Source organism: Bufo bufo, chromosome 4, assembly GCF_905171765.1.
Source record: "Bufo bufo chromosome 4, aBufBuf1.1, whole genome shotgun sequence".
Classification (NCBI taxonomy): Eukaryota; Metazoa; Chordata; class Amphibia; order Anura; family Bufonidae; genus Bufo; species Bufo bufo.
The window spans coordinates 633662349-633950706 of NC_053392.1; the positions used below are offsets into that span (position 1 = coordinate 633662349).

General features: G+C 46.2%; 2 protein-coding genes across 3 annotated transcripts in view; one reads left to right on the forward strand and one right to left on the reverse strand.

Moving 5' to 3' along the window:
• Positions 1 to 10919: 10919 nt before the first annotated feature.
• Positions 10920 to 215917, reverse strand: TTBK1 (tau tubulin kinase 1). Of its 2 annotated transcripts, XM_040430869.1 has the most exons (15): positions 215783 to 215917; positions 143953 to 144111; positions 138446 to 138593; positions 108691 to 108764; positions 93432 to 93572; positions 90643 to 90747; positions 89396 to 89461; positions 88923 to 89015; positions 88713 to 88838; positions 85560 to 85714; positions 85176 to 85395; positions 84892 to 85064; positions 83949 to 84483; positions 19203 to 20698; positions 10920 to 11451 (listed from the first exon to the last, which is right to left on the reverse strand). In XM_040430869.1, the coding sequence occupies exons 2-15, from the start codon at positions 144058 to 144060 to the stop codon at positions 11028 to 11030; spliced, it is 3864 nt and encodes a 1287-aa protein (XP_040286803.1). In that variant the 5' UTR covers positions 144061 to 144111; positions 215783 to 215917; the 3' UTR covers positions 10920 to 11027. The 2 variants fall into 2 exon arrangements, with proteins under 2 accessions (XP_040286803.1, XP_040286804.1); XM_040430870.1 differs by lacking the exons at positions 90643 to 90747; positions 93432 to 93572; positions 108691 to 108764; ... (1 more) ...; positions 143953 to 144111; positions 215783 to 215917 and adding an exon at positions 90456 to 90641.
• A 67978-nt stretch (positions 215918 to 283895) lies between these two features.
• The window catches only part of DNPH1 (2'-deoxynucleoside 5'-phosphate N-hydrolase 1), an 8766-nt gene continuing 4303 nt past the window's right edge, over positions 283896 to 288358 (forward strand). The window contains exon 1 of the mRNA XM_040427669.1: positions 283896 to 284093. Coding sequence (XP_040283603.1) covers positions 283949 to 284093 — 145 coding nt within the window. The 5' untranslated portion in view covers positions 283896 to 283948. The remainder of the gene's footprint in view (positions 284094 to 288358) is intronic.

Sequence of the window (288358 nt, forward strand, 5' to 3'; positions counted from 1 at the left end):
AAGAAGCTGGTAATTTTCCACAGCTGCCATAGGGTTTAAAAAGACCATGTTTTGGAGGGAAAAACCCAGGCTTGTTTACCACCAAAAAGCAGACAGTCTGACCTTTTAAATGTCTGGTTTTAGCTCTGTTGTTATGTCTGGAAACTTGTTTTTGTTTGGAAAACCTGCTGTGTCATTACCATTAAAGAGGACCTTTCATTACAATAAAAGATCTAAACTAAGTATGCTGACATGGGGAGCGGCGCCCAGGGATCTCCCTGCACTTACTATTATCCCTGGGCGCCAATCCGTTCTCCCGGTATAGGCTCCGGTATCTTCAGATTTTCGGCTCAATTGGGAGGAGCCTGCTCTTGTTCTCCTGGGCGTCTCCTTCTAATAGCCTGGGAGAAAAAAAACTCTCAGGCTATGAGCTGAGCGCTGCGATTGGCCAGTGCTACAGCCTTGGAGAAGGAGACGCCCAGGAGAACAAGAGCAGGCTCCTCCCGGTTGAGCCGAAAATCTGAAGATCCCTGGGCACCGCTCTGCATGTCAGCATACTTAGTTTAGATTTTTTATCGTAATGAAAGGTCCTCCTTAAGTATCACTGAAGCTGTAATGTAAGATGAGATGAGAGACGGAAAGTGTAACATTGTATCTGTTTGTGCTGAGTTTCTCCACTCCGCCCCTCCCACTAGAAGGTTCTAGTCTAGCTATAAATGGTATATAAGGAGAGCAGTCAGAGCCCCTAGTGTGCTGCAGTTAGGGACCAGTGCTTGGAGGGGAGACTCATGCCAGTCTGCATGAGTGACCAGAAGAAGACGCTGATATGCTGCCACAGACCCTGGATCACCTGCCTTGGACCAGGGTACCAGCCTTCTGAGAGAGAGAGGAACAGCTAGCTCAGGCCTTCCCTTAGCATCAAACCCTTCTTCTGCCAGGGAGGAGACTGGAGAGGTCAGCCCTATGCCTCGTCTTAGGGAGGAGACTGGAGAAGCCAGCCCTATGCCTCGTCTCAGGGAGGAGACTGGAGAAGCCAGCCCTATGCCTCGTCTCAGGGAGGAGACTGGAGAAGCCAGCCCTATGCCTCGTCTCAGGGAGGAGACTGGAGAAGCCGGCCCTATGCCTCGTCTTAGGGAGGAGACTGGAGAAGCCAGCCCTATGCCTCGTCTCAGGGAGGAGACTGGAGAAGCCAGCCCTATGCCTCGTCTCAGGGAGGAGACTGGAGAAGCCAGCCCTATGCCTCGTCTCAGGGAGGAGACTGGAGAAGCCGGCCCTATGCCTCGTCTCAGGGAGGAGACTGGAGATGCCAGCCCTATGCCTCGTCTCAGGGAGGAGACTGGAGAAGCCAGCCCTATGCCTCATCTCAGGGAGGAGACTGGAGAAGCCAGCCCTATGCCTCGTCTCAGGGAGGAGACTGGAGAAGTCAGCCCTATGCCTCATCTTAGGGAGGAGACTGGAGAAGCCAGCCCTATGCCTCGTCTCAGGGAGGAGACTGGAGAAGCCGGCCCTATGCCTCGTCTCAGGGAGGAGACTGGAGATGCCAGCCCTATGCCTCGTCTCAGGGAGGAGACTGGAGAAGCCAGCCCTGTACCTCGCCTGTATTGTTTTGCACCTGAATTCCTCCAGTAGAGAAGCCCCCTGGTTACTGCAGACCCCGACTCTCTGGACATATTTCCCATTGGGTGCACCACGCCTTACCATCCCTTCCGGAGAGCAGCAACACGTGATGATACCTCGACGGTGTCCGGGGGATCCAGCTTAGCGTTGGGGCCACCCCAAACCAGGCCACTGCACACTCCCCTCTAGTGATGTCTCATTTCTTGCACTCTCCTCTAGTCAGTGGCTTACCTCTAATAGAGGCAGACAACGCCGCTGGTATGGGGCCCGTACAGGAAGGGCCCCTCCCCCTTATTACAATTAGTGTAACAGCTCCTGCCTCCTGCCAGATGTAGCAGAGCTAACACACACTTCATGAGTTTTCACATTTATTTAATGAGTTATGACTAGTGTTGAGCGAAACTTGTGTTTTCAGGGTTTGGATTATCTAAGAATCCCGTTATGGATTTCGCTACCACGGACCATGTACCACGGAAACCTATAAGAGGCATTATGTATTGTTGGCCACAGACTTCTATTATGACGGAGTGTAATACATAACGCCTCGTATAGGCTTCCGTAGTGCACGCCGCCATAGAATTCTGTGGAAGTGGAATCCATAACGGGATTCTTAGATGATCCGAACCTTGAAAACACAAGTTCGCTCAACACTAGTTATGACTGTGACTGTTAAAGGGGTTGTCCTGGTTCAGAGCTGACCCCGGACGTCACCCCCCCCCTCCCCCCTCAGCCCTCTGACATTTCATGCTCCGACGCGCTCCCCTACTTGTGTACGGCAAGGGCTTTTTCTGCAGATCCGGTGACGGTCTCCAGGTTCAGCAAGGGAGAGTATCGGAGCATGAGTGGGGGGAAGAAGGGGGTCCGCCCGGGGTCGGTCATCTGATGGCTGCACTTTGATGCCGGATTAGTCTTCTTTCACACCTCTGGTGATCGGCATCTGGTAGAGAACATCCTGCCCGAGCTCACCTCATCCGACATTGCTGGGTTCTGCCTTCACCAGTTCTTGTCTTCCATAGTCTATGGCAGGAAGGCTCAACCTGAAGCCCTCCAGCTGTTGCAAAACTACAACTCCCAGCATGCCCTAATGGGTGTAGGTTGTCCAGGCATGCTGGGAGTTGTAGTTTGGCTGGAGGGCCCTGGTCTATGGGGTCCAGTGGTGAACGGCTGCTGGATGGGGTGAGCTCTGGCAGGATGTTCTCTACCGGAGCCATGAAGGAAGCCTTGGGCCGCGTTCACATCACTCTTCTGTTTTAAGCCTCCGTTGCTCAGTTCTGCACATTTTGCATCCTTTTTAGCCATTTCCGTCTGAGATCTGTTTTTTTTTAGATGTAAAAAAAAAGTTCTACACAAAATATTTCGTTTTATTTAGTCTAAAATGAGGTATCTCCGACAGAAATGGCTAAAACGGATGCAAAATGTGCAGAACTGAGCAACGGAGGCTTAAAACGCAGGATCTGTTTTATTGTTTCTTCTGACTGATAAGAACAGACAATGAAGAGTAATGTGAAGGCGGCTTGGACGGTAGCGCTTCACCGTGCAGTCTACTACGACTGTCACCAATAGTAACAATCTGTAATGTAGCACCAATGGGCGAGGGAGGGGAGGGGCTTGGGTAGAAGGTGGGAGGGGCCAGGAATGGGTAGTTAGAGGGGGGGGGGGCCCAATTCAGTGTACGCCCCTGCCTCTAGTGATGCTTCATTTCTTGCACTCTCCTCTAGTGATGTCTCATTTCTTGCACTCCCCTCTAGTGATGTCTCATTCCTTGCACTTCCCTCTAGTGATGTCTCATTTCTTGCACTCTCCTCTAGTCATGTCTCATTTCTTGCACTCCCCTCTAGTGATGTCTCATTTCTTGCACTCCCCTCTAGTGATGTCTCATTTCTTGCACTCCCCTCTAGTGATGTCTCATTCCTTGCACTTCCCTCTAGTGATGTCTCATTCCTTGCACTCTCCTCTAGTCATGTCTCATTTCTTGCACTCCCCTCTAGTGATGTCTCATTTCTTGCACTCCCCTCTAGTGATGTCTCATTTCTTGCACTCTCCTCTAGTGATGTCTCATTTCTTGCACTCCCCTCTAGTGATGTCTCATTCCTTGCACTCTCCTCTAGTGATGTCTCATTCCTTGCACTCTCCTCTAGTGATGTCTCATTCCTTGCACTTCCCTCTAGTGATGTCTCATTCCTTGCACTCTCCTCTAGTCATGTCTCATTTCTTGCACTCCCCTCTAGTGATGTCTCATTCCTTGCACTCTCCTCTAGTAATGCTTCATTTCTTGCACTCCCCTCTAGTGATGTCTCATTCCTTGCACTTCCCTCTAGTGATGTCTCATTCCTTGCACTCTCCTCTAGTCATGTCTCATTTCTTGCACTCTCCTCTAGTCATGTCTCATTTCTTGCACTCCCCTCTAGTGATGTCTCATTTCTTGCACTCCCCTCTAGTGATGTCTCATTTCTTGCACTCTCCTCTAGTGATGTCTCATTTCTTGCACTCCCCTCTAGTGATGTCTCATTCCTTGCACTCTCCTCTAGTGATGTCTCATTCCTTGCACTCTCCTCTAGTGATGTCTCATTCCTTGCACTCCCCTCTAGTGATGTCTCATTTCTTGCACTCCCCTCTAGTGATGTCTCATTTCTTGCACTCCCCTCTAGTGATGTCTCATTTCTTGCACTCCCCTCTAGTGATGTCTCATTTCTTGCACTCCCCTCTAGTGATGTCTCATTCCTTGCACTCCCCTCTAGTGATGTCTCATTCCTTGCACTCTCCTCTAGTGATGTCTCATTCCTTGCACTCCCCTCTAGTGATGTCTCATTTCTTGCACTCCCCTCTAGTGATGTCTCATTCCTTGCACTCCCCTCTAGTGATGTCTCATTCCTTGCACTCTCCTCTAGTGATGTCTCATTCCTTGCACTCCCCTCTAGTGATGTCTCATTTCTTGCACTCCCCTCTAGTGATGTCTCATTTCTTGCACTCCCCTCTAGTGATGTCTCATTTCTTGCACTCCCCTCTAGTGATGTCTCATTTCTTGCACTCCCCTCTAGTGATGTCTCATTTCTTGCACTCCCCTCTAGTGATGTCTCATTCCTTGCACTCCCCTCTAGTGATGTCTCATTCCTTGCACTCTCCTCTAGTGATGTCTCATTCCTTGCACTCCCCTCTAGTGATGTCTCATTTCTTGCACTCCCCTCTAGTGATGTCTCATTCCTTGCACTCCCCTCTAGTGATGTCTCATTCCTTGCACTCTCCTCTAGTGATGTCTCATTCCTTGCACTCCCCTCTAGTGATGTCTCATTTCTTGCACTCCCCTCTAGTGATGTCTCATTTCTTGCACTCCCCTCTACAGATGTCATATTATCTGGTCTCTGGTTGATGTCTCAGACAGTGGTCCTGATGCCATCTGACTAGCCCCATCATCCTCCATCCCTGTCTACATATTGGCTGCATTCTCGGGCTCATGCCTTTGATGATACAAAGTAAACACATCTGATCTTCTGCAGCCGACGATGGACAACTGGGAACTGGACACAGAAGATGGTGGTCCATCTACATTACAAATCTCATGTGTAGGGCCAGCATCTATTACATGACGCTTCCCACCCCCAATGACTGCTATGTGACCCAAGGACAGGTTAAATAGCAATAAGGAGGAGAATGCAGAGCACATTCCGATCCCACCACATATTCCACCGATCCTACTACTGATGCCAAAACCCATCCTATCAATGAATTAACGACTTACCTTACTGATGATTGCAGAACTGATCCAGCTACTGATTCCACCACCAACCCAGCTACTGATTCCACCCCCCGATCCAGCTACTGATTCCACCCCCGATCCAGCTACTGATTCCACCCCCCGATCCAGCTACTGATTCCACAACTGATCCAGCTACTGATTCCACCCCCGATCCAGCTACTGAATCCACCCCCCGATCCAGCTACTGATTCCACCCCCGATCCAGCTACTGATTCCACCCCCGATCCAGCTACTGATTCCACCCCCCCCCCCCGATCCAGCTACTGATTCCAAGAGCAACCCAGCTACTGATTCCACCCCCCCGATCCAGCTACTGATTCCACCACTGATCCAGCTACTGATTCCACCCCCGATCCAGCTACTGATTCCACCCCCCTGATCCAGCTACTGATTCCAAGAGCAACCCAGCTACTGATTCCACCCCCCCGATCCAGCTACTGATTCCACCCCCCGATCCAGCTACTGATTCCACAACTGATCCAGCTACTGATTCCACCCCCGATCCAGCTACTGAATCCACCCCCCGATCCAGCTACTGATTCCACCCCCGATCCAGCTACTGATTCCACCCCCGATCCAGCTACTGATTCCACCCCCCCCCCCGATCCAGCTACTGATTCCAAGAGCAACCCAGCTACTGATTCCACCCCCCCGATCCAGCTACTGATTCCACCACTGATCCAGCTACTGATTCCACCCCCGATCCAGCTACTGATTCCACCCCCCTGATCCAGCTACTGATTCCAAGAGCAACCCAGCTACTGATTCCACCCCCCCGATCCAGCTACTGATTCCACCACTGATCCAGCTACTGATTCCACCCCCCCCGATCCAGCTACTGATTCCACCCCCGATCCAGCTACTGATTCCACCACTGATCCAGCTACTGATTCCACCCCCGATCCAGCTACTGATTCCACCACTGATCCAGCTACTGATTCCCTCCCCCCCGATCCAGCTACTGATTCCACCCCCGATCCAGCTACTGATTCCACCACTGGTCCAGCTACTGATTCCCCCCCCCCCCCCCCCGATCCAGCTACTGATTCCACCCCCGATCCAGCTACTGATTCCACCACTGATCCAGCTACTGATTCCACCACTGGATCCAGCTACTTATTCCAACTACTGATTTCACCACTCATCCTGCTACTGATTCCACCACTAATCCAGCTACTGATTCCAACTACAGATTCCTCCACTGATCCAGCTTCAAATTCCACCACTGATCCAGCTACTGATTCCACCACTGATCCAGCTACTGATTCCACCACTGATCCAGCTACTGATTCCAAGACCAACCAGCTACTGATTCCACCCCCGATCCAGCTACTGATTCCACCACCAACCCAGCTACTGATTCCAGCCCCGATCCAGCTACTGATTACACCACCAACCCAGCTACTGATTCCAGCCCCGATCCAGCTACTGATTACACCACCAACCCAGCTACTGATTCCAACTACTGATTCCACCACTGATCCAGCTTCTAATCCCACCATTAATACTGCTACTGATTCCACCACTGCTACTGATCCAGCTACTGATTCCACCACTGATCCAACTACTGATACCACCACTAATCCAACTACTGATTCTACCACTGATACTGCCACTGATTCCACCACTGCCACTGATTCCACCACTGATCCAGCTACTGATTCCACCACTGATACTGATTCCATCACTAATCTAGCCACTGATTAAAGCTACAGATTCCACCACTGATCCAGATACTGATTCCACCACTGATCCAGCTTCTAATCCCACCACTAATACTGCTACTGATTCCACCACTGCTACTGATTTCACCACTGATCCAGCTACTGATTCCACCACTGGATCCAGCTACTGATTCCACCACTGGATCCAGCTACTTATTCCAACTACTGATTTCACCACTCATCCTGCTACAGATTCCACCACTGATCCAGCTACTGATTTCACCACTAATCCAGCTACTGATTCCAACTACAGATTCCTCCACTGATCCAGCTTCAAATTCCACCACTGATCCAGCTACTGATTTCACCACTGATACAACTTCTAATCAAACCACTAATACTGCTACTGATTCCACCACTGCTACTGATCCTACCACTGATCCAGCTATTGATTCCAACTACTGAATCCACCACTCATCCTGCTACAGATTCCACCACTGATCCAGCTACTGATTCCCAACTACAGATTCCACCAGTGATCCAGATACTGATTCCAAGACCAACCAGCTACTGATTCCACCCCCCGATCCAGCTACTGATTACACCACCAACCCAGCTACTGATTCCAACTACTGATTCCACCACTGATCCAGCTTCTAATCCCACCATTAATACTGCTACTGATTCCACCACTGCTACTGATTCCACCACTGATCCAACTACTGATACCACCACTAATCCAACTACTGATTCTACCACTGATACTGCCACTGATTCCACCACTGCCACTGATTCCACCACTGATCCAGCTACTGATTCCACCACTGATACTGATTCCATCACTAATCTAGCCACTGATTAAAGCTACAGATTCCACCACTGATCCAGATACTGATTCCACCACTGATCCAGCTACTGATTCCAAGACCAACCAGCTACTGATTCCACCACTGATTCCGCTTCTAATCCCACCACAGATACTGCTACTGATTCCACCACTGATCCAGATACTGATTCCAACTAGTTTCCACCACTGATCCAGCTTCTAATCCCACCACAGATACTGCTACTGATTCCACCACTGCTCCAGCTACTGATTCCACCACTGCTCCAGCTACTGATTCCACCACTGATACAGCTTCTAATCTAACCACTAATACTGCTACTGATTCCACCACTGCTACTGATCCCACCACTGATCCAGCTACTGATTCCACCACTGGATCCAGCTACTGATTCCAACTACTGATCCCACCACTGATCCAGCTACTGATTCCACCACTGGATCCAGCTACTGATTCCAACTACTGATTCCACCACTGATCCAGCTACTGATTCCACCACTGATCCAGCTACTGATTCCACCACTAATCCAGCTACTGATTCCACCACTAATCCAGCTACTGATTACACCACTAATCCAGCTACTGATTACACCACTGATCCAGCTACTGATTACACCACTGATCCAGATACTGATTACACCACTGATCCAGATACTGATTTCAACTACCGTACTGATTCCACCACTGATCCTGCTACAGATTCCACCACTAATCCAGCTACTGATTCCAACTACCGGTACCACCACTGATCCAGATACTGATTCCAACTACAGATTCCACCACTGATCCAGCTTCAAATTCCACCACTGATCCAGCTACTGATTCCACCACTGACCCAGCTACTGATTCCACCATTGATCCAGCTACTGATTCCACCACTGATCCAGCTATTGATTCCACCACTGATCCAGCGACTGATTCCACCACTGATCCAGCTACTGATTCCACCACTGATCCAGCTACTGAATTCACCACTCATCCAGCTACTGATTCCACCACTGATCCAGCTACTGATTCCACCACTGATCCAGCTACTGATTTCAACTACCGTACTGATTCCACCACTGATCCTGCTACAGATTCCACCACTAATCCAGCTACTGATTCCAACTACCGATACCACCACTGATCCAGATACTGATTCCAACTACAGATTCCACCACTGATCCAGCTTCAAATTCCACCACTGATCCAGCTACTGATTCCACCACTGACCCAGCTACTGATTCCACCACTGATCCAGCTATTGATTCCTCCACTGATCCAGCGACTGATTCCACCACTGATCCAGCTACTGATTGCACCACTGATCCAGCTACTGAATTCACCACTCATCCAGCTACTGATTCCACCACTGATCCAGCTACTGATTCCACCACTGATCCAGCTACTGATTTCAACTACCGTACTGATTCCACCACTGATCCTGCTACAGATTCCACCACTAATCCAGCTGCTTATTCCAACTACCGATACCACCACTGATCCAGATACTGATTCCAACTACAGATTCCACCACTGATCCAGCTTCAAATTCCACCACTGATCCAGCTACTGAATCCACCACTAATCCAGCTACTGATTCCACCACTGATCCAGCTACTGATTCCACCACTGATCCAGCTACTGATTCCACCACTGATCAAGCTACTGATTCCACCACTGATCAAGCTACTGATTCCACCACTGATCCAGCTACTGATTCCACCACTGATCCAGCTACTGATTCCACCACTGATCCAGCTACTGATTCCACCATTGATCCAACTACTGATTCCAACACTGATCCAGTTACTGATTCCACCACTGATCCAGCTACCGCTTCCACCACTGATCTAGCTAGTGATTCCACCACTGATCTAGCTAGTGATTCCATCACTGATCCAACTACTGTACTGTTTCCATCACTGATCTACGTCGTGATTCCACCACTGATCCACGTCGTGATTCCACCACTGATCCAAATAGTGACATCACCACTGATCCTAATATTATTTCCATTACTAATCCTACTACCGATGAAGCCATTGATCTTCCTAATGTTTCCACCACTGATGCCACTACTGTTTACTCTGCTGGTCATATTACTATTTCCACCACTGATTCCAGTATGCACACACATCTGACTCCTGTAATTTGCAGCTGAAATAAGATGTGTAGCCATTCCATAGCAGGCTTTATTTCATGATATAATGGCATGTCGTACTGTAGTAAGAAGCATTATGTACTGCTGTTCCACCCCAGAGTCTAGAGAGCTTGTGAGGAGAACAGATCTTCAGTCCTCCATGGATTTGCTGTTTCCCCTGTGACATGCGTGTGGGTTCAGCCTGGCACACATGGGGACTGTTACAATCTGGTTGCCGTGTGTAAACAATTTTGGACAAGTCCTCTGATCCCATGTGATCTCCACTCGGTCCAAGATCTTGTCTTTCTGGAACTGGGGAACGTACAAGCCTACAACCTGGACTTTGTGCTGCATTGTGGTATACTGTGGTGCCCAAAACAAAAACATAATGAATGCATGAGGTGGACACATCTATGTGTTATGGTGTCACCTTTACCTAGGCGTGCCCCATCTGTGCTCAGCATTATTATTCTGAGCGTTCATGAATCCTAGCAAATGGCGCTCAGGGCTCATTGGCCGAGACAATTTATTAGTGAGCCCTGTGTCTTGGACAAGATTCTGAGATATCCCTGGGTCAAGTGGTGAAATCCCTGGAAGGCTCTCTGCTGTAGGTATGCATAGCATTAACACATACGATATACAGTATATGATTAGTGTATGCTGGCGGCTGCAGTTATACAGTGCTAACAGTCTACTGATAGACATAGAAGAGCGAGAAGCATGGACGTGGCTGCTCCAACCGTGTGTTCATCATCGCTCTCATGCTGGTTGCTCCTGTAGCCTCAGTCAGCAGTTCCACACAGTGAATATGGGCTGGTCATTTGTAGTCCTTCACAATATTCTTGTAGTTTTGAAATTCTCAATCTTAGCAACAGATGTTGAATGCGAAAACAAAATGATTCCTATGTGATCATCAGAGCTCTGCTTTCATCGTACAATCCTTGTCTGGGACTGTGTATATTGCGTAGCACAGGTTGAATGAAGAGTAATGTTCCCTAACTGAGCTAGAGTGAGGCTAGTGTGGGCCCTGTGCAAAGGGGCCATTATCTGCCATTGCTTCTCCCATCACTTGTTCCCTGCTTTGCTTTGGTTGCCAGATTCGGCACTTGCACCTTCAGTCTTTGTCCCTTTCTTGCAACAGCGGGCGTTGATGGACACTCACCAGGGACCTGGGCTCGTGGCTGAAGCTTTGGATTGGGTTGTGCACGGGAAGTTGTAGCAGCTGTTCTTCGCTGCCGGGACGGAGAAGGACTTTCTGTTCTTGAAAGAGACTGGCTTTGTGGAGATCCACTGAGTGTTCTTACCGGAACCACTGGACTCCTGGGTGGTCCACGGCTGAACCTCCGTACATTGGTTCTAGAAGGGGTTGGACTTGAAAGAGGAGGGAGCCTCATATGTAAGGCTTTAGGCTTGTGGTCAGGTGTGAGCCCAGTAGTGCCACCAACAGCTGTCTGTGGAGGCTGGTACCTATTCAGGTCAGAAGAAGTGAAAGTCAAATACAAGTAAGGAGAAAGAGTAACAATGTACAAATTATATCAGACAAATGTGGTCAAGAATTGGGGGAGGAGAACACAGACACCTTTCTTCTACGTAAATATGAAGGCCATCAATAAATTCTAGAGATCCCCAGACTGAGTTCTCTTACTAAGAAACCCCACAGCAAGGATGCCAACCTGGAGTTCTACATCTCAAAAGCTAAATTTCCAGAGGTCATATTTGAAGCTTAAGCCTGCAGTGATCATGTCGCCCACTGAGAAGCACTTGGACTAACCCCCCATATAGGAAATACTTTTCTTTGGCTCGAGCCAGAACTGTACAATTACTACATTCAGGATTCTGTCTAAGAAATGTTACACAGCATGTTGTGGCCTAAAACAGAATTTTTGTTTTGGGGGGTGATTAAGCCTCACTAATGGTGTCCATTGGGCTCCCCAGACACTAGGTGAATCACTACATCACCAGTTCACCCAGTAATGGAAGGCAGATTAATCTGTTTATCCCTGGTATCAAACAGTATTAATACTGTAAACTAGGGGTGGGCGATATAGACGATATGCGATATGAACTATATAAATCTGGCCAACGATAGAGATCTCGTTTATATCGCATATCGCAGTAGAACATGACATGCGCCGCTCTCGGCACTCACCATGTTCTCCTGAGCCGGCGCAGTGGAGAAGGAGAGAGTCCCTCCCCACTGTGCGCGGCTGCCGCTGACCACCAATGAGAACAGACTAGGAGGAGGAGGGGAGGGACTGTGGCCACTGCGCCACCAATGAGAACAGAGAGGAGGAGGGGAGGGACTGAATACAAACGTAACCTGAGGGGTTAATTGTGGCGGATCACGGCGCTCAATAATAGAGGCCAGGTATGGGATATGGCCAGCATATGCAGGCAGCTACGTTTGTATTCGGGCATATTAACTCCCTTCTACTACCTCTCTTCGAAGTATTACATTAATTGCGGGCCTCCCCCCCCCTTCCACACGATTAAATCATTAGTGGCAGTGGCCCCAGGGTGGTAGCTTCTGATCGGAGCCCCAGCAGTGTAATCCCGGGGCTCCGATCGGTTACCATGGGAGTCAGGACGCTACTGAAGCCCTGGCTGCCATAGTAAGCTCCCTGCTGCTGTGTGTACTATGCACAGGGCAGCAGGGAGAGTGTGAAGTCCTAGTCACCACAATAGAGCTCTATCAGACACTACTGAAGCCCTGGCTGCCATGGTAACATCCCTGCTGCTGTGTGTACTAAGCACAGGGCAGCAGGGAGAGTGTGAGGTCCTAGTCACCACAATAGAGCTCTATCAGACACTACTGAAGCCCTGGCTGCCATGGTAAGCTCCCTGCTACTGTGTGTACTATGCCCAGGACAGCAGGGACAGTGTGAGGTCCTGGTCACCACAATAGATCTCTATCAGACACTACTGAAGCCCTGGCTGCCATGGTAACATCCCTGCTGCTGTGTGTACTATGCACAGGGCAGCAGGGAGAGTGTGAGGTCCTAGTCACCACAATAGAGCTCTATCAGACACTACTGAAGCCCTGGCTGCCATGGTAAGCTCCCTGCTACTGTGTGTACTATGCCCAGGACAGCAGGGACAGTGTGAGGTCCTGGTCACCACAATAGATCTCTATCAGACACTACTGAAGCCCTGGCTGCCATGGTAACATCCCTGCTGCTGTGTGTACTATGCACAGGGCAGCAGGGAGAGTGTGAGGTCCTAGTCACCACAATAGAGCTCTATCAGACACTACTGAAGCCCTGGCTGCCATGGTAAGCTCCCTGCTGCTGTGTGTACTATACACAGGACAGCAGGGAGAGTGTGAGGTCCTAGTCACCCTGATAGATCTCTATCACACACTACTGAAGCCCTGGCTGCCATGGTCAGCTCCCTGCTGCTGTGTGTACTATGCACAGGACAGCAGGGACAGTGTGAAGTCCTAGTCACCACAATAGATCTCTATCAGACACTACTGAAGCCCTGGCTGCCATGGTAAGCTCCCTGCTGCTGTGTGTACTATGCACAGGGCAGCAGGGGGAGTGTGAGGTCCTAGTCACCCTGATAGAGCTCTATCAGACTCTACTGAAGCCCTGGCTGCCATGGTAAGCTCCCTGCTGCTGTGTGTACTATGCACAGGGCAGCAGGGAGAGTGTGAGGTCCTAGTCACCACAATAGAGCTCTATCAGACACTACTGAAGCCCTGGCTGCCATGGTAAGCTTCCTGCTACTGTGTGTACTATGCCCAGGACAGCAGGGACAGTGTGAGGTCCTGGTCACCACAATAGATCTCTATCAGACACTACTGAAGCCCTGGCTGCCATGGTAAGCTCCCTGCTGCTGTGTGTACTATGCACAGGGCAGCAGGGAGAGTGTGAGGTCCTAGTCACCACAATAGAGCTCTATCAGACACTACTGAAGCCCTGGCTGCCATGGTAACCTCCCTGCTGCTGTGTGTACTATGCACAGGACAGCAGGGAGAGTGTGAGGTCCTAGTCACCACAATAGAGCTCTATCAGACACTACTGAAGCCCTGGCTGCCATGGTAACATCCCTGCTACTGTGTGTGCTATACACAGGACAGCAGGGAGAGTGTGAGGTCCTAGTCACCCTGATAGATCTCTATCACACACTACTGAAGCCCTGGCTGCCATGGTCAGCTCCCTGCTGCTGTGTGTACTATGCACAGGACAGCAGGGAGAGTGTGAGGTCCTATCCACCACAATAGATCTCTATCAGACACTACTGAAGCCCTGGCTGCCATGGTAAGCTCCCTGCTGCTGTGTGTACTATGCACAGGGCAGCAGGGGGAGTGTGAGGTCCTAGTCACCCTGATAGATCTCTATCAGACTCTACTGAAGCCCTGGCTGCCATGGTAAGCTCCCTGCTGCTGTGTGTACTATGCACAGGACAGCAGGGACAGTGTGAGGTTCTATTCACCACAATAGATCTCTATCAGACACTACTGAAGCCCTGGCTGCCATGGTAACATCCCTGCTGCTGTGTGTACTATGCACAGGGCAGCAGGGAGAGTGTGAGGTCCTAGTCACCACAATAGAGCTCTATCAGACACTACTGAAGCCCTGGCTGCCATGGTAAGCTCCCTGCTGCTGTATGTACTATACACAGGACAGCAGGGAGAGTGTGAGGTCCTAGTCACCCTGATAGATCTCTATCAGAGTCTACTGAAGCCCTGGCTGCCATGGTCAGTTCCCTGCTGCTGTGTGTACTATGCACAGGACAGCAGGGAGAGTGTGAGGTCCTATCCACCACAATAGATCTCTATCAGACACTACTGAAGCCCTGGCTGCCATGGTAAGCTCCCTGCTGCTGTGTGTACTATGCACAGGGCAGCAGGGGGAGTGTGAGGTCCTAGTCACCCCGATAGAGCTCTATCAGACTCTACTGAAGCCCTGGCTGCCATGGTAAGCTCCCTGCTGGTGTGTGTACTAAGCACAGGGCAGCAGGGAGAGTGTGAGGTCCTATTCACCCTGATAGAGCTCTATAAGACACTACTGAAGCCCTGGCTGCCATGGTAACATCCCTGCTGCTGTGTGTACTATGCACAGGGCAGCAGGGAGAGTGTGAAGTCCTAGTCACCACAATAGAGCTCTATCAGACACTACTGAAGCCCTGGCTGCCATGGTAAGCTCCCTGCTGCTGTGTGTACTATGCACAGGGCAGCAGGGATAGTGTGAGGTCCTATTCACCCTGATAGAGCTCTATCAGACACTACTGAAGCCCTGGCTGCCATGGTAAGCTCCCTGCTGCTGTGTGTACTATGCACAGGACAGCATGGAGAGTGTGAGGTCCTAGTCATCACAATAGAGCTCTATCAGACACTACTGAAGCCCTGGCTGCCATGGTAACATCCCTGCTGCTGTGTGTACTTTGCACAGGACAGCAGGGAGAGTGTAAGTTCCTATTCACCCTGATAGAGCTCTATCAGACTCTACTGAAGCCCTGGCTGCCATGGTCAGCTCCATGCTGCTGTGTGTACTATGCACAGGACAGCATGGAGAGTGTGAGGTCCTATTCACCCTGATAGAGCTCTATCAGACTCTACTGAAGCACTGGCTGCCATGGTAACATCCCTGCTGCTGTGTGTACTATGCACAGGGCAGCAGGGAGAGTGTGAGGTCCTATTCACCCTAATAGAGCTCTATCAGACACTACTGAAGCCCTGGCTGCCATGGTAACATCCCTGCTGCTGTGTGTACTATGCACAGGGCAGCAGGGAGAGTGTGAGGTCCTAGTCACCACAATAGAGCTCTATCAGACACTACTGAAGCCCTGGCTGCCATGGTAACATCCCTGCTGCTGTGTGTACTATGCACAGGGCAGCAGGGACAGTGTGAAGTCCTAGTCACCACAATAGAGCTCTATCAGACACTACTGAAGCCCTGGCTGCCATGGTAACATCCCTGCTGCTGTGTGTACTATGCACAGGGCAGCAGGGAGAGTGTGAGGTCCTAGTCACCACAATAGATCTCTATCAGACACTACTGAAGCCCTGGCTGCCATGGTAACATCCCTGCTGCTGTGTGTACTATGCACAGGGCAGCAGGGAGAGTGTGAGGTCATAGTCACCACAATAGAGCTCTATCAGACACTACTGAAGCCCTGGCTGCCATGGTAACCTCCCTGCTGCTGTGTGTACTATGCACAGGACAGCAGGGAGAGTGTGAGGTCCTATTCACCCTGATAGATCTTTATCAGACTCTACTGAAGCCCTGGCTGCCATGGTAACATCCCTGCTGCTGTGTGTACTATGCACAGGGCAGCAGGGAGAGTGTGAGGTCCTAGTCACCACAATAGATCTCTATCAGACACTACTGAAGCCCTGGCTGCCATGGTAACATCCCTGCTGCTGTGTGTACTATGCACAGGACAGCAGGGAGAGTGTGAGGTCCTATTCACCCTGATAGATCTCTATCAGACACTACTGAAGCCCTGGCTGCCATGGTAACATCCCTGCTGCTGTGTGTACTATGCACAGGACAGCAGGGAGAGTGTGAGGTCCTAGTCACCACAATAGAGCTCTATCAGACTCTACTGAAGCCCTGGCTGCCATGGTAACATCCCTGCTGCTGTGTGTACTATGCACAGGGCAGCAGGGAGAGTGTGAGGTCCTAGTCACCACAATAGAGCTCTATCAGACACTACTAAAGCCCTGGCTGCCATGGTAACCTCCCTGCTGCTGTGTGTACTATGCACAGGACAGCAGGGAGAGTGTGAGGTCCTATTCACCCTGATAGATCTTTATCAGACTCTACTGAAGCCCTGGCTGCCATGGTAACATCCCTGCTGCTGTGTGTACTATGCACAGGGCAGCAGGGAGAGTGTGAGGTCCTAGTCACCACAATAGAGCTCTATCAGACACTACTGAAGCCCTGGCTGCCATGGTAAGCTCCCTGCTGCTGTGTGTACTATGCACAGGGCAGCAGGGACAGTGTGAAGTCCTAGTTACCACAATAGAGCTCTATCAGACTCTACTGAAGCCCTGGCTGCCATGGTAACCTCCCTGCTGCTGTGTGTACTATGCACAGGGCAGCAGGGACAGTGTGAGGTCCTATTCACCCTGATAGATCTCTATCAGACACTACTGAAGCCCTGGCTGCCATGGTAACATCCCTGCTGCTGTGTGTACTATGCACAGGGCAGCAGGGACAGTGTGAAGTCCTAGTCACCACAATAGAGCTCTATCAGACACTACTGAAGCCCTGGCTGCCATGGTAACATCCCTGCTGCTGTGTGTACTATGCACAGGGCAGCAGGGAGAGTGTGAGGTCCTAGTCACCACAATAGATCTCTATCAGACACTACTGAAGCCCTGGCTGCCATGGTAAGCTCCCTGCTGCTGTGTGTACTATGCACAGGGCAGCAGGGACAGTGTGAAGTCCTAGTTACCACAATAGAGCTCTATCAGACTCTACTGAAGCCCTGGCTGCCATGGTAACCTCCCTGCTGCTGTGTGTACTATGCACAGGGCAGCAGGGACAGTGTGAGGTCCTATTCACCCTGATAGATCTCTATCAGACACTACTGAAGCCCTGGCTGCCATGGTAACATCCCTGCTGCTGTGTGTACTATGCACAGGGCAGCAGGGACAGTGTGAAGTCCTAGTCACCACAATAGAGCTCTATCAGACACTACTGAAGCCCTGGCTGCCATGGTAACATCCCTGCTGCTGTGTGTACTATGCACAGGGCAGCAGGGAGAGTGTGAGGTCCTAGTCACCACAATAGATCTCTATCAGACACTACTGAAGCCCTGGCTGCCATGGTAACATCCCTGCTGCTGTGTGTACTATGCACAGGGCAGCAGGGAGAGTGTGAGGTCATAGTCACCACAATAGAGCTCTATCAGACACTACTGAAGCCCTGGCTGCCATGGTAACCTCCCTGCTGCTGTGTGTACTATGCACAGGACAGCAGGGAGAGTGTGAGGTCCTATTCACCCTGATAGATCTTTATCAGACTCTACTGAAGCCCTGGCTGCCATGGTAACATCCCTGCTGCTGTGTGTACTATGCACAGGGCAGCAGGGAGAGTGTGAGGTCCTAGTCACCACAATAGATCTCTATCAGACACTACTGAAGCCCTGGCTGCCATGGTAACATCCCTGCTGCTGTGTGTACTATGCACAGGACAGCAGGGAGAGTGTGAGGTCCTATTCACCCTGATAGATCTCTATCAGACACTACTGAAGCCCTGGCTGCCATGGTAACATCCCTGCTGCTGTGTGTACTATGCACAGGACAGCAGGGAGAGTGTGAGGTCCTAGTCACCACAATAGAGCTCTATCAGACTCTACTGAAGCCCTGGCTGCCATGGTAACATCCCTGCTGCTGTGTGTACTATGCACAGGGCAGCAGGGAGAGTGTGAGGTCCTAGTCACCACAATAGAGCTCTATCAGACACTACTAAAGCCCTGGCTGCCATGGTAACCTCCCTGCTGCTGTGTGTACTATGCACAGGACAGCAGGGAGAGTGTGAGGTCCTATTCACCCTGATAGATCTTTATCAGACTCTACTGAAGCCCTGGCTGCCATGGTAACATCCCTGCTGCTGTGTGTACTATGCACAGGGCAGCAGGGAGAGTGTGAGGTCCTAGTCACCACAATAGAGCTCTATCAGACACTACTGAAGCCCTGGCTGCCATGGTAAGCTCCCTGCTGCTGTGTGTACTATGCACAGGGCAGCAGGGACAGTGTGAAGTCCTAGTTACCACAATAGAGCTCTATCAGACTCTACTGAAGCCCTGGCTGCCATGGTAACCTCCCTGCTGCTGTGTGTACTATGCACAGGGCAGCAGGGACAGTGTGAGGTCCTATTCACCCTGATAGATCTCTATCAGACACTACTGAAGCCCTGGCTGCCATGGTAACATCCCTGCTGCTGTGTGCACAGAGCCCAGGACAGCAGAGAGAGTGTGAGGTCCTAGTCACCACAATAGAGCTCTATTAGGGTGAGTAGGACAAGGGTTCTAGCCCCTAAGGAGGCTAATAGTTATTAAATAAAAAGTAAAAAAAAAAAGTTTAACCCCCCCGAAATATAGAATATATTGCGATATATATCGCACATGCTTAAAATTATATTGCAATATAGATTTTAGGCCATATCGCCCACCCCTACTGTAAACTCCAGCTCTCTGCTAGACAGGTGGTGTTTGCCGTCTTTCACATGACCAAGACAATCTTTCACCATCCTGCATCTTACCTTTGCACCCCTGTAGATTCTTTTGATTTGCTGACACTTGGCTTTGACAGAACCAACAGCCGTAGATCCTTTACTGGTGTGATCGGACGTGGAATCCGGCTTTTAGTTAACTCCTCCTTTCTCATGCACAATGGTTTATGCTTGCCAACTTTTCTGGGGACAGTGTCATCAAGCTCATGAGTGTCTTCTTCAGACCCAGTTGTAGACAGTGTCTCAGATGTTCTTCTCCGGTCTTCACTAGATGAAGCAGATGATGAACCTGCTGAGGCCAAACGCTGTAGACGCATCTGCCTTTTCTCCATCACCAAGCGAGCCAGATCCAGTTGCTTTGTTCTCTTTTTGAACCTCTCTTTGGCAGAGCTGGACATAGACCTATCTGATCCTGTTTCCTCCTCTGACAGAATAACAGGGATGCGGCTTCTAAACCGTACCCCAAGAGCCGGGGTCAGAGCCTTGCTGGTGCCACAGTCGGTGTCATTAAGGCGAACGGTGGAACGAACAATCTTTTCCTGCTTGGTGACTTCATTCCTAATGTCTTTCTCAAGCTGCTGTTCAGATTTGCTTACTGTATCAGCTGCATGTGGATCCTGCTGATCCTCTGCTGCCATTTCCTCATGACTTGTCGATAGTGCATAGGGGTCAATCTCAACTATTCCCACCGCAGAGGTATTAGCACCCTTGAATTCCTCCACATCACACTCCGCAGTTTCTTCAATAATTGCCTCATCAAACTGTCCAGGGACTGGACGCTCCTCCAACCTCATCAGCTGTCCAGTGGAAGACATAACATTTAAGTGTGTCTTTTCTGCAATGTGAACAAATGTGCGCTCGACTTTGGTAAAGGGGGTGGAGGTGGCAGCGGTGGCAGCAGCAATGCAAAGTGGTTTTGGTTCTGATTTAAGTATGGAAGATAAAGTACCTGGTTCAGACACATCCAGCTGACTGCCAGTAGGTTGTAGCTTCTCTCCTTGTGGCGTCAATGCAGCAAGCGTTCCCTGCTCAAGGTCTGGCATGAGTTCATTAGTCACCGGAGACTTCTTCATGTCTCCAGGAGAAAACAGCACTAAGGTCTTTGAGCCTTCCTCTAGTTCTAGGTCATTCTCTGCTGTGGAGGCTCTTCCTCGGGAATCCTTCTGGTCATCTGCTAGTAATGTGGAAGGAGCTCCTTCTTGACTCCTCTCTGTACTCTTCTGACTTACATCACTGCTAGATCCACTGTGCAGATCTAAGTCCTCCACCAGAAACTCAGCCTCCTCTTCTTCCGTCTCCTCCTCTGATTCTTCATCTCGTGGACATCTGCCATTGATGATAATGTGTGGTTCTGAAACATGCATGGCTGGCAAGACCACACTGGAAAAGTCCACTTTCTTCATCCTATGTGGAACACGCAGCAGTTCTTTACTGTCTGAGATGTCTTTCTTAAAGTCTTGGTAAGACAAGCTTAAAGGCACCACCTTGGGCATCCCATTAATATCAAAGTGCTTCAGGTTGAGGACCTGCGAAAGAGACAGAGAAAAAAACAAAGATTAAAGGAACAATTCCAGAAAACCCCTGAGAGAAAAGAGACCCCACCTCACAAATCAGCCCTTATAATCCAACATTAGTACCAAAAAATAATAATTATGAAGTGAATGTAGGATTTAGAGATGAGCGAATCAGTTCATTACGAACTTCCCAGGATTTTGTCCGGCAGATGAACCCGAAGCTTCTCAGGTTCGTTTTGGATGAATCCAGTAAAACAGGGGCAGTGCCATTTAACTGCACATATCGGTGGGAAAAGGCACTAGGGAGGAAGAAGGATGATCAAATGACCCTGAGAGGAAGTGGGAGGACGGGCTTTCCCAGATTGGCTCACATGTAGGGTTGAGCAAACCCGAACTGTAAAGTTCGGGTTCGTACCGAACTTTAGGATTTTTGGACCCTGGACCCGAACCCGACCATTTCAGTAAAAGTTCGGGTTCGGTGTTCGGTGCTCTCTTGTCGCTTTTTGAAAGGCTGCAGAGCAGCCAATCAACAAGCGGTTAACTGTCTGACCTGGCATGGCTGTGATTGGCCAGAGCAGCATGTGACCCGGGCTCTATATAAGCTGGAGTCACGTAGCGCCGCCCGTCACTCTGCGGATACTAGTGTAGGGAGAGGATGCTGCTGCTGTGAGGGAGAGAATAGGAGAGAATCTAACTCAGCGATCTACAGACAAACAGTTGTGTGGGTGCAGGGCACAATCGTCTTACCCTGCCCTGAGCCCATTGACCCATTTTATGCATGCTCAGTGCACCCGCATGGCATCTGAGCTTTTGGGACATTGCAAATCACCATTTGTTTGGCAAACTACAACATCTGGATTAGTCAGTGTGCAATTTAAGGTAGAAATACAGCCATCATTTTCTGTGGTTTTAAAAACACACTTTTTTGCAAAAAAACAGTATTTTCCTGATCTGCAAGTGTTAAATTCAAGTTTAATATATACAGCTTTCATATTCTGTCACCAAAAAAAACACTTTTTTGGCAATCTACAACATCTGGATTAGTCAGTGTGCAATTTAAGCTAGAAATACACCCATCATTTTCTGGGGTTTTAAAAATGCACTTTTTTGACAAAAAACACTATTTTCAGGCCTTGCAGCATCAGCACGTGTGAAATTACAGTCTTGTATACGGCTGTCAAATTCAGTTGTTAAACAAACACAATATTTAGTTGTCAGCCTTTGGTGCAGATGTCATTCTGAGATACACTCTTAATACATTTGGGTTACATTCAGAGATTTTAAATACCGCCATTTGGTGCACCAATATTGAATTCAGGCCTACACTGGTTCAGACCCTGTGAGATACCCCCTCTACATACAGGGGTTTGATTCAGGCATTTGAAATACAGCCATTTTGTGCAAAGAAATATTGAATTCAGGCCTACTGTGGGTCAGAAATCACTGACAAGTATATGGTGTTGGGTATACGTTCCACCATCAAAATTATATCACTGTCATAAGGAACGCTATGAAAATTAGATAAAACTAATACTTTATTGTTTCACAAAAAGAAAGGGGGAAGGGGAGGGGAAACTACAACCTATATTAAAATTCTAGAACACCACCTAACCACAATGTGAGTCGGATCAAGATGGCGCATGAAGCCGCATGGCGCGGTAACGCTCAATTGTGGATAGGGTCGCTAGAAAGTCCACTGCTGGTGCGTTACTAGAGGCTGCACCACTAGGCCAGTATTAGTTTTATCTCATTTTCATAGCGTTCCTTACGACAGTGATATAATTTTGATGGTGGAACGTATACCCAACACCATATACTTGTCAGTGATTTGTTAATAAATAAACCGTTTTAGAGTGATGGCAGGCTTTTTGGCAGCAGGTATTTGCAGTGAGAAATGGGATGAGGAAGCTAAAGCTGTTTTTTCTGAAGCAGATTTACCCCCGACCAATCGCACTTTGATTATCACTGGTTCCTTTAAATTGCTCACCAAAATCTATAAAGATCAAGTCAGAGGGTGGTGGGAAATACAAACCCTTGAAACTTACATCCAACACCAAATAGTGCCTAGAGGTATGCGCATTCCCTTCCTTCCATCTAATAGAATTCAGTCTCCAGAGTTCCGCAAAAAATGGGGAAAAAAAGCTATTGAAGCTCACTTAGATTGATGGCACTGCTCCTGGAGGAGGAAAAGGCCCTGCACATAAAGAATACACAACTGTTGCAGCAGACCGTGGAACGGTTTACAGCTCAGTTAAAAGAGCGCAAACACTCTCAATTTTTGAGGGACAAAGCGGATTTTAAAGAAGGGCGCATCCTTGAGTTTGCAACCAAAACCGCTAGGACCCTCGAGGTTGAGACAGAACCCTCATCTTCAGAGGGTGAAACTGAGACAGAAGGCACTCCCTACCCGAATAGCCAATACCCCATTTTTCAGCCTTCCAATAGAGGACCTAGAGGGAGAGGCGGAAGGGGTAGGAGCCCCCATTCACGGCTTTTTATTTTAGGGAACCAAACTACGAGATCATACAGTCTGAGAAACAGAAAAAACCAATAGCACACCATCAAAGGATGGGGGCAACTGGTTTTCAGACTGTGGACTCTACAGTGAAAGGCGAGCCAAGGGATAAGCTACAAATTATTAACCTATCTGATAGGACCCTTACGGAAGTAGAGTTGGAACTACTCAGTAAGGGCTTATCATTTGTTCCCACCTGTTCTTTTAGCTCCTTCGAGTGGGTAAAGGATTTGACCCTATTCGTAAGGAGACTAAAATGGAAAAAATTATTTGCAACACACAACCAACAACAATGCAATGAACTGGGAATTGAAATCCATGACCTGCCAGACATTCAACTGTTGGTATCCCTTATGGAAGAAGGGGAAAGGGATCCTGGAGAGGGTCCATTTACGGACCTTAAATTGTCCTCCACCAAAAACCCACCCTTGAGTGATGGCACACCCCCTGACATTTTCTTAAATGTCGTGACTGACCAACTAAGAATGCTTGACACATTCAGAGGGACTGAATCAAACCTCCACAAGAGAGAAATTGACGCATTACTCTCTCTGGAGTGTGATAACTCCATTGTCATTAAACCATCGGACAAGGCAGGTAATATTGTTGTAATGAATTGTGAACAGTATAAGGCCATGTGCCTCAGCATTCTTAGTGACGACTCATGTTATCATGCGCTAGAGACAAGTCCAATTGAAATATTCAGGAAAAAATTGAAGGGTCTTCTGGATCTAGCACAGAATCATGACCTGATCAGTCGGACGGAGTTTGATTTTCTGTTCGCCAAACATCCCCAGATCCCTTGTTTTTACGGATTGCCCAAGGTACACAAGGGGCTTTCACCATTAAAGGGACGTCCTATCGTCTCGGGGACTGGGAGCCTGACACATCCGATCAGTACATATACGTGGATAGGATTCTACGACCGCTTGCGGTGGCCCTATCCTCGTATGTACGTGATTCCATGGATGTGATCAAGAAATTGGAGGGGATCCATATTGGTGAGAACGTCTTGCTGGCCAGTTTGGATGTGGAGGCCCTTCACAGCTCCATACCTCACGATAGGGGGTGTGGAGTTGTGGCCTCATTTTTAAACCAACGTGGCATCTTTTGTTGGCAGCAAAACGAATTTGTTCTCGAACTGATGAAATTAATTCTTGAACACAACTTTTTTATTTTTGATCACCGTATGTACCACCAGCTCAGGGGAGTGGCGATGGGGAGCCCATGTGCCCCCACTTTCGCTAGTCTCTACCTGGGCTGGTGGGAACGGGAAGTTGTGTTCGCTGACAACAACCAGAGATGGGCTGACCACATTAATTTGTGGTTACGTTACATCGATGATGTGCTGATTTTGTGGTCAGGAAGTGTTGATGATTTTAATAGCTTTGTTACAGACCTGAATAACAACACGATAGGACTTTTCTTTACATCTGAGATCCAGGAATCACAAATCACGTTCCTTGATCTGACTATCTTCAGGGACACGAATGGCAACATTGGTACACGGCTATTTCGTAAGGAGACCGCCACAAATAGTCTCCTTAGGTGGGACAGTTGCCATCCATTGCCCCTTAAGAGGGGAATTCCTAAAGGTCAATACCTTCGGGTAAGGCGCAATTGTTCCAGCATGTCTGCATCTATTGATTTACAGACCAGATTTAGAAACAGGGGGTACCCGCAACATGTGTTAGCTAAGGCTTACCAACACTCGCTGGCCTTAAATCGGGATACCCTGCTCACTCCTAAATCAGGACCATCTGAATCAGAACAATTGCGCATTGTGGCCACTTATGATGAAGCACACAATACAGTAAGAGAGTTACTGACGACCTACTGGGGGATTTTTAAATCGGACCCCGATATTGGACACATGGTAGGCGATACACCTCTTATAACGTACAGACGTGGACGCAATCTGAAAGATCGTCTGGTCCACAGCTTCTTTCAGGCCCCTACCACAACCACTTGGTTGAGTACCAACCTCAAAGGGACCTTCCGATGCGGAGGGTGCGTGGCGTGTCCTGCCATTCAGTTAGGCGCTACATTTAATTGTAGTGTCACTGAGCGGACATTTACCATCAGATCCTTTGTCAATTGTAAGACGAGAGGGTTGGTATATTTGGCCACTTGTACTTGTGGAAAACAGTATGTGGGCAAAACCATTAGGGAATTCCGCAGAAGAGTCGCAGAACATCTTAATGACATCCGCAAAGGTGCCGATACTCCTATTGCGAGACACATATCCACTTCACATGGTGGTGATGTGGATGTGATAACATTTCAGGCTGTCGAGGTGGTGAGAAGATCCCCAAGAGGAGGCGACTTTGGATCTACCGCCTGCATGCACTCCAACCCCAGGGACTGAATGAGTACAACTCCTTTGTCTGTTTTCTCTGAATCCCTGCACATATGATTTTTTTCAAATTACCGTATGGAGTGCAACGGGTGGAATATTAGGGCATGACCGCTCATGATTCTCTTTGATCCCTGTACTCCAATAATATGGACCAAATGAACGCAGTTCTCTCATCTGGTGTCAATTGGCCACCAGATTTGCGGCTCCCTTTAGCTTTTTGTCATGGATTAGAAGGGGTGTACCCACAAATTGTGGCATGTTCCTGCCACTTTATACTGGACACCCGATCCTCTGTAGGCATAAGGGGTTCCTGTGAATATTCGCCAAGTCGCCACAAGCACCACCCGTAATAGGAGATGTGACAGGGATTTCCCCCGTCCCTGCTACGTCATCTTATAATCAATACTGTTATTAATACACTGGACCATATACCACCATATAATCCTCACCCTGGTTATACTGCCGTTAATGTACAGTCGCCGTTTGTATCACCTCTATATTCAATATACGAATGTTTTGACATTCGTCTGAGTTCGTCTTACAGAGGGGGCGGGTTGATGCGGCAGTGCCGCGCCTCCTGTTTTCCCATTGGCCGCCCCAGAGGCGTGACTCAGAGGAGGGGAGGAGTTCTCTCCTTATATAGCGCGCGTCCGAGCGGCCGCGTACGGCCACTCTGTGCTGACAGCTGCAGCCTCTGCTACGGAGGTCAGCAGCTTACTTTGTTGTTTGTCTCATACCCACATCTCTATGCTCCTGACGAGCCACACATGGCGAAACGCGTCGAGCGCTGAGTGGGGACAAACTCATGCTTTATGCATGCGACTTGTATTGTGCCCACACTGCAGTTGAGGTCTGTGGCGTCCCAGCCCTCTGCAGTAGATGAGCAGTTGAGATCAAGCCTTTTTGCTCATTCCAGCTAAGACTAGTGTCCCTTGATTCGTGCTTGTAGGGCCGGCACTCAGACATCTGGTTCACACCTGAGGTCGGCTTTTACGGGCAGATGTTTATCAATAGATTAGCTTATTCATTTTAGTCCAGGGCACACCCAGCTGGTTTTGGAGCAGAGCACCCTGTCCGCACCACGGTGCACACTTCTGGCTGAGTCAATCCATCACGGCCGGCTGGCCTAGTGGTGCAGCCTCAAGTAACGCACCAGCAGTGGACTTTCTAGCGACCCTATCCACAATTGAGCGTTACCGCGTGTAACGGACCGTTTCAGCAGACAAGGGGTTAAAATCCGTTCAGGCGATAAGCCCCTTTCTGAGAGACAGGCACAGCTACTGCAGAACACCAACTCTCGGACTGGATACAAAGTAGCACTCCAAACTGGAACCTCACGAATAGCTGCTAGCAGTTGAACAGGAAAACCATACAATCCTGGCAATCGGTCCTCTAACAGCATACAGTGAATTCCCCCAATAACGAGACAAGGCTCCGTTTTGAGGGTCAAGCAGTGGTCTGACTGTACTTCACGTACAGCCTCTTTTATTCACAAAAAACAAACATAGTACTGCCCACAGGGGTTTGAAATACAACCAATCAGTAATTAACAAGACATACAATGTAACTACAGCAACCAATCGTTCACGCCCCCAGAGGACCAGAATGAAGACTGTGACATAGGACAACATATCCCCACAATGCATCATGGTTTCCTCCTCTCTGTCCAGACAACCTGAAGAGCAATCCAATTATCTCTGAGGACAAAGTGAGATCGCCAATACACATGTGAGGACAACAGAACAGACATCACCCTTTAAACACACAATGGGACAATGGCACAATAGAAACACACCCAGCATATTCCCTCCCCTTATCCTGAGAGGAGACTCAATTATACATACAGTTAAACATACTTTCTACCCAACTTTCATAACTCTAAAACCATACATCACATTCACATAAAAATTACATATTCACAATCAATCCATTCAGGGGAACAACATATTAAAAAATGGCATGAATCAGACCAGGGGTTCAAAAGTTAGTATATGGCCCATAATCCAGGGGCAAGAGGCCAGCAGCCAGTCCTCTCCAAAGCCCAGTGGCGAGGTTGGTTTCGCCACACATCTCCCCCCCCCAGGGAAGACTAACCAGATACCTGACCTCACGCCGGTCGGTACCTGAGTTAGTCTGGCAGCCCACCCACAACCAAATACTGGACCTGTTGACTTTAGTAGCCTGTCTCTGTCCAGTGAGTCCACCAAGGTTATGTTGGAAGCTGGTACTCCCGGTCTCTGTGTTGCTCCCTGGCTTGGAGTGGGGGTTGCTTTGTGGGCAGGTATCAGCGGTACTCTGCCCTGGTGCCAGCGCTACCACGGAAGAAGCCTGGTTGGAGCCTGGTTGTTGGAGGGGGAGACCGACTGTCTCTACCCCCTGTGCTGTAAGTGCAGAGACCACGGTCCCATCTGCACTGTTGTGGGGCTTACTGTCTCCCCCTGGTGCGTTAAGCTGCCGCTGGGGAGAGGGGGTAACAAGCTCCTCTCCCATACATACTTCCAGCCGCTGGGGAGGGCGACCGACCGTCTCCGCTCCCAATACAGTGTCCTGCTGCTGGGGAAAGGAGACTGGGCTCTCTATTCCCAAAAAATCATGCTGCTGCTGGGGGTAAGGACCGACTGTCTCTGCTCCCAATACAGTGTCCTGCTGCTGGGGAAAGGAGACTGGGCTCTCTATTCCCAAAAAATCATGCTGCTGCTGGGGGACAGGACCGACTGTCTCTGCTCCCAATACAGTGTCCTGCTGCTGGGGAAAGGAGACTGGGCTCTCTATTCCCAAAAAATCATGCTGCTGCTGGGGGGCAGGAACAACTACCTCTGCCCCCTGTAACTCCGCCTGCCGCTTGGGAGGGAGTACACTGCTCTCCTCTCCCTGCACCTCACACTGCCGCTGGGGAATGGAGACTGGGCTCCCAATTCCCTGCAGGACCGGCGGAGAGACCTCGGTCCCATCTCTACCGACCACCTGGGGTCCTTCCCAGTAACATTCTACAATATCTGCCCAGCTGAATGGGTCTGGATCTGGGTCTGTCACCTTACCGTCCTGCTGAGCCTTCTCAATGGAGTGGAAGAGATCTCGGTAGTCCTGCTCCAGTTCCCACTCCAGGGTTGCTAGGTGAGCCAGGTCTTGCTCTACCTCATGGGGGTCATCCCACTCATGCCTAGCCTCCCTCTCATAGAAAATGTCCTGAAGTCTGGACTGTGCAGGGCTCCCGAAGTCAGGCTCTGCAAAGGACTCCCATAACAAGCCAGGACCATAAAACTCCTCTCCCTCTGGCTTGTCATGTTCGGCTGTCCAGGGTATATACTGTGCCATATACCACCAAAGCGCCTGGTAGGCATCCTCCAGCCATAGCTCCTGCCATACCCGGTGCTCTAGTTCCTTCACCCATTCCTCCAGGGGCTGCTCTCCCAGGAAGGGCATCCGCAGGGCCACTTGCTTCTGCAACCGCTGCTCTTCACTAGGGAGACTCTCACCCCGCTGGTATTGTAGATTATCCAGGGCCTGGTACCAGATGCCTTTCCTTAATGCATCCCGCCCATCCAGGTCCTCCTCCTCATATAACACTGCTGGTTCCATCCTGCTGCTGTCAGGGACGCTGTACTGGGACATGCGTTGTCCTTAAATTGTAGAATCCACAGAAATGGTGTCTCCTGTAGCTGTCCTTCTGGCTGTAGGAACGATCCCGCTGCTTGCCACCAATGTAACGGACCGTTTCCGCAGACAAGGGGTTAAAATCCGTTCAGGCGATAAGCCCCTTTCTGAGAGACAGGCACAGCTACTGCAGAACACCAACTCTCGGACTGGATACAAAGTAGCACTCCAAACTGGAACCTCACGAATAGCTGCTAGCAGTTGAACAGGAAAACCATACAATCCTGGCAATCGGTCTTCTAACAGCATACAGCGAATTCCCCCAATAACGAGACAAGGCTCCGTTTTGAGGGTCAAGCAGTGGACTGACTGTACTTGAAGTACAGCCTCTTTTATTCACAAAAAACAAACATAGTACTGCCCACAGGGGTTTGAAATACAACCAATCAGTAATTAACAACACATACAATGTAACTACAGCAACCAATCGTTCACGCCCCCAGAGGACCAGAATGAAGACTGTGACATAGGACAACATATCCCCACAATGCATCATGGTTTCCTCCTCTCTGTCCAGACAACCTGAAGAGCAATCCAATTATCTCTGAGGACAAAGTGAGATCGCCAATACACATGTGCAGACAACAGAACAGACATCACCATTTTAAACACACAATGGGACAATAGAAACACACCCAGCATATTCCCTCCCCTTATCCTGAGAGGAGACTCAATTATACATACAGTTAAACATACTTTCTACCCAACTTTCATAACTCTAAAACCATACATCACATTCACATAAAAATTACATATTCACAATCAATCCATTCAGGGGAACAACATATTAAAAAATGGCATGAATCAGACCAGGGGTTCAAAAGTTAGTATATGGCCCATAATCCAGGGGCAAGAGGCCAGCAGCCAGTCCTCTCCAAAGCCCAGTGGCGAGGTTGGTTTCGCCACACCGCGCCATGCGGCTCCATGCGTGAGATACACCCTCTACATACAGGGATTTGATTCAGGCATTTGAAATACAGCAATTTTGGGCAAAGAAATCTTTAATTGAGGCCTAGTCTAGTTCAGGCCGTGTGAAAAACACCCTTTATATACTGTTGTTCTATTCTACTATTAATTAAACACACATTTAGGGCAAGATCCTTAGGCCTCTTTCACACTTGCATTGTCCGGATCCGGCGTGTACTCCACTTGCCGGAGGTGCCCGCCGGATCCGGAAAAACGCAAGTGTACTGAAAGCATTTGAAGACGGATCCGTCTTCCAAATGCTTTCAGTGTTACTATGGCAGCCAGGACGCTATTAAAGTCCTGGTTGCCGTAGTAGTAGTGAGGAGCGGGGGAGCGGTATACTTACAGTCCGTGCGGCTCCCGGGGCGCTCCAGAATGACGTCAGAGCGCCCCATGCGCATGGATGACGTGATCCATGTGATCACATGATCCATGCGCTTGGGGCGCCCTGACGTCACTCTGGAGCGCCCGGGGAGCCGCACGGACGGTAAGTATACCGCTCCCCCGCTCCCCACTACACTTTACCATGGCTGCCAGGACTTTAGCGTCCCGGCAGCCATGGTAACCATTCAGAAAAAGCTAAATGTCGGCTCCGGCAATGCGCCGAAACGACGTTTAGCTTAAGGCCGGATCCGGATCAATGCCTTTCAATGGGCATTAATTCCGGATCCGGCCTTGCGGCAAGTGTTCCGGATTTTTGGCCGGAGCAAAAAGCGCAGCATGCTGCGGTATTTTCTCCGGCCAAAAAACGTTCCGTTCCGGAACTGAAGACATCCTGATGCATCCTGAATGGATTTCTCTCTATTCAGAATGCATTAGGATAATCCTGATCAGGATTCTTCCGGCATAGAGCCCCGACGACGGAACTCTATGCCGGAAGACAAGAACGCAAGTGTGAAAGAGCCCTAAATTCGAAAAATATGAGAGCGTCAAATAAGGGACGTGGCCCCGGTCGTGGCGCAGCTGGTGGAGCTCCTGTTGCAGGGAGAGGACGTGGTCGATCTGTGCCAGCTACACGCACAAGTGAAACCCCTTCCTCAGGGGCGAGTAAGCGACAGAACCTGCAGCGGTATTTGGTCGGGGCCTAATGCGGCTCTACAAATGGTGAGGCCTGAACAAGTACAGGCGATAGTAGATTGGGTTGCTGACAGTGGATCCAGTTCCTTCACATTGTCTCCCACCCAGTCTCCTGCTGAAAGACCACAGTTGGCACCTGCAGCCGATGTCCATCAGTCTTTCACCTCACCCCCTTGCACATCAGCCAAGCAGTCTGAGCCCCAAGTCATGCCGCAGTCTCTTCTGCTTTTTGATGACTCTGTTAGCAGGGTTTCCCAGGGCCGTCCACCTAGCCCTGCCCCAGAAGTGGAAGAGATTGAGTGCACCGATGGCCAACCACTTATCTTTCAAGATGAGTACATGGGAGGACCATCGCAGCACGTCTCGGATGATGACGAAACACAGGTGCCAACTGCTGGGGCTTTCTGCAGTGTGCAGACCGACAAGGAAGTCAGGGGTGAAGACTGGGTGGAAGATGATGTGGAGGACGATGAGGTCCTCGACCCCACATGGAATCAAGGTCATGCTAGTGACCTATGTAGTTCGGAGGAAGAGGCAGTGGTCGCACAGAGCCACCAGCACAGCAGAAGAGGGAGCAGGGTGCAAAAGCGGAGCGGCCGTCCTCTAGACAGTACGCCTGCTACTGCCCACCGCAGCAAGGGACCGAGCACACCAAAGCCAGCTCCAAGGAGTTCCCTGACGTGGCAGTTCTTCAGACAATGTGCTGACGAGAAGACACCAGTGGTTTGCACGCTGTGCAATCAGAGCCTGAAACGAGGCATAAACGTTCTCCACCTGAGCACAACCTGCACGACCAGGCATCTAAGTGCAAAGCACGAGCTGCAGTGGAGAAGGCACCTCAAAAACCAAGAAAGGTCTCTGACTCCTCCTGCTTCCTCTTCTGCTGCAGTCGCGGCCTCTTCATCCACCTCTGGAGTGACAGTGCCACCTGCCACCCCGCAGAGGATCTGCCAGCAACACCACCACCTGGGTCACCAAGCATCTCCACAATGTCCCACAGAAGCGTTCAGCTCTCCATCTCCCAAACGCTGGAGAGGTAGAGGAAGTACCCCCCTACCCACCCGTGATCCCTAGCCCTGAATGCCAGCATTTCTAAATTACTGGCCTTTGAAATGCTGTCATTCCGTCTGGTGGAGACGGAGAGTTTTAAAGGCCTTATGGCGGTGGCTGTCCCACAGTACGTTGTGCCCAGCCGCCACTACTTTTCCAGGAGAGCCATCCCTTCCCTGCACAACCAAGTGGGGGACAAAATCAGGTGTGCACTGCGCAACGCCATCTGTGGCAAGGTGCACCTGACTACGGATACGTGGACCAGTAAGCACGGTCAGGGCCGTTATATCTCCATAACAGCACACTGGGTAAATGCAGTGGAGGCTGGGCCTGAGGCGGATAGCAGTTTGGCGCATGTCCTGAGGCGGATAGCAGTTTGGCGCATGTCCTTCCACCACCGAGGATTGCAGGGCGCTTCAGTTTGCCTCCTGTTGCTTCCTCCTCCTACTCCGCTTCCTCATCCTCTACCGGCTCCTCATCCGGTCAGCGTAACCCCTTCACCACCAACTTCAGCACAGCCAGGGGTAAACGACAGCAGGCAGTGTTATAACGTATCTGTTTGGGGGACAAACCCCACACCGCGCAGGAGCTGTGGACGGGCCTTGAACAACAGAGCGACGAGTGGTTGGTGCCAGTCAGCCTCAAGCCCGGCCTGGTGGTGTGCGATAATGGGCGAAATCTCGTAGCAGCTCTGGGACTAGCCGGTTTGACGCACATCCCTTGCCTGGCGCATGTGCTGATTTTAGTGGTGCAGAGATTCCTTAAAAATTACCCCGACATGTCAGAGCTGCTGCATAAAGTGCGGGCCGTCTGTGCGCGCTTCCGGCGTTCACACCCTGCTGCTGCTCGCCTGTCACCGCTGCAGCATAACTTCGGCCTTCCCGCTCACCGCCTCATATGCGACGTACCCACCAGGTGGAACTCCACCTTGCACATGCTGGACAGACTGTGCGAGCAGCAGCAGGCCATAGTGGAGTTTCAGCTGCAGCACGCACGGGTCTGTCGCTCTGCGGAACAGCAACACTTCACCAGTCACCAGTCATTGGTCACCAGTCATGCGAGACCTGTGTGCCCTGTTGCGCTGTTTCGAGTACTCCACCAACATGGCCAGTGCTGATAACGCCGTTCTCAGCGTTACTATCCCACTTCTATGCCTCCTTGAAAAAAAGCTCCTGGCGTCGATGGAAGAGGATGTGGCACAGGAGGAAGAGGAGGAGGAAGAGGGATCATTTCATAGGGTTTCCAGCCAGTCAATCCCAAGTGCCTCCGAGGGTGGGTTCCTGCACCCACAAACCCAAGGTACACAATTGTCCAGCCAGGGCACAGTTCTGGAGGATGAGGAGGTGGAGGATGAAGAGGTGGAGGATGAGGAGGAGGAACCATGTTCACAGCAGGGTGGCACCCAGACCAGCTCATGGCCATCACTGGTGCGTGGCTGGGGGGATACAGAGGACAGACGATACACCTCCCACAGAGGACAGCTTGTCGTTGCCTCTGGGCAGCCTGGCACACATGAGCGATTACATGCTGCAGTGTCTCCGCAACGACCGCCGAGTTGCCCACATTCTAACTTGTGCTGATTACTGGGTGGCCACGCTGCCGGATCCCCGGTACAAGGACAACGTACCGTCCTTAATTCTCTCACTGGAGCGTGATCGTAAGATGCGCGAGTACAAGCGCACGCTGGTAGACGCGCTGCTGGTGACATTCCCACCTGACAGCGGGGGCACAGTGAAAGCACAAGGCGAAGGCAGAGGACGAGGAAGAGGTCGCCAACGCAGCTGGGGCACCGCCAGCACCTCAGAAGGCAGGGTTAGCATGGCCGACATGTGGAAAAGCTTTGTCAGCACAACAACCAGCACCACCAGCTGATATGGAACGTCTTAGCAGGAGGCAGCGTTTCACCAACATGGTGGAGCAGTATGTGTGCACACGCCTACACGTACTGAATGATGGGTCTGCCCCTGCAACTTCTGGGTCTCCAAATTGGGCGCATGGCCTGAGCTTGCCCTTTACCCCTTGGAGGTGCTGGCCTGCCCTGCAGCCGGTGTATTGTCTGAACGTGTGTTCAGCACGGCAGGAGGCGTCATCACAGACAAGCGCAGCCACCAGTCCACAGCCAACGTGGACAAGCTCACGGTCATTAAAATGAACCAGGCCTGGATCCCACAGGACTTGTCTGTACCTTGTGCAGAATAGACATGTATACCGGCACTAAGCAACCATTGTTATACTGCAGCGCAATCGCTCATGTTTGTATTTTGGATATTTCACACTCTTTTGGAGTGTACCCTAATTTTACAAAATTAAATTAAAACCAAAAACCAGTGTTGGCTACCTCGTCCTCCTCCACCGCCGCTTCCACCTACTCCGCTACGTCCACCACCTCCTCAACCTCCTACTCCATATGGACCTCCACCTCATAAATCAAGATTATTATTTTTTTTTTGTACTTGTTTTATTTTATATTATTTCACTACTTTGTCATTAACATTTTCCGGTGAAATTCACAAATTTTTGGGTGTATAGTACCACTGCTATACCTAGTAGGCCGGTTAACAAAAAAAGAAAACATTACATTCTTGGGTTGACATTATACAATTTTAGACGTGAATAAACCTCTGCTCTGCATAGGTGAATAAAATGTCTGAAATGCTTCTTTAATTGATGCGCGCCACCTCCTTAGATTCAATGCTTAAACTTAAACAAGTTGTACCACATTTGGGCTTCTGTAATTTGTCCCACATTTGCGCCTCAATAACTTTTCCCACATTTCTGCTCGATCCCCAAAAATTTTTATAAATTTATTTCTCTTAAATTTGGTTACTTTTTTTCACGCTCCCTCTCCGACCTGAACCCTGATTCGCCGCTAACCGTGATCACCATGGTAGGCACAGAAAAGAACATGGAAACTTGATAGAGCAGATATCCAAATGGATGGTGAACATCACGGGGACGTGCGACATGGTGGAGCAGTAAGTGTGCACACGCCTACATGAACTGACTGACAGGGGTCAGCCCCTGCAACTTCTGGGTCTCCAAATTGGGCACATGCCTGAGCTTGCCCTTTACCCCTTGGAGGTGCTGGCCTGCCCTGCAGCCGGTGTATTGTCTGAACGTGTGTTTAGCACGGCTGGAGGGGGTTATCACAGGTCATATTTCCCAATGTTTTGGCGTGTACCCTAATTAAAAAAATATATAAATACATTTAAAACCATAAAGCAGTGTAGGCTACCTCCTCCTCCTCCTCCACCGCCACATCCACCGCCTCCTCAACCTCCTACTCCATATGCACCTCGTCCTCCTAGATCAAGATTATTAGTTTTTATTTTTATGTATTTTATGTTGTTTTAAGTCATTTCCCTATCCACATTTGTTTGCAGCGCACTTGCCATGCTCTTAACCACATTTTGACGCCATTTGCAGCCCTCTAGCCCTTTCCATGACATTTTTACAGCCATTTTAGTGCTCAAAAGTTCGGGTCCCCATTGACTTCAATAGGGTTTGGGGTCAAGTTCGGGTCCCGAACTCAAACTTTTTTCCGAATTACAGTCGAACCCGAACATCCAGGTGTCTGCTCAACTCTACTCACATGTCAACGGACAGCCTGGATGAGCCAATCAGGGATGTTCCAGAGCAGAACCTCATTCTGTGCTGGGTTGTAAATATGGATGGATGGGTCTTACAGTGTCCGCCAGAAAAACCATCTTAGGAAGTCAAGGAGAGTGAAAAAAACAACCAGGGAGAGTCAGGAATGAACCAAGCTTGTGTTCTACTGCTAGGGAGAGTGAAGGGAAAGTCTAGAATGAGAAAGAATAGGAAATAGGAAAAAGCAGGGAAAGATGTCGGCCTTGGATTGAGAAGTGAGGAGCAGAGGCTGACTGTGTCTGGCAGTACATTCCAGCCGCAATTATATATACAGGTGCAGCTGCTGCAGAACCTCTTGTGTCTTACCATAAAGATATATATAGCACTTGAAATCTCAGTGAAAACACCTGAAATACTAGTCCAAAATCTGTATCAGGGTGTAGTGTCTACAGGAGCTGTTGCATGCTGGGACATAGAGATTTGCTGTCACTATTCCAGTTCAGCAGAGGGAGTCAGCTCCCAGCTAGAGATAACAGGGGAAGACAAAGCCTGCTGCACAGGAAGAGCTGTTCAGCCAGGGCCCGGAGAAGGAGAGGAGTGCAGGAGATCCAGAGCAGGGTCTGCTACCAGAGGTCAGGGGTGGTGTGATGTGGCCCCACAAGTGAAGCAGTGCAGGAGATCCAGAGCAGGGTCCGCTACCAGAGGTCAGGGGTGGTGTGATGTGGCCCCCCAAGTGAAGCAGTGCAGGAGATCCAGAGCAGGGTCCGTTACCAGAGGTCAGGGGTGGTGTGATGTGGCCCCCAAGTGAAGCAGTGCAGGAGATCCAGAGCAGGGTCTGTTACCAGAGGTCAGGGGTGGTGTGATGTGGCCCCCAAGTGAAGCAGTGCAGGAGATCCAGAGCAGGGTCCGCTACCAGAGCTCAGGGGTGGTGTAATGTGGCCCCCCCAAGTGAAGCAGTGCAGGAGATCCAGAGCAGGGTCTGTTACCAGAGGTCAGGGGTGGTGTGATGTGGCCCCCAAGTGAAGCAGTGCAGGAGATCCAGAGCAGGGTCCGCTACCAGAGGTCAGGGGTGGTGTGATGTGGCCCCCCAAGTGAAGCAGTGCAGGAGATCCAGAGCAGGGTCCGCTACCAGAGGTCAGGGGTGGTGTGATGTGGCCCCCCAAGTGAAGCAGTGCAGGAGATCCAGAGCAGGGTCTGTTACCAGAGGTCAGGGGTGTTGTGATGTGGCCCCCCAAGTGAAGAAGTGCAGGAGATCCAGAGCAGGGTCCGCTACCAGAGGTCAGGGGTGGTGTGATGTGGCCCCACAAGTGAAGCAGTGCAGGAGATCCAGAGCAGGGTCCGCTACCAGAGGTCAGGGGTGGTGTGATGTGGCCCCCCAAGTGAAGCAGTGCAGGAGATCCAGAGCAGGGTCTGTTACCAGAGGTCAGGGGTGGTGTGATGTGGCCCCCCAAGTGAAGAAGTGTAGGAGATCCAGAGCAGGGTCTGTTACCAGAGGTCAGGGGTGGTGTGATGTGGCCCCCCAAGTGAAGCAGTGCAGGAGATCCAGAGCAGGGTCCGCTACCAGAGGTCAGGGGTGGTGTGATGTGGCCCCCCAAGTGAAGCAGTGCAGGAGATCCAGAGCAGGGTCTGTTACCAGAGGTCAGGGGTGGTGTGATGTGGCCCCCCAAGTGAAGCAGTGCAGGAGATCCAGAGCAGGGTCCGCTACCAGAGGTCAGGGGTGGTGTGATGTGGCCCCCCAAGTGAAGCAGTGCAGGAGATCCAGAGCAGGGTCCGTTACCAGAGGTCAGAGGTGGTGTGATGTGGCCCCCCAAGTGAAGCAGTGCAGGAGATCCAGAGCAGGGTCCGCTACCAGAGGTCAGGGGTGTTGTGATGTGGCCCCACAAGTGAAGCAGTGCAGGAGATCCAGAGCAGGGTCTGCTACCAGAGGTCAGGGGTGGTGTGATGTGGCCCCCCAAGTGAAGCAGTGCAGGAGATCCAGAGCAGGGTCTGCTACCAGAGGTCAGGGGTGGTGTGATGTGGCCCCACAAGTGAAGCAGTGCAGGAGATCCAGAGCAGGGTCCGCTACCAGAGATCAGGGGTGGTGTGATGTGGCCCCCCAAGTGAAGCAGTGCAGGAGATCCAGAGCAGGGTCTGTTACCAGAGGTCAGGGGTGGTGTGATGTGGCCCCCCAAGTGAAGCAGTGTAGGAGATCCAGAGCAGGGTCCGCTACCAGAGCTCAGGGGTGGTGTGATGTGGCCCCACCAAGTGAAGCAGTGCAGGAGATCCAGAGCAGGGTCTGTTACCAGAGGTCAGGGGTGGTGTGATGTGGCCCCCCAAGTGAAGCAGTGTAGGAGATCCAGAGCAGGGTCCGCTACCAGAGCTCAGGGGTGGTGTGATGTGGCCCCCCAAGTGAAGCAGTGCAGGAGATCCAGAGCAGGGTCTGTTACCAGAGGTCAGGGGTGGTGTGATGTGGCCCCCCCAAGTGAAGCAGTGTAGGAGATCCAGAGCAGGGTCTGTTACCAGAGGTCAGGGGTGGTGTGATGTGGCCCCCCAAGTGAAGCAGTGCAGGAGATCCAGAGCAGGGTCCGCTACCAGAGGTCAGGGTGGTGTGATGTGGCCCCCCAAGTGAAGCAGTGCAGGAGATCCAGAGCAGGGTCTGTTACCAGAGGTCAGGGGTGGTGTGATGTGGCCCCCCAAGTGAAGCAGTGCAGGAGATCCAGAGCAGGGTCCGCTACCAGAGGTCAGGGGTGGTGTGATGTGGCCCCCCAAGTGAAGCAGTGCAGGAGATCCAGAGCAGGGTCCGCTACCAGAGGTCAGGGGTGGTGTGATGTGGCCCCACAAGTGAAGCAGTGCAGGAGATCCAGAGCAGGGTCCGCTACCAGAGGTCAGGGGTGGTGTGATGTGGCCCCCCCAAGTGAAGCAGTGCAGGAGATCCAGAGCAGGGTCCGCTACCAGAGCTCAGGGGTGGTGTGATGTGGCCCCCCAAGTGAAGCAGTGCAGGAGATCCAGAGCAGGGTCTGTTACCAGAGCTCAGGGGTGGTGTGATGTGGCCCCCAAGTGAAGCAGTGCAGGAGATCCAGAGCAGGGTCCGCTACCAGAGGTCAGGGGTGGTGTGATGTGGCCCCCCAAGTGTAGCAGTGCAGGAGATCCAGAGCAGGGTCTGTTACCAGAGGTCAGGGGTGGTGTGATGTGGCCCCCAAGTGAAGCAGTGCAGGAGATCCAGAGCAGGGTCCGCTACCAGAGGTCAGGGGTGGTGTGATGTGGCCCCACAAGTGAAGCAGTGCAGGAGATCCAGAGCAGGGTCCGCTACCAGAGGTCAGGGGTGGTGTGATGTGGCCCCCCAAGTGAAGCAGTGCAGGAGATCCAGAGCAGGGTCCGCTACCAGAGCTCAGGGGTGGTGTGATGTGGCCCCCCAAGTGAAGCAGTGCAGGAGATCCAGAGCAGGGTCTGTTACCAGAGGTCAGGGGTGGTGTGATGTGGCCCCCCAAGTGAAGCAGTGCAGGAGATCCAGAGCAGGGTCCGTTACCAGAGGTCAGGGGTGGTGTGATGTGGCCCCACAAGTGAAGAAGTGCAGGAGATCCAGAGCAGGGTCTGTTACCAGAGCTCAGGGGTGGTGTGATGTGGCCCCCCAAGTGAAGCAGTGCAGGAGATCCAGAGCAGGGTCCGCTACCAGAGCTCAGGGGTGGTGTGATGTGGCCCCCCAAGTGAAGCAGTGCAGGAGATCCAGAGCAGGGTCCGCTACCAGAGGTCAGGGGTGGTGTGATGTGGCCCCCCAAGTGAAGCAGTGCAGGAGATCCAGAGCAGGGTCCGTTACCAGAGGTCAGGGGTGGTGTGATGTGGCCCCACAAGTGAAGAAGTGCAGGAGATCCAGAGCAGGGTCTGTTACCAGAGCTCAGGGGTGGTGTGATGTGGCCCCCCAAGTGAAGCAGTGCAGGAGATCCAGAGCAGGGTCCGCTACCAGAGCTCAGGGGTGGTGTAATGTGGCCCCCCAAGTGAAGCAGTGCAGGAGATCCAGAGCAGGGTCTGTTACCAGAGGTCAGGGGTGGTGTGATGTGGCCCCCCAAGTGAAGCAGTGCAGGAGATCCAGAGCAGGGTCTGTTACCAGAGGTCAGGGGTGGTGTGATGTGGCCCCCAAGTGAAGCAGTGCAGGAGATGCAGAGCAGGGTCCGTTACCAGAGGTCAGGGGTGGTGTGATGTGGCCCCACAAGTGAAGCAGTGCAGGAGATCCAGAGCAGGGTCCGTTACCAGAGGTCAGAGGTGGTGTGATGTGGCCCCACAAGTGAAGCAGTGCAAGAGATCCAGAGCAGGGTCTGCTACCAGAGGTCAGGGGTGGTGTGATGTGGCCCCCCAAGTGAAGCAGTGCAGGAGATCCAGAGCAGGGTCCGTTACCAGAGGTCAGGGGTGGTGTGATGTGGCCCCCAAGTGAAGCAGTGCAGGAGATCCAGAGCAGGGTCCGCTACCAGAGGTCAGGGGTGGTGTGATGTGGCCCCCCCAAGTGAAGCAGTGCAGGAGATCCAGAGCAGGGTTCGTTACCAGAGGTCAGGGGTGGTGTGATGTGGCCCCCCAAGTGAAGCAGTGCAGGAGATCCAGAGCAGGGTCTGCTACCAGAGGTCAGGGGTGGTGTGATGTGGCCCCCCAAGTGAAGCAGTGCAGGAGATCCAGAGCAGGGTCCGCTACCAGAGGTCAGGGGTGGTGTGATGTGGCCCCCAAGTGAAGCAGTGCAGGAGATCCAGAGCAGGGTCTGCTACCAGAGGTCAGGGGTGGTGTGATGTGGCCCCCCAAGTGAAGCAGTGCAGGAGATCCAGAGCAGGGTTCGTTACCAGAGGTCAGGGGTGGTGTGATGTGGCCCCCCAAGTGAAGCAGTGCAGGAGATCCAGAGCAGGGTCCGTTACCAGAGGTCAGGGGTGGTGTGATGTGCCCCCCCCCCCCAAGTGAAGCAGTGCAGGAGATCCAGAGCAGGGTCCGCTACCAGAGGTCAGGGGTGGTGTGATGTGGCCCCCCAAGTGAAGCAGTGCAGGAGATCCAGAGCAGGGTCCGCTACCAGAGGTCAGGGGTGGTGTGATGTGGCCCCACAAGTGAAGCAGTGCAGGAGATCCAGAGCAGGGTCTGTTACCAGAGGTCAGGGGTGGTGTGATGTGGCCCCACAAGTGAAGCAGTGCAGGAGATCCAGAGCAGGGTCCGCTACCAGAGGTCAGGGGTGGTGTGATGTGGCCCCACCAAGTGAAGCAGTGCAGGAGATCCAGAGCAGGGTCTGTTACCAGAGGTCAGGGGTGGTGTGATGTGGCCCCCCAAGTGAAGCAGTGTCGCCCAGACAGATACAGAGAGGCTTCGGCAAGTAGAGCATTGTGTGAAACTGAAAGAAGAGGACGACCAGTGCAAGGGGGCAGAGTGTGGAGCACACGTGTCAGACCAGCAAGGCCTCAGAAGTGCCCGGCCAGATTCTCCACTGCATCAAAGAGAAAGGTCCACCTTGGAGAGATAGAGATCAAGCACCAGGGGGTCCCTCACCCGCTAGCAGAAACAGTAAGTGCGGCCCCTGAGAGTATAATTGTATAAAGTTAAACCAATTCTGCAGAGACTGCAGTTCTACTCTCCATGCTACCGAGAGATGGCGTTCCCTATTGAATAAAAATGTACCTGTTTCACAAGTACAAGAGTTTGTTGTACTGAAAAACCATCATCAGTAAAGCCATTCTAGTGTTCCTCAGTTGTCAGAATGAGTTTGTCGCCATCCACCTGCCTACCTTACACGTGGCAGTACTTGGCAGGATGGATATCGCAGGTGCAACATCCTCCGTGAGCAGCACACAGCCCATGACCCTGGTGGGGGCGCTACTGAGCCACCTACCCAAGTTTAACAGATCCAATATGTTACTAGAAGACTGGAAAGTGAGTCTGTAGGGAACCGCACGTCTGTGCATCTGAAAGCAGAGCTAGCCTTGAGGAAGGGCGAGGATGAGACAGACCTGGGGATACAACTCTGAAGCTCTGCTGAGAAAGAAATTCCTCACCAGATACCAGGGGGAAGATGAAAGAAGATGAAATTGCAAGAGCTTATGGCCACACTACAAAGAAAAAGACAGGAACAACCTTACTAATACGGCAGTGATCCTGCAAGATCAGTTTCTCCTCGGTCTAAGGTCTGTTTCTCATTTGCGATAAATAGATCTGGTAAGCTATTCTGGCCAGGAAAAGACTGCGTGTGTGACGACATGGTGAAGAGTTATATGTGTATTGGTGCTGGGTGTAATTATGTTATGTTGTGTGACCTGGTTATGAAAAGACTGTCAGCATACACCCCCCCCCCCCCTTTGTTATCTCCCATTGTACTCTGAAGGAGCTCAGGACAATGACATTCTGGCCAGGCTCCTGCTAGGGCTGTCTGGAGCTATTAGCAGGTGGACCCCTGTGGTGTGGTGCAGAATGTCTGGGGAGGGGAAGGGGGATGTGATGGGATTACACTTTCATCTGATCACTTTCTGTATATAAGTTTGTGCAGTTGCTCAATGAAGCAGACTTTATTTCACCTACACTGAGTCTCGACCAGTGACTGAGAAACCTGGGAGCTACAGATCAGCGGTTTGCAATATCTCCTGAGTAAGGAAGAATACAGAGGAGGACATACTCTATTCCTGAGTACTGGGGGTCCGTCCTGGCATTGGTGGCAGCAGTAGGATGCTCTTTCTTGCCTAAGGAGACATTCAAACCACCACCGGGACCAAGTTTTCTGCTGACATAAGAGAAGAGCCACAGTTGCCTACGGCCATGGAAGCGCTGGTCCAGCTCCAGAATCCTGGTTCTGCCCAGGACATGCTGAGAAGGAGAAAGGCTTTGCGCCGGGAGATCTGGAGGGAGACTCTTCAATTGCAGCAGCACTATTGTGGCAAGGTCCTCCCTACATCTGAGGAACGATACTGGCAACAATGGGACTTGCATGTTCCTTTCTTGGGAGAGCAGTCCCGAAAGGAATGGCTGTCGGAGATGGATGGGCTGCTCCAAGGGGAACTGATGCTGGATGATGGGTATCGGGCGCTACAGTGGTATGTCACCCAATTGTGTCCATGGGTGGATAACAATGATCCCACTATGACTTCAGCGGCCCGGGACTTATATTTGAGGCACTCCAGGAGGATCCACAATTTGGGAGTGCACAGGAGTGGAGAAGGGAGGACATACGTGATTTTAGGGAGTTGGAACTCCCCAGTGAGCTACCAAAGACTGTTCGACACTGCTCAACAGCATGCCCCAGCAACCACAGATGCCGAGGAACAACTAGTCCCAGCTGAAGAGCTGGCATCAGGGCAGGGCACTGCTGACCTCTGACCAGCACCAAACTGCTGAATTGGCAGTACAAGCTCTGTGCTACAAACGAGGTATGAAGGAGGCCGTCTACGTAAAAATGGAGAAGCCAAGCTTGAATAGAGGCGGGGGGGGTTAGACATCTATTGTCTGCCACATACAATGCTGTCTTGACACCTTTTCCTGGGAGGTCTATCACCTACTGACTCCAATTAGGATAATGGAATCAACACCTTTGACCCCATGCTGGGTATAATGACCTTTGACCCCATGCTGGGTATAATTACCAGATGTTGATTCAGTTACATATTTATTCCCAAAGAATTCTTGTACAGTCACTCAGAATTGAGAAAGCTCGTTGGAAGAACGAGTGAAACGTTTTCAAGAAATTTACAGTAAGTCCAGTTGCCTTGATTTATTCTTTACAGATAAGCTCTGTGGAAGAACTTCATCCTGCCTCATGGCTGTCCTACACAACTGCACTTGGACCAGGAGGCTTGCTTTAAAGGCAGAGTGATAGAAGAGCTGTGTTGGTTGTACCAGATTCAAAAGACACATAATACACCCTACCATCCACAGGGGAATGGTACATGTGAGCGCCTAAACAGAACTCTACTACAGCTGTTGTGAACAATGGAGAAACAGAAGAAGAGATTGCCAGACTACACTGCAGAGCTCCTGAGCCTATACCAGTAGGGCTCCTCGACGATAACAATGCCGTCTGGGGAAGAACAATGGTGGGTATCACTGCAACCAGAGCCAGTCCCCTTGGAAAGAAGGGAAGGACCAGTTGTGCAAACCAGGGAAGGAGGGTGTAGTGTCAGGAGGAGCTGTTGCAGTGCTTGGACTTGCTGTCATCATTCAAGTACAGCAGAGGTACCCAGCTAGAAATAAACAGGGGAAGACAAAGCCTGATGCACAGGAAGAGCAGTTCAGCCAGGGCCTGGAGAAGGAGTGCAGTGCAGAAGAGTCAAAGCAGGGTCCGTTACCAGACCACAGGGGTGGTGTGATGTGGCCCCCCAAGTGAAGCAGTGCAGCCCAGACAGGTACAGAGAGGCTAAGGCAGGCAGAGCATTGTGTGGCACTAAAGGAAGAGTGCAACACGGACCAGTGCAAGGAAGCAGAGTGTGGAGCACACGTGGCTGAGCAGCAAGGCCTCAGAAGTGCCCTGCCAGAGTCTCCATTGCAGCAAAGAGAAAGGTCCTGTCTTTGAGAGATAGATATCGAGCACCAGTAGGGTCCCTCTGCTTCTAGCAGGAACAGTAAGAGCAGCCCCTAAGAGACTGTATAAAGTTAAATCTGTAGTGACTAGTGTTGATCGAGCACCAAAGTGCTCGAGTATAACACCTCGGGATGCTCGGGTGCTCTACCGAGCACCTGACCTGAGCACAATGGAAGTCAATGGGAGAACCCGAGCAGTAAACCAGGCACCCCCTGCTCTGAAGAGGGGAGGGTGACTGGTTCACAGAAAAAGGTCAGAAATTGATGAAAACACCACCGAAATAGTTCTGGGACAGCATGGGGAGGATGTCTCGATGCATCTTGGACTCCCAGGTCGCTGCTGGGAACGATGTTTTCCGAGTAGTGCGCCACTTTTACACACTGACAATAATACGCACCAAACGGAAGATAAAATCGATTTTAGCAAAAAAAAATTTAGGAAACATTCTTTCCTGTATATTTACTTGTATATAAAGTGCAAGTGCTGCCAAAAATTACAAGCAAGAGGCACACATAAAGGAGGGCATCATACACAGCCTTGAAAAATATGATTGATGGCCTGCTGGTGACCCTCAAAAACATTAGGAGTAAGGGCCTGCTGGTGACCCTCTAAAACATTAAGGGCGAGGGCCTGCTGCTCATCTGACCATCTAAAACATTAGGGGTGAGGGTCTGCTGCTGCTGAGCTGACCCTCTAAAACATTAGGGGCAAGTGCCTGCTGCTGATCTGACCATCTAAAACATTAGGGGTGAGGGTCTGCTGCTGATCTGACCATATAAAACATTGAAGCCGAGGGCCTGCTGGTGACCCTCTAAAACATTAGGGGTCGAGGGTCTGCTGGTGACCCTCTAAAACATTAGGGGTGGGGGTCTGCTGCTGAGCTGACCCTCTAAAACATTAGAAGCGAGGGCAGCCTAAAAAGCATGTTGATATGATGGCGGAGGAGGAGGACAAGGAAAGGAAGATTGAACCTTTATAACCTATGACGGACTGAACCATCACTGAGGCTGCTGGAGAAGCCTGAGGGCTAGCCTCCTTCCTATGGACTATGGACCCAGAACTATGGAGACCCCCCTCAGACCTCTTGGGGTTACAAGGAACTATTAACCCTAATTTATGTTTGGAGTTATAGGCCACATCTTTCCTATTGCCCATTAAAGGTGCAGGGTGTGAATCCCGCAACACAAAAAGGGTTAACTCTGAACTGACTCTAGGAGTAGCCGACTCCGGTGTAGAGGAGTAGATCACCCTCTGATACACTCAGGAGATAATCCCATCACATGTGTATCTTCTCTCCCTATTCTTTCATTAGGACACTGGGGAGGGGATGTCTGTTTGCATGCTGTTCATGTTTGATTGAGTTATGTTGTTAGACTTCTTGAACTGTATATATACTGAGTTGGTCTTTAATAAAGTCAGTTCTTGATTTACTCTTCAACATTGGTGTTGCCTGATGATTGAGGAGTTTAGCGTTCTGTCCTCATATTGGCTCTGTCCAATGTTAGGCAGGTTTGGGCTGAGGACACTGGAATTTGGGTTCCAGCGGAGGGGAAGCTGTTTTCTGAAGGAGGTACCCAGTCGGGGTACTAGGCGGTCTGTCACAATTGGTGGCAAGCAGTGGGATTTGCTTCCTCCCTACGGAGCAGTCCATACCACCACCAAGATTTATTTCTCAGCCGGCTGAAGAGAACTGACTCAAGCAGCCATGACCCTGGCAGTGGAGTACTCCAAAAGGTTGTGGATCATCTGTCCAAAGGGAGAAAAGGGTTTGTCTATGGAAGACTACTTCACCCTCAGGCAGACAGCGCAGACAGCTCTATGGAATATTACCAAGGCACACCGGGGCCGGTTTCATCCATTTCCAGAACAAAGGGTCCGGGATCAGATGGGCCTGCGAATGGGTAACCTGGGAGAGCACCCTCAGGAGCATTGGGTGGCTGATTTGCACAAGTTGGTTCAGCGAGAGGCAAAGCTGGATGAATGGTATTGTGTCCTGCGTTGGTATGCAGAACAAGCACAGCCGGGATTTACAGCTGAATATCCATAGGGCTACAACTTTGATGATCCTGGACTGTTGTGGGACACCCTGGTAGATATGTTTGAGGTTGGGGATGAGGGGGACTTTGCCCTGGAGGACTATTTTGCATACCGGGAAGGCTTTCTTAGTTTGGAGAGAGTTTCGGAGCTGGGAGCTGATTTGGAGTACGTGGTAAAACAAGAATGGCTACTGGGAAAGGCATACAAGGAACTGCTAGGACGCATCCAGCAGAGTGTCTCAGACCCAGTGGAAGCCATATGCTCAGAGAGTGTAGATTTAATTAAGTTTTCTGTGGAGGTTGTAAAGCTCGCTGAGTCCCCAGGTGAGGTGCTGACAACAGGGCAGAGTTCCACAAGCCTCTGCCCAGCACCTGGTACAGCCCTGGGGTTCCAAGTTGAGGAGGCAGATGGCCTCTCTGCCCAGCAGCCTGGTGAGTTCCAGGGAAAAGAGGAAGCCGACCTCTCTCCCCAATGTCAGATGGAGTTCCTGGGAGAGAGGGTAGCTGACCTCTCTCCCCAATGGCAGATGGACACCCAGGGAGAAGAGGTAGCCGACCTCTCCCCCTAGCGGCATATGGAGACACAGGGAGAAGAGGTAGCTGAAATCTCCCCCCCAGGCGGCAGATGGACACCCAGGGAGAAGAGGTAGCTGACCTCTCTCCTCAGCGGCAGAGGGCGTTCCAGGGAGAAAAGGTAGAAGACCTCTCTCCTCAGCGTCAGATGAAGACCCAGGACGAAGAGGTCGCTGACCTCTCTCACCAGCGGCAGAGGGCATTCCAGGGAGAAGAGGTAGCCGACCTCTCTCCCCAGCGTCAGATGAAGACCCAGAACGAAGTGGTCGCTGACCTCTCTCCCCAGCGGCAGAGGGCGTTCCAGGGAGAAGAGCTTGGACATCCAGTAGTTGTAAGGCACAGAGGGACCGTTAAGGACGCTGACACGGTCTGCTACGTACTCCTTCACCATCTTCCAAAACTTTTCCCTCCTTGTGACACTAGTCCACGCATCAGGGTGAGGGTGCTGGCGAGGTGTCATGAAACTGTCCCAGGCAGTCTCCCCTCCTCTGTTGCCCAAGGAACTACGTACTCTGCCGCCAGCATTATCAGCTGGAAATTTTTGGAGCAATTTTTCCACAAGGATCTTCTGGTATTGCACCATTTTGCTCGTCCTCTCCACCACAGGAATGAGAGATGAGAAGTTCTCTTTGTAGCGGGGGTCGAGAAGGGTGAACAACCAGTACTCGGTGTTGGCCAAAATGCGTATAACGTGAGGGCCACAGGAATGGCAGCCCAGCATAAAGTCAGCCATGTGTGCCAGAGTCACAACAGACAAGACTTCGCTGTCCTCATCAGGAGGATGACTCTCAATCTCCTCATCCTCTTCCTCCTCTTCGGCCCATCCACGCTGAACAGATGGAATAAACCTGCTATGGGTACTTCCCTCTGTAGCGGAGGCAACTGTCTCCTGCTCCTCCTCATCATCATCCAATTCACGCTGAGACAATGAACGGAGGGTGGTCTGGCTATCACCCAGTGTACTGTATTCCCCCATTTCCACCTCTTCCACATGCAAAGCGTCAGCCTTCATTGTGAGCAGCGAGCGTTTCAGTAGTGGGATGGTGACGCTGACAATAGCGGCATTGCCGCTCACCATCTTTGTTGATTCCTCAAAGTTGCATAAAACCTCACAGAGGTCAGACATCCATGCCCACTCGTCGCTTGTGAATATCAGAAGCTGACTGGAAAGGCGACGACCATGTTGCAGCTGGTATTCCACTACTGCCCTCTGCTGCTCACAAAGCCTGGCCAACATGTGGAACGTGGAGTTCCAGCGTGTGCTCACGCCGCACAACAGATGTTGAGCTGGCAATTGCTAGCGCTGCTGCGGCTTTGACAGACCCGCGGCAGCTGTGGATGACTTTCGGAAATGGGCACATATGCGGCGCACCTTCACCAGTAGCTCAGGCAAATTGGGGTAGGCTTTGAGAAACCGCTGAACCACCAAGTTGAACACGTGGGCTAGGCACGGGATGTGTGTGGGCGGCTACCTCTTCTCCCTTTTCCAAAGCCACCACCAAGTTACGGCTATTATCAGACACAACCATACCTGGTGGTAGGTTGAGTGGCGAGAGCCACAGCTCAGTCTGGTCCCTTATACCCTGCCACAGCTCTGCGGCGGTGTGCTGTTTGCATATCAGCTTCAGCACGGCCTGTTGCCGCTTCCCCATTGCAGTGCTGTAAGATGAGAATTCAGAGGTGGAAGTGGAGGAGGAGAAGGGGGGTTGCAGCCACTAATGTTGGTGGTGGCTGAAATCCTGATGGAAGTAGGGCCCGCAATCCTTGGCGTCAGTAGCACCTGTGCCATCCCAGGGTACGACTCGCTCCCAGCCTCTACAACGTTCACCCAGTGTGCCGTTAGGGAAATGTAGTGTCACTGGCCAAAAGCACTTGTCCGTGTATCAGTCGTTTAGTGGACCTTCCCAATAACTGCGTTGGTCAGGGCACAGGTGATGTTACGGGACACATGTTGGTGTAAGGCGAGGAAGGCACACCGGGAAAAATAGTGGTGGCTGGGGACTGAGCAATGAGGGACGGCCACCGCCATCAGGCTGCGGAAAGCCTCAGTGCCCACAAGCCTAAATGGCAACATTTCCAGGGCCAGCAATTTGGAAAGGTGCGCATTTAGTGCTATGGCCTGTGGGTGGATGGCTGGATATTTGTGCTTTTGTTCAAAGGCTTGGGGTATAGACATCAGGACACTGCGCTGGGACACGGAAGTGGATGTGCAAGATGATGGCGCTTGCGAAGGTCTAGGTGCAGGCCAGGGGATCTGGGCAAGCACGTAACACAGGGGAAGAGGAGGCAGTGGTGTGATCCGCAGACACTGATTGTGGACCCAGGCGTTCGGACCACCTATTAGGGTGCTTTGATGCTATGTGGCAGATCATGCTTGTGCTGGTGAGGTTGCTAGTGTTCACGGCCCTGCTCATTTTGGTACGGCACAGGTTGCAAATGACAATTCTATCGTCCGCACTTTCCTCAAAAAAAGCGCCAGACTGCGGAACACCTACCCCTTGGCAAGGGAGATTGCCGCAAGTGGGTGCTCCAGGAAACAGTTGTGGGCCTGTTTGGTGTGGCCCGCCTTCTCCCTTTTGCCACCCCACTGCCTCTTCAAGCCTGTTGCGGTGCTGCGGATCCCTCCCCCTCTGTACTGCTGTCCTCTCCGGGCTTGCCACCTTCCCAGGTTGGGTCAGTGATTTCATCGTCCACCACCTCCTCTTCCACTTCCTCACTCTGGTCATCCTCCTGACTTGTTGACATAACAAGAACCTCACTTACTGACAATTGTGTCTTATCCTCATAATGAACCTCTTGAGACACTAATTGCGGTTGACTTATTGGCAACTGTGTCTCATCATCATCATCCACCTCGTGAAACACTGATTGCCGTTCCCTACCGTCATCTTCTTCTGACTGTGGATGCTCAAGAGTTTTGGAATCATAAGATGAGTTTAATAGTGAGGCCAGAGGACTCTACAATCGGTTGAGGGATCACGGGTATACGCAGAGTGTCCTTAGGAATGCCTTCAAGGAGGCCAGGGCAACAGAAGCGATCTCCTCATCCCTGGAACACCTCGGCCGGACATAACCTATATTCGACTCATCTCAATGTTCGATAGTGCCAATAGGGAGATGAAAAGTATTCTCAATAAATACTGGTCCATTTTATTAATGGACTCTGATCTCACAGACGCCATTACAAAGTATCCCAGTATCACTTACCGAAAAGGCAGAAGCCTCCGTGACTGTCTGGTCCATAGCCACTATGTGGCTGCTCCCACCAAGGAGACTTGGCTTTCCAGGAAACCTACTGGGGTATTTAGATGTGGAAGATGCAAGGCATGCAACTTCATCTCTACTGCCAAAACTGTCACGTGCTACTCACTGTACTTATTCCATCAGGGATTTTGCCAATTGTAAAACCAGGGGGGTGGTATATATATGCCAATGTCCCTGCCCCCCTGGACTACATTGGCAAAACAAGTCGTGAATTTAGGAGGAGAGTCTGTGAACATGTCAACGATGTTCTAAATAAGAAAGAGACCCCGATTGCCGAACACGTGATTGATAAACACTTAGGGGACCCGAGTGTGTTGCACTTCTCAGTGTTGGAAACAATTCCGTCACCATTTCGGAGGGGGGACTGGGATAGAAAAATCCTTTGAAAGGAAGCGGAATGGATTTACTGTTTCCGTTCCCAGTCCCCCAGGGGTCTAAATGAAAGATTAACCTTTAGCTTCTTCCTATAACTGGGTTGTCTTTCTTTCTGGAGAATGTAGTGCTGTCTGTATTAGCTGGATATTCAATCCCATTAGCGGTCATGGATACGTGAAGTATTCCTCTTTTGAATGAGGTAACGTTTATCTCGTTACCTTAACAGCCATACCTTTTTGACTCCCTGTATATCTCAGTGGGAAGTCTGCCCTTTTCATGTAGATAATGTGTGGGATTTTTTTAATGTTTTTTTTGCGTACCTCTATGGTGCATTGTGATAACTCATTGAGTTCCTTGTGTCAGGTCTGTATATTGCTCAGTAAGTAAATCCGTAATTATCGTTGCCTCATTGATACGTTGGCCTTACCCCCTTACCATCCTGTGGGAAGTATAGATGCTTTTCGTTTTTGTTTCTTGCCTTCTCATGTACCTTACTCTTAGTCCTTTTTGCACTAAAGTATGCGCTCCAATAGGAGGTGAATCCCTGCGCTCCGTCATGGAACGCAACTGGAACCGAAAGTACAGCTCTGCGCACCGATGTGCGTTCCATATGTGGCAGAGACCGGTGTGTTCCAGTATGGAGTGCAACCGCAACCGGGAGTGCGGCCTGGAATTCACACCCCGACAACTTTGCGCTCCATGTACACTGAGGCTGGGGCGTTCCATCTTTGAACACACCCATAACCGGAAGTGCGACATAGTCTAGCTATTTTAGCTGGCGTCCTTGGCCACACCGTAGGTCCGCAGTTATCCTGGACCTCGGGTGGGGCTGGACGCCTGCTAGCGGTACATTTGAATGTAAGTACTGTGATTTATTGTTCCTGACATGTACTGGGCATCGAACACTCGGGTTTATTGATTTGTGTTTTGCCTCTTTTCTTCTAGGTAACCTTCATAGTAGGGCTACTTCCTTTTTGCTAAGAAGTGGCAAAAAAAAAAAAAACACTATGCCCTACGGCAGATAGTCTCCTTGTTGAGGATTTGTGTGAGAGCAGTCAGTGTTTGGACTGCTCTGAGGAGGAGGTTCAGGAGGAAGTGGGGGACCCCATGCATAGCTGTGTTGGTGGTGGTAATAGTGGCACCTGTAGGTACGGTATTCTGGTGGTGGGGGCAGAAACAGTGCAAGTCGGGGCAAATGCAGAGCAGGGAATGGGGAGGAGGGCCAACAGTCTGATAAAAGTGGCAGGGATGGGTGAGGTCTACGATGATGATTGTGTGTTGGACAGGACTTAGGAGCCAGATCTGAGTGCTGAAGAGGAAGCTGTAACATTAGAGGAGAACACACAGGGCCACGTCTGCCTCAGGATCTGTTGATGCCACTGACACTGTGGGTGGGTCAGGCCCAAAACATGCCAGAGCTAATCCAAGCTTGGCTGCCTCTAGGTTTGCGCAAGTATCTACTGTATGGCAGTTTTTCTCCACACTGCCGGAAGACAAAAGCATTGCCTTGTGCAAGCTCTGCAAGAACATAATAAGATGTAGGCACCACATAATCTTGTGGGCAAGCCAAGGTGGAAGCCAGCTACCTCAACAGGAGTTCCCTCCTCCTTCCGGCCTCTTGTGTCCGCCAGGCTGCATCCACGGGCAGTACAGTGTCTTTCACATTGTCACCCTTGTTTTCTGCTTCTCCCACTTAGACTCCTCCTCTGTTCCATCGTCAGCCATCGATAATGGAAAGAGTGGCCAGGAAACAACTGTGTACCCCCCCCCCAGCAATCCACTGGTGCGCAAGCTTAATCCCGCCTGGCCAAGTTGCTGCCACACCATTCAGTCGAGTCTGCTGCCTTTAGGGAGATAATGGCATACGCTCAGCTTCGCTGGACGATAGCTAGCCATCCCTGCCTTCTACTCTCATGAGGCGGACAAGGTGGGCCATTCCCCGCAATTCTTGCTGTGTGGCAAGGTTTACGCCATGGTGGACACCTGGAGCAGCTGTTACGGGAAGGGACAATACATGTATTTCAGGGCCAGTTCAAGTTCAGGTTTTATTTGCCCCCCCCCCCCCCCCCAAAGATTGTGTCAGCCTGGCTCCGACACCATGCATTTATCTGCCTCCTCCATGGACACGCTCCCGTTCCCAACAGCAGCAGGGCACAGCATCGCTCATACTACCCCTCCTTCCTATCACATGTGTCAAGTCAAGCGTTGACATATGTTGTTGGAGCTGATCGGTCTGGGCGAGAGTTGCAATTTCTCAAGTACATCAAGTAGCAAACAATCCACTGGCTGTCTACAACCCGGCAAGGTGGTCAGCAACAATGGCCTCAACATGGTGGCCACTCTGACCCTCGGGGAAATAACATCCTCCCTGCATGGCGCACGTCATCAACCTTGTGGTGCAACACTTTCTAAATAAGTACACTGGCTTGCGCTGGTGTAGTGCCCTGGAGCAGGGGTACTTTTTGGACTTTGAATGAGAAGCTGGTCATTTTTCACACCTGCCATAGGGTTTAAAGAAGAGCCTGTTTTGGAGGGAAAAAGCCAGACGTTGTTTACCACCAAAACCAGACGGACTGACCTTGTGAATGTCTGGTTTAGCTCTGTTGTTATGTCTGGAAACTTGTTTTTGTCATTGCCATTGAGTATCATTGAAGTTCTAACATATCTCCCAACTGTCCCGGATCCAGTGAGACAGTCCCAGATTTTGGTGGCTGTCCCACGGTCCTGGTACCCGGGAGGTATTTCCCCCTCTCTGGCAGCTGTCTTCCATAGGACTCAGAGACAGCTGCCTATAATGATTAAGAAAGAGCCATCTGTCGGCTCCATCATTCATCCTCCTGTCTGCCCTCCACACTACTGCTCTGGGCAAAGGGCGGGCCGGCCGGCAGCTCCGTGTATCCTGCTGCTGGGGAACGAGGTGAGTATGTGGGGTTTATTATTTATTTATTTTTACTGCCTGTGAGGGGGACCATTCCTGGGCATATTACTGTGAGGGGGCACATGGCATATTACTGCGAGGGGCAAAACCGGCCATATTACTGTGAGGGGGCACATGGCATATTACTGTGAGGGGCAAAAATGGCCATATTACTGTGAGGGGGCACATAACTGCATATTACTGTGAGGGGGCATATAACTGGGCATATTACTGTGAGGGGGCACATAACTGGGCATATTACTGTGAGGGGGCACATAACTGGGCATATTACTGTGAGGGGGCACATAACTGGGCATATTACTGTGAGGGGGCACATAACTGGGCATATTACTGTGAGGGGGCACATAACTGCATATTACTGTGAGGGGGCACATAACTGGGCATATTACTGTGAGGGGGCACATAACTGGGCATATTACTGTGAGGGGGCATATAACTGCATATTACTGTGAGGGGGCATATAACTGGGCATATTACTGTGAGGGGGCACATAACTGGGCATATTACTGTGAGGGGGCAAAACCGGGTGATAGAGATGTGGATATAATGTGCAGATGCCAAGTGTTATCTCTTTTCTTATTTTCATATTCTAGCCAATGTAACAATGCCACATGCCTCAGGGGGGATGCCCGTCTGATGTCTTTTTAAACTGCTGTACTTCCTGTAATAAATGAGAATTTGCTTTGACCCCAGTGAGTAAATCACAGTTATTTTCTTCCGTGCACGTAAAACCCTTGGGCTACTATTAATTTGGAGCAATAGAGCAAACATAATCAGTATTGATTGAGGGCATCTTCAACACGGGCATATTACTGTGAGGGGGGCACATATCTGGGCATATTACTGTGAGGGGAACAACTCGGCATATTACTGTGAGGAGGCACATATCTGGGCATATTACTGTGAGGGGGCACATATCTGGGTATAATACTGTGAGGGGAACAACTCTGCATATTACTGTGAGGGGACACATATCTGGGCATATTACTGTGAGGGGGCACAGCTGGGCATATTACTGTGAGGGGGCACATATCTGGGCATATTACTGTGAGGGGGCACAGCTGGGCATATTACTGTGAGGGGGGCACATATCTGGGTATATTACTGTGAGGGGAACAACTCGGCATATTACTGTGAGGGGGCACATATCTGGGCATATTACTGTGAGGGGGCACATATCTGGGTATAATACTGTGAGGGGAACAACTCTGCATATTACTGTGAGGGGACACATATCTGGGCATATTACTGTGAGGGGGCACAGCTGGGCATATTACTGTGAGGGGGCACATATCTGGGCATATTACTGTGAGGGGGCACAGCTGGGCATATTACTGTGAGGGGGGCACATATCTGGGTATAATACTGTGAGGGGAACAACTCGGCATATTACTGTGAGGGGGCACATATCTGGGCATATTGCTGTGAGGGGCACATATCTGGGCATAACTACTGTGAGGGTCACATATCTGGGCATAACTACTGTGAGGGGGCACATATCTGGCCATAACTACTGTGAGGGGGCACTTTTCTGGGCATGACTACTGTGAGGGAGCACATATCTGGGCATAACTACTGTGAGGGGGCATATATCTGAGCATAACTACTGTGAGGGGGCACATATCTTGGCATAACTACTGTGAGGGGCACATATCTGGCCATAACTACTGTGAGGGGGCATATATCTGGGCATAAGTACTGTGAGGGGGCACATATCTTGGCATAACTACTGTGAGGGGCACATATCTGGCCATAACTACTGTGAGGGGGCATATATCTTGGCACCACTACTGTGAGGGGCACATATCTGAGCATAACTACTGTGAGGGGCACATATCTGAGCATAACTACTGTGAGGGGCACATATCTGAGCATAACTACTGTGAGGGGCACATATCTGAGCATAACTACTGTGAGGGGGCACATATCTGAGCATAACTACTGTGAGGGGGCACATATCTGGGCATAACTACTGTGAGGGGGCACATATCTGGCCATAACTACTGTGAGGGGGCACATATCTGGCCATAACTACTGTGAGGGGGCACTTTTCTGGGCATGACTACTGTGAGGGAGCACATATCTGGGCATAACTACTGTGAGGGGGAATATATCTGGGCACCTCTACTGTGAGGGGCACATATCTGGGCATAACTACTGTGAGGGGGCACATATCTGGGCATAATTACTGTGAGGGGGCACATATCTGGGCACCGCTACTGTGAGGGGGCACATATCTGGCCATAACTACTGTGAGGGGGCACATATCTGGCCATAACTACTGTGAGGGGCACTTTCCTGGGCATGACTACTGTGAGGGAGCACATATCTGGGCATATCTACTGTGAGGGGGCACATATCTGGGCATAACTACTGTGAGGGGGCACATATCTGGGCATAACTACTGTGAGGGGGCACATATCTGGGCATATCTACTGTGAGGGGGCACATATCTGGGCATAACTACTGTGAGGGGGCACATATCTGGGCATAACTACTGTGAGGGGGCACATATCTGGGCACCGCTACTGTGAGGGGCACATATCTGGGCACCGCTACTGTGAGGGGCACATATCTGGGCATAACTACTGTGAGGAGGCATATATCTGGCCATAACTACTGTGAGGGGGCACATATCTGGCCATAACTACTGTGAGGGGCACTTTCCTGGGCATGACTACTGTGAGGGAGCACATATCTGGGCATATCTACTGTGAGGGGGCACATATCTGGGCATAACTACTGTGAGGGGGCACATATCTGGGCATAACTACTGTGAGGGGGCACATATCTGGGCACCGCTACTGTGAGGGGCACATATCTGGGCATAACTACTGTGAGGGGGCATATATCTGGCCATAACTACTGTGAGGGGGCACTTTTCTGGGCATGACTACTGTGACGGAGCACATGTCTGGGCATAACTACTGTGAGGGGGCACATATCTGGGCATAACTACTGTGAGGGGGCACATATCTGGGCACCGCTACTGTGAGGGGCACATATCTGAGCATAACTACTGTGAGGGGGCACATATCTAGACATAACTACTGTGAGGGGGCACATATCTGGGCATAACTACTGTGAGGGGCACATATCTGCTCATAATGTGTGAAGGGGGCACAATGCTGGCATGACTACTGTGTGGTGGCATAAAGAGGGAATAATTACTACGTGGGGGCATTTAGGGGACTGGGTGGGATTAGGTGTTTAGCTATGTTTTAGACAGAGTTAGAGGCGTGGCCTAGTACAGAAAAAAACTGCCGTGGCGCACTTCGCACATAGTGTCCCTCTTCCTTCTTTTCAAAAGTTGGGAGTAACGTTCTAATGTCTAAAGTCTATTCAAGACAGGAGTTGAAACATTGTATCTGTTTGTGCTGAGTTTCTCCACTCCGCCCCTCCCACTAGAAGGTTCCAGTCTAGCTAGAAATGGTATATAAGGAGAGCAGTCAGAGACCCTAGTGTGCTGAAGTTAGGGACCAGTGCTTGGAGCGGGAGACTCTGCCAGACTACTGAGTGACCAGAAGAAGACGCTGAGATGGGGATACGCTGCCACAGACCATGGGTCACCAGCCCTGTGACAAAGGAGCCACCTGGACCACTGAGCTACAGACTGTGGGCCTCCAGGCTTGGACCAGGGTACCAGCCTTCTGAGAGAGAGGGACAGCTAGCTCAGGCCTTTCCTCTAGCATCAAACCCTTCTTCTGCCAGGGAGGAGACTGAAGAAGCCGCTCAGTACACCGCCTGTATTTTTTTGCACCTGAATTCCTCCAGTAAAGAAGCCCCCTGTTTACTGCAGACCCTGACTCTCTGGACGTATTTCTCATTGGGGTACACCAAACTTTACCATCCCTACCAGAGAGCAGCAACACGTGGTGACACCTCGACGGTGTCCCGGAGACCCAGCATAGCGTTGGGGCCACCCCAAACCCGGCCACTGCACTAGAGGCTGGCAATGTCCAAGAGACTGTCCAAGCATTTTGGCCATTCTTATGTAGCGAGGAACGCTCCCCTGGACTTGCAGTGACAGAACGGCTTGCCACTATACCACTTACTGTGATGTTCCAACTAGCTGGAATTCAATATTGCATATGCTAGAGTGTCTGTACAAGCAGACAATTTTGTCATGCACCTGACAGCCTCAGCAGGGAGCATATATTGTTGTCCGATCTATAGCTGCTGGAGACCCACAAGGAGAAACTGCCATGGAGGAAGAGGAGCTGCAACTGGAAGAGGAGGAGTTCGGAAGTGGATCATGATGAAGATGGCACCAGGCAGGCCATCACACCCAATCGTCTCAGTGGGTGGCGGAGCGGAAAGAACTAGCATTTTGGGCACACTGGCCAGAATGGCGACCTGTAGAGTTGCTTATGCAGTGACAGGTGTATCGGTGACATCAAGCAGTCTGATGATTACTGGATAGCCATGCCTTTAGACCCTTGCTATCAGCAAAATGGGGAATGTTTTTCTCTCACAGAAAGGGAGGATAAATTACGTTATTACCAGGAAACACTGTGTACGCAGCTTGCCACAGTTTACGGCGAGCAGATGCCTGCCGCCAGCATGTCTGAGAGGGAGGCCCATCTTCGCCACCCGCAGAGTCACCTCCTCCTGCTGCCACAAGCAGCAAAAGCCGCAGCAGCAGCCAGTTTAGTCTCCTCAACATGATGGAGCTGTTTTTCATGTGCCATGCCAGAGCCTGTGTGGCACGTGGAAAAACATAGCCAACCAGCAAGCTGACAGCTCTCGCCTCAATTCCCAGGTTCAGACCTATCTAACACATACCCTGTTCCTTGACCCCATGGAGTTCTGGGCAGGCAGACTGGAAAAGTGGCCCGAACTAACACAGCACGTTCTCTTTCTTTTTTCTTTCCCTAGGCTGAGGCTGATAAATAGATCTGGCCTTGTTGACGGTGCCCCATTTCCCACTGTTGCTGTCTGCCTGACGTTCTGCCTACCATCATGTTGCCTGCCTATCATCATGTTCTGTAAAGCTGCTGCCTGCCTACTATGATATTCCGTGTAGCTGCTGCGACGGCTGCCTCCATCACTCCACTGCCTGCCTACCAAGCTGTTCCATACTGCTGGTTTCTGCCTGCGAACATGTACCATATGGTTGTTCCTTGTTTCTAAATCCCTTCTGCCACCAATATTAAGGCTACACATCTGCCACTACTACCACTACCCATAGACAGCCAACCTACTGCCTTATCTGTTCCATGCTAGGCTGCTTCTGCTGCTACAACTGTGGCCACATGCCTCTAATACCCTACCATTTCCACATCCACACTGCACTGCTGCTTCTACTACTACCCATATATAGAGTAGAACTACTGCCTTGTATGTTTCATGCTATGCTGCTTCTGCTACTTCTGCTACTATTGCAGCCACGTGCCTCTAATTCTCTACCCTTTCCATATCCAAACTGCTGCTGCTCCTAACTAAAAGCGAGAATTTTTTCGGCTTGTTCACAACAAGCCACTGTTTTTTCTGACAATCAACACTTGTGCGTGTCGCATGGGCATTCTGCCAGGAGATTAGATGTTGTTATTTACCAATTTTCAGGGCTATTGGAGCCAGTCTGGTTTGGGTCCGAACTTAATATTTAAAAAAAATCATCAAACCTGAACTGAACCTCGACAGGTTTGTTCATCTGTAGTTCAACTGTAAGAAAAAGTAAGTGAACCCTTTGGAATTACCTGGATTTCTGATTGTCATAGACAAACACAATGCAATAATGGCACGCAGACAGTTTATGTCTGTTATTGAGCACATGGAGTAAACATTCACAGAGCGGAGAGAAGTAAGTGAACCCTTGAATTTAATAACCATTAGACTTCCCTTTACGAGAAATTGCCTGCACCAAATGGAGATGGTCAATAGCTGCAAAGATTAGAATTTCCAGAATTGGGGTGGAATTTTGGAGCATTTCCAGAATTGGGGTGGAATGTTGGAGCATTTCTACCTGCAAATGTTTTTCAATTAATGAATATTTCTGGAATAACTTGTGTGTACAGCCCTCTTTAGGACATGTCACAGCATGTGCCCCGGAGCAGGGGGTACTTGACGTTTGGACATTTGTGGACATTTGCCTATATCCCCTATGCAAAGTTAAAACTTCTACTTTATTTCTCTTGAAAGGGTTAACTGATACTGTTTAATACTGTGTAACTGCATTTTATATGTTGTGATATATATCCTGTTCATTATCACTGTATTTACATGGCTCTGTGGAAAAGGTTAATGAATACTGAGAGACTGTTAGGGCTTTGATTGAGAAGCTGGTAATTTTCCACAGCTGCCATAGGGTTAAAGAAGACCATGTTTTGGAGGGAAAAACCCAGACCTTTTTACCACCAAAACAAAACAGCCTGACCTATTAAATGTCTGGTTTAACTCTGTTGTTATGTCTGGAAACTTGTTTTTGTCTGGAAAAACTGATGTGTCATTACCATTGAGTTTCATTGAAGCTCTAATGTAAGTTTATGAGAGACGGAAAGTGTAACATTTTATCTGTTTGTGCTGAGCTTCTCCACCCCACCCCTCCCACTAGAAGGTTCCGGTCTAGATTGAAATGGTATATAAGAAGAGCAGTCAGAGTCCCTAGTGTGCTGAAGTTAAGGACCAGTGCATGAGTGACCAGAAGAAGACGCTGAGATGTGGTTAGGCTACTTTGACACTAGCGTTTTTACTGGATCCGGCAGGGTTCAGCAAAAATGCTTCCGTTACTAATAATACAACCGTCTGCATTCGTTATGAACTGTTCTGTTTGTATTATCTTTAACATAGCCAAGACGGAGCCGTTATGAACTCCATTGAAAGTCAATGGGGGACGGATCCGTTTTCTATAGTGGCAGAGAAAACATATCCGTCCCCATTGACTTGCATTGGGGGTCATGCCGGATCTGTCTTGCTCCGCATCCCAGGACGGAAAGCAAACTACAACATGTTGCGGTTTGCTCTCCGGTATGAGAATCCAATTAAACGGAACGGAGTGCATTTTGGAGCATTACGTTCTGTTCAGTTTTGTCCCCATTGACAATGAATGGGGACAAAACTGAAGCATTTTTTTCCGGTATTGAGCCCTTATGACGGATCTCAAAACCGGAAAACTAAAACGCTAGTGTGAAAGTAGCCTCACTCTGCCACAGACCCTGGATCACCAGCTTTGGCCCAGGGTACCAGCCTTCTGAAGAGAGAGAAGGACAGATAGCTCAGGCCTTTCCCCAGCATCAAACCCTTCTTCTGCCAGGGAGGAGACTGGATTGTTTTGTACCTGAATTCCTTCAGTAAAGAAGCCCCCTGGTTAACTGCGCTTCATGACTCTCTGGACTTTTTTCCCATTGGGGTGCAGCACGCCTTACCATGCCTTCTGGAGAGCATCAACAGGCAGTGACACCTCGACGGTGTCCGGGTGATCCAGCGTAGCGTTGGGGCCACCCCATACCTAGCCACTGCATATCACCATGGGGTTAAGGTCAGGACTCTTCAGGTCATGTCACAGCATCTCTATAGAGTTAAGGTCAGGACTATGCAGGTCATGTCACAGCATCTCCATAGGGTTAAGGTCAGGACTATGCAGGTCACGTAACTGTATCTCAATAGGGTTAGGGTCAGGAATCCCCCCCCCCCACCTGACCTGTCCATTACAGTTAATAGCACCCCATTTTCTCCAGTCTCGCAGGCCCACTGCCTGGGGATAATATTCAATCCTGCCCTGTCCTTCAAGTCACACATTTAAACCCTCACCTCCACCTGCCATTTTCAACTCAAGAACATCTCTCATATTCGCTCCTTCCTCAACACGAGTCAACATACGGTAAATACTAATGCATGCACTCGTCATCTCCCGTCTGGACTACTACAACATCATCCTGTGTGGCCTTCCATCCACCACTCTTGCTCCCCTCCAATCTATTCTCAACTACGCTGCCCAGTTAATCCACCTCTCCCCTCGTTTCTCCTCTGCCAATCCCTTCACTGGCTCCCCACTGCCCAGTGAATTTAGTTTAAAATACTTACAACTACATATAAAGCTGTCAACAACTTGTCCCCTCCTTACATCTCTGACCTGCTTTCTCACATGTAATCTCCGATCGTCAGAGGACCTCCTCCTCTACTCTTATTACAATCTGTCCCCGTCTTATATCTCTCACCTCCTGATACATCTCCACTCGTAATCTCCAATACTCACAGGACCTCCTCCTCTGATCTCCTCTCATCTGTTCTTCACACAATCGTCTACAAGATTTCTCCCGTGCCTCTGCTCTACTCTGTAGCTCACTACCCACAACACATCAGGCTCTCCCCCAACATCCAAACCTTCAAGAGTAATCTGAAAATCCACCTCTTCAGAAAGGTCTACCCCCTGCAATGAGCATGCTGCCACGACAGCCACATGAGCAGACTATACCATCACCTACTGTGTTCTCCCTTTTCCTTATAGATTGTAAGCTCTTGTGGGAAGGGTCCTCTACCCCTCTGTACAAGTATTTTTATATTTGTGTAACCCAAGCTGGATGTACATGGAATTAATGTTGCTTTCAAATAAATAATAATACACTTCAGGCCCTGTCGTAGCATCTCCATAGGGTTAAGGGCAGGATTCTTCAGGTCATCTCATAGCATCTCCATAGGGTTAAGAGCAGGACTCTTAAGGTCCTGTAGCAGCATCTCTATAGGGTTAAGGGCAGGACTCTTCAGGACATGTTATAGCATCTCCCCCTATGGCTAAGGTGTGGACTTTTTTCAGGTCATATCACAGCATCTCTGCAAGGCTGAGACCCTTGAGAATGGTCAGACCACAGTTTATTATTGATCAGTGCAGAAACCCTGGTCACTCCAGAGGGTTCACTTACATTTTCTTGCACCTGTAGAATACATTGAGAATATCTACACCTGTCACTGAGAGGTCACAGAAGGTAGATTTAGCAGTACTGCTGGTGGATGTTTGTAAGATGTTGTGTAGATGACTCAGAACATGCTCCAGGTTGTCCCCTATACCATAAGAAGAGATAAATCTGGTGTGGGCTCTAGGATGTTCTGTAGGATATATATAGTTTATAACTGTCATGTCTTACATTCTCCCACAAACATAACAGTGACATACAGCTAGGACCTCAGTTGGGGCATTACTTTATTTTTAGGTCTTGTTCCTGGAGACCCACCATATCTGAACACAATGACCCCAGCAGTCAGTTCTGTCACTTGATGTTTCGGCGGAATCAGTGAATGCTGAGGGTCAGACCTGGACACAGACCTGCTGAGCCGCCTCTACTTGTCTTGTTTTCCCTATGTACAGGAGATGACAAACACATGATGACATGTGTGGCGAAACAAACCTCGCCACTGGGTTTTGGAGAGGCCTGGTTACCAGCCTCTTGCCTCAGGATTATGGCCCATACTAACTTTAAAGGAGCAGACAGACCGGCCGCACAGCTTAAATCTGTCTTTGCAATTGAATTTTGTTATATGAGGGTACCCAGATAGCTAATTGTATTGTATTTGTGTATTCTGAGTGCCATTCACCTAATGATATGCACTCAGACTTGAGCTATCTGGGAATATGTTAAATGTCTGTGTTTGCTGTGGGGGTGTGACATTGTGTGTTTGGGTGGTGATTCCTGTCCTGTTGTATCCAGCGATCTCCCTTTGTCCTGAGAGATAATTGAATTACTCCTCGGGTGTCTCCAGGGCAGAGAGGAGGAAACCATGATGCATTGTGGGGATGTGTTGTGTCTGTGTATCCTGAGTGCTACGTATCTGTCCTGTGTCACAGTCTTCCTTCTGGTCCCCTAGGGGCGTGTACACCAGATGGGGACCTGCATAAATACGGGTGGGTAGCCCTCAATAAAGTGTTCCTGTTTTACACTCAACATAGAGCCTCGTCTCATGTGTGTGGGGATTGCTATACGTGTATATTCTCCTGGCCTTTGCTCCTAGCTCTTGTAAGAGCTGTTCCTGTTCCTGGTTCCCGTGGTGGTATCGGTGTCGAGCGGAGTGCTTGGAGTCCTCGGGAGGCACTGGGAGCATTTATCAACGGAGGTACCCGGTCGGGGTGCCAGGAGATCCGTTACAACATGAACCATATAAATCTGCATGAAGAGATGAAGGAACAATTGAACCCAATCGAGATGGTTTGGGGTGAGCTGGACCACAGAGTGAAGGCAAAAGGGCCAACAAGTGCTAAGCATCTCTGGGAACTCCTTCAAGACTGTTGGAAGACAATTTCAGGGGACTACCTCTTGAAGCTCATCAAGAGAATGCCAAGAGTGTGCAAAGCAGTAATCAAAGCAAAAGGTGGCTACTTTGAAGAACCTAGAATATGACATATTTTCAGTTGCTTCACACTTGTTTGTTATGTATATAATTCCACATGTGTTAATTCATAGTTTTGATGCCTTCATAGTCATGAAAATAAAGAAAACTCTTTGAATGAGAAGGTGTGTCCAAACTTTTGGTCTGTACTGTAGGTACTATAGGTATACAGTGAGCGTGTGCATTCTGACACCTATGCTAGTAGGCAGAAGAGGGTGAACAGGCAGGAACCTCGTGGCTGCCCTGCCGCTAATGGTGGCTCATCTTCCCAGGGGCCGTGTCCTCTGCTGATCCTCTCCTGACTGCTCCCACCTTAGGGCGTTATTCACACGTCAGTGTTTGGACGGTGGGGCACATTTCCTTTAGTGACTGCATCTGTTTTCTGACTGTCTTATTACTGCAGTCTTATTTACCAACTGATATTGTGCCTATTTTGACTTTTAGACTAATTCAGAAGTTTTGCGCCTATTTATCTAGGTGTGCCTTATTTTGCGCCTTATTTAGTTGTAAAAACAGAGTAATGTCTGCCCCACTCCAGGCGGACTCTTCGTTTTGCCTACGTTCAGCTCACTTGCACCACATTTCCATGCACATATCGATTAGATCAGTCTCAGTGAATATGAACCTGTCGTACTGATGAAGAACCACTAGAGGTCAGACTAACGCTGAATCTAATTCATGAACAGCTCCATAAATATTCGGCAAAAGAAAGACAAAGGGAACATGGCGTCTGATAGAAAGCCTAAAGACAGGCCAGCCTGACTGTGTGAATGAGGCCGACTCCTTGGCGATCTACTGCCGGGTACGGTCTGATGACCCCCTCGTTACTGACCACAACCTGTGCCCAGCATGGCTGCAGAGCAGGACATGAACGCTCCGTGTGGCACCAGTCACATTACACGCGGGGTCTTTACGCTCTTTATTATTGCATACAATACATTTCCCTTTGTGTCTATGATCGCCGGGCGCCGCGCCCGCTCATCTCAGCGATCCCTTTGGATATTGTAAAAATGTTTCTAAATAATTTACAAAAAAGAAAAAAACAAAAACAAATCTATTTTCCTACAAGTCCTCATCACATGATGGTGCGTGCCGAGCCAATCAGAATCCACCCACTCATCGCATCATGTAATCCAACCATCAAGCGCGTTCCTCGGGGGCTCGGCCTCACACCCTCTAGTGCACAAATTCCCTTAAGACCTTTAATATATAAAAGTTATGGGGTCAGCAGAACGCAGGTGGCCCAAGAGGGGCGACCAAGACAGGAGACCTGACACCCCCCTGGTCGGGTGCAGGGCGCCCGCAGACCCTGTAACCTTCAGCAGCAGCTCAGAGAGGACCCATCCCCTCCCATAATGAGGTCTGCATTAATAGAACACTGCGGAGGCAGCGCAGAAACCCCCTCCCCACATAATGTCCAGGACCTCACAGAAAGCACCTACCCTCCACCCCATACCATCCACCTACCTGGGATACGATGGGTTATAGGGTGGAGTGACACAAAACAATAGGAGGGGGCATGGGGTAAAAAGTGGAAAAATGGGGGTAGATGGTGGAATATGGAATGATGGGGGTATACGGTATAATATGGAATGATGGGGGTATACGGTGTAATATGGAATGATGGGGGTATACGGTGTAATATGGAATGATGGGGGTATACGGTGGAATATGGAATGATGGGGGGTATACGGTGTAATATGGAATGATGGGGGTATACGGTGTAATAGGGAATGATGGGGGTATACTGTGCAATATGGAATGATGGGGGTATACGGTGTAATATGGAATGATGGGGGGTATATGGTGTAATATGGAATGATGGGGGTATACGGTGTAATATGGAATGATGGGGGTATACGGTGTAATATGGAATGATGGGGGTATACGGTGTAATATGGAATGATGGGGGTATACGGTGTAATATGGAATGATGGGGGTATACGGTGTAATATGGAATATGATGGGGGGTATACGGTGTAATATGGAATGATGGGGGTATACGGTGTAATATGGAATGATGGGGGTATACGGTGCAATATGGAATGATGGGGGTATACGGTGTAATATGGAATGATGGGGGTATACGGTGTAATATGGAATGATGGGGGTATATGGTGTAATATGGAATGATGGGGGTATACGGTGTAATATGGAATGATGGGGGTATACGGTGTAATATGGAATGATGGGGGTATACGGTGTAATATGGAATGATGGGGGTATACGGTGTAATATGGAATGATGGGGGTATACGGTGTAATATGGAATATGATGGGGGGTATATGGTGTAATATGGAATGATGGGGGTAATACTGTGTAATATGGAATGATGGGGGTATACGGTGCAATATGGAATGATGGGGGTATACGGTGTAATATGGAATGATGGGGGTATACGGTGTAATATGGAATGATGGGGGTATACGGTGTAATATGAAATGATGGGGGTATACGGTGTAATATGGAATGATGGGGGTATACGGTGTAATATGGAATGATGGGGGTATACGGTGTAATATGGAATGATGGGGGTATATGGTGTAATATGGAATGATGGGGGTATACGGTGTAATATGGAATGATGGGGGGTATACGGTGTAATATGGAATGATGGGGGTATACGGTGTAATATGGAATGATGGGTGGTATACGGTGTAATATGGAATGATGGGGGTATATTTTGGAATGATGGGGGTATACGGTGTAATATGGAATGATGGGGGTATACGGTGTAATATGGAATGATGGGGGTATACGGTGTAATATGGAATGATGGGGGGTATACGGTGTAATATGGAATGATGGGGGTATACGGTGTAATATGGAATGATGGGTGGTATACGGTGTAATATGGAATGATGGGGGTATATTTTGGAATGATGGGGGTATATGGTGAAATATAGAATGATGGGGGTATACGGTGTAATATGGAATGATGGGAGTATATGTTGTAATATGGAATGATGGGGGGTATATGGTGAAATATAGAATGATGGGGGCTTTACTGTGTAATATGGAATGATGGGGGTATACGGTGTAATATGGAATGATGGGGGTATATGGTGTAATATGGAATGATGGGGGTATACGGTGTAATATGGAATGATGGGGGTATACGGTGTAATATGGAATGATGGGGTATATTTTGGAATGATGGGGGTATACGGTGTAATATGGAATGATGGGGGTATACGGTGTAATATGGAATGATGGGGGGTATACGGTGTAATATGGAATCATGGGGGTATATTTTGGAATGATGGGGGTATACGGTGTAATATGGAATGATGGGGGTATACGGTGTAATATGGAATGATGGGGGTATACGGTGTAATATGGAATGATGGGGGGTATACGGTGTAATATGGAATGATGGGGGGTATACGGTGTAATATGGAATGATGGGGGGTATATGTTGTAATATGGAATGATGGGGGTATACGGTGTAATATGGAATGATGGGGGTATACGGTGTAATATGGAATGATGGGGGTATACGGTGTAATATGGAATGATGGGGGTATACGGTGTAATATGGAATGATGGGGGTATACGGTGTAATATGGAATGATGGGGGGTATACGGTGTAATATGGAATGATGGGGGTATACGGTGTAATATGGAATGATGGGGGTATACGGTGTAATATGGAATGATGGGGGTATACGGTGTAATATGGAATGATAGGGGGTATATGGTGTAATATGGAATGATGGGGGTATACGGTATAATATGGAATGATGGGGGTATACGGTGTAATATGGAATGATGGGGGTATATGGTGTAATATGGAATGATGGGGGTATATTTTGGAATGATGGGGGTATATGTTGTAATATGGAATGATGGGGGTATACGGTGTAATATGGAATGATGGGGGGTATACGGTGTAATATGGAATGATGGGGGTATACGGTGTAATATGGAATGATGGGAGTATATGTTGTAATATGGAATGATGGGGGTATACGGTGTAATATGGAATGATGGGGGTATACGGTGTAATATGGAATGATGGGGGTATACGGTGTAATATTGAATGATGGGGGTATACGGGGTAATATGGAATGATGGGGGTATACGGTGTAATATGGAATGATGGGGGTATACTGTGTAATATGGAATGATGGGGAGTATACGGTGTAATATGGAATGATGGGGGTATATGGTGTAATATGGAATGATGGGGGGTATATGGAATGATGGGGGTATACGGTGTAATATGGAATGATGGGGGTATATGGTGTAATATGGAATGATGGGGGTATACGGTGTAATATGGAATGATGGGAGTATACGGTGTAATATGGAATGATGGGGGTATATGGTGTAATATGGAATGATGGGGGGTATATGGAATGATGGGGGTATACGGTGTAATATGGAATGATGGGGGTATATGGTGTAATATGGAATGATGGGGGTATACGGTGTAATATGGAATGATGGGGGTATACGGTGTAATATGGAATGATGGGGGTATACGGTGTAATATGGAATGATGGGGGGTATACGGTGTAATATGGAATGATGGGGGGTATACGGTGTAATATGGAATGATGGGGGTATATGGTGTAATATGGAATGATGGGGGGTATATGGAATGATGGGGGTATACGGTGTAATATGGAATGATGGGGGTATACGGTGTAATATGGAATGATGGGGGTATATGGTGTAATATGGAATGATGGGGGGTATATGGAATGATGGGGGTATACGGTGTAATATGGAATGATGGGGGTATATGGTGTAATATGGAATGATGGGGGTATACGGTGTAATATGGAATGATGGGGGTATACGGTGTAATATGGAATGATGGGGGTATACGGTGTAATATGGAATGATGGGGGGTATACGGTGTAATATGGAATGATGGGGGTATATGGTGTAATATGGAATGATGGGGGTATACGGTGTAATATGGAATGATGGGGGTATACGGTGTAATATGGAATGATGGGGGTATACGGTGTAATATGGAATGATGGGGGGTATACGGTGTAATATGGAATGATGGGGGTTGATGGTATAATATGGAATGATGGGGGTATATGGTGTAATATGGAATGATGGGGGGTATACGGTGTAATATGGAATGATGGGGGGTATACGGTGTAATATGGAATGATGGGGGTATACGGTGTAATATGGAATGATGGGGGTATACGGTGTAATATGGAATGATGGGGGGTATACGGTGTAATATGGAATGATGGGGGTATATGGTGTAATATGGAATGATGGGGGTATACGGTGTAATATGGAATGATGGGGGTATACGGTGTAATATGGAATGATGGGGGTATACGGTGTAATATGGAATGATGGGGGGTATACGGTGTAATATGGAATGATGGGGGTTGATGGTATAATATGGAATGATGGGGGTATATGGTGTAATATGGAATGATGGGGGGTATACGGTGTAATATGGAATGATGGGGGGTATACGGTGTAATATGGAATGATGGGGGGTATACGGTGTAATATGGAATGATGGGGGGTTTACGGTGTAATATGGAATGATTGGGGTATATGGTGTAATATGGAATGATGGGGGTATACGGTGTAATATGGAATGATGGGGGGTATACGTTGTAATATGGAATGATGGGGGGTATACGGTGTAATATGGAATGATGGGGGGTATACGGTGTAATATGGAATGATGGGGTATATTTTGGAATGATGGGGGTATATGTTGTAATATGGAATGATGGGGGTATACGGTGTAATATGGAATGATGGGGGGTATACGGTGTAATATGGAATGATGGGGGTATACGGTGTAATATGGAATGATGGGGGTATATTTTGGAATGATGGGGGTATATGTTGTAATATGGAATGATGGGGGTATACGGTGTAATATGGAATGATGGGGGTATACGGTGTAATATGGAATGATGGGGGTATAAGGTGTAATATGGAATGATGGGGGTATAAGGTGTAATATGGAATGATGGGGGTATACGGTGTAATATGGAATGATGGGGGGTTTACGGTGTAATATGGAATGATGGGGGTATAAGGTATAATATGGAATGATGGGGGGTATACGGTGTAATTTGGAATGATGGGGGGTTTACGGTGTAATATGGAATGATGGGGGTATACGGTGTAATATGGAATGATGGGGGTACACGGTGTAATATGGAATGATGGGGGTATACGGTGTAATATGAAATGATGGGGGTATACGGTGTAATATGAAATGATGGGGGTATACGGTGTAATATGGAATGATGGGGGTATACGGTGTAATATGGAATGATGGGGGTATACGGTGTAATATGGAATGATGGGGGTATACGGTGTAATATGGAATGATGGGGGGTATATGGTGTAATATGGAATGATGGGGTATATTTTGGAATGATGGGGGTATATGTTGTAATATGGAATGATGGGGGTATACGGTGTAATATGGAATGATGGGGGTATACGGTGTAATATGGAATGATGGGGGGTATACGGGGTAATATGGAATGATGGGGGTATATTTTGGAATGATGGGGGTATATGGTGTAATATGGAATGATGGGGGTATATGGTGTAATATGGAATGATGGGGGTATATGATGTAATATGGAATGATGGGGGTATATGGTGTAATATGGAATGATGGGGGTATATGGTGTAATATGGAATGATGGGGGTATATGGTGTAATATGGAATGATGGGGGTATACGGTGTAATATGGAATGATGGGGGTATATGGTGGAATGGTGGGGGTTAGGGCTGAAACGATTACTCGATTGAATCGAGTAATTCGACACAAAAATATAATCTATGCAAATTTTTTGCATCTACGATTTGTTTGTGTCATGTGACCACGGGGCGGGAGTAAAGCGCCCACTATGACCCGACGCTGTGTGACGTCAGGATCCAGTGCAGCGCGCGGAGAAGAAGAGGAAGGAGCTGTGGAGCGGCGCCCCTACTGGAAAGGTAAGTATTTTATTTCACTGGTGCTGGGGACATGGCACTGAAGGGGGACATGGAGGGGCTGATCTGATGGCACTGGGGGAGTGGGGGACATGAAGGGGCTGACTGATGGCACTGGGGGACACGGAGGGGCTGACTGATGGCACTGGGGGACACGGAGGGGCTGACTGATGGCACTGGGGGACACGGAGGGGCTGACTGATGGCACTGGGGGACACGGAGGGGCTGACTGATGGCACTGGGAGACACGGAGGGGCTGACTGATGGCACTGGGAGACACGGAGGGGCTGACTGATGGCACTGGGAGACATGGAGGGGCTGACTGATGGCACTGGGAGACATGGAGGGGCTGACTGATGGCACTGGGAGACATGGAGGGGCTGACTGATGGCACTGGGAGACATGGAGGGGCTGACTGATGGCACTGGGAGACATGGAGGGGCTGACTGATGGCACTGGTGGACATGGAGGGGCTGATCTGATGGCACTGGGGGTGTGGGGGATGGCATGGAGGGGCTGATGGCACTGGGAGATAATGGAGCTGATCGCACAGGGGGAACGAAGGGTGTTGGGGACTGATGAGTTTTTATAAAGGAAAACAGTCTATTAATTCATTTTATTCTTATTAGATTACTAACTTAATCGTAAAAAATAATTGCCAGAATACTCGATTACTTAAATAATCGTTTACTGCAGCCCTAGTGGGTATATGGTAGAATATGGAATGATGGGGGTATATGGAATGATGGGGGGTATACGGTGTAATATGGAATGATGGGGGGTATACGGTGTAATATGGAATGATGGGGGTATACGGTGTAATATGGAATGATGGGAGTATACGGTGTAATATGGAATGATGGGGGTATATGGTGTAATATGGAATGATGGGGGTATACGGTGTAATATGGAATGATGGGGGTATATGGTGTAATATGGAATGATGGGGGTATACGGTGTAATATGGAATGATGGGGGTATATGGTGTAATATGGAATGATGGGGGTATATGGTGTAATATGGAATGATGGGGGTATACGGTGGAATATGGAATGATGGGGGGTATATGGAATGATGGGGGGTATACGGTGTAATATGGAATGATGGGGGGTATACGGTGTAATATGGAATGATGGGGGTATACGGTGTAATATGGAATGATGGGGGTATACGGTGTAATATGGAATGATGGGGTATACGGTGTAATATGGAATGATGGGGGGTATATGGTGTAATATGGAATGATGGGGGTATACGGTGTAATATGGAATGATGGGGGTATACGGTGTAATATGGAATGATGGGGGGTATATGGTGTAATATGGAATGATGGGGGTATACGGTGTAATATGGAATGATGGGGGTATACGGTGTAATATGGAATGATGGGGGCTTTACTGTGTAATATGGAATGATGGGGGTATACGGTGTAATATGGAATGATGGGGGTATACGGTGTAATATGGAATGATGGGGGTATACGGTGTAATATGGAATGATGGGGGTATACGGTGTAATATGGAATGATGGGGGTATACGGTGTAATATGGAATGATGGGGGGTATACGGTGTAATATGGAATGATGGGGGTATACGGTGTAATATGGAATGATGGGGGTATACGGTGTAATATGGAATGATGGGGGTATACGGTGTAATATGGAATGATGGGGGGTATACGGTGTAATATGGAATGATGGGGGTATATGGTGTAATATGGAATGATGGGGGTATATGGTGTAATATGGAATGATGGGGGTATACGGTGTAATATGGAATGATGGGGGTATACGGTGTAATATGGAATGATGGGGGTATACGGTGTAATATGGAATGATGGGGGTATATGGTGTAATATGGAATGATGGGGGTATATGGTGTAATATGGAATGATGGGGGGTATATGGAATGATGGGGGTATACGGTGTAATATGGAATGATGGGGGTATACGGTGTAATATGGAATGATGGGGGTATACGGTGTAATATGGAATGATGGGGGGTATACGGTGTAATATGGAATGATGGGGGTATATGGTGTAATATGGAATGATGGGGGTATACGGTGTAATATGGAATGATGGGGGTATACGGTGTAATATGGAATGATGGGGGGTATACGGTGTAATATGGAATGATGGGGGTATACGGTGTAATATGGAATGATGGGGGTATACGGTGTAATATGGAATGATGGGGGTATACGGTGTAATATGGAATGATGGGGGGTATACGGTGTAATATGGAATGATGGGGGTATATGGTGTAATATGGAATGATGGGGGTATACGGTGTAATATGGAATGATGGGGGTATATGGTGTAATATGGAATGATGGGGGTATACGGTGTAATATGGAATGATGGGGGTATACGGTGTAATATGGAATGATGGGGGTATACGGTGTAATATGGAATGATGGGGGTATATGGTGTAATATAGAATGATGGGGGTATACGGTGTAATATGGAATGATGGGGGTATACGGTGTAATATGGAATGATGGGGGTATACGGTGTAATATGGAATGATGGGGGGTATATGGCTTATATAGGGAGGTGACAAGGAAGGGTTGGGGATGATCATTAATAACATATTGCATATGGGGGGCTAGGGTATAAAACGAGAGAAGCGGGTGATGGGGGCGATCTCGGTACATCCTGGGTGTGGGCGGAGCGCGCCTCTATGATCCACCTGTAACACTGATGTCACTTCCTGCAGCGAGAGCGCGCATACTCCGTCATTCTATTTGCTGCTGTCCGTCCTTTTCTCAGCACACCTCTGATAAAGAGCCCTTTGGGTAGGGGGCTTAGAATGCATTGCGGGGGGCACAGTTAGGCACAGCAGGGTGGTATGGGGGGCGGGCAGATGGTGCAGGCGTGCAAAGTGAAGCATGCAGTTCTCGGTGCCCAGTTAATTCTTCCTTCTGCAGTGCAAATGGTCTCTCAGAGACCAATAACTGAAAGAAGACTGCGCAGCAAGATCCACAAAGTCCGTAGTCGTCTGAGTCTATCGCAGTGTCCAAGGTGGAAGCAGCGGCTGCGCAGGAAGCTCCGCGGGCCGAGATGAAGCAGCGGTAAGAGGGGAGAGAGTCTGGCTACAGGAAACTTTGGAGTGAGGCATGTGACTGATGCAGAGACATTGTCCTCGTTCAATCAGAATGGCAGAAGACACCGCTGTCTCCGACGTGGCACCCGTGTACAGCTCTAGTGCTGGTTTATAAAGGAAGAGAAGACGCAATCTTGGGCACACACTATACTGAACCCGTCTGACGACGCCAGGATTATCACTGGTGGTTTGTGGAGATGAGAAGGAAGGAGGACATCTCCAGAAATGGCAGGTGGAGGAGGTGGGCCCAGCCTTCACATGATTGTATTGCATTATATCAAGGCTCTTCGTTCCTCTGGGCCCTTGTGCCTCCCGTGGACAGCCCTGCACAGCTATGTTTTGTGAGTGAAGCGTGCCCACACCTGCTGAAGCTGAGAGCGGGAGATACGCAGCACAGAGGGCACCAGTCTGTGGTTACCAGCAGGCAGAGGTGGGTGCCGACGGTGAGGCAGACGTATGGGACTGCTCTCTGCAGAGCGGCTGCGCTGGATGAAGGTGCCTGTAGGATGTGGGTAATGCTCTGTCTCCAGTGTAGAGGATGAGAAGACGGAAGATGCCAGTCTACGAAGGGGGCTGTACCTCGGCATGGGGTGCTGGGAGAGCCTGTCCTCCTCCAGCTGAAAAACATCAAGAAGAGCGGAGGGAAAGGAGTCAGGCAATGAAGAGACTTTCTTCCTGCTTCTAGCTACGTGTTGCGTTAGTGCATGCTGTGGGCGTCTTCGGCGGGCACCCTGTGTCGGCCTGCACCTCCTGCCCCTCCTCCCCCTTAGCTGGGAGTGGGTGAGATCTGAGGAGCAGTCAGAATACAGCAGTTTTATTGGATGGCATGAGGCAGGAATGACGTGAGCATGCGCTCGAGCTGCACAGTGAGGTCAGTGTTACTCATCCGGTATGTGGTCTCCTTTTGAGCCAGTAATCTCCCCTACAGCCCTCCCATAAAGAACACAAGCTGATCACCCAACTCCAGTTAACGTGTTACAGGTGACAAGTGCCCAGGGCCTACCCCGACAGCACGGTGGAGTGGAAGAGTGGAACGGTGGAGAACAGTCCCAGTCGTCAGTGTGGAGCCAGTGCACATTATACACACAGGAGAATATTACAGTGTTACAGTCAGACAAACACAAGACGGCCATCCCTCATGCTACACATGGCTGTAGATGGGAAATCCTGTAAGAGAGGACCACCTTCACTGGGGAGAGGTCTACGACACTAAAGTGCAAGCGGTACAATGTCAGGCATTCAGCAGGTACCATTACTGAACATCTCATGGAAGGAACAGTGTGAGGAGGGGACTGCCGTCATTCACCAGGAACAGAAAGAGAAACCCACATAGAAAAGAAGGCAAAGAAGTCCTCAGGAGGTATTTAGGGATGAAGACTGTTCCTGGTGAATACCAATGGGAAGGAATCTACCAAACATCACTGTAAATGTAGCCTAACACTACAGCACAATATATCACAACTACTACTACATAGCCCACCACACAATGTCACAACTACTACGTAACCCAGCACACAACGTCACAACTACTACATAGCCCACCACACAATGTCACAACTACTATGTAACCAACCACAGAATGTCCCAACTACTACGTAACCCACCACACAATGTCACAGCTACTACATAACCCACCACACAATGTCACAACTACTATGTAACCAACCACAGAATGTCACAGCTACTACATAACCCACCACACAACGTCACAACTACTACATAGCCCACCACACAATGTCACAACTACTATGTAACCAACCACAGAATGTCCCAACTACTACGTAACCCACCACACAATGTCACAGCTACTACATAACCCACCACACAATGTCACAACTACTATGTAACCAACCACAGAATGTCACAGCTACTACATAGCCCACCACACAATGTCACAACTACTACATAGCCCACCACACAATGTCACAACTACTATGTAACCAACCACAGAATGTCCCAACTACTACGTAACCCACCACACAATGTCACAGCTACTACATAACCCACCACACAATGTCACAACTACTATGTAACCAACCACAGAATGTCACAGCTACTACATAGCCCACCACACAATGTCACAACTACTACGTAACCCAGCACACAACGTCACAACTACTACATAACCCACCACACAATGTCACAACTACTATGTAACCAACCACAGAATGTCACAACTACTACATAACACACCACACAATGTCACAACTACTAAGTAAACCAACACACAATGTCACAGCTACTACATAACCCACCACACAATGTCACAACTACTACGTAACCCAGCACACAATCTCACAACTATTATGTAACTCGGCACACAATGTCACAACTACTATGTAACCAACCACAGAATGTCACAGCTACTACATAAGCCACCACACAATGTCACAATTACTACGTAACTCGGCACACAATGTCACCTACTATTATGTAACCCAGCACACAATGTCACAACTATTATGTAACCCACAACACAATCTCACAACTACTACATAACCCAGCACACAACGTCACAACTACTACATAACCCAGCACACAATGTCACAACTATTATGTAACTCGGCACACAATGTCACAACTACTATGTAACCAACCACACAATGTCACAGCTACTACATAACCCAGCACAATGTCACAACTACTACGTAACTCGGCACACAATGTCACAACTACTACATAGCCCACCACACAATGTCATAGCTACTACATAACCCAGCACACAATGTCATAGCTACTACATAACCCACCACAGAATGTCACAGCTACTACGTAACCCAGCACAATGTCACAACTACTATGTAATCAACCACAGAATGTCACAACTACTATGTAACCAACCACACAATGTCACAACTACTACATAGCCCACCACACAATGTCACAACTACTACATAACCCAGTACACAATGTCACAACTACTACGTAGCTTACCACACAATGTCACAACTACTACGTAGCCCACCACACAATGTCACAACTACTATGTAACCAACCACAGAATGTCCCAACTACTACGTAACCCACCACACAATGTCACAGCTACTACATAACCCACCACACAATGTCACAACTACTATGTAACCAACCACAGAATGTCACAGCTACTACATAGCCCACCACACAATGTCACAACTACTACATAGCCCACCACACAATGTCACAACTACTATGTAACCAACCACAGAATGTCCCAACTACTACGTAACCCACCACACAATGTCACAGCTACTACATAACCCACCACACAATGTCACAACTACTATGTAACCAACCACAGAATGTCACAGCTACTACATAGCCCACCACACAATGTCACAACTACTACGTAACCCAGCACACAACGTCACAACTACTACATAACCCACCACACAATGTCACAACTACTATGTAACCAACCACAGAATGTCACAACTACTACATAACACACCACACAATGTCACAACTACTAAGTAAACCAACACACAATGTCACAGCTACTACATAACCCACCACACAATGTCACAACTACTACGTAACCCAGCACACAATGTCACAACTATTATGTAACTCGGCACACAATGTCACAACTACTATGTAACCAACCACAGAATGTCACAGCTACTACATAAGCCACCACACAATGTCACAATTACTACGTAACTCGGCACACAATGTCACCTACTATTATGTAACCCAGCACACAATGTCACAACTATTATGTAACCCACAACACAACGTCACAACTACTACATAACCCAGCACACAATGTCACAACTATTATGTAACTCGGCACACAATGTCACAACTACTATGTAACCAACCACACAATGTCACAGCTACTACATAACCCAGCACAATGTCACAACTACTACGTAACTCGGCACACAATGTCACAACTACTACATAGCCCACCACACAATGTCATAGCTACTACATAACCCAGCACACAATGTCATAGCTACTACATAACCCACCACAGAATGTCACAGCTACTACGTAACCCAGCACAATGTCACAACTACTATGTAATCAACCACAGAATGTCACAACTACTATGTAACCAACCACACAATGTCACAACTACTACATAGCCCACCACACAATGTCACAACTACTACATAACCCAGTACACAATGTCACAACTACTACGTAGCTTACCACACAATGTCACAACTACTACGTAGCCCACCACACAATGTCACAACTACTACATAACCCACCACAGAATGTCACAGCTACTACGTAACCCAGCACACAATGTCACAACTACTACGTAACTCAGCACACAATGTCACAGCTACTACATAGCCCACTACACAATGCCACCGCTACAATATAACCTATCATTCAATGCCTCAAACTACAATATAACCCTGCTATGTGACAACTACAATATAACCCTTCACACAACATGACAACTACAATATGTCCCATCATACAATGTCACAAGTACTACATAAAGAACCACACAATGTGATAACTACGTACAATATTATCCTTTATACAATGTCACAACTACAATATAACCCTTCATACAACATCACATCTACAATAAAATCTTTCATAAAGTGACATCTACAATATAACCTTTAATACAATGTCCCATCTACGAAATAACCCTTCAAACAAACAATGTCACATCTACAATATAACGCTTTATACAGTCACATCTACAATATAACCCTTCCTACAGTCACATCTATAATATAACCCTTTATACAAAGTCCCGACTACAATATAACCCCTTCATACAGTGCCGCATCTACCATAAAACCCTTCATACAATATTCCATCTACAATATAACCCTTCATACAATGTCACATCTACAATATAATCCTTCATACAGTCACATCTACAATATAACCCATTATGTAATGTACCATCTACAATATAACCCTTCACACAATGTCACATCTACAAGATAACCCATCATACAGTCACGTCTAAAATATAATCCTTTATACAGTCACATCTACAATAGAACCCTTCATACAGTCACATCTATAATATAACCCTTCATACAATGTCACTTCTACAATAGAACCCTTCATACAGTCACGTCTACAATATAACCCTTCATACAGTCACATCTACAATATAACCCATCATACAGTCACATCTACAATATAACCCTTCATACAATGTCACATCTACAATATAACCCTTCATACAATGTCACTTCTACAATAGAACCCTTCATACAGTCATATCTACAATATAACCATTCATACAATGTCACTTCTACAATAGAACCTTTCATACAGTCACATCTACAATATAACCCTTCCTACAGTCACATCTATAATATAACCCTTTATACAAAGTCACGACTACAATATAACCCCTTCATACAGTGCCGCATCTACCATATAACCCTTCATACAATGTCACATCTACAATATAACCCATCATACAGTCACATCTACAATATAACCCATCATGTAATGTACCATCTACAATATAACCCTTCATACAATGTCACATCTACAAGATAACCTTTCATACAATGTCACATCTACAATATAATCCTTCATGTAATGTACCATCTACAATATAACCCATAATACAATGCCACATCTACAATATAACCCATCATACAGTCACATCTACAATATAATCCTTCATACAGTCACATCTACAATATAACCCATCATACAGTCACATCTACAATATAACCCTTCATACAATGTTTCATCTACAATATAACCCATCATACAGTCACATCTACAATATAACCCTTTATACAGTAACATCTACAATATAACCCTTCATTACAATGTCACATCTACAATATAACCCTTCCTACAGTCACATCTATAATATAACCCTTTATACAAAGTCACGACTACAATATAACCCCTTCATACAGTGCCGCATCTACCATATAACCCTTCATACAATGTCACATCTACAATATAACCTATCATACAGTCACATCTACAATATAACCCATCATGTAATGTACCATCTACAATATAACCCTTCATACAATGTCACATCTACAAGATAACCTTTCATACAATGTCACATCTACAATATAATCCTTCATGTAATGTACCATCTACAATATAACCCATCATACAATGCCACATCTACAATATAACCCATCATACAGTCACATCTACAATATAATCCTTCATACAGTCACATCTACAATATAACCCTTCATACAATGTTTCATCTACAATATAACCCATCATACAGTCACATCTACAATATAACCCTTTATACAGTAACATCTACAATATAACCCTTCATTACAATGTCACATCTACAATATAACCCTTCATACAGTCACATCTACAATATAATCCTTCATACAGTCACATCTACAATATAACCCTTCATACAATGTTTCATCTACAATATAACCCATCATACAGTCACATCTACAATATAACCCTTTATACAGTAACATCTACAATATAACCCTTCATTACAATGTCACATCTACAATATAACCCTTCATACAGTCACATCTACAATATAACCCTTCATACAGTCACATCTACAATATAACCCTTTGTGGCGAAACCTACCTCGCCACTGGGTTTTGGAGAGGCCTGTTTATCAGCCTCTTGCCTCAGGATTATGGCCCATACTAACTTTTAAACCCCTGAACCTATTCAAGTGAATTTTGGATAGGTTTGTCCCCAAGTTATACTGTTTAAATTGATGTAAGTTATATGTATGGCCAATGTAAACTCACAAAGTTGTAACAATTTATAATAAGTGTAACTTGTCAGCTTGGGAGGAAAATGCTGGGTGTGTTTCTATTGTGCCATTGTCCCATTGTGTGTTTAAATGGTGATGTCTGTCCACATGTGTATTGGTGATTTCTCTTTGTCTTGAGAGATAATTGGATTACGCCTCAGGTGTCTCCAGGGCAGAGAGGAGGAAACCATGATGCATTGTGGGGATGTATTGTCTCTGTGTATCCTACAGTGCTGCATATCTGTCCTATGTCACAGTCTTCATTCTGGTCCCCTAGGGGCGTGTACACCAGATGGGCTTGGTTGTTTTATACCTCCCTGTATTTGCAAACAACTGTAATAAAAACCAGGCTGGGTGTGCCAGGACCTCAGACCACTGCTTGACCCTCAACACAGAGCCTTGTCTCGTTATTGGGGGGATCCGCTGTATGCTGTTAGAGACTGATTGCCAGGAGTGTAAGCTGATTCCTGTTCGTCTGCTAGCAGCTATTTTGTATCCAGTTCGGGAGTTTGGTGTCCTGCAGTAGCTGTGCCTGTCTCTCAGAAAGGGGCACATCGCCTAAACGGATTTTAACCCCTTGTCTGCTGAAACGGTCCGTTACATTGGTGGCAAGCAGCGGGATCGTTCCTACAGCCAGAAGAACAGCTACAGGAGACACCATTTCTTTGGATTTTACAACTTAAGGGCAACGCATATCTCAGTACAGCGACCCTAAAAGCACCAGGATGGAACCAGCAGTGGAGTACAGATACTCTGTGGAGGAATTTGACCGTATGATGTGGTTGCGGCTGAACTTCTTCGGACCCAATCCAGCTGAGAAATATGTGAAGTTCGTGAGGAGTCTAGTGTTCAAGACCCTACTATACCGGGCAGAAGGTGACGGTCAGCTGCCACGTTGGGTGGACCTCCATCGGAAGTTACAGTTGCGGGACAGAGGGAGCTCAGTCTCCTCTCCCCAGCGGCAGAGTGTCCAGCAGGGAATTGGGAGCCCAGTCTCCATTCCCCAGCGGCAGTGTGAATTGCAGGGAATTGGGAGCCCAGTCTCCATTCCCCATCGGCAGTGTGAAGTGCAGGGAGAGGAGAGCAGCGTCCTCCCTCCCCAGCGGCAGGCTGAGTTACAGGGGGCAGAGGTAGTTGTTCCTGCCCCCCAGCAGCAGAGTGATATGCCGGGAAGGCAGTGTGAAGTGCAGGGAGAGGAGAGCAGCGTCCTCCCTCCCCAGCGGCAGGCTGAGTTACAGGGGGCAGAGGTAGTTGTTCCTGCCCCCCAGCGGCAGAGTGATATGCCGGGAAGGCTGTGTGAAATGCAGGGAGAGGAGAGCAGCGTCCTCCCTCCCCAGCGGCAGGCTGAGTTACAGGGGGCAGAGGTAGTTGTTCCTGCCCCCCAGCAGCAGAGTGATTTTTTGGGAATGGGAGCCCAGTCTCCATTCCCCAGCGGCAGAGTGTCCAGCAGGGAATAGAGAGCCCAGTCTCCTTTCCCCAGCAGCAGGACACTGTATTGGGAGCGGAGACGGTCGGTCGCCCTCCCCAGCGGCTGGAAGTATGTATGGGAGAGGAGCTCGTTACCCCCTCTCCCCAGCGGCAGCTTAACGCACCAGGGGGAGACAGTAAGCCCCACAACAGTGAAGATGGGACCGTGGTCTCTGCACTTACAGCACAGGGGGTAGAGACAGTCGGTCTCCCCCTCCAACAACCAGGCTCCAACCAGGCTTCTTCCATGGTAATGCTGGCACCAGGGCAGAGTACCGCTGATACCTGCCCACAAAGCAACCTCCACTCCAAGCCAGGGAGCAACACAGAGACCGGGAGTACCAGCTACCAACCTAACCTTGGGGGACTCACTGGACAGAGACAGGCTACCAAATGCAACAGGTCCAGTATTGGGTTGTGGGTGGGCTGCCAGACTAACTCAGGTACCGACCGGCATGAGGTCAGGTATCTGGTTAGTCTTCCCTGGGGGGGGGGGGGGGGAGATGTGTGGCGAAACCAACCTCGCCACTGGGTTTTGGAGAGGCCTGTTTATCAGCCTCTTGCCTCAGGATTATGGTCCATACTAACTTTTAAACCCCTGAACCTATTCAAGTGAATTTTGGATAGGTTTGTCCCCAAGTTATACTGTTTAAATTGATGTAAGTTATATGTATGGCCAATGTAAACTCACAAAGTTGTAACAATCTATAATAAGTGTAACTTGTCAGCTTGGGAGGAATATGCTGGGTGTGTTTCTATTGTGCCATTGTCCCATTGTGTGTTTAAATGGTGATGTCTGTCCTGTTATATCCACATGTGTATTTGTGATTTCTCTTTGTCTTGAGAGATAATTGGATTACGCCTCGGGTGTCTCCAGGGCAGAGAGGAAGAAACCATGATGCATTGTGGGGATGTATTGTCTCTGTGTATCCTACAGTGCTGCATATCTGTCCTATGTCACAGTCTTCATTCTGGTCCCCTAGGGGCGTGTACACCAGATGGGCTTGGTTGTTTTATACCTCCCTGTGGGCGGACCTGTATTTGCAAACAACTGTAATAAAAACCAGGCTGGGTGTGCCAGGACCTCAGACCACTGCTTGACCCTCAACACGGAGCCTTGTCTCGTTATTGGGGGGATCCGCTGTATGCTGTTAGAGACTGATTGCCAGGAGTGTAAGCTGATTCCTGTTCGTCTGCTAGCAGCTATTCGTGAGGTTCCAGTTTGGAGCGCTACTTTGTATCCAGTTTGGGAGTTTGGTGTTCTGCAGTAGCTGAGCCTGTCTCTCAGAAAGGGGCACATCGCCTAAACGGATTTTAACCCCTTGTCTGCTGAAACGGTCCGTTACACCCTTCATTACAATGTCACATCTACAAGAGAACCCATCATACAATGTCACATCTACAATAGAACCCTTCATACAATGTCACATCTACAATAGAACCCATCATACATATACTCTACCTTCTACCTTTCTGGACGTAGCTCATGTTGGTTTCTCATTATAACTCCTTCATATAAATATGTTATGACTCCAGGTAACCGCCCATCTGATATAACCCCTTATGCTTCAACCACATTTAACACCCCCTATATAACCCCTTATTACCACTTCCAGTACCACATATACTGTATCACTCATATCACCCTTTACCTCCAGGATCACCATGTTCTACCTTTGAACCAACAGGAGAGAATAAGGAGGTCTTTATACTAGTAATGACACCTGGCCAAATCCTTACATAGATATATGGTTAGTAGTATCGTCACCTGCTCTTCCGAGCAATGCAGCGGTCAGTCGGTAGCCTCTTTGGTCATCTCTTACCTGTCTCTGAGGTCCTGTGGGATCAGACTCCCTCCTTCGCTGTCGTGTTGCTGATGCTGAATGGGAGTGGGATGGACTGGCCGGTGGGAGTTCTGCCCTGTTCTCCTCATTTCGGGAGGATGTTTCTTCCTCAGCTACAGTCTGCATGGCACGGGGCCTTACTTCGTGTACTTTTGGCCTTACTGCTGCATCTGCCCCCCCAGACTTTCGTCTTTCTTCCCCATCATCCAAGGGTCGAAGTTCTTCGGGCTCCTCATCTGTTGTGCCTGAGGTTGTTGGCTCTGCCCCAGGGTGGAAGTCCTTCAGCTCAGTCTCTTTGTCAATGATAACCCATTCCTTGCTGTCAAAGTCCTCCTCCTCTGCAAGTGGTACAGAGCGGAATGCGTTACTCAGGGCTTCGTGCTCTACAGACGCTGAAACCTCCATACGGCCACTGGCTTGTCGGTCAACCTGACCTGTATCAATGGACAACATCTGAGCTGGTTGTGAAGAGCATACTTGGCGTGAAGGCGATGCTGGCAGGTCCATGCGGGATCTGGAGGAGAAAAACAAATAGAACTAGAATAAAGAAAGTCCAAAAGACTGACCAATGTGACATGAGAAGGAGCATCCCCACAGGTCTCACTTTTTAAACTTTGCTGAGAGCCATGGGAGTCTACCATGAACATCTTACAAATGAAGGTAACCAATGGGATCTCTTGTAGGTGACCAGAAATAAGTGAACCTGAACGGGTAGAGCATGACACACTGGTTGTGTGGGGAAATTGATGTCCTGGAGAAACTTTACAGTACCAGTGATTCTGCTGCAGGACACACTATGGCTGAGGAGATTGCTCATGTATGGACTTGACCTGCAGCATCTTTATGAAAATCACCACAAGAACATAGGGCAAGAAGTATACCTGACCCCTCAGCTGTCCTGCACCTTTTCCTGGGATCTCACCTCCTCTCTGGGAGATCCGCTCGCTCAGCCGTGGACAGCCGGTCTGATTCAGGGCTGTTGATGCGCCTGTAACGTAGGGAACGGGCCTGTGTGTTGGGAGACTCTGGAGGAGCCCGGATGGGAGAACTAGGACAACCATGTCGACTCTGTTCATCTTCCATTAGGCATTGTGTCTAGGGAGAGGAAACCACAAGCAGGACTATTAAGTCATGTCATGTAAGGATGAGCAGAGAAACTTCCCAGTACTAGCACCACCAACGCTCCTCACAGAGGTGACCACGTACCTTGCTGATACTAATTCTTAGCTTGTTCCGATTCACATCCGTCTCCTCCCAAACCTCAGTGTCATTAAAGCCAACATTGGGGACCTGACCAGTGATGTCTGCTGGCCGGCCAGGAAGGACAGGGGGCGCATTCTCCTGGTCACTGAGGTGCTCTCCCTGCAGGACATCTTCAGTGTTCTCGCGGAGTAAGTCTCCTGGAACTGGTGTCACATTAACGACTCTGAAAGAAACAGAAGAATAAAGGGTTAATACATTAAGAAAGGATAGGGATAAGTGTGATCCTTGGAAACTTGGGAAATGTAATACAGCCCTCAAATCAGAGAAGACGATAAGGAAGAACTGATGCAACCCGACAACTCCCCAAACAAAGGAGACCCTTCTTACCCAAACATGGCGGCCGTCTGTCGTGTGTTCTGCTGTGGAGGTGTAGACGTACTGGTGGACAGTAAAATGTCAGTCCCTCCCTTCTCCCAGTCAAAGGCCTCATTCTCCGTAATTCCACGTTCCTTCATACTATTCTCAAACACGGTCATGATCATCTGCAGTGAGAAGAAGTGAGTGCAGCAGCCAGGACACGCTCACATGGGGAGTCAGCAACCTCTATATATCCGACCACAGATGGGCAATGGTACATGGGAGGCACACACCGTGTACTGACATATTCAGCATTTCTATCTCCTCCTGCCCCCGGTGTATGGTCTCGTACCCCCAGTAGTCACTGCACACACCGTGTACTGACATATTCAGCATTTCTACCTCCTCCTGCCCCCGGTGTATGGTCTCGTACCCCCAGCAGTGACCGCACGCACCGTGTACTGACATATTCAGCATTTCTACCTCTTCCTGCCCCCGATGTATGGTCTCGTACCCCCAGCAGTGACCGCACACACCGTGTACTGACATATTCAGCATTTCTACCTCCTCCTGCCCCCGGTGTATGGTCTCGTACCCCCAGCAGTGACTGCACACACCGTGTACTGACATATTCAGCATTTCTACCTCGTCCTGCCCCCGGTGTATGGTCTCGTACCCCCAGTAGTGACCGCACACACCGTGTACTGACATATTCAGCATTTCTATCTACTCCTGCCCCCGGTGTATGGTCTCTTACCCCCAGTAGTGACCGCACACACCGTTTACTGACATATTCAGCATTTCTACCTCCTCCTGCCCCCGGTGTATGGTCTCGTACCCCCAGTAGTGACCGCACACACCGTGTACTGACATATTCAGCATTTCTACCTCCTCCTGCCCCCGGTGTATGGTCTCGTACCCCCAGTAGTGACCGCACACACCGTGTACTGACATATTCAGCATTTCTACCTCCTCCTGCCCCCGGTGTATGGTCTCGTACCCCCGGTGTATGGTCTCGTACCCCCAGTAGTGACCGCACACACCGTGTACTGACATATTCAGCATTTCTACCTGCTCCAGCCCCCGGTGTATGGTCTCGTACCCCCAGCATTGACCGCACACACCGTGTACTGACATATTCAGCATTTCTATCTCCTCTTGCCCCCGGTGTATGGTCTCGTACCCCCAGCATTGACCGCACACACCGTGTACTGACATATTCAGCATTTCTACCTCCTCCTGCCCCCGGTGCATGGTCTCGTACCCCCAGTAGTGACCGCACACACCGTGTACTGACATATTCAGCATTTCTACCTCCTCCTGCTCCCGGTGTATGGTCTCGTACCCCCAGTAGTCACTGCACACACCGTGTACTGACATATTCAGCATTTCTACCTCTTCCTGCCCCCGATGTATGGTCTCGTACCCCCAGTAGTCACTGCACACACCGTGTACTGACATATTCAGCATTTCTACCTCTTCCTGCCCCCGATGTATGGTCTCGTACCCCCAGCAGTGACCGCACACACCGTGTACTGACATATTCAGCATTTCTACCTCTTCCTGCCCCCGATGTATGGTCTCGTACCCCCAGCAGTGACCGCACAAACTGTGTACTGACATATTCAGCATTTCTATCTCCTCCTGCCCCCGGTGTATGGTCTCGTACCCCCAGTAGTGACCGCACACACCGTGTACTGACATATTCAGCATTTCTACCTGCTCCAGCCCCCGGTGTATGGTCTCGTACCCCCAGTAGTGACCGCACACACCGTGTACTGACATATTCAGCATTTCTACCTGCTCCAGCCCCCGGTGTATGGTCTCGTACCCCCAGCATTGACCGCACACACCGTGTACTGACATATTCAGCATTTCTACCTCCTCCTGCCCCCGGTGTATGGTCTCGTACCCCCAGCAGTGACCGCACACACCGTGTACTGACATATTCAGCATTTCTACCTCTTCCTGCCCCCGATGTATGGTCTCGTACCCCCAGTAGTGACCGCACACACCGTGTACTGACATATTCAGCATTTCTACCTGCTCCAGCCCCCGGTGTATGGTCTCGTACCCCCAGCAGTGACCGCACACACCGTGTACTGACATATTCAGCATTTCTACCTCCTCCTGCCCCCAGTGTATGGTCTCGTACCCCCAGCAGTGACCGCACAAACTGTGTACTGACATATTCAGCATTTCTATCTCCTCCTGCCCCCGGTGTATGGTCTCGTACCCCCAGTAGTGACCGCACACACCGTGTACTGACATATTCAGCATTTCTACCTGCTCCAGCCCCCGGTGTATGGTCTCGTACCCCCAGCAGTGACCGCACGCACCGTGTACTGACATATTCAGCATTTCTACCTCCTCCTGCCCCCGGTGTATGGTCTCGTACCCCCAGCAGTGACCGCACACACCGTGTACTGACATATTCAGCATTTCTACCTCCTCCTGCCCCCGGTGTATGGTCTCGTACCCCCGGTGTATGGTCTCGTACCCCCGGTGTATGGTCTCATACCCCCAGTAGTGACCGCACACACCGTGTACTGACATATTCAGCATTTCTATCTCCTCCTGCCCCCGGTGTATGGTCTCGTACCCCCAGTAGTGACCGCACACACCGTGTACTGACATATTCAGCATTTCTACCTGCTCCAGCCCCCGGTGTATGGTCTCGTACCCCCAGCATTGACCGCACACACCGTGTACTGACATATTCAGCATTTCTACCTCCTCCTGCCCCCGGTGTATGGTCTCGTACCCCCAGCAGTGACCGCACACACCGTGTACTGACATATTCAGCATTTCTATCTCCTCCTGCCCCCGGTGTATGGTCTCGTACCCCCAGTAGTGACCGCACACACCGTGTACTGACATATTCAGCATTTCTACCTGCTCCAGCCCCCGGTGTATGGTCTCGTACCCCCAGCAGTGACTGCACACACTGTGTACTGACATATTCAGCATTTCTACCTCCTCCTGCCCCCGGTGTATGGTCTCGTACCCCCAGCAGTGACTGCACACACCGTGTTCTGCATTTACAAGGGTTCCTCTATTGGAACTCCCCTTCTCATCTATAGGGGGCGATATTAAGGGAATATTTTGCTTTTAGAGGGGGTACAGTCTCTACATTTCACTTCCTTTCTGTGTATTCCTATCGGGGTGAGGACAAGGTGTTACCTGGTAGTCTGGCTTAGTGAAGTAGTCCAGATTGGAGATGTGCTCCAGGAAGAGGTGGAATTCTGATGGCATGTGCTTCAGCAGCATCCGGTGGTCGTATTTCTCCTTGATCATGCCCACCTGCTCCTGTGGACAAGAGAAAGTGACGTGGTCAGTGTACAGGACGTGGGCGCTAGCTGCAGGACACATCACCTTCTCTCTAGATCTTACCTTGTCCTTGATCTTCCTCCAGGGCAGCTGGCCCACTGCAAACTCCACCAGCATATAGAATAATGACCATAGGTCATCGTGTCGCCCCATCTCCTGGAAGAGCAAGAGACATAAGAGGTGACGTCCTCATCACACCCACTGCATTAATATGGGTACTCTAGTCAGGGCACTGACAGGAAGGGGGCTCTGACCTAACCGAAGCACAACAACTAATGAGGAGCTTCTGTACAGGGTCAACCATATTTACAATCATTATTGGCAATGACATTGCGTCCCTTATGTCACAGGACCCGTGCAGCCCGAGTCTAACTCCCAGGATCCGCAGCCTTGGGTGGGATGTCTCACCGATATTCACCCCTTCTGCTCCGCCAGCTCTGGATTTACTTCACATCAGGAAAGCTGACAGCGAGAATTCATGAATTGACCGGGGCTGGAGCAGTAGAAGACCCCCACAACCCAGGTGTCACACTTACCCTGTTCTTGTGTGCGTTGACGGAAGCGTAGCGGACAGTCCCTCGGAATCCAGCCACGTTTCGAGGCTGTGGGGGAGGATGTAGAGAAGTGATAAGTGCAGAGCAGACTATGGGCCGATGACCATGCAGCCAGAAGAGATGAGCCCTCCGTGTCCACCGTGCGTTCTTCTATGCCTCACGTGATGCTAGTTCAATGTGCTGGTCATGGAATCCTCAGACCCATCAACGCTCCTTTACATCACACCACATTCATCAAAATGTCCCCCCTACTACTGTAGAGCCCACCACCCTCGAGAACGCTGGTAGCTTATATACCTTGTGGATGGGAGCAGACCCACTACCACCTCCCGCTCTGGCTGCCTCCATGGAACTTTCCCCGTTTTGTGTGTTCAGCATCAACAAAGACCTATATGTTTCCATGGTTACAGACTACAATCATACCCCGTGCAGTCTAATTCTTCCATTTGCCTGATTTACTGCAACCTGGTGGTCTTTCCGCCGACCACCAGGTTGTAGTACACAACGTGGACACTGGGGGCAGTACTGAGGACTGAACCTCCATATTCTATGTGTCCTCTACTGCTGTTGGACTACAATGGCCAGCATGGACATGGCGGCCGCTGACGATTAATGTGTTCTGTCTCACCTGTGTAATCATGAGTTAACCCCATATCCCCCCGCCGCCCCCTCTGAACCGCACTCACGAGGCACTGAGGCCAATCATCCCCTCAATGTGTATTAAATAAAAAAGACACAAAGAATAAAAAAATCGGAAATCATCAGAAATGAACAAAACACTAGAAGAAGGATTCGGGCGCAGTCAGTCCATACAGACAACAGATATGAGTTCCACAAGGACAGCCACCCAGCTTTCCCAGACTCCTGATACTTCCCGGGAAGCTGTGATGACGGCCGCCCCTGCAGGACTTGTATCTGCTGGGGACTAGTGGAAACGTCCAGTGCTGAAGGCTGTAACGTCTCTCTGATCCCCATCACTCAATCCAGGCACAAATGTGACATATCAGAAAGCAGAACGAGAGGATGAATGATGGACACTCACACTGCACGTCCCAGTCGCCAAAACTAAACCGCGGCGCAACGGCTCGAAAAATAAACTGAAAAACAGAAAGAATAAAATAATGGAAACCAAACAATTCATCAACGTCAAATGAGCAACAAAAGGCCCCGATAAGAGTGGCACATGGCGCGGCTCCTCGCTCACCCCCGCAGCCGTCAGGCCCACTCACCGGCCGGACCTCCCCGTTGGTGTTGGTGTACTGCCGTGCCAAACCGAAGTCCAGCATGAAGCACTTCCTGTACGTGGAGGGGAGTCGCCCCATGGCAAAGTTAGACTGCGGAGCAAAGAGATCACAGTAAGTCAGGATCTGCAGAAGAGCATTCACGTCTCTGCACAAAACGCAGGTCCAACAGAAGAAGACAAAAACCAAAACACAGACTACAGTGCACATAACGGCAAGCAGCTCTGACACCGAAATAAGTCAGAAGGTCAGAGGATACCTCCACACATCACCACTCCAGCAGATACCTCCACACATCATCCCTTCAGAAGATACCTCCACACATCACCACTCCATCAGATACCTCCACACATCACCCCTCCAGAAGATACCTCCACACATCACCACTCCAGCAGATACCTCCACACATCACCACTCCAGCAGATACCTCCACACATCACCACTCCAGCAGATACCTCCACACATCACCACTACATCAGATACCTCCACACATCACCACTCCAGCAGATACCTCCACACATCATCCCTTCAGAAGATACCTCCACACATCACCACTCCAGCAGATACCTCCACACATCATCCCTCCAGCAGATACCTCCACACATCACCACTCCAGCAGATACCTCCACACATCACCACTCCAGCAGATACCTCCACACATCATCCCTCCATCAGATACCTCCACACATCATCCCTCCATCAGATACCTCCACACATCATCCCTCCATCAGATACCTCCACACATCACCACTCCAGCAGATACCTCCACACAATCACCACTCCAGCAGATACCTCCACACATCACCACTCCAGCAGATATCTCCACACATCACCACTCTAGCAGATACCTCCACACATCATCCCTCCATCAGATACCTCCACACATCCTCCCTCCATCAGATACCTCCACACATCACCACTCCAGCAGATACCTCCACACATCACCACTCCAGCAGATATCTCCACACATCACCACTCTAGCAGATACCTCCACACATCATCCCTCCATCAGATACCTCCACACATCCTCCCTCCATCAGATACCTCCACACATCACCACTCCAGCAGATACCTCCACACATCACCACTCCAGCAAATACCTCCACACATCACCACTCCAGCAGATACCTCCACACATCACCACTCCAGCAGATACCTCCACACATCATCCCTCCATCAGATACCTCCACACATCACCACTCCAGCAGATATCTCCACACATCACCACTCTAGCAGGTACCTCCACACATCACCACTCCAGCAGATATCTCCACACATCACCACTCTAGCAGATACCTCCACACATCACCACTCTAGCAGATACCTCCACACATCACCACTCCAGCAAATACCTCCACACATCACCACTCTAGCAGGTACCTCCACACATCACCACTCCAGCAGATATCTCCACACATCATCCCTCCATCAGATACCTCCACACATCATCCCTCCATCAGATACCTCCACACATCATCCCTCCATCAGATACCTCCACACATCACCACTCCAGCAAATACCTCCACACATCACCACTCCAGCAGATACCTCCACACATCACTACTCCAGAAGATACCTCCACACATCACCACTCCAGCAAATACCTCCACACATCACCACTCTAGCAGGTACCTCCACACATCACCACTCCAGCAGATATCTCCACACATCATCCCTCCATCAGATACCTCCACACATCATCCCTCCATCAGATACCTCCACACATCACCACTCCAGCAAATACCTCCACACATCACCACTCCAGCAGATACCTCCACACATCACCACTCCAGCAGATATCTCCACACATCACCACTCTAGCAGATACCTCCACACATCACCACTCCAGCAGATACCTACACACATCACCACTCCAGCAGATACCTCCACACATCACCACTCCAGCAGATACCGCCACACATCACTACTCCAGCAGATACCTCCACACATCATCCCTCCATCAGATACCTCCACACATCATCCCTCCATCAGATACCTCCACACATCATCCCTCCATCAGATACCTCCACACATCATCCCTCCATCAGATACCTCCACACATCATCCCTCCATCAGATACCTCCACACATCACCACTCCAGCAGATACCTCCACACATCACCACTCCAGCAGATACCTCCACACATCACCACTCCAGCAGATACCTCCACACATCACCACTCCAGCAGATACCTCCACACATCACCACTCCAGCAGATACCTCCACACATCACCACTCTAGCAGATACCTCCACACATGATCCCTCCATTAGATACCTCCACACATCCTCCCTCCGGCAGATACCTCCACACATCCACCCTCTGGCAGATACCTCCACACATCACCACTCCACACATCCACCCTCCAGCAGATACCTCCACACATCCTCCCTGTGTGGAGGTATCTGCTGGAGGGTGGATGTGTGGAGGTATCTGCTAGAGGTATCCTATTGCTGGGACCCCCATTGATCACGAGATACCCCAAGCAGCCCCCGTGAAATGAACAGAGCGCGCTGGCTGTGTATGGGTGTGGCATCTCTATGGGAGTTCTGGATACAGCGGAGCTCTCAAACTCTCGTAGAAATGAATAGAGCGGCCACACGCATGTGCAACCGACTGCTCAATTCATTCCAGGGGGGCTGCAGGGGATATGGGTCCCCCTTTCTTGTGATCGGTGGGGGTCCCAATGGTAGGAACCTCACTGATCTGATAGGGGATAACTTCTAATAACCAGAATACCCCTTTAAGCCCCTGTTGCACCCAGGATATAAAACTCACAGGTTTGATGTCACGGTGCAGGAAGCCCACAGAGTGAATGGAATCTATAGACTCAAGGATCTGTTTTCCCAGTCGCAGAGTGGTGCTCATGGTGAAGGTGCCGCGGGGCTGACTCCTGCGCAGATCTGCCAAGTTCCGGCCCTGTGACCAAATCAACATAATCAGTAACTGTAGCGTCAAGCAGGCAGCAGGAGGCTGATCCTGTCACATACAGTGTCCATGAAATAATCATGGTGCTTTCTACACAGCAATCTGACATTATAGATACCGAACTATACAGCACCATATACACACCAAGAAAGACTGCATCGTGTGGCTGTGCCAATCCCCCTGCAGACACCTGCTATACCCAGTGCTATACTACCTCTACCCTCTAGTCTCCGACTCCAAACCCTCTGCTGACACCTGCTATACCCAGTGCTATACTACCTCTATCCTCTAGTCTCCATCAACTCCAAACCCTCTGCTGACACCTGCTATACCCGGTGCTATAATACCTCTACCCTCTAGTCTCCATCAACTCCAAACCCTCTGCAGACACCTGCTATACCCGGTGCTATACTACCTCTACCCTCTAGTCTCCATCAACCTCAAACCCTCTGCAGACACCTGCTATACCCGGTGCTATAATACCTCTACCCTCTAGTCTCCATCAACTCCAAACCCTCTGCTGACACCTGCTATGCCCGGTGCTATAATACCTCTACCCTCTAGTCTCCATCAACTCCAAACCCTCTGCAGACACCTGCTATACCCGGTGCTATACTACCTCTACCCTCTAGTCTCCATCAACTCCAAACCCTCTGCTATCACCTGCTATACCCGGTGCTATAATACCTCTACCCTCTAGTCTCCATCAACCTCAAACCCTCTGCAGACACCTGCTATACCCGGTGCTATAATACCTCTACCCTCTAGTCTCCATCAACTCCAAACCCTCTGCAGACACCTGCTATACCCGGTGCTATACTACCTCTACCCTCTAGTCTCCATCAACTCCAAACCCTCTGCAGACACCTGCTATACCCGGTGCTATACTACCTCTACCCTCTAGTCTCCATCAACTCCAAACCCTCTGCTGACACCTGCTATACCGGGTGCTATAATACCTCTACCCTCTAGTCTCCATCAACGTCAAACCCTCTGCTGACACCTGCTATACCCGGTGCTATACTACCTCTACCCTCTAGTCTCCATCAACTCCAAACCCTCTGCTGACACCTGCTATACCCGGTGCTATACTACCTCTATCCTCTAGTCTCCATCAACCTCAAACCCTCTGCAGACACCTGCTATACCCGGTGCTATAATACCTCTACCCTCTAGTCTCCATCAACTCCAAACCCTCTGCAGACACCTGCTATACCCGGTGCTATAATACCTCTACCCTCTAGTCTCCATCAACGTCAAACCCTCTGCTGACACCTGCTATACCCGGTGCTATACTACCTCTACCCTCTAGTCTCCATCAACTCCAAAGCCCCTGCTGACACCTGCTATACCCGGTGCTATACTACCTCTACCCTCTAGTCTCCATCAACTCCAAACCCTCTGCAGACATCTGCTATACCTGGTGCTATACTACCTCTACCCTCTAGTCTCCATCAACTCCAAACCCTCTGCAGACATCTGCTATACCCGGTGCTATAATACCTCTACCCTCTAGTCTCCATCAACTCCAAACCCTCTGCGGACACCTGCTATACCCGGTGCTATACTACCTCTACCCTCTAGTCTCCATCAACTCCAAACCCTCTGCAGACACCTGCTATACCGGGTGCTATAATACCTCTACCCTCTAGTCTCCATCAACGTCAAACCCTCTGCTGACACCTGCTATACCGGGTGCTATAATACCTCTACCCTCTAGTCTCCATCAACTCCAAACCCTCTGCTGACACCTGCTATACCTGGTGCTATAATACCTCTACCCTCTAGTCTCCATCAACTCCAAAGCCTCCGCTGACACCTGCTATACCCGGTGCTATAATACCTCTACCCTCTAGTCTCCATCAACTCCAAACCCTCTGCTGACACCTGCTATACCCGGTGCTATACTACCTCTACCCTCTAGTCTCCATCAACTCCAAACCCTCTGCTGACACCTGCTATACCCGGTGCTATACTACCTCTACCCTCTAGTTTCCATCAACTCCAAAGCCCCTGCTGACACCTGCTATACCTGGTGCTATAATACCTCTACCCTCTAGTCTCCATCAACTCCAAACCCTCTGCAGACACCTGCTACACCGGGTGCTATAATACCTCTACCCTCTAGTCTCCATCAACTCCAAACCCTCTGCAGACACCTGCTATACCCGGTGCTATACTACCTCTACCCTCTAGTCTCCATCAACTCCAAACCCTCTGCTGACACCTGCTATACCGGGTGCTATAATACCTCTACCCTCTAGTCTCCATCAACGTCAAACCCTCTGCTGACACCTGCTATACCCGGTGCTATAATACCTCTACCCTCTAGTCTCCATCAACTCCAAAGCCCCTGCTGACACCTGCTATACCCGGTGCTATACTACCTCTACCCTCTAGTCTCCATCAACTCCAAACCCTCTGCAGACATCTGCTATACCTGGTGCTATACTACCTCTACCCTCTAGTCTCCATCAACTCCAAACCCTCTGCAGACATCTGCTATACCCGGTGCTATAATACCTCTACCCTCTAGTCTCCATCAACTCCAAACCCTCTGCTGACACCTGCTATACCCGGTGCTATACTACCTCTACCCTCTAGTCTCCATCAACTCCAAACCCTCTGCAGACACCTGCTATACCGGGTGCTATAATACCTCTACCCTCTAGTCTCCATCAACGTCAAACCCTCTGCTGACACCTGCTATACCGGGTGCTATAATACCTCTACCCTCTAGTCTCCATCAACTCCAAACCCTCTGCTGACACCTGCTATACCCGGTGCTATACTACCTCTACCCTCTAGTCTCCATCAACTCCAAACCCTCTGCAGACACCTGCTATACCGGGTGCTATAATACCTCTACCCTCTAGTCTCCATCAACCTCAAACCCTCTGCAGACACCTGCTATACCTGGTGCTATAATACCTCTACCCTCTAGTCTCCATCAACTCCAAAGCCTCCGCTGACACCTGCTATACCCGGTGCTATAATACCTCTACCCTCTAGTCTCCATCAACTCCAAACCCTCTGCTGACACCTGCTATACCCGGTGCTATACTACCTCTACCCTCTAGTCTCCATCAACTCCAAACCCTCTGCTGACACCTGCTATACCCGGTGCTATAATACCTCTACCCTCTAGTCTCCATCAACTCCAAAGCCCCTGCTGACACCTGCTATACCTGGTGCTATAATACCTCTACCCTCTAGTCTCCATCAACTCCAAACCCTCTGCAGACACCTGCTATACCGGGTGCTATAATACCTCTACCCTCTAGTCTCCATCAACTCCAAACCCTCTGCTGACACCTGCTATACCTGGTGCTATAATACCTCTACCCTCTAGTCTCCATAAACTCCAAACCCTCTGCAGACACCTGCTATACCTGGTGCTATAATACCTCTACCCTCTAGTCTCCATCAACTCCAAACCCTCTGCAGACACCTGCTATACCGGGTGCTATACTACCTCTATCCTCTAGTCTCCATCAACTCCAAACCCTCTGCTGACACCTGCTATACCCGGTGCTATAATACCTCTACCTTCTAGTCTCCATCAACGTCAAACCCTCTGCTGACACCTGCTATACCCGGTGCTATAATACCTCTACCCTCTAGTCTCCATCAACTCCAAACCCTCTGCAGACATCTGCTATACCGGGTGCTATACTACCTCTACCCTCTAGTCTCCATCAACTCCAAACCCTCTGCTGACACCTGCTATACCGGGTGCTATACTACCTCTACCCTCTAGTCTCCATCAACTCCAAACCCTCTGCTGACACCTGCTATACCGGGTGCTATACTACCTCTACCCTCTAGTCTCCATCAACTCCAAACCCTCTGCTGACACCTGCTATACCGGGTGCTATACTACCTCTACCCTCTAGTCTCCATCAACTCCAAACCCTTTGCTGACACCTGCTATATCTGGTGCTATACTACCTCTACCCTCTAGTCTCCATCAACTCCAAACCCTCTGCAGACACCTGCTATACCCGGTGCTATACTACCTCTATCCTCTAGTCTCCATCAACTCCAAACCCTCTGCAGACATCTGCTATACCCGGTGCTATACTACCTCTATCCTCTAGTCTCCATCAACTCCAAACCCTCTGCAGACATCTGCTATACCCGGTGCTATACTACCTCTATCCTCTAGTCTCCATCAACTCCAAACCCTCTGCAGACACCTGCTATACCGGGTGCTATAATACCTCTACCCTCTAGTCTCCATCAACTCCAAACCCTCTGCAGACACCTGCTATACCGGGTGCTATAATACCTCTACCCTCTAGTCTCCATCAACTCCAAACCCTCTGCAGACATCTGCTATACCGGGTGCTATAATACCTCTACCCTCTAGTCTCCATCAACTCCAAAGACCCTGCTGAGACCTGCTAAACCCGGTGCTATACTACCTCTATCCTCTAGTATCCATCAACTCCAAACCCTCTGCAGACATCTGCTATACCCGGTGCTATAATACCTCTACCCTCTAGTCTCCATCAACTCCAAACCCTCTGCAGACACCTGCTATACCCGGTGCTATACTACCTCTACCCTCTAGTCTCCATCAACTCCAAACCCTCTGCTGACACCTGCTATACCCGGTGCTATAATACCTCTACCCTCTAGTCTCCATCAACTCCAAACCCTCTGCAGACACCTGCTATACCCGGTGCTATACTACCTCTACCCTCTAGTCTCCATCAACTCCAAACCCTCTTCAGACATCTGCTATACCCGGTGCTATACTACCTCTACCCTCTAGTCTCCATCAACTCCAAACCCTCTGCAGACACCTGCTATACCGGGTGCTATAATACCTCTACCCTCTAGTCTCCATCAACTCCAAACCCTCTGCTGACACCTGCTATACCCGGTGCTATATTACCTCTATCCTCTAGTCTCCATCAACTCCAAAGCCTCCGCTGACACCTGCTATACCCGGTGCTATAATACCTCTACCCTCTAGTCTACATCAACGTCAAACCCTCTGCTGACACCTGCTATACCCGGTGCTATAATACCTCTACCCTCTAGTCTCCATCAACGTCAAACCCTCTGCTGACACCTGCTATACCCGGTGCTATACTACCTCTACCCTCTAGTCTCCATCAACTCCAAACCCTCTGCTGACACCTGCTATACCCGGTGCTATACTACCTCTATCCTCTAGTCTCCATCAACTCCAAACCCTCTGCTATCACCTGCAATACCCGGTGCTATAATACCTCTATCCTCTAGTCTCCATCAACTCCGAACCCTCTGCTGACACCTGCTATACCCGGTGCTATAATACCTCTACCCTCTAGTCTCCATCAACTCCAAACCCTCTGCTGACACCTTCTATACCCGGTGCTATAATACCTCTATCCTCTAGTCTCCATCAACTCCAAACCCTCTGCTATCACCTGCAATACCCGGTGCTATAATACCTCTATCCTCTAGTCTCCATCAACTCCGAACCCTCTGCTGACACCTGCTATACCCGGTGCTATAATACCTCTACCCTCTAGTCTCCATCAACTCCAAACCCTCTGCTATCACCTGCAATACCTGGTGTTCTAATACCTCTACCCTCTACTCTCTGTACACTCCAAACCCCCTGCTGACACCTGCTATACTGGTGCTATAATACCTATACCCTCTAGTCTCCATCAACTCCAAACCCTCTGCTGATACCTGCTATATCTGGTGTTATAATACCTCTACCCTCTAGTCTCCATCAACTCCAAACCCCCTGCAGACACCTGCTATACTGGTGCTATAATACCTCTACCCTCTAGTCTCCATCAACTCCAATCCCCCTGCTGACACCTGCTATACCCGGTGCTATAATACCTCTACCCTCTAGTCTCCATCAACTCCAATCCCCCTGCTGACACCTGCTATACCCGGTGCTATAATACCTCTACCCTCTAGTCTCCATCAACTCCAAACCCCCTGCTGACACCTGCTAAACCCGGTGCTATAATACCTCTACCCTCTAGTCTCCATCAACTCCAAACCCTCTGCTGACACCTTCTATACCCGGTGCTATAATACCTCTATCCTCTAGTCTCCATCAACTCCAAACCCTCTGCTATCACCTGCAATACCCGGTGCTATAATACCTCTATCCTCTAGTCTCCATCAACTCCGAACCCTCTGCTGACACCTGCTATACCCGGTGCTATAATACCTCTACCCTCTAGTCTCCATCAACTCCAAACCCTCTGCTATCACCTGCAATACCTGGTGTTCTAATACCTCTACCCTCTACTCTCTGTACACTCCAAACCCCCTGCTGACACCTGCTATACTGGTGCTATAATACCTATACCCTCTAGTCTCCATCAACTCCAAACCCTCTGCTGATACCTGCTATATCTGGTGTTATAATACCTCTACCCTCTAGTCTCCATCAACTCCAAACCCCCTGCAGACACCTGCTATACTGGTGCTATAATACCTCTACCCTCTAGTCTCCATCAACTCCAATCCCCCTGCTGACACCTGCTATACCCGGTGCTATAATACCTCTACCCTCTAGTCTCCATCAACTCCAAACCCCCTGCTGACACCTGCTATACCCGGTGCTATAATACCTCTACCCTCTAGTCTCCATCAACTCCAAACCCTCTGCTGACACCTGCTATACCTGGTGCTATAATACCTCTACCCTCTAGTCTCCATCAACTCCAAACCCTCTGCTGACACCTGCTATACCGGGTGCTATAATAACTCTACCCTCTAGTCTCCATCAACTCCAAACCCTCTGCAGACACCTGCTATACCCGGTGCTATAATACCTCTACCCTCTAGTCTCCATCAACTCCAAACCCTCTGCTGACATCTGTTATACCAGGTGCTATAATACCTCTACCCTCTAGTCTCCATCAACATCAAACCCTGTGCAGACACCTGCTATACCCGGTGCTATAATACCTCTATCCTCTAGTCTCCATCAACTCCAAACCCTCTGCTGACACCTGCAATACCCGGTGCTATACTACCTCTACCCTCTAGTCTCCATCAACTCCAAACCCTCTGCTATCACCTGCTATACCCGGCGCTATAATACCTCTACCCTCTAGTCTCCATCAACTCCGAACCCTCTGCAGACACCTGCTATACCGGGTGCTATAATACCTCTACCCTCTAGTCTCCATCAACTCCAAACCCTCTGCAGACACCTGCAATACCCGGTGCTATACTACCTCTATCCTCTAGTCTCCATCAACTCCAAACCCTCTGCTGACACCTGCTATACCCGGCGCTATAATACCTCTACCCTCTAGTCTCCATCAACTCCAAACCCTCTGCTGACATCTGTTATACCGGGTGCTATACTACCTCTACCCTCTAGTCTCCATCAACTCCAAACCCTCTGCTGACACCTTCTATACCCGGTGCTATACTACCTCTATCCTCTAGTCTCCATCAACTCCAAACCCTCTGCTATCACCTGCAATACCGGGTGCTATACTACCTCTATCCTCTAGTCTCCATCAACTCCAAACCCTCTGCAGACACCTGCTATACCTGGTGCTATAATACCTCTACCCTCTAGTCTCCATCAACTCCGAACCCTCTGCTGACACCTTCTATACCCGGTGCTATAATACCTCTATCCTCTAGTCTCCATCAACTCCAAACCCTCTGCTATCACCTGCAATACCCGGTGCTATACTACCTCTACCCTCTAGTCTCCATCAACTCCGAACCCTCTGCTGACACCTGCTATACCCGGTGCTATAATACCTCTACCCTCTAGTCTCCATCAACTCCAATCCCCCTGCAGACACCTGCAATACCCGGTGCTATAATACCTCTATCCTCTAGTCTCCATCAACTCCAAACCCTCTGCTGACACCTGCTATACCCGGCGCTATACTAACTCTATCCTCTAGTCTCCATCAACTCCGAACCCTCTGCTGACATCTGTTATACCCGGTGCTATAATACCTCTACCCTCTAGTCTCCATCAACTCCAAAGCCTCTGCTGACACCTGCTATACCCGGTGCTATAATACCTCTATCCTCTAGTCTCCATCAACTCCAAACCCTCTGCTATCACCTGCAATACCCGGTGCTATAATACCTCTATCCTCTAGTCTCCATCAACTCCGAACCCTCTGCTGACACCTGCTATACCCGGTGCTATAATACCTCTACCCTCTAGTCTCCATCAACATCAAACCCTGTGCAGACACCTGCTATACCCGGTGCTATAATACCTCTATCCTCTAGTCTCCATCAACTCCAAACCCTCTGCTGACACCTGCAATACCCGGTGCTATAATACCTCTATCCTCTAGTCTCCATCAACTCCGAACCCTCTGCAGACACCTGCTATACCGGGTGCTATAATACCTCTACCCTCTAGTCTCCATCAACTCCAAACCCTCTGCAGACACCTGCAATACCCTGTGCTATACTACCTCTATCCTCTAGTCTCCATCAACTCCAAACCCTCTGCTGACACCTGCTATACCCGGCGCTATAATACCTCTACCCTCTAGTCTCCATCAACTCCAAACCCTCTGCTGACATCTGTTATACCGGGTGCTATACTACCTCTACCCTCTAGTCTCCATCAACTCCAAACCCTCTGCTGACACCTTCTATACCCGGTGCTATACTACCTCTATCCTCTAGTCTCCATCAACTCCAAACCCTCTGCTGACACCTGCAATACCCGGTGCTATACTACCTCTACCCTCTAGTCTCCATCAACTCCGAACCCTCTGCTGACACCTGCTATACCCGGTGCTATAATACCTCTACCCTCTAGTCTCCATCAACTCCAATCCCCCTGCAGACACCTGCAATACCCGGTGCTATACTACCTCTATCCTCTAGTCTCCATCAACTCCAAACCCTCTGCTGACACCTGCTATACCCGGCGCTATACTAACTCTATCCTCTAGTCTCCATCAACTCCGAACCCTCTGCTGACATCTGTTATACCCGGTGCTATAATACCTCTACCCTCTAGTCTCCATCAACTCCAAAGCCTCTGCTGACACCTGCTATACCCGGTGCTATAATACCTCTATCCTCTAGTCTCCATCAACTCCAAACCCTCTGCTATCACCTGCAATACCCGGTGCTATAATACCTCTATCCTCTAGTCTCCATCAACTCCGAACCCTCTGCTGACACCTGCTATACCCGGTGCTATACTACCTCTATCCTCTAGTCTCCATCAACTCCAAACCCTCTGCTATCACCTGCAATACCTGGTGTTCTAATACCTCTACCCTCTACACTCTGTACGCTCCAAACCCCCTGCTGACACCTGCTATACTGGTGCTATAATACCTATACCCTCTAGTCTCCATCAACTCCAAACCCTCTGCTGATACCTGCTATATCTGGTGCTATAATACCTCTACCCTCTAGTCTCCATCAACTCCAAACCTCTGCAGACACCTGCTATACCCGGTGCTATACTACCTCTACCCTCTAGTCTCCATCAACTCCAAACCCCTGCTGACACCTGCTATATCTGGTGCTATAATACCTCTACCCTCTAGTCTCCATCAACTCCAAACCCTCTGCAGACATCTGCTATACCTGGTGCTATACTACCTCTATCCTCTAGTCTCCATCAACTCCAAACCCTCTGCTGACACCTGCTATACCCGGCACTATACTACCTCTATCCTCTAGTCTCCATCAACTCCAAAGCCTCCGCTGACACCTGCTATACCCGGTGCTATAATACCTCTACCCTCTAGTCTCCATCAACTCCGAACCCTCTGCTGACACCTTCTATACCCGGTGCTATAATACCTCTACCCTCTAGTCTACATCAACGTCAAACCCTCTGCTGACACCTGCTATACCCGGTGCTATAATACCTCTACCCTCTAGTCTCCATCAACGTCAAACCCTCTGCTGACACCTGCTATACCCGGTGCTATACTACCTCTACCCTCTAGTCTTTATCAACTCTAAACCCTCTGCTGACACCTGCTATACCCGGTGCTATAATACCTCTATCCTCTAGTCTCCATCAACTCCAAACCCTCTGCTATCACCTGCAATACCCGGTGCTATAATACCTCTATCCTCTAGTCTCCATCAACTCCGAACCCTCTGCTGACACCTGCTATACCCGGTGCTATAATACCTCTACCCTCTAGTCTCCATCAACTCCAAACCCTCTGCTGACACCTTCTATACCCGGTGCTATAATACCTCTATCCTCTAGTCTCCATCAACTCCAAACCCTCTGCTATCACCTGCAATACCCGGTGCTATAATACCTCTACCCTCTAGTCTCCATCAACTCCAAACCCTCTGCAGACATCTGCTATACCTGGTGCTATAATACCTCTACCCTCTAGTCTCCATCAACTCCAAACCCTCTGCTGACATCTGTTATACCAGGTGCTATAATACCTCTACCCTCTAGTCTCCATCAACATCAAACCCTGTGCAGACACCTGCTATACCCGGTGCTATAATACCTCTATCCTCTAGTCTCCATCAACTCCAAACCCTCTGCTGACACCTGCAATACCCGGTGCTATACTACCTCTACCCTCTAGTCTCCATCAACTCCGAACCCTCTGCAGACACCTGCTATACCGGGTGCTATAATACCTCTACCCTCTAGTCTCCATCAACTCCAAACCCTCTGCAGACACCTGCAATACCCGGTGCTATACTACCTCTACCCTCTAGTCTCCATCAACTCCAAACCCTCTGCTGACACCTGCAATACCCGGTGCTATACTACCTCTACCCTCTAGTCTCCATCAACTCCGAACCCTCTGCAGACACCTGCTATACCGGGTGCTATAATACCTCTACCCTCTAGTCTCCATCAACTCCAAACCCTCTGCTGACACCTGCTATACCCAGTGCTATACTACCTCTATCCTCTAGTCTCCATCAACTCCAAACCCTCTGCTATCACCTGCAATACCCGGTGCTATAATACCTCTATCCTCTAGTCTCCATCAACTCCGAACCCTCTGCTGACACCTGCTATACCCGGTGCTATACTACCTCTATCCTCTAGTCTCCATCAACTCCAAACCCTCTGCTATCACCTGCAATACCTGGTGTTCTAATACCTCTACCCTCTACTCTCTGTACGCTCCAAACCCCCTGCTGACACCTGCTATACTGGTGCTATAATACCTATACCCTCTAGTCTCCATCAACTCCAAACCCTCTGCTGATACCTGCTATATCTGGTGCTATAATACCTCTACCCTCTAGTCTCCATCAACTCCAAACCTCTGCAGACACCTGCTATACCCGGTGCTATACTACCTCTACCCTCTAGTCTCCATCAACTCCAAACCCCTGCTGACACCTGCTATATCTGGTGCTATAATACCTCTACCCTCTAGTCTCCATCAACTCCAAACCCTCTGCAGACATCTGCTATACCTGGTGCTATACTACCTCTATCCTCTAGTCTCCATCAACTCCAAACCCTCTGCTGACACCTGCTATACCCGGCACTATACTACCTCTATCCTCTAGTCTCCATCAACTCCAAAGCCTCCGCTGACACCTGCTATACCCGGTGCTATAATACCTCTACCCTCTAGTCTCCATCAACTCCGAACCCTCTGCTGACACCTTCTATACCCGGTGCTATAATACCTCTACCCTCTAGTCTACATCAACGTCAAACCCTCTGCTGACACCTGCTATACCCGGTGCTATAATACCTCTACCCTCTAGTCTCCATCAACGTCAAACCCTCTGCTGACACCTGCTATACCCGGTGCTATACTACCTCTACCCTCTAGTCTTTATCAACTCTAAACCCTCTGCTGACACCTGCTATACCCGGTGCTATAATACCTCTATCCTCTAGTCTCCATCAACTCCAAACCCTCTGCTATCACCTGCAATACCCGGTGCTATAATACCTCTATCCTCTAGTCTCCATCAACTCCGAACCCTCTGCTGACACCTGCTATACCCGGTGCTATAATACCTCTACCCTCTAGTCTCCATCAACTCCAAACCCTCTGCTGACACCTTCTATACCCGGTGCTATAATACCTCTACCCTCTAGTCTCCATCAACTCCAAACCCTCTGCTATCACCTGCAATACCCGGTGCTATAATACCTCTACCCTCTAGTCTCCATCAACTCCAAACCCTCTGCAGACATCTGCTATACCTGGTGCTATAATACCTCTACCCTCTAGTCTCCATCAACTCCAAACCCTCTGCTGACATCTGTTATACCAGGTGCTATAATACCTCTACCCTCTAGTCTCCATCAACATCAAACCCTGTGCAGACACCTGCTATACCCGGTGCTATAATACCTCTATCCTCTAGTCTCATCAACTCCAAACCCTCTGCTGACACCTGCTATACCCGGTGCTATACTACCTCTACCCTCTAGTCTCCATCAACTCCGAACCCTCTGCAGACACCTGCTATACCGGGTGCTATAATACCTCTACCCTCTAGTCTCCATCAACTCCAAACCCTCTGCAGACACCTGCAATACCCGGTGCTATACTACCTCTACCCTCTAGTCTCCATCAACTCCAAACCCTCTGCTGACACCTGCAATACCCGGTGCTATACTACCTCTACCCTCTAGTCTCCATCAACTCCGAACCCTCTGCAGACACCTGCTATACCGGGTGCTATAATACCTCTACCCTCTAGTCTCCATCAACTCCAAACCCTCTGCTGACACCTGCTATACCCAGTGCTATACTACCTCTATCCTCTAGTCTCCATCAACTCCAAACCCTCTGCAGACACCTGCTATACCCGGTGCTATAATACCTCTACCCTCTAGTCTCCATCAACATCAAACCCTGTGCAGACACCTGCTATACCCGGTGCTATACTACCTCTACCCTCTAGTCTCCATCAACTCCAAACCCTCTGCAGACACCTGCTATACCTGGTGCTATACTACCTCTACCCTCTAGTCTCCATCAACTCCGAACCCTCTGCTGACACCTTCTATACCCGGTGCTATAATACCTCTATCCTCTAGTCTCCATCAACTCCAATCCCCCTGCAGACACCTGCAATACCCGGTGCTATACTACCTCTATCCTCTAGTCTCCATCAACTCCAAACCCTCTGCTGACACCTGCTATACCCGGCGCTATACTAACTCTATCCTCTAGTCTCCATCAACTCCGAACCCTCTGCTGACACCTGCTATACCCGGTGCTATAATACCTCTACCCTCTAGTCTCCATCAACTCCAAAGCCTCTGCTGACACCTGCTATACCCGGTGCTATAATACCTCTACCTTCTAGTCTCCATCAACTCCAAACCCTCTGCTATCACCTGCTATACCTGGTGCTATACTACCTCTACCCTCTAGTCTACATCAACTCCGAACCCTCTGCTGACACCTTCTATACCCGGTGCTATAATACCTCTATCCTCTAGTCTCCATCAACTCCAAACCCTCTGCTATCACCTGCAATACCCAGTGCTATAATACCTCTATCCTCTAGTCTCCATCAACTCCGAACCCTCTGCTGACACCTGCTATACCCGGTGCTATACTACCTCTATCCTCTAGTCTCCATCAACTCCAAACCCTCTGCTATCACCTGCAATACCTGGTGTTCTAATACCTCTACCCTCTACTCTCTGTACGCTCCAAACCCCCTGCTGACACCTGCTATACTGGTGCTATAATACCTCTACCCTCTAGTCTCCATCAACTCCAAACCTCTGCTGACACCTGCTATACCTGGTGTTATAATACCTCTACCCTCTAGTCTCCATCAACTCCAAACCCTCTGCTGATACCTGCTATATCTGGTGCTATACTACCTCTACCCTCTAGTCTCCATCAACTCCAAACCCTCTGCTGACACCTGCTATACCTGGTGTTATACTACCTCTACCCTCTAGTCTCCATCAACTCCAAACCCTCTGCAGACACCTGCTATACCTGGTGCTATACTACCTCTACCCTCTAGTCTCCATCAACTCCAAACCCTCTGCTGATACCTGCTATATCTGGTGCTATACTACCTCTACCCTCTAGTCTCCATCAACTCCAAACCCTCTGCAGACACCTGCTATACCCGGTGCTATACTACCTCTACCCTCTAGTCTCCATCAACTCCAAACCCTCTGCAGACACCTGCTATACCCGGTGCTATACTACCTCTACCCTCTAGTCTCCATCAACTCCAAAGCCCCTGCTGACACCTTCTATACCCGGTGCTATACTACCTCTACCCTCTAGTCTCCATCAACTCCAAACCCTCTGCTGATACCTGCTATATCTGGTGCTATAATACCTCTATCCTCTAGTCTCCATCAACTCCAAACCCTCTGCTGATACCTGCTATATCTGGTGCTATAATACCTCTACACTCTCATCTACGTACACTCCAAACCCCTGCTGACACCTTCTATATCTGGTGCTATAATACCTCTACCCTCTAGTCTCCATCAACTCCAAACCTCTGCTGACACCTGCTATACCTGGTGTTATAATACCTCTACCCTCTAGTCTCCATCAACTCCAAACCCTCTGCAGACACCTGCTATACCCGGTGCTATACTACCTCTACCCTCTAGTCTCCATCAACTCCAAACCCCTGCTGACACCTGCTATATCTGGTGCTATATTACCTCTATCCTCTAGTCTCCATCAACTCCAAACCTCTGCTGACACCTGCTATACCTGGTGTTATAATACCTCTACCCTCTAGTCTCCATCAACTCCAAACCCTCTGCAGACACCTGCTATACCCGGTGCTATACTACCTCTATCCTCTAGTCTCCATCAACTCCAAACCCTCTGCTGACACCTGCTATACTGGTGCTATAATACCTCTACCCTCTAGTCTCCATCAACTCCAAACCCTCTGCTGATACCTGCTATATCTGGTGCTATAATACCTCTACCCTCTAGTCTCCATCAACTCCAAACCCCTGCTGACACCTGCTATATCTGGTGCTATAATACCTCTACCCTCTAGTCTCCATCAACTCCAAACCTCTGCTGACACCTGCTATACCTGGTGTTATAATACCTCTACCCTCTAGTCTCCATCAACTCCAAACCTCTGCTGACACCTGCTATACCTGGTGTTATACTACCTCTATATTCTCAGTTCACTGTTTTACCTGAAGTTGCATGACGACATAGTTGAACTTCTCGTTTCTTCCACAGCCTATGAATCTACACACATGATCCTTTCCTGTAGAGACATAAGCAGAGAGGCTCAGGAGGAGGACGCTGTCTTCTCTAACAGGAGCTCCTAGTGAGGTCTTCTGTGTCAGCGCATCAACCATGGCTCTAGTCATCCTATCCACCCTAACCTGATTGAGGATGTGAGGGCTGAGGTACACTAGGATATGGGATATATATGGGGTGTAAAGGGAATATAAACAGGGTGTATATGGGATATATATGGCTTGTGTATAGGATATATATGGGTTATGTACGGGATATATACAGGCAGTATATACAATATATGTGGTGTATATGGGATATATTAAGTATATATAAGGGCTATATGGAATATACGTGGGTGTGTATGGAATATTTACAGGTGTTTTGAATGTGAGATTTATATAGGGTGTCTATGGGACATGTGGGGTATATATGGGATATATTATGGATATATATCAGGTCTATATGGCATATATAGAGGTGTGTATGGGATATATACAGGATACACTGATGAGCAGAAGGGTAACAATATTGAGAACTTTTGACTTTCAGGCTCCATATCTCACCATCAGTACAGCTTCGGACCTGAGACTCCCATCATCTTATAGACAATCTTCTTGGCTTATCTTATAAACACATTGGACTTGCAGCTATTAGCATATGATTAGTTCTGTAAATTCTTCTCATGTGACTGCATTTTTACTCTTTTTGCTCCTAAAATTCTAAATTTAAATTTTTAATATTTTGTAAATCCAGCTTTGGCTTTCAGCACGGCCTAAATCCTTCTGGCATGCTCTTCATCAGATTCAAGTCTCAACCGAAATATCTCCCCAGGTCTCTTATACACGTTCCCAGTGTTGGTCATACTGGTCGACTCACTTGGGTATGAATACAGCTTTTTCTTCACCTCTACCCACAAGTCTTGGATTGGGTTAAGGTCTGGGGACTGTGGGGCCGATCCAGCACCTCTACTCCATTGTCACTGAACCATTTCTTGGCCAATCTTGATGTATGCTTCGGGTTGTTGTCCTGCTGGAACACTATATCGTATTTTTCACATCCATACTGTAGTACTCGAGTGTAGAAAGTAACTCGTCTTATAGGACACTCACATATAGCTCAGCATTGAGACCACCATCGATCCTGGTCAAGTATCCAACGCCTTTGGCTGGGAGACAACCCCATATCATCAGGCTTCCTGCACCGTACCCGACAGTTCCGTCAGTTTCTCGATCCGCTATCCTCCTTTTCCTTGTTTCTTCCAGACCCATTTGCTCCATCAGAGCTCAGTCTATTTCATCTCATGGCTGCAAATCACCTGTTTCCAATCTTCCACTGTTTGCACTTTTTTTGTAAACTCGAGCCGACGCTTCTTATTATGATATTGAAGTCGAGGCTTCTTCAGCTTTTTTCGGGCCACCATTCCAGACTTGTGTAATATGCATTGCACGGTTCTTGCATGGACGTCTGTGATCTCACTATTACGAAGCATACGAGCCGCCTCCACTGCCGTGTTTGTCGTACAAGAACTGATAGACCTTCTGATGAGCCGACTTGTTGACTCCGATATTTTGCCTGGACGTCCACCTCTCGGCTTTGGAATAGATGGACGGACTTCATTTCGTATTCTTCCTACTGCCATGGTGCTCACATGATGCAGTTTGGTAATTTTATTGACCGAGATGCCGCTATCGATGAGCTGGATGACGCAGTTCTCTTTCTTGGGAAATCTTACTGGCGGCTCCTGGATCCAAAACCAGTGACCTTTCGCTTGGGAATCCACCTAACAACACTCTGAGCTATTAGGGAATGTGAGGACAGGCTGTAATTTGTGTAAACAAGAAGAAGATTGTTCCACCACCAGGAGCAGAACAGAACAATGCAGTTACACTGACAAGCAAAAGAATAACAATGCAGTTACATGAGAAGGATCTGCAGAACTAATCATATGCTGAATAGCTGCAAGTCCAATGTATGTGTGCGATAGCCGAGATGGTTGTCTATATAATGATGGGAGTCTCACGTCCGAAGCTGCAGTGGATGATGAGATATGGAGCCTGAAAGTCACAAGTTCTAAACATTGTTACCCTTCTGCTCATCAGTGTATGTATGGGAAATATATGGGGTTTATATGGGATATATTACAGTGCTTTGATAAAGTATTCATACTCCTTGAACTTTTCCACATTTTTTCACGTTACACCCACAAACCTTATGGGGTTTTCTGAGATTTTGATACTGATGACATCCGCCCCAGTCTAAAGTCTTTTGCAGCCTCTACCAGGTTTTCCTCCAGGATTGCCCTGTATTTAGCTCCATCCATCTTCCCATCACCTCTGACCAGCTTCCCTGTCCCTGCTGAAGAAAAGCCTCCCCCCAGCATGATGCCACCACCGCCATGTGTCACGGTGGGGATGGTGGGTTCAGGAGGATGTGCAGGGTTAGTTTTCCACCACACACAGTGTTTTGCATTTAGGCCAAAAAGTTCACCTTTGGTCTCCTCTGACCCGAGCACCTTCTTCTACATGTTTGCTGTGTTCTCTACATAGCGTGTGGCAAACTGCAGACGAGACTTCTTATGGCTTCTTTCAGAGATGTCTTTCTTCTTGCCAGTCTTCCATAAAGGCCAAATTGGTGGAGTACGTGACTAATAGTTGTCCTGGGGACAGAGTCTCCCACCTGAGCTGTGGATCTCTGCAGCTCTTCCATAGTGACCATGGGCCTCTAATTAGTGCTTCTTGTCTGGTCTGTCAGTTTAGGTGGATGGCCATGTCTTGGTAGGTTTGCAGTGTGCCATACTCCTTCCAGTTACAAATTATGGATTGAACAGTTCTCCATGAGATGTTCAGAGCTTGGGATATTTTATATAACCTAGCCCTGCTTTACACTTCTCCACAACTTTATCCCTGACCCTGTCTGGTGTGTTCCTTGGTTTTCATGATGAGGTTTCAACAAACCTCTGAGGCCTTCACAGAACAGCTGGAGTTATACTAAAATTACATTACACACATGTGGACTCAATTTACTAATGAGGTGACTTCTAGAAAACCATGTCTCATTTTCTTTTACCTACGGTACTTGGTACTTTGTGTTGGTAGATCACATAAAATACATTTGTGGCAGTAACGAGAAAAAGTTTGGAAAAGTTCAAGAGGTATAAGGCACTGTCTATATGGGATTATGAAGAATTATATAGAGAATTGAGGGGGCACTCACAAAAGGGATCACTAGATAGATGTAGTACAGATATTTATTAATAGTATTAAGAACATCCCCTAAAAATCACTAAAACATATATAAAATAAATATGCACTGACAATATTCGCTGACAATATTCCTGACACCAAACTCTAAAGATGAATTAGGGATTGCCGACAATGTGATATAATAACACGGTAATTGTCCCAATAAGAGTTCTGTTCCACCCAGGTGCAGGGATAAGGTCAATGGTAATGCAATTGATACCGGCCTGTTGGTGCGGTGATAGTGCTGATGTCCCTTTATCCGTTTAGGACATACAGAGGTATATGGGATTATGTGTATGGGATTTATATGGGTTGTGTATGGAATATATACAGCGTGTGTGAATATAGATACATATGGGGCGTATATAGATGTACATGGGATATAGATGGGTTGTGTATGGGATTTATATGGGGTGTACAGTATATCTGGTATATACAGGGTGAATATGGGATATATGTGGGGTATATTGTGTGAACAATTATTAGGCAGGTGAATATTTTGACCATATCATCATTTTTCTGTACATTATCCATCTTCAAGCTGTATAAACTTTGATGCTTATTGGATTGAAGCAAATCCCTTTAGTGTGCCGAAAAGAATAAAAGTAAAATGGAGGAGAAATTTAAAAATGTAGATTTTTTTTTTTTTTTTGCAGATCTTCCATTTTAATCCATTTTTACTGTAAACCATCTATGGTTAACATCAAGCAGTTACAGAAACATCCTTAAGTGGTCATCTACTGCTATACAGGCACACTGCAAGGCTCAGAAGGGAAGGAGCGTCATATAGCTTTTGGAGGGCAGATTTCACTGGGATAACCCACTGATGCAACCCAACAGTGAAAATCCCAACAGGCATTGGGACTTTGTTGTTACCCCGCAACAGCATTTTAAAAGATTTTAGATACACTTGGATGTGAAAATGAAAAATTACATATTTTACAAGAAAACTATATTTTAGGCCCAAGTTTGTCATTTCCACAAAGGGCAACAGGAGAAAATGCACCCCAAAATTGTTTTCACCCATTTTCTCCTGAATACGGTAAGACCCCGTACATGTTTGTAAAGGGCTGTAGGGATGCACAGCAAGGATCAGAAGGGAAGGAATGCCATATGGCTTTTGGAGCGCAGATGTTGTTGGAATGGTTTTAGGGTGCCATGTTGCAATTTGTAAACCTCCAAAAAGTGACCCCATTTTGAAAACAACACTCCTCACGGAATTAATTGAGGGATGTACTATGACATCATAGTTCTTTCATAGAAGTTCAAAAAAACACTTTTTCAAGTAAAATGCTGCTTTATCCCAGGATATTGCATTTTCACAAAGGTTAACAAGAGAAAAAATCACCTCACAAATTGTTACCCATTTTCTCCTGAATATGGGAACACCCCCCTATGTGGTCATAAACTGCTGTATGGACACACTAACGGGTCCTCAGAAAGGAAGGAGCGCCATGTGCATTTGAGGCCTAGTTTAGTGATTTATACCACACTGACAACAACTGCAGAGGCTCTGACGTGAAGTAAAAAAAGAAACCTAGAAACATAGAATGTGTCGGCAGATAAGAACCATTTGCCCATCTAGTCTGCCCAATATACTGAATACTATGGATAGCCCCCGGCCCTATCATATATGAAGGATGGCCTTAGTCCTATCCCATGCATGCTTAACCTCCTCCACTGTATTTTGCAGCTACCACTTCTGCAGGAAGGCTATTCATGCATCCACTACTCTCTCAGTAAAAGTAATACTTCCTGATATTACTTTTAAACCTTTGCCCCTCTAATGTAAAACTATGTCCTCTTGTAGCAGTTTTTCTTCTTGTAAATCTTCCTCGTCCTCTTTTACCTTGTTGATTCCCTTTATGTATTTAGCAGTTTCTCTCATCTCCCCTCTGTCTCGTCTTTCTTCCAAGCTATACATGTTAAGGTCCTTTAATCTTTCCTGGTAATTTTTATCCTGCAATCCATGTAACCAGTTTAGTAGCTCTTCTCTGAACTCTCTCCAAAGTATCAGTATCCTTCTGAGATATGGTCTCCAGTACTGAGCACAATACTCCAGATGAGGTCTCACTAGTGCTCTGTAGAGCGGCATGAGCACCTCCCTGTGTCTACTGGTAATGCCTCTCCCCATACACCCCAGCATTCTGCTAGCATCTCCTGCTGCTCTATGACATGGTCTGCCTACCTTTAAGTCTTCTGAAATAATGACCCCTAAATCCCTTTCCTCAGATACTGAGGTTAGGACTGGATCACTGATTGTATATTCTGCTCTTGGGTTTTTACGCCCCAGGAGCATTATCTTGCATTTATCAACATTACATTTTAGTTGCCAGATTTTTGACCATTCCTCTAGTTTTCCTAAATCCTCTTCCATTTGGTGTATCCCTCCAGGAACATCAACCCTGTTACAAATCTTTGTGTCATCAGCAAAAAGACAAACCTTACCATCGAGGCCTTCTGCAATTTCACTGATAAAGATATTAAACAATATGGGTCCCAGAACAGACCCCTGAGGTACCCCACTGGTAACAAGACCTTGGTCTGAATATACTCCATTGACTACAACCCTCTGCTGTCTGTCCCTCAGCCACTGCCTAATCCATTCAACAATATGGGAGTCCAAGCCCAAAGACTGCAGTTTATTGATAAGCCTTCTATGTGGGACAGTATCAAAAGCCTTACTAAGGCCCAGATAAGCGATGTCTACTGCACCTCCTCATTTTAGAAACCACACTCATCACAGAATTTACTAAGGGGTGGAGTGAACATTTAGGACCCTACAGGTATTAAATGCACTGTATTGCTTTCAATATATGTAAGTGCATACCTGCTTCAGCTTCGCTGTATTTCTTTTGCGCGTTCCAAGTATCATTGCTGTATAGGTAGGTGTATATAGTAGTGGGATAAGGAGCCCTATGTTCTGTCTTCAAACATGAGCTTGCCTCGGCCGTGGCAATGCTCAAAGTTTGACTACTAGTTCGCACTGGGTTTCGAGCTCCATTGACCGTCACTGAACTATGTGTACGAATGCCCAGGAGACTCAAAACCCAACGCGTTTCGGTTAAAACGTTATCCTTCGCCAGGGTTACGGACATCCTGCTTATGATGTCATTATATAGGGTATCTTACTCTCCCATTTTTACTTATACCTATCTGCGTCAATCAAATGCAAATTACTCAATTTCTGACATATTACATATTTATAATAGCCACAGAAAATATGATGGTCATCCCCTTTCTAGACACTATAAGGAGAAACACAGGGGTTTAAGTGTGGGAACTTTATTCGGTGGGATCGAAATTGTTAGGAGAGACAAGAGGGGGGGAGGGGGAGATTTTATCAAAAAAAATGTCTAAAGCAGAAACAACGTACCTAGTTCAGTAACGGCACACGGCGCTCAAAACCAAGCGCGAACTAGTAGTCAAACTTTGAGCATTGCCACCGGCCGAGGCAAGCTCGTGTTGAAGACAGAAGATAGGGCTCCTTATCCCACTACTATATACACCTACCTATACAGCAAGATACTTGGCACGCGCAGAAGAAATACAGCGAAGCTGAAGCAGGTATGCACTTACATATTTAAAAGCAATACAGTGAATTTAATACCTGTTGGGTCTAAATGTTCACTCCACCCCTTGGTAAATTCTGTGATGGGTAAGGTTTCTAAAATGGGGTCATTTCTTGGCGGTTTCTTTTTTTACTTCACTTCAGAGCCTCTGCAGTTGTCGGCCAGTGCGGTATAAATCACCAAACTAGGCCTCAAATGCACATGGCGCTCCTTCCCTTCTGAGACCCGTAGTGTGTCCATACAGCAGTTTACGACCACATAGGGGGTGTTCCCATATTCAGGAGAAAATGGGTAACAATTTGTGAGGTGATTTTTCTCTTGTTAACCCTTGTGAAAAATGCAAGATCTGGGGTTAAAGCAATATTTTACCTGAAAAAAGTGTTTCTAACTTCTATGAAAGAACTATTGTGTCATGGTACATCCCTCAATTAATTCCGTGAGGAGTGTTGTTTTCAAAATGGGGTCACTTTTTGGAGGTTTACAAAATGCAACATGGCACCCTAAAACCATTCCAACAAAATCTGCGCTCCAAAAGCCATATGGCAAGCAAGATACTTGTCACGCGCAAAAGAAATACAGCGAAGCTGAAGCAGGTATGCACTTACATATTTGAAAGCAATATGGTGTTTATGGAGATAGTATCGCGCAGAACCACAATATTTTTATCATTTTGTGCCTTTTTGCAGTACTGACCATACTACTGCGGTACCGCAGCGTTAGAAATAAAATATAGAGGAGTAAGCGCCAGTGAATAGCAGTGATTAGGTATTAAATTCACAACACAATGTGCAAAGTGAGGACATCAGAAGAGAAGGATTTAAGTGCTCTGATATCAGACTGCTTCAAAATGAGTGCACAGGATGGAGAGGCAAAGGGAAAGCAAGTAGGGTGCTTGGCTGTATAGCTAGCGGTATAACCAGTAGGAAACGAGAGATTGTGATCCCACTCTACAGAGCGTTAGCGAGACCACATCTGGAATACTGGGTCCAGTTCAGGAGACTACACCTAAAAAAAAGACATGGATGAAATGGAACGGGTGCAGAGACGGGCTACGAAAATGGTGGAGGGTCTTAAGCATCAAACATAACAGGAGAGACTTAAAGAGGAACTTTCACCGGTCCTGATATTATCATGCAGGGTATGGCATACTGATGGCATTGAGATCACTTACTATTTTCCCTATGCGCTGCTTCCGTTCCCCCCGCTGTGCCACCCCATTCTGGTGTTCCCGCCTGGTATGTAAATTCATTCCATCAGTATAGGGAGGAGATGGCCGTGTTTCTCAAGGGGCATCTCCTCCCTAGCTGTGAGATGGCCCAATCCCAGCAGAGAGCGTCACAGCCAGGGAGAAGGTAAGCTTTTTTTCCTCCATGGCTGTGAGGAGCTCCGTTGCGTTGGGCAGCTTATAGCCAGGGAGAAGGAGATGTCCCCTGAGAAACAGGCCATCTCCTCACGCCCCTGTACCGATGGTATGGATTTACATACCAGGTGGAAAACCAGAACGGGGGGCACAACGGAGGAACGGAGCAGCACATAGGGAAAATAGTAAGCGATCTCACATGCTATCAGCATGCCCCACCCTGCCAGCTATTTACATGATAATGTCAGACCGGTGAAAGGTCCTCTAAAAGAACATAATCTGTATAGCCTTGAGGAAAGAAGGGAAAGAGGCGACATGACCAAAACCTTTAAATGTGTTACACAAAGAAAGAAGGGAAAGGGGCAACATGATCGAAACCTTAATGTGTTACACAAGGAAAGAAGGGAAAGGGCAATGTGAGGAATTGTGGAATTATGATCCAATTCAGCCATTTGCTGTCAGATAGCAGAGGGAGTGAACTCCGCAGGGGGTCCTGGGCTTCAAGCAAGCCACATGCGTACAATTCAAACCTCACTCAGCCAGCACGGAGGCCAATTCATCCTACAGGAAAACACCCCTGTAGGGGTCCTCAGCATACGCCCAGATCACTCAAATCCATCAGACATCTAGGAACCGGGGATTCATAAGGATTATGAATTGCCCGTCCATCACAGACATAAACCAGTTATATATCTGCGACCCTGGGTGCCAAGACGGACATGCCCCTGGTCGAGTTTGGTGGGGGTCGGGTGCCGGGAAGGGAGATACAGAGATCTCTCAGCAGGAACCTACATATAACCGCACAATGTTTGGTCTCCACCTGTACCCGGAACCAAGACGGACCCGTTGGTCCCAGAACAATCTCCCTGTGACCTTCTGACCTGGAGCTATGGGCCATAATGGATGTTGTGGGTCTTTGGCTACCAGGACAAGGAAGGGTGAAAAGGCCCATGCAGGCCAGAGGCCAGGGTCTTTTTCTGAAGGGGGTCATATCGAGTAATGTGTTTGGAGGGACGTGGACAAACTGCTGAAATCGCTGCCTCCATGTGACTACAGCCAAGCATTACAGCACCCCAGAACTCATCATAACCCAAAGGACGACTCATCCATCTGTTAACTGACCCTTGCTCTGTTTAACTCTATTTTATCATACCGCCTGTATTTGCACATCCGACCACTGTATGTATCGTGTATTGTCTAGTGCACACTTCAGGCAATTAAATATATAATTTAATCTTGTGCTGTTCTTGTATCTCAATCAGGAATTCCCACGTCTGTGTTTCGGCCTAGTTATACGCTACTGTGGGTTGGTTTCTCACCCTATATAATCCCGTTAGTGGACCTGGCTTTTATCAAGCAAGGAACTGGTGGCAGTCTACCAGGCTGAGAAAGCGCTGTTTCACTGGGGCAGTGAAAAGGCTCTCTCAGCTTGTCAGGATTGTGAGCGAGTGTGGAGTTACGCCGGAGGCCGTGTGGACCACCGACTCTCAGCCTCCTGCCCGCATGGACAGGAGGCATCTGTGTAAACTGTATCAAGCGGACCTTATGTGCTCCCAGGGAAGGTGTAATGTCATGTCTTGGAAACCAGTGACTAAAATGTATCTCATGAGCTCGATGTAGTTAACGTCAAGCGGGGAAGCGAGGTGCGGTATTCGTCACAGGCAACATGATCAAAACCTTTGTATATGTTACACGAGGAAAGAAGGGAAAGGGGGGACATGATCAAAACCTTTGTATATGTTACACGAGGAAAGAAGGGAAAGGGGGGACATGATCGAAACCTTCATATATGTTACACAAGGAAAGAAGGAAAAGGGGGACATGACCGAAACCTTTATATATGTTACAAGAGTGAAAGAGAGGGAAAGGGGCAACATGATCAAAACCTTCGTATATGTTACACAAGGAAAGAAGGGGGGGGGGACATGATCGAAACCTTCATATATGTTACACGAGGAAAGAAGGGAAAGGGGCGACATGACCGAAACCTTCATATATGTTACACAAGGAAAGAAGGGAAAGGGGCGACATGATCGAAACTTTTATATGTGTTACACGAGGAAAGAAGGGAAAGGGGCGACATGATCAAAACCTTCGTATATGTTACACATAGGAAAGAAGGGAAAATGGGGACATGACCGAAACCTTCATTATATGTTACAAGAGGAAAGAAGGGAAAGGGGGCGACATGATCGAAACCTTCATAATGTTACACGAGGAAAGAAGGGAAAGGGGCGACATGACCGAAACCTGTTATATGGGTTACACGAGGAAAGAATGGAAAGGGGCGACATGACCGAAACCTTTAGATATGTTACACAGGAAAGAAGGGAAAGGGGCGACATGACCGAAACCTTCATATATGTTTACACGAGGAAGAGAAGGGAAAGGGCAACATGAGCATAAACCTTCGTATATGTTACACAAGGAAAGAAGGGAAAGGGGGGACATGATCGAAACCTTCATATATGTTACACGAGGATAGAAGGGAAAGGGGCAACATGACCGAAACCTTCATATATGTTACACGAGGAAAGAAGTGATAGGGCCGACATGGACTTAACCTTCATGAGATGGTTACACGTGAAATGAAGGGAAAGGGGCAACATGATCTAATACCTTCATAGATGTTACACGAGGAAAGAAAGGGAAAGGGCGACATGAGCGAAACCGTCATTATAGATGGTACACGAGGAAAGATGGGGAAAGGGCCGTCATGGAGCGCAACCTTCATATATGTACTCGAGGAAAGAAGGGAAAAGGGCGACATGACCGAAACCTTCATATATATGTGGATACTCGTGGAAAGAAGGGGAAAGGGCAACATGATCAAAACCTTTACATATGTTACACGAGGAAAGAAGGGAAAGGGGCGACATGACCGAAACCTTCATATATGTTACACGAGGAAAGAAGGGAAAGGGGCAACATGATCAAAACCTTCGTATATGTTACACAAGGAAAGAAGGGAAAGGGGGGACATGATCGAAACCTTCATATATGTTACACGAGGAAAGAAGGGAAAGGGGCGACATGACTGAAACCTTCATATATGTTACACGAGGAAAGAAGGGAAAGGGGCAACATGATCAAAACCTTTATATATGTTACACGAGGAAAGAAGGGAAAGGGGCGACATGACTGAAACCTTCATATATGTTACACGAGGAAAGAAGGGAAAGGAGCAACATGATCAAAACCTCTATATATATGTTACACGAGGAAAGAAGGGAAAGGGGCGACATGACCGAAACCTTCATATATGTTACACGAGGAAAGAAGGGAAAGGGGCGACATGATCGATACCTTTATATATGTTACACGAGAAAAGAAGGGAAATATATGTGTTATATGTGTTACACGAGGAAAGAAGGGAAAGGGGGGACATGATCGAAACCTTCATATATGTTACACGAGGAAAGAAGGGAAAGGGGCGACATGATCGAAACCTTTATATATGTTACACGAGGAAAGAAGGGAAAGGGGCGACATGATCGAAACCTTTATATATGTTACACGAGGAAAGAAGGGAAAGGGGCGACATGATCGAAACCTTTATATATGTTACACAAGAAAAGAAGGGAAAGGGGGACATGATCGAAACCTTATATATGTTACACGAGGAAAAAGGGAAATATATTTATAGGTGTTACACGAGGAAAGAAAGGAAAGGGGCGACATGATTGAAACCTTCATATATGTTACATGAGGAAAGAAGGGAAATAATCGAAACCTTTATATGTTACACGAGGAAAGAAGGGAAAGGGGCGACATGATGAAACCTTTATATATGTTACACGAGGAAAGAAGGGAAAGGGGGACATGACCGAAACCTTTATATATGTTACACGAGGAAAGAAGGGAAAGGGCCGACATGATCGATACCTTTATATATGTTACACAAGAAAAGAAGGGAAAGGGGCGACATGATCGAAAGCTTTATATATGTTACACAAGAAAGAAGGAAAGGGCGACATGATCGATACCTTTATATATGTTACACGAGGAATGAAGAGAAAAGGGCGACATGACCGAAACCTTTATATATGTTACACAAGAAAAGAAGGTAAAGGGGCGACATGATCGAAACCTTTATATATGTTACACGAGGAAAGAAGGGAAAGGGGCGACATGATCGAAACCTTTACATATGTTACACGAAGAAAGAAGGGAAAGGGGCGACATGATCGAAACCTTTATATATGTTACACGAGGAAAGAAGGGAAAGGGGCGACATGACCGAAACCTTTATATATGTTACACAAGAAAAGAAGGGAAAGGGGCGACATGATCGAAACCTTTATATATGTTACACGAGGAAAGAAGGGAAAGGGGCGACATGATCGAAACCTTTATATGTTACACAAGAAAAGAAGGGAAAGGGCGACATGATCGAAAACCTTTATATATGTTACACAAGAAAGAAGGGAAAAGGGGCGACATGATCGAAACCTTTACATATGTTACACGAAAGAAGGAAAGGGCGACATGATCGAAAACTTTATATATGTTACACAAGGAAAGAAGGGAAAGGGCGACATGACCGAAACCTTTATATATGTTACACAAGAAAAGAAGAAAAGGGGCGACATAATGGAAACCTTTATATATGTTACACAAGGAAAGAAGGGAAAGGGGCGACATGACCGAAACCTTCATATATGTTACACGAGGAAAGAAGGGAAAGGGGCAACATGATCAAAACCTTCGTATATGTTACACGAGGAAAGAAGGGAAAGGGGCAACATGACCGAAACCTTCGTATATGTTACACTAGGAAAGAAGGGAAAGGGGCAACATGATCAAAACCTTATATATGTTACACGAGGAAAGAAGGGAAAGGGGCGACATGACGAAACCTTCATATATGTTACACGAGGAAAGAAGGGAAAGGGGCAACATGATCAAAACCTTCATATATGTTACCGAGGAAAGAAGGGAAAGGGGCGACATGATTGAAACCTTATATATGTTACACAAGAAAGAAGGGAAAGGGCGACATGATCGAAACCTTTACATATGTTACACGAGGAAAGAAGGGAAAGGGGCGACATGACTGAAACCTTCATATATGTTACACTAGGAAAGAAGGAAAAGGGGCAACATGATCAAAACCTTTATATGTGTTACACGAGGAAAGAAGGGAAAGGGGCGACATGATCAAAACCTTTATATATGTTACACGAGGAAAGAAGGGAAAGGGGCAACATGACCGAAACCTTATATATGTTACACGAGGAAAGAAGGGAAAGGGGCAACATGATTGAAACCTTTATATATGTTACACGAGGAAAGAAGGGAAAGGGGCAACATGATCGAAACTTTTATATGTGTTACACGAGGAAAGAAGGGAAACGGGCGACATGATTGAAACCTTTATATATGTTACACAAGAGGAAAGAAGGGAAAGGGGCAACATGACCGAAACCTTTATATATGTTACACGAGGAAAGAAGGGAAAGGGGCAACATGACAAAACCTTTGTATATGTTACACAGAAAGAAGGGAAAGGGGGACATGATAGAAACCTTTATATGTTACACGAGGAAAGAAGGGAAAGGGGCGACATGACTGAAACCTTTATATATGTTACACGAGGAAAGAAGGGAAAGGGGCAACATGATCGAAACCTTCATATATGTTACACGAGGAAAGAAGGGAAACGGGCGACATGACGAAACCTTTATAATGTTACACGAGGAAAGAAGGGAAAGGGGCAACATGATCGAAACCTTCATATATGTTACACGAGGAAAGAAGGGAAAGGGCGACATGACTGAAACCTTTATATATGTTACACGAGGAAAGAAGGGAAAGGGGCGACATGACCGAAACCTTTATATATGTTACACGAGGAAAGAAGGGAAAGGGGCAACATGATCGAAACTTTTATATGTGTTACACGAGGAAAGAAGGGAAACGGGCGACATGATTGAAACCTTTATATATGTTACACGAGGAAAGAAGGGAAAGGGGCAACATGACCGAAACCTTCATATATGTTACACGAGGAAAGAAGGGAAAGGGGCAACATGATCAAAACCTTTGTATATGTTACACAAGAAAAGAAGGGAAAGGGGGACATGATCGAAACCTTTATATATGTTACACGAGGAAAGAAGGGAAAGGGGCAACATGACCGAAACCTTCATATATGCTACACGAGGAAAGAAGAGAAAGGGGCGACATGACTGAAACCTTCATATATGTTACACGAGGAAAGAAGGGAAAGGGGCAACATGATCGAAACCTTCATATATGTTACACGAGGAAAGAAGGGAAAGGGGCAACATGATCGAAACCTTCATATATGTTACAAGAGGAAAGAAGGGAAAGGGGCGACATGACTGAAACCTTCATATATGTTACACGAGGAAAGAAGGGAAAGGGGCAACATGATCGAAACCTTTATATATGTTACACGAGGAAAGAAGGGAAACGGGCGACATGACTGAAACCTTTATATATGTTACACGAGGAAAGAAGGGAAAGGGGCGACATGATCGAAACCTTTGTATATGTTACACGAGAAAAGAAGGGAAAGGGGCGACATGATCGAAACCTTCATATATGTTACACGAGGAAAGAAGGGAAAGGGGCAACATGATCGAAACCTTCATATATGTTACACGAGGAAAGAAGGGAAACGGGCGACATGATCGAAACCTTCATATATGCTACACGAGGAAAGAAGGAAAAGGGGGACATGACCGAAACCTTTATATATGTTACACGAGGAAAGAAGGGAAAGGGGGACATGACCGAAACCTTTATATAATAACCCTGCACACGAGGAAAGAAGGGAAAGGGGCGACATGACCGAAACCTTTATATATGTTACACGAGGAAAGAAGGGAAAGGGGCGACATGACTGAAACCTTTATATATGTTACACGAGGAAAGAAGGGAAAGGGGGACATGACCGAAACCTTTATATAATAACCCTGCACACGAGGAAAGAAGGGAAAGGGGCGACATGACCGAAACCTTTATATATGTTACACGAGGAAAGAAGGGAAAGGGGCGACATGATAAAAAACCTTTATATATGTTACACGAGGAAAGAAGGGAAATATATGTGTTATATGTGTTACACGAGGAAAGAAGGGAAAGGGGCGACATGACCGAAACCTTCATATATGTTACACAAGGAAAGAAAGGAAAGTGGCGACATGATCGAAACCTTCATATATGTTACACGAGGAAAGAAGGGAAAGGGGCGACATGATCAAAACCTTCATATATGTTACACGAGAAAAGAAAGGAAAGTGGCGACATGATTGAAACCTTTATATAAGTTACACGAGGAAAGAAGGGAAAGGGGGACATGATCGAAACCTTCATATATGTTACAAGAGGAAAGAAGGGAAAGGGGGACATGATCGAAACCTTCATATATGTTACACGAGGAAAGAAGGGAAAGGGGCGACATGATCGAAACCTTCATATATGTTACACGAGGAAAGAAGGGAAAGGGGCGACATGATCGAAACCTTTATATATGTTACACGAGGAAAGAAGGGAAAGGGGCGACATGATAAAAAACCTTTATATATGTTACACGAGGAAAGAAGGGAAATATATGTGTTATATGTGTTACACGAGGAAAGAAGGGAAAGGGGCGACATGACCGAAACCTTCATATATGTTACACAAGGAAAGAAAGGAAAGTGGCGACATGATCGAAACCTTCATATATGTTACACGAGAAAAGAAAGGAAAGGGGGACATGATCGAAACCTTTATATAATAACCCTGCACACTAATGGCTCCATAATAACCCAGCACACTAATGGCTCCATGATAACCCTGCACACTAATGGCTCCATAATAACCCTGCACACTAATGGCTCCATAATAACCGAGCACACTAATGGCTCCATAATAACCCTGAACACTAATGGCTCCATAATAACCCTGCAAACTAATAGCTCCATAATAACCGAGCACACTAATGGCTCCATAATAACCCAGCACACTAATGGCTCCATAATAACCCTACACACTAATGGCTCCATAATAACCCTGCACACTAATGGTTCCATAATAACCCTGCACACTAATGGCTCCATAATAACCCTGCACACTAATGGCTCCATAATTACCCTGCACACTAATGGCTCCATAATAACCCAGCACACTAATGGCTCCATAATAACCCTACACACTAATGGCTCAATAATAACCCTGCACACTAATGGCTCCATAATAACCCAGCACACTAATGGCTCCATGATAACCCTGCACACTAATGGCTCCAAAAAAAAACTGCACACTAATGGCTCCATAAAAACCCTGCACACTAATGGCTCCATAATAACCCAGCACACTAATGGCTCCATAATAAACGAGCACACTAATGGCTCCATAATAACCGAGCACACTAATGGCTCCATAATAACCCAGCACACTAATGGCTCCATAATAACCCAGCACACTAATGGCTCCATAACAACCCAGCACACTAATGGCTCCATAATAACCGAGCACACTAATGGCTCCATAATAACCCTGAACACTAATGGCTCCATAATTACCGAGCACACTAATGGCTCCATAATAACCCAGCACACTAATGGCTCCATAATAACCGAGCACACTAATGGCTCCATAATAACCCTGAACACTAATGGCTCCATAATTACCGAGCACACTAATGGCTCCATAATAACCCAGCACACTAATGGCTCCATAATAACCCTGCACACTAATGGCTCAATAATAACCCTGCACACTAATGGCTCCATAATAACCCTGCACACTAATGGCTCCATGATAACCCTGCACACTAATGGCTCCATAATAACCCAGCACACTAATGGCTCCATAATAACCCAGCACACTAATGGCTCCATAATAACCCAGCACACTAATGGCTCCAAAAAAAAACTGCACACTAATGGCTCCATAAAAACCCTGCACACTAATGGCTCCATAATAACCCAGCACACTAATGGCTCCATAATAACCGAGCACACTAATGGCTCCATAATAACCCTGAACACTAATGGCTCCATAATAACCGAGCACACTAATAGCTCCATAATAACCCAGCACACTAATAGCTCCATAATAACCCAGCACACTAATGGCTCCATAATAACCCTGCACACTAATGGCTCCATAATAACCCTGCACACTAATGGCTCCATAATAATCCTGAACACTAATGGCTCCATAATAACCCAGCACACTAATGGCTCCATAATAACCCTGCACACTAATGGCTCCATAATAACCCTGCACACTAATGGCTCCATGATAACCCTGCACACTAATGGCTCAATAATAACCCTGCACACTAATGGCTCCATAATAACCCAGCACACTAATGGCTCCAAAATAACCCTACACACTAATGGCTCAATAATAACCCAGCACACTAATGGCTCCATGATAACCCTGCACACTAATGGCTCCAAAAAAAACTGCACACTAATGGCTCCATAAAAACCCTGCACACTAATGGCTCCATAAAAACCCTGCACACTAATGGCTCCATAATAACCCTACACACTAATGGCTCCATAATAACCGAGCACACTAATGGCTCCAAAAAAAACTGCACACTAATGGCTCCATAAAAACCCTGCACACTAATGGCTCCATAATAACCCAGCACACTAATAGCTCCATAATAACCCAGCACATAATGGCTCCATAATAACCCTGCACACTAATGGCTCCATAATAACCCTGCACACTAATGGCTCCATAATAACCCTGCACACTAATGGCTCCATAATAATCCTGAACACTAATGGCTCCATAATAACCCAGCACACTAATGGCTCCATAATAACCCTACACACTAATGGCTCAATAATAACCCAGCACACTAATGGCTCAATAATAACCCTGCACACTAATAGCTCCATAATAACCCTGCACACTAATGGCTCCAAAAAAAAACTGCACACTAATGGCTCCATAAAAACCCTGCACACTAATGGCTCCATAATAACCGAGCACACTAATGGCTCCATAATAACCGAGCACACTAATGGCTCCATAATAACCAAGCACACTAATAGCTCCATAATAACCCAGCACACTAATGGCTCCATAATAACCCTGCACACTAATGGCTCCATAATAACCCTGCACACTAATGGCTCCATAATAATCCTGAACACTAATGGCTCCATAATAACCCAGCACACTAATGGCTCCATAATAACCCTACACACTAATGGCTCAATAATAACCCAGCACACTAATGTCTCCATAATAACCCTGCACACTAATGGCTCCATAATAACCCTGCACACTAATGGCTCCATGATAACCCTGCACACTAATGGCTCCATAATAACCCAGCACACTAATGGCTCCATAATAACCCAGCACACTAATGGCTCCATAATAACCCAGCACACTAATGGCTCCATAATAACCCTGCACACTAATGGCTCCAAAAAAAAACTGCACACTAATGGCTCCATAAAAACCCTGCACACTAATGGCTCCATAATAACCCAGCACACTAATGGCTCCATAATAACCGAGCACACTAATGGCTCCATAATAACCCTGAACACTAATAGCTCCATAATAACCCAGCACACTAATAGCTCCATAATAACCCAGCACACTAATGGCTCCATAATAACCCTGCACACTAATGGCTCCATAATAACCCTGCACACTAATGGCTCCATAATATTCCTGAACATAATGGCTCCATAATAACCCAGCACACTAATGGCTCCATAATAAACCCTACACACTAATGGCTCAATAATAACCCAGCACACTAATGGCTCCATAATAACCCTGCACACTAATGGCTCCATAATAACCCTGCACACTAATGGCTCCATGATAACCCTGCACACTAATGGCTCAATAATAACCCTGCACACTAATGGCTCCATAATAACCCAGCACACTAATGGCTCCATAATAACCCTACACACTAATGGCTCAATAATAACCCAGCACACTAATGGCTCCATGATAACCCTGCACACTAATGGCTCCAAAAAAAAACTGCACACTAATGGCTCCATAAAAACCCTGCACACTAATGGCTCCATAAAAACCCTGCACACTAATGGCTCCATAATAACCCAGCACACTAATGGCTCCATAATAACCGAGCACACTAATGGCTCCATAATAACCCTGAACACTAATGGCTCCATAATAACCGAGCACACTAATGGCTCCATAATAACCCAGCACACTAATGGCTCCATAATAAGCCTGCACACTAATGGCTCCATAATAACTCTGAACACTAATGGCCCCATAATAACCGAGCACACTAATGGCTCCATAATAACCGAGCACACTAATGGCTCCATAATAACCAAGCACACTAATAGCTCCATAATAACCCAGCACACTAATGGCTCCATAATAACCCTGCACACTAATGGCTCCATAATAACCCTGCACACTAATGGTTCCATAATAACCGAGCACACTAATGGCTCCATAATAACCCTGAACACTAATGGCTCCATAATAACCGAGCACACTAATGGCTCCATAATAACCCAGCACACTAATGGCTCCATAATAACCCTGCACATGAATGGCTCCATAATAAGCCTGCACACTAATGGCTCCATAATAACTCTGAACACTAATGGCCCCATAATAACCGAGCACACTAATGGCTCCATAATAACCGAGCACACTAATGGCTCCATAATAACCAAGCACACTAATAGCTCCATAATAACCCAGCACACTAATGGCTCCATAATAACCCTGCACACTAATGGCTCCATAATAACCCTGCACACTAATGGTTCCATAATAACGGAGCACACTAATGGCTCCATAATAACCCTGCAAACTAATAGCTCCATAATAACCGAGCACACTAATGGCTCCATAATAACCCAGCACACTAATGGCTCCATAATAACCCTGCACACTAATGGCTCCATAATAATCCTGAACACTAATGGCTCCATAATAACCCAGCACACTAATGGCTCCATAATAACCCTACACACTAATGGCTCAATAATAACCGAGCACACTAATGGCTCCATAATAACCCTGCACACTAATGGCTCCATAATAACCCTGCACACTAATGGCTCCATAATAACCCTACACACTAATGGCTCAATAATAACCCAGCACACTAATGGCTCCATGATAACCCTGCACACTAATGGCTCCATAATAACCCTGCACACTAATGGCTCCATAATAACCCAGCACACTAATGGCTCCATAATAACCCAGCACACTAATGGCTCCATAATAATCCTACACACTAATGGCTCAATAATAACCCAGCACACTAATGGCTCCATGATAACCCTGCACACTAATGGCTCCAAAAAAACTGCACACTAATGGCTCATAAAAACCTGCACACTAATGGCTCCATAAAAACCCTGCACATGAATGGCTCCATAATAAGCCTGCACACTAATGGTTCCATAATAACGGAGCACACTAATGGCTCCATAATAACCCTGCAAACTAATAGCTCCATAATAACCGAGCACACTAATGGCTCCATAATAACCCAGCACACTAATGGCTCCATAATAACCCTGCACACTAATGGCTCCATAATAATCCTGAACACTAATGGCTCCATAATAACCCTACACACTAATGGCTCAATAATAACCCAGCACACTAATGGCTCCATAATAACCCTGCACACTAATGGCTCCATAATAACCCAGCACACTAATGGCTCCATAATAACCCTACACACTAATGGCTCAATAATAACCCAGCACACTAATGGCTCCATGATAACCCTGCACACTAATGGCTCCATAATAACCCTGCACACTAATGGCTCCATAATAACCCAGCACACTAATGGCTCCATAATAACCCAGCACACTAATGGCTCCATAATAATCCTACACACTAATGGCTCAATAATAACCCAGCACACTAATGGCTCCATGATAACCCTGCACACTAATGGCTCCAAAAAAAACTGCACACTAATGGCTCCATAAAAACCCTGCACACTAATGGCTCCATAAAAACCCTGCACATGAATGGCTCCATAATAAGCCTGCACACTAATGGCTCCATAATAACCCAGCACACTAATGGCTCAATAATAACCCAGCACACTAATGGCTCCATGATAACCCTGCACACTAATGGCTCCATGATAACCATGCACACTAATGGCTCCATAATAACCCTGCACACTAATGGCTCCATAATAACCCTGCACACTAATGGCTCCATAATATCCGAGCACACTAATGGCTCCATAATAGCCGAGCACACTAATGGCTCCATAATAACCCAGCACACTAATGGCTCCATAATAACCCAGCACACTAATGGCTCCATAATAAATCTGAACACTAATGGCTCCATACTAACCCTGCACACTAATGGCTCCATAATAACCCTGCACACTAATGGCTCCATAATAACCCTGCACTCTAATGGCTCCATAATAACTCTGGAATACAGGGTGTTTAGGGGATGCTTACCTAATGTGGAGTTACAGTGCTTTCACCAGCAGGATGGAGGTCTTGTCTCAAGGCAAAAATAAGAACTAAGGGATCACGAACAAAACACTGAAGTTATGGGTCCATGGCCAGGTTCTCAATCCCATTAAGAACCTGTGGTCAGTCCTCAAAAGGTAGCTGGACAAAAAAATCAGCCAGGAGGGATCATTTAGGAGGGATCATTTAGGAGGTATCATTTAGGAGGTATCATTTAGGAGGTATCAGTCAGGGGGTATCAGTCAGGGGGTATCAGTCAGGGGGTATCAGTCAGGGGCTATCAGTCAGGGGCTATCAGTCAGGGGCTATCAGTCAGGAGGTGTCAGTCAGGAGGTATCAGTCAGGAGGTATCAGTCAGGAGCTATCAGTCAGGAGGTATCAGTCAGGAGCTGTCAGTCAGGAGCTATCAGTCAGGAGGTGTCAGTCAGGAGGTATCAGTCAGGAGGTGTCAGTCAGGAGCTATCAGTCAGGAGGTATCAGTCAGGAGGTATCAGTCAGGGGCTATCAGTCAGGAGGTGTCAGTCAGGAGCTATCAGTCAGGAGCTATCAGTCAGGAGGTATCAGTCAGGGGCAATCAGTCAGGAGGTATCAGTCAGGAGGTGTCAGTCAGGAGCTATCAGTCAGGAAACATAGAAACATAGAAACATAGAATGTGTCGGCAGATAAGAACCATTTGGCCCATCCAGTCTGCCCAATATACTAAATACTATGGATAGCCCCTGGCCCTATCTTATATGAAGGATGGCCTTATGCCTATCCCATGCATGCTTAAACTCCTCCACTGTATTTGCAGCTACCACTTCTGCAGGAAGGCTATTCCATGCATCCACTACTCTCTCAGTAAAGTAATACTTCCTGATATTACTTTTAAACCTTTGCCCCTCTAATTTAAAACTATGTCCTCTTGTAGCAGTTTTTCTTCTTTTAAATCTTCTCTCCTCTTTTCCCTTGTTGATTCCCTTTATGTATTTAGCAGTTTCTCTCATCTCCCCTCTGTCTCTTCTTTCTTCCAAGCTCTACATGTTAAGTTCCTTTAATCTTTCCTGGTAAGTTTTATCCTGCAATCCATGTACCAGTTTAGTAGCTCTTCTCTGAACTCTCTCCAAAGTATCAATATCCTTCTGGAGATATGGTCTCCAGTACTGAGCACAATACTCCAAATGAGGTCTCACTAGTGCTCTGTAGAGCGGCATGAGCACCTCCCTCTTTCTACTAGTAATGCCTCTCCCTATACACCCAAGCATTCTGCTAGCATTTCCTGCTGCTCTATGACATTGTCTGCCTGCCTTTAAGTCTTCTGAAATAATGACCCCTAAATCCCTTTCCTCAGATACTGAGGTTAGGACTGTATCACTGATTTTATATTCTGCTCTTGGGTTTTTACGGCCCAGGTGCATTATCTTGCACTTATCAACATTAAATTTTAGTTGCCATATTTTTGACCATTCCTTAGTTTCCTAAGTCCTTTTCCATTTGGTGTATCCCTCCAGGAACATCAACCCTGTTACAAATCTTTGTGTCATCAGCAAAAAGACACACCTTACCATCGAGGCCTTCTGCAATTTCGCTGATAAAGATATTAAACAATATGGGTCCCAGAACAGATCCTGAGGTACCCCACTGGTAACAAGACCTTGGTCTGAATATACTCCATTGACTACAACCCTCTGTTGCCTGTCCCTCAGCCACTGCCTAATCCATTCAACAATATGGGAGTCCAAGCCCAAAGACTGCACTTTATTGATAAGCTTTCTATGTGGGACAGTATCAAAAGCCTTACTAAAGTCTAGATAAGCGATGTCTACTGCACCTCCTCCATCTATTATTTTAGTCACCCAATCGAAAAAATCAATAAGATTAGTTTGACATGATCTCCCTGAAGTAAACCCATGCTGTTTTTCATCTTTCAATCCATGGGATTTTAGATGTTCCACAATCCTCTCCTTAAGTATGGTTTCCATTAATTTCCCCACTATTGATGTCAGGCTTACTGGCCTATAGTTGCCCGATTCCTCCCTACTACCTTTCTTATGAATGGGCACAACATTTGCTAATTTCCAATCTTCTGGGACGACTCCTGTTGCCAGCGATTGGTTAAATAAATCTGTTAATGGTTTTGCTAGTTCAACGCTGAGCTCTTTTAATAGCTTTGGGTGTATCCCATCAGGCCCCTGTGACTTATTTGTATTAATTTTAGACAGCTGACTTAGAACCTCTTCCTCTGTAAAGACACATGCATCAAAAGATTCATTAGTCTTCTTTCCTAACTGAGGTCCTTCTCCTTCATTTTCCTTTGTAAAAACTGAACAGAAATATTCATTGAGGCAGTCAGCTAGTTCTTTATCTTCTTCTATATACATTCCTTCTTTTGTTTTTAATTTGGTAATTCCTTGTTTTAGTTTCCTTTTTTCATTTATGTATCTGAAGAATGCCTTCTGGCCTTTTTTTCCTGACTGAGCTAATTTCTCTTCTGCCTGTGCTTTGGAAGCTCTTATAACTTGTTGGCCTCTCTCTGCCTAATCTTATAAATTTGTCTGTCATCCTCGTTTTGTTTTTTTTTATAATTCCTAAATGCTATCTTTTTGTTTTTAATGATTTTGGCCACTTCTGCTGAGTACCACAGTGGTCTCTTCCTTTTTTTGCTTTTACTGACAAGCCTAATGCAATTTTCTGTTGCCTTCAATAGGAGGTGTCAGTCAGGAGCTATCAGTCAGGAGGTATCAGTCAGGAGGTATCAGTCAGGAGGTATCAGTCAGGAGGTATCAGTCAGGAGGTATCAGTCAGGAGGTATCAGTCAGGAGGTATCAGTCAGGAGGTATCAGTCAGGAGGTATCAGTCAGGAGCTATCAGTCAGGAGCTATCAGTCAGGAGCTATCAGTCAGGAGGTATCAGTCAGGAGGTATCAGTCAGGAGCTATCAGTCAGGAGCTATCAGTCAGGGGCTATCAGTCAGGGGCTATCAGTCAGGGGCTATCAGTCAGGAGGTATCAGTCAGGAGGTATCAGTCAGGAGGTATCAGTCAGGAGCTATCAGTCAGGAGCTATCAGTCAGGAGGTATCAGTCAGGAGGTATCAGTCAGGAGGTATCAGTCAGGAGCTATCAGTCAGGAGGTATCAGTCAGGAGGTATCAGTCAGGAGCTATCAGTCAGGAGCTATCAGTCAGGAGCTGTCAGTCAGGAGGTATCAGTCAGGGGCTATCAGTCAGGAGCTATCAGTCAGGAGCTATCAGTCAGGAGGTATCAGTCAGGAGGTATCAGTCAGGAGCTATCAGTCAGGAGCTATCAGTCAGGAGGTATCAGTCAGGAGGTATCAGTCAGGAGGTATCAGTCAGGAGGTATCAGTCAGGAGGTATCAGTCAGGGGTTATCAGTCAGGAGGTATCAGTCAGGAGGTATCAGTCAGGGGTTATCAGTCAGGAGCTATCAGTCAGGGGCTATCAGTCAGGGGGTGTCAGTCAGGGGCTATCAGTCAGGAGGTATCAGTCAGGAGGTATCAGTCAGGAGGTATCAGTCAGGAGGTATCAGTCAGGAGGTATCAGTCAGGAGGTATCAGTCAGGAGGTATCAGTCAGGAGGTATCAGTCAGGAGGTATCAGTCAGGAGGTATCAGTCAGGAGCTATCAGTCAGGTGGTATCAGTCAGGAGGTATCAGTCAGGAGGTATCAGTCAGGAGCTATCAGTCAGGAGCTATCAGTCAGGGGCTATCAGTCAGGGGCTATTAGTCAGGAGGTGTCAGTCAGGGGCTATCAGTCAGGAGGTATCAGTCAGGAGCTATCAGTCAGGAGGTATCAGTCAGGGGCTATCAGTCAGGAGGTATCAGTCAGGAGCTGTCAGTCAGGAGGTGTCAGTCAGGAGCTGTCAGTCAGGAGGTATCAGTCAGGAGCTGTCAGTCAGGAGGTATCAGTCAGGAGGTATCGGTCAGGAGGTGTCAGTCAGGGGCTATCAGTCAGGGGCTATCAGTCAGGAGGTATCAGTCAGGAGGTATCAGTCAGGAGGTGTCAGTCAGGGGGCTATCAGTCAGGGAAGTGTCAGTCAGGGGCTATCAGTCAGGGCTATCAGTCAGGAGGTGTCAGTCGGGCTATCAGTCAGGAGGTATCAGTCAGGGCTATCAGTCAGGGTATCGGTCAGGAGGTATCAGTCAGGAGGTATCAGTCAGGAGCTATCAGTCCGGAGCTATCAGTCAGGAGCTATCAGTCCGGAGCTATCAGTCAGGAGCTATCAGTCAGGAGCTATCAGTCAGGAGCTGTCAGTCAGGAGGTATCAGTCAGGAGCTGTCAGTCAGGAGGTATCAGTCAGGGGTTATCAGTCAGGAGCTATCAGTCAGGAGCTATCAGTCAGGAGCTATCAGTCAGGAGGTATCGGTCAGGAGGTATCAGTCAGGAGGTATCAGTCAGGGGCTATCAGTCAGGAGGTATCAGTCAGGAGGTATCAGTCAGGAGGCTATCAGTCAGGAGGTATCAGTCAGGAGCTGTCAGTCAGGAGCTATCAGTCAGGAGGTATCAGTCAGGAGGTATCAGTCAGGAGCTATCAGTCAGGAGGTGTCAGTCAGGGGCTATCAGTCAGGGGCTATCAGTCAGGAGCTATCAGTCAGGGGCTATCAGTCAGGGGCTATCAGTCAGGAGCTATCAGTCAGGAGGTATCAGTCAGGGGCTTTCAGTCAGGAGGTATCAGTCAGGAGCTATCAGTCAGGGGCTATCAGTCAGGAGCTATCAGTCAGGGGCTATCAGTCAGGAGGTGTCAGTCAGGGGCTATCAGTCAGGGGCTATCAGTCAGGAGGTGTCAGTCAGGGGCTATCAGTCAGGGGCTATCAGTCAGGAGGTGTCAGTCAGGAGGTATCAGTCAGGGGCTATCAGTCAGGAGGTATCGGTCAGGAGGTATCAGTCAGGAGGTATCAGTCAGGGGCTTTCAGTCAGGAGGTATCAGTCAGGAGCTATCAGTCAGGGGCTATCAGTCAGGAGCTATCAGTCAGGGGCTATCAGTCAGGAGGTGTCAGTCAGGGGCTATCAGTCAGGGGCTATCAGTCAGGAGGTGTCAGTCAGGGGCTATCAGTCAGGGGCTATCAGTCAGGAGGTGTCAGTCAGGAGGTATCAGTCAGGGGCTATCAGTCAGGAGGTATCAGTCAGGAGGTATCAGTCAGGAGGTATCAGTCAGGGGCTTTCAGTCAGGAGGTATCAGTCAGGAGCTATCAGTCAGGGGCTATCAGTCAGGAGCTATCAGTCAGGGGCTATCAGTCAGGAGGTGTCAGTCAGGAGCTATCAGTCAGGGGCTATCAGTCAGGAGGTGTCAGTCAGGGGCTATCAGTCAGGGGCTATCAGTCAGGAGGTGTCAGTCAGGAGGTATCAGTCAGGGGCTATCAGTCAGGAGGTATCGGTCAGGAGGTATCAGTCAGGAGCTATCAGTCAGGAGCTATCAGTCAGGAGCTATCAGTCAGGAGCTATCAGTCAGGAGCTATCAGTCAGGAGCTATCAGTCAGGAGCTATCAGTCAGGAGCTATCAGTCAGGGGCTATCGGTCAGGAGGTATCGGTCAGGAGGTATCAGTCAGGAGGTATCAGTCAGGAGCTATCAGTCAGGAGGTATCAGTCAGGAGCTATCAGTCAGGAGCTATCAGTCAGGAGCTATCAGTCAGGAGCTATCAGTCAGGAGCTATCAGTCAGGGGCTATCAGTCAGGAGGTATCAGTCAGGAGCTATCAGTCAGGAGCTATCAGTCAGGAGCTATCAGTCAGGAGCTATCAGTCAGGAGCTATCAGTCAGGAGCTATCAGTCAGGAGCTATCAGTCAGGGGCTATCAGTCAGGAGCTATCAGTCAGGAGCTATCAGTCAGGGGCTATCAGTCAGGAGGTGTCAGTCAGGAGGTATCAGTCAGGAGGTATCAGTCAGGGGGTATCAGTATCAGTCAGGAGCTATCAGTCAGGAGCTATCAGTCAGGAGCTATCAGTCAGGAGCTATCAGTCAGGAGCTATCAGTCAGGGGCTATCAGTCAGGAGCTGTCAGTCAGGAGGTGTCAGTCAGGAGGTATCAGTCAGGAGGTATCAGTCAGGAGGTGTCAGTCAGGAGCTATCAGTCAGGAGGTATCAGTCAGGAGGTGTCAGTCAGGGGCTATCAGTCAGGAGCTATCAGTCAGGGGCTATCAGTCAGGGGCTATCAGTCAGGAGGTATCAGTCAGGAGGTATCAGTCAGGGGCTATCAGTCAGGAGGTGTCAGTCAGGAGGTGTCAGTCAGGAGGTATCAGTCAGGGGCTATCAGTCAGGAGGTATCAGTCAGGAGGTATCAGTCAGGGGGCCATCAGTCAGGAGGTATCAGTCAGGAGGTATCAGTCAGGAGGTATCAGTCAGGAGCTATCAGTCAGGAGCTGTCAGTCAGGAGGTGTCAGTCAGGGGCTATCAGTCAGGAGCTATCAGTCAGGAGCTATCAGTCAGGAGGTATCAGTCAAGGAGGTATCAGTCAGGAGCTATCAGTCAGGAGCTATCAGTCAGGGGCTATCAGTCAGGAGGTATCAGTCAGGAGCTATCAGTCAGGAGGTGTCAGTCAGGGGCTATCAGTCAGGAGGTATCAGTCAGGAGGTATCAGTCAGGAGGTGTCAGTCAGGAGGTATCAGTCAGGAGGTATCGGTCAGGAGGCTATCAGTCAGGAGCTATCAGTCAGGAGGTATCAGTCAGGAGCTATCAGTCAGGAGCTATCAGTCAGGAGCTATCAGTCAGGAGGTGTCAGTCAGGAGGTATCAGTCAGGAGCTATCAGTCAGGAGGTATCAGTCAGGAGGTGTCAGTCAGGAGGTATCAGTCAGGAGCTATCAGTCAGGGGCTATCAGTCAGGAGGTGTCAGTCAGGAGGTATCAGTCAGGAGCTATCAGTCAGGAGGTATCAGTCAGGAGGTATCAGTCAGGAGCTATCAGTCAGGGGCTATCAGTCAGGAGGTGTCAGTGAGGAGCTATCAGTCAGGAGGTGTCAGTCAGGAGGTATCAGTCAGGAGCTATCAGTCAGGAGGTATCAGTCAGGAGGTGTCAGTCAGGGGGCTATCAGTCAGGAGGTATCAGTCAGGAGGTATCAGTCAGGAGGTGTCAGTCAGGAGGTGTCAGTCAGGGGACTATAAGTCAGGAGCTATCAGTCAGGAGGTATCAGTCAGGAGGTATCAGTCAGGAGGTATCAGTCAGGAGGTGTCAGTCAGGAGGTGTCAGTCAGGAGGTATCAGTCAGGGGCTATCAGTCAGGAGGTATCAGTCAGGAGGTGTCAGTCAGGGGGCTATCAGTCAGGAGGTATCAGTCAGGGGCTATCAGTCAGGAGCTATCAGTCAGGAGCTGTCAGTCAGAAGCTGTCAGTCAGGAGGTATCAGTCAGGAGGTGTCAGTCAGGAGCTATCAGTCAGGAGGTATCAGTCAGGAGGTATCAGTCAGGAGGTATCAGTCAGGAGGTGTCAGTCAGGAGCTATCAGTCAGGAGCTGTCAGTCAGAAGCTGTCAGTCAGGAGGTATCAGTCAGGAGGTGTCAGTCAGGAGGTATCAGTCAGGAGGTATCAGTCAGGAGCTATCAGTCAGGAGCTATCAGTCAGGGGCTATCAGTCAGGGGCTATCAGTCAGGGGGTTCTTAGTCAGGAGGTATCAGTCAGGTGGTATCAGTCAGAAGGTATCAGTCAGAAGGTATCAGTCAGGAGGTATCAGTCAGGAGGTATCAGTCAGGAGGTATCAGTCAGGAGGTATCAGTCAGGGGTTGGCATAGCTTTCACTCCCGATGCAGGGACGGCCAGAGGTTCACCTAATTTACGATGAGGCCTCGTTATAAATTAAGTGCTTCCTCCGACTGCAAAAACTGGCACCATTGGGTCTTTGCATAAACTTTATGGATTTGTCAAGGAAAGTGAAAAAACTTCTGAACTGCTGACAATTGTCCCTCAGTTACCATAGAAACCAAGCACTGTCAGTCTGAGAACTATTGGCCGGCAGTACACAGGGTCCACGTATACACCGCCGAGGCCTGGCGCACCTCGATGGCAGCATTACCAATGGAGCCCCAAACAGCAGGTGACGATCCAGGACCACATTCTGGGGGCCACGAGACAAGACTGGGTCTTGTAATCACCTTGAAGCTTCTTCAGGACAGCCACCTCCATCTTCAGAACTTGCTTCGGTTGTTGTGCCGACTCCACCTTTAAAGCAACGTTCTCCCGAGTCAGCAAGTCCATGGCCTCGTAGATTTCTCCAAACCCTCCGCCGCCAATCTTCTTCAGCTGAAAGAAAGCGGGATAATCAGGAGGACTCTTACCGGAACCGGCGCGCGCCGAGTGAGAACACACAAATCCAATCCACCGGAACACACAAATCTAATCCACCGGAACACACAAATCTAATCCACCGGAACACACAAATCTAATCCACCGGAACACACAAATCTAATCCACCGGAACACACAAATCTAATCCACCGGAACACACAAATCTAATCCACCGGAACACACAAATCTAATCCACCGGAACACACAAATCTAATCCACCGGAACACACAAATCTAATCCACACTCTGCTTCTTTCTTCCGCAGCAGGTCAAGTGTTTGAGAAGGGTGAGATCATCTGCGGCAAAACTGCATCAAATCCGCACCAAAAACTCATAAGGTGTTTGGAGCGAAAAAGCACAGAAATCTGCACGAAAAACCGCGCACATTTTCTGGTTTGAAAGTATCCTAAGGGCTCATGCGCGCAAACACATATATATATTTTTTGTTTCTGTTGCATTTTTTTGTGGCCCGGGACCATGAGATTTGGGGCCGCAGACACTGAGTGCCTTCCATAACCGCATGTCCGCGCTGCCCAAAAATAGGTCACGTCCTATTCTTGACCGCATTACGGATAAGGATAGGACTGTTCTATAAGGGGATAGTTCGGCAAAATACGGAATGCACGCGGCCGTATCCATGCTTTGCGGATCCACAAAACAGCCAATGGTCGTGTGCATGAGCCCTAAGGCTGAGTTTACACCGACATTCTATAACAGTGTCTACACCGACACAGCAGACATTCTATAACAGTGTCTACACCGACACAGCAGACATTCTATAACAGTGTCTACACCGACACAGCAGACATTCTATAACAGTGTCTACACCGACACAGCAGACATTCTATAACAGCGTCTACACCGACACAGCAGACATTCTATAACAGTGTCTACACCGACACAGCAGACGTTCTATAACAGTGTCTACACCGACACAGCAGACATTCTATAACAGTGTCTACACCGACACAGCAGACATTCTATAACAGTGTCTACACCGACACAGCAGACATTCTATAACAGTGTCTACACCGACACAGCAGACATTCTATAACAGTGTCTACACCGACACAGCAGACGTTCTATAACAGTGTCTACACCGACACAGCAGACGTTCTATAACAGTGTCTACACCGACACAGCAGACATTCTATAACAGTGTCTACACCGACACAGCAGACATTCTATAACAGTGTCTACACCGACACAGCAGACGTTCTATAACAGTGTCTACACCGACACAGCAGACATTCTATAACAGTGTCTACACCGACACAGCAGACATTCTATAACAGTGTCTACACCGACACAGCAGACATTCTATAACAGTGTCTACACCGACACAGCAGACATTCTATAACAGTGTCTACACCGACACAGCAGACATTCTATAACAGTGTCTACACCGACACAGCAGACATTCTATAACAGTGTCTACACCGACACAGCAGACAATCTACAACAGTGTCTACACCGACACAGCAGACATTCTATAACAGTGTCTACACCGACACAGCAGACATTCTGTAACAGTGTCTACACCGACACAGCAGACATTCTATAACAGTGTCTACACCGACACAGCAGACATAGAAACATAGAAACATAGAATGTGTCGGCAGATAAGAACCATTTGGCCCATCTAGTCTGCCCCATATACTGAATACTATGGATAGCCCCCGGCCCTATCTTATATGAAGGATGGCCTTATGCCTATCCCATGCATGCTTAAACTCCTTCACTGTATTTGCAGCTACCACTTTTGCAGGAAGGCTATTCCATGCATCCACTACTCTCTCAGTAAAGTAATACTTCCTGATATTACTTTTAAACCTTTGCCCCTCTAATTTAAAACTGTGTCCTCTTGTGGTAGTTTTTCTTCTTTTAAATATGCTCTCTTCCTTTACCGAGTTGATTCCCTTTATGTATTTAAAAGTTTCTATCATATCCCCTCTGTCTCTTCTTTCTTTCTTCCAAGCTATACATTCTATAACAGTGTCTACACCGACACAGCAGACATTCTATAACAGTGTCTACACCGACACAGCAGACATTCTATAACAGTGTCTACACCGACACAGCAGACATTCTATAACAGTGTCTACACCGACACAGCAGACATTCTATAACAGTGTCTACACCGACACAGCAGACATTCTCACCATGGTGTCTACACTAACACACTTGACATTCTCACCATGGTGTCTACACTAACACACCAGAGATTCTCACCATGGTGTCTACACTAACACACCTGAAATTCTCACCATGGTGTCTACACTAACACACCTTACATTCTCACCATGGTGTCTACACTAACACACCTTACATTCTCACCATGGGGTCTACACTAACACACTTGCCATTCTCACCATGGTGTCTACACTAACACACCTGACATTCTCACCATGGTGTCTACACTAACACACCAGAGATTCTCACCATGGTGTCTACACTAACACACCTGAAATTCTCACCATGGTGTCTACACTAACACACCTGACATTCTCACCATGGTGTCTACACTAACACACCTGACATTCTCACGATGGTGTCTACACTAACACACCTGACATTCTCACGATGGTGTCTACACTAACACACCTGACATTCTCACGATAGTGTCTACACTAACACACCTGACATTCTCACGATGGTGTCTACATTAACACACCTGACATTCTCGCCATGGCATTTACACTAACACACTTGCCATTCTCACCATGGTGTCTACACTGACACACCTAACATTCTCACCATGGTGTCTACACTAACACACCTGAAATTCTCACCATGGTGTCTACACTAACACACCTGAAATTCTCACCATGGTGTCTACACTAACACACCTGAAATTCTCACCATGGTGTCTACACTAACACACTTGACATTCTCACCATAGCTTTCACACCAACACACCAAGCACCAGACATCATTCCTCACCATGGATTTTTGAGCAGCATACCAGGAGTTATGACACTTTTCTGCATACTTATTTGAACAATCCCTGAGGACTCCTCACCACTTTCCAGCGGTCCTTTACCACGTAGCTGACTGGCAGGATGTCTGACTGCTCTGCTCCACCACTCATGGTGTCGCCATGGTGTCTACACTAACACACCTGACATTCTCGCCATGGTTTCTACACTAACACACTTGACATTATCACCATGGTATCTATACTAACAGACCTTACATTCTCACCATGGTGTCTACACTAACATATCTGGCATTCTCACCATGGTGTCTACACTAACACACCTGAAATTCTCACCATGGTGTCTATACTAACAGACCTTACATTCTCACCATGGTGTCTACACTAACATATTTGCCATTCTCACCATGTTGTCTACACTAACACACCTGAAATTCTCACCATGGTGTCTATACTAACACACCTTACATTCTCACCATGGTGTCTACACTAACATATCTGGCATTCTCACCATGGTGTCTACACTAACACACCTGAAATTCTCACCATGGTGTCTACACTAACATATTTGCCATTCTCACCATGGTATCTACACTAACACACCTGCAATTCTCACCATGGTGTCTATACTAACACACCTTACATTCTCACCATGGTGTCTACACTAACATATCTGGTATTCTCACCATGGTGTCTACACTAACACACCTGAAATTCTCACCATGGTGTCTACACTAACACACCTTACATTCTCACCATGGTGTCTACACTAACACACCTGACATTCTCACCATGGTGTCTACACTAACACACTTGACATTCTCACCATAGCTTTTACACCAACACACCAAGCACCAGACATCATTCCTCACCATGGATTTTTGAGCAGCATACCAGGAGTTATGACACTTTTCTGCATACTTATTTCATCAATCCCTGAGGACTCCTCACCACTTTCCAGCGGTCCTTTACCACGTAGCTGACTGGCAGGATGTCTGACTGCTCTGCTCCACCACTCATGGTGTCGCCATGGTGTCTACACTAACACACTTGACATTATCACCATGGTGTCTACACTAACACACCTGACATTCTCGCCATGGTGTCTACACTAACACACTTGACATTATCGCCATGGTGTCTACACTAACAGACCTGACATTCTCGCCATGGTGTCTACATTAACACACTTGACATTCTCGCCATGGCGTTTACACTAACACACTTTCCATTCTCGCCATGGTGTCTACACTGACACACCTAACATTCTCGCCATGGTCTCTACATTAACACACCTGACATTCTCACCATGGTGTTTACACTAACACACCTGACATTCTCACCATGGTGTTTACACTAACACACCTGACATTCTCACCATGGTGTCTATACTAACAGACCTTACATTCTCACCATGGTGTCTACACTAACATATCTGGCATTCTCACCATGGTGTCTACACTAACACACCTGAAATTCTCACCATGGTGTCTACACTAACACACCTGAAATTCTCACCATGGTGTCTATACTAACACACCTTACATTCTCACCATGGTGTCTACACTAACATATCTAGCATTCTCACCATGGTGTCTACACTAACACACTTGCCATTCTCACCATGGTGTCTACACTAACACACCTGAAATTCTCACCATGGTGTCTACACTAACACACCTGAAATTCTCGCCATGGTGTCTACACCAACACACCTGACATTCTCACCATGGTGTCTACACTAACACACTTGACATTCTCACCATGGTGTCTATACTAACACACCTTACATTCTCACCATGGTGTCTACACTAACATATCTAGCATTCTCACCATGGTGTCTACACTAACACACTTGCCATTCTCACCATGGTGTCTACACTAACACACCTGAAATTCTCACCATGGTGTCTACACTAACACACCTGAAATTCTCGCCATGGTGTCTACACCAACACACCTGACATTCTCACCATGGTGTCTACACTAACACACTTGACATTCTCACCATGGTGTCTACACTAACACACCTGAAATTCTCACCATGGTGTCTACACTAACACACCTGACATTCTCACCATGGAGTTTACACTAACACATCTGACATTCTCACCATAGCTTTTACACTAACACACCTGACATTCTCACCATGGTGTCTACACTAACACACCTGACATTCTCACCATAGCTTTTACACTAACACACTTGACATTCTCACCATGGTGTCTACACTAACACACTTGACATTCTCACCATAGCTTTTACACCAACACACCAAGCACCAGACATCTTTCCTCACCATGGATTTTTGAGCAGCATACCAGGAGTTATGACACTTTTCTGCATACTTATTTTAACAATCCCTGAGGACTCCTCACCACTTTCCAGCGGTCCTTCACCACGTAGCTGACTGGCAGGATGTCTGCCTGCTCTGCTCCACCACTCATATTTCCGTCGTCCTTGATAACGGCCGCTAGACACTGCATGGGCCACCCAGACAGGATTCGCCCTGCCCCGGACCTAATAGAGACATTGACCTGTGGGAAGAGAAACCAGGATAAGGAAGTGCTAAGCCACATCTCACAGTCAATATGATAATGTATAAATGATGAGGGATGGCCGACCACACGGGCACGCACTACATTACACAGCCTTCTACAGGAGGAGAAAACACCCAATGCTGTCACAGCTATTCTGGGCCTGTCCTCATCCCCTGGGGCTCAGCTCCACATGCCGGACTGGAGACAGATGTCAGAATCCTGCTGACATCCGCGATAGTGAAAGAAAAGAGTACAGAGGAGCTTAGCCATTGAGAATGACCCGGATACAGGACAGCAGGGGCAGCAAAATGAGGTCCATCTAAGAGCTAGGGCTGAAAATAAGCACATGTTCAGATGGGTCTTCAAATAGCGCACTAGAAGGGTCATACATGGGCACACAGTATGAGTCAGCATATAAGGTAGGTAGCACTGAAACCACACATGGCCACATCCTCCAACTCCCTCTGGACACCGATAGGCATTACAGCAGCATCATCATCACTGAGGCATGAGACACATAATGGCTGCCTCTTTGCTGTGTTAAGCACAAAGCTTGGTCATAATGTCCGGTGTTTGGTCACATTACAGGGACCACAGCCAAGTGAAGGTGTTCAGGAGCCTGGACAACGGAACTGAAAGCAGAAAGTCAGCGAACAAGAAGCAGAGCATAGAATGAAGGTGTCCTCAAAACACACAGCACTATAGGACCAAGAAGGAGGATATTTATGCCAGCAGTGACCAAACTGGTATACAACTGGTATACAACTGTCACCCTGGACTGGATGGATTTAATTTTGGATATTTGTGCCACACACCTGCCTACTGAATCAAACCTGCACATTGACTCTCCATGTAAAGTAATCTCCATATGATATCTTTACCCATATCCTACACTGCAGATAATTCCACAGACACTACCCTCCTCCCCCCATATCCTACACTGCTGATCCTTCCACAGACACTACACTCCTTCCCTCCTCATATCTTACACTGCTGACCCTTCCACAGACACTACTGTCCTCCCCCCATATCTTACACTGCTGACCCTTCCACAGACACTACCCTCCTCCCCCATATCTGACACTGCTGATCCTTCCACAGACACTACACTCCTTCCCTCCTCATATCTTACACTGCTGACCCTTCCACAGACACTACTGTCCTCCCCCCATATCTTACACTGCTGACCCTCACACAGACACAACCCTCACCCCCCCATATCTTACACTGCTGACCCTTCCACAGACACTACCCTCCTTCCCCATATCTTACACTGCTGACCCTCACACAGACACAACCCTCACCCCCCCATATCTTACACTGCTGACCCTTCCACAGACACTACCCTCTTCCCCATATCTTACACTGTTGACCCTTCCACAGACACTACCCTCCTTTCCATATATTATACTGTTTACCTTTCTACAGACACTACCATCCTCCCACATATCTTACACTGCTGACCCTTCCACAGACACTACCCTTCTTCCCTCCTCATATCTGACACTGCTGACCCTTCCACAGATACTACCCTCCTCCCCCCATATCTTACACTGCTGACCCTTCCACAGACACTACCCTCCTTCCCTCCTCATATCTTACAAAGCTGACCCTTCCACAGACACTACCCTCTTCCCCCATATCTTACACTACAAACACTACCCTCCTTCCCCATATCTTACACTGCTTACCCTTCCACAGACACTGCCCTTCTCCTCTCATATCTTACACTGCTGACCCTTCCACAGACACTACCCTCCTCCCCCCATATCTTACACTGCTGACCCTTCCACATACACTACCCTCCTTCCTTCCCCATAACTTACACTGCTGACCCTTACACAGACACTACCCCCCCCCCCCCCATATCTTACACTGCTGACCCTCCCACAGACACTTCCCTCCTTCCCATATCTTACACTGTTGACCTTTCTACAGACACTACCATCCTCCCCCATATCTTACACTGCTGACCCTTCCACAGACACTACCCTCCTTCCCTTCTCATATATTACACTACTGACCCTTCCACAGACATTACCCTCCTTCCCTCCTCATATCTGACACTGCTGACTCTTCCACAGACACTACCTCCTCCATCATATCTTACACTGCTGAACCTTCCAAAGACACTACCCTCCTCCCCCCATATCTTACACTGCTGACCCTGACACAGACACTACCCTCCACCCCCCATATCTTACACTGCTGACCCTTCCACAGACACTACCCTCCTTCCCGCCTCATATCATACACTGCTAACCCTTCCACAGACACTACCCTCCTTCCCTCCTCATATCTTACACGGCTGACCCTTCCACAGAAACTACCCTCCTTCCCCATATCTTACACTGCTGACCCTTCCACAGACACTACCCTCCTCCTCTCATATCTTACACTGCTGATCCTTCCACAGACACTACCCTCCTCCCCCCACATTCTACACTGCTGACCCTTCCACAGACACTACCCTCCAGACACTACCATCCTCCCCCATATCTTACACTGCTGACCCTTCCACAGATACTACCCTCCTTCCCTCCCCATATATTACACTACTGACCCTTCCACAGATATTACCCTCCTTCCCTCCTCATATCTGACACTGCTGACCCTTCCACAGACACTACCTCCTCCATCATATCTTACACTGCTGAACCTTCCAAAGACACTACCCTCCTTCCCCCATATCTTACACTGCTGACCCTTCCACAGACACTACCCTTCTTCCCCCATATCTTACACTGCTGACCCTTCCACAGACACTACCCTCCTCCCCTCATATCTTACACTGCTGACCCTTCCACAGACACTACCCTTCTTCCCCCATATCTTACACTGCTGACCCTTCCACAGACACTACCCTCCTCCCCCACAATCTTCACACTCTCCCCTTCCTCCTCCCCTCCTTAATCTTACACTGATGACCCTGCCAAGACACTACCCTCCTCCCTCCATATCTTACACTGCTGACCCTTCCACAGACACTGCCCTCCTCCCTCATATCTACACTGCTGACCCTTCACAGACACTCCTCCCCTCTCATGACTGCGACCTTCCACAGACACTCCTCTTCTTCCCATTTCTTACACTGCTGACCATTCTACAGACACTACCCTCCTTCCCTCCTTATATCTTACACTGCTGACTCTTCCACAGACACTACCCTCCTTCCCCATATCTTACACTGCTGACCCTTCCACAGACACTACCCTCTTTTCCCATATCTTACACTGCTGACCCTTCCACAGACACTACCCTCCTCCCCCATATCTTACACTGTTGACCTTTCTACAGACACTACCCTCCTACCCCATATCTTACACTGCTGACCCTTCCAAAGACACTACCCCCCTCCCCCCATATATTACACTTCTGACCCTTCCACAGACACTACCCTCCTTCCCTTCTAATATCTTACACTGCTGACCCTTCCCCAGACATTACCCTCCTTACCTCCTATCTTACACTGCTGACCCTTCCACAGACACTACCCTTCTTTCCCCATATCTTACACTGCTGACCCTTCCACGGACACTACTCTCCTTCCCTCCTCATATCTTACACTGCTGACCCTTCCAAAGACACTACCCTCCTCCCCCCATATCTTACACTGCTGACCCTTCTGCAGAAACTACCCTCCTTCCCTCCTCATATCTTGCACTGCTGACCCTTCCACAGACACTACCCTCCTCCCCCCATATCTTACACTGCTGACCCTTCCACGGACACTACCCTCTTCCCCCATATCTTACACTGCTGACCTTTCCACGGACACTACCATCATCCCCCATATCTTACACTGCTGACCCTTCCACAGACACTACCCTCCTTCCCTCCTCATATCTTACACTGCTGACCCTTCCAAAGACACTACCCTCCTCCCCCCATATCTTACACTGCTGACCCTTCTGCAGAAACTACCCTCCTTCCCTCCTCATATCTTGCACTGCTGACCCTTCCACAGACACTACCCTCCTCCCCCATATCTTACACTGCTGACCCTTCCACGGACACTACCCTTCTTCCCCCATATCTTACACTGCTGACCTTTCCACGGACACTACCCTCCTCCCCCATATCTTACACTGTTGACCTTTCCACAGACACTACCCTCCTTCCCTCCCCATATCTTACACTGCTGACCTTTCTACAGACACTACCCTCCTCCCCCATATCTTACACTGTTGACTTTTCCACAGACACTACTCTCCTCCCCCATATCTTACACTGCTGACCTTTCTACAGACACTACCCTCCTCCCCCATATCTTACACTGCTGACCTTTCCAAAGACACTACCCTCCTCCCCATATCTTACACTGTTGACCTTCTCCACAGGACACTACCCTCCTCCCCCATATCTTACACTGATGCCTTTCTACAGACACTACCCTCCTCCCCCATATCTTACACTGCTGGACCTTTCCTACAGACACTACCCTCCTCCCCCATATCATACACTACCGTCCTCCCCCTATTACATTCTTACACTGCTGACGTTCTACAGCACACTACCCTCCTCCCCCATATCTTACACTGCTGACCTTTCTACAGACACTACCCGCCTCCCCCATATCTTACACTACCGTCCTCCCCCATATCTTACACTGCTGACCTTTCTACAGACACTACCCTCCTCCCCCATATATTACACTACCGTCCTCCCCCATATCTTACACTGTTGACCTTTCCACAGACACTACCCTCCTCCCCCATATCTTACACTGCTGACCTTTCTACAGACACTACCGTCCTCCCCCATATCTTACACTGCTGACCTTTCTACAGACACTACCGTCCTCCCCCATATCTTACACTGCTGACCTTTCTACAGACACTACCGTCCTCCCCCATATCTTACACTGTTGACCTTTCCAGACACTACCCTCCTCCCCATATCTTACACTACCGTCCTCCCCCATATCTTACACTGTTGACCTTTCCACAGACACTACCCTTCTCCCCCATATCTTACACTGCTAACCCTTCCACAGACACTACCCTCCTTCCCTCCCCATATCTTACACTGCTGACCTTTCTACAGACACTACCCTCCTCCCCATATCTTACACTGTTGACCTTTCCACAGACACTACTCTCCTCCCCCATATCTTACACTGCTGACCATTCTACAGACACTACCCTCCTCCCCCAATATCTTACACTGCTGACCTTTCCACAGACACTACCCTCCTCCCCCATATCTTACACTGCTGACCTTTCTACAGACACTACCCTCCTCCCCCATATCTTACACTGTTGACCTTTCCACAGACACTACCCTCCTCCCCCAATATCTTACACTGCTGACCTTTCCACAGACACTACCCTCCTCCCCCATATCTTACACTGCTGACCTTTCTACAGACACTACCCTCCTCCCCCATATCTTACACTGCTGACCTTTCTACAGACACTACCCTCCTCCCCCATATCTTACACTACCGTCCTCCCCCATATCTTACACTGCTGACCTTTCTACAGACACTACCCTCCTCCCCCATATCTTACACTACCGTCCTCCCCCATATCTTACACTGCTGACCTTTCTACAGACACTACCCTCCTCCCCCATATCTTACACTACCGTCCTCCCCCATATCTTACACTGCTGACCTTTCCACAGACACTACCCTCCTCCCCCATATCTTACACTACCGTCCTCCCCCATATCTTACACTGCTGACTTTTCTACAGACACTACCCTCCTCCCCCATATCTTACACTACCGTCCTCCCCCATATCTTACACTGCTGACCTTTCTACAGACACTACCGTCCTCCCCCATATCTTACACTGTTGACCTTTCCACAGACACTACCCTCCTCCCCATATCTTACACTGTTGACCTTTCCACAGACACTACCCTCCTCCCTATATCTTACACTACCGTCCTCCCCATATCTTACACTGTTGACCTTTCCACAGACACTACCGTCCTCCCCCATATCTTAAACTGTTGACCTTTCCACAGACACTACCCTTTTCCCCCATATCTTACACTGCTGACCTTTCTACAGACTCTACCCTCCTCCCCATATCTTACACTACGGTCCTCCCCCAAATCTTACACTGTTGACCTTTCCACAGACACTACCCTCCTCCCCCATATCTTACACTGTTGACCTTTCCACAGACACTACCCTCCTCCCCATATCTTACACTACCGTCCTCCCCCATATCTTACACTGTTGACCTTTCCACAGACACTACCGTCCTCCCCCATATCTTAAACTGTTGACCTTTCCACAGACTCTACCCTCCTCCCCCATATCTTACGCTACTGACCCATATCTGATATTGCCGGTCTATTAACATTCCACTACGTCCTACACAAAAGACCCTTTTCACACCACACCTCACTTCCCAGAGACATAGTCCTTACTGTGCTTTTCTTGCCGTGGCTGGACTGAGATGACAGGAAGTCCAAGGAACAGTAAGGAAGAAAGACAAGACATAAATAAGACACAAAATAAACTCTTCTGTACATGCAGAATGTAGAAAGCAAATGTTTGACGAGCGTGGAGAAAGCAAAGCAAAGAGCACAAGCAGAAGCTTCACCATCCACTGCTCATCACAACCCTTCCCATGAACATCTCAATAGTAGGACGGTGCCTTCAGCTATGATAATTGTCCTTTCAGTATGCCAGCAATTTACGTGAAAGTGTCCTACTGATTAAGTGTGTCCCAGTAATCAGTCACGTCCAGAGCTGCACTCTCAATTCTGCTGGCTTCTTGTCCTGAGCTCAGACCTAGCTTCCTCTGCTTCAGTATGCATGAAGCAAAGTCTGCTGCATCCATCTCACAGAACGCAATACAGCAGAACAGAGTCCATAAGAAGAACTCTGCCCAGCTGAGAGCAAAGGTACCCAGCAGCCAGCATTATACTACATGCAGCTCCAGACCGGACTGGAGTAGAAGAGATGCTGCAACTATGTGTACAGAAAGGGGACTCGCATTGTCCTCATATGTGATGTCATGGGTTTACATTGGGCCAGGGAAGTACTATAGTGATGCTTTCTTCTTGAGGTTCCCTTAGATGGTACCTTCTAGGTCAGTCACAGACCATTCAGGACATCTTACTGTGTGGGGATGGAGGGCACCGCACATGCACACCTTCTGGCTCTCCGTAGACAGTATCAGAAGCATGCAGCACCAGTTAGGAAGCTGACACTGCATCCATCCCCCCAAGCTGGGTCAGAGGACAGCCTCAGTTGGGTGGAGAGGGTAAGAGGCCGAGTACTGAGATCATAGCAGGATTCGGACTTCTAAAGCCATGCATCAAAAGAAACGGATTGCAGAAAGCTCAACCTGCACCTGCAAGTCGCCATTTCTGGGACTCAAAAAGCCAAATCCAAACCCTGGTGACTCACCTGGACACCTGCATGTGTGCGTGACCGGACTCTTTACATGTCACATGTATGTTCAGACATCCAACCCACCTGTCTAGTATGTCAAACTGTCAATACATCCAGACTGCTACCACTAATGGGCGCCGCCACTTCATCCTTCAATTACTCCACAGAATGTCTCCCACTACTTCACTCAAGCTCTAATACTACCAGATACTCCACATAAGCCCTTCCAACACTACCTGCACTTCCCACATAATCACACACATCCTATCCTTATCCCTATTACTCTATATTACTCCAATATTACTCTGTACATCGTCTCCCATCACTCTATAAAACATCCCTATAAAAATCTATATAACTCCCCCTATTACTTCATATAACTCCCCCTATTACTTCATATAACTCCCCCTATTACTTCATATAACTCCCCCTAATACTCCATGTAACTCATCCTATTACGCCATATATAACTTCCCCTATTACTTCATACAACTTCCCCTATTACTTCATATAACTCCCCCTATTACTTCATATAACTCCCCCTATTACTTCATATAACTCCCCCTATTACTTCTTATAACTCCCCCTATTACTTCATATAACTCCTCCTATTACTCCATGTAACTCATCCTATTACGCCATATATAACTTCCCCTATTACTTCATACAACTCCCCCTATTACTTCATATAACTCCTCCTATCACTCTATATAACTCCCCCTATTACTTCATATAACTCCCCCTATTACTTCTTATAACTCCCCCTATTACTTCTTATAACTCCCCCTATTACTTCTTATAACTCCCCCTATTACTTCTTATAACTCCCCCTATTACTTCTTATAACTCCCCCTATTACTTCATATAACTCCCCCTATTACTCCATGTAACTCATCCTATTACGCCATATATAACTTCCCCTATTACTTCATACAACTCCCCCTATTACTTCATATAACTCCTCCTATCACTCTATATAACTCCTCCTATTACTTCATATAACTTTTCCTATTACTCTATATAACTCCTGATATTATTCCATATAACTCCTTCTATTACTCCTTGTAACTCCTCCTATTACGCTATATATAACCTATTACTCCATATAACTACTGCTTTTGCTATGTATAACTCTTATTACTCTATATATTACTTTATATATAACTCCTTCCATTACTCTATATAATCCCCCTAATATAACATATAGCTCCTCCTATTACTTCATATTCCTCCTATTACTCCATATATGACTTCTCTTATTACTCCTTTTTACTTTATATATAACTCCTCCTATTACTCTATGACTCCTCCTATTACTTCACATATTACTTCATAAATAACTCCTCCTATTACTCTATATGACTCCTCTTATTACTCCATAGATAACTCCTCCTATTACTTCACATATAATTTCTACTAAAAATTCATATATAACTCTTATTACTCCTCCTATTACTTCTGATATAACTCCTGCTATTACTCCATATAACATCTCCTATTACTCCATATGACTCCTCCTATTACTGCACATAACTCCTCCTATTACTGCACATAACTCCTGCTATTACTCCATATAACTCCTCCTATTGCTTCATATAACTCCTCCTATTACGCTATATATAACTCCCCCTATTACTCTATATAACTCCTGATATTATTCCATATAACTCCCCTATTACTCCATATAACTACTGCTATTGCTATGTATAACTCTTATTACTCCATATATTACTTAATATAAAACTCCTCCAATTACTCTATATAACTCCTTCCATTATTCTATATAACTCCCCCTAATATAACATATAACTCCTCCTATTACTTCTTCCTCCTATTACTCCATATATGACTTCTCTTATTACTCCTTTTTACTTCATAAATAACTCCTCCTATTACTCTATATGACTCATATTACTCCATAGATAACACCTCCTATTACTTCACATATAATTCCTACTAATTCATATATAACTGTTAATACTCCTCCTATAACTTCTCATATAACTCCTGCTATTACTCCATATAACATCTCCTATTACTCTATATAACTCCTCCTATTACTCCTCCTATTGCTGCATATAACTCCTATTACTGCATTTGACTCCTCCTATTACTGCATATGACTCCTCCTATTACTGCACATAACTAATCCTATAACTCCATATAACTCCTACTATTACTCCTATTACTGCATATAACTCCTCCTATTACTCCATATAACCCCTCCTATTACTCCATATGACTCCTCCTATTACTGCACATAACTCCTTATATTACTTTATATATAGCTCCACCTATTACTCTATATATATCTCCTCCTATTACTTCATATACAACTCCGATTACTCTATATAACTTCTTCTATTACTTCATATAACTCATTCTATTACTCCATATAACTCCTCATATTACTTTATATATAAAACTCCACCTATTAACCTATATATAACTCCTATTACTTCATATACAACTCCTATTACTCTATATAACTCCTCCTATTACTCCTCCTATTACTGCATATAACTCCTATTACTGCATTTGACTCCTCCTATTACTGCATATGACTCCTCCTATTACTGCACATAACTAATCCTATAACTCCATATAACTCCTACTATTACTCCTATTGCTGCATATAACTCCTATTACTGCATATAACTCCTCCTATTACTCCATATAACCCCTCCTATTACTCCATATGACTCCTCCTATTACTGCACATAACTCCTTATATTACTTTATATATAACTCCACCTATTACTCTATATATAACTTCTCCTATTACTTCATATACAACTCCGATTACTCTATATAACTTCTTCTATTACTTCATATAACTCATTCTATTACTCCATATAACTCCTCATATTACTTTATATATAAAACTCCACCTATTAACCTATATATAACTCCTATTACTTCATATACAACTCCTATTAATCTATACAACTCATTCTATTACTGCATATAACTCCTCCTATTACTCTATATAACTCATTCTATTACTCCATATAACTCCTCCTATTACTCTGTAACTTCTCCCATTATTCTATTCAACTCCTCCCATTATTCTATATAACTCCACCTATTACTCTTAACTCCTCCTTTTACTCCATATTACTCCTCCCAATATACTCTGTGACTCCAATTGCTCTCGGTAACTCCTTCTATTACTTTATATGACTCCACCTTTGGGACACTATACTTCTGTAATGCTGTGGTTCCCAGTGTGGTTTTGGGAGGATAATAGTGATGAACATCGGTTGGTTTTAGGATCTACTTGCATTCCCCATGTAATAACAATCCTGAAGTATCTATTCCTATGACTATGTTTGCTGTTTCTGTATTACTCCTGATAGAATGAAAAGGTCCCCCTGGCTGTTACCGGAGGAGGAGTGTGTCCCTGCACTCATCTAATCCGTGCTGACACTTTCCCCCCCACTAGCAACACCAAAATTCACCTTTATTCATAAAATTCTAGTAGGAATAACATAGGAAAGAGAAAACAGTTCTAAGAAGGGATGCTCCAGAACGGTTACTACACGGGTACTGCACGCACATACTAATACAGACATGTCAGGAGGGAACGGGGCCACTTTCAATTTTCAGTAACTTTAAGCAAATAAGTGGAGCCATAATGGGAATCGCTCACCTCGCCCCCAGTCAGCCTCATGCACCCTCTAACTCTCCTGCCGCCAGCAGCGCTGCCCCCGGGGGGAGTTAGGTCAGCTTGCCATGCACAAGCCCTTACATCAGATACATCAGGTGTATCATTGGGGTGCCCCGATCCAGCACTGGGAGATAGTGATGCCAACCAGTAAACATGCCAGGAGTTACCCGTGTCTCTCACCATCTTCCTAGTGATCCCAGAGCCGTCGGATGCTCATTCAGCTATGATCCTGTAAATGAAGCCATGAGAGCATTCATTCAGCCTGGCACACCACAAAGTCCAGCCGCAGCCGCCCGGAGGGAACGGAGAGCAGGGTTATCCTCAACAGAGCCAGCCACAGAGGGCCACACACCTACCCCCAACCCGAACAGCCCCACACAATGCCCACCAATAACTCTATAACAATATTATACTCAATGTACACTCAACACTGGTTATAAATCCACTAATACTTCTTCATAACTAGGAGTATTAATATACTCAGCAATGGTTATAAATCCACTAATACTTCTTCATAACTAGGAGCATTAATATACATAGCACTAGTTATAAATCCACTAATACTTATTTATAACTAGGAGTATTAATATACTCAGCACTGGTTATAAATACACTAATACTTCTTAATAACTAGGAGTAACTCAGCACTAGTAATAAATCCACTAATACTTCTTTATAACTAGGAGTATTAATATACTCAGCACTGGGTATAAATACACTAATACTTCTTTATAACTAGGAGTATTATTATACTCAGCACTGGGTATAAATCCAATAACACTTCTTTATAACTAGGAGTATTAATATACTCAGCACTGAGTATAAATCCACTAATACTTCTTTATAACTAACAGTATTATTATACTCTGCACTGGGTATAAATCCACTAATACTTCTTTATAACTAGGAGCATTATTATACATAGCACTGGTTATAAATTCACTAATACTTCTTTATAACTAGGAGTATTAATATACTCAGAACTGGGTATCAATCCACTAACACTTCTTTATAACTAGGAGTATTAATATACTCCGTGCTGGGTAAAAAATGCACTAATACTTTTTTTAAACTAGGAGTATTAATATACTCAGCACTAGGTATAAATCCACTAATACTTATATATAACTAGGAGTATTAATATACTCAGCATTGGGTATAAATACACTAATACTTCTTTATAACTAGGAGCATTAATATAATCAGCACTGGCTATAAATCCACTAATACTTCTTTATAACTAGGAGTATTATTATACTCAGCACTGGTTATGAATACACTAATACTTCTTTATAACTAGGAGTATTAATATACTCAGCAATGGTTATAAATCCACTAATACTTCTTCATAACTAGGAGCATTAATATACATAGCACTGGTTATAAATCCACTAATACTTATTTATAACTAGGAGTATTAATATACTCAGCACTGGTTATAAATACACTAATACTTCTTAATAACTAGGAGTAACTCAGCACTAGTAATAAATCCACTAATACTTCTTTATAACTAGGAGTATTAATATACTCAGCACTGGGTATAAATACACTAATACTTCTTTATAACTAGGAGTATTATACTCAGCACTGGGTATAAATCCAATAACACTTCTTTATAACTAGGAGGATTAATATACTCAGCACTGAGTATAAATCCACTAATACTTCTTTATAACTAACAGTATTATTATACTCTGCACTGGGTATAAATCCACTAATACTTCTTTATAACTAGGAGCATTATTATACATAGCACTGGTTATAAATCCACTAATACTTCTTTATAACTAGGAGTATTAATATACTCAGAACTGTGTGTCAATCCACTAACACTTCTTTATAACTAGGAGTATTAATATACTCAGTGCTGGGTATAAATGCACTAATACTTCTTTTAAAACTAGGAGTATTAATATACTCAGCACTAGGTATAAATCCACTAATACTTCTTTATAACTAGGAGTATTATTATACTCAGCACTGGCTATAAATACACTAATACTTCTTTATAACCAGGAGTTTTTATATACTCAGCACTGGTTATAAATCCACTAATACGTCTTTATAACTAGGAGTATTAATATACTCAGCACTGGTTATAAATACACTAATACTTCTTTATAACCAGGAGTATTAATATAATCAGCACTGGCTATAAATACACTAATACTTCTTTATAACCAGGAGTATTAATATAATCAGCACTGGCTATAAATCCCCTAATACTTCTTTATAACTAGGCGTATTAGGCTCCATTCACACGTCCACAATGTGTTTTACGGAGACACAGATCCGCAAAACACGGAAAGCGGCAATGTGTGTTCCGCATTTTGCGGACCGCACATTGCCGACATAATAGAATATGCCTGTTCTTGTCCGCAATTGCGGACAAGAATAGGACATGTTCTATTTTTTTGCGGAAACTGAAGCACGGATGCGGAAGTGCGGATCCGCAAATGTGGATGCGGACAGCACATTCCGTCCCCATAGAGAATGAATGGGTCCGCACCCTTTACGCAAAATTGCGGAAAGGATGCGGACACATTTTGTGGACGTGTGAATGGAGCCTTAACATGATCAGTACTGCTGGGTGTTGGTCTTGCTGTCTAACATACATTACTTTGTGTGTGGTTATTACTGCTGGGAGTTACTATTACTTATGGTTATTACTATTGCTGCCGATTGTATCTATTGCTGCTGGTTGTTACTATTACTGGGTAAATTAACCTCTTAGTAATAAAGGAGTATTATTGAACTCATAGCTTGTACCTTAATTTAATGTAATAAAATAAAAGTGGCTTTATAACTAGTGCCAGGTATATTATTTCCCAGTAAAATGAGGTACTGTTCAATTTATGCCAAGTGTTGGTATATTAATGCTGAGTCAAATCAATCTCAAAGCAGACCCCCAAATCAGACCCCCATTCATCATCAGACCTCAGATCAGACCCTGAATCCCCATCAGACCCCCATTCTTCATCAGACCTCAAATAAGACCCTCAATCCCCATCAGACCCCCATTCATCACCAGACCACAGATCAGACCCTCAATCCCCTTCAGACCCCCATTCATCACCAGACCTCAGATAAGACCCCCAATCCCAATCAGACCCCCATTCTTCCTCAGACCTCAGATCAGACCCTCAATCCCCATCAGACCCCGATTCTTCATCAGACCTCAGATAATACCCTCAATCCCCATCAAGACCTCCATTCTTCATCAGACCACAGATCAGACCCTCAATCCCCATCAGACCCCCATTCTTCATCAGACCACAGATCAGACCCTCAATCCCCATCAGACCCCCATTCTTCATCAGACCTCAGATAAGACCCCCAATCTCCATCAAACCCCCATTCATCACCATACCACAGATCAGACCCTCAATCCTCATCAGACCCCCATTCATCACCAGACCTCAGATAAGACCCTCAATCCCCATCAGACCCCCATTCTTCATCAGACCACAGATAAGACCCTCAATCCCCATCAGACCCCCATTCTTCATCAGACCACAGATCAGACCCTCAATCCCCATCAGACCCCCATTCTTCATCAGACAACAAATCAGACCCTCAATCTCCATCAGACCCCCATTCTTCATCAGACCACAGATCAGACCCTCAATACCCATCAGACCCCCATTCTTCAACAGACCACAGATAAGACCCCCAATCTCCATCAGACCCACATTCATCACCAGACCACAGATAAGACCCTCAATCCCTATCAGACCCCCATTCATCAGACCTCAGATAAGACCCCCAATCTCCATCAGACCCCCATTCATCACCAGACCACAGATCAGACCCTCAATCCCCTTCAGACCCCCATTCATCACCAGACCTCAGATAAGACCCCCAATCCCAATCAGACCCCCATTCTTCCTCAGACCTCAGATCAGACCCTCAATCCCCATCAGACCCCGATTCTTCATCAGACCTCAGATAATACCCTCAATCCCCATCAAGACCTCCATTCTTCATCAGACCACAGATCAGACCCTCAATCCCCATCAGACCCCCATTCTTCATCAGACCACAGATCAGACCCTCAATCCCCATCAGACCCCCATTCTTCATCAGACCTCAGATAAGACCCCCAATCTCCATCAAACCCCCATTCATCACCATACCACAGATCAGACCCTCAATCCTCATCAGACCCCCATTCATCACCAGACCTCAGATAAGACCCTCAATCCCCATCAGACCCCCATTCTTCATCAGACATCAGATAAGACCCTCAATCCCCATCAGACCGCCATTCTTCATAAGACCTCAGATAAGACCCCAATCTCCATCAGACCCCCATTCATCACCAGATGTCAGATAAGACCTGTGACAAACTGCCATTTGCCACTGGGCATTGTAGAGGACTTATGGCTAGCCTCCTGCCCTACGACTATGGCCCCGGGACATGTTGCCCTTCCGGAACAGTGTGACAGAACTGTGCCGCATGTCTGGACTGTTGGTGGGACCGAACGCGGTCAGCGGTGTATGCTGGGGATTCTGTGGAGCTGGAATCGGATGCGCGGATACACGAACGCCGCTGACCCTTACCTTCTGCCATACTGAACTTTCAGCTCCAGAGACTAAGTCCCGTTCGAAGATGGGACTTAGTCGTTTTTCTGCATGAAATTGACCGACCGCACAGCCCAAATCTATGGAAGTGTTTTGGGCAGGAAATTGTGCTTGCGGTCGGTCATAAAGGACTTCCACTAAACTTTTGATCCGCTGGAGGGATTTGTGTGATTTTTGGAAGTGTTTATGTTTGATGTATGCTGAGTTTAAATATGTAATTTTTATGGAGATGGAATGTATGGTTTTAAAGTTACAGTGTATGTTTAAAAACTGTATTTTTACTGTCTGTGATAGTTATGTTAATTCATAATTATATCCCAGACAGAAGGGAGGATTTTGTGTATTCGGGTGGGGATTCCTCTCCTATTGTTCCCGCATGTGTATTGGTGATCTCCCTTTGTCCTAGGAGATAATTGAATTGCACTTCGGGTGTCTCCAGGCAGAGAGGAGGAGACCATGATGCATTGTGGGGACCTGCATAAATACGGGCGGGTAGCCCTCAATAAAGAGTTCATGCTCAGTTCATGTTTTTCTAACCCTTCAAAACGGAGCCTCGTCTCGTTATTGGAGGGAATTGCTGCATCACGCTGGGGATTGCTATGCTCTGCATATTCCCTGGAGGAGAGATCTTTCCCACACGGTCCTGAATGCTGGAGGTTCATTCAGGGTGGAAGGAAGAGGGCGCGGCTCCAGTTAAGCTACGGCGGTTGTGGAGTCTGCGGTGGTCGTGGTGTCCAGTGCGGTGCTTGTGGTCCTCGGCGCAAGCTAGGAAGCGTCCATTAACGGAAGCGGATCCTTTACAAGACCCCTAATCCCCATCAGACCCACATTCTTCATCAGACCTCAGATAAGACCCCCATTCATCACCAGACCACAGATCAGACCCTCAATCCCCATCAGACCCCCATTCTTCATCAGACCTCAGATAAGACCCTCAATCCCCATCAGACCCCCATTTTTCCTCAGACCTCAGATAAGACTCCCAATCTCCATCAGACCCCATTCATCACCAGACCACAGATCAGACCCTCAATCCCCATCAGACCCCCATTCTTCATCAGACCACAGATCAGACCCTCAATCCCCATCAGACCCCCATTCTTCATCAGACCTCAGATCAGACCCTCAATCCCCATCAGACCCCCATTCTTCATCAGACCTCAGATCAGACCCTCAATCCCCATCAGACCCTCATTCTTCATCAGACCACAGATCAGACCCTCAATCCCCATCAGACCCCCATTCTTCATCAGACCACAGATCAGACCCTCAATCCCCATCAGACCCCCATTCTTCATCAGACCACAGATAAGACCCTCAATCCCCATCAGACCCCCATTCTTCATCAGACCACAGATCAGACCCTCAATCCCCATCAGACCCCCATTCTTCATCAGACCACAGATCAGACCCTCAATCCCCATCAGACCCCCATTCTTCATCAGACCTCAGATAAGACCCCCAATCTCCATCAAACCCCCATTCATCACCATACCACAGATCAGACCCTCAATCCCCATCAGACCCCCATTCATCACCAGACCTCAGATAAGACCCTCAGTCCCCATCAGACCGCCATTCTTCATAAGACCTCAGATAAGACCCTCAATCCCCATCAGACCGCCATTCTTCATAAGACCTCAGATAAGACCCCAATCTCCATCAGACCACCATTCATCACCAGACGTCAGATAAGACCCCTAATCCCCATCAGACCCCCATTCTTCATCAGACCTCAGATAAGACCCCCATTCATCACCAGACCACAAATCAGACCCTCAATCCCCATCAGACCCCCATTCTTCATCAGACCTCAGATAAGACCCTCAATCTTCATCAGACCCCCATTTTTCATCAGACCTCAGATAAGATTCCCAATCTCCATCAGACCCCATTCATCACCAGACCACAGATCAGACCCTCAATCCCCATCAGACCCACAATCTTCATCAGACCTCAGATCACACCCTCAATCCCCATCAGACCCCCATTCTTCATCAGACCACACATCAGACCCTCAATCCCCATCAGACCCCCATTCTTCATCAGACCACAGATCAGACCCTCAATCCCCAGACCCCCATTCTTCATCAGACCACAGATCAGACCCTCAATCCCCATCAGACCCCCATTCTTCATCAGACCTCAGAAAAGACCCCAATCTCCATCAGACCCCCATTCATCACCAGACCTCAGATAAGACCCCTAATCCCCATCAGACCCCCATTCTTCATCAGACCTCAGATAAGACCCCAATCCCCTTCAGACCCCCATTCATCACCAGACCTCAGATAAGACCCCCAATCCCCATCAGACCCCCATTCTTCATCAGACCTCAGATAAGATCCCAATCTCCATCAGACCACCATTCATCACCAGACATCAGATAAGACCCCTAATCCCCATCAGACCCCCATTCTTCATCAGACCACAGATAAGACCCCCATTCATCACCAGACCACAGATCAGACCCTCAATCCCCATCAGACCCCCATTCTTCATCAGACCTCAGATAAGACCCTCAATCCCCATCAGACCCCCATTTTTCATCAGACCTCAGATAAGACTCCCAATCTCCATCAGACCCCATTCATCACCAGACCACAGATCAGACCCTCAATCCCCATCAGACAGACCCCCATTCTTCATCAGACCACAGATCAGACCCTCAATCCCCATCAGACCCCCATTCTTCATCAGACCACAGATCAGACCCTCAATCCCCATCAGACCCCCATTCTTCATCAGACCACAGATAAGACCCTCAATCCCCATCAGACCCCCATTCTTCATCAGACCACAGATCAGACCCTCAATCCCCATCAGACCCCCATTCTTCATCAGACAACAAATCAGACCCTCAATCTCCATCAGACCCCCATTCTTCATCAGACCACAGATCAGACCCTCAATACCCATCAGACCCCCATTCTTCAACAGACCACAGATAAGACCCCCAATCTCCATCAGACCCACATTCATCACCAGACCACAGATAAGACCCTCAATCCCTATCAGACCCCCATTCATCAGACCTCAGATAAGACCCCCAATCTCCATCAGACCCCCATTCATCACCAGACCACAGATCAGACCCTCAATCCCCTTCAGACCCCCATTCATCACCAGACCTCAGATAAGACCCCCAATCCCAATCAGACCCCCATTCTTCCTCAGACCTCAGATCAGACCCTCAATCCCCATCAGACCCCGATTCTTCATCAGACCTCAGATAATACCCTCAATCCCCATCAAGACCTCCATTCTTCATCAGACCACAGATCAGACCCTCAATCCCCATCAGACCCCCATTCTTCATCAGACCACAGATCAGACCCTCAATCCCCATCAGACCCCCATTCTTCATCAGACCTCAGATAAGACCCCCAATCTCCATCAAACCCCCATTCATCACCATACCACAGATCAGACCCTCAATCCCCATCAGACCCCCATTCATCACCAGACCTCAGATAAGACCCTCAATCCCCATCAGACCCCCATTCTTCATCAGACATCAGATAAGACCCTCAATCCCCATCAGACCGCCATTCTTCATAAGACCTCAGATAAGACCCCAATCTCCATCAGACCCCCATTCATCACCAGATGTCAGATAAGACCTGTGACAAACTGCCATTTGCCACTGGGCATTGTAGAGGACTTATGGCTAGCCTCCTGCCCTACGACTATGGCCCCAGGACATGTTGCCCTTCCGGAACAGTGTGACAGAACTGTGCCGCATGTCTGGACTGTTGGTGGGACCGAACGCGGTCAGCGGTGTATGCTGGGGATTCTGTGGAGCTGGAATCGGATGCGCGGATACACGAACGCCGCTGACCCTTACCTTCTGCCATACTGAACTTTCAGCTCCAGAGACTAAGTCCCGTTCGAAGATGGGACTTAGTCGTTTTTCTGCATGAAATTGACCGACCGCACAGCCCAAATCTATGGAAGTGTTTTGGGCAGGAAATTGTGCTTGCGGTCGGTCATAAAGGACTTCCACTAAACTTTTGATCCGCTGGAGGGATTTGTGTGATTTTTGGAAGTGTTTATGTTTGATGTATGCTGAGTTTAAATATGTAATTTTTATGGAGATGGAATGTATGGTTTTAAAGTTACAGTGTATGTTTAAAAACTGTGTTTTTACTGTCTGTGATAGTTATGTTAATTCATAATTATATCCCAGACAGAAGGGAGGATTTTGTGTATTCGGGTGGGGATTCCTCTCCTATTGTTCCCGCATGTGTATTGGTGATCTCCCTTTGTCCTAGGAGATAATTGAATTGCACTTCGGGTGTCTCCAGGCAGAGAGGAGGAGACCATGATGCATTGTGGGGACCTGCATAAATACGGGCGGGTAGCCCTCAATAAAGAGTTCATGCTCAGTTCATGTTTTTCTAACCCTTCAAAACGCAGCCTCGTCTCGTTATTGGAGGGAATTGCTGCATCACGCTGGGGATTGCTATGCTCTGCATATTCCCTGGAGGAGAGATCTTTCCCACACGGTCCTGAATGCTGGAGGTTCATTCAGGGTGGAAGGAAGAGGGCGCGGCTCCAGTTAAGCTACGGCGGTTGTGGAGTCTGCGGTGGTCGTGGTGTCCAGTGCGGTGCTTGTGGTCCTCGGCGCAAGCTAGGAAGCGTCCATTAACGGAAGCGGATCCTTTACAAGACCCCTAATCCCCATCAGACCCACATTCTTCATCAGACCTCAGATAAGACCCCCATTCATCACCAGACCACAGATCAGACCCTCAATCCCCATCAGACCCCCATTCTTCATCAGACCTCAGATAAGACCCTCAATCCCCATCAGACCCCCATTTTTCCTCAGACCTCAGATAAGACTCCCAATCTCCATCAGACCCCATTCATCACCAGACCACAGATCAGACCCTCAATCCCCATCAGACCCCCATTCTTCATCAGACCACAGATCAGACCCTCAATCCCCATCAGACCCCCATTCTTCATCAGACCTCAGATCAGACCCTCAATCCCCATCAGACCCCCATTCTTCATCAGACCTCAGATCAGACCCTCAATCCCCATCAGACCCTCATTCTTCATCAGACCACAGATCAGACTCTCAATCCCCATCAGACCCCCATTCTTCATCAGACCACAGATCAGACCCTCAATCCCCATCAGACCCCCATTCTTCATCAGACCACAGATAAGACCCTCAATCCCCATCAGACCCCCATTCTTCATCAGACCACAGATCAGACCCTCAATCCCCATCAGACCCCCATTCTTCATCAGACCACAGATCAGACCCTCAATCCCCATCAGACCCCCATTCTTCATCAGACCTCAGATAAGACCCCCAATCTCCATCAAACCCCCATTCATCACCATACCACAGATCAGACCCTCAATCCCCATCAGACCCCCATTCATCACCAGACCTCAGATAAGACCCTCAGTCCCCATCAGACCGCCATTCTTCATAAGACCTCAGATAAGACCCTCAATCCCCATCAGACCGCCATTCTTCATAAGACCTCAGATAAGACCCCAATCTCCATCAGACCACCATTCATCACCAGACGTCAGATAAGACCCCTAATCCCCATCAGACCCCCATTCTTCATCAGACCTCAGATAAGACCCCCATTCATCACCAGACCACAAATCAGACCCTCAATCCCCATCAGACCCCCATTCTTCATCAGACCTCAGATAAGACCCTCAATCTTCATCAGACCCCCATTTTTCATCAGACCTCAGATAAGATTCCCAATCTCCATCAGACCCCATTCATCACCAGACCACAGATCAGACCCTCAATCCCCATCAGACCCACAATCTTCATCAGACCTCAGATCACACCCTCAATCCCCATCAGACCCCCATTCTTCATCAGACCACACATCAGACCCTCAATCCCCATCAGACCCCCATTCTTCATCAGACCACAGATCAGACCCTCAATCCCCAGACCCCCATTCTTCATCAGACCACAGATCAGACCCTCAATCCCCATCAGACCCCCATTCTTCATCAGACCTCAGAAAAGACCCCAATCTCCATCAGACCCCCATTCATCACCAGACCTCAGATAAGACCCCTAATCCCCATCAGACCCCCATTCTTCATCAGACCTCAGATAAGACCCCAATCCCCTTCAGACCCCCATTCATCACCAGACCTCAGATAAGACCCCCAATCCCCATCAGACCCCCATTCTTCATCAGACCTCAGATAAGATCCCAATCTCCATCAGACCACCATTCATCACCAGACATCAGATAAGACCCCTAATCCCCATCAGACCCCCATTCTTCATCAGACCACAGATAAGACCCCCATTCATCACCAGACCACAGATCAGACCCTCAATCCCCATCAGACCCCCATTCTTCATCAGACCTCAGATAAGACCCTCAATCCCCATCAGACCCCCATTTTTCATCAGACCTCAGATAAGACTCCCAATCTCCATCAGACCCCATTCATCACCAGACCACAGATCAGACCCTCAATCCCCATCAGACAGACCCCCATTCTTCATCAGACCACAGATCAGACCCTCAATCCCCATCAGACCCCCATTCTTCATCAGACCACAGATCAGACCCTCAATCCCCATCAGACCCCCATTCTTCATCAGACCACAGATAAGACCCTCAATCCCCATCAGACCCCCATTCTTCATCAGACCACAGATCAGACCCTCAATCCCCATCAGACCCCCATTCTTCATCAGACAACAAATCAGACCCTCAATCTCCATCAGACCCCCATTCTTCATCAGACCACAGATCAGACCCTCAATACCCATCAGACCCCCATTCTTCAACAGACCTCAGATAAGACCCCCAATCTCCATCAGACCCACATTCATCACCAGACCACAGATAAGACCCTCAATCCCTATCAGACCCCCATTCATCAGACCTCAGATAAGACCCCCAATCTCCATCAGACCCCCATTCATCACCAGACCACAGATCAGACCCTCAATCCCCTTCAGACCCCCATTCATCACCAGACCTCAGATAAGACCCCCAATCCCCATCAGACCCCCATTCTTCCTCAGACCTCAGATCAGACCCTCAATCCCCATCAGACCCCGATTCTTCATCAGACCTCAGATAATACCCTCAATCCCCATCAAGACCTCCATTCTTCATCAGACCACAGATCAGACCCTCAATCCCCATCAGACCCCCATTCTTCATCAGACCACAGATCAGACCCTCAATCCCCATCAGACCCCCATTCTTCATCAGACCTCAGATAAGACCCCCAATCTCCATCAAACCCCCATTCATCACCATACCACAGATCAGACCCTCAATCCTCATCAGACCCCCATTCATCACCAGACCTCAGATAAGACCCTCAATCCCCATCAGACCCCCATTCTTCATAAGACCTCAGATAAGACCCCAATCTCCATCAGACCCCCATTCATCACCAGATGTCAGATAAGACCTGTGACAAACTGCCATTTGCCACTGGGCATTGTAGAGGACTTATGGCTAGCCTCCTGCCCTACGACTATGGCCCCAGGACATGTTGCCCTTCCGGAACAGTGTGACAGAACTGTGCCGCATGTCTGGACTGTTGGTGGGACCGAACGCGGTCAGCGGTGTATGCTGGGGATTCTGTGGAGCTGGAATCGGATGCGCGGATACACGAACGCCGCTGACCCTTACCTTCTGCCATACTGAACTTTCAGCTCCAGAGACTAAGTCCCGTTCGAAGATGGGACTTAGTCGTTTTTCTGCATGAAATTGACCGACCGCACAGCCCAAATCTATGGAAGTGTTTTGGGCAGGAAATTGTGCTTGCGGTCGGTCATAAAGGACTTCCACTAAACTTTTGATCCGCTGGAGGGATTTGTGTGATTTTTGGAAGTGTTTATGTTTGATGTATGCTGAGTTTAAATATGTAATTTTTATGGAGATGGAATGTATGGTTTTAAAGTTACAGTGTATGTTTAAAAACTGTGTTTTTACTGTCTGTGATAGTTATGTTAATTCATAATTATATCCCAGACAGAAGGGAGGATTTTGTGTATTCGGGTGGGGATTCCTCTCCTATTGTTCCCGCATGTGTATTGGTGATCTCCCTTTGTCCTAGGAGATAATTGAATTGCACTTCGGGTGTCTCCAGGCAGAGAGGAGGAGACCATGATGCATTGTGGGGACCTGCATAAATACGGGCGGGTAGCCCTCAATAAAGAGTTCATGCTCAGTTCATGTTTTTCTAACCCTTCAAAACGCAGCCTCGTCTCGTTATTGGAGGGAATTGCTGCATCACGCTGGGGATTGCTATGCTCTGCATATTCCCTGGAGGAGAGATCTTTCCCACACGGTCCTGAATGCTGGAGGTTCATTCAGGGTGGAAGGAAGAGGGCGCGGCTCCAGTTAAGCTACGGCGGTTGTGGAGTCTGCGGTGGTCGTGGTGTCCAGTGCGGTGCTTGTGGTCCTCGGCGCAAGCTAGGAAGCGTCCATTAACGGAAGCGGATCCGTTACAAGACCCCTAATCCCCATCAGACCCACATTCTTCATCAGACCTCAGATAAGACCCCCATTCATCACCAGACCACAGATCAGACCCTCAATCCCCATCAGACCCCCATTCTTCATCAGACCTCAGATAAGACCCTCAATCCCCATCAGACCCCCATTTTTCCTCAGACCTCAGATAAGACTCCCAATCTCCATCAGACCCCATTCATCACCAGACCACAGATCAGACCCTCAATCCCCATCAGACCCCCATTCTTCATCAGACCACAGATCAGACCCTCAATCCCCATCAGACCCCCATTCTTCATCAGACCTCAGATCAGACCCTCAATCCCCATCAGACCCCCATTCTTCATCAGACCTCAGATCAGACCCTCAATCCCCATCAGACCCTCATTCTTCATCAGACCACAGATCAGACTCTCAATCCCCATCAGACCCCCATTCTTCATCAGACCACAGATCAGACCCTCAATCCCCATCAGACCCCCATTCTTCATCAGACCACAGATAAGACCCCCAATCTCCATCAAACCCCCATTCATCACCATACCACAGATCAGACCCTCAATCCCCATCAGACCCCCATTCATCACCAGACCTCAGATAAGACCCTCAGTCCCCATCAGACCGCCATTCTTCATAAGACCTCAGATAAGACCCTCAATCCCCATCAGACCGCCATTCTTCATAAGACCTCAGATAAGACCCCAATCTCCATCAGACCACCATTCATCACCAGACGTCAGATAAGACCCCTAATCCCCATCAGACCCCCATTCTTCATCAGACCTCAGATAAGACCCCCATTCATCACCAGACCACAAATCAGACCCTCAATCCCCATCAGACCCCCATTCTTCATCAGACCTCAGATAAGACCCTCAATCTTCATCAGACCCCCATTTTTCATCAGACCTCAGATAAGATTCCCAATCTCCATCAGACCCCATTCATCACCAGACCACAGATCAGACCCTCAATCCCCATCAGACCCCCAATCTTCATCAGACCACAGATCAGACCCTCAATCCCCATCAGACCCCCATTCTTCATCAGACCACAGATCAGAACCCTAAGCTCATTCAGCTCCCGCAACCTCCACTAAATCCACTAAAAGATCTTTATAAGTAGGAGTATTAATATACCCAGCATGGAAGGGTTCAGGTATTCAGTATATTTCACAGATATTTAGAGACGGGTGTTTAGCAACAAATGAAGAAATTCCCAAAAGGAGGGGGTACAAGGAATGAATTGGTTTCGATATAACCAATTACTTTCGGCCTATACTCGCACAGGACAATCTCCCCTCTTGGAAGCGTTGGTTAATGCAAAAGAAAAGAAAATTAAGTTGTCAGGGATATAGAAGCATTTGGTTCAACGTTTTGGCAGGGGGTATACAAAACTATCAGAGGTAGGACTAGTATTGAACTTCCTTTCGATCCTCAAATTGCAGTCCTTAATAATTTGGGAGGTTCCGTGCGCCCTAACCAAATTCCTGATGAGCGAACCAATTAAGATTAGTTTCGGGTCAGGTTTGCCAAATTTTTTAAAAAAAGAAGTTGTTCCAATTGCCCTGAATGTTAGTATATAACCCCCTCTAGCCTCCTAGGAATCAGAATTTTTAGGAAAACTTCCTACAGAGTGTTTAATACCGCCACATCACACGTGTTCTGCTTTTCCATATTTCAAAGCTTCGGGAGCAGATGATGTTTAATCGCACATGGTGTTATGGGATAAAAAAAAGCGGCTTGGGGGACCAAGTGCCCAAAAATGATGCATCGTCAGAATGCTGCCCGTATGGCACGCACAAGTGCTGATTGTCAGAAGAAAAAGTGGCTCGCGAACAAGCCTAAAACAATTCTCCCTTTTAATTGGGAGAAGCAGTAGTGCAGTGTGGATGTGGCAAGGGTACGGTACGGACATGCAACCGCAGTAATATCACCAGCAGGAACATACAAGGCTGTCTATGGGTAGTAGTACTGGTGGCAGATGCTTTGGGTTAATGGCATATGGTACATGTTGGCAGAAAGGCAGCAGCATGATGGAGGCAGCAGCAGCCTTAAGGAAGATGATGGTCAGCAGGTCGCAGCAGTGGCATGATGGAGACGACGGCATCAGCTATATAGAATGTGATGGTAGGCAGGTCGCAGCAGCAGGCGTACGGAAAGTGATGGTTGGCAGCAGTGGCATGATGGAGGCAGCAGCAGGTGTATAGAACATGATGGTAGGCAGGTCGCATTAAGGGCATGATGGAGGCAGCAGCAGCAGGCGTACAGAACAAAATGGTAGGCAGGTGTCAGCAGCAGGCGTACAGAATGTGATGGTTGGCAGGTCGCAGCATTGGCATGATGGAGGCAGCAGCAGGCGTATAGAACATGATGGTAGGCAGGTCTCAGCAGCAGGCGTAGAGAATGTGATGGTTGGCAGGTCGCAGCAGTGGCATGATGGAGGCAGCAGCAGACGTATAGAACATGATGGTTGGAAGGTCGCAGCATTGGCATGATGGAGGCAGCAGCAGGCGTATAGAACATGATGGTTGGCAGGTCGCATTTATGGGCATGATGGAGGCAGCAGCAGCAGGCGTACAGAATGTGATGGTTGGCAGGTCGCAGCATTGGCATGATGGAGGCAGCAGCAGGCGTATAGAACATGATGGTTGGCAGGTTGCATTAAGGGCATGATGGAGGCAGCAGCAGCAGGCGTACAGAACGTAATGGTAGGCAGGTGTCAGCAGTGGCATGATGGAGGCAGCAGCAGGGTACAGAATGTGATGGTTGGCAGGTCGCAGCAGTGGCATGATGACGTCGGTGGCATGATGGAGATGACGGCATCAGCCATATAGAATGTAATGGTAGGCAGGTCACAGCAGCAGGCGTAGAGAATGTGATGGATGGCAGGTTGCAGAATTGGCATGATGGAGGCAGCAGCAGGCGTACAGAACGTGATGGTAGGCAGGTCACAGCAGTGGCATGATGGAGGCAGCAGCAGGCGTATAGAACATGATGGTTGGCAGGTCGCATTAAGGGCATGATGGAGGCAGCAGCAGGCGTACAGAACGTGATGGTTGGCAGATCACAGCAGTGGCATGATGGAGGCAGCAGCAGGCGTACAGAACGTAATGGTAGGCAGGTCACAGCATTGGCATGATGGAGGCAGCAGCAGGCGTATAGAACATGATGGTAGGCAGGTCTCAGCAGTGGCATTATGACGTCGGTGGCATGATGACGACGACGGCATCAGCCATATAGAATGTAATGGTAGGCAGGTCTCAGCAGCAGGCGTACAGAATGTGATGGTTGGCAGGTCTCAGCAGTGGCATGATGGAGGCAGCAGCAGGCGTATAGAACATGATGGTTGGCAGGTCGCATTAAGGGCATGATGGAGGCAGCAGCAGGCGTACAGAACGTGATGGTTGGCAGATCACAGCAGTGGCATGATGGAGGCAGCAGCAGGCGTACAGAACGTGATGGTAGGCCGGTCACAGCAGTGGCATGATGGAGGCAGCAGCAGGCGTACAGAACGTAATGGTAGGCAGGTCACAGCATTGGCATGATGGAGGCAGCAGCAGGCGTATAGAACATGATGGTAGGCAGGTCTCAGCAGTGGCATTATGACGTCGGTGGCATGATGACGACGACGGCATCAGCCATATAGAATGTAATGGTAGGCAGGTCTCAGCAGCAGGCGTACAGAATGTGATGGTTGGCAGGTCTCAGCAGTGGCATTATGACGTCGGTGGCATGATGACGACGACGGCATCAGCCATATAGAATGTAATGGTAGGCAGGTCTCAGCAGCAGGCGTACAGAATGTGATGGTTGGCAGGTCGCATTAAGAGCATGATGGTGTCACGAGGGTGTCAAGAACCACGCCTGACTCCGTTATACCCGGGGTCAGGAAGTCGCAGCGGTTGGCTGCGCGCTCTATGTAAGATAGGGCTGTTTCCTTATGGTAGCTTTCTGGGTTTGCTTTGCAACCCTTTTGGCTCACTCAGGGATCCGTAGCTCCTTCTCCTCAGCTGTTCCTTGTCCAGCACTCCCAACCTCCTTATATTCCCCTCTCACACTTCTCTGGTTGCCAGATATAGAGCTTCCTGCCTCGGACTTCTATACTGACCCTCTGGAGCTGTGTTGCTGCGTTCTCTGGTTGTTGGTCCAGAACGTTACCCTCCGGATCCCTGTTGGACCTTTGTGGTCTGCTGTGGTCGCCCACCTGGGTGTATGTGTTTGTCTGTATTGTCTGTCCTCTCCCTGGTGTTTCCCTCTTAGTGTCAGTGGTGCGGACTAGCGATCCCACCAGCCCGTTCACTATCTAGGGCTCATTTTAGGGAAAGCCAGGGTTTAGGCACGTGATCGCCGCACGGGTGAGGAACCAGTCTAGGGACGTCAGGGCAGTCAGGTGCCAGCCGCAAGGTGAGTCAGGGGTCACCACCTTTCCCTCTCCCTTGGACAGGGCCTTCCCTTTTCCCTCCCTTTGCGTGACGCCGGTCATTACAGATGGAGGCAGCAGCAGCCTTTTGGAAGATGATTGTAGGCAGAAAACAGCAGTGGCATGATGGAGACAGCAAAAGTGGCAAGATGGGGCACCGCCAGCAAGGCCAAATCTATTCATCGGCCTCAGCCAGGAGGAGTCTGAAAATCCTCCCCCAGGCTTGATTCAATTTGATAAAAGTGAAGTTTTGGACACTGGTGAAAGACAACTTGGTCCGTTTAGGTGTCATCACAATCCCCGCCCCCTCCGGACAATAACGTAATTTGTCCTCCCTTTCTGCAAAAAGAAAACATCCCCCCATTTTGCTTTGATGGCGAGGGTCTAAAAGCATGGCTGTCCAGTAATCATCAGACTGCTTGATGTTACCGATCCGCCTGTCACTGCATAAGCAAGTGAGTCTACAGGTCGCCATTTTGGCCCGTTCTTTCTACCTCCACCCCCCACTGAGACGATTGAGTGTCGTGGCCGGTGTCACCATCTTCATCATCGTCCTCTTTCTCCTCCAACTCCCCCCTCCCCCCCCATGGGAGTTTCTCGATGTGGGTCCCCAACAGCTAAAAGGCCACCTGTTGCACGATCGTCAGAGTCTCTTCAAAAATACATATGAGGGGGATGAGGGACAACTGCAGCATGAATGGTATCAGCTGCCAATGCCTGACCTGGAAACAACACATGCTCCCTGCTGAGGCGGTCTGAAGCATGACCAAATCGTTCACGGCTTTCCGCTGCTTGAGCATGCGTTATGTTGAATACCAGTTGGGATTCAGTTTGAACTTAGCGGATTACGCATTGTAGCTGCAGACCATTCGGTTGCTGCAAGTCCAGGAGAGCGTTCCTCAGCACATGAGAATGGCTGAAAAGAGGGACAGTCTCCTGGACACTGCCAGCACCTTGCACAAGCAAGTGCATTTTTTTGAAAGGCCATGCAGGGAGCATGTGTTATTTCACCCAGGTTCAGGGCGGCCAGGATGTTGTGCCCATTGTCATTGACAACCTTGCCCAGTTGGAGTTGGCAGGGAGACAGCCACCAGGATGTTTCTGCTTGATGTACTTGAGCAACTGCTCGTCGGTGTGGCTAATCTCTCCGAGGCCAATCAGCCCTAATAAGGTGTGGCAACACTTGACCTCACACATGTGATAGGAAGGAGGGGTAGTGCAAGCGACCCTGTGCCCCACTGCTGTTGGGGTCGGGAACGTGTCCATGGAGAAGGAGATGGTAGATAAGGACCTGCTGTGAGAGCCAGCCCCATGATATGGTAGGAGGGTGTCAAAAGGACTTGGCCGTTGCTGGGGTGCTGCTGCTCCACTGCCGCAAAAAACTTGAACCCAGTGAAAGACATATACTATCCCTGCCGTAACAGATGCTCAAGGTGTCCACTGTGGAGAAGTGCAAGGAGTGGCCCACATTCTCCGCCACGTGAGAGTACAAGGCACTACTACAATGGTACTGCAGTGACTGCCCCGCCAGCAATGAGGCCAGGTGGGGGTTCAGCTTGTAGACAAGCTAATTGCTGGTGAAGAAAAGTTTTTTCATGGCCAAATATTCTGTTCTAGATGTCTCAAGATGGAGTGGAGGACAAGGAGGAGTCTCAGCAGGAAAAGAAGGTGATAATGATGAAAAAGATACCGTATTGCTTGGGGATGCAGGTTGGCTGCCACAGAGGACCAGGAGCAGGAGGACAGCAATAGAGCCCTGGTACCTATGATTGTGTTTAAATGGCCACGGGTTATTTTAACCCTGCACATCTTGCACATGACTGGTTTTGTGTGCCCGCCTTGTGTAGAAAAATCGCCATATGGGATTTGCACAGAGCTAGAGGCATCAAAGCTTTGCTTAGCTCTGGCATGTCTTGGGCCTAACCCACGCACAGTGTTCAGTGTCATCACTAAATCCCAAGGCAAACGTGGCCCTGGCTGTTTTTTGAGGAGGTACGTGGCTTCTGCTCTTTATTGCTGCCGCCACCGCCCTTGTCCACTGATGTTGCCTCCTCAGCACCCCGCTCCGGCTCCCAGGTCCTGTCAAACAATCGTCATCGGAGTCCTCACCTTCCCTGCTGCTTCTATCAGACTGTGGGATATCATGGGGGGTTCTTTGGGCCCCCTCCGCTGTTCTTTCTCAACCTCCACTATCACTGCCCCCAACGCCAATACCGCGGCTATGGGTACCACCATTACCACCACTTCCAACACTGCTATGTCTGGGGTCACCAGCCTCCTCCTCAGGGCAGCCCAAACGCTGACTGCTCTCACACAAGTCATCAACAGGAAGACCCTCTTGACTATCTGCCGTAGGGTGTGGTAGGGTTTTCTTGTTACTTCTTAGGAAAAAGGAAGGCACCCCTCTAGGAAGAGGCAGTGAATACTGACAGGACTCCACTGAAAGGCTTCTTTGGGGCTGCAAAGAGGAGGAACAAGAGGAACGCTATGACCTCTGGCTCCACGGCACGGTGTCGGACCCTGAAGTCACCTCCACATCATCCTGCTGCGAATGAAAGGAGGAGTGAGCCATCCAATCCACAATCTCATCCGCTTTACCCTCAACTATAATGTTGCACTGTGGCCTACCGCTACTATTTCTGGATGGATAGTTGGTGCTGCTACTACCGACATTTTTTATTTATTTATTTATTTTTATTAGTAAAAAAGAAACATATACAAGCCATTATAATTTTTCATTCAGAGTTACAACATGAAATTGTAATTATTTTCAATTCCGTATAATCACCTATCTCCCACCCCTCCCTACCCTTGAGATGCGTTTCTAAAACCACTATGATCCTACTCAAATAAGCAATAATAGAAACATAAGTTTGGTGGCGAAAAAAAGAGGATCAAGGCTTCCAAGCCTCCCATATCTTAGTCCACTTCTCCTGACTATCTCTTTGCCTACATAGGACCTTCTCATAGTTTTTAACCCTATTAACCAGATTTTTCCAAGTATTCAAATGTGGAACATCTCGTGAAAACCAACCTTGAGTAATCAAAAGTCTTGCCAAAAACAATATTCTATTCAAAAGAATCTTCCTATACTTATGGCAATCTACCTTAGAGAGATCACTCGATATACAACATTCAACCAAAAATGGAATCGGGAGTCTCAATTTCGGATTAATAAAATTACTAATGGCAGACCAATATTCTTTAAATTCTGGACAAGACTAGAGCATGTGTAAGTGATCACCCCCACTAAGATTGCACCTCAATCAACAATTTATAGGATCATCAAGAACTTCAAGGAAAGAGGTTCAATTCTTGTTAAGAAGGCTTCAGGGCGTCCAAGAAAGTCCAGCAAGCGCCAGGATGGTCTCCTAAAGAGGATTCAGCTGCGGGATCGGAGTGCCACCAGTGCAGAGCTTGCTCAGGAATGGCAGCAGGCAGGAGTGAGCGCATCTGCACGCACAGTGAGGCCAAGACTTTTGGAAGATGGCCTGGTGTCAAGAAGGGCAGCAAAGAAGCCACTTCTCTCCAAAAAAAACATCAGGGACAGATTGATCTTCTGCAGAAAGTCTGGTGAATGGACTGCTGAGGACTGGGGCAAAGTCATATTCTCCGATGAAGCCTCTTTCCGGTTGTTTGGGGCATCTGGAAAAAGGCTTGTCCGGAGAAGAAAAGGTGAGCGCTACCATCAGTCCTGTGTCATGCCAACAGTAAAGCATCCTGAGACCATTCATGTGTGGGGTTGCTTCTCATCCAAGGGAGTGGGCTCACTCACAAATTTTGCCCAAAAACACAGCCATGAATAAAGAATGGCACCAAAACACCCTCCAACACCAACTTCTTCCAACAATCCAACAACAGTTTGGTGAAGAACAGTGCATTTTCCAGCACGATGGAGCACCGTGCCATAAGGCAAAAGTGATAACTAAGTGGCTCGGGGACCAAAACGTTGACATTTTGGGTCCATGGCCTGGAAACTCCCCAGATCTTAATCCCATTGAGAACTTGTGGTCAATCCTCAAGAGGCGGGGTTTGTTTTTTGGGGGGGGGGATTTGGGAATCAGGCAGTCATGGTGGATTCACGGAAACAGAATTACCGGTAAGACTAATTCCTATTTTCCATTTCACCACCATGACGGCATACAACTGGAGACCTAACAGATCACCAATCTTTAAGGGGGGGCTATAGCTTGAAGAACTTTCCGTCCGAAGGACAGATCTGATGACAAAGATAGATCAAGTCTATAATGTTTGACAAAGGTGTGCATATTGGACCAGGTCGTAGCCTTGCAGATCTGTTCCAAAGATGCACCCGCTTTTTCAGCGTAAGAGGAAGACACTGCACTAGTGGAATGGGCTCTAACATTTACAGGACAATCCCGACCCTGGACATTATAACAGTTATAAATAGTCTGTCTAATACATCTGGCAATGGATGCCTTGGATACCATTTTATCTCTGTTCTTCCATGCAAACTGGACTAAAAGGTTATCAACTAGTCTAAATTCTTTGGTATCCTCAAGGTATCTCAGAACTGTCCTTCTTCCATCTAAAGAATGGAACTTTTTTCTCTAGGATTTTTAGGGTTATTGCAGAAGGATGGAAGGATTATCTCCTGGTCTCTATGGAAATTTGTTACCACCTTGGGTAGGACTGTAAGGTAAGGTTCACCGATTAAGAGGGCCTGGATCTCCCATAGTCTTCTTGCCGACGAGTTGGCTATCAAGAAAGCAGTCTTGTAAAAAAGGGACTTAACTTACTGTTGTCTAATGGTTCAAAGGGACTTTTTGTAAGACCTGTAAGGACAATGTTTAGATTCCAAGAAGGGACACGTGGTCTAATGAAAGGCCTTAACCTAGAGGCTGTCCTGACAAGCCTTTTTATCTAGATCTGTGTCTGTGTGTGCTAAGTGGCGATATTTGTACTTTTAAGGTGGAGGGTCTAAGACCCAAGTCTAGACTTTGTTGAAGAAACTCAAAAGTTTTTGGAACTTTGGTTTTGCGTGATTTGGAGCTGTTTCACCTGACCAAGAACATAATTTTTTCCAGATCTTCAGATAGATTGCTGATGTAATTTTCTTCCTGCTAGATCTTAATGTGGATATTACTTTAGCAAAAAGACCTTGATGCCTAAGAATGTCGTACTCAGGATCCATGCAGTCAATTTAAAGAGTTCTGGATGGGGATGGACAATGGGACCCTGAACTAGAATGTCCTTCCTGTTGGCAAGGATCCAAGGTTATTGTAAGGATAGTCTCTTGAGTAGGGAGAATCAACTCATTTTTGGCCATGAAGGGCTTTTTGAATTTCTCTCGGGATCAAAAGGAACGGAGGAGAGGCATAAGCAAGATCCCAATTCCAGTTTTGGGAGAATGTGTCTACTGCCCAGGGCCTGTCCCTGGGGTTTAGTGAACAGAACATCTGGGTCTTTGTATTTTCTCTTGAGGCAAACAAGTCCATTGATGGAGAACCGCATCTGTTCTTTATCATTTTGAATACCTCGGTATTTAGAGACCACTCTCCTTGATCTAGCTTCTCCCTGCTGAGAAAATCTGCTATATAGTTTTGACTTCCCTTTAGATGTACCGCTGTTATGGAGCTCACTGTCCTTTCTGCCCAGTAGAATATTCTCTCCGAAAGGTTTATACGTTTTTTTGACCTTGTCCCTCCTTGATCTTTGAGGTACGACACTGTTGTTGCTTTTGTAGTGCCCTAGGGCAGGGAGTACTTTGGCATTTGGATATTTGTGGACATTTGCCTATATCCCCTATGCCAGGCATCCTCAAACTGCGGCCCTCCAGCTGTTTCAAAACTACAACTTCCAGCATACCCGAACAGCCTTCAGATATCATCCTACAGCAGGGCCTTGTGGGAGTTGTTTTACAACAGCTGGAGGGCCACAGTTTGAGGATGCCTGCCCTATGCAAAGTTAAAACTTCTTACTTTATTTCTCTTGAAAGGGTTAACTTATACTGTTTAATACTGTGTACCTGCATTTTATATATATGTTGTGATATATATGTTGTGATATATATCCTAAAATATATAAAGTATGGAGAAACAACAGGATGGTATACAGTGTACAGAGAAGCACAGGGCCAGTAACACCAAGACCACCCCCAATAAAACTGTGCAATATAAGGCACAGGTAGGTACGACCAAAAGATAAAAACGTAAGGCTCAGGGATAACCAGAATGATGTAACATATAAAGGTCGCCCCCAATAGGGTTATGTACACAAGGTACCACAGAACAGATCTGGTAAACCATGAGCCATGACGTACATACACCAAAATTCATAGGCACCAAGACCGACCAATGATAATTCTAATTAATGAGAATCACTGGCTGGAGATCGGAAATAATATGCACCTAAATACAAGGGACCCACTATGGATGCATACAAGGGTACCCTGTAAGATGTATGGAGCTGTACTAATGACAGGACGTACCTGAAGACATGGTGGCGGAGTGGATGTCAGACCCTGAGCGCGAGACCTCGACGCGCGTTTCACCTGACGAAGCCGTTGAGGTGAAACGCGGTCGAGGTCTCGCGCTCAGGGTCTGACATCCACTCCGCCACCATGTCTTCAGGTACGTCCTGTCATTAGTACAGCTCCATACATCTTACAGGGTACCCTTGTATGCATCCATAGTGGGTCCCTTGTATTTAGGTGCATATTATTTCTGATCTCCAGCCAGTGATTCTCATTAATTAGAATTATTATCATTGGTCGGTCTTGGTGCGTATGAATTTTGGTGTATGTACGTCATGGCTCATGGTTTACCAGATCTGGTCTGTGGTACCTTGTGTACACCCTCACACACAACAAAAGCCGAAAAATCAACAGACAACCCTGGCACACCAACCTGACCAAAAAACTCAGACAAGCTTCCAGGGCTGCTGAGCGGCAATGGAAGAAATCCCATTCTAAAGATCATTTCACCGCATACAAGCAATCCCTCCTCATATTTAAATCCTCACTCGCTGATGCAAAACAGGCGACTTCTCATCTCTCATATCTTCCCTGTCACACAGCCCTAAACAACTTTTTAGCACTTTTAACTCCCTTCTCCATCCCCCAGCACCCCCACCCTCTCCACTCTTCTCAGCTGAGGACTTTGCCAAATACTTCAAACAAAAGATAGTCAACATCAGGGAAAGCTTTACTACACAGTCCCCACAGACCCTCTACACAACTGCTCGGTCCTCTTCTCCCAAAACCTGCTTCTCCACCATTACAGAAGAAAAACTCTCCACTCTACTCTCCAAATCTCATCTGACCACCTGTGCACTTGACCCAATCCCATCCCACCTCATCCCTAACCTCACCACAGTGTTTATCCCAACCCTAACTCATCTCTTCAACCTATCACTCAACTCTGGTGTCTTCCCCTCTGCTTTTAAACATGCTACCATTACACCCATCCTCAAAAAGCCTTCACTTGACCCATCTTCCTTGTCCAGTTATCGCCCCATATCACTTCTTCCGTATGCCTCAAAGCTACTTGAACAACATGTCCATTCAGAACTGTCCTCCCACCTCTCCTCCTGCTCCCTCTTTGACCGCCTACAATCTGGCTTCCGACCCCACCACTCGATCGAGACTGCCCTTACCAAAGTCACCAATGACCTGCTGACAGCCAAAACCAAGAAACAATACTCTGTCCTCCTTCTCCTTGACCTGTCCTCTGCCTTTGACACTGTTGACCACTCCATTCTGTTGCAAACTCTCTCATCTCTTGGCATCACCGACCTGGCCCTCTTCTGGATCACATCATACCTCACAGATCGGACGTTTAGCGTCTCCCACTCTCGCACCACCTCCTCGTCTCATTCCCTCTCTGTTGGTGTCCCGCAAGGCTCTGTCCTAGGACCCCTGCTCTTCTCCATCTACACTTTTGGCCTGGGACAGCTCATAGAGTCCCATGGCTTTCAGTATCACTCCTACGCTGACGACACACAAATCTACCTCTCTGGTCCAGACATCACCACCTTACTATCACGAATCCCACAATGTCTATCTTCTATATCATCCTTCTTTGCCTCTCGCTTTCTAAAACTTAACATGGATAAGACAGAATTTATAATCTTTCCCCCATCTTGTTCAACCCCCTCAGCAGACCTATCTATCATGATCAATGGCTGCACACTCTCCCCGGTCAACAAAGCCCGCTGCCTTGGAGTAACCTTAGATTCTGCCCTTTCCTTCCGACCGCAAATCCAAGCTCTTTCCACCACCTGCCGCCTCCAACTCAAAAACATCTCCCGCATCCCTGCTTTCCTTAACTTTGAATCTGCGAAAATTCTTGTACATGCCCTCATTATCTCCCGCCTAGACTACTGCAACATTCTCCTCTGTGGCCTTCCATCTAGCACTCTCGCACCCCTCCAATCTATCCTCAACTCTTCTGCCCGACTAATCCACCTCTCACCCTATTATTCCTCTGCCTCTCCCCTCTGCCAATCCCTTCACTGGCTCCCCATTGCCCAGCGAATTCACTTCAAAGTACTAACAAATACATACAAGGCCGTCCATAACCTGTCCCCTCCCTACATCTCTGAGCTACTTTCCCGATACATTCCCACACGCACTCTCCGATCCTCACAAGACCTCCTTCTCTCCTCTCCTCTTATCGCCTCTTCCCACAATCGCCTCCAGGATTTCTCCCGTGCATCCCCCATACTCTGGAACTCGCTACCCCAACATATCAGACTCTCACCTACATTGGAATCCTTCAAAAGAAACCTAAAACCCACCTCTTCAGACAAGCCTACAACCAGTGACCCTGCTGCCTCTATACCGCCATGACCAACTTAACTCACACCTACTGTGTCCTTCACCCATACCATGTAGATTGTAAGCCCTCACGGGCAGGGCCCTCTCTCCTTCTGTACCAGTTTGTAACTTGTCTTGTTTATGATTAGTGCAATTGTCTGTATTATGTATGTGCACCGCTCATCATATGTACAGCACTATGGAATGAATGGCGCTTTAATAATAAATAATAATAATAATAATACATAACCCTATTGGGGGCGACCTTTATATGTTACATCATTCTGGTTATCCCTGAGCCTTACGTTTTTATCTTTTGGTCGTACCTACCTGTGCCTTATATTGCACAGTTTTATTGGGGGTGGTCTTGGTGTTACTGGCCCTGTGCTTCTCCGTACACTGTATACCATCCTGTTGTTTCTCCATACTTTATATATTTTATAATAAATGACATTTTTGATATATTAATTCTACTTGTTTGGTTTTTTGTCTATTCTGGATGTTGTACAAGTGGTTATCATAGCTGTCTAAGTTGACAGAGCTGCCTTTTTGTAGGTTAATAGTGATATATATCCTGTTCATTATCACTGTATTTACATGGCTCTGTGGAATGGGTTAATGAATACTGAGAGACTTTTGGGACTTTGAATGAGAAGCTGGTAATTTTCCACAACTGGTCTAGGCTTTAAAGAAGAGTGTGTTTTGGAGGGGAAAAAGCCAGACTTGTTTACCACCAAAATCAGACAGACAGACCTTTTAAATGTCTGGTTTAGGGTGGGTTCACACTAGCGTTAGGGATTCCGTTATGGCTTTCCGTTATAACATGGTTATAACGGAAAATAACAGAATCCATAAGACGAAAGGACGGTTCCCTTCTTCTGCCCATAGACCTGCATTATGATGGAATGCAAAACGGAAGACTTTAAAAGGCATTCCGTTTGCTTTCTGTCCTAATAGAAGTCTATAGGAGTCAAAACAGATCCGTCTGGGTCCCGTTATGCAAGACGGAAAACAAAGTCCTGTCGATAGGACTTTGTTTTCCGTCTTGCATAACGGGACCCAGACGGATCCGTTATGCTTTCCCATAGACTTCTATAATACTGTTTAATACTGTGTTACTGCATTATATATGTTGTGATATATATCCTATTCATTATCACATGGCTCTGTGGAAAGGGTTAATGAACACTGAGAGGCTGTTAGGGCTTTGATTGAGAAGCTGGTAATTTTCCACAGCTGCCATAGGGTTAAAGAAGACCATGTTTTGGAGGGAAAAACCCAGACTTGTTTACCAACAAAAAGCAGACAGCCTGACCTATTAAATGTCTGGTTTTAGCTCTGTTGTTATGTCTGGAAACTTGTTTTTGTCTGGAAAACCTGCTGTGTCATTACCATTGAGTATCAATGAAGCTTTAAAGTAAGTCTATACCAGACGGGAGCTGAAACATTGTATCTGTTTGTGCTGAGTTTCTCCACTCCACCCCTCCCACTAGAAGGTTCCAGTATAGCAAAAACTCTATATAAAATACTTTCGGAAGGTGGAAAAAGGAAGGTGGTGGAGCGCGAAGACGAATTATCAAAGGTAAAATTGCTATATAGGAACTGAATATATCAGATGGAGAACTCCCGATGGTGAATTAGAGGCATCAAAGTTCCCAAGTTATGAGAATAGATGGTTGTTCAGCACCAATTTTTCACCAATTGATAAACACCTATTATAAAGTGATAGATGCGAAATACCCAAGTGCTGTCAGAATTAGGATTACATATAAAAATATATAAAATATAATAAAATATCTTGTAAAATAAAATATCTCACATGGAATAGCCAAATAAAATCAGAAGTGTGTCCATGTGTACACACTGTGATGAGTACTCACTTCACCAGGGAGGGGGGCGCAAGATAAGCATAAGACACTTGTCGCCGTACCCTCCCTCGCCCAGTTTGCACGTAGATTTTAACTCCTTGGTGTCCTCCAAACAGATGACCCGGTGGAATCACACGATGCAACAAGGTGGTTCTTTATTCAATAAGCTCAACGCGTTTCGGGGTGTCAAACCCCCTTCATCAGGAGCAGAGTATCGGTATGTGGTAGTATGCGTCTTTTAGATCGACTGTACTCATTAACGCATTTATCTTTATTAGTGGAATGGTAGAGTTTAGGGTTTCCATGTTGAATTTCCTATATTTTATGTATTTGTTTAGATTTTTAAAATGTATTATAGTTCGGTAGAAACCGTCTGTTTTGTTACAAGGAAAAGATTTTAGTAATAACCCTGTCTTTGTTGAGATTGTGGAACCAGAACTACTACTCCTAACCTTAGAAGATCCTGGACTCCTTCCCAGATTTTCCTTATGAGCAGTTTTGATCTGTGATCTGGAATCGGCTTGGGGGATAAGAAGAAAACTCTATCTTGTACCCTTCTCTTACAATACTTAGGGCCCAAGGATTTGTTGTTATTGTCTCCCATTGGGATAAAAAATTCTTCAGTCTTCCCCCGATCCTGGCTTTATTGTTTTTCATTTGGTCTATTTTGAGGATTAAGGCGAAATCTTCTTCCTCGTCCACCCTTTTGGTAACTCCAACGTCCCGTTTTTCCTTTCACCCTTTATGATCTCTCTCAGTTACTGAAGGGGCGAAAGAGCAGTTTCCTTTTGAGAGGTTTTTCTTTGTGAAACCCCTTTTTCTTGTCAGCCGCTTTTTCTAGCATCTTGTCCAAAACTGGACCAAAGACATATTCCCCAGTAAATACTATGGAGCACAGTTTCATCTTGGAAGTTTTATCTCCAGTCCAAGACTTCATCCACAGCGCTCTTCTAGCTGCATTAGTTAGCGACGCATCTTTTGCTGAAAATCTGACCATTTCTGCTGAAGTGTCTGCTAGGAAAGCTGTTGCTGACTTTAGCAGGGGTATTGCATCTATTATCTCTTCTCTGGCTGTTTTATTATTTAGGTGATTTTCTAGTTCATTTAACCAAAAATACATTGATCTGGCGCAGACGTTGCTGCTATTTTTGTCTTCAAACCAAACATAGCTGCTTCCCAAGATTTGTGTAGGGAGACTATCCGCCTTCCTTTCCATCGGATCTTTTAATTGAGATGAATCCTCGAAGTGTAATGAGGTCTTTTTATTTACTTTAGCTACCTGGACATCAACTTTGGGTATTTCAAATAATTTTGATTTACTTGGATCAAATAAAAGTCTACTCTAAAGTTCTCTAGATATACCCAGCCTTTTTTCTGCGTCTAACCATTTGTCAAGCACCATATCCTTTCCACAAACATTTTCTCTTATATTGAATGGGGTTTTTGAATTTCCACGATACCCATTGTAGCTCTAGGTCATTCATCTCGTCCGTAGAGTAATAGAATTTTTTTTATTCCTCCACTATCTCCTCCTCAGATAAAGGATCCTCATCATCCCACTGCCTTCATGAAGATGCTTCATCCTTTAGACCAGGGGTCAGCAACCTCCGGCACTCCAGCTGTTGTGAAATTACAATTCTTGAAGCTCATCAAGAGAATGCCAAGCAAAGCAAAAGGTGGCGACTTTGAAGAACCTAGAATATGACATATTTTCACTTGTTTCACACTTGTTTGTTATGTATATAATTCCACATGTGTTAATTCATAGTTTTGATGCCTTCAGTGTAAATCTACAATTTTCATAGTCATGAAAATAAAGAAAACTCTTTGAATGAGAAGGTGTGTCTAAACTTTTGGTCTGTACTGTATACACATATACATCTTTGCTGCCATTTGTGTCTCTCCACGTGAGGACTTACAGTTGGTGGCTCTGGAGCCTCAAGCTCTCTAGGTGCCTGCATCTCAGGGCCCGACATGATACTCAGATCAGAAGCTCCGTGGCTTTCCCGTTGATCCCTTTTTGAAATGTGTCGGCCCTGTATTCAGAAGAACTTCCGGGTACGCGTGCGCCATCCCGAACCCGGAAGTGACATCAGACGCCCGCGATCACCATGCGGAGCTTGCGTCCTCACGCCAGCTTGTCCCACCAGTGGAAAGGTAGCTTACGGCAGCATGTGGACAGGCATCCGATTAACGGAATGCAAGGCCAATCCGTCACCCTGTCCAGCATTGGTAAGTTACCGCCGGCGAGCAGGGGAATCTAATAAACATACAAGGGAGGTCCTGAACCCCCGATGCAGCACCCTGCGATAGTAAGAAAAAAAAAGGAAAGATCCATCTTCACTTCCCTGACAGGCAGAGAGGCCTTTTTCTGTCCCGGTCACTGTGGGGGCAAGAAAACACCGGGGAATGGTGGTGGGAGGGGGCAATTTAACCTTTCTTTGTTTTCTGTCCCTACAGTGGTCAGGGGTCGTCAATCTCCAGTTGTATGCCGTCATGGTGGTGAAATGGAAAAATTTATAAAAAATGTGTGAATGAAGGGAAACTCTAAATCCCATATACCTTTGTGTGATACCCTGTCAACTGGTGTAGTAATAACGTATATATATATATATATATATATATATATATATATATATATATATACACACACACTGCTAGTTTGAATATAAACAGTCCCCAGGGAAAAAATAATAATTTGACTGGAAAAGTGTTTGTGAACACAGAAATCAGAAATAAAGGGAAACGGACTTAGGCCTAAACTCGTTATCCCTCACAGATACTTTTGTGTGCTGGCCTGTATATTGGTGTTAATTGCCTATATGGAGAAATGAATGAACGTTAACGGATGATTAAGAGTCAGGCCAGACGCTCATTTTCACGTTAACACTCACAGGTAGATTGCTGCCCTACCCTGTGTATTGCTGTAATAATCACATATATATGCTGGTTTAATTAAATTGTAAAGTACCAAACACAATATTCCAACCCTGTGGAAACTGAATATATGGAAACGGACGATTGAGGTATGACCCTTAACCCATGTGTGTATTTTCACATACATACGTCTCTTGCCGCATCCGCACGTGCATGTACGTGTGTGATCGTGATCCTTCAATTCTTATGCAACACCTAAAGGGATAGTGTTGATCACGAATATTCGAATTTTTATCGCGAATATAGGTACTTCGAAAATTCGCAAATATTTCGAATATAGTTATATATATTAGTAATTTCGAATATTCAAATTATTTTTATTTATTTTTTTATTATTATTTTTTTTTTTATCAGTACACATGATCCCTCACTGCTTCTAGCTTGTGGGCCAATAAGAAGGCTGCAATATACTTGACTTTAGGAGTAGTAGTGTTTGCGAATTTTGCTCTATATTAGTTTTTTTTTTTAATATTCGCTATATTGCTATATATTCTTGTTTTAGAATATTACAAGTTATAGCAATATAGAGAATATTCGAAAAAAATCGAATATAGAGCAATTTAGCTAATATAGTGCTATAATCTTCTTTGTCTAATAGTTGTAAGTTAAAAAATTCGCAATAAAAAATTAGAATCCGAAAATTCGAATTCCGAAAATTCGCATATTACACAATCATTACCTTTCCGATTTTTCGAGTAAAAAAAAAATCGTGAATTTTCGAATATTCAACGAATATTCTACAAAATATTCGCGAAATATCGCGAATTCGAATATGACCCCTGCCGCTTATCACTATAAAGGGATAACAAAGTTTGTAAATTCAGTTTTGAATAATTTGAGGAGAGTAGGTTCAAAAATGGGGTCATTTATGGACGATTTTCTACTATGTCAGCCTCACAAAGTGACTTCAGAACTGAATTAGTCCTTAAAAAAGTGGGTTTGGAAAATGTTATTAAAAATGTAAAAATTTCTTCTAAAATTCTAAGACTTATAATGTTCTAAAAAAAATGACATTTACAAAATGATGGCAAAGTAAAGTACACATATGGGGAATGTTAAGTAATAAATATTTTATGAGTTATCACTATCTGCCTTAAAAGTAGAGAAATTCAAATTTAGAAAATAGTGAATCTTTCCAAATTTTAATTAAATTTGGGAGTTTTTAATAAATAAAAGGTAAAACATATTGACTCAAATTGACCACTAACATGAAGTACAATATGTCACAAAAAAAACTATCTCAGAACGGCTTGGATAAGTAAAAGTGTTCCAGAGTTATTACCACATAAAGTGAGATTTGCAAAATGTGGCTTGGTCCTTATGGTGAAAACTGGCTTGGTCTTGAATGGGTTAATATTGCATTAACACTCACAGGTAAATTGTTAGCTTAGCCTGTGTACTGGTGTACTGATCACCTATATGCTGGTTTAATAAACTGAAATTGAACAGCCCTCCCACCACCCCAGAAATGGAAATAAAATTCCGGGACGACTGAGGCCTGACGCTCAATTTCACGTCATCACTCACAGGTAGATTGCTGTTCTATCCTGTGTCTTGCAGTAATCACATATATATGCTGGTTTAATTAAATCTTAAAAATCCCCCCCAAAAATTATATTCAAACGTGTGGAAATGGAATTCACAAAACGGACGATTGAGGCCTGACTCTTAATATCACATTAACACTCACAGGTAAATAGTTACCCTAGTGTGTATTGTGTACTCATAACCTACAGTTGCAAGAAAAAAAAAAGTGTGTGAACTCTTTGGAATGAAATGGATTTCTGCACAAATTGGTTATAAAATGTGATCTGATCTTTATCTAAGTCACAACAATAGACAATCACAGTCTGCTTAAACTAATAACACACAAAGAATTAAATGTTACCATGTTTTTATTGAACACACCATGTAAACATTGACAGTGAAGGTGGAAAAAGTATGTGAACCCCTAGACTAACGACATCTCAAAAAGCTAATTGGAGTGAGGTGTCAGCCAACTGGAGTCTAATCAATGAGATGAGATTGGAGGTGTTGGTTACAGCTGCCCTGCCCTATAAAAAACACACACCAGTTCTGACAGGAACACAGATATCACCAGAACACGGAGCACTATCACACGCCGATATTGACCAGGTCAAAACGGCAAGAACACAACGGACATTTAGGAGAGGACGACACTCACGTAAGAAGGGAACACAGAAACCCACATCACCGACGACCAACATAATTAACATAAGTGACACTGTACTTACAGACACTCAAGTACTATTACTTAATAAAGGTCTAAAATTCGCCCCGTCAAACCCGCTTGATAAATTTGCCACATATATTGGAGTGGAGAAATTTATCAGACGGTTATGTCTCAAAAAGTACTTCTTGAAAAATCCTATAAACAGAGATATGGACATGGAAGGGAATGTAAGCAAATATCTACATACTGATTTAAAAGCCAGATCAAAGAAATTTCCAAGGCAAGAGATTAGTAATGAAATGGCGACATTCAGAAACAATGTAGAACGAGACTTGAGGGGAATTAATGGCCGTAGGATGAACGCAAATCTAAATAAGGAAGAAATTAAGGCAATCAAATCAATACAAGAAATGAATGACATCACAATTAGGCCAGCCGATAAGGGCGGGGCTGTGGTGATACAGAATACGGGGGATTACTTGAAGGAATGTCATAGGCAATTAGGGGTGGCAAACACCTATCAAAAATTAAGAGGAGACCCAACAGAGGAGTATTATAATACTCTAAAGAAATACTGCGGAAATGGATTAGAGAGGGGCTTTCTCTCTGAACAGGAAGCTAGGTTTATTTTGGACACGGAGAAGAGGATTCCGGTGTTCTATTGCATCCCCAAGATCCATAAAAGTTTACAATCACCTCCAGGTCGTCCCATAGTGTCAGGGATTGAATCCATATCATGCAACTTGTCAAAATATATTGACCGATGGCTTCAACCCTATGTGAAAAAAGTGCCGTCATATATATGCGACACCACTGACATTATTAAAACTTTAGAAACCATTGAATGGACAGATGGATGGATCTTGGGGACGCTGGACGTTGGATCCCTGTATACAGTTATAGACCATGTCCAGGGTATACAGGCATTGCAAGAACAACTGTCGGGAGATGCCGGTCTCTCCATGGAACAGTTGGAGTTCATATTGGAGGGAGTGAGATATATTTTGTCCCATAACTATTTTTCTTTTGAAAGGGATTTCTATGTACAGCGCACGGGCACCGCCATGGGCACTAGATTCGCCCCCAGCTATGCCAACTTGTTTTTGGCTCAATGGGAGAAGGAGATCATCATGCCCAGGCTGGGGACGGATCTGGTGCTATGGCGGCGCTACATAGATGACATTCTATTCATTTGGCAGGACACATCTGAATCTTTAGATTTATTCCTCCAGAATATTAATGTCAATGACAGGAATTTAGTGTTCAGCCCCAATGTGAGCAAACTGAAAGTTGAGTTTTTGGATTTGGAGATATGGGTAAGGGGAAACCAACTACATTGTAATACCTTCTTCAAACCAGTCGCTAAAAACAGCTTTATTAGATTTGCCAGTTGTCATCTTCCTCGATGGCTGATTAACGTGCCAACCAGTCAGTTCCGTAGACTCAAACGGAACTGTACTGATGTCAATAAATTCGAGGAAGAAGCGACTATTTTGAAACAACAACTATTAGAACGAGACTATCCAGTTCAAGTGATAGATAGGTCACTGGAGAAGGTAAAGAAAATGGAAAGAAAAGAGTTTTTTCTAGCTAGTGGTCCCCAGTCATGTGATGAAACATTGAGGATTATTCTTCCATTTAATTCACAATTTAAATTAGTGGAAAAGAGTATCCGGAAGCACTGGGGACACTTATTGAATGACAAGATAGTAGGGCCCCTCTTAAGTGAAGCACCAAAAATAACATACACAAGGGCAAATAACTTGGCTGGGAAAGTAGCTCCAACTGTGAAGGTGAGAAAAGATAACCATAAAAAGGAAAATTGGTTAGCAGTAAATGGGTTTTTTAAGTGTGGCAGATGTGCTAATTGCAAAATAACTAGTTTCCCCAAAAAAACTACAGTAGTAAAGTCTACAGTTAACACATTTAGTTTGGACATACAAGAATGCCTGACCTGTGATTCCACAGATGTTATATATCTATTACAATGTGGATGCAGGAAACAATATATAGGCAGGACCAAGAGAACGTTAAAAAAGAGGGTAGCGGAACATGTGGCAAACATTAAAAAAGGCCTAGAGACGCACTCCGTATCCAAACATTTTAAAACAACACATAACTGTGACCCTACAGGCCTTAAGTTTGTAGCAATAGAAAGAGTAAAAAAGGCATGGAGAGGGGGTAATCATATTGCACACATGTCACGACAGGAATCCCGAAGGATCTTTGAATATGATACAATCATTCCTAGAGGCCTCAACGCCGAAATGGAAGTGTTTGGGTTCCTGTAGGGGGATTTTCCGGTAGGGATGGGACATCGCAGTTTGGTCGTTTATCGACACTGTGATCTCCCCTCCTCGCCGGAAGGCTCCCCAATCTCACTCATTGATCCTTCGGGATGAATATTACAGTTCCCCCGAATGAGTATGTTTGCCTTATATGTAAAACGCAATATACACGTATGCGTTTCTATTGCGTTTTTATTGCGTTTTCTATGCGGATAGAAGATATGACCTTGCAGTCTTCTTCAGTATCTATTTTATCTATTTTATGTATTTTTATTCATTCTTATCTATATATATGTAATAGATATGTTGTCAGGGGTATTTATTGTTTTAAATATGTATGACGAATTGATATATGAACGTATGATCCATGTACTAGGAATAGGAACCCACTCCACAAGGGGCAAATCCACTCCATAGAATACAATGATTTAAGGAATATGGAGAAATGTGGGCGGGGTTATCCCATTTAAAAGGAGTGAGGATCCGCTCACTCAGTTGGCCACTGAGGAAGGGGTGTAGGACCCTGAAACGCGTCTGGCGGTTGGAAGTGAGCGTGGATCCATTTAAAGAAAGAAGAAGCCGGCTACATAAAAATCAAAAGCAAAGGAAATAAAGCATCACGTACGGATTCCAAGACAGTCGCTCAATAGTGACGTCATACGAGCGTGTATCCGGTCCCCAAGGCAACCAGGTCACGTGGGACGCCACGTTCAGGCCGAGCACACCACGTGAGACGCTGTGTGGTGAGCGGCCGCCTGGATCGCCGCTGCGGAGGAGGCAGTGAAGACGGGTAAGACCGGGCTCGATTTTGAGCACTGTAGAGGCAAGTGAGTCATACCCACGATTGTGGGGCCATACCGCATTGTGTTTTGGACTTGTGCTTCACTATACTAAGTGCACTGGACATTGAAGCGGTGTATTCTATCACTGCACCTAAGCAGTACACTGGTGCTGGCGCATTTATCCACAGAACTGGTGTCATTACGACAATATACCTTTGCACGCGGTTCTATACTTGAATACCTACGCATTGACGCAGAGACTGAGTGTGGGGCATATGTGGTATATGTATTTGTATGTTTGTATGATTTTAGGGGTATGTTCTTAAAATTTTAACAAATTAAAGTGTATAATCACTGTCACTGCCGTGGTGGTCCCTTTTGTGAGTGCCCCCCCATACTTACTATATTTTACAGTTCTGGGTTTGCTTTTCACAAGAAGCATTGTCTGATGTGAATGATGCCTCGCACAAAAGAGCTCTCAGAAGACCTACGATTAAAAATTGTTGACTTGCATAAAGCTGGAAAGGGTTATAAAAGTATCTCCAAAAGCCTTACTGTTCATCAGTTGTCACCGCCAGTTCTGTGAGAAGGTCTGACAGACGTCCTTCTCTACCTCTTGCACGATGTTCTTTGTTTTGGTTTCACTTTGTCATCTCCTTTCCTTCTCCCAGGTGTCACCTATTTAGACTAATCGTCTCCCTTTATATTCCCTCCCATACTGCCTCACTTTGCGGTCTATACTACTTCCTGGATGAAGTTTTCACTGCTGGAGGCTGCTGCTGCTGTTTACTCAGATAAGTCTTTTCATGTATTGTGTTTCCTTGCTGGCTTGATTCTAGGTGACCCTGACTCCGTCCGTATTAAGTGCAGGGAGCCGGTGGTTGTGTCCCCTCACTATTATAGGGTTTTCAGGTGTCACACAGTCTTAGGTACGTGGGGCATGCAATCGTCTACCAGTGAGACCCTTGCATGGGCATAGCAGTCAGGGAGAGCTCTTAGGGTTTTATAGGGCTCACCTATATGCGCCTTAGTTTGGGATCAAGCCAGTCGGACGTTTATTCATAAGTTCCAGCTATCTGCAACATCATCCGTGACATCAGTCCACGGTAAGACAAATTGTCTATAAATTAAGAAAGTTCAGCACTGCTGCTATTCTCCCTAGGAGTGGCCGTCCTGTAAAGATGACTGCAAGAGCACAGCGCAGACTGCTCAATGAGGTGAAGAAGAATCCTAGAGTGTCAGCTAAAGACTTAGAGAAGTCTCTGGCATATGCTAACATCACTGTTAGCGAATCTACGATACGTAAAACACTAAACAAGAATGGATTTCATGGGAGGATACCACAGAGGAAGCCACTGCTGTCCAAAAAAACATTGCTGCACGTTTAGAGTTTGCACAAGAGCACCTGGATGTTCCACAGCAGTAAACCAAAGTTGAGTTGTTTGGAAGAAACACACAACACTATGTGTGGAGAAAAAGAGGCACAGCTCACCAACATCAAAACCTCATCCCAACTGTGAAGTATGGTGGTGGGGGCATCATGGTTTGGGGCTGCTTTGCTGCGTCAGGGCCTGGACGGATTGCTATCATCGAAGGAAAAATGAATTCCCAAGTTTATCAAGACATTTTGCAGGAGAACTTAAGGCCATCTGTCCACCAGCTGAAGCTCAACAGAAGATGGGTGTTGCAACAGGACAACGACCCAAAGCATAGAAGTAAATCAACAACAGAATGGCTTAAACAGAAGAAAATCCGCCTTCTGGAGTGGCCCAGTCAGAGTCCTGACCTCAACCCGATTGAGATGCTGTGGCATGACCTCAAGAAAGCGATTCACACCAGACATCCCAAGAATATTGCTGAACTGAAACAGTTCTGTAAAGAGGAATGGTCAAGAATTACTCCTGACCGTTGTGCCCGTCTGATCTGCAACTACAGGAAACGTTTGGTGGAAGTTATTGCTGCCAAAGGAGGTTCAACCAGTTATTAAGTCCAAGGGTTCACATACTTTTTCCACCTGCACTGTGAATGTTTACATGGTGTGTTCAATAAAAACATGGTCACATTTAACTCTTTGTGTGTTATTAGTTTAAGCCGACTGTGATTGTCTATTGTTGTGACTTAGATGAAGATCAGATCACATTTTATGACCAATTTGTGCAGAAATCCAGATCATTCCAAAGGGTTCACATACTTTTTCTTGCAACTGTATATGCTGGTTTCATTAAATTCAACTCCCTCTCCCTTCCCAAAAAAACAAATAAATTGAAACTGAATTGTGTGTGTGGCTAAACGGGTTTAAGCCCTAATATTTTGTTCTCAATCACTGATGTATACGTTTTTGCAAACTAAAACAAAAAAAATATATAAATTTAAAGAGGACCTTTCACTAGAATAAAAAATGTAAACTAAGTATACAGACATGGAGAGCGGCGCCCGGGGATCCCCCTGCACTTACTATTATCCCTGGGCGCCGCTCCGTTCTCCCGGTATAGGTTTCGATATCTTCAGATTTTCGGCTCAACTGGGTGGAGCCGGCCGGCGTCTCCTCCTCCCAGCCTGTTGCTCTGGCCAATCGCAGCGCTCAGCTCATAGCCTGAGAGAAAAAAAAACCTCTCAGGCTGCGATTGGCCAGCGATACAGCCTGGGAGAAGGAGACGCCGGCAGGCTCCACCCAGTTGAGCCGAACATATGAAGCTACCGGAGCCTATACCGGGAGAACGGAGCGGCGCCCGGGGATAACAGTAAGTGCAGGGAGATCCCCGGGCGCCGATCTCCATGTCTGTATGCTTAGTTTACATTTTTTATTCTAGTGAAAGGTCCTCGTTAAATAAGTGAAATTACCCGACACTGAGGTCTCACTAGTATTCTATAGCTAGGCTAGATTGATGGCACAACACAAATTGGTATAGTTTTCGCTTATTTCAACCCCCCCCCCGCCCCCCCCTAAAAGGATTTCATTGCAGGTTGCAGCAGCGGACTCCTCACTCCTCCCTGGCTGACAGCTTTCCCTGCCTGTCCCTGTTCTACACGCACAATTCTAGCCTTTCCCGTGATTGATTTCTGACTCTCCCCGACTCCCTAAGATAGTTTTCCTGGCAGTCACTGTATGGACCCGTCCACCCTCATTCACAGCCCGGCACAGAATGGTGTTCCGCTCATTCTGCTAGGACACCTCCTTGCCTGCTGAGGCATTGATTGGCTCATCCAGGCTGTCTGTCAGCCTGGGAGCCAATCAGGGCAAGCCTTACCGCCCACTTCCTCTCAGGGTCATGTGAGAACCCTTCTTCCTTTCTGGAGCTTTTTTCCTGCCGATATGTGCACAAAAATGGCGTTACTCACTGTTATGGTGGATTCGTCCAAAAAATAGCAAAGTTCAGACTGAAACCGGTTCGGTCCAAAGTGATAGGTTCATCCTTAGAGTATTTAAAGGGGGCAGCATAGCATATAAAACAAAACTTTTAATAAAGTACATTTAAGAGTAAAGAACCTCTACAAAAACAAACAAACAAAAAAAAAAACCTTAACCAAGAAAGTAATAATCGTGCTAGGAAAAAAGAGTCTGCAACCCCATAAGGGAGCTACAATGGTTCTGTACTTACAACGACCCTGAAAGATATGTGTCTAAAGTCAGACTGGTAAAATGGGTGGATCTTACCAGTCCCGTTGAATTGCGTCATGCGAATGTAGCTCAGACACTCAATGAGGTCTCTGCGCTTGAGGGTACTTGCTGTCACATCCACGGATGTACTCATACGTTGCCAGTGCGAAGACGGGGCTAGCGGTACTATACTGTCGCTAGTATGTCCTGCTCTGGCTAGTACACCCTAATGACCTCCTAATACGGAGTCATTGCCCTGAAAAGAGCGGCCCCGTCCGGAACCTTGCCCTATTATCAGGGCCCTAGGCAACCCTAACTCTACTTGCATATGAATGGAGTAGAGAACTGGAAAATACCGCGTGTTCCCGTTGCGAGTAATATCCTGTCTCGCAGGTAATCACCAGGTGAGGAGACTGTGTCCCAACGCATTTCATAACATTTTTATAGCCCCATGAATCACCTGGGGACACGGGGCTGGGATGTCACCAAACATGTGGCAAAGCCCCAGAATGTCTTTACAGATATGGAGGAGAGCGTATGGGAGGTCTCCTAAGTCCAGGGACACCTAGTGGCTCCAGTGTCCCCACTGCTGTTGGCCCCACAGTATTCAAACACATGCGGCAGGGCCGTCTCTGCTGCCAAACCTGCCGACAAAAGTGTTGTTTTCGTTTATTAGTTTTTTGTAGAGGTTCTTTACTCTTAAATGTACTTTATGTAAAGTTAAGTTTTATATGCTATACTGCCCCCTTTAAATACTCTATTCCCAATTTTGCAGTATACTGTGGGTGGTCCTCACGTGTACCTCTCTCAGACAGGCGACCTTACCCAGATATATCAGTGACATCCAACGGCAACAGTTACAACCGGCAGTAATAGAAAATCAGAACTAACAGTGACGTCCAACAGTAATAGTTACACCCAGAATAATCAGTGACATCCAACGGCAACAGTTACAACCGGCAGTAATAGAAAATCAGAACTAACAGTGACGTCCAACAGTAATAGTTACACCCAGCAGTAATAGTACAACCCAGAATAATCAGTGACGTCCAACAGTAATAGTTACACCCGGCAGTAATAGTACAACCCAGAATAATCAGTGACATCCAACAGTAATAGTTACACCCAGCAGTAATAGTACAACCCAGATATATCAGTGACATCCCCCAGTAATAGTTACACACAGCAGTAATAGTACAACCCAGATATATCACTGACATCCAACAGTAACAGTTACACCCAGAAGTAATAGTACAACTCAGATATATCAGTGACATTCCCCAGTAATAGTTACACCTGACAGTAATAGTACAACCCAGAATAATCAGTGACATCCAACAGTAACAGTTACACCCGGCAGTAATAGTACAACTCAGATATATCAGTGACATTCCCCAGTAATAGTTACACCTGACAGTAATAGTACAACCCAGATATATCAGTGGCATCCAGCAGTAATAGTTACACCCGGCAGTAATAGTACAACCCAGATATATCAGTGACATCCAACGGCAACAGTTACACCCGGCAGTAATAGTACAACCCAGAATAATCAGTGACATCCAACAGTAATAGTTACACCCAGCAGTAATAGTACAACCCAGATATATCAGTGATATCCAACAGTAACAGTTACACCCGGCAGTAATAGTACAACCCAGAATAAATCAGTGACATCCAACAGTAATAGTTACACCTGACAGTAATAGTACAACCCAGATATATCAGTGATATCCAACAGTAATAGTTACACCCAGCAGTAATAGTACAATCCAGATATATCAGTGACATCCCCCAGTAATAGTTACACCTGACAGTAATAGTACAACCCAGATATATCAGTGGCATCCAGCAGTAATAGTTACACCCGGCAGTAATAGTACAACCCAGATATATCAGTGACGTCCAACAGTAATAGTTACACCCAGCAGTAATAGTACAACACAGATATATCAGTGACATCCAACGGCAACAGTTACACCCAGCAGTAATAGTACAACCCAGATATATCAGTGACATCCCCCAGTAATAGTTACACCCAGCAGTAATAGTACAACCCAGATATATCAGTGACATCCAACAGTAATAGTTACACCCAGCAGTAATAGTACAACCCAGATATATCAGTGACATCCCCCAGTAATAGTTACACCCAGCAGTAATACTACAGCCCAGATATATCACTGATATCCAGCAGTAATAGTTACACCCAGCAGTAATAGTACAACTCAGATATATCAGTGACATCCCCCAGTAATAGTTACACCTGACAGTAATAGTACAACCCAGATATATCAGTGACGTCCAACAGTAATAGTTACACCCAGCAGTAATAGTACAACACAGATATATCAGTGACATCCAACGGCAACAGTTACACCCAGCAGTAATAGTACAACCCAGATATATCAGTGACATCCCCCAGTAATAGTTACACCCAGCAGTAATAGTACAACCCAGATATATCAGTGACATCCAGCAGTAATAGTTACACCCAGCAGTAATAGTACAACCCAGATATATCAGTGACATCCAGCAGTAATAGTTACACCCAGCAGTAATAGTACAACCCAGATATATCAGTGACATCCCCCAGTAATAAATACACCCAGCAGTAATAGTACAACCCAGATATATCAGTGACATCCAACAGTAATAGTTACACCTGACAGTAATAGTACAACCCAGATATATCAGTGATATCCAACAGTAATAGTTACACCCAGCAGTAATAGTACAACCCAGATATATCAGTGACATCCCCCAGTAATAGTTACACCCAGCAGTAATACTACAGCCCAGATATATCACTGATATCCAGCAGTAATAGTTACACCCAGCAGTAATAGTACAACTCAGATATATCAGTGACATCCCCCAGTAATAGTTACACCTGACAGTAATAGTACAACCCAGAATAATCAGTGACATCCAACAGTAACAGTTACACCCGGCAGTAATAGTACAACTCAGATATATCAGTGACATTCCCCAGTAATAGTTACACCTGACAGTAATAGTACAACCCAGATATATCAGTGGCATCCAGCAGTAATAGTTACACCCGGCAGTAATAGTACAACCCAGATATATCAGTGACATCCAACGGCAACAGTTACACCCGGCAGTAATAGTACAACCCAGAATAATCAGTGACATCCAACAGTAATAGTTACACCCAGCAGTAATAGTACAACCCAGATATATCAGTGATATCCAACAGTAACAGTTACACCCGGCAGTAATAGTACAACCCAGAATAAATCAGTGACATCCAACAGTAATAGTTACACCTGACAGTAATAGTACAACCCAGATATATCAGTGATATCCAACAGTAATAGTTACACCCAGCAGTAATAGTACAATCCAGATATATCAGTGACATCCCCCAGTAATAGTTACACCTGACAGTAATAGTACAACCCAGATATATCAGTGGCATCCAGCAGTAATAGTTACACCCGGCAGTAATAGTACAACCCAGATATATCAGTGACGTCCAACAGTAATAGTTACACCCAGCAGTAATAGTACAACACAGATATATCAGTGACATCCAACGGCAACAGTTACACCCAGCAGTAATAGTACAACCCAGATATATCAGTGACATCCCCCAGTAATAGTTACACCCAGCAGTAATAGTACAACCCAGATATATCAGTGACATCCAACAGTAATAGTTACACCCAGCAGTAATAGTACAACCCAGATATATCAGTGACATCCCCCAGTAATAGTTACACCCAGCAGTAATACTACAGCCCAGATATATCACTGATATCCAGCAGTAATAGTTACACCCAGCAGTAATAGTACAACTCAGATATATCAGTGACATCCCCCAGTAATAGTTACACCTGACAGTAATAGTACAACCCAGATATATCAGTGGCATCCAGCAGTAATAGTTACACCCGGCAGTAATAGTACAACCCAGATATATCAGTGACGTCCAACAGTAATAGTTACACCCAGCAGTAATAGTACAACACAGATATATCAGTGACATCCAACGGCAACAGTTACACCCAGCAGTAATAGTACAACCCAGATATATCAGTGACATCCCCCAGTAATAGTTACACCCAGCAGTAATAGTACAACCCAGATATATCAGTGACATCCAGCAGTAATAGTTACACCCAGCAGTAATAGTACAACCCAGATATATCAGTGACATCCAGCAGTAATAGTTACACCCAGCAGTAATAGTACAACCCAGATATATCAGTGACATCCCCCAGTAATAAATACACCCAGCAGTAATAGTACAACCCAGATATATCAGTGACATCCAACAGTAATAGTTACACCTGACAGTAATAGTACAACCCAGATATATCAGTGATATCCAACAGTAATAAATACACCCAGCAGTAATAGTACAACTCAGATATATCAGTGACATCCCCCAGTAATAGTTACACCTGACAGTAATAGTACAACCCAGATATATCAGTGGCATCCAGCAGTAATAGTTACACCCGGCAGTAATAGTACAACCCAGATATATCAGTGACGTCCAACAGTAATAGTTACACCCAGCAGTAATAGTACAACACAGATATATCAGTGACATCCAACGGCAACAGTTACACCCAGCAGTAATAGTACAACCCAGATATATCAGTGACATCCCCCAGTAATAGTTACACCCAGCAGTAATAGTACAACCCAGATATATCAGTGACATCCAGCAGTAATAGTTACACCCAGCAGTAATAGTACAACCCAGATATATCAGTGACATCCCCCAGTAATAAATACACCCAGCAGTAATAGTACAACCCAGATATATCACTGACATCCAACAGTAATAGTTACACCCAGAAGTAATAGTACAACCCAGATATATCAGTGACATCCAATAGTAATAGTTACACCCAGCAGTAATAGTACAACCCAGATATATCACTGACATCCAACAGTAATAGTTACACCCAGCAGTAATAGTACAACCCAGATATATCAGTGACATCAAACAATAATAGTTACACCCAGCAGTAATAGTACAACCCAGATATATCAGTGACATCCAACAGTAACAGTTACACCCGGCAGTAATAGTACAATCCTGATATATCAGTGATATCCAACAGTAACAGTTACACCCGGCAGTAATAGTACAACCCAGAATAATCTGTGACATCCAGCAGTAATAGTTACACACAGCAGTAATAGTACAACCCAGAATGATCAGTGACATCCAACAGTAATAGTTACACCCAGCAGTAATACTACAGCCCAGATATATCAGTGACATCCAACAGTAATAGTTACACCCAGCAGTAATACTACAGCCCAGATATATCACTGACATCCAACAGTAATAGTTACACCCAGCAGTAATAGTACAACCCAGATATATCACTGACATCCAACAGTAATAGTTACACCCAGCAGTAATAGTACAACCCAGATATATCAGTGATATCCAACAGTAACAGTTACACCTGACAGTAATAGTACAACCCAGAATAATCAGTGACATCCAACAGTAATAGTTACACCCAGCAGTAATAGTACAACCCAGATATATCACTGACATCCAACAGTAATAGTTACACCCAGCAGTAATAGAACAACTCAGATATATCAGTGACATCCAACAGTAATAGTTACACCCAGCAGTAATACTACAGCCCAGATATATCAGTGACATCCAACAGTAATAGTTACACCCAGCAGTAATACTACAGCCCAGATATAATCAGTGACATCCAACAGTAATAGTACAACCCAGATATATCAGTGACATCCAACAATAATAGTTACACCCAGCAGTAATAGTACAACTCAGATATATCAGTGATATCCAATAGTAATAGTTACACCCAGCACTAATAGTACAACCCAGATATATCAGTGACATCCAACAGTAATAGTTACACACAGCAGTAATAGTACAACCCAGATATATCACTGACATCCAACAGTAATAGTTACACCCAGCAGTAATAGTACAACTCAGATATATCAGTGATATCCAATAGTAATAGTTACACCCAGCACTAATAGTACAACCCAGATATATCAGTGACATCCAACAGTAATAGTTACACACAGCAGTAATAGTACAACCCAGATATATCACTGACATCCAACAGTAATAGTTACACCCAGAAGTAATAGTACAACCCAGATATATCAGTGACATCCAACAATAATAGTTACACCCAGCAGTAATAGTACAACGTAGATATATCACTGATATCCAACAATAATAGTTACACCTGGCAGTAATATAAAACCCAGACTGATCAGTGACATCCAACAGTAATAGTTACACCCGGCAGTAATAGTACAACCTAGAATGATAAGTAACATCCAACAGTAATAGTTACACCCGGCAGTAACAGTACAACCAGAATAATCCATGATATCCAAAAGTAATAGTTATGTAGTGCCCTAGAGCAGGGAGTACTTTGACATTTGGACATTTGTGGATATTTGCCTATATCCCCTATGCAAAGTTAAAACTTCTTACTTTATTTCTCTTGAAAGGGTTAACTTATACTGTTTAATACTGTGTACCTGCATTTTATATATATGTTGTGATATATATGTTGTGATATATATCCTGTTCATTATCACTGTATTTACATGGCTCTGTGGAATGGGTTCATGAATACTGAGAGACTTTTGGGACTTTGAATGAGAAGCTGGTAATTTTCCACAGCTGCGATAGGCTTTAAAGAAGAGTGTGTTTTGGAGGGAAAAAGCCAGAGTTGTTTACCACCAAAATCAGACAGATTGACCTTTTAAATGTCTGGTTTAGGGTGGGTTCACACTAGCGTTAGGGATTCCGTTATGGCTTTCCGTTATAACATGGTTATAACGGAAAGTAACAGAATCCATAAGACGGAAGGACAGATCCGTTCTTCTGCCCATAGACTTGTATTATGACGGAATGCAAAACGGAAGCCTTTAAAAGGCATTCCGTTTGCTTTCTGTCCTAGTAGAAGTCTATGGGAGTCAAAACGGATCCGTCTGGGATTTAGACAAATCCGTTATGCTTTCCCATAGACTTCTATAATACTGTTTAATACTTTAAGACTTCTATTAAGATGGAAAGCAAACGGAATGCTTTTAAAGGCTTCTGTTTTGCATTCTGTTTGGGCATTCCGTTATTTTCCATTATAGCATGGTTATCCCGAACGCTAGTGTGAATCCACCCTTAGCTCTGTTGTTATGTCTGGAAACTTGTTTTTGTCTGGAAAATCTGCAGTGTCATTGCCATTGAGTATCATTGAAGCTCTAATGTAAGTCTATGAGAGACGGAAAGTGTAACATTGTATCTGTTTGTGCTGAGTTTCTCCACTCCGCCCCTCCCACTAGAAGGTTCTAGTCTAGATAGAAATGGTATATAAAGGAGAGCAGTCTGATCCGCCCCAGTGCTTGGAGAGGAAGACTCTGCCAGACTACTGAGTGACCAGAAGATGCTGAGATGGGGACGCTGAGACACAGACCATGGGTCACCAGCCAGCCCTATGCCTCGTCTCAGGGAGGAGACTGGAGAAGCCAGCCCTATGCCTCATCTCAGGGAGGAGACTGGAGAAGCCGGCCCTATGCCTCGTCTCAGGGAGGAGACTGGAGAAGCCAGCCCTATGCCTCATCTCAGGGAGGAGACTGGAGAAGCCGGCCCTATGCCTCATCTCAGGGAGGAGACTGGAGAAGCCAGCCCTATGCCTCGTCTCAGGGAGGAGACTGGAGAAGCCAGCCCTATGCCTCGTCTCAGGGAGGAGACTGGAGAAGCCAGCCCTATGCCTCGTCTCAGGGAGGAGACTGGAGAAGCCAGCCCTATGCCTCTCCTGTATTGTTTTGGACCTGAATTCCTCTAGTAAAGAAGCCCCCTGGTTACTGCAGACCCTGACTCTCTGGACTTATTTCCCATTGGGGTGCACCACGCCGTACCATCCCTTCAGGAGAGCAGCAACATGTGGTGACACCTCGACGGTGTCCGGGTGACCCCTAGGACATCTAGGAAGTGTTTTTAAAGGAGAGTTACACTAGGTTTATCCTTCCAACCTGCTTCTTGTTTTTTTCAGTTAAAGGGTTTACCTGGGAATTTGATATGGATGGTCTATCCTCAGGATAGGTCATCAGTGTCAGATCAGTGGGGATCCGACTCCTGACACCCCAGATGTTTGAAGAGGCCACTGATCTCACAAGAGTTCACCAAGCCCAGCGCCGGACATCAGACAGCAGCCATGCTTGGTAATGGAGATCATCTCCTTTCACTTCGATAGGATTGAACTGCAACTAGGCCATGTGACAGGACAAGGGCGGCAGCCGATCGGATAATGATGACCTATCCTAAAGATCATCCTTTACACCTTGCTGGTACTGGATTACACTGCAGTTTCACTGCACAAGAATCTGCGTAGAAAAACCATGTGCAATACAAAATCAGTGCAGGCCGGCTATATGTGAATGTGTTTGTGCAATATTTCTTTTGGTGCTCCACTTAAAATCTTTCCCAGGGTCACACTTTGTCTAAAACTGGCCCTGACAACAGTAATAGTTACAACAAGAGCACAAGTAGGATGGTAGACAGAGATGAGGGAGGAGATGTAGGGGGTGCAGCACTGTGGAGAGCACAGGTAGGATGGTAGACAGAGATGAGGAGGAGATGTAGGAGGTGCAGCACTGTGGAGAGCACAGGTAGGATGGTAGACAGAGATGAGGAGGAGATGTAGGAGGTGCAGCACTGTGGAGAGTACAGGTAGGATGGTAGACAGAGATGAGGAGGAGATGTAGAGGTGCAGCACTGTGGAGAGCACAGGTAGGATGGTAGACAGAGATGAGGAGGAGATGTAGGAGGTGCAGCACTGTGGAGAGCACAGGTAGGATGGTAGACAGAGATGAGGAGGAGATGTAGGAGTGCAGCACTGTGGAGAGCACAGGTAGGATGGTAGACAGAGATGAGGAGGGGATGTAGGAGGTGCAGCACTGTGGAGAGCACAGGTAGGATGGTAGACAGAGATGAGGAGGAGATGTAGGGGGTGCAGCACTGTGGAGAGTACAGGTAGGATGGTAGACAGAGATGAGGAGGAGATGTAGGGGTGCAGCACTGTGGAGAGTACAGGTAGGATGGTAGACAGAGATGAGGAGGAGATGTAGGGGTGCAGCACTGTGGAGAGTACAGGTAGGATGGTAGACAGAGATGAGGAGGAGATGTAGGGGGTGCAGCACTGTGGAGAGTACAGGTAGGATGGTAGACAGAGATGAGGAGGAGATGTAGGAGGTGCAGCACTGTGGAGAGTACAGGTAGGATGGTAGACAGAGATGAGGAGGAGATGTAGGAGGTGCAGCACTGTGGAGAGTACAGGTAGGATGGTAGACAGAGATGAGGAGGAGATGTAGGGGGTGCAGCACTGTGGAGAGTACAGGTAGGATGGTAGACAGAGATGAGGAGGAGATGTAGGGGGTGCAGCACTGTGGAGAGTACAGGTAGGATGGTAGACAGAGATGAGGAGGAGATGTAGGGGTGCAGCACTGTGGAGAGTACAGGTAGGATGGTAGACAGAGATGAGGAGGAGATGTAGGGGGTGCAGCACTGTGGAGAGCACAGGTAGGATGGTAGACAGAGATGAGGAGGAGATGTAGGAGGTGCAGCACTGTGGAGAGTACAGGTAGGATGGTAGACAGTGATAAGGAGGAGATGTAGGGGGTGCAGCACTGTGGAGAGTACAGGTAGGATGGTAGACAGAGATGAGGGAAGAGATGTAGGAGGTGCAGCACTGTGGAGAGTACAGGTAGGATGGTAGACAGAGATGAGGAGGAGATGTAGGAGGTGCAGCACTGTGGAGAGTACAGGTAGGATGGTAGACAGAGATGAGGAGGAGATATAGGGGGTGCAGCACTGTGGAGAGTACAGGTAGGATGGCAGACAGAGATGAGGAGGAGATGTAGGAGGTGCAGCACTGTGGAGAGTACAGGTAGGATGGTAGACAGAGATGAGGGAAGAGATGTAGGAGGTGCAGCACTGTGGAGAGTACAGGTAGGATGGTAGACAGAGATGAGGAGGAGATGTAGGAGGTGCAGCACTGTGGAGAGTAGAGGTAGGATGGTAGACAGAGATGAGGAGGAGATGTAGGGGGTGCAGCACTGTGGAGAGCACAGGTAGGATGGTAGACAGAGATGAGGAGGAGATGTAGGGGGAGCAGCACTGTGGAGAGGACGGGTAGGATGGTAGACATAGATAAGGAGGAGATGTAGGGGGTGCAGCATTGTGGAGAGTACAGGTAGGATGGTAGACAGAGATGAGGAGGAGATGTAGGGGTGCAGCACTGTGGAGAGCACAGGTAGGATGGTAGACAGAGATGAGGAGGAGATGTAGGGGGTGCAGCACTGTGGAGAGTACAGGTAGGATGGTAGACAGAGATGAGGAGGAGATGTAGGGGGTGCAGCACTGTGGAGAGTACAGGTAGGATGGTAGACAGAGATGAGGAGGAGATGTAGGGGGTGCAGCACTGTGGAGAGTACAGGTAGGATGGTAGACAGAGATGAGGAGGAGAGGTAGGAGGTGCAGCACTGTGGAGAGTACAGGTAGGATGGTAGACAGAGATGAGGATGAGATGTAGGAGTGCAGCACTGTGGAGAGTACAGGTAGGATGGTAGACAGAGATGAGGATGAGATGTAGGAGTGCAGCACTGTGGAGAGTACAGGTAGGATGGTAGACAGAGATGAGGAGGAGATGTAGGGGTGCAGCACTGTGGAGAGTACAGGTAGGATGGTATACAGAGATGAGGAGGAGATGTAGGAGGTGCAGCACTGTGGAGAGTACAGGTAGGATGGTAGACAGAGATGAGGAGGAGATGTAGGGGGTGCAGCACTGTGGAGAGCACAGGTAGGATGGTAGACAGAGATGAGGAGGAGATGTAGGGGTGCAGCACTGTGGAGAGTACAGGTAGGATGGTAGACAGAGATGAGGAGGAGATGTAGGGGGTGCAGCACTGTGGAGAGCACAGGTAGGATGGTAGACAGAGATGAGGAGGAGATGTAGGAGGTGCAGCACTGTGGAGAGTACAGGTAGGATGGTAGACAGAGATGAGGAGGAGATGTAGGAGGTGCAGCACTGTGGAGAGTACAGGTAGGATGGTAGACAGAGATGAGGAGGAGATGTAGGAGGTGTAGCACTGTGGAGAGTACAGGTAGGATGGTAGACAGAGATGAGGAGGAGATGTAGGGGGTGCAGCACTGTGGAGAGTACAGGTAGGATGGTAGACAGAGATGAGGAGGAGATGTAGGGGGTGCAGCACTGTGGAGAGTACAGGTAGGATGGTAGACAGAGATGAGGAGGAGATGTAGGAGGTGCAGCACTGTGGAGAGTACAGGTAGGATGGTAGACAGAGATGAGGAGGAGATGTAGGAGGTGCAGCACTGTGGAGAGTACAGGTAGGATGGTAGACAGAGATGAGGAGGAGATGTAGGGGGTGCAGCACTGTGGAGAGTACAGGTAGGATGGTAGACAGAGATGAGGAGGAGATGTAGAGGGTGCAGCACTGTGGAGAGTACAGGTAGGATGGTAGACAGAGATGAGGAGGAGATGTAGGGGGTGCAGCACTGTGGAGAGTACAGGTAGGATGGTAGACAGAGATGAGGAGGAGATGTAGGAGGTGCAGCACTGTGGAGAGCACAGGTAGGATGGTAGACAGAGATGAGGAGGAGATGTAGGGAGTGCAGCACTGTGGAGAGTACAGGTAGGATGGTAGACAGAGATGAGGAGGAGATGTAGGGGTGCAGCACTGTGGAGAGTACAGGTAGGATGGTAGACAGAGATGATGAGGAGATGTAGGGGTGCAGCACTGTGAAGAGCTTTGTGGGTGAGAAGTTTGAACTGTATTCTGTGATGGATGGGCAACCAGTGAAGTGACTGGCATAGGCTAGTAGCATCAGTATAGCAAGTGGACAGATAGATGAGCCTGGATACAGAATTTAGGACAGACTGAAGGGGGAAGAGTTTAGTAAGAGGGAGACCAGAGAATGAATCAAAGCAACAAGAGTTGTGGCAGTTTCCACCGTAAGAAAAGGGCGGATTCTGGCGATATTCTTGAGTTGCAGACGAAAAGAGCAAGCACGTCATGGGGAACGGATATGGGGAACGAAGGAAAGATCCCAAGACAGCGGGCATGCTGCCCAGGAGTTATGATAGTGCCTCAGACCGAAACTGAAATATCAGGTTTAGGTGGGTTGGTAGATGGGGGAAAGACAAGAAGTTCAGTTTTAGATACAGAGAGGACATGATGTTACAAACAGCTGAGAGACAATTACTGGTGTTTTGGAGTAAAGCAGGGGTGATGTCAGGGGATGAAGTGAATAGCTGGGTATCATCAGCATAATGAAAATACTGAAAGCCAAATCTACTCATAGTCTGTCCGATGAGAGCACTAAAGGGGTCGGCAGTGAGATAGGTAGAGAACCAGGAGAGAGCAGTGTCCTTAAGGCCAATTGAGTGGAGCATGGTGATGAGCAGATGGTGGTCTACAGTGTCAAAGGCTGCAGAGAGATCCAGAAGAATCGGTAGAGAATAGTTGCCATTCCTTTTTGCTGTCAGATCGTTAGACACTTTAGTGAGGGCAGTTTCTGTAGAGTGGAGAGGGTGAAAAGTGATGTCTGACAGTATTAGTTACACCTGGCAGAAATAGTACAAACCAGAATCATCAGTGAAGTCCAATAGCAAGAGAAAACCCAGAACAGTCAGTGATGTCAAACACTAATAGTTACACTCGGGAGTTAAAGTACAACCAAAAATCATCAGTGACATCCAACAGTAATCTAGTAGTTACACAAGGCAGTAAAAGCTAGAATTGTCAGTAACATCCAATAGTAATAGTACAACCCAAAATAATCAGCGACAATAAACAGTAATAGTTACAGCGGCAGCAAAATTCTAACTTAGTATCATCACTAATGATCTACAAAAATACAGTAGTTATAACCGGCAGTAATAGTACAACCCAGAATCGCAGTGTTTGCAGTGTTTATGATTCCGGGTGTTGTTATTCTGTCTCAGTGATGTTACTACCGCCTGATGACACTGATAATTCTGGGTGTTGTTGTCATGCCCTAGTGTTGTTACTACCTCCTGATAACACTGATGATTCCGGGTGTTGTTATTATGTCTCATTGTTATTACTACCTCCTGATAACACTGATGATTCTGGGTGTTGTTATCAATTCTCAGTGTTATTACTACCATCTGATAACACTGATAATTCCGGGTGTTGTTATTCTGTCTCAGTGATGTTACTACCGCCTGATGACAGTGATGATTCCAGGTGTTGTTATTCTGTCTCAGTGATGTTACTACCGCCTGATGACACTGATAATTCCGGGTGTTGTTATTATGTCTCAGTGTTATTACTACCTCCTGGTGACACAGATGATTCCGGGTTTTGTTATTATGTCTCAGTGTTATTACTACCTCCTGGTGACACTGATGATTCCTGGTGTTGTTATTATGTCTCAGTGTTATTACTACCGCCTGGAAATACTGATGATTCCTGGTGTTGTTATGTCTCAGTGTTATTACTACCTCCAGATAAAGCCTCATGCAGACGTCCATGGAACACGGTCCGTGAGATATATTTTATATCAATCGTTGCTGTGTACGATTTTGGTGTGTTAGAGTTTCTTTGGATATCGACAGCACTTAACAATCTGTGGTTGGAGCTATTGCTATTTGGTGTTATAACAACAACACCCGGACTCATCAGTGTTATCAGGCGGTAGTAATAACACTGAGACATTATAACACCCAGACTCATCAGTGTTATCAGGCGGTAGTAATAGCACTGAGACATGATAACAACACCCGGAATCATCAGTGCTATTAGGCGGTAGTAATAGCACTGAGACATGATAACAACACCCGGAATAATCTGTGTTATCAGGCGGTAGTAATAACACTGATAAATGACAACAACACCCAGAATCGTCAGTGTTATCAGGCGGTAGTAATAACACTGAGACATGATAACAACACCCAGAATCGTCAGTGTTATCAGGCGGTAGTAATAACACTGAGACATTATAACACCGGGACTCATCAGTGTTATCAGGCGGAAGTAATAACACTGAGACATGACAACAACACCCAGAATTATCAGTGTTATCAGGCGGTAGTAATAACACTGAGACATGATAACAACACCCGGAATCATCAGTGTTATCAGGCAGTAGTAACAACACTGAGACATGATAACAACACCCAGAATCATCAGTGTTATCAGGCGGCAGTAATAACACCGAGACATGACAACAACACCTAGAATCATCAGTGTTATCAGGCGGCAGTAATAACACTGAGACATGATAACACCCGGAATCATCAGTGTTATCAGGCAGTAGTAATAACACCGAGACATGACAACACCACCTAGAATCATCAGTGTTATCAGGCGGCAGTAATAACACTGAGACATGACAACACCCGGAATCATCAGTGTTATCAGGCGGTAGTAATAACACTGAGACATGACAACAACACCTAGAATCATCAGTGTTATCAGGCGGTAGTAATAACACTGAGACATGACAACACCCGGAATCATCAGTGTTATCAGGCGGTAGTAATAACACCGAGACATGACAACAACACCTAGAATCATCAGTGTTATCAGGCGGTAGTAATAACACTGAGACATGACAACACCCGGAATCATCAGTGTTATCAGGCGGTAGTAATAACACTGATAAATGACAACAACACCCGGAATCATCAGTGTTATCAGGCAGTAGTAATAACACTGAGACATGACAACACCCGGAATCATCAGTGTTATCAGGCGGTAGTAATAACACTGAGACATGATAACAACACCCGGAATCATCAGTGTTATCAGGCGGTAGTAATAACACTGAGACATGACAACAACACCCAGAATCATCAGTGTTATCAGGCGGTAGTAATAACACTGATAAATGACAACAACACCCAGAATCATCAGTGTTATCAGGCGGCAGTAATAACACCGAGACATGACAACAACACCCAGAATCGTCAGTGTTATCAGGCGGTAGTAATAACACTGAGACATGATAACAACACCCGGAATAATCTGTGTTATCAGGCGGTAGTAATAACACTGAGACATTATAACACCCGGACTCATCAGTGTTATCAGGCGGTAGTAATAACACTGAGACATGATAACAACACCCGGAATAATCTGTGTTATCAGGCGGTAGTAATAACACTGAGACATTATAACACCCGGAATCATCAGTGTTATCAGGCGGTAGTAATAACACTGAGACATGACAACAACACCCGGAATAATAACCCCTGGAATCACCAGTATCACCCCCCCATTAATATTAACACCAGAAATCATTAGCGACACCCCGCAGAAACAATAACCCCAGTAATCACAGGTGTCACCCTGCATTAATAATAACACAACAAATCCTAATTTTCACAGTGCAGTGATAAGAAACCTTGGAATCTTCAGTGTCACCCTGCAGTAATAAAAAACCCCATAAATCAACAGTCTCACCCAGCAGTAATGATAACACCTGGAATCATCATTGTCGCCCCGCAGAAATAATAATTGCAAAAATCATCAATGTTACATCAAAAATAATAAAAATATCGGGAATCAACAGTGTAACCCCACAGTAATAATAACACCTTGAATCATCAGTGTCACCCCGCAGTAATAATGAGCCCTCTAATCATCAGTGTCACCCCCACTAATAATAATCCCTAAAATCGTCAGTGTCACCCCGCAGTAATAATGAACCCTCTAATCGTCATTGTCACCCCCTAGTAATAATGCACCTTCTAATCATCAGTGTCACCCGGCAGTAATAATGAACCCTCTAATCGTCAGTGTCACCCCGCAGTAATAATGAACCCTCTAATCGTCAGTGTCACCCCGTAGTAATAATGCACCTTCTAATCATCAGTGTCACCCGGCAGTAATAATGAACCCTCTAATCGTCAGTGTCACCCCCTAGTAATCATAAACTCTCTAATTATCAGTGTCACTCTGCAGTAATAATGCACCTTCTAATCATCAGTGTCACCCTGCAGTAATCAGGAATCTTCTAATTAACAGTGTCACCCGGCAGTATTCATGAACCCTCTAATCGTCAATGTCACCCAACAGTAATAATAAACACTCTAATCGTCAGTGTCACCCTGCAGTAATAAAGAACTCTCTAATCATCAGTGTCACCAATCAGTAATCAGGAACCTTCTAATCGTCAGTGTCACCCCGCAGTAATAATGAACTCTCTAAACATCAGTATCACCCTGCAGTAATCATGAAACCTCTAATCGTTAATGTCACCCCACAGTAATAATGAACCCTCTAATCGTCAGTGTCACCCGCAGTAATAATAAACCCTCTAATCATCAGTGTCACCCCGCAGTAATCATGACGCCTCTAATCGTCAGTGTCACCCCCAGTAATAATGAACCCTGTAATCGTCAATGTCACCCCACAATAATAAAGAACCCTCTAATCGTCAGTGTCACCCTGCAGTAATTATGAACTCTGTAATCGTCAGTATCACCCTGCAGTAATCATGAACCTTCTAATCGTCAGTGTCACCCTGCAGTAATCATGAACCCTGTAATCGTCAGTGTCACCCCGCAGTAATAATGAACCCTATAATCGTCAGTATCACCCTGCAGTAATAAAAAACCCTTTAATCGTCAATGTCACCCCGCAGTAATAATGAACCCTATAATCGTCAGTGTCACCCCGCAGTAATAATGAACCCTATAATCGTCAGTATCACCCTGCAGTAATAATGAACCCTATAATCGTCAGTGTCACTCCGCAGTAATAATGAACCTTCTAATCGTCATTGTCACCCTGCAGTAATAAAAAACCCTTTAATCGTCAGTATCACCCCGCAGTAATAAAGAACCCTCGAATCGTCAGTGTCACCCCGCAGTAATAATGCACCTTCTAATCATCAGTGTCACCTCACAGTAATAATGAACCCTGGAGTCATCAGTGTCACCCCGCAGTAATAGTAACCCCAGAGGTAGGAGCACAAACAATCACTACCGTCTTCCAATAAAACCTGGAATGATTGGTCTCAACCAATAAAACCTGGAATCACCAGCATCATCCAATAACACCTGGAATTACCAGTATTATCCAAAAACACCTGGAATTACCAGTATTATCCAAAAACACCTGGAATCACCAGTGTCCCCCAATAACAACTAGAATCACTAGTATCATCCAATAACACCAGGAATCACCAGTGTCATCCAACACCTGCAATCACAAGAGTCATCCAAAGAAATATGGAATCACGAGTATCATCTGGAATTACTAGGGTCAACAAAGAACAACTGGAATCACTAAAGATGTCCAATAAAACGTAGAATCACCAATATCATCCAATAACACCTGGAATCACCAGTGTCACCCAATAACACCTGGAATCACCAGTGTCACCCAATAACACCTGGAATCACCAGTGTCACCCAATAACACCTGGAATCACCAGTGTCACCCAATAACACCTGGAATCACCAGTGTCACCCAATAACACCTGGAATCACCAGTGTCACCCAATAACACCTGGAATCACCAGTGTCACCCAATAACACCTGGAATCACCAGTGTTACCCAATAACACCTGGAATCACCAGTGTCACCCAATAACACCTGGAATCACCAGTGTCACCCAATAACACCTGGAATCACCAGTGTCACCCAATAACACCTGGAATCACCAGTGTCACCCAATAACACCTGGAATCACCAGTGTCACCCAATAACACCTGGAATCACCAGTGTCACCCAATAACACCTGGAATCACCAGTGTCACCCAATAACACCTGGAATCACCAGTGTCACCCAATAACACCTGGAATCACCAGTGTCACCCAATAACACCTGGAATCACCAGTGTCACCCAATAACACCTGGAATCACCAGTGTCACCCAATAACACCTGGAATCACCAGTGTCACCCAATAACACCTGGAATCACCAGTGTCATCCAATAACACCTGGAAACATTAGTGTCACCCAATAACACCTGGAATCACCAGTGTCACCCAATAACACCTGGAATCACCAGTGTCACCCAATAACACCTGGAATCACCAGTGTCACCCAATAACACCTGGAATCACCAGTGTCACCCAATAACACCTGGAATCACCAGTGTCACCCAATAACACCTGGAATCACCAGTGTCACCCAATAACACCTGGAATCACCAGTGTCACCCAATAACACCTGGAATCACCAGTGTCACCCAATAACACCTGGAATCACCAGTGTCATCCAATAACACCTGGAATCACCAGTGTCACCCAATAACAACTGGAATCACCAGTGTCATCCAATAACACCTGGAAACATCAGTGTCATCCAATAACACCTGGAATCAGTGTCATCCAATAACACCTGGAATCACCAGTGTCATCCAATAACACCTGGAATCACCAGTGTCATCCAATAACACCTGGAATCAGTGTCATCCAATAACACTTGGAATCATCAGTGTTACCCAATAACAACTGGAATCACCAGTATCATCCAAAAATAACTGGAATCATCAGTATCATCCAATAACACCTGGAATCACCAGTGTCATCCAATAACACCTGGAATCACCAGTGTCATCCAAAAACAACTGGAATCATCAGTGTCATCCAATATCACCTGGAATCATCAGTGTCATCCAATAACACCTGGAATCAGTGTCATCCAATAACACCTGGAATCAGTGTCATTCAATAACACCTGAAATCATCAGTGTTACCCAATAACAACTGGAATCACCAGTATCATCCAAAAACAACTGGAATCATCAGTATTATCCAATAACACCTGGAATCAGTGTCATTGAATAACACCTGGAATCAGTGTCATCCAATAACACCTGGAATCATCAGTGTCATCCAAAAATAACTGGAATCATAAGTATCATCCAAAAATAACTGGAATCATAAGTATCATCCAATAACACCTGGAATCACCAGTGTCATCCAATAACACCTGGAATCACCAGTGTCATCCAATAACACCTGGAATCACCAGTGTCATCCAATAACACCTGGAATCACCAGTATCATCCAATAACACCTGGAATCACCAGTGTCATCCAATAACACCTGGAATCACCAGTGTCATCCAATAACACCTGGAATCACCAGTGTCATCCAATAACACCTGGAATCACCAGTGTCACCCAATAACACCTGGAATCATCAGTGTCATCCAATAACACCTGGAATCACTAAAGTCAAGCAGTAATGCACCTGGAATCATAAATGTCAACCTCAAATAATAATTGGAACATAAATTACACCTAGAAGTAATAATAGCCATAAAAACCATCAGAATCATCCCAAATTACACCTAGAGCTAGCAGTGCCAATCACCGTAAATGACACCTAGAACCATCAGAGTGAGCAATAAATACGCCCAAAAAAAACACCAAAATCTTCATGTTAACGCAAGGAGTAAAAATAGATCCTAAATCTACAAGCTGCACCCGTCAGTAAGAATTACACCTCAAATCATCCGAGTCAGCCATAGATAAAAACACTTAAATCAACATGTTATACCCAGAAGTAATAATCACACCCAAACCTACAAATTATATCGGTCACTAATAATCACACCCAAACCTACAAGTTATATCGGTCACTAATAATCACACACAAACCTACAAGTTACACCCGTCACTAATAATCACACCCTAACCTACAAGTTATATCGGTCACTAATAATCACACCCAAACCTACAAGTTACATCGGTCACTAATAATCACACCCTAACCTACAAGTTACACCCGTCACTAATAATCACACCCTAACCTACAAGTTACACCCGTCACTAATAATCACACACTAACATACAAGTTACACCCGTCACTAATAATCACACCTAAACCTACAAGTTACACCCGTCACTAATAATCACACCTAAACCTACAAGTTACACCCGTCACTAATAATCACACCCTAACCTACAAGTTACACCCGTCACTAATAATCACACACTAACCTACAAGTTACACCCGTCACTAATAATCACACCTAAACCTACAAGTTACACCCGTCACTAATAATCACACCCTAACCTACAAGTTACACCCGTCACTAATAATCACACCCTAACCTACAAGTTACACCCGTCACTAATAATCACACCCTAACCTACAAGTTACACCCGTCACTAATAATCACACCTAAACCTACAAGTTACACCAGCCACTAATAATCACACACTAACCTACAAGTTACACCCGTCACTAATAATCACACCCTAACCTACAAGTTACACCCGTCACTAATAATCACACCTAAACCTACAAGTTACACCAGCCACTAATAATCACACACTAACCTACAAGTTACACCCGTCACTAATAATCACACCCTAACCTACAAGTTACACCCGTCACTAATAATCACACCTAAACCTACAAGTTACACCCGTCACTAATAATCACACCCTAACCTACAAGTTATATCGGTCACTAATAATCACACCCAAACCTACAAGCTACACCCGTCAGTAATAATAATGTCCCCCCCCCCTTCACATTCTGGTTGCCATCACCCCCATCCCACCCCCGTACACACACTGCCCACCCCCCACAAACAGCTCAGCTCCTCGGCTGTCATTGTCACCCCCGGGTACACGCCGCCCCCGCCCGCAGAGGTCACCCCCTCGGTCTCACCTCTTGGCTCCGGTCCTGCCCGGAGTCTGTGCCGGGTGTGAGCAGCGGGCGGGGCCGGGCGGCTCATGTGAAGGCGGGCGGCATCTTCCAGGCGCAGCGGTGACCCGGCCGCCCCAGTCTCCAGCGTGTCCGGCTCCGGCGCTGTCCCTGGTGCTGCAGAGGATCCGGATACTCCCACAATGCACCGCGACCACTGCACTGACGTCACGGCCTGCAACACACCCACTGACACAATGTAACACTATACACAGCACCTATACAATGTAACACTATATACACAGCACCTATACAATGTAACACTATATACACAGCACCTATACAATGTAACACTATACACAGCACCTATACAATGTAACACTATACACACCCACTGACACAATGTAACACTATACACAGCACCTATACAATGTAACACTATACACAGCACCTATACAATGTAACACTATACACACAGCACCTATACAATGTAACACTATACACAGCACCTATACAATGTAACACTATACACAGCACCTATACAATGTAACACTATACACAGCACCTATACAATGTAACACTATACACAGCACCTATACAATGTAACACTATACACAGCACCTATACAATGTAACACTATACAGCACCTATACAATGTAACACTATACACAGCACCTATACAGTGTAACACTATACACAGCACCTATACAATGTAACACTATACACAGCACCTATACAGTGTAACACTATACACAGCACCTATACAATGTAACACTATATACAGCACCTATACAATGTAACACTATACACAGCACCTATACAATGTAACACTGTACACAGCACCTATACAATGTAACACTATACACAGCACCTATACAATGTAACACTATACACAGCACCTATACAATGTAACACTATACACAGCACCTATACAATGTAACACTATACACAGCACCTATACAGTGTAACACTATACACAGCACCTATACAATGTAACACTATATACAGCACCTATACAATGTAACACTATACACAGCACCTATACAATGTAACACTGTACACAGCACCTATACAATGTAACACTATACACAGCACCTATACAATGTAACACTATACACAGCACCTATACAATGTAACACTATACACAGCACCTATACAATGTAACACTATACACAGCACCTATACAATGTAACACTATATACACAGCACCTATACAATGTAACACTATACACAGCACCTATACAATGTAACACTATACACAGCACCTATACAATGTAACACTATACACAGCACCTATACAATGTAACACTATACACAGCACCTATACAATGTAACACTATACACAGCACCTATACAATGTAACACTGTACACAGCACCTATACAATGTAACACTATACACAGCACCTATACAATGTAACACTATACACAGCACCTATACAATGTAACACTATACACACAGCACCTATACAATGTAACACTATACACAGCACCTATACAATGTAACACTATACACAGCACCTATACAATGTAACACTATACACAGCACCTATACAATGTAACACTATACACAGCACCTATACAATGTAACACTATACACAGCACCTATACAATGTAACACTATACACAGCACCTATACAATGTAACACTATACACAGCACCTATACAATGTAACACTATACACAGCACCTATACAATGTAACACTATACACAGCACCTATACAATGTAACACTATACACAGCACCTATACAGTGTAACACTGTACACAGCACCTATACAATGTAACACTGTACACAGCACCTATACAGTGTAACACTGTACACAGCACCTATACAATGTAACACTGTACACAGCACCTATACAATGTAACACTATACACAGCACCTATACAATGTAACACTATACACAGCACCTATACAATGTAACACTATACACAGCACCTATACAATGTAACACTATACACAGCACCTATACAATGTAACACTATACACAGCACCTATACAATGTAACACTATACACACAGCACCTATACAATGTAACACTATACACAGCACCTATACAATGTAACACTATACACAGCACCTATACAATGTAACACTATACACAGCACCTATACAATGTAACACTATACACAGCACCTATACAATGTAACACTATACACAGCACCTATACAATGTAACACTATACACAGCACCTATACAATGTAACACTATACACAGCACCTATACAATGTAACACTATACACAGCACCTATACAATGTAACACTATACACAGCACCTATACAATGTAACACTATACACAGCACCTATACAATGTAACACTATACACAGCACCTATACAGTGTAACACTATACACAGCACCTATACAATGTAACACTATATACAGCACCTATACAATGTAACACTATACACAGCACCTATACAATGTAACACTATACACAGCACCTATACAATGTAACACTGTACACAGCACCTATACAATGTAACACTATACACAGCACCTATACAATGTAACACTATACACAGCACCTATACAATGTAACACTATACACAGCACCTATACAATGTAACACTATACACAGCACCTATACAATGTAACACTATATACACAGCACCTATACAATGTAACACTATACACAGCACCTATACAATGTAACACTATACACAGCACCTATACAATGTAACACTATACACAGCACCTATACAATGTAACACTATACACAGCACCTATACAATGTAACACTATACACAGCACCTATACAGTATAACACTATACACAGCACCTATACAATGTAACACTGTACACAGCACCTATACAATGTAACACTATACACAGCACCTATACAATGTAACACTATACACAGCACCTATACAATGTAACACTATACACACAGCACCTATACAATGTAACACTATACACAGCACCTATACAATGTAACACTATACACAGCACCTATACAATGTAACACTATACACAGCACCTATACAATGTAACACTATACACAGCACCTATACAATGTAACACTATACACAGCACCTATACAATGTAACACTATACACAGCACCTATACAGTGTAACACTATACACAGCACCTATACAGTGTAACACTGTACACAGCACCTATACAATGTAACACTGTACACAGCACCTATACAATGTAACACTATACACAGCACCTATACAATGTAACACTATACACAGCACCTATACAATGTAACACTATACACAGCACCTATACAATGTAACACTATACACAGCACCTATACAATGTAACACTATATACACAGCACCTATACAATGTAACACTATACACAGCACCTATACAATGTAACACTATACACAGCACCTATACAATGTAACACTATACACAGCACCTATACAATGTAACACTATACACAGCACCTATACAATGTAACACTATACACAGCACCTATACAGTATAACACTATACACAGCACCTATACAATGTAACACTGTACACAGCACCTATACAATGTAACACTATACACAGCACCTATACAATGTAACACTATACACAGCACCTATACAATGTAACACTATACACAGCACCTATACAATGTAACACTATACACAGCACCTATACAATGTAACACTATACACAGCACCTATACAATGTAACACTATACACAGCACCTATACAATGTAACACTATACACAGCACCTATACAATGTAACACTATACACAGCACCTATACAATGTAACACTATACACAGCACCTATACAATGTAACACTATACACAGCACCTATACAATGTAACACTATACACAGCACCTATACAATGTAACACTATACACAGCACCTATACAATGTAACACTATACACAGCACCTATACAATGTAACACTATACACAGCACCTATACAATGTAACACTATGCACAGCACCTATACAATGTAACACTATACACAGCACCTATACAATGTAACACTATACACAGCACCTATACAATGTAACACTATATACACAGCACCTATACAATGTAACACTATACACAGCACCTATACAATGTAACACTATACACAGCACCTATACAATGTAACACTATACACAGCACCTATACAATGTAACACTATACACAGCACCTATACAATGTAACACTATACACAGCACCTATACAATGTAACACTATACACAGCACCTATACAATGTAACACTGTACACAGCACCTATACAATGTAACACTATACACAGCACCCATACAATGTAACACTATACACAGCACCTATACAATGTAACACTGTACACAGCACCTATACAATGTAACACTGTACACAGCACCTATACAATGTAACACTATACAGCACCTATACAATGTAACACTATATACAGCACCTATACAATGTAACACTATCTACCTACAGCACCTATACAATGTAACACTATATACAGCACCTATACAATGTAACACTGTACACAGCACCTATACAATGTAACACTATATAATGCACCTATACAATGTAACACTATACACAGCACCTATACAATGTAACACTATACACAGCACCTATACAATGTAACACTATACACAGCACCTATACAATGTAACACTATACACAGCACCTATACAATGTAACACTATACACAGCACATATACAATGTAACACTATACACAGCACCTATACAATGTAACACTATACACAGCACCTATACAATGTAACACTATACACAGCACCTATACAATGTAACACTATACACAGCACCTATACAATGTAACACTATACACAGCACCTATACAATGTAACACTATATACACAGCACCTATACAATGTAACACTATACACAGCACCTATACAATGTAACACTATACACAGCACCTATACAATGTAACACTATACACAGCACCTATACAATGTAACACTATACACAGCACCTATACAATGTAACACTATCTACCTACAGCACCTATACAATGTAACACTATACACAGCACCTATACAATGTAACACTATACACAGCACCTATACAATGTAACACTATACACAGCACCTATACAATGTAACACTATCTACCTACAGCACCTATACAATGTAACACTATATACAGCACCTATACAATGTAACACTATACACAGCACCTATACAATGTAACACTATACAGCACCTATACAATGTAACACTATACAGCACCTATACAATGTAACACTATACACAGCACCTATACAATGTAACACTATACACAGCACCTATACAATGTAACACTATACAGCACCTATACAATGTAATACTATACACAGCACCTATACAATGTAACACTATACACAGCACCTATACAATGTAACACTATACACAGCACCTATACAATGTAACACTATCTACCTACAGCACCTATACAATGTAACACTGTACACAGCACCTATACAATGTAACACTATACACAGCACCTATACAATGTAACACTATACACAGCACCTATACAATGTAACACTATATAATGCACCTATACAATGTAACACTATACACAGCACCTATACAATGTAACACTATACACAGCACCTATACAATGTAACACTATACACAGCACCTATACAATGTAACACTATATAATGCACCTATACAATGTAACACTATACACAGCACCTATACAATGTAACACTATACACAGCACCTATACAATGTAACACTGTACACAGCACCTATACAATGTAACACTATATAATGCACCTATACAATGTAACACTATACACAGCACCTATACAATGTAACACTATACACAGCACCTATACAATGTAACACTATACACAGCACCTATACAATGTAACACTATACACAGCACCTATACAATGTAACACTATACACAGCACCTATACAATGTAACACTATACACAGCACCTATACAATGTAACACTATACACAGCACCCATACAATGTAACACTATATACAGCACCTATACAATGTAACACTGTACACAGCACCCATACAATGTAACACTATACACAGCACCTATACAATGTAACACTATACACAGCACCTATACAATGTAACACTATACACAGCACCTATACAATGTAACACTATACACAGCACCTATACAATGTAACACTATACACAGCACCTATACAATGTAACACTATACACAGCACCTATACAATGTAACACTATACACAGCACATATACAATGTAACACTATACACAGCACCTATACAATGTAACACTATACACAGCACCTATACAATGTAACACTATACACAGCACCTATACAATGTAACACTGTACACAGCACCTATACAATGTAACACTATACACAGCACCTATACAATGTAACACTATACACAGCACCTATACAATGTAATACTATACACAGCACCTATACAATGTAACACTATACACAGCACCTATACAATGTAACACTATACACAGCACCTATACAATGTAACACTATACACAGCACCTATACAATGTAACACTATACACAGCACCTATACAATGTAACACTATCTACCTACAGCACCTATACAATGTAACACTGTACACAGCACCTATACAATGTAACACTATACACAGCACCTATACAATGTAACACTATACACAGCACCTATACAATGTAATACTATACACAGCACCTATACAATGTAACACTATACACAGCACCTATACAATGTAACACTATACACAGCACCTATACAATGTAACACTATACACAGCACCTATACAATGTAACACTATACACAGCACCTATACAATGTAACACTATACACAGCATCTATACAATGTAACACTATACACAGCACCTATACAATGTAACACTATACACAGCACCTATACAATGTAATACTATACACAGCACCTATACAATGTAACACTATCTACCTACAGCACCTATACAATGTAACACTATACACAGCACCTATACAATGTAACACTATACACAGCACATATACAATGTAACACTATCTACCTACAGCACCTATACAATGTAACACTATACACAGCACCTATACAATGTAACACTATACACAGCACCTATACAATGTAACACTATATACAGCACCTATACAATGTAACACTATACACAGCACCTATACAATGTAACACTATACACAGCACCTATACAATGTAACACTATACAGCACCTATACAATGTAACACTATACACAGCACCTATACAATGTAACACTATATACAGCACCTATACAATGTAACACTATACACAGCACCTATACAATGTAACACTATACACAGCACCTATACAGTGTAACACTATACACAGCACCTATACAATGTAACACTATACACAGCACATATACAATGTAACACTATACACAGCACCTATACAATGTAATACTATACACAGCACCTATACAATGTAACACTATCTACCTACAGCACCTATACAATGTAACACTATACACAGCACCTATACAATGTAACACTATACACAGCACCTATACAATGTAACACTATCTACCTACAGCACCTATACAATGTAACACTGTACACAGCACCTATACAATGTAACACTATATACAGCACCTATACAATGTAACACTATACACAGCATCTATACAATGTAACACTATACACAGCACCTATACAATGTAACACTATACACAGCACCTATACAATGTAATACTATACACAGCACCTATACAATGTAACACTATCTACCTACAGCACCTATACAATGTAACACTATACACAGCACCTATACAATGTAACACTATACACAGCACCTATACAATGTAACACTATCTACCTACAGCACCTATACAATGTAACACTGTACACAGCACCTATACAATGTAATACTATACACAGCACCTATACAATGTAATACTATACACAGCACCTATACAATGTAACACTATACACAGCACCTATACAATGTAACACTATACACAGCACCTATACAATGTAACACTATACACAGCACCTATACAATGTAACACTATACACAGCACCTATACAATGTATTACTATACACAGCACCTATACAATGTAACACTATACACAGCACCTATACAATGTAACACTATACACAGCACCTATACAATGTAACACTATACACAGCACCTATACAATGTAACACTATACACAGCACCTATACAATGTAACACTATACACAGCACCTATACAATGTAACACTATACACAGCACCTATACAATGTAACACTATACACAGCACCTATACAATGTAACACTATATACACAGCACCTATACAATGTAACACTATACACAGCACATATACAATGTAACACTGTACACAGCACCTATACAATGTAACACTATACACAGCACCTATACAATGTAACACTATACACAGCACCTATACAATGTAACACTATACACAGCACCTATACAATGTAACACTATACACAGCACCTATACAATGTAACACTATACACAGCACCTATACAATGTAACACTATACACAGCACCTATACAATGTAACACTATACACAGCACCTATACAATGTAATACTATACACAGCACCTATACAATGTAACACTATACACAGCACCTATACAATGTAACACTATACACAGCACCTATACAATGTAACACTATACACAGCACCTATACAATGTAACACTATACACAGCACCTATACAATGTAACACTATACACAGCACCTATACAATGTAACACTATACACAGCACCTATACAATGTAACACTATATAATGCACCTATACAATGTAACACTATACACAGCACCTATACAATGTAACACTATACACAGCACCTATACAATGTAACACTATACACAGCACCTATACAATGTAACACTATACACAGCACCTATACAATGTAACACTATACACAGCACCTATACAATGTAACACTATACACAGCACCTATACAATGTAACACCATACACAGCACCTATACAATGTAACACTATACACAGCACCTATACAATGTAACGCTATACACAGCACCTATACAATGTAACACTATACACAGCACCTATACAATGTAACACTATACACAGCACCTATACAATGTAACACTATACACAGCACCTATACAATGTAACACTATACACAGCACCTATACAATGTAACACTATACACACAGCACCTATACAATGTAACACTATACACAGCACCTATACAATGTAACACTATACACAGCACCTATACAATGTAACACTATACACAGCACCTATACAATGTAACACTATACACAGCACCTATACAATGTAATACTATACACAGCACCTATACAATGTAACACTATACACAGCACCTATACAATGTAACACTATACACAGCACCTATACAATGTAACACTATACACAGCACCTATACAATGTAACACTATACACAGCACCTATACAATGTAACACTATACACAGCACCTATACAATGTAACACTATACACAGCACCTATACAATGTAACACTATACACAGCACCTATACAATGTAACACTATACACAGCACCTATACAATGTAACACTATACACAGCACCTATACAATGTAACACTATATACAGCACCTATACAATGTAACACTATACACAGCACCTATACAATGTAACACTATACAGCACCTATACAATGTAACACTATACACAGCACCTATACAATGTAACACTATACACAGCACCTATACAATGTAACACTATACACAGCACCTATACAATGTAACACTATACACAGCACCTATACAATGTAACACTATACACAGCACCTATACAATGTAACACTATACACAGCACCTATACAATGTAACACTATACACAGCACCTATACAATGTAACACTATACACAGCACCTATACAATGTAACACTATATACAGCACCTATACAATGTAACACTATACACAGCACCTATACAATGTAACACTATACACAGCACCTATACAATGTAACACTATACACAGCACCTATACAATGTAACACTATACACAGCACCTATACAATGTAACACTATACACAGCACCTATACAATGTAACACTATATACAGCACCTATACAATGTAACACTATACACAGCACCTATACAATGTAACACTATACACAGCACCTATACAATGTAACACTATACACAGCACCTATACAATGTAACACTATACACAGCACCTATACAATGTAACACTATATACAGCACCTATACAATGTAACACTATACACAGCACCTATACAATGTAACATTATATACACATCACATATGCATTGCAGAGGGGATCAAACCCCCAAAAGTTGAAGTCCCAGAGTGGGTCAGAAATAAAGTTTCAAAATAAAAAGTTACAAAAAATGTTTTCCATAAAAAATAAATAGTTTTAAGTTAAAAAAAAACGGGGGGAAAAAAACACCCCTTTTTCCTGATTTGATAATTAAAAGTAGAAAAAAAAAGAAAAAACACACATATTAGGCTCTATAAATACATCACATGATTACTGAAAAATTATCAACATTAAGGTTATTCACATTTAAAAAAAAGACGACTGAGGGGAGATTTATACTGTAAGAGCAGTGAGACTATGGACTCTATACGGTAAGAGCAGTGAGACTATGGACTCTTTACTGTAAGAGCAGTGAGACTATGGACTCTTTACGGTAAGAGCAATGAGACTATGGACTCTTTACTGTAAGAGCAGTGAGACTATGGACTCTTTACTGTAAGAGCAGTGAGACTATGGACTCTTTACTGTAAGAGCAGTGAGACTATGGACTCTATACTGTAAGAGCAGTGAGACTATGGACTCTTTACTGTAAGAGCAGTGAGACTATGGACTCTTTACTGTAAGAGCAGTGAGACTATGGGCTCTTTACTGTAAGAGCGGTGAGACTATGGACTCTTTACTGTAAGAGCAGTGAGACTATGGACTCTTTACTGTAAGAGCAGTGAGACTATGGACTCTATACTGTAAGAGCAGTGAGACTATGGACTCTTTACTGTAAGAGCGGTGAGACTATGGACTCTTTACTGTAAGAGCAGTGAGACTATGGACTCTTTACTGTAAGAGCAGTGAGACTATGGACTCTTTACTGTAAGAGCAGTGAGACTATGGACTCTATACTGTAAGAGCAGTGAGACTATGGACTCTTTACTGTAAGAGCGGTGAGACTATGGACTCTTTACTGTAAGAGCAGTGAGACTATGGACTCTTTACTGTAAGAGCGGTGAGACTATGGACTCTTTACTGTAAGAGCGGTGAGACTATGGACTCTATACTGTAAGAGCGGTGAGACTATGGACTCTATACTGTAAGAGCAGTAAGACTATGGACTCTATACTGTAAGAGCAGTGAGACTATGGACTCTATACTGTAAGAGCAGTGAGACTATGGACTCTATACTGTAAGAGCAGTGAGACTATGGACTCTGTACTGTAAGAGCAGTGAGACTATGGACTCTATACTGTAAGAGCAGTGAGACTATGGACTCTTTACTGTAAGAGCAGTGAGACTATGGACTCTTTACTGTAAGAGCAGTGAGACTATGGACTTTACTGTAAGAGCAGTGAGACTATGGACTCTTTACAGTAAGAGCAGTGAGACTATGGACTTTACTGTAAGAGCAGTGAGACTATGGACTCTATACTGTAAGAGCAGTGAGACTATGGACTCTTTACTGTAAGAGCAGTGAGACTATGGACTCTTTACTGTAAGAGCAGTGAGACTATGGACTCTCTACTGTAAGAGCAGTGAGACTGTGGACTCTCTACTGTAAGAGCAGTGAGACTGTGGACTCTTTACTGTAAGAGCAGTGAGACTATGGACTCTATACTGTAAGAGCAGTGAGACTATGGACTCTATACTGTAAGAGCAGTGAGACTGTGGACTCTTTACTGTAAGAGCAGTGAGACTATGGAGCTCTTTACTGTAAGAGCAGTGAGACTATGGACTCTATACTGTAAGAGCAGTGAGACTATGGACTCTATACTGTAAGAGCAGTGAGACTATGGACTCTTTACTTTAAGAGCAGTGATACTATGGACTCTTTACTGTAAGAGCGGTGAGACTATGGACTCTTTACTGTAAGAGCAGTGAGACTATGGACTCTTTACTGTAAGAGCAGTGAGACTATGGACTCTATACTGTAAGAGCAGTGAGACTATGGACTCTTTACTGTAAGAGCAGTGAGACTATGGACTCTATACTGTAAGAGCAGTGAGACTATGGACTCTTTACTTTAAGAGCAGTGAGACTATGGACTCTTTACTGTAAGAGCGGTGAGACTATGGACTCTTTACTGTAAGAGCAGTGAGACTATGGACTCTTTACTGTAAGAGCAGTGAGACTATGGACTCTATACTGTAAGAGCAGTGAGACTATGGACTCTTTACTTTAAGAGCAGTGAGACTATGGACTCTTTACTGTAAGAGCAGTGAGACTATGGACTCTATACTGTAAGAGCAGTGAGACTATGGACTCTATACTGTAAGAGCAGTGAGACTATGGACTCTATACTGTAAGAGCAGTGAGACTATGGACTCTATACTGTAAGAGCAGTGAGACTATGGACTCTTTACTGTAAGAGCGGTGAGACTATGGACTCTTTACTGTAAGAGCAGTGAGACTATGGACTCTATACTGTAAGAGCAGTGAGACTATGGACTCTTTACTGTAAGAGCAGTGAGACTGTGGACTCTTTACTGTAAGAGCAGTGAGACTATGGACTCTTTACTGTAAGAGCAGTGAGACTATGGACTCTTTACTGTAAGAGCAGTGAGACTATGGACTCTATACTGTAAGAGCAGTGAGACTATGGACTCTATACTGTAAGAGCAGTGAGACTATGGACTCTATACTGTAAGAGCAGTGAGACTATGGACTCTATACTGTAAGAGCAGTGAGACTATGGACTCTTTACTGTAAGAGCAGTGAGACTATGGACTCTTTACGGTAAGAGCGGTGAGACTATGGACTCTTTACTGTAAGAGCAGTGAGACTATGGACTCTTTACTGTAAGAGCAGTGAGACTATGGACTCTATACTGTAAGAGCAGTGAGACTATGGACTCTTTACGGTAAGAGCAGTGAGACTATGGACTCTTTACTGTAAGAGCAGTGAGACTATGGACTCTATACTGTAAGAGCAGTGAGACTATGGACTCTTTACTGTAAGAGCAGTGAGACTATGGACTCTTTACTGTAAGAGCAGTGAGACTATGGACTCTTTACGGTAAGAGCAGTTTTACTATGGAACTCTCTGCCTGAGGAGGTGGTGATGGTGAGTACAAAAAAAAAAAGAGTTCAAGAGGGGCCTGGATGTGTTTCTGGAGTGTAATAATATTACAGGCTATGGCTACTAGAGAGGGGTCGTTGATCCAAGGAGTTATTCTGATTGGAGTCGGGAAGGAATTTTTTATTCCCCTAAAGTGAGGAAAATTGGCTTCTACCTCACAGGGGTTTTTTGCCTTCCTCTGGATCAACTTGCAGGATAACAGGACGAACTGGATGGACAAATGTCTTTTTTCGGCCTTATATACTATGTTACTATGATCCACCCGTCCGTTAGACACGATAAAATAAAAACTGTCAAAAAAAGCCATTTTTGTCACCTTAGATCACTAAAAGTGCAACACCAAGCGATCAAAAAGGCATATGCCCCAAAAATAGTAACAATCTGACAGTCACCTTATCCCGCAAAAATGAGCTCCTACATAGGACAATCGCCCAAAAAAAAAAAAAAAACTATGGCTCTCAGACTGTGGAGACACAAAAACATGTTTGTTTTTTTTTATTTCAAAAATGCTTTTATTGTGTTAAATGTAAAAAAAAATTTAAAAAAAAGTATACATTCTAGGTATCGGCGCGTCCGTAACAACCTGCTCTATAACAATACCACATGACCTAACCCTTCAGATGAACACCGTAAAAAAATAAAATAATCCAAAAAGAATTTTTTTTGTCACCTTACATCACAAAAAGTATAATAGCAAGCGATCAAAAAGTCATACGCACCCCAAAATAGTGCCAATAAAACCGTCATCTCATCCCGCAAAAATGATACTTTACCTAGACAATTGCCCAAAAAATAAAAAATCTATGGCTCTCAGACTATGGAGACACTAAAACATGTTTTTTTTTTGTTTCAAAAATGCTGTTATTGTGTAAAACTTAAATAAATAAAAAAAAGTATACAAATTAGGTATTGCCATGTTTGTAACGACCTGCTCTACAAAAATATCACATGATCTAACCCCTCAGATGAACACCGTAAAAAAAAAAAAAAAAAATATTAAAAAGCCATTTTGTCACTTTACCGCACAAAAAGTGTAATAGCAAGCCATCAAACAGACATTCACACCCCAAAATAGTACTAATCAAACAGTCATCTCATACTGAAAAAAATTAGCCCGTACATAAGACAGTCATCCAAAAAAAAAATAAAAAAAAAATACGGATTTCTGAATATTCTTTATTATGTAAAACTAAAACAAACAACCAAAAAAAAAAAAAAAGTAGTAGATTACCTTGAGGGGTGTAGTTTCTAAAATGGGGTAACTTTTTTGGAGTTTCTACTCTAGGGTTGCATCAGCGGGTCTTCAAATGGGACATGGTGTCGAAAAACCAGTCCAGCAAAATCTGCCTTCCAAAAACCGTATGGCGTTCCTTACCTTCTACGCCCTGCCGTGTGCCCGTACAGCGGTTTACAACCACATATGGGGTGTTTCTGAAAACTACAGAATCAGAGACATAAATATTACATTTAGTTTGGCTGTTAACCCTTGCTTTATTACCGGTAAAAAAATGATTAAAATGGAAACTCTGCCAAAAAAAGTGAAATTCTGAAATTTCATCTCCATTTGCCATTAATTCTTGTGGAACACCTAAAGGGTTAAAAACATTTGTAAAATCAGTTTTTAATACCTTGAGGGATGTGGTTTCTAGAATGGGGTCATTTTTGGGGGGTTTCCACTATGTAGGCCTCACAAAGTGACTTCAGACCTGAACTGGTCCTTAAAAAGTGGGTTTTGGAGATATTCTGAAAGATTTCAAGATTTGCTCCTAAACTTCTAAGCCTTGTAACGTCCCCAAAAATAAAACATCATTCACAAAATGTTCCAAACATGAAGTAGACATATGGGGAATGTAAAGTAATGACTATTATACGAGCTATCACTATCTGTTTTAAAAGCAGAGAAATAGAAATTTGGAAAGTTGTAATTTTTCAAAATTTTTGGTAAATTTTGTATTTTTTATAAATAAAAATGAAATATTTTGATTTAAATTTACCAGTGTCATGAAGTACAATGTACAGAAAACAATCTCAGAACGGCCGGGATAAGTGAAAGTGTTTTAAAGTTATCACCAGATAAAGTGACACTGGTCAGATTTGCAAAAATCAGTCTGGTCCTTAGGCCGAATGCACACGGCCGTGTTCCGCGGCATGCCGGGCTGGATTCCTGTTCAGAGCAGGAGCGCACGGCGTCATTGGTTGCTATGACGCCGTGCGCTTCGTGCCACCGCTGCACTACAGTAATACACTGGTATGATCTATACAAGTGTATTACTGTTGTAACGGTCACGTACACACACACACAGGGGGGAGGGAAGTGACCACTACGCTCCACCCTCACCCCTGGCCCTGCCTACTTGCCTCGCGAGTCCTAATGACAGGGGACAACTGGACGGCAATCCCTTACTTGGGATAAGTGCAGGGATGACAGACAGACAAACAACAGGATGTGAACGGACCGAGTCAATACCAGGAAAGCTACAAAGTACAAATGGAGCAAGCAGAGAATTGTCAGGAGAAGCCGGGGTCATAAATACCAGGAGAGTCGTGAAGTACCAAAGGAGTCAGCAGAGGATCATCAGGAGGAGCCGGGGTCAGAATACCAGGAGAGCAGCAAAGTACACAAGGAGCAGGCAGAGGATCGTCAGGAGTTCAGCAGGAGGTAAGTACGCCAGGAAAGACAAAATCACAGGAACCTAAACTGGAACCTAAATTAACAGGCAACCTGTGGCCAGCAGGCTGCCTGTATTTATAGTGGGGAGTGAGGGTCATGTGACGTGGCCAGCGTCACATGACCGACAGACCAACCAGTCGAGCACCGAGTGATCAGCTCGACGCTGAAGGCAGACTAGGAGCAGGGAGCCACCCAGCAGTAAAGCCGCCCTGGGAATGAGGTCAAACACAGATCCTCATTCCCAAAGCTAAGCAACAGGTCTGCGGCCAATGGGGGACCGAGTGCACCCTCGGAACCCCGTTACAGTACCCCCCCTTTTACGAGGGGCCACCGGACCCAAGACTTCAGGCGATGGCCTTTCAGGGTGTTCTAAATGAAATTTTCGAACAAGTCTAGGAGCATGAACCTCCCTGGCAGGTACCCAAGATCTCTCTTCAGGTCCATACCCCTTCCAGTGAATCAGGTACTGCAAGGAATTACGCACCTTCCTGACATCCACTATTTTAGACACCACATACTCGACAGCATCATTAACAAGAACCGGAAGAGGCGAGGCTTTTGATGGTACTACCGGTTCAAAATATTTTTTAAGTAGAGACTTATGGAACACATTATGAATGGGGAATGACTCGGGCAGCTCCAACCTAAACGATACCGGGTTAATCACCTCCGTGATCTTATATGGTCCAATAAAACGAGGAGCAAACTTTTTAGAATCTACCTTAAGAGAGAGATTCTTGGAGGACAACCATACCTTATCCCCAACCTGAAAATGTACCCCCCTTGAACGTCTCCCATCGGCCTTGAGTTTCTGAGTATCTTGAGCCTTTTCCAGGTTCGATTAAACCCAAGCCCATTCTGTGCACAGTTCAGAGGAGAGCCTATCCGCCTCGGGATTACACGAGGAGACGGATGACCCAGAAAGAAAATGAGGATGAAAGCCATAGTTACAAAAAAAAGGAGAGACCCCAGCAGAGGAATTAACAGGGTTATTCAGAGCAAACTCGGCTAACGGAAGGTATTTCACCCACAACTGTTGATCATCTGCAACATATGCCCTGAGAAATTGTTCCACCGACTGATTGAGGCGCTCAGTCTGTCCATTACTTTCAGGGTGATAAGCAGATGAAAAGGACAGAGAAATCCGGCATCTCAGACAGAAGGCCCTCCAAAACTTGGACACAAACTGCACACCCCTGTCAGATACAATATTTTCTGGAATGCCATGTAAACGTACAATTTGTTCCACAAACAAAGATGCTAGGGTCTTCGCACTCGGGAGTTTAGGCAGGGGAATAAAGTGAGCCATCTTGCTGAATCTATCGACCACTACCCAAACCACAGTTTTACCCTCTGCAGGTGGCAGATCAGTGATAAAATCCATCGAGATATGAGACCAGGGTCTACTGGGAATGGGTAAGGGTCGTAGGTCCCCAGCCGGGCGAGTCCTAGGGGTCTTAGACCTCGCACAAACCTCGCAGGCCAACACATAAGACTTGACGTCTCTAGTTAAAGTAGGCCACCAGAATGATCTGGAAACCAGCTCTTTAGTGCCCTCAATGCCCGGATGTCCACAAAAAACAGAGTCATGACACTCACCCAGCAGTTGGAGACGAAACTGTACGGAAACAAACAACTTATCTGTAGGAGTGGATGGCGGAGCTAGGTGTTGTTCAGCCTTGATGAGAGTCGTGATGTCCTGAGACAAGGCTGCTACGAAGACCTTATCTGGTAAAATGGTTTCAGGTGGAGTCTCTGTAGGCTGGTACGCACAGAAACTCAGAGAGAGTGCGTCGGCCTTCACGTTTCTACTTCCAGGTCTGAAAGTTATGGAAAAATTAAAGCGAGTAAAAAAACAATTCCCATCCAGCCTGACGGGGATTTAGCCTTTTAGCCGACTCGAGAAACATTAGGTTCTTATGATCGGTAACAACAGTAACACAATGTTTTGCCCCCTCAAGAAAATGTCTCTTCAAATGCCCACTTAATGGCCAGTAACTCCCGATTTCCTACGTCATAATTTCTCTCAGAGGGGGAAAACTTTCTGGAAAAAAAAGGCACAAGGTCTCAGGTTAGTGAGGGTAGCAGGACCTTGCGAGAGGACTGCTCCTGCCCCGTCCTCAGAAGCATCCACCTCCACGATAAAAGGTTTTTCCTGATCTGGCTGGGTTAGAACGGGAGCGCTACTGAAAGCATCCTTTAGGGTTTTTAAATGAATCTAAGGCCTCAGTATACCAATTTTCCAGATCCGCCCCTTTTTTAGTGAGGTCGGTCAGTGGTCTAGCGATTACCGAGAATTCTTTATGAACTTACGGTAGTAGTTAGTGAATCCAAGGAAACGTTGTAAGGCCTTTAAGGATGATGGTCTTACCAATCCCTTAATCGCTAAAACCTTGCTAGAATCCATCTTTATGGCATGGGGAGTCAGAACATGTCCGAGAAATATAATCTCCTGCACCCCAAAAACACATTTTTCCTGTTTAGCAGATAATTGGTTCTCAACACCTCCAACACCTGTCTAACATGAAACACATGACTCTTAAAATCAGGGGAAAATATCAAAATGTCGTTGAGATATACAATGACAAATTTTCCCAAGAACTCCCTAAGAATATTGTTCATCAAATTTTGGAACACAGCCAGGGCATTGCTGAGTCCAAAAGGCATAACGAGATATTCAAAGTGACCAGCCAGGGTATTGAACGCTGTCTTCCACTCGTCCCCCTCCTTGATTCGGATTAAATTGTATGCTCCTCTTAAATCAATCTTAGAAAACCAGGCCGCCCCTAATACCTGGTTAAATAAATCTGGAATCAATGGGAGGGAGTAAGTATTCCGGATAGTGATCTCATTTAATTTCCGGTAATCTATACAGGGTCTAAGACCACCATCCTTCTTCTTCACAAAGAAAAACCATAGGAGAGACCGAGGGTCTAATGTGCCCCTTAATGTAATCTTCCATGGCCTCACGTTCAGGTTTGGAAAGATTGTAAATACGTCCCTTAGGAAACCTTGCCCCCTTCTCCAGGACTATGGCGCAATCATAAGGTCTATGGGGAGGAAGAGCCTCCGGGGACGATGACGAGAACACATCAGCATACTCCTTTATGACTGCAGGTAATACCTCAGTCTCCACAGAGAACCCAACCTGTATTCTAGCCAAACACGAGCCGCACTCAGATCCCCAACTCACCAGTTCCCCTCTGGTCCAATCAATCGTAGGATTGTGTAATTGGAGCCACGGCATCCCCAATACCACCTCGACAGGTAAGTTCTCTAGGACTAACAGGGAACATTTCTCTAAGTGACACACTCCCACAGCTAAGGAAATCTCTGAGGTACATGACCTCACAGTACCCCCCACCAGGGGAGTGGAGTCGATGGCCATGATATGGATGGGCGTAGGTAAAACAAAAATTGGAATACCCTGTCTAGTAGCAAACCCCTGGTCAATAAAGCTGGCCGCTAAGCCCGAATCTATAAAGGCCTGACCCGACCACTTATTAGAACCCAGAGAAATGGTTATAGGAACTAAAAGCTTACTCTTAGTAATAACAGGGAGTACCTGGTCCCTTGGCGGTCTTGTCTTGGAAGCCTTATCAGAAAAGATCCTCTTTGGACACTGATTGATCCAATGGTCAGGATCTCCACAGTAGAAACAGATCCCACGTCTGCGGCGCTGATCCCCTCTGGTCATCCCAATTTGCATAGGTTCTTCAGAGGAGACCTCCACACCACTCCTGGTGCAACCCTCAGACTGGACCGAGTCAATACCAGGAAATCTACAAAGTACAAATGGAGCAAGCAGAGAATAGTCAGGAGAAGCCGGGGTCATAAATACCAGGAGAGATGTGAAGTACCAAAGGAGTCAGCAGAGGATCGTCAGGAGGAGGCCGGGGTCAGAACACCAGGAGAGCATCAAAGTACACAAGGAGCAGGCAGAGGATCGTCAGGAATTCAGCAGGAGGTAAGTACGCCAGGAAAGACAAAATCGCAGGTGGAACCTAAATTAACAGGCAACCTGTGGCCAGCAGGCTGCCTGTATTTATAGTGGGGAGTCAGGGTCATGTGACGTGGCCAGCGTCACATGACCGACAGACCAACCAGTCGAGCACCGAGTGATCAGCTCGGCGCTCAAGGAAGACTAGGAGCAGGGAGCACCCAGCAGTAAAGCCGCCCTGGGAATGAGGTCAAACACAGATCCTCGCTACAGAAGCTAAGCAGCAGGTCTGCGGGCAATGGGGGACCGAGTGCACCCTCGGAACCCCGTTACAACTGTACAGCAGCGGCGGCATGAAGCGCACAGCGTTATAGCAACGAATGAGGCCGTGCGCTCCTGCTCTGAACAGGAATCCAGCCCGGCATACCGCGAAACACGGCCGTGTGCATTCGGCCTTACGGTCCATGTTGGCCTAGCAGCACAGGATATGGCAGATTGGGCACTATTCAGGCGGTTTTAGGACACACCGTGTTGTCTGTACACATGTCCAGAGTAAAGGACCGGTTATACTGGCAGATCTCATCAGAGACCGCCGACTCCCAGGATCGGGGCATTCACAGTTTGGGAGTTCACAGTCACAGGTTGCACATAGTCTTTAACCGGACCAACACAACTTTGATTTCCAGCAGAACTGGCACAGTCTTTGGCAAGATGCCCAGTTTTACCGCAGGCAAAGCAAGTCTGTTCTTTCTAACGACTTGTGTATCTCATAGTCTCAGGTCTTTGGTTACCAGTAGGAGAAGATCTCACCACACGTGGCTTCTAAACCACTTCCAGCCAGTGTCACAGCTTGCTCACCACAGTCCGGCTGATGTTCCTTGACCCAGATTTGCATTGGTGCAGGAAGGACTCTTAAGAATTGATGAAGGAGAATCTTTTCCAGGACCTGCTGAACGGCCTCGCCCTCCGGAGAAATCCACTTAGAGCCCAATTCAGACAGCTGGGTAAGTGCTTCTCTAGGTCCTTCCTTATCCTGGTATCTGTAGGTCCGGAACCTCTGGTGAAATGACTCTGCGTGTAGATTACAGGGTCTCAGGATTGCACTTTTGACTTCTTCATGGTCTCATTTGGCTTTAAGCCTGAAATGGTGCTAAATAAGGTGCTCGTTGTTCCTCCGGCCATTTCTTAACTTGAGCCACCCTTTCAGATAGGACCCTACATCAGCCTCTGTTAACTTGGGAAGCTTTAGGGTCCATTCACACGTCCGTGAATGTTTCCGCACCCACTCATGTCCTATAGGCAGTTCTATGGGGGTGCCGGCCAGGTGTATTGCGGATCCGCAGTACATTACGGACGTGTGAATGGACCCTAAACGGGGTAAGATTAGGCAGATTGCGCCGCATGGCTTAGAGTACCTGAAAGAACTGCTCATCTCTCCTTGCTTTTTCAGCTTCTTGTCGTCGCCTTTACGCTGCTCCTCTTCTTTTTCTTTTCCGTATCACTCCTGTTCATGACAATGTCTTTGCTCCTCTTCTCTACGCTGGTCACCTAATGCTTGGTGGTGAACTAACCATCCGAGGAGTTCCTCCATACTTTTTGGAGTAGTTGCACTTAGGTCCCTTTCACACGGGCGAGTTTTCTGCGCGGGTGCAATGCGTGACGTGAACGCATTGCACCCGCACTGAATCTGGACCTATTCATTTCAATGGGTCTGTGTACATGAGCGTTGTTTTTCACGCATCAGTTCTGCGTTGCGTGAAAATCGCAGCATGTTCTGTATTCTGCGTTTTTCACGCAACCCTGGCCCAATAGACGTGAATGGGGCTGCGTGAAAAAGGCATTGCATCCGCAAGCAAGGGCGGGTGCGATGCGTTTTTCACTGATGGTTGCTAAGAGATGTTGTTTGTAAACATTCCGTTTTTTATCACGCGCGTGAAAAACGCATCAAAACGCATTGCACCCGCGCGGAAAAAACTGAACAACTGAACGCAATCGCAGACAAAACTGACTGAACCTGCTTGCAAAATAGTGCGAGTTTCACTGAACCTGAACCTAATCCGTCCCGCCCGTCTGAAAGAGGCCTTACAGATGGAGCAGTCCCATTCCTAGCTGCAGCACCCTCCTCAGGAATTATAGGGTCACCCACCTCAGACTGGGCACCTTCCATCTTGGATACAGGAATAGCATGAACTGGTGAGAGGTTTCTTTCTACCCGCCTGGGATGTGTAGTCGCCATGGAACGCTGAGATCATCTTGGAGAAGGAGCAGATCTAAATCTCCTGGCATGTCCTCTTCCTGCATATACCGAGTAGACAATCTAACTTAGTCCAGTACAAACGGCAATCCCACTGCTGCCACCATAGCTGGAGATGTGGGTGTGGGTGCCATTAAAAACAGTCTAAGCTCGGTTTTTGGCTCATTTTTATTTTGAGCAAAAATAAAGCAAAAGAAACAAACAAACCCAAAATAACAGCAAAATCGATGATCTTGATGGGTATTTGCAGGCAGCTCCCCCAGTGTCCAGCTCACCCTCTGAACTGAAGATGGATTCCTCCCACATTTCACAGGTGCCTCTAAGTACACAACACTCAGGATCACAACCTTAAAGGGATACACACACTTTACACGTTACAAATGAAACATAATAACTCATTCCAGAGGAGCTTACAGTCTACTTTAGGACACAGCCCTATTTCACCTTAAGGACCAGGCCATTTTTTGCAAATCTGACCAGTGTCACTTTAACCGCCTCCGGACCGCCTAACGCAGGATCGCGTTCCGGAGGCGGCAGCTCAGCGCACAGTCACGCATATATGCGTCATCTCGCGAGACGCAAGATTTCCTGTGAACGCGCGCGCACACAGGCGCGCGCGCTCACAGGAACGGAAGGTAAGAGAGTTGATCTCCAGCCTGCCAGCGGCGATCGTTCGCTGGCAGGCTGGAGATGCGATTTTTTTTAACCCCTAACAGGTATATTAGACGCTGTTTTGATAACAGCGTCTAATATACCTGCTACCTGGTCCTCTGGTGGTCCCTTTTGCTTGGATCGACCACCAGAGGACACAGGCAGCTCAGTAATAAGTAGCACCAAACAGCACTACACTACACCCCCCCCCTGTCACTTATTAACCCCTGATCACCCCATATTAGACTCCCTGATCAACCCCCTGTCATTGATCACCCCCCTGTAAGGCTCCATTCAGATGTCTGTATGTGTTTTGCGGATCCGTTCCATGTATCCGTGGATCCGTAAAAAACATACGGACGTCTGAATGGAGCCTTACAGGGGAGTGATCAATGACAGGGGGGTGATCAATGACAGGGGGGTGATCACCCCATATAGACTCCCTGATCACCCCCCTGTCATTGATCACCCCCCTGTCATTGATCACCCCCCTGTCATTGATCACCCCCCTGTCATTGATCACCCCCCTGTCATTGATCACCCCCCTGTAAGGTTCCATTCAGACATTTTTTTGGCCCAAGTTAGCGGAAATTTATTTTAATTTTTTTCTTACAAAGTCTCATATTCCACTAACTTGTGTCAAAAAATAAAATCTCACATGAACTCACCATACCCCTCACGGAATCCAAATGCGTAAAAATTTTTAGATATTTATATTCCAGACTTCTTCTCACGCTTTAGGGCCCCTAGAATGCCAGGGCAGTATAAATACCCCACATGTGACCCCATTTAGGAAAGAAGACACCCCAAGGTATTCAATGAGGGGCATGGCGAGTTCATAGAATTTTTTTTTTTTGGCACAAGTTAGCGGAAATTGATATTTTTATTTTTTTTCTCACAAAGTCTCCCGTTCCGCTAACTTGGGACAAAAATTTCAATCTTTCATGGACTCAATATGCCCCTCACGGAATACCTGGGGGTGTCTTCTTTCTGAAATGGGGTCACATGTGGGGTATTTATACTGCCCTGGCATTTTAGGGGCCCTAAAGCGTGAGAAGAAGTCTGGAATATAAATGTCTAAAAAATTTTACGCTTTTGGATTCCGTGAGGGGTATGGTGAGTTCATGTGAGATTTTATTTTTTGACACAAGTTAGTGGAATATGAGACTTTGTAAGAAAAAAAAAAAATTCCGCTAACTTGGGCCAAAAAAATGTCTGAATGGAGCCTTACAGGGGGGTGATCAATGACAGGGGGGTGATCAATGACAGGGGGGTGATCAGGGAGTCTATATGGGGTGATCACCCCCCTGTCATTGATCACCCCCCTGTAAGGCTCCATTCAGACGTCCGTATGTGTTTTGCGTATCCGATCCATGTATCCGTGGATCTGTAAAAAAACATACGGACGTCTGAATGGAGCCTTACAGGGGGGTGATCAATGACAGGGGGGTGATCAGGGAGTCTATATGGGGTGATCAGGGGTGATCAGGGGTTAATAAGGGGTTAATAAGTGACAGCGGGGGGTGTAGTGTAGTGGTGTTTGGTGCTACTTTTTCTGAGCTGCCTGTGTCCTCTGGTGGTCGATCCAAGCAAAAGGGACCACCAGAGGACCAGGTAGCAGGTATATTAGATTCTGTTATCAAAACAGCGTCTAATATACCTTTTAGGGGTTAAAAAAATCGCATCTCCAGCCTGCCAGCGAACGATCGCCGCTGGCAGGCTGGAGATCCACTCGCTTACCTTCCGATCCTGTGAACGCGCGCGCCTGTGTGCGCGCGTTCACAGGAAATCTTGCATCTCGCGAGATGACGCATATATGCGTGACTGTGCGCTGAGCTGCCGCCTCCGGAACGCGATCCTGCGTTAGGCGGTCCGGAGGCGGTTAAAGGCTATGTGACCTTTGGAGGCAATTTTTGTTTATGATTGCATTTTACTCATTTTTGCCTAAAAATCATATTTTCAATTGGCCTTTATTAAAAATATTGAGCCATTCTATTACAAAGGGTTAACTGTTTTTCTAACTGCGTGACTGATACTTTCCCTTTGTGCCGTCATATAATAACCAATATCTCTAAACTACTGAGAGTCATAAACACTTAGTAAGATAAGAACTGAGCTATTGTAACGGTCGCGTACACACACACACGGGGGGGGGGAGGGAAGTGACCACTGCGTTCCACCCTCACCCCTGGCCCTGCCTACTTGCCTCGCAAGTCCTAATGACAGGGGACAACTGGACGGCAATCCCTAGCTTGGAATAAGTGCAGGGATGACAGACAGACAAACAACAGAACGTGAACGGACCGAGTCAATACCAGGAAAGCTACAAAGTACAAATGGAGCAAGCAGAGAATTGTCAGGAGAAGCCGGGGTCATAAATACCAGGAGAGTCGTGAAGTACCAAAGGAGTCAGCAGAGGATCGTCAGGAGGAGGCCAGGGTCAGAATACCAGGAGAGCAGCAAAGTACACAAGGAGCAGGCAGAGGATCGTCAGGAGTTCAGCAGGAGGTAAGTACGCCAGGAAAGACAAAATCGCAGGTGGAACCTAAATTAACAGGCAACCTGTGGCCAGCAGGCTGCCTGTATTTATAGTGGGGAGTGAGGGTCATGTGACGTGGCCAGTGTCACATGACCGACAGACCAACCAATCGAGCACCGAGTTATCAGCTCGGCGCTCAAGGCAGACTAGGAGCAGGGAGCCACCCAGCTAGTAAAGCCGCCCTGGGAATGAGGTCAAACACAGATCCTCATTCCCAAAGCTAAGCAACAGGTCTGCAGGCAATGAGGGATCGAGTACACCTTCGGAACCCCGTTACAGTATCGCCCCTTTTACGAGGGGCCACCGGACCCAAGACTTCAGGCGATGGCCTTTCAGGGTGTTCTAAATGAAATTTTCGAACAAGTCTAGGAGCATGAACCTCCCTGGCAGGTACCCAAGATCTCTCTTCAGGTCCATACCCCTTCCAGTGAATCAGGTACTGCAAGGAATTACACACCTTCCTGACATCCACTATTTTAGACACCACATACTCGACAGCATCATTAACAAGAACCGGCAGAGGCGAGGCTTTCGGTGGTACTACCGGTTCAAAATATTTTTTAAGTAGAGACTTATGGAACACATTATGAATGTGGAATGACTCGGGCAGCTCCAACCTAAAAGATACCGGGTTAATCACCTCCCTGATCTTATATGGTCCAATAAAACGAGGAGCAAACTTTTTAGAATCTACCTTGAGAGAGATTCTTGGAGGACAACCATACTTCATCCCCAACCTGAGAATTTACCCCCCTTGAACGTCTCCTATCGGCCTTGAGTTTCTGAGAACTTTGAGCCTTTTCTAAGTTTGATTGAACCCGGGCCCAAACTGTGCACAGTTCAGAGGAGAACCTATCCGCCTCAGGGTTAGAGGAGGAGACGGACGACCCAGAATGAAAACAGGGATGGAAACCATGGTTACAAAAGAAAGGTGAAACCCCAGCAGAAGAATTGACATGGTTATTCAAAGCAAATTCAGCCAATGGAAGAAATTTCACTCATAATTGCTGGTCATCAGCAACATACAACCTCAAGAATTGTTCCACAGACTGATTAAGGCGTTCAGTCTGCTCATTACTCTCAGGGTGGTAGGCAGAGGAAAAAGACCATGAAATTTTACATTTTTGACAGAAGGCCCTCCAGAATTTGGACACAAACTGCACACCCCTGTCAGAAACAATATTTTCCGGGATACCATGCAATCGAACAATTTCTTTCACAAAAATAGACGCCAGGGTTTTGGCATTCGGGAGTTTAGACAGGGGAATGAAATGGACCATCTTGCTAAACCTATCGACCACTACCCAAACCACAGTCTTACCCTCCGCCAGCGGCAGGTCAGTTATAAAGTCCATCGAGATATGGGACCAGGGTCTACTGGGAATGGGTAGGGGTCGTAGGTTACCAGCAGGGCGAGTCCTAGGTGTCTTGGACCTTGCACAAACCTCACAGGCTGACACGTAGGACTTGACATCCCTAGTTAGAGTGGGCCACCAATAAGATCTAGAAACCAGATCCTTAGTGCCCTCAACACCCGGATGTCCACAAAAGGCAGAATCGTGACACTCACCCAACAGCTGGAGACAAAATTGTACGGGAACAAACAACTTATCTGTTGGGGTGGATTCCGGTGCAAGATGTGGATGCCGGTGCGAGCCGAGATATCCTGGGTTAGAGCTGCTAAGATGTTTGCTGGTAGGATGGATTCAGGCGGCGTCTCAGTGGGTTGAAAGGCATGGAAGCTCCGAGATAATGCGTCCGCCTTCACATTTTTACTTCCCGGCCTGAACGTGATGGAAAAATTAAAACGAGTAAAAAAAACAGAGCCCATCTGGCTTGACGGGGATTCAACCTCTTAGCGGACTTGAGAAACATTAGGTTTTTATGATCAGTGACAACAGTTACTCGATGTCTTGCCCCCTCCAGAAAATGCCTCCACTCCTCAAATGCCCATTTAATGGCCAGCAGCTCCCTATTCCCTATGTCGTAGTTTCTCTCCGTGGGAGAGAATTTCCTGGAGAAGAAGGCACATGGTCTTAGATTAGTGAGGCTAGCAGGACCTTGTGAAAGGACTGCTCCTGCGCCGTCCTCGGACGCATCCAACTCCACAATAAAAGGTTTCTCCTGATCAGGCTGGATCAGAATGGGAGCGCTACTGAATGCCTTTTTTAATTTTTCAAATGAAGAAATGGCCTCAGTAGACCAATTCTCCAAATCCGCCCCTTTCTTAGTAAGGTCGGTCAACGGTTTAGCAATTACGGAAAAATTTATAATAAATTTACGATAGTAATTGGCGAAACCTAAGAACCGTTGTAAGGCCTTTAACCCCTTAAGGACCGAGCTCATTTTCACCTTAAGGACCAGGGCATTTTTTGCAAATCTGACCAGTGTCACTTTAAGTGCTGATAACTTTAAAACGCTTTGACTTATCCAGGCCATTCTGAGATTGTTTGTTCGTCACATATTGTACTTCATGACACTGCTAAAATTGGGTCAAAAAAGTTAATTTTTTTGCATAAAAAAATACAATTTTTACCAAAAATTTTGAAAAATTAGCAAATTTCAAAGTTTCAGTTTCTCTACTTCTGTAATACATAGTAATACCCCCAAAAATTGTGATGACTTTACATTCCCCATATGTCTACTTCATGTTGGTAGCATTTTGGGAATGATATTTTATTTTTTGGGGATGTTACAAGGCTTAGAAGTTTAGAAGCAAATTTTGAAATTTTTCAGAAATCTTCAAAATCCCACTTTTTATGGACCAGTTCAGGTTTGAAGTCATATTGCGAGGCTTAGATAATAGAAACCTCCCAAAAATTACACCCCTCAAGGTATTCAAAACTGTTTTTTCAAACTTTATTAACCCTTTAGGTCTTCCACAAGAGTTAAGGGCAGATTGAGAAACAATTTCGAAATTTCTATTTTTTGGAAAATGGGAGCAGTCCCATTCCTAACTGCAGCACCCTCCTCAGGAATTATAGGGTCACCCACCTCAGTCTAGGCACCTTCCATCTTGGATACAGGAATAGCATGAACTGGTGAGAGGTTTCTTTCTACCCGCCTGGGATGTGTAGTCGCCATGGAACGCTGAGATCATCTTGGAGAAGGAGCAGATCTAAATCTCCTGGCATGTCCTCTTCCTGCATATACCGAGTAGACAATCTAACTTAGTCCAGTACAAACGGCAATCCCACTGCTGCCACCATAGCTGGAGATGTGGGTGTGGGTGCCATTAAAAACAGTCTAAGCTCGGTTTTTGGCTCATTTTTATTTTGAGCAAAAATAAAGCAAAAGAAACAAACAAACCCAAAATAACAGCAAAATCAATGATCTTGATGGGTACTTGCAGGCAGCTCCCCCAGTGTCCAGCTCACCCTCTGAACTGAAGATGGATTCCTCGCACATTTCACAGGTGCCTTTAACCCCTTAAGGACCGGGCTCATTTTCACCTTAAGGACCAGGCTCATTTTCACCTTAAGGACCAGGCCATTTTTTGCAAATCTGACCAGTGTCACTTTAAGTGCTCATAACTTTAAAACGCTTTGACTTACCCAGGCCGTTCTGAGATTGTTTTTTCGTCACATATTGTACTTCATGACACTGCTAAAATTGGGTCAAAAAAGTTAATTTTTTTGCATAAAAAAATAAAATTTTTACCGTAAATTTTGAAAAATTAGCAAATTTCAAATTTTCAGTTTCTCTACCTCTGTAATACATAGTAATACCCCCAAAAATTGTGATGACTTTACATTCCCCATATGTCTACTTCATGCTTGAATTGTTTTGGGAATGATATTTTATTTTTTGGGGATGTTACAAGGCTTAGAAGTTTAGAAGCAAATTTTGAAATTTTCAGAAATCTTCAAAATCCCACTTTTTATGGACCAGTTCAGGTTTGAAGTCATATTGTGAGGCTTAGATAATAGAAACCTCCCAAAAATGACCCCATTCTAGAAACTACACCCCTCAAGGTATTCAAAACTGTTTTTTCAAACTTTGTTAACCCTTTAGGTGTTCCACAAGAGTTAATGGCAGATGGAGAAACAATTTTGAAATTTATATTTTTTGGAAAATTTTCCAATATAATCAATTTTTTCCAGGAGTAAAACAAGGGTTAACTGCCAAACAACACTCAAAATGGGTTGCCCTGATTCTGTAGTTTGCAAAAACACCCCATATGTGGTCGTAAACTACTGTTTGGCCGAACGGTAGCACATAGAAGGAGGGGAACACCATATGGGTTTTGGAAGGCAGATTTGGCAGGACTGGTTTTGTTTATACCATGTCCCATTTGAAGCCCCCTGTTGCACCCCTAGAATAGAAATTTCAAAAAAGTGACTCCATCTAAGAAAGTACACCCCTCAAGGTATTCAAAACTGGGTTTACAAACTTTGTTAACCCTTTAGGTGTTCCACAAGAGTTAATGGCAGATGGAGAAACAATTTTGAAATTTCTATTTTTTGGAAAATTTTCCAATATAATCAATTTTTTCCAGGAGTAAAACAAGGGTTAACTGCCAAACAACACTCAAAATGGGTTGCCCTGATTCTGTAGTTTGCAAAAACACCCCATATGTGGTCGTAAACTACTGTTTGGCCGAACGGTAGCACATAGAAGGAGGGGAACACCATATGGGTTTTGGAAGGCAGATTTGGCAGGACTGGTTTTGTTTATACCATGTCCCATTTGAAGCCCCCTGTTGCACCCCTAGAATAGAAATTTCAAAAAAGTGACTCCATCTAAGAAAGTACACCCCTCAAGGTATTCAAAACTGGGTTTACAAACTTTGTTAACCCTTTAGGTGTTCCACAAGAGTTAATGGCAGATGGAGAAACAATTTTGAAATTTCTATTTTTTGGAAAATTTTCCAATATAATCAATTTTTTCCAGGAGTAAAACAAGGGTTAACTGCCAAACAACACTCAAAATGGGTTGCCCTGATTCTGTAGTTTGCAAAAACACCCCATATGTGGTCGTAAACTACTGTTTGGCCGAACGGTAGCACATAGAAGGAGGGGAACACCATATGGGTTTTGGAAGGCAGATTTGGTAGGACTGGTTTTGTTTATACCATGTCCCATTTGAAGCCCCCTGTTGCACCCCTAGAATAGAAATTTCAAAAAAGTGACTCCATCTAAGAAAGTACACCCCTCAAGGTATTCAAAACTGGGTTTACAAACTTTGTTAACCCTTTAGGTGTTCCACAAGAGTTAATGGCAGATGGAGAAACAATTTTGAAATTTCTATTTTTTGGAAAATTTTCAAATATAATCAATTTTTTCCAGGAGTAAAACAAGGGTTAACTGCCAAACAACACTCAAAATGGGTTGCCCTGATTCTGTAGTTTGCAAAAACACCCCATATGTGGTCGTAAACTACTGTTTGGCCGAACGGTAGCACATAGAAGGAGAGGGGAACACCATATGGGTTTTGGAAGGCAGATTTGGCAGGACTGGTTTTGTTTATACCATGTCCCATTTGAAGCCCCCTGTTGCACCCCTAGAATAGAAATTTCAAAAAAGTGACTCCATCTAAGAAAGTACACCCCTCAAGGTATTCAAAACTGGGTTTACAAACTTTGTTAACCCTTTAGGTGTTCCACAAGAGTTAATGGCAGATGGAGAAACAATTTTGAAATTTCTATTTTTTTGAAAATTTTCCAATATAATCAATTTTTTCCAGGAGTAAAACAAGGGTTAACTGCCAAACAACACTCAAAATGGGTTGCCCTGATTCTGTAGTTTGCAAAAACACCCCATATGTGGTCGTAAACTACTGTTTGGCCGAACGGTAGCACATAGAAGGAGGGGAACACCATATGGGTTTTGGAAGGCAGATTTGGCAGGACTGGTTTTGTTTATACCATGTCCCATTTGAAGCCCCCTGTTGCACCCCTAGAATAGAAATTTCAAAAAAGTGACTCCATCTAAGAAAGTACACCCCTCAAGGTATTCAAAACTGGGTTTACAAACTTTGTTAACCCTTTAGGTGTTCCACAAGAGTTAATGGCAGATGGAGAAACAATTTTGAAATTTATATTTTTTGGAAAATTTTCCAATATAATCAATTTTTTCCAGGAGTAAAACAAGGGTTAACTGCCAAACAACACTCAAAATGGGTTGCCCTGATTCTGTAGTTTTCATAAACACCCCATATGTGGTTGTAAACTACTGTTTGGCCGAACGGTAGCACATAGAAGGAGGGGAACACCATATGGGTTTTGGAAGGCAGATTTGGCAGGACTGGTTTTGTTTATACCATGTCCCATTTGAAGCCCCCTGTTGCACCCCTAGAATAGAAATTTCAAAAAAGTGACTCCATCTAAGAAAGTACACCCCTCAAGGTATTCAAAACTGGGTTTACAAACTTTGTTAACCCTTTAGGTGTTCCACAAGAGTTAATGGCAGATGGAGAAACAATTTTGAAATTTCTATTTTTTGGAAAATTTTCCAATATAATCAATTTTTTCCAGGAGTAAAACAAGGGTTAACTGCCAAACAACACTCAAAATGGGTTGCCCTGATTCTGTAGTTTGCAAAAACACCCCATATGTGGTCGTAAACTACTATTTGGCTAAACGGCAGGACATAGAAGAAGGGGAACGTCATTTTTGGAAGGCAGATTTTGCTGGACTGGTTTATTGACACCATGTACCCTTTCAAGCCCCCTGATGCACCCCTAGAGTAGAAACTCCATAAAAGTGACCCCATCTAGGAAACTACGGGATAAGGTGGTTGTTGTTTTGGGACTATTTTTGGGGTAAATTTGATTTTTGGTTGCTCTATATTAGTCTTTTTTGAGGCAATGTAACAAAAAAATGTAATTCTAAAATTGTTTCTACATTCACTATTTGGTTTTGTGGAACACCTAAAGGGTTAACATAGTTTGTAAAGTAACTTTTGAATACCTTGAGGGGTGTAGTTTCTTAGATGGGGTCACTTTTTTGGAGTTTCTAGTCTAGGCTACATCAGGGGGGGCTTCTAATGGGACATGGTGTCAAAAAAAAAACTGTCCATCAAAATCTGCCTTCCAGAAACCATATGACGTTCCTTCTGCGCCCTGCCGTGCGGCTATATAGCCATTTACGACCACATATGGGGTGTTTCTGCAAACTACAGAATCGGGGCAATAAATATTTAGTTTTGTTTGGCTGTTAACCCTTGCTTTATTACCGGCAAAATGGATTCAAATTGAAATTTTGCCCAAAAATTGGTGTTTTGGCACAGTTTTTATTTTATATTTTTAACACCGTTCATCCGAGGCGTTTGGTCAAAAGTTATTTTTATAGCGACGACTTTTACGCACGCGACGATGCCCAATATGTATGGCTCTCAGACTTTGGAGACACTAAGCAGGCATCCTAAAACTGCGGCCCTCCAGATATTGTAAAACTACAATTCCCACCATGCCCTGCTGATGGCTGTAGGTTGTCTGGGCATGCTGGGAGTTATAGTTTTACAACATCTGGAGGGCCGCAGTTTGAGGATGCCTGCTCTAAAACTAATATTTTTTGGGGAAAGAAAAATTGTTTCCGTGTCTCCAAAGTCTGAGAGCCATAGTGTTTTATGTTCTCTAGTGGACTGTTGAGGATTATAAAAATTTAGTACTCCATGGAAGTGTGATACTCCCTGAAGCAATTGATAATGCAGAGGCCCGGATGATCGGGGCAAGTGTCACATTGAGTAGTGGTGTCCTTCCGTATCCCCCTCTTGTGACACACTCTGCACTTTTTTTGGGTTCGTCCCTTCTTTCCAGTATGGGGGACCACACCTGGAAAGTGTTGGCCAGGGACGATCCGGGCGCCTCCAATTCCCGAGGTACTCCGGCCTGCTCTTTCCCGGTCCGAAAAGATCAGGTCTTTGAGGACTGCCTCATAGAACTGGAGGAATGTCCCTGTGCTGCCAGCGCTTCGGGATAGTACAAAAGAGTTGTACATGGCAACCTGTACCAAGTAGACCGCAACTTTTTTGTACCATGCCCGGGTTTTGCGCATGGCGTTATATGGCGTGAGGACTTGATCAGAGAGATCAACTCCTCCCATATACCGATTGTAGTCGACGATACAATCGGTCTTGAGGACCGTTGCCGCGGTACCTCGCACAGGGACAGGGGTGGTGCCGTTACCGTGGATTGTGGACAGCATAAGGACATCCCTCTTGTCCTTATACCTGACCAGCAACAGGTTTCCACTGGTAAGGGCACGGGTCTCACCCCTGGGGATAGGTACCTGGAGGGGGTAGGCAGGGAGGCCGCGTTGATTTTTCCGCACGGTCCCACAAGCGAACGTGGATCTGGCGGCAAGGGACCTGAACAAGGGAATGCTGGTATAAAAGTTATCCACGTACAAGTGGTAACCATTATCCAGCAGTGGGTACATAAGGTCCCACACGAGTTTCCCGCTAACACCCAGAGTGGGGGGACATTCTGGGGGTTCAATACGGGAATCTCGCCCCTCGTACACACGAAATTTGTAAGTGTACCCTGAGGCACTCTCACAAATTTTGTATAGCTTCACGCCATACCTCGCCCGCTTTGTGGGAATGTATTGGCGGAAACTGAGTCTCCCCTTGAACGCAACGAGAGACTCATCAACCGCGACCTCCCTTCCAGGTACGTAGGCCTGCTGAAATGTGGCCCCAAAGTGATCGATGACCGGCCGTATCTTATACAGCCGGTCATAGGCAGGATCACTTCGGGGGGGACATGCTGCATTATCGGAATAATGCAGACATTTCCGGATGGCCTCAAACCGGTGACGTATCATGACCATACTGTACAGTGGGGTCTGGTATAGGACGTCCCCACTCCAGTATTGCCTGACACTGGGTTTTTGGACTAGACCCATATGCAGCACGAGGCCCCAAAATGTCCTCATCTCGGCTGCACTGACCGGCGTCCAGCCACCGGGTCTAGCCAAAACTGAGCCTGGGTTTTGAGCGACGAACTGTTGGGCGTACAGATTCGTCTGCTCCACCATCAGATTCACCAGTGAGTTACTGAAAAAAAAACTAAAATAGTCTATTTCAGTAAACCCCACTGTGGGAATCTGGATTCCAGGATTGCCAGCAAAATCCGGAATCTCAGGCTCAAAGTCCACTGGGGGACACCAGCTAAGTTCATCGGCAGGGGGCTCCGGTGGACTTATTTGGTGGGCCGGGAAACCAGTACGAACCCCAGGGCGGCTCGTACTAGGGTGGGCCACAGGATCCCTAGCATGTGGGGCCCCTGGCTCCGCCTGGCGGCGTCTCCGCCGCCTTGGTGGCTCATCGTCATCAGATGATGATGAGGAGGATGCGGATGACAAAAGGAATGTGGGGTCATCCTCATCCTCACTGGGGCTCTCAGAGTCGGAGGCAATCTTGGCGTATGCCTCCTCGGCCGAGAACATCCGGTGGGCCATGGGTGTGTGTGCGTGTAGGTGTGCGTGTGTGGCAAACTTTATTATATGTGCGTGTGTGTGGGGGCAACGGGTGTTCGCGTACTAAAAAGTCCAGGCAAAAAAATGGGCAAGTGTTAGAAAAAAAAAAAGTTAAAACTTGCTGATCAGCGGTACAACGCTGATCAGCGGTCGGTGGGGTGGTGGGGCGGGCGATGCGCTAACAGTGGACGGACGCTAAAAAGTGCCGGCCAGTCAGCGCACGCAGAAAAAAAAAAGTGGTGGTGAGTGGGGGGTGGGGGGTGCTGGTGGGGGGGGGGGGGGGGGGGGGGGGGGGGGGGGGGGGGGGGGGGGGGGGGGGGGTGGGTGGGGGGGCAAGTGGCAGGAGGGGTCTGGGTTAGGGTTAGATGGAAGTTTGGAAGTTTGGAATAAAAGTACTTTTTTTTTTTTTTTTCTAACTTACTTTTCCCTTCTTTCCCTGCCTAACGGTGCCTCTCCCTCACTGACCCTAACCTACCTGGGTGGCGATGGGTGCAGGAGGGTGATGGATGCCGATTAGGGGGACACAGGAGCTGGTGCTGGACGATGCTGCACGGTCAGGGTGCTGGACAGGAAGAGGAGGGGAGAGAGGAGCGCAGGAAGTTTGAATCTCGCGCCTCTCTCCCCTGCACCAATCAGCACCCTGGACAGCGGCATTCAGCACCAGGGCCAGCACCGCCTCTCCAAATCCTCGGACTGCGATAGGTGGTGTATAATTACGCCACCGATCGCAGTCTTTTTCCGGTTCATCGGGTCACAGGACACCCGAATGGACCGGAAACGCAGAAAACCGCAGGTCTGAATTGACCTGCGGTTTTCTGCGATCGCCGATACGGGGGGGTCAAATGACCCCCCCCTGCATTGTTACGGGATGCCGGCTGAATGATTTCAGCCGAAATCCCGTTCCGATTAACCCCTGCGGCGCCGGAGTTCCGATTTTAAGTCAGGACGTACCGGTACGTCCTCGGTCCTTAAGGACTCGGGAAATAGGGCGTACCGGTACGTCCTAGGTCCTTAAGGACTCGGGAAATAGGGCGTACCGGTACGTCCTAGGTCCTTAAGGGGTTAAGTACACAACACTCAGGATCACAACCTTAAAGGGATACACACACTTTACACGTTACAAATGAAACATAATAACTCATTCCAGAGGAGCTTACAGTCTACTTTAGGACACAGCCCTATTTCACCTTAAGGACCAGGCCATATTTCACCTTAAGGACCAGGCCATTTTTTGCAAATCTGACCAGTGTCACTTTAACCGCCTCCGGACCACCTAACGCAGGATCGCGTTCCGGAGGCGGCAGCTCAGCGCACAGTCACGCATATATGCGTCATCACGCGAGATGCAAGATTTCCTGTGAACGCGCGCACACAGGCGCGCGCGTTCACAGGATTGGAAGGTAATCGAGTGGATCTCCAGCCTGCCAGCGGCGATCGTTCGCTGGCAGGCTGGAGATGCGATTTTTTTAACCCCTAACAGGTATATTAGACGCTGTTTTGATAACAGCGTCTGATATACCTGCTACCTGGTCCTCTGGTGGTCCCTTTTGCTTGGATCGACCACCAGAGGACACAGGCAGCTCTGTAATAAGTAGCACCAAGCACCACTACACTACACCCCCCCCCTGTCACTTATTAACCCCTTATTAACCCCTGATCACCCCATATAGACTCCCTGATCACCCCCCTGTCATTGATCACCCCCCTGTCATTGATCACCCCCCTGTAAGGCTCCATTCAGACGTCCGTATGTTTTTTACGGATCCACGGATACATGGATCGGATCCGCAAAACACATACGGACATCTGAATGGAGCCTTACAGGGGGGTGATCAATGACAGGGGGGTGATCACCCCATATAGACTCCCTGATCACCCCCCTGTCATTGATCACCCCCCTGTCATTGATCACCCCCCTGTAAGGCTCCATTCAGACATTTTTTTGGCCCAAGTTAGCGGAAATTATTATTTTTTTTTTCTTACAAAGTCTCATATTCCACTAACTTGTGTCAAACCATACCCCTCACGGAATCCAAATGCGTAATATTTTTTTGACATTTATATTCCAGACTTCTTCTCACGCTTTAGGGCCCCTAAAATGCCAGGGCACTTTTACCCCACATGTGACCCCATTTCGGAATGAAGACACCCCAAGGTATTCCGTGAGGGTCATATTGAGTCCATGAAAGATTGAAATTTTTGTCCGAGGTTAGCGGAAAGGGAGACTTTGTGAGAAAAAAAAATAAAAATCAATTTCCGCTAACTTGTGCCAAAAAAAAAAAATTCTATGAACTCGCCATGCCCCTCATTGAATACCTTGGGGTGTCTTCTTTCCAAAATGGGGTCACATGTGGGGAATTTATACTGCCCTGGCATTTTAGGGGCCCTAAAGTGTGAGAAGAAGTCTGGGATCCAAATGTCTAAAAATGCCCTCATAAAAGGAATTTTTGCCGAGATATTTCTCTCACCCAGCATGGGTATATGTAAAATGACACCCCAAAACACATTGCCCAACTTCTCCTGAGTATGGCGATACCAGATGTGTGACACTTTTTTGCAGCCTAGATGCGCAAAGGGGCCCACATTCCAAAGAGCACCTTTAGGATTTCACAGGTCATTTTTTACACATTTTGATTTCAAACTACTTACCAGACATTAGGGCCCCTAGAATGCCAGGGCAGTATAACTACCCCACAATTGACCCCATTTTGGAAAGAAGACACCCCAAGGTATTCCGTGAGGGGCATGGTGAGTTCCTAGAATTTTTTATTTTTTGTCACAAGTTAGCGGAAAATTATGTTTTTTTTTTTTCTCTTACAAAGTTTTATATTGCACTAACTTGTGACAAAAAATAAAAACTTCCATGAACTCACTATGCCCATCACGAAATACCTTAGGGTGTCTTCTTTCCAAAATGGGGTCACTTGTGGGGTAGTTATATTGCCCTGGCATTCTAGGGGCCCTAATGTGTGGTAAGTAGTTTGAAATCAAAATGTGTAAAAAATGACCTGTGAAATCCTAAAGGTGCTCTTTGGAATGTGGGCCCCTTTGCGCATCTAGGCTGCAAAAAAGTGTCACACATCTGGTATCGCCATACTCAGGAGAAGTTGGGCAATGTGTTTTGGGGTGTCATTTTACATATACCCATGCTGGGTGAGAGAAATATCTTGGCAAAAGACAACTTTTCCCATTTTTTTATACAAAGTTGGCATTTGACCAAGATATTTATCTCACCCAGCATGGGTATATGTAAAATGACACCCCAAAACACATTGCCCAACTTCTCCTGAGTACGGCGATACCACATGTGTGACACTTTTTTGCAGCCTAGATGCGCAAAGGGGCACAAATTCCTTTTAGGAGGGCATTTTTAGACATTTGGATCCCAGACTTCTTCTCACGCTTTAGGGCCCCTAAAATGCCAGGGCAGTATAAATACCCCACATGTGACCCCATTTAGGAAAGAAGACACCCCAAGGTATTCAATGAGGGGCATGGCGAGTTCATAGAATTTTTTTTTTTTTTGGCACAAGTTAGCGGAAATTGATATTTTTATTTTTTTTCTCACAAAGTCTCCCTTTCCGCTAACTTGGGACAAAAATTTCAATCTTTCATGGACTCAATATGCCCCTCACGGAATACCTGGGGGTGTCTTCTTTCCAAAATGGGGTCACATGTGGGGTATTTATACTGCCCTGGCATTTTAGGGGCCCTAAAGCGTGAGAAGAAGTCTGGAATATAAATGTCTAAAATATTTTACACATTTGGATTCCGTGAGGGGTATGGCGAGTTCATGTGAGATTTTATTTTTTGACACAAGTTAGTGGAATATGAGACTTTGTAAGAAAAAAAAAAAAATTCCGCTAACTTGGGCCAAAAAAATGTCTGAATGGAGCCTTACAGGGGGTGATCAATGACAGGGGGGTGATCAGGGAGTCTATATGGGGTGATCACCCCCCTGTCATTGATCACCCCCCTGTAAGGCTCCATTCAGACGTCCGTATGTGTTTTGCGGATCCGATCCATGTATCCGTGGATCCGTAAAAAACATACGGACGTCTGAATGGAGCCTTACAGGGGGGTGATCAATGACAGGGGGGGTGATCAGGGAGTCTATATGGGGTGATCAGGGGTGATCAGGGGTTAATAAGGGGTTAATAAGTGACAGGGGGGGGTGTAGTGTAGTGGTGTTTGGTGATACTTATTACAGAGCTGACTGTGTCCTCTGGTGGTCGATCCAAGCAAAAGGGACCACCAGAGGACCAGGTAGCACGTATATTAGATGCTGTTATCAAAACAGCGTCTAATATACCTGTTAGGGGTTAAAAAAAATCGCATCTCCAGCCTGCCAGCGAACGATCGCCGCTGGCAGGCTGGAGATCCACTCGCTTACCTTCCGATCCTGTGAACGCGCGCGCCTGTGTGCGCACGTTCACAGGAAATCTCGCATCTCGCGAGATGACGCATATATGCGTGACTGTGCGCTGAGCTGCCGCCTCCGGAACGCGATCCTGCGTTAGGCGGTCCGGAGGCGGTTAAAGGCTATGTGACCTTTGGAGGCAATTTTTGTTTATGATTGCATTTTACTCATTTTTGCCTAAAAATCATATTTTCAATTGGCCTTTATTAAAAATATTGAGCCATTCTATTACAAAGGGTTAACTGTTTTTCTAACTGCGTGACTGATACTTTCCCTTTGTGCCGTCATATAATAACCAATATCTCTAAACTACTGAGAGTCATAAACACTTAGTAAGATAAGAACTGAGCTATTGTAACGGTGGCGTACACACACGGGGGGGGAGGGAAGTGACCACTGCGCTCCACCCTCACCCCTGGCCCTGCCTACTTGCCTCGCGAGTCCTAATGACAGGGGACAACTGGACGGCAGTCCCTAGCTTGGAATAAGTGCAGGGATGACAGACAGACAAACAACAGACTGTGAACGGACCGAGTCAATACCAGGAAAGCTACAAAGTACAAATGGAGCAAGCAGAGAATTGTCAGGAGAAGCCGGGGTCATAAATACCAGGAGAGACGTGAAGTACCAAAGGAGTCAGCAGAGGATCGTCAGGAGGAGGCCGGGGTCAGAATACCAGGAGAGCAGCAAAGTACACAAGGAGCAGGCAGAGGATCGTCAGGAATTCAGCAGGAGGTAAGTACGCCAGGAAAGACCAAATCGCAGGTGGAACCTAAATTAACAGGCAACCTGTGGCCAGCAGGCTGCCTGTATTTATAGTGGGGAGTGAGGGTCATGTGACGTGGCCAGTGTCACATGGCCGACAGACCAACCAGTCGAGCACCGAGTGATCAGCTCGGCGCTCAAGGCAGACTTAGGAGCAGGGAGCCACCCAGCAGTAAAGCCGCCCTGGGAACGAGGTCAAACACAGATCCTCGCTCCAGAAGCTAAGCAGCAGGTCTGCGGCTAATGGGAGACCGAGTGCACCTTCGGAACCCCGTTACAGTATCCCCCCTTTTATGAGTGGCCACCGGACCCAAGACTTCAGGCAATGGCCTTTCAGGGTGTTCTAAATGAAATTTTCGAACAAGTCTAGGAGCATGAACCTCCCTGGCAGGTACCCAAGATCTCTCTTCAGGTCCATACCCCTTCCAGTGAATGAGGTACTGCAAGGAATTACGCACCTTCCTGACATCCACTATCTTAGACACCACATACTCGACAGCATCATTAACAAGAACCGGCGGAGGCGAGGCTTTCGATGGTACTACCGGTTCATAATATTTTTTAAGTAGAGACTTATGGAACACATTATGAATGTGGAATGACTCGGGCAGCTCCAACCTAAACGATACCGGGTTAATCACCTCCGTGATCTTATATGGTCCAATAAAACAAGGAGCAAACTTTTTAGAATCTACCTTGAGAGATAGATTCTTGGAGGACAACCATACCTTATCCCCAATCTGAAAATTCACCCCCCTTGAACGTCTCCTATCGGCCTTGATTGAACCCGGGCCCAAACTGTGCACAGTTCAGAGGAGAACCTATCCGCCTCAGGGTTAGAGGAGGAGACGGACGACCCAGAATGAAAACGGGGATGGAAACCATGGTTACAAAAGAAAGGTGAAACCCCAGCAGAAGAATTGACATGGTTATTCAAAGCAAATTCAGCCAATGGAAGAAATTTCACCCATAATTGCTGGTCATCAGCAACATACGACCTCAAGAATTGTTCCACAGACTGATTAAGGCGTTGAGTCTGCCCATTACTCTCAGGGTTGTAGGCGGAAGAAAAAGACAATGAAATTTTACATTTTTGACAGAAGGCCCTCCAGAATTTGGACACAAACTGCACACCCCTGTCAGAAACAATATTTTCCGGGATACCATGCAATCGAACAATTTCTTTCACAAAAGTAGACGCCAGGGTTTTGGCATTCGGAAGTTTAGACAGGGGAATGAAATGGACCATCTTGCTAAACCTATCGACCACTACCCAAACCACAGTCTTACCCTCCGCCAGCGGTAGGTCAGTTATAAAGTCCATCGAGATATGGGACCAGGGTCTACTGGGAATGGGTAGGGGTCGTAGGTTACCAGCAGGGCGAGTCCTAGGTGTCTTGGACCTTGCACAAACCTCACAGGCTGACACGTAGGACTTGACATCCCTAGTTAGAGTGGCCACCAATAAGATCTAGAAACCAGATCCTTAGTGCCCTCAACACCCGGATGTCCACAAAAGGCAGAATCGTGACACTCACCCAACAGCTAGAGACAAAATTATATGGGAACAAACAACTTATCTGTTGGGGTGGATGCCAGTGCAAGATGTTGTTCAGACCTAATGCGAGCCGAGATATCCTGGGTTAGAGCTGCTAAGATGTTTGCTGGTAGGATGGATTCAGGCGGCGTCTTAGTGGGTTGAAAAGCCTGGAAGCTCCGAGATAATGCGTCCGCCTTCACATTTTTACTTCCCGGCCTGAACGTGATGGAAAAATCAAAACGAGTAAAAAAACAGAGCCCATCTGGCTTGTCGGGGATTCAACCTCTTAGCGGACTTGAGAAACATTAGGTTTTTATGGTCAGTGACAACAGTTACTCGATGTCTTGCCCCCTCCAGAAAATGCCTCCACTCCTCAAATGCCCATTTAATGGCCAGCAGCTCCCTATTCCCTATGTCGTAGTTTCTCTCCGTGGGAGAGAATTTCCTGGAGAAGAAGGCACATGGTCTTAGATTAGTGAGGCTAGCAGGACCTTGTGAAAGGACTGCTCCTGCGCCGTCCTCGGACGCATCCACCTCCACAATAAAAGGTTTCTCCTGATCAGGCTGGATCAGAATGGGAGCGCTACTGAATGCCTTTTTTAATTTTTCAAATGAAGAAATGGCCTCAGTAGACCAATTCTCCAAATCCGCCCCTTTCTTAGTAAGGTCGGTCAACGGTTATTCATAATACATTTACGATAGTAATTGGCGAAACCTAAGAACCGTTGTAAGGCCTTTAACCCCTTAAGGACCGAGCTCATTTTAACCTTAAGGACCAGGCCATTTTTTGCAAATCTGACCAGTGTCACTTTAAGTGCTGATAACTTTAAAACGCTTTGACTTATCCAGGCCGTTCTGAGATTGTTTTTTCGTCACATATTTTACTTCATGACACTGCTAAAATTGGGTCAAAAAAGTTAATTTTTTTGCATAAAAAAATACAATTTTTACCAAAAATTTTGAAATATTAGCAAATTTCAAAGTTTCAGTTTCTCTACCTCTGTAATACATAGTAATACCCCCAGAAATTGTGATGACTTTACATTCCCCATATGTCTACTTCATGTTTGTAGCATTTTGGGAATGATATTTTATTTTTTGGGGATGTTACAAGGCTTAGAAGTTTAGAAGCAAATTTTGAAATTTTTCTGAAATCTTCAAAATCCCACTTTTTATGGACCAGTTCAGGTTTGAAGTCATATTGTGAGGCTTAGATAATAGAAACCTCCCAAAAATGACCCAATTCTAGAAACTACACCCCTCAAGGTATTCAAAACAGTTTTTTCAAACTTTATTAACCCTTTAGGTCTACCACAAGAGTTAATGGCAGATTGAGAAACAATTTCGAAATTAATTTTTTTTGGAAAATTTTCCAATATAATAATTTTTTTCCAGGAGTAAAACAAGGATTAACTGCCAAACAACACTCAAAATGGGTTGCCCTGATTCTGTAGTTTGCAGAAACACCCCATATGTGGTCGTAAACTACTGTTTGGCCGAACGGGAGCACATAGAAGGAGGGGAACACCATATGGGTTTTGGAAGGCAGATTTTGCAGGACTGGTTTTGTTTATACCATGTCCCATTTGAAGCCCCCTGTTGCACCCCTAGAATAGAGTTTTCAAAAAAGTGACTCCATCTAAGAAAGTACACCCCTCAAGGTATTCAAAACTGGGTTTACAAACTTTGTTAACCCTTTAGGTGTTCCACAAGAGTTAATGGCAGATGGAGAAACAATTTTGAAATTTCAATTTTTTGGAAAATTTTCCATTTTAACCCTTACTTTATTACTGGAAAAAATGGGTTAACAGCCAAACAAAACTCAAAATGGGTTGCCCTGATTCTGTAGTTTGCAGAAACACCCCATATGTGGTCGTAAACTACTATTTGGCTAAACGGCAGGACATAGAAGAAGGGGAACGCCATATGGTTTTTGGAAGGCAGATTTTGCTGGACTGGTTTATTTACACCATGTACCATTTCAAGCCCCCTGATGCACCCCTAGAGTAGAAACTCCATAAAAGTGACCCCATCTAGGAAACTACGGGATACGGTGGTTGTTGTTTTGGGACTATTTTTAGGGTAAATTTGATTTTTGGTTGCTCTATATTACTCTTTTTGAAGGAATGTAACAAAAAAATTTAATTCTAAAATTGTTTTTACATTCGCTATTTAGTTTTGTGGAACACCTAAAGGGTTAACATAGTTTGTAAAGTAACTTTTGAATACCTTGAGGGGTGTAGTTTCTTAGATGGGGTCACTTTTTTGGAGTTTCTAGTCTAGGCTACATCAGGGGGGGCTTCTAATGGGACATGGTGTCAAAAAAAAAAACTGTCCATCAAAATCTGCCTTCCAGAAACCGTATGGAGTTCCCTTCGTTCTATGCCCTGCCGTGCGGCTATATAACCATTTACGACCACATATGGGGTGTTTCTGCAAACTACAGAATCGGGGCAATAAATATTTAGTTTTGTTTGGCTGTTAACCCTTGCTTTATTACCGGCAAAATGGATTCAAATTGAAATTTTGCCCAAAAATGGGTGTTTTGGCACCGTTTTTATTTTATATTTTTAACACCGTTCATCCGAGGCATTTGGTCAAAAGTTATTTTTATAGCGACGACTTTTACGCACGCGACGATGCCCAATATGTATGGTTCTCAGACTTTGGAGACACTAAGCAGGCATCCTAAAACTGCGGCCCTCCAGATGTTGTAAAACTACAATTCCCACCCTGCCCTGCTGTAGGTTGTCTGGGCATGCTGGGAGTTATAGTTTTACAACATCTGGAGGGCCGCAGTTTGAGGATGCCTGCACTAAAACTAATATTTTAAAAAAATAAATAAATTGTTTCCGTGTCTCCAAAGTAGTACTCCATGGAAGTGTGGTACTCCCTGAAGCAATCGATAACGCAGAGGCCCGGATGATCGGGGCACGTGTCACACTGAGTGGTGGTGTCCTTCCGTATCCCCCTCCTGTGACACACTCTGCACCTTTTTGGGGGTCTGTCCCTTCTTTCCAGTATGGGGGACCACACCTGGAAAGTGTTGGCCAGGGACGATCCGGGCGCCTCCAGTTCCCAAGGTACTCCGGCCTGCTCTTTCCCGGTCCGAAAAGATCAGGTCCTTGAGGACGGCCTCATAGAACTGGAGGAATGTCCCTGTGCTGCCAGCGCTTCGGGATAGTACAAAAGAGTTGTACAAGGCAACCTGCACCAAGTAGACCGCAACTTTTCTGTACCATGCCCGGGTTTTGCGCATGGCGTTATATGGCGTGAGGACTTGATCAGAGAGATCAACTCCTCCCATATACCGATTGTAGTCGACGATACAATCGGGCTTGAGGACCGTTGCCGCGGTACCTCGCACAGGGACAGGGGTGGTGCTGTTACCGTGGATTGTGGACAGCATAAGGACATCCCTCTTGTCCTTATACCTGACCAGCAACAGGTTTCCACTGGTAAGGGCACGGTCTCACCCCTGGGGATAGGTACCTGGAGGGGGTAGGCAGGGAGGCCGCGTTGATTTTTCCGCACGGTCCCACAAGCGAACGTGGATCTGGCGGCAAGGGACCTGAACAAGGGGATACTAGTATAAAAGTTATCCACGTACACGTGGTAACCCTTATCTAGCAGTGGGTGCATAAGGTCCCACACAAGTTTCCCGCGAACACCCAGAGTGGGGGGACATTCTGGGGGTTGAATCCGGGAATCTCGCCCCTCGTACACACGAAATTTGTAAGTGTACCCTGAGGTACTCTCACAAATTTTGTATAGCTTCCCGCCATACCTCGCCCGCTTTGTGGGAATATATTGGCGGAAACTGAGTCTCCCCTTGAACGCAATGAGAGACTCATCAACCGCGACCTCCCTTCCAGGTACGTAGGTCTGCTGAAATGTGGCCCCAAAGTGATCGATGACCGGCCGTATCTTGTACAGCCGGTCATAGGCAGGATCACCTCGGGGTGGACATGCTGCATTATCGGAATAATGCAGACATTTCCGGACGGCCTCAAACCGAGAGCGTGTCATGGCCGTACTGTAAAGTGGGGTCTGGTAGAGGACGTCCCCACTCCAGTATTGCCTGACACTGGGTTTTTGCACTAGACCCATATGCAGCACGAGGCCCCAAAATGTCCTCATCTCGGCTGCACTGACCGGCGTCCAGCCACCGGGTCTAGCCAAAAATGAGCCTGGGTTTTGAGCGACGAACTGTTGGGCATACAGATTCGTCTGCTCCACCATCAAATTCACCAGTGGGTTACTGAAAAAAAAACTAAAAAAGTAAATTTCAGTAAACCCCACTGTGGGAATCTGGATTCCAGGATTGCCAGCAAAATCCGGAATCTCAGGCTCAAAGTCCACTGGGGGACACCAGCTAAGTTCATCGGCAGGGGGCTCCGGTGGACTTATTTGGTGGGCCGGGAAACCAAGTGGCAGGGGGGGGTCTGGGGTCTGATAGATGGATCAAAAAAAGTTTTGAATAAAAGTACTTTTTCTTTTTTTTTTCCTAACTAACTTTTCCCTTCTTTCCCTGCCTAATGGTGCCTCTCCCTCACTGACCCTAACCTACCTGGGTGGCGATGGGTGCAGGAGGGTGATGGATGGCGATTAGGGGGACACAGTAGCTGGTGCCAAACGGTGCTGCCGGGTGCTCGTGCAGAACAGGAAGAGGAGGGGAGAGAGGAGCGCAGGAAGTTTGAATCTCGCGCCTCTCTCCCCTGCACCAATCAGCACCCTGGACAGCAGCGTTCAGCACCAGGGCCAGCACCGCCTCTCCAAATCCTCGGACTGTGATTGGTGGTGTATAATTACGCCACAGATCGCAGTCTTTTTCCGGTTCATCGGGTCACAGGACACCCGAATGGACCGGAAACGCAGAAAACCGCAGGTCTGAATTGACCTGCGGTTTTCTGCGATCGCCGATACGGGGGGGTCAAATGACCCCCCCCCTGCGTTGTTACAGGATGCCAGCTGAATGATTTCAGCCGGCATCCCGTTCCGATTAACCCCTGCAGCGCCGGAATCCCGATTTTAAGTCAGGACGTACCGGTACGTCCTGTGTCCTTAAGGACTCCGGAAATAGGGCGTACCGGTACGTCCTGTGTCCTTAAGGACTCGGGAAATAGGGCGTACCGATACGTCCTGTGTCCTTAAGGGGTTAAGGATGAAGGTCTTACCCATTCCTTAATTGCTAGTACCTTACCAGGATCCATCTTGAAGGCGTGAGGAGTCAGAACATGCCTTAGAAACAGAATCTCCTGTACACCAAAGACACATTTCTCTTGCTTAGCGGATAGCTGGTTCTCCCTCAACACCTCTAATACTTGTTTGACATGAGACACATGGGATTCGAAATCAGGAGAGAATATCAAAATGTCGTCAAGATGGACAATAACAAATTTACCTAAGAACTCCCTAAGAATGTCCTTCATGAAGTTTTGGGGCATTGCTGAGTCCAAAAGGCATCACCTGATATTCAAAGTGTCCTACCGGAGTATTGAACGCCGTCTTCCATTCGTCTCCCTCCTTGATTCGGATTAGATTGTATGCCCCTTTCAGGTCAATTTTGGAAATCCAGGTTGCCCCCAGAACCTGGTTAAATAAATCCGTAATCAATGGGAGGGAGTATCTATTCTGGACAGTGATTTTATTTAATCTCCGGTAATCGATACATGGCCTAAGACCACCATCTTTCTTCTTAACGAAGAAAAACCCTGCCCCCATAGGAGAGACAGAAGGTCTAATATGCCCTTTACCAAGGCTCTCCTTAATATAATCTTCCATGGCCTTGCGTTCGGGCATAGAAAGATTATAAATTCATCCTTTAGGAAACTTGGCCCCCTCTACTAGCTCTATGGTACAATCATAAGGTCTATGGGGGGGGGGGGGGGGGGGGTAGAACCTCCAGGGTTGGTGATGAGAATACATCAGAATATTCCCTAACAACAGTGGGTAAAGTATCAGACTTTACTGAGACCCCAGCCTGTACCACGGACAAGCACGAGTCACACTTAGGCCCCCATCTCACCAACTCCCCCTTGGACCAATTTATAGTGGGGTTATGTAGTCGGAGCCAAGGCAACCCTAGTACCACCTCAGCAGGTAGGTTCTCCAGGACTAGAAGCGAACATCTCTCTGAGTGGCACACACCCACGGTTAGAGAAATCTCCGAGGTACATAAGCTCCCCGTACCACCAATAAGAGGAGTAGCATCAATAGCCATGACATGGATAGGAGTTGGTAAGGCAAACATAGGAATACCCAATCTTACAGCATACTCAGAGTCAATAAAGCTAGCCGCTGAGCCAGAATCAATAAAGGCCTTACCCGGCCATTTATTTACCCCCAGAGAAATCGTAATGGGTACCAAAAGCTTACATTTAGAAAACCCAGGGTGTACCTGGTCTTTAGGTTGCCTTGCCTTAGGACAGAGAGGACCTTCTTAGGACACTGGTTGATCCAATGGTCAGGATCTCCACAGTAAAAGCATTCTCCACGTCTGCGGCGAAGATTCCCTCGTGTCATGCCAACCTGCATGGGTTCCTCGGTGGAGACCTCAGCATTGTCTCTGGGATAGGCCTCAGGCTGGACCACCATCTGGGAAGAGAACTGTTGTTCCTGTCATCTCTCTCTAACCCGTCGGTCAAGTCGGACAACAAGGGTCATCATCTCCTCTAAGGTCTCTGGAAGTTGATAACTGACCAGAAGATCCTTTAAATTATCAGACAGACCTGACCTGAACTGACTCTTCAGGGCTGGTTCGTTCCATCCTGAGGGGACACACCACCTTCTGAATTGGGTGCAATAATCCTCCGCAGGTAGATTGCCCTGAACCAGTGCCTTTAGAGCCGTCTCGGCTACTAGAGCCCTGTCTGGTTCATCATAGAGGGTACCCAGGGCCTGAAAGAACCCCTCCACAGAAGTTAAACAACTGGCGCCAGCAGGTAAAGAGAACGCCCAGTCCTGGGGATCACCCTGTAGTCGGGAAATGATAATGCCCACGCGTTGACTCTCGGGGCCAGAGGACACGGGGCGCAAACGGAAGTAAAGTTTGCAATTCTCCTTAAAAGAGAGAAACTTCTTCCGGTCTCCAGAAAAGGGTTCTGGGAGCTTAATCTGGGGCTCAAAATGCAGACTGGAGGCCTGAGGAGTGGAAGAACCTTGCCCTAACTCAAAAGAACAGAGTTTTTTCCCTAACTCCTGCACCATCTGCGTCAGATTAGAGACATGGTCAGTCAGGGTCACCAGAGGATTCATAATACAGTGGTTATTGGGCCTGTTAATCTGTCGCGTACACACACACACAGGGGGAAGGGAAGTGACCACTGCGCTCCACCCTTACCTCTGGCCCTGCCTACTTGCCTCGCGAGTCCTAATGACAGGGGACAACTGGACGGCAATCCCTAACTTGGAATAGGTGCAGGGATGACAGACAGACAAACAACAGGACGTGAACGGACCGAGTCAATACCAGGAAAGCTGCAAAGTACAAATGGAGCAAGCAGAGAATTGTCAGGAGAAGCCCGGGTCATAAATACCAGGAGAGACGTGAAGTACCAAAGGAGTCAGCAGAGGATCGTCAGGAGGAGGCCGGGGTCAGAATACCAGGAGAGCAGCAAAGTACACAAGGAGCAGGCAGAGGATCGTCAGGAGGAGGCTGTGGTCAGAATACCAGGAGAGCAGCAAAGTACACAAGGAGCAGGCAGAGGATCGTCAGGAATTCAGCAGGAGGTAAGTACACCAGGAAAGACCAAATCACAGGTGGAACCTAAATTAACAGGCAACCTGTGGCCAGCAGGCTGCCTGTATTTATAGTGGGGAGTGAGGGTCATGTGACGTGGCCAGTGTCACATGACCGACAGACCAACCAGTCGAGCAGCGAGTGATCAGCTCGGCGCTCAAGGCAGACTTAGGAGCAGGGAGCCACCCAGCAGTAAAGCCGCCCTGGGAACGAGGTCAAACACAGATCCTTGCTCCAGAAGCTGAGCAGCAGGTCTGCGGCTAATGGGGGACCGAGTGGACCTTCGGAACCCCGTTACAGCTATAATGAGTGCTTACAAGGTCAGAGGGCAGTGATAAGGAGCCCTTCAGCTCCTAGTCTGACGGAAAAGACTGAAAATCCACAGGCAGCTACCACAGCATCTCAGCTCTGTGCACAAAAAAATATTCCATGTTGTTATAAAAGACCAAATGAAAAAAGTGCAATGCACTAATAAAAAAAAATACCCCCAAATGTGTCCATGTTCTTTCTTTGACATGTTTGTGTGATACCGAGTCCAATTCTGTATGATGGAGTGAACAAATAAACGGGTGTGACATATTTGGGGACGTCTTTGTCCATTTTTTTGATAGACTGAACATTGCAGAAATGAGTACACGGTGTTGTCCCACTTATTTGATGACCTCTAAATGAACTGTAACGGAACGCCTAGCACCCCGACCGGGTACCTCCGTCGATAGATGCTCCTAGTGCTTCCAGAGGACTCCAAGCACTCCACTCGACACCGTCAGCACTGCAGACCCCACGAACCGCCGAAGCTTGGTGGAGGTCTCGCCGTCTCCTACCCACCCTGGACCTACGACAAGGCTCCGGGCTCCAGTGGGTGAACCTCTCCTAAATCCAGAGACAGGAACCAGAAGCAAGTTCTTACAAGAGCTTATACTCAGGGGAGTATTATGATATAGCAATCCCCAAGAGTGTAGTTATCCCATGAGCCAAACATGAGCCAAGACTTCATGAAGGTATAAAAACAGGAACTCTCTTTATTTTAACACACAAGCATTTTATACACATCTTCCAACAAAGTTACCACCCCAGGGTTTTGTAAAAACAGCCAATAACCACGTACAATACACTCAGACACTCCCACACAAAATCCTCCCCTCTGTCCGTGATAGAATTACCTCACACTGGGTTGATGCAATCATCACAGACAGACGAATACACAATATCCTCTGTCCTGGAGACAACCGAGAAGTAATTCAATTATCTCTCAGGACAAAGGACATCGCCAATACACACAGAGAGACAATGGAACAGACCTCCCTACTCAACGTATACAATGTCCCACCAGAGGCGCAACTAGAACTGACTGGACCCCACAGCAAATTTTTGTATGGGGCCCCCCACACACACACTTCTTCACAAACCGCCTCCTCCTGTGCAAACCCCTCTTATATGGCTATTTTGGGACTTTTTTTTTACTGTATTTACTGTCATTTTTAGCACGACTTTGTTTTTTAACATTTCCAGTTGCTGACGGAGTTTACATTCAACTCAACCCCTTTAAAACCTGCGCTGCAATTGTAATAGACCCGTCTGAGTTACCTCTACATATCCACAAGTATCTCAGCCTCTGTACCTTTCATACTGCAGCTATGGACGCAGTCATACATGCACTCTCCACGTACATGGAGGCAGTCATACACGCACTCTCCACATACATGGACGCAGTCATACACGCACTCTCCACGTACATGGACGCACTCTCCACATACATGGACGCAGTCATACACGCACTCTCCACATACATGGAGGCAGTCATACACGCACTCTCCACGTACATGGAGGCAGTCATACACGCACTCTCCACATACATGGACGCACTCTCCACATACATGGACGCAGTCATACACGCACTCTCCACATACATGGACGCAGTCATACACGCACTCTCCACGTACATGGAGGCAGTCATACACGCACTCTCCACATACATGGACGCACTCTCCACATACATGGACGCAGTCATACACGCACTCTCCACATACATGGACGCAGTCATACACGCACTCTCCACATACATGGACGCAGTCATACACACACTCTCCACATACATGGACGCAGTCAGACACGCACTCTCCACATACATGGACGCAGTCATACACGCACTCTCCACATACATGGACGCAGTCAGACACGCACTCTCCACATACATGGACGCAGTCAGACACGCACTCTCCACATACATGGACGCAGTCAGACACTCACCACATACATGGACGCACTCCCCACATACATGGACGCAGTCATACACGCACTCCCCACATACATGGACGCAGTCATACACACAGTCACCACATACATAGATGCAGTCATACACACAGTCACCACATACATAGATGCAGTCATACACGCACTCCCCACATACATGGACGCAGTCATACACGCACTCCCCACATACATGGAGGCAGTCATACACACACTCACCACATACATGGACGCAGTCATACACACACTCTCCACATACATGGATGCAGTCAGACACGCACTCTCCACATACAGGGGCGCACTCATACACACACTCTCCACATACATGGACGCAGTCATACACACACTCTCCACATACATAGATGCAGTCATACACACACTCACCACATACATGGACGCAGTCATACACACACTCTCCACATACATGGATGCAGTCAGACACGCACTCTCCACATACAGGGGCGCACTCATACACACACTCTCCACATACATGGACGCAGTCATACACACACTCTCCACATACATAGATGCAGTCATACACGCACTCCCCACATACATGGACGCAGTCATACACGCACTCCCCACATACATAGATGCAGTCATACACACAGTCACCACATACATAGATGCAGTCATACACACACTCTTCACATACAGGGGCGCACTCATACACACAGTCACCACATACATGGACGCACTCATACACACACTCACCACATACATGGACGCAGTCATACACACACTCTCCACATACATGGATGCAGTCAGACACGCACTCTCCACATACAGGGGCGCACTCATACACACACTCTCCACATACATGGACGCAGTCATACACACACTCTCCACATACATAGATGCAGTCATACACACACTCACCACATACATGGACGCAGTCATACACACACTCTCCACATACATAGATGCAGTCATACACACAGTCACCACATACATAGATGCAGTCATACACACACTCTTCACATACAGGGGCGCACTCATACACACAGTCACCACATACATGGACGCACTCATACACAATACACATATATAGACACCCAGCTTTCCTGCTGTGCCTCTCCCGCATACACTAATGCCTCTGCACTTGTGCCATGCAGGATAGCAGGGAAGCTGGATGACATTTCATGATATAATTCACCCAGCTTTCCTACTGTACTGCAGGTCACATGTGCACAGTCTGGGAAAGCTGAATATAACCCCAGTTCCCTGCCACTCACATCACTGGTGCAGTTGTGGCAATCCAACTGATGTTCAGCATGCCGGGCATGGAAGGTTCAAGCTGCAGGAATCGTGGGTAGAAAAGGGGGCGGGGCTATTATAGCTCCGCCCACATCGGTCTGTCCTGTTGCTGGTCAATGTCCATGATAAGAACGGAGGAGGGGGAGAGGCGGAGCGATGTCACTGATGTCAGGAGGTCAGTGACAGAGTGCAGGAGAAGTCAGCTGCTCTGACAGGGGCCCGGGGTGACGAAGTACAGTGACTGCTCCCGGGCCCCTTCTGAGCTCGGCCCTCGAAGCAGCTGCTTCCCTGATAGTTACGCCACTGTGTCCCACCCTTTTCAATGCACATAGATATTTAACATCCCAAAATGGCACGAATTAGACCAGGGTTCAAGTTAGTCCAAGTCCTTTGTGAACAAATGAGGCCTGGCTGATGAGAGGGCCCATAATCCTGGGGCAAGAGGCTAGTACCCAGGCCCCTCCAAAACCCAGTGGCGAGGTTGGTTTCGCCACATGAACGACGACTTGTTTAGACATGTGTGTGCAAGACTACTAGTTAACTATTGTCTGCCAAGGTTATCTTGGGATTCTGATTTATTGTGGATCTGGGAAATGTCCGTCATCATAAAGCTCCTGAGGGCAAAAGCCTCAAAAGTGTCACTGGGCATGCGCCGAGCAACAGCCATAGGATTACGTCACTGGGCTCGGCGCATGCCCTCAGGAGCTTTATGATCACAAAGGCGCAGGCAGTCGGCGGTACTGCGCCTGCGCAAGATTTCCGGCGGCCGAAAGGAAGAAGCCAGGGGCGTAGCTGGAATATATTAGATGACGTAGCGTAGGGGGCGGCGCGGTTCACCTCGGCTGTGGGGGGATAGTTCTTGATGAGGAGGCGTGCTTGGGCTGAAAATTAGGGCGGGCTGGGAACTGCAGGGGGGGCGTTACTGGGCTCAAGAGAAGAAGAATAACGCCCCCCCTGGGCACCTTGGAGGAAACAAAGAAATAAGACCACAGCAGGAAAGAAGGTAGTTTATTGTACATGGCAATGGTGACAGCTTAACATTCTATAACCTGGTGACAGATTCCCTTTAACGAGTATCTGAACCTAAAATGGTGTATTGGATAGCAATACATGGTATATAGAGAAGTATCTGTAGATATCATACAATTTACCGTTATTGTCGGGGATATAAAGCAAATGCTTTATATTTAAAAAAAACGAATGGATCAAAAGAAATATTATGCAAATGATATTGATCCGCCAGGTGGACATATATAAACACCTCCAAAGAGTTCGATCGAGAACCTAATTATTTTGTGAAATCAGTAAGAACAGGGTACAAGCGTTTATGGAAAAATATAAATGATTTATTATACAATAATTTAAAATACAATCAAAGATTAATCAATGTAAAGCTAATGATACACAATGATATGCAGTACCCAAAATGCGCCACTAGATGGTGCCAACAGAACACAAATTTAACCAACACAAGAATATTATGCAATACTGCTTAAAATTATGAGAGATTTTTTTTTCAATTGCACAGAAACTCAATCAAGAAAATGACAAATACCAGCCCTTGCTCTGCCTAAAACGATGACCAATCTCAGATAATGGTAGTATTGCAATAAAACGTATAAATTATCGGCTTGATATCAAACTAGGGAATATAAATATTCCCAACAGAGAAGCTCTCTTGTTATCAATATCAGATCTTGTATTCAGGGATATGCATTTTTACTGAATGCTGCCGAAATTGATGTAGTACTAACACTATACGTCCACAATAAGCGGGGTTTGAATAAGTATCAAGCTAATTAATTTATATCAATACCACATAACACAAAATTAGACGTTACCCAAGGGTCAAGTGATGTGCAGGGTCTCGGGGAAGTCAGCTCTCAAGAGTTTTTCTGATAATCCAAATTCTTCTCCAGAGATCTCCCTTTCTTTCTTTGTTTTTCCCTCTTTGTGGTCCCCCCTCTTTTTGGTATGTGGTTTCTTAATCCAAAACTTACCAGATGAGCAAACCTTCCTAGTTTGGAACTTTCCAATCATTGTTGGATAGGCGTGTACATTGATAAGGAATGTGACGTCATAACACTATCCAGAATGCACTTTTGCTACTAGTGTATTATTACTTGCTCATACCTAGGTGGCACTGTTGTATAAGCTATAAGCATCATACCATTAAGGGTTAACTCATACATGCCTGACATCTTCAATACTACATACCCCTAACATCTGGAGGCCTTGTCTCAGAGCTGAGAGACATACTTTGATACATGAATATATACTTTGAGGAACATCTAGACAATTCTCACACTGTGGAATTCATGTCCAGATAAGAGATACAATGAAGCCTCTACTTCTGCAGGTGCCGTGTATCTTCTAACTGTCTAAACGTATAATTAATTGTTACAATAACAACTAGCTCTTTGAACAGCGCAGTAATCTTCCCATGGACTTACTTTGGCCTACATTAAAAATCTATACACAATAGTGAATATAAACCAACATTGCTCTTAAAAGCAATGAATATCCATTATAACTAGAAGTTTACACTTCTAAAAAAGCATAACAGTATATAGAGAGGTATCTGTAGATATCATACAATGTACCGGTATATAGAGAGGTGTCTGTAGATATCATACAATGTACCGGTATATAGAGAGGTGTCTGTAGATATCATACAATGTACCGGTATATAGAGAGGTATCTGTAGATATCATACAATGTACCGGTATATAGAGAGGTGTCTGTAGATATCATACAATGTACCGGTATATAGAGAGGTATCTGTAGATATCATACAATGTACCGGTATATAGAGAGGTGTCTGTAGATATCATACAATGTACCGGTATATAGAGAGGTGTCTGTAGATATCATACAATGTACCGGTATATAGAGAGGTATCTGTAGATATCATACAATGTACCGGTATATAGAGAGGTGTCTGTAGATATCATACAATGTACCGGTATATAGAGAAGTGTCTGTAGGTATCATACAATGTACCGGTATATAGAGAAGTGTCTGTAGATATCATACAATGTACCGGTATATAGAGAGGTATCTGTAGATATCATACAATGTACCGGTATATAGAGAGGTATCTGTAGATATCATACAATGTACCGGTATATAGTGAGGTGTCTGTAGATATCATACAATGTACCGGTATATAGAGAGGTGTCTGTAGATATCATACAATGTACCGGTATATAGAGAGGTGTCTGTAGATATCATACAATGTACCGGTATATAGAGAGGTGTCTGTAGATATCATACAATGTACCGGTATATAGAGAGGTGTCTGTAGATATCATACAATGTACCGGTATATAGAGAGGTGTCTGTAGATATCATACAATGTACCGGTATATAGAGAGGTATCTGTAGATATCATACAATGTACCGGTATATAGAGAAGTGTCTGTAGGTATCATACAATGTACCGGTATATAGAGAAGTGTCTGTAGATATCATACAATGTACCGGTATATAGAGAGGTATCTGTAGATATCATACAATGTACCGGTATATAGAGAGGTATCTGTAGATATCATACAATGTACCGGTATATAGAGAGGTATCTGTAGATATCATACAATGTACCGGTATATAGAGAGGTGTCTGTAGATATCATACAATGTACCGGTATATAGAGAGGTATCTGTAGATATCATACAATGTACCGGTATATAGAGAGGTGTCTGTAGGTATCATACAATGTACCGGTATATAGAGAGGTGTCTGTAGATATCATACAATGTACCGGTATATAGAGAGGTGTCTGTAGATATCATACAATGTACCGGTATATAGAGAGGTGTCTGTAGATATCATACAATGTACTGGTATATAGAGAGGTGTCTGTAGATATCATACAATGTACCGGTATATAGAGAAGTGTCTGTAGATATCATACAATGTACCGGTATATAGAGAGGTATCTGTAGATATCATACAATGTACCGGTATATAGAGAGGTGTCTGTAGATATCATACAATGTACCGGTATATAGAGAGGTATCTGTAGATATCATACAATGTACCGGTATATAGAGAGGCGTCTGTAGATATCATACAATGTACCGGTATATAGAGAGGTGTCTGTAGATATCATACAATGTACCGGTATATAGAGAGGTGTCTGTAGATATCATACAATGTACCGGTATATAGAGAGGTGTCTGTAGATATCATACAATGTACCGGTATATAGAGAGGTGTCTGTAGATATCATACAATGTACCGGTATATAGAGAGGTGTCTGTAGATATCATACAATGTACCGGTATATAGAGAGGTGTCTGTAGATATCATACAATGTACCGGTATATAGTGAGGTGTCTGTAGATATCATACAATGTACCGGTATATAGAGAGGTGTCTGTAGATATCATACAATGTACCGGTATATAGAGAGGTGTCTGTAGATATCATACAATGTACCGGTATATAGAGAGGTGTCTGTAGATATCATACAATGTACCGGTATATAGAGAGGTATCTGTAGATATCATAAAATGTACCGGTATATAGTGAGGTGTCTGTAGATATCATACAATGTACCGGTATATAGAGAGGTGTCTGTAGATATCATACAATGTACCGGTATATAGAGAGGTGTCTGTAGATATCATACAATGTACCGGTATATAGAGAGGTGTCTGTAGATATCATACAATGTACCGGTATATAGAGAGGTGTCTGTAGATATCATACAATGTACCGGTATATAGAGAGGTGTCTGTAGATATCATACAATGTACCGGTATATAGAGAGGTATCTGTAGATATCATACAATGTACCGGTATATAGAGAGGTGTCTGTAGATATCATACAATGTACCGGTATATAGAGAGGTGTCTGTAGATATCATACAATGTACCGGTATATAGAGAGGTATCTGTAGATATCATACAATGTACCGGTATATAGTGAGGTGTCTGTAGATATCATACAATGTACCGGTATATAGTGAGGTGTCTGTAGATATCATACAATGTACCGGTATATAGAGAGGTATCTGTAGATATCATACAATGTACCGGTATATAGAGAGGTATCTGTAGATATCATACAATGTACCGGTATATAGAGAGGTATCTGTAGATATCATACAATGTACCGGTATATAGAGAGGTATCTGTAGATATCATACAATGTACCGGTATATAGAGAGGTATCTGTAGATATCATACAATGTACCGGTATATAGAGAGGTGTCTGTAGATATCATACAATGTACCGGTATATAGAGAGGTGTCTGTAGATATCATACAATGTACCGGTATATAGAGAGGCGTCTGTAGATATCATACAATGTACCGGTATATAGAGAGGTGTCTGTAGATATCATACAATGTACCGGTATATAGAGAGGTGTCTGTAGATATCATACAATGTACCGGTATATAGAGAGGTGTCTGTAGATATCATACAATGTACCGGTATATAGAGAGGTATCTGTAGATATCATACAATGTACCGGTATAGTGAAAATTATTACCTGGAATTTTGCTTTCCATGAGTCCGAAGGCAGCACATGAAGGGTTAACTGAGTCCTATTCTCGCCCCAGGACCGCCCACCTAGATAAAAACAAGATAATTAATTAATTAGCAGTCCTCTAGGTCCCTATAAAGCACTCCCTCTTTCAAACCTCCAACGTGTATAAAAAATAGATTCAGGCAATATGCAAAACAAAAGGATTTATTAGGGAGGGTATGTATGTGCTGCCTTCGGACTCATGGAAAGCAAAATTCCAGGTAATAATTTTCACTTTCCCCTGTCGTCCTCGGCAGCACATGAAGGGATATGCATAGATACTAAAGGGAGGGAATTACTGAACTGCTGCACTCAACACCGCAGTGCCAAAGGCTGAGCTCTTATTTTCTATGTCCAGCCGATAGTGCTTCATGAAGGTAGATGGCGTAGACCATGATGCTGCTCTACAGATCTCTTCTAGGGAGACATGCGCTTGTTCAGCCCAAGATGTTGCTGTGGCCCTAGTTGAGTGGGCTCTAATCGGAGAAGGAGGAGAGATGCCCTCTATGGTGTATGCCTCCAAGATGACAGACTTGATCCATCTTGCCAGGGAACTCTTAGATGCCTTGTGACCTTTATTAGGACCAGAGTATAACAAAAACAGATTTTCATCTAATCTAAAATTCTCCGTCCTACGAAGGTAGATCTCAACTGCCCTCTTGACATCCAAGGTGTGCCAGCGAGCTTGTTCTTCATCTGAGGGATCTGGGAAAAAAACTGGTAGAAATGCTTCTCGGTTGACGTTAGCAGAAGAAGGAACTTTTGGCACAAAGGAAGGTAGAGTGCGCAGCAGAACTCCATTCGGCAGGATTCTTAAATACGGTGTTTTAACGGATAGTGCTTGCAATTCCCCGAGTCTCTTAGCTGAAGTGATGGCAATAAGAAAGAGAACTTTACAGGAGAGCCAATTAAGTTCTGCGTCTATTAAGGGCTCAAAGGGAGTTTCGGTCAATCTTCTGAGGACTAATGACAGATCCCAAACAGGCATAGGGTGTCGCACCACCGGTCTAAGCTTCTTAATGGCCTTGAAGAAACGATTAATTAAGGAATGATGTCCGAATCTGCTTTCTGTCATGGCATTAATGGCTGTCATGTGCACTTTCAAAGTGTTCGGAGTAAGACCCTTCTGGAATCCATCTTGCAGGAACTGGAGGATAACAGGGACTGTAATATCTGAACATTCATTCTCTGACATCCAGGATGAAAATTTCCTCCATATCTTTTCATACTTGATATTCGTAGAGGCTTTCCGGGAGGAGAGTAGAGTATTGATGACAGGGACAGACAGCCCTTTTTCTTCTAGTCTGGACCTCTCAGTCTCCAAGCTGTGAGATGAAGTTTGTTCAGATGTTGATGAAACAGGCCGTTCTGAACTAGTAGGTCGGGATAAGATGGAAGCTTCCAGTAGACTCCTCTGGATAACTGGAGTAGAAGTGGGAACCATGGCCTGCGTGGCCAAAAAGGAGCAATCAAGATCGCTTGAGGTTTCTCTAATAGGATCTTCTGCAGGACTCTTAAGATGAGGGGTACCGGGGGAAAGATATAAACATACTGGTCCTTCCAAGTTATAGAAAAGGCGTCTACTGCTGCTGGATTCTGGAATCCGTTCAGGGAACAGAACTTGGGCAGTTTGCTGTTTTCCCTGGAGGCCATCAGATCTATAGACGGAGTACCCCATCTGGCTGTAATCTGCAAGAAGTATTTCTGGTTCAGCTCCCACTCGGTTTGTCTGATCTTCCTCCGACTGAGAAGATCCGCCTGAGTATTCAACGAGCCTTTGATGTGTACCGCCCTTAGATTCTGTAAGTGCCTCTCTGCCCATGCGAAGATCTTCCTGCATAATGCAAGGAGTAGAAGGCTCCGGGTGCCTCCCTGCTTGTTTATGTAAAAAACTGCAGGGAGATTGTCCGTCTGAATTAGGACTGATTGGTTCTTCAAATCTGCCCGAAAGTGTTGTAATGCCAGCTTGATTGCCTTCAACTCTCTGAAGTTCGAGGACAGCTGTCGTTCTGTGCAGGACCAAGAACCTTGAACCCAACTGCTTCCAAGATGGGCTCCCCAGCCCCAGAAAGAGGCATCTGTCGTAACAGTCACCGTAGGTGTTAGCTGGAAGGATTTTCCTCTGGATAGATTCCTTCCTCTTAACCACCATTTCAGCTCCGTGATTGTGGAATCTCTCAACCTGACACGGGCTGAGAGATTGTGGTTGTACTTCCAGACTTGAAGCAAGTCCTGCTGTAATTCCCGTATGTGGGCCTGAGCCCATGGAACTGCATCTATTACTGATGTCATATGACCCAGGGTTTTCATCACCCTGTGGACTGTAGGTCTTTGGCCCGCAATTAAGATCTTTATTGCTGATGACACGGAGTTTATCCTGGAGGTCGGGAGATACAGGGTCATGGTGCAAGTGTCTATCCTGAAGCCTAGAAACGTCTTGGATGTTGCTGGCTGGATGTCGGATTTGTCCCAATTGATCAAGAAGCCCAGAGACTGAAGCAACTCGATGACTTTCAAGAGATGGGAATTCAGTAAGTCCCTGGTGGGTGCCACTACAAGCCAGTCGTCCAGGTACGGAAACACCTGTAAGGCTTGTAGGCGTAAACTTGCAACAGCGATTACGGCTAATTTCGTAAAAATCCTGGGTGCTGATGAGAGGCCGAAGGGCAGGGCTTTGAATTGGAGGTGCTTTACTTTTCCTCCCAGGGTAATTGCAATCCTCAGAAAGCGTCTGGACGCGTTCTCTATTGGGACATGCAGATAAGCATCTCTCAAGTCGATGGATGCCAAGAAGTTACCTTCTTGAAGCAGAGACGTGATAGACCTTATGTTTTCCCATCTTGAAATGAACCTTTGTGATGAACTGATTCAAGTAGCGGAGGTCTATGATTAGGCGCCACTTTCCCTCTGGCTTGGGGACTGGAAATACTCTGGAATATACTCCAGTTCCTTCTTGATGTCTTGGTACAGGTTCCAGAGCACCCTTTTGAATGAATTCCCTTACGAGGTCTATGACCCGAGGGTCTTCTCTTTGATTTAAGAGAAAACGGTCTCTTGGACGGCGGATAAACTCCAGTGAGTATCCTTCTCTTACAATCCTCAAGGCCCAAGTGTCTGAGGAGATTCCCTGCCATGCTGTGTAGAATCGAGTAAGCCGACCTCCTACCACTTTGCTTCTGGCGTCAGAAGTCCTCTTTGGTGGGTTTATCCTCTGGTTTCTTCCTACCCTTATCCGATGTTCTGGCAAAATATCTTCGGTCAGATCCTCTCCTGTCCGAACGCCCGCGAAAATCGGATCTTTGAAAGCGCTGCCTTCTGAAGGGCCGAAAGCTTCTGGGTTGAAATCTGCGCCTGGCAAGAGGAAATTCCAGTGCTTTATCTTCCTTATTGGTTTCCAATAACGTGTCAAGTTGAGAGCCGAACAGACGCCCTGGTTCAAAAGGAAGAGAACAAAGGTTGTTCTTGGAGGGGACATCACCCGACCACAATTTCAACCAGATAGACCTCCTGATAGAGTTGGAGAGGGCCATATTTTTGGCTAATCCTTTCAGGGTATCCACGGGGAAGTCACATAGGAATTCCGCCACGATCTTCAAAGAAGGAAGCTGCTGAAGCAAATCTTCTCTCTCAACGCCATCCTCAATATCCCTTCCTAGTTGACTCAACCAAACCCTCAGGGCACGGGCTACAGGTACTGCGGCCATGGACGCCTTCTTCAGGGAGGCTATATATGAATGAAGCCGTTTTAGGAGATTATCTGCCTTCTTATCCATGGGATCCTTTAATAAAGTAGAGTCGTCCGACGGAAAAAAGGACCTCTTCGCTAGTCTGGCCACTGCAGGATCAACCTTGGAAGGTGCCCCCCATTTCTCACATTCGGCAGGGTCTATCCTGTACATAGCCCTAGCTCTTCTTCCTGAATCCATCTTCCTTAATGGATGTTTCCATTCCTTCTGGATGATGGATTCAAGCACCGGATGACTGGGAAAAACCCGTGCTTTCTTTTTAGGAAAGTAAAACAGGCTCCCCTCATCTTGGTCGGTACGCGTCTCCGTCTTGGATTCAATTATATGTTTCACATCCTTGATGAGACGGTTAATATCCTCCTTCCTGAACAAGAAGTTCTCTTCTGTGGCTGGTTCTAGATCTGAGCTAGAACCAGAGGACACCTCCCCTTCCGAACGAGAAGACCTCTCGGGAGACGTAGAAGGGCTAGGATCAGCCCGTTTCCTCTTATGCGTCTTCTGTCTCTTAGACTGAGACAGAAAGGATTCGAGTAAGGAGATTAATTTTTTTGTATTATCTTCAGAGACAAGCTCCGGCTGAGTACAAGCTGCGCAAATGTTTGACGTGTAACCCTTAGGAAGCGGTTTGATACACGTGATACATAAGGGCTGCTTCTTATGTCTCTTCACACGCCTGGGTGAGGATTCCGGGGAATGGGAAAACACCTCTAATCCACAGCTCCCACAATAATCGTCCTGGTGGTCATCAGGGAGAGGCTGGTCGCAGGATTGGCACAGCCTGTGCCTGTGTTTCCTGGCTCTTTTTCCTCCTTTACTGGAATGGCTGGACATCTGGAAGAGGAACAGATTAAATATATACCATAAAATATAAAGTCAAGTAAAACTGGCTGTAATCAGTCATAACCAGAGCCTGGATCAGGGGTACCTTAGAAATAATAGAGCTCGACTGCCAAGGCACAAGGGCAGTGAGAGCATGGACTATACCACCTTAAATACAGGAGAAAATTTGAATTTGCCGCCGGAATCCCGGGGGGCGGGCGCCCGCTGATGACGTCACACTCAGCAGCCGACGCTGCGTTCCACGATGCGTTCCACTGAGATTTGCAGGCACCGCCATTGCCACAAAGAGAGAGAAGCGCTGGAGCGGCATAATGCAGGCATCGCTGCACACCCGAACCCGGCACAGGAGAGGACAGACTCCACAGAGCAGCGCCAAGGCACCCCCATGGCTAGCTGGACTCTGAGCCTAAGCCTGGGACACCCCCCAGGCATGAGGGCTCCAGATGAGGTGGGCTATGGAACCTGTCCAGAATCAGGACATGAAAAAACACGTTGGAGGTTTGAAAGAGGGAGTGCTTTATAGGGACCTAGAGGACTGCTAATTAATTAATTATCTTGTTTTTATCTAGGTGGGCGGTCCTGGGGCGAGAATAGGACTCAGTTAACCCTTCATGTGCTGCCGAGGACGACAGGGGAAATAGAGAGGTATCTGTAGATATCATACAATGTACCGGTATATAGAGAGGTGTCTGTAGATATCATACAATGTACCGGTATATAGAGAGGTGTCTGTAGATATCATACAATGTACCGGTATATAGAGAAGTGTCTGTAGATATCATACAATGTACCGGTATATAGAGAGGTGTCTGTAGATATCATACAATGTACCGGTATATAGAGAGGCGTCTGTAGATATCATACAATGTACCGGTATATAGAGAGGTGTCTGTAGATATCATACAATGTACCGGTATATAGAGAGGTGTCTGTAGATATCATACAATGTACCGGTATATAGAGAGGTGTCTGTAGATATCATACAATGTACCGGTATATAGAGAGGTATCTGTAGATATCATACAATGTACGGGTATATAGAGAGGTATCTGTAGATATCATACAATGTACGGGTATATAGAGAGGTATCTGTAGATATCATACAATGTACCGGTATATAGAGAGGTGTCTGTAGATATCATACAATGTACCGGTATATAGAGAGGCGTCTGTAGATATCATACAATGTACCGGTATATAGAGAGGTGTCTGTAGATATCATACAATGTACCGGTATATAGAGAGGTGTCTGTAGATATCATACAATGTACCGGTATATAGAGAGGTATCTGTAGATATCATACAATGTACCGGTATATAGAGAGGTATCTGTAGATATCATACAATGTACCGGTATATAGAGAGGTATCTGTAGATATCATACAATGTACGGGTATATAGAGAGGTATCTGTAGATATCATACAATGTACCGGTATATAGAGAGGTATCTGTAGATATCATACAATGTACCGGTATATAGAGAGGTATCTGTAGATATCATACAATGTACCGGTATATAGAGAGGTGTCTGTAGATATCATACAATGTACCGGTATATAGAGAGGTGTCTGTAGATATCATACAATGTACCGGTATATAGAGAGGTGTCTGTAGATATCATACAATGTACCGGTATATAGTGAGGTGTCTGTAGATATCATACAATGTACCGGTATATAGTGAGGTGTCTGTAGATATCATACAATGTACCGGTATATAGAGAGGTGTCTGTAGATATCATACAATGTACCGGTATATAGAGAGGTGTCTGTAGATATCATACAATGTACTGGTATACAGAGGTCTGTGTAGATATACAATGTACTGGTATACAGAGGTCTGTGTAGAGATACAATGTACTGGTATACAGAGGTCTGTGTAGAGATACAATGTACTGGTATACAGAGGTCTGTGTAGAGATACAATGTACTGGTATACAGAGGTCTGTGTAGAGATACAATGTACTGGTATACAGAGGTCTGTGTAGAGATACAATGTACTGGTATACAGAGGTCGGTGTAGAGATATACAATGTACTGGTATACAGAGGTCTGTGTAGAGATATACAATGTACTGGTATACAGAGGTCTGTGTAGAGATACAATGTACTGGTATACAGAGGTCTGTGTAGAGATACAATGTACTGGTATACAGAGGTCTGTGTAGAGATACAATGTACTGGTATACAGAGGTCTGTGTAGAGATACAATGTACTGGTATACAGAGGTCTGTGTAGATATACAATGTACTGGTATACAGAGGTCTGTGTAGAGATACAATGTACTGGTATACAGAGGTCTGTGTAGAGATACAATGTACTGGTATACAGAGGTCTGTGTAGAGATACAATGTACTGGTATACAGAGGTCTGTGTAGAGATACAATGTACTGGTATACAGAGGTCTGTGTAGAGATACAATGTACTGGTATACAGAGGTCTGTGTAGAGATACAATGTACTGGTATACAGAGGTCTGTGTAGAGATACAATGTACTGGTATACAGAGGTCTGTGTAGAGATACAATGTACTGGTATACAGAGGTCTGTGTAGAGATACAATGTACTGGTATACAGAGGTCTGTGTAGAGATACAATGTACTGGTATACAGAGGTCTGTGTAGAGATACAATGTACTGGTATACAGAGGTCTGTGTAGAGATACAATGTACTGGTATACAGAGGTCTGTGTAGATATACAATGTACTGGTATACAGAGGTCTGTGTAGAGATACAATGTACTGGTATACAGAGGTCTGTGTAGAGATACAATGTACCGGTATACAGAGGTCTGTGTAGAGATACAATGTACCGGTATACAGAGGTCTGTGTAGATATACAATGTACTGGTATACAGAGGTCTGTGTAGAGATACAATGTACTGGTATACAGAGGTCTGTGTAGAGATACAATGTACTGGTATACAGAGGTCTGTGTAGAGATACAATGTACTGGTATATACAGAGGTCTGTGTAGAGATACAATGTACTGGTATACAGAGGTCTGTGTAGAGATACAATGTACTGGTATACAGAGGTCTGTGTAGAGATACAATGTACTGGTATACAGAGGTCTGTGTAGAGATACAATGTACTGGTATATACAGAGGTCTGTGTAGATATACAATGTACTGGTATACAGAGGTCTGTGTAGAGATACAATGTACCGGTATACAGAGGTCTGTGTAGATATACAATGTACTGGTATACAGAGGTCTGTGTAGAGATATACAATGTACTGGTATACAGAGGTCTGTGTAGAGATACAATGTACTGGTATACAGAGGTCTGTGTAGAGATACAATGTACTGGTATACAGAGGTCTGTGTAGAGATACAATGTACTGGTATATACAGAGGTCTGTGTAGAGATACAATGTACTGGTATACAGAGGTCTGTGTAGAGATACAATGTACTGGTATACAGAGGTCTGTGTAGAGATACAATGTACTGGTATACAGAGGTCTGTGTAGATATACAATGTACTGGTATACAGAGGTCTGTGTAGAGATACAATGTACTGGTATACAGAGGTCTGTGTAGAGATACAATGTACTGGTATACAGAGGTCTGTGTAGAGATACAATGTACTGGTATACAGAGGTCTGTGTAGAGATACAATGTACTGGTATACAGAGGTCTGTGTAGATATACAATGTACTGGTATACAGAGGTCTGTGTAGAGATACAATGTACTGGTATACAGAGGTCTGTGTAGGTATACAATGTACTGGTATACAGAGGTCTGTGTAGAGATACAATGTACTGGTATACAGAGGTGTCTGTAGATATCATACAATGTACCGGTATATAGAGAGGTGTCTGTAGATATCATACAATGTACCGGTATATAGAGAGGTGTCTGTAGATATCATACAATGTACCGGTATACAGAGGTCTGTGTAGAGATACAATGTACCGGTATACAGAGGTCTGTGTAGAGATACAATGTACCGGTATACAGAGGTCTGTGTAGAGATACAATGTACTGGTATACAGAGGTCTGTGTAGAGATACAATGTACTGGTATACAGAGGTCTGTGTAGATATACAATGTACTGGTATACAGAGGTCTGTGTAGAGATACAATGTACTGGTATACAGAGGTCTGTGTAGAGATACAATGTACTGGTATACAGAGGTCTGTGTAGAGATACAATGTACTGGTATACAGAGGTCTGTGTAGAGATACAATGTACTGGTATACAGAGGTCTGTGTAGAGATACAATGTACTGGTATACAGAGGTCGGTGTAGATATACAATGTACTGGTATACAGAGGTCTGTGTAGAGATACAATGTACTGGTATATAGAGGTCTGTGTAGATATACAATGTACTGGTATACAGAGGTCTGTGTAGATATACAATGTACTGGTATACAGAGGTCGGTGTAGAGATATACAATGTACTGGTATACAGAGGTCGGTGTAGAGATACAATGTACTGGTATATAGAGGTCTGTGTAGATATACAATGTACTGGTATACAGAGGTCTGTGTAGGTATACAATGTACTGGTATACAGAGGTCTGTGTAGATATACAATGTACTGGTATACAGAGGTCTGTGTAGAGATATACAATGTACTGGTATACAGAGGTCGGTGTAGAGATACAATGTACTGGTATATAGAGGTCTGTGTAGATATACAATGTACTGGTATACAGAGGTCTGTGGAGAGATACAATGTACTGGTATACAGAGGTCTGTGTAGGTATACAATGTACTGGTATACAGAGGTCTGTGGAGAGATACAATGTACTGGTATACAGAGGTCTGTGTAGAGATACAATGTACTGGTATACAGAGGTCTGTGTAGAGATACAATGTACTGGTATACAGAGGTCTGTGTAGAGATACAATGTACTGGTATACAGAGGTCTGTGTAGAGATACAATGTACTGGTATACAGAGGTCTGTGTAGAGATACAATGTACTGGTATACAGAGGTCTGTGTAGAGATACAATGTACTGGTATACAGAGGTCTGTGTAGAGATACAATGTACTGGTATACAGAGGTCTGTGTAGAGATACAATGTACTGGTATACAGAGGTCTGTGTAGATATACAATGTACTGGTATACAGAGGTCTGTGTAGAGATACAATGTACTGGTATACAGAGGTCTGTGTAGAGATACAATGTACTGGTATACAGAGGTCTGTGTAGAGATACAATGTACTGGTATACAGAGGTCTGTGGAGAGATACAATGTACTGGTATACAGAGGTCTGTGTAGAGATACAATGTACTGGTATACAGAGGTCTATGTAGATCACGTGGCACTTACTCTTCTGCCCCTCTCCATCCACCTCATGTATTTTCCCGCCTTTTCCCCTCCACCAATCATCTGCAGTCAGGCTGAGGAGGAGCCTCCCCCTCATTATCGGAACAGGCGGTCATAGGTTTATCCTGATCACGTGACTTCGGTTTCCAGGTCAAGGTAGCTCTGTAAGATGACGGCGTTGTCGGTGTATTTCTGTGGAAGTATCCGAGGCGGCAGAGAGGACCGAGCTTTATATGAGCGCATCATCCAGCTACTGCAGCGCTACGGAACGGTGCTGACAGAACATGTAAGCCGATCGGAGATCTCTGAAGCAGGTACACAATGTGATCAGGTCTCCGACAAAATGGCGGCGCCCGAAGCTGCAGACACAATTTTACTGTTATGGCTATTGACTTCACCTCCTGTATGTAACCAGTGACTGATGTGTGTGTCTGCCACCTTTCCCAACAAAAAATACTGGGCAAGTTAAGCCACACCCAAAAGGGGTGTGGCCGTGGGGCGTGGTTTCTGTCATACTGTGGTACCCAGTAATAGTAATGCCCCAATTAGAGCCCCCAATAATAGCAATGCCACCATTAGTTCCCCCAGTAATAGTAATGCCCCCAGTAATAGCAATGCCTCCATTAGTTCCCCCAGTAATAGTAATGCCCCCAGTAATAGCAATGCCTTCATTAGTTCCCCCAGTAATAGTAATGCCCCCAGTAATAGCAATGCCTCCATTAGTTCCCCCAGTAATAGTAATGCCCCCAGTAATAGCAATGCCTCCATTAGTTCCCCCAGTAATAGTAATGTCCCCATTAATGCCCCCAGTAATAGCAATGCCTCCATTAGTTCCCCCAGTAATAGTAATGTCCCCAGTAATAGAAATGCCTCCAGTTATAGTAGTGCCCCCAGAATGAATAATGCCCTATTAGTGCACCCCTTCATAGTAATGCCCCATTAGTGCCCCCAGTAATAGTAATGCCCCCAGTAACAGTAGTGCCTCCAGCAATAGAAATGCCCCCATTAGTGTCCCCAGTAATATTAATGCCCACATTAGTGCCCTCAGTAATAGTATAGCCCACATTAGTGTCCCCATTAATAGTAATATCCCTAGTAATAGTAATGCCCTTTAGTGCCCCAACTAATAGTAATGCCCCCATTAGTGCCCCCAGTAATAGAAATGCCCTTATTAGTACCCCCAGTAATAGTAATGTCCCTAGTAATATTAATGCCTCCATTAGTTTGCCCAGTAATAGCCTCCATTAGTTCCCCCAGTAATAGTAATGCTCCCATTAGTTCCCCCAGTAATAGTAATGCTCCCATTAGTTCCCCCAGTTATAGCAATGCCCCCATTAGTGCCCCCAGTAATAGAAATGCCCTTATTAGTACCCCCAGTAATAGTAATGTCCCTAGTAATATTAATGCCTCCATTAGTTTGCCCAGTAATAGCCTCCATTAGTTCCCCCAGTAATAGTAATGCTCCCATTAGTTCCCCCAGTAATAGCAATGCCTCCTTTAGTGCCCCCAGTAATAGTAATGCCCCTATTAGTGCCCCCAGTAATAGAAATGCCCACATTAGTGTCCCCAGTAATAGTAATGCCCCCATTAGTGCCCCCAGTAATAGAAATGCCTCCATTAGTGCCCCCAGTAATATTAATGCCCCCATTAGTGCCCACAGTAATAGTATAGCCCACATTAGTGCCCCCAGTAATAGTAATGCCCACATAAGTGCCCCCAGTAATAGTAATGCCCACATTAGTGTCCCCAGTAATATTAATGCCCCCATTAGTGCCCACAGTAATAGTATAGCCCACATTAGTGCCCCCAGTAATAGTAATGCCCCATTAGTGCCCCCAGTAATAGCAATGCCTTCTTTAGTGCCCCCAGTAATAGTAATGCCCCTATTAGTGCCCCCAGTAATAGAAATGCCCCCATTAGTGTCCCCAGTAATAGTAATGCCCCCATTAGTGCCCCCAGTAATAGAAATGCCCACATTAGTGTCCCCAGTAATATTAATGCCCCCATTAGTGCCCACAGTAATAGTATAGCCCACATTAGTGCCCCCAGTAATAGTAATGTCCCTAGTAATATTAATGCCTCCATTAGTTTGCCCAGTAATACTAATGCCCCCATTAGTGTCCCCAGTAATAGTAATGCCCCATTAGTGCCCCCAGTAATAGCAATGCCTCCTTTAGTGCCCCCAGTAATAGTAATGCCCCTATTAGTGCCCCCAGTAATAGAAATGCCCACATTAGTGTCCCCAGTAATAGTAATGCCCCCATTAGTGCCCCCAGTAATAGAAATGCCCCCATTAGTGCCCCCAGTAATATTAATGCCCCCATTAGTGCCCACAGTAATAGTAATGCCCCATTAGTGCCCCCAGTAATAGTAATGCCCCATTAGTGCCCCCAGTAATAGCAATGCCTTCTTTAGTGCCCCCAGTAATAGTAATGCCCCTATTAGTGCCCCCAGTAATAGAAATGCCCCCATTAGTGTCCCCAGTAATAGTAATGCCCCCATTAGTGCCCCCAGTAATAGTAATGCCCCCATTAGTGCCCCCAGTAATAGAAATGCCCCCATTAGTGCCCCCAGTAATATTAATGCCCCCATTAGTGCCCACAGTAATAGTATAGCCCACATTAGTGCCCCCAGTAATAGTAATGCCCCCTTTAGTTCCCCCAGTAATAGTAATGCCCCCATTCCTTATAAGGGAACAGGAATCGGTAGTAAAGGGTTAAAATTTAATAGAAACAATATACATCACATCAAATTGTCATACATAAACATTATAACAATAAAACTTGAATTGATGAAGATGGGGTCCTGAAGAAACCTGTAGATAATACAAATTGAAGGGTTCATGGGACACTGCCCACAATGTAGGTCAGTCCCAGGAGGTCTACAAGCACCTGAATGTGATTCCAAGAGCGTGTGGTTAGATAGTATCAGATGAAGATATATTTGCCAGACAATGTCCAGATTCAAACCTCCCAAGATAGGAGGGAAGGCAATTTGTATCAGGTTCTGAGAATGATCGCTCTTCAGAAATAATAGCGAAATAGTAGCAGATGCTTCTTACCATATGCCTTCCCACGGCTCACTGTGGTGAATCGAAGCAGCAGCCGATCACAGCTGACGCGGCGTCCCACGTGGTGTAGAGTCAGAACGTGACGTCTCACGTGACTCATCAGCTGGAGCTGGGATGGCGAATCTTGTTGAGCTTACAAACACCACCTCAATGCGAGACTGGTATACAGATCACCCCGACCGACGTGGTCACTGCTCGGTCACTTGTGGTACTTGGGGGAGAAGGCTCACTGTCCCAACTTGACCAAACGCGTTTCAGGGTATACACCCCTTCCTCAGTGGTGGAGACAGTGAGCTCTGAGCAGCTTTTTGTATCCTCCCAGAGAGCCAGCCACAGGTGGGACTGCTCTAATTGGAACCTCAGGAAAACCCGATGTGGGAATCAGTTATATTCCATATAAAAAAACATCAGATCCTACAACATTCACATTATTAATAAAATAGACAGATAAACAATATGGGTATCAGAAGGAAAGACGATATAACCGCATGAGAAGACGCATATATAAGCCCCCGCGTCTTAAATGTATCTTCATACATAATCATCTGTTTGGAAAATCCAATGATCATATGGAGTGATACCCCAATTTTGACATCATATAATATTTAATCACATATAAATGTCTCAAAAATTCATAAACCATAAAAATGACAATGCCGATATAATAATAAAAACGCACATGCGGTCGGGTGCGTTTTCAATGCGTTTTTGATGCGTTTTATTCAAAAAACAATAAAAACAATAAAATCCACCTTTTGGAAGGTTAAAAAGCATACAGAATAGTAAATTTCGTCAAATAAAACCCTGTTGAAAATATATTCAAAGGGAGACAGAATGATCTATCCAATTCTTATGGAGGCCTAGTGCGTAGGAAAAGGGGAGGTGAGCAGGGAGGAACAGAGTGCTGGGAAACAGCCAAACTCTGAATCAACATCACCCCCCACCCCTCAGAGGAATCCGAACAATTCCCATTCGGCATTCAGGCCCCTAGGGATATTTTCGAATTTGAATCCCTGATCCCTTATAAGGAGTGCCCCTCATTTCTTTATTACAAAATTTTTTCTACCGTGCGGTCTGGGTGGACCGAGAGGTGAGCACCCATCTCCATTCGGTCTATAGGTTGAGCCGCCGATTTGCATTTCTTGTTAAATGCCCCCATTAGTTCCCCTAGTAATAGTAGTGCCCCCAGTAATAGTATCGCCCCCATTAGTGCCCCCAGTAATAGTAATGCCTCCATTAGTTCTCCCCAGTAATGGTAATGCCCTCATTTGTGCCCCCAGTAATAGTAATGCCCACATTAGTGCCCCCAGTAATAGTAATGCCAACATTATTGCCCCCAGTAATAGTAATGCCCCCATTAGTGCCCCCAGTAATAGTAATGCCTCCATTAGTTTTCCCCAGTAATGTTAATGCCCCCATTTGTGCCCCCAGTAATAGTAATGCCCACATTAATGCCCCCAGTAATAGTAATGCCCCCATTAGTGCCCCCAGTAATAGTAATGCCTCCAT

Coding starts and splice junctions, on each gene's coding strand:
- TTBK1 (XM_040430869.1), bottom strand. CDS start 144,060: ATGCAGTGTCTAGCGGCCGTTATCAAGGACGACGGAAATATGAGTGGT. Junction 108,765..138,445: donor TGTCCTGAAGAAGCTTCAAG/GTGATTACAAGA, acceptor ATGTCTCTACAG/GAAAGGATCATGTGTGTAGA. Junction 11,452..19,202: donor GAATCTACAGGGGTGCAAAG/GTAAGATGCAGG, acceptor TGACCTGAATAG/GTACCAGCCTCCACAGACAG.